At 41.3% G+C, this 234,983-nt stretch overlaps 1 protein-coding gene, 3 long non-coding RNA genes, 1 other non-coding gene and 1 pseudogene across 10 annotated transcripts; 3 read left to right on the top strand and 3 right to left on the bottom strand.

The window, feature by feature from the left end:
* Window positions 1–39,086: 39,086 nt before the first annotated feature.
* NCEH1 (neutral cholesterol ester hydrolase 1) lies at window positions 39,087–132,354 on the top strand. Of its 4 annotated transcripts, none has more exons than XR_013413654.1 (7): window positions 39,087–39,307; window positions 110,867–111,095; window positions 113,579–113,648; window positions 123,360–123,531; window positions 125,348–126,419; window positions 129,311–129,395; window positions 131,570–132,354. XR_013413654.1 is itself a non-coding variant. In XM_001084048.5 (5 exons), the coding sequence occupies exons 1-5, from the start codon at window positions 39,170–39,172 to the stop codon at window positions 125,963–125,965; spliced, it is 1,227 nt and encodes a 408-aa protein (XP_001084048.3). In that variant the 5' UTR covers window positions 39,087–39,169; the 3' UTR covers window positions 125,966–128,767. The 4 variants fall into 4 exon arrangements, 2 of the variants coding, with proteins under 2 accessions (XP_001084048.3, XP_077847814.1); XR_013413653.1 differs by having other exon boundaries at window positions 129,289–129,395; XM_001084048.5 differs by lacking the exons at window positions 129,311–129,395; window positions 131,570–132,354 and having other exon boundaries at window positions 125,348–128,767.
* Window positions 47,925–48,027, bottom strand: LOC114676525 (U6 spliceosomal RNA). Its single transcript, XR_003727593.1, has one exon. It is a non-coding gene; the product is annotated as a U6 spliceosomal RNA (small nuclear RNA).
* LOC144339049 (uncharacterized) lies at window positions 128,821–130,519 on the bottom strand. Its single transcript, XR_013413658.1, has 2 exons — window positions 129,990–130,519; window positions 128,821–129,674 (listed from the first exon to the last, which is right to left on the bottom strand). It is a non-coding gene; the product is annotated as an uncharacterized LOC144339049 (long non-coding RNA).
* A 20,452-nt stretch (window positions 132,355–152,806) lies between the features above and the next one.
* On the bottom strand, window positions 152,807–187,030 carry LOC144339048 (uncharacterized). Of its 2 annotated transcripts, XR_013413656.1 has the most exons (4): window positions 186,936–187,030; window positions 168,022–168,149; window positions 165,812–165,957; window positions 152,807–155,426 (listed from the first exon to the last, which is right to left on the bottom strand). It is a non-coding gene; the product is annotated as an uncharacterized LOC144339048 (long non-coding RNA). The 2 variants fall into 2 exon arrangements; XR_013413657.1 differs by lacking the exon at window positions 168,022–168,149 and having other exon boundaries at window positions 186,936–187,029.
* LOC694329 (high affinity copper uptake protein 1 pseudogene) lies at window positions 155,424–156,016 on the top strand (annotated as a pseudogene). The gene has a single exon (XR_013413655.1). The product of XR_013413655.1 is annotated as a high affinity copper uptake protein 1 pseudogene (transcript).
* LOC144339050 (uncharacterized) lies at window positions 169,331–183,362 on the top strand. The gene is made up of 2 exons (XR_013413659.1): window positions 169,331–169,456; window positions 183,127–183,362. It is a non-coding gene; the product is annotated as an uncharacterized LOC144339050 (long non-coding RNA).
* Window positions 187,031–234,983: the final 47,953 nt, after the last annotated feature.

The following is a 234,983-nucleotide window of genomic DNA, read 5'->3' as shown; positions in this document are numbered from 1 at the left end:
TCCTATCGGGATGCTTTCTGCTTTACGAATGTATTTAAATTTGAGTTAAGGGATTTTGACTTTGATAGTTGTATTGGCGTGTGGCAGGGCCAAGGACCGGTCCTAGAACTCGGGCTCCCCAGGTGGACTTCGAATCAGCAGCCTCTTATTTAAATCCTATTATTTAAACCACTGCGCTCCCATCTAGGGAATATCGCGGGTTAGAATCAATTCTTAGAAATTTGAAAAATTCTCGGATTTTTAAAAAGATAAGCTTGCATTTGATAAAAATATGCCACTAGATTCAAGAATTTTTGGAGCCAAATTGCCTCCTCGTTGCCCCCCTCCGCCCACTAAGAACTTGTACTTTCCCCTAAAGTCTAGTCAAGAATTTATCAAGTTTTTCCTGTGATTAGAGTTGCTATTATGAAAATAATTTCTTTATTCTCTAAATATGATACCATATAACACAATCTCTTAAGAAAAATACACCCCCACCAGGTGGGTTTATGCATAGTTCCCACCTGAAGGCTAATATAAATAAGAAAGGGGAATCAGATGCCAGAACCTAAATACCAATAAGAAGAGGGAAACGTGTACTTTGGGATGGAACACTTGTGAGCATCTCAAGCAGGTCGTGGGGACTTAATAATTTTTTCTAATTTTGTCAGGCAATCTTAGAATGCCGGAAAAGTTTATAATGCTGTCCACAAAATGAATGAAGCAATCTGGTAATTATTGGTTTCCCTGCTTATCAGTATTTAAGTCTGACCTTCATTAAAATGCTGTGATAACTGTTAGGGCAGAAGAAAAGAAAAACAAGAATTGAAATTTCCATTTGGAATGTGCTTGCATATTTGGAAGTTGGGTGTGCCCAGCATTCCAAAAATGTTCATCACTGAAAACATATTAAGCTACTGTGAGAAGCAGCCCTACTTCCTTTGTGCACCGCTTTCTGCTCAACAGACTTTCCAAGGCTAATGATTAACTGTGTATGGTATCATTGCCATGAATTTTCAACTTCCCTAACAAAAGCTATACTTGATTTCTTTTAAGGGATGTGTGGCAGTTAGATTAACAAATAAAATCTTTTTCACTCTCTTAGGTCTTCATTTACTCAGCAAATATTTACTAACTTTAAGACAGCCATTGTGCTTTTTGGGGTTTTAAAAATGAATACGGCATAGAAAACTGCCTCTCTGGACCACACAATCTGGTGAGGGAAATTAGCAGATAAACAGATAATTAGAGTATAAGGGAGAGAAGAAAGAGAATCAACATACTGATAGTTTACTATGCACTTTATACCTTATTTAATCCTTAAAACAACGCACAAGTAGGTATCATAGTCTCATGATACCATGAAACTGTAGGAAAGGTTTAAGTAACTTACCCAGTCTCCTAATAAATATTTTAGCCTGCATTAGAACCCAGAAATAATAGATGAGTGTAAATAAAGTCTAGTATAGATCTGTCTGCAGGCTCAAAGAAAGCAATGTGGAGAGGAGTATTTCAGAAAATTGTGTGCATAGGTGATCATATGCCACTTAATTGCACCTAGCAGAAGGCAGGTGTCTGGTAAAGTAAAACATGATCCCTAATCTTCAGGTCTTTTCAAAAAGCTAGTACTGCAAAGGCAAATGTTACACATTGCTCTCTAATAAACACAGGAATCTCACATGTAGGTAACAAATATTTCTAGAGTGAATGAGCTAGGTCCAAGTTCATTCATGATATTTGAGAGACTGGATGTCCTGATTAACCTATTCATAGGTTATCCATTTAATAACTATTAAGCACCCATTAGGCACTATGCTAGCACTGAGAATATAGCTGTGACAAGACAAACATGGACCTTGTTCTCATGATAATTCTAGCAGATAGCTGTATTTGTGGTGAAAATTTATTGTATGCATAGGTTTCACAGAATTCAAATACCTACAAAACAATGATGCAAGTAACTTAGTCTTACTGAGTCAGAAACTGTTTCAAGTGCTAGAGTGTTTCAAGATCAGCATTATGAAAAATGTTTAAATACTATATAGGGCATAGGCAATTGAACTGAATGGCATATTAACCTTGAAATTTTTTAAAAAATTAAATGCTTAATATTAGCTTGTTTACTTGCACTTTAGGCTCTCATAAAAGCTCAGTATATATAGGAGATAGTGAACAGTTTGGTGTGCCTGGATCATTATACACATGAAGAGGAGAGTGGAAGACAACTGGCATATGCTAGTTTAGGCTGGGTGTGGGGCTCATGCCTATAATTCCAGCACTTTGGGAGACTAAGGCAGGAGGATGCCTTGAAGCTGGGAGTTCAAGAACAGCCTAGGCAACAAAGTGAGGACCCCGCCCCCGCCCCACCCCCAGTCTCTACAATAAAAGTAAAAATTAAAATATTACCCGACTTTGGTAGCCTGTGCCAGTGGTCCCAGTCCCCAGGAGGCTGAGGCGGGAGGATTATCTGAGCCCAGAAGTTCAAGGCTGTAGCGAGTTATGAGCTCCTCACTGCACTCCAGCCTGGGCGATAGAGCAAGACCCACCGGCCCCGCCCCCATCTCTTAAAAAAAAATAAATAAATGGTGGCCAGGTGCGGTGGCTCATGCCTGTAATCCTAGCACTTTGGGAGGCCGAGGCAGGCAGATCACGCGGTCAGGAGATCGAGACCATCCTGGCTAACACGGTGAAATCCCGTCTCTACTCAAAATACAAAAAAATTTAGCCAGGCTTGGTGGCGGGCGCCTGTAGTCCCAGCTACTCGGGAGGCTGAGGCAGGAGAATGGCATGAACCTGGGAGGCGGAACTTGCAGTGAGCCGAGATCGCGCCACTGCACTCCAGCCTGGGCGACAGAGCGAGACTCCATCTCAAAAAATAAAAATAAAAAATAAAAAGTAAAATAAATGCCATGTTAAAAGGAGCTTGGGAAGGGCTCCACTGCCATGACAGAATTTAAACTTTATGCTGAAAGCACTGAAGATCAATTAAAAACCTTGAAGCAAGAAAATTATATGGTCTGGCTTTTTTTGTCTTTTGTTTTTTGTTTTTTGAGACGGAGTCTTGCTCTGTCTCCCAAGCTGGAGTGCAGTGGCCGGATCTCAGCTCACTGCAAGCTCTGCCTCCCAGGTTTACGCCATTCTCCTGCCTCAGCCTCCTGAGTACCTGGGACTACAGGCGCCCGCCACCTCGCCCGGCTAGTTTTTTTATTTATTTTTATTTTTTTAGTAGAGAGGGTTTCACCGTGTTAGCCAGGATGGTCTCGATCTCCTGACCTTGTGATCCGCCCGTCTCGGCCTCCCAAAGTGCTGGAATTACAGGCTTGAGCCACCACGCCCTGCCAGTCTGTGCTATTTTTTTAAAGGTAGCAATCCGGACGGGACGCAGTGGCTCACGCCTGTAATCCCAGCACTTTGGGAGCCCAAGACGGGCGGATCACCTGAGGTCAGGAGTTTGAGACCACCCTGGCCAATATGGTGAAACCTTGTCTCTAAGAAAACTACAAAAATTAGCTGGGCGTGGTGATGCGCACCTGTAGTCCCAGCTACTCCAGAGACTGAGGCAGGAGAATCGCTTGAACCCAGGAGGTGGGGGTTGCAGTGAGCCGAGATCAAGCCACTGCACTCCAGCCTGGGCAACAGAGCGAGACTCTGTCTCGAAAAAAAAGAAAAAAAAGTAGCAATCCGGGAACACAACACAACCTCACTTGAAATAGAAGAATGAAAGAGAAGAAAGACCAGTGAGAATACGGTTGAATTCAAACTCATAGGAAATGATAGTCTGAACTAAGATAGAAAAGATGAATTGGAGAGATAAAGAAGGAAAAATTACTTGGACTTTGATTAAATATAGAGGATGAGAGTGGAATCAAAATATGTAAAAATTACTACATCCATATAAATTTCTGAAAAATAGCAGTATCATTAAATAAATAGAACAGTTTCCAAATTCAGAAAACTAGTTCTCTGACTTTCTTCTTTTGATGAACCAGCCAATTAGATTCACAGTTCCTTGAATTTTTGAATCCCAAAACCTCAATTCAACACTTATTTTGAAGGACAATATCCTAAATGTTTTACACTCAGAATTGCTTTAGCTCTGAAATGTTAACTTCAAACATTCCATTCTGATTACAACATTTTCTTCCCATCTCCTAATCCCTTTCACACATGAATCAAGGATGTTTAGCCTTCAGTTTGCCCTAATGATAGCAGCCCTTTCTAAGCGATGGTCATTAAGTCAACTGCTGAAAGACCACCACTTTCACTGTCTTACTTCTCTTCCTGCCTCTCTGATCTTTCCTTCTCAGTTTTCTTTGCTTAGGTATTATTTTTCCCCAAACCATTATTCTCAGGCAACCCCCTTTTCCTAGGTGAACTCATTCATTCCCAGGGATTTAAGTTATATGCATATGGTTCCGAGTCTCTCTTTCTTGCCAGACCTTGTTGAAACCTACTCTATAAAGCCAGTTGTTTACCAATTTTTTCTGCTCCTGTGACCCACAATCCTATCAAACTCTATATGTGCTAAAGTGAATTCTTCACTTTCCCCAGCTCTCCCTCTTTTCTCTCTTCTGCTTCTTGTATTTCTCTCTTGTTTAGTAGAATTCCCATTCACTCTGATTCCCAAGTTGGATCTCTCAAAGTCATCTTCCTGTTCCCTTCCTCCTCTGGGTCTCCCTGCACGACCACCCCCAACATCATTCTCCCAATTTGACCTGAAAAACATTTTTAGAATCTGAATCTTCCCCTTTCAGTCCACTGCCCGAGTTTAGGCCTTCATTATCTCTCATCCAAACTATGGCAAGGACAGCCTTCTAGTTGGTCTTTTGGGAACTAATCACTCTCTCTACTTCCAGTCATCATTCACAGAATTATCTTCTTTTAGAAAACTAAATATGACGATGTATCCCCCTGCTTAAAAACAAAACTAAACCAAAAGACATGGTTTCTTCACTGCTCACAGGATAAAGTCCAATATAGGATGGACTTCCCAAGAGGACTGTAACCTAATTTTCTATCACCCTCACCCCTACCACATACGCACCCTGTGTTCAGCCATACTGAACTTTTCATGAGTCCACAAACATTCCCGGTGATTTCATAAATCCCCACCTTTGAATATTCTTTTCCACCTGCCCTGCCTCCCTTTGTCTGCATGAAAATTCCTATTCATTCAGGACCCCACTCAAGTATCACCTCAATGAAGCCTTCTTTGACTATCCCATGGAGAGTAAACTGCTTCTTCTGTTTTGTAAGAGCTTAATACTGTTTATACCTCAGTATGGCTCCTGTCACCTTGTATTGTAAATATTGGTTAACATGGCTGTCTCCTCTGTTAAAATATGAGCTACTCAAGAATAGGGAAAATAACCATATCCTTTTCATCTTTGTACCCTGGCACTTGTGCTCTCAAAAAATATTTATTGAGGCTGGGCACAGTGGCTCACCCCTGTAATCCCAGTACTTTGGGGGCTGAAGTGGGCGGATCACTTAACCTCAGGAGTTTGAGACCAGCCTGCAGCAACATGGAGAAACCCCATCACTACCAAAACTGCAAAAAATTAGCTGGGCATAGGGGTGCACTCCTGTGGTCCCAGCTGCTCAGAGTGGGGGACTGGGGTGGGAAGATCTCTTGACCCCAGGAGGCGGAGGTTGCAGTCAGCTGAGATCATGCCACTACAGTCTAGCCTGGGCAGCAGAGCAAGACCCCATCTCAAAAAAAAATTTGCAAAAAATAAAAATTATGGAAAAAAGGGAAAGCGGAAAGATAACCAGATTTTTTAGTACTTTGATTTCTGTCTATATCTTATTTCATGTCAGAGGCTGGCTGGGGTTTCTGCATCTTTTTTTTTTTTTTCCCATCAGTAAATTAGCAGCCATGAATACTCCTTCTCTACTTGTTACTGTTGCTTTATCAATTGTTCATGATGTCAAAATAGGTCAGTAAGTTCATGTTGACTTATTACTGCCTATTTCTACTTATTAACTTGGTTATAGTTTTGTGTATAAATTGGAATAAATTATCTGCATACTAAATATTAGAATGTGCTTTCTAACCCTATGTGTTTCTCTCTCTCTCTTTTTTTTTTTTTTTTTTTTGAGGTGAGTTGGAGTTGGCTTTGTCACTCAAGCGTGAGGGTAGGCACCATTATAGCTCACTGCAGTCTCAAACTCTTGGGAGTTCCTGGACTTCAGCAATCCTCCCACCTCAGCCTCCTGAGTAGCTGGGACTATAGGTGTGTGCCACCACACCCATCTAATTTTTTTTTTTTTTAAATTTCAAGAGATGTTGTCTCACTGGCCCACACTGGTCTCGAACTTCTGGGCTCAAGCAATTCTCCCACCTCAGCCTCCTGAGTCACTGGAATTACAAGGCATGAGTCATCATACCTGGCTAACCCTATGTTTCCTAAAAATATGTGGTAACTGGGCCGGGCGGGGTGGCTTACGCCTGTAATCGCAGCACTTTGGGAGGCCAAGGCGGGTGGATCACGTGGTCAGGAGATCGAGACCATCCTGGCTAACAATGTGAAACCCCGTCTCTACTAAAAATACAAAAAATTAGCCAGGCATGGTGGCGGGCACCTGTAGTCCCAGCTACTTGGGAGGCTGAGGCATGAGAATGGCGTGAGCCTAGGAGGTGGAGCTTGCAGTGAGCCGAGATCGCGCCACTGTACTCTAGCCTGGGTGACAGAGCGAGACTCCATCTCACAAAAAAAAAAAAAGAAAATGTGGTAACTGTTTCCCCATGATTACAGGGTATCTTAGCCCATTTCATTTCTATAAAGGGATAACTAGCTGGCCACAGTGGCATGTGCCTGTAATCTCAGCTACTCAGGAGGCTGAAGTGGGAGGATCACTTGGGCCCAGGAGTTCAAGTCTGCTGTGAGCCATGATTGCACCACTGCTCTCCAGCCTAGGTGACACAGTGAGACCCCACTCTAAAACAATTTTTTTGTTGTTGTTTTTAAGATGGAGTCTGGCTCTGTCATCCAGGCTGGAGTGCAATGGTGTGATCTTGACTCATTGCAACCTCCATTTCCTGGGTTTAAGGAATTCTCCTGTCTCAGCCTCCCGAGTAGCTAAGATTACAGGCACATGCCACCACACCTGGCTAATGTTTGTATTTTTAGTAGAGATGGGGTTTCACCATGTTGCCCAAGCTGGTCTCAAACTCCTGACCTCAAGTGATCTGCCCGCCTCAGCCTCCCAAGGTGCTGGGATTATAGGCCTGAGCCACCGCTGCCGGCCTCACAGCTTATGGTTCTGCAGGCTGTATAAGAAGCACAGTGCCAGCATCTGCTTCTGGTGAGGCCTCTGGAAGCCTCCATGCATGGTAGAAATGGAAGGGGAGCTGGTTTGTGCAGAGGCATCACATGGTGAGAGAGGAGGCAAGAGTGAAAGCAGGGAGGTGCCAGAGGACAGATTCTTATTTTCAGAAACAAGGTCTCATTCTGTTGCTCAGACTGGAGTGCTAATCATAGCTCACTGTAACCTCAAACTCCAGGCTCACCTGCCTCAGAGTTCTGAGTAGCTGGGACTACAGGCATGAGCCACCACACCTGGCTCAGACTGTTCTAAACAACCAATTCTTACAGGAACTAATAGAGCTAGAACTCATTCATTACTCCAAGGACATCACCAAGCCATTCATGTGAGATCTCCCCCATAACTCAAACACCTCCCATTAGTGCCACCTCTAACACTGGAGATCAATTCAACATGAGGTTTGGTGGGTCAAATATCCAGAGTATAACTGGGGGTAATATTCAAGGAATGTGGCTTAAAATAATGCAAGCCAGTGTTTCTCTCTTAAATCCCCATAGCTTAATTGCTGAAACCTGATTTCTTCCAAGTCAATTTTCCAAGATTGCTTATGCAAATTGCCTGGAAGTAGCTACCAACACTGTTTACTTCTCTCTGTGCAGACGAAGAGCTTCTTGTCTCTTAGCGTGAACAGTTCCCCACTACTTCTTTGTTTCCCTGGTTTTTTGTCTTAGCCATCCTCTTCTGCAGTGCAACTACCAGATAGAGACACTTTGACTCGCATGCTGTCATTCTCAAGTGGGACTCTTCTCCTTGGGCCACCATCACTTTGCAGAGATTTCACACCTTGGGGTCCCCGAACACTTCTCTACAATAGGCTTCCCCCGTCTGCTTGAGAGGCTCTATAGCTTTAGAATAGGGAGCCTGATTCCCTGGGTTTCAGACCTGGCTTTTTCATTTCCTAGCCATGTGACCTTAAGCAAGTTGTTTTACATCCCTATGCCTCAGTTTGTTCTTCTGTAAAGGATATGATAGTACTTATCTCAAAGTATTGTTATGAGAATTGAAGGCGTTAATATAGATAATTGAAACATCGTGGCACATAGTAAATATTCAATAGATGTTAGCTGTTAATATTCCCATTACTTCCACTGCTATTATGGTTGCTACTACTCTTACTGCTATGTTATCTCAGCTGACCTGTAATTGCCTGATGGAAATGGTGGCTCTCTACACTGCCTTCCCACCCCTGACCACAGGAGCAATGGCACCTATGCTGCTGTTTCTCTTTCCCCACCCTACCCTATCCAATACAACACCTGTCCCCGCTACACCAAGGCTGACACAGGAAAGACCACCACTGAATTATTATTATATTTTTTTGAGATGGAGTCTCACTCTGTTGCCCACGCTGGAGTGTAGTGGCAAGAACTCAGCTCACGGCAACCTCTGCCTCCCAGGTTCAAGCAATTCTCCTGCCTCAGCCTCCTGAGTAGCTGGGACTACAGGCGCCTGCCACCACGCCCGGCTAGTTTTTTGGTTTTTTGTTTGTTTGTTTGTTTTTGTTTTTGTTTTTGTTTTTTTAGTAGAGATGGAATTTCACCATGTTGGCAAGCCTGGTTTCGAACAGCTGACCTTGTGATCTGCCCACCTCGGCCTCCCAGAGTGCTGGGATTACAGGCATGAGCCACCGAGCCTGACCCATCATTGAATTATTTTCTCACCAAGAGGAATAGTTCCTTCTTCTATACCAAATCTAATCATTCTTTTTTTTTTTTTTTTTTTTTTTTTTCTTCCAATTCAGACGTTCTTACTAAACCCTCTTCTCTTTTCAGGAATCCTTGCTGCACCTAAGCTGTCTCCTCCTGTCTGGAAGATGTGTACTGCTTGCTGTGGCCCTTGGCCAGTCTTCTGCGCCCTTCCAGCACAGATCCTAGCCAAGATTCCTTATGTTAAATGTTAGCCTCTTCCTCCAGGTCCCTTCACTGGAAGTATTATAATTATTGAATTCATATGTCAAGGGGACAAAACCTGTTTAAAGCTTGTATGGGATATATATATACACACACACACATATATGTATATACACACACATTTATAATGTAATCACAATGACCAGTTCGTTGAATGCGAGAACTATAAAAAAAATGTAATCTACAATACCTAAGATGCTGAATGAACACGTTTTAGACACAAAATAACAAAGGAATTGAAGTACTTAGTATATTGAAGAATATGACATATTTTCTCCCATGCAATACAATAATTTTTGATGTGGAGGATGGAACTTCTTGTGGAGGAGCAGCTTCTCCATCTGCATCTCCAACCGGATTTGCTGACACTCTGGACCATCCTTCGGGATCCCCATCTCACCCTTGTTCCTCTTCCAGTTTACTCTTTCCTCTGTATTCATATTTCCTTTCCTCTCTCCCCTCTCTCCTCCATATCCATCTTTCTTTTTTTCATCTATACTCCCTCAGGGAAGCAGAGAATGGCGAGTTTAGGAAAGTTAGTATGTGATATGGTGTATCTACCCTCCTCCCTACCAATCTCGTTCACAAATGTGCACACTGCCAGTACAATCATTCAATAAATCGGAGTAAACAAGATTTCTCACACCCTTATAGTTTGTTCCAGTCTACTAATGAGAACTGGTACATTTGAAAAATTATTAACTTTCTTACCAAGATGATCTAAGCAACAATTATTGTGGTGGGCTTTGTTTTTATTACCTAAATTTACAATAAAATTTATAGATTTTACTTCCAAATATGAACTATTATATAATCAAGCAGTAACACCGTTTTATGGTAAATTTAAATCTTTCATCAAAGGATTAAATGTTTTACTTTACCTAAATATTAACATCGTAATGTCACCTAGATCTCATGTAATTGTTTTTCTCCTTTTATATTGCCATCCCTACCCTGCAACACATTCATTAAGTACATAGCTGTACATAATGCCACACTAGGTACAACTACAAACATTCAGTAACCCCCAAGAATTTATTATTTAAGATTATTATTTCAAAAGCTTTAGTGAATAATCATGGAGTTCTGTCCTTCTTTGGAATTATTAACATTTTCCAATTAAAATGTCATATTTCCAAGTTGGTTACATCTTCTAACCTGTCATCTGTGCCTATAAAATAAGCTTTAGAAATTATAATCACAGTGAGCCAGAAGAAGCTATTTTGCACACTTCAATAGTCAGTAAATTAGTATAGGAATTGTTACTTTATTCATTTGAACCATTAGGCTATAAATCACTTGACACAGATTTGCAAGACTCTACAAATTTAGCACTTAAAGTTTCATTTGGAAGAATAGAATTAGCTTTCTTTGAGGGAGCAAGAGGTTTCCAAATATGACAAAGCTATTATTTCAAATTATGTAATTTGATTAGTAAAATTTCAGATACGAGAGGAAAATAAAATCTCAGCTCCTTAGCCTCTTTCTCTATTTAACAGATGAATTTTACCGAGGCCCGCAATATAGAGGTTACACTCCTTTGCCAAGGTCAGATAACTAGTTACTGACAAAACCAAGATCAAAAGTTGTATTTCCATTAGTCTAGTCTTCTTATTATAGATGTTTATATTTTATATTGTACATATAAAAGTACCGATATCTTTATTCATAATACATATATGTTTTGCCTTTGAAATAATTAAGATGGTTTCAGTTATATAAGAACCTTTTTGGTCTTATTCACCAAGGTATCTCCATACCTCCAGCACTTAGCAACATGGCATATTCCTGACACATAGTAGTCTCAAAATTTGTTCCAAGAATAGCATTGTAACTGATGTCCAAGAATTCATATTGCCTTCATCTGATCCATTCTCTAGCCTGCATTCAGAGTAACATAATGCAAGTCTAAACAGATTATGTCATCATCTCCTTAAAACACTTCAATCCTACTGGGCCTGCATAGTCTGACCTCTATCTGCTTCTCCAATGTCATCTTATACTATGTTTACTTCCTTTCTCTTAGGTCTAACTATACCTGCCTTCCTTCTAAGCAGTTTTTGCACCTGCTCTTCTCTCTACCTACCTTTCTAATCCCCATTCCTTTAACCTAGAGTAGGTAACTGCTACTCATCTTTTAGTGCGGGCTCACTTCCAACTCTTTGAAAGGTCTTTTCTAACTACCCACGTTATCAGAACCCTCACTCACACCCCCCAGCACCATGAGTATCTCTTCTGTGGTACTTGATGTAATTACTAGATTAATGTTTGTCTCTTTCACTATCTAAGCCACATGAAAGTAGGGACAATGTCTTTTTGTTAACTATTTTGTCCACAGTGCCTGACAGATACAAGGCACTCAGATAGTGCTGAAATAACGAGGGAATGAATTAATACATAAATAATTTTATTCTTATTATAATATCAGTGGTGCTTTTTCCAAAGATAGTAAAGTTTCAATTATTTTTACTTTTATCTAATCCATTATTTATGACAAATTTTCCTTTTGTTTCTTACTAGGTATGATGGATGAAGTGGCGTATTTCCAAAATTAATAAATTTACATCTTTAATTGACATTTGAGTATCTTACTTAAGAATGACATGATTTTTGTACCATAGCCAGCCCAGCTATCAGTGGAAGAAGGTTAATGCTGATGCTACTAAACTAATTCAATTAAGACTTGCCATTGTTTATGAATGTAGGCAATTATCCATATCAAAAATTCCATTTTCTTACAACCTATGCTTTCATAAATTATACATAAATCTACATCTATAAATTGCCTCTTCCACACCATCAAGTAACTTTCAAACATGTGAGGTATCCCAAAGTGATAATGTTGGCCAGTTTAATTATGACAGTAACTCCATCTTTGTAGAATAGTATTTTCTATGACAATAATTTGAATACCCTGATTTACTTAGCAATAAAATTGTTACAGTTCAAATGAATTGAAAAATGGAGTTGCTAGTGCAGTTGAAATAAAAATGGAACTTAGACCATCAATTAATTGTGGATATTTGATCTGGACTGTATGCCCACTTCAAAATATATGAAAGCCAAATTGATATCACTAAATGGAGAAATAGATAATTTCACAATTATACCTGGAGATTTTAAGACCTGTTTTTCTTTTCTTTTCTTTTCTTTTTTTTTTTTTTTTGAGACAGAGTCTGGCTCTGTCGTCCAGGCTGGAGTGCAATGGTGCAATCTTGGCTCACTGCAACCTCTGCCTCCCAGGTTCAAGCAATTCTTCTCCCTCAGCCTCCCGAGTAGCTGGGATTACAGGCATGCACCACCATGCCTGGCTATTTTTTGTATTTTTAGTAGAGACGGGGTTTCTCCATGTTGGCCAGTCTGGTCTCGAACTCCTGACCTCATGATCTACCCACCTCAGCCTCCCAAAGTGCTGAGATTACAGGAGTGAGCCACCACGCCTGGCAGACCTGTTTTTCATTACTTGATAGAAAAACTAAATAAAATCAGTAATGAGAAAGATAACCTGAACAACCTATTAACCACTCACCTAGCAATTGCAGAATATGTATTTTTTTTCAGGGACATATAGTACGTGTTTTAAGGGTAAACCATACTCTGGACCATGAAACATGTCTCAGATTTTAAAAACTGAAATCATACAGAGTATGTTGTCTAACCACATTGAAACTAAATTAGAAATGAATAATAGATGCCGAAGAAATTCCCAGATATTTAGAAATTGAACAACCCATTTATAAAAGCCATGGGTAAAAGAAGAAATCACTAGAAAACATTTCTAGATGAATAGTAAAAACTAAAACATTAAAATTGTGGGGTACAGCTTAAGCAGTACTTAGAGGAACATTTTTTAGCTTTAAATGTTTATATGAAAATTTAAAAAGAAAAAAATCGAGAATCAGTAACTTCAGGTTCTACCTTAAGGAGAGAGGAAAACAATAGCAAAGAAAACCTAAAATAAAAGCAAGAAAAGGGCAGAAATCAATGAGACAGAAAAGAGATAAAAAATGAGAAAATTAAGAAAACCAAAAGTTAGTCTTTGAAAAGATCAACAAAATTTATAATCCTCAAGTTAAATTGATCAAGGACCTCGGGCACAGTGACTCACACCTGTAGTCCCAGCTCATTGGGAGGCTGAAGTGGGAGAATTGCTTGAACCCAGGAGGTCGAAGCTACAGTGAGCCATGTTCATGCCACTGCACTCCATCCATCCTGAGTGACAAAAGGGAGACCATGATTCTAAAAAAAAAAAAAAAAAAGGAACAGAAATGAATAATATTAGCAGAAAGGTTGGGTTATCACAACAGATTCTACAGAATTTTTTTTTAAGAGACTAGGTCTCCCTCTGTTGCTCAGGCTGAAGCATAATAATGGTGTACTCATAGCTCTCTGTAGCCCTGAACTCTGGGGCTCAAACCATCCTCCTGCCTCAGCCTCCTAAGAACCTGGGACTACAGGGGCAACAATCTTTAACTGTGTGTTTTGTTTGTTTGTTTGTTTGTTTTTCTCAAGAATCTTGCTCTGTTGCCCAGGCTGGAGTGCAGTGGCGTGATCTCAGCTCACTGCAACCTCCGCCTCCCAGGCTCAAGTGATTCTCCTGCCTCAGCCTCCCAAGTAGCTGGGATTACAGGTGCCTGCCACCATGCCCGGCTAATGTTTGTGTTTTTAGTAAAGACAGGGTTTCACTGTGTTGGCTAGGATGGTCTCGAACTCCTAACCTCAGGTGATACGCCCACCTAAGCCTCCCAGTGTGCTGGGATTAGAGGCGTGAGCCACTGCACCCGGCCTAATTGTTTTACTTTTGTAGAGATGGCATCTCGCTTTCTTGCCCAGGCTAGCCTCAAACTCCTGGGCCCCTCTCACTGCAGCCTCTCAAAGTGCTGGGAATACAGGTGTGAGCCACTGTGCACGGCTCAGATTCTGCAGATATTAAAAAAAATAATAACAGTGTTATGCCAACGAATTGGCAACTTAGATAAAGTGAACACTGTTTGAAAGATATACCCAAAAGTTTCACAAAAATAAATAGAAAAACTGAATAGCTCTATACCTGTTTTAAAAATGGAATTAATTAACCTCACAAAAAAAAAAAAAACAGATTTCATAGGGAACTATATGAAATAGTTAAGAAATATTTAACACTATCTTTATATAAACTAATTCAGAAAATAAAAGAGAAGTGACCATTTGTTTTATGAGCTTAGTAATATACCAATACAAAATCCTGAGAAAAGAACACTACAGAAACAAACACCACCTCAATATCCCTTCTGAAGGTAGCTGAAACATAAAAGTTAACAAGGCCGGGCGTGGTGGCTCATGCCTGTAATCCCAGCACGTTGGGAGGCTGAGGCAGGTGGATCACCTGAGGTTGGGAGTTCGAGACCAGCCTGACCAACATGGAGAAATCCCATCTCTACTAAAAATACAAAATAAGCTGGGTGTGGTGGCGCATGCCTGTAATTCCAGCTACTCGGGAGGCTGAGGCAAGAGAATTGCTTGAACCCGGGAGGCAGAGGTTGCAGTGAGGGAGATTGTGCCATTGCACTCCAGCCTGGCAACAAGAGTGAAACTCTGTCTCAAAAAAATTAATAATAAATTACTAAATAACAAAGTTAACAAAGTACTTTTGGATCAAATTCAGCAATATGTAAAAAAGATCATCCATTATGATCAAATAGGGTATATTCCATTCAAAATCTAATCAATGTAACACACTGTATTAACAGAGTAAGGAGAAAAAGACCTTGTGATCATTTCAGTAGATGTATAAAAATGATGTAATAAAAATAAACACCCTATGGAGACTAAAAAGATCAGTGGTTGCCTGGGGTTAGGGGAGAGAGAGCGAAGAATAGGTGGAACACAGAGGATTTTTAGGGCGATGAAACAACTCTGCATGATACTGTAATGGTGCATGCCCTTATAAGTTTATCCAGACCAATAGACTGTGTAATACCAACAATGAACCTTAATGTAAATTATGGATTTTAGGTAATAATCATGTGTCAGTGTTGCATTTCATTGTAACAAATGTACCACTCTTTTAGGGGATGTTGATAATGGGGAACCTATGCACCTGGGGGATAGGCAGGAGGTATATGGCACATCTCTGTACTTTCTGCCCATTATTGCTGTGAACCTGAAATTGCTCTAAAAAATCGTCTATTCAAAAACAAGTAAACATTCATGATTAAAAATTCTCAGCAAGCTAGAAGTAGAAGAGAATTTTCTCAACATGTCTTCTGTGAAAAACACTGCCAATATCCCATTTAATAGTAAAATATTTAATGAACAAGTCAAAAATGCCCATTCTCACTACCTCCATTCAACATCTTATTGAAGGTCCTATTCATTGCAATAAAGAATGAAAAACAAAGAAAAGATCTAAAGATCAGAGGGAAAGTAGGAACACTGCTTGAATTTGCAGATGATCTAACCAGTTCAGAGAAAATTCTAAGGAATCTACAAAACTACCCTTAGAAATATTTGAGTTTAGTAAGGTTGCAGAATGCAAAAATAATATACAAAAATCAATGATTTTTTAAAATATAGCAATCATCAATTGAAAAATGAAATTAGGTAACAACTTCATTTATAATTCATCAAAAAGTATAATATGACCGGGCACTGTGGCTCATGCCTGTAATCCCAGCATTTTGGGAGGGTGGGAACTGGGAGTATCACTTGAGCCCAGGAATTCAAGACCAGCCTGGGCAACATGGTGAAACCCTGTCTTAACAACAACAACAACAAAAACAAAAACAAACATTAGTGGGAGTGGTGGCTTACTCTTGTAATCCCAGCTACTAGAGAGGCTGAGGTGGGAGGATTGCTTGAACCCAGGAAGTAGAGGCTTCAGTGAGCCATGATTGCACCACCGCACTCCAGCCTGAGTGACAGAGTGAGACCCTATCACAAAAACGAAAACCAAAACCATAATATACTTGGGAATTAATTTAACAAAAGAAATGCTAACGCTCTACACTGAAAACTAAAAAACATTACTGAGAGATATTAAAGACCTGAAAAATTGGAGAGATATACCATAGTCAGGGATTGTAAAATTCAATATTGTTAAAATATCAAACACAATTTGGGGGATAGAATAAATCCCAATCAGGATCTCAATACACTTTTTGTCGAAATTGACAAGATGACTTTAAAATTTGTTGAAAAGCAGAAGACCTAGAATAGCCAAAGTAATCTTGAAACAGAATAAAGAGGACTTCCATTACCTGACTTCAAGACTTAACGTAAAGCTACACTAGTCAAGATAGTGTTGTACTAGCATAAGGATCAACAAATAGATAAAACAAATAGAATGTCTGAAGACTCCTACCCTTATACAACCTTCTGACTTCTTATAAAGGCACCAAAGCAATCCAGTGGGGAAAGGAGAGTTGTTTTGACAAATGGCATGGAAAGAAAGAAATATTCACAAAGAATGAATCTCAACTCTTATCTCACACCATACATATAGATGAATTTGAGATAGATTATAGACCTAAACGTGAAAGCCAAATTGTAAAGGCTTTGGAAGAAAAATAGGAAAATATCTCCATAACTTGAGTCTGGGCAAAGATTTCTTAGAAAAGTCACAGAAAGCAATAACCATGAAAGAAAAAACTGATAAATTAGGCCTCATCATAATTTCAAATAAAGAAACCACTAAGAAAATAAATTATGCAGTCCACAGACTGAAACAAAAATTTACAAAACATATAGGTATGCACATGTTTTACACATACACATATATATCTTCAACATATATCTAGGAGATACAAATCTAGATATATAGTTATAGATATTTATGGGATATAGATCATATAGAAAATGATATATATAGATATATATGTATATCTCTGTCTAGATTTCTTGTACCCCAATAACAAAATTATTATATACCCCAATACAAAATAACAAAAAGCTAATAAACAATGGATAAAAGTTTTGAATAGATGCTTCATGACAGAATATAAACTATGGCCAATAAGCACCTGAAAACATGTTCAAAGTCATTAATCATCAGCAAAATGCAAATGAACACAAATGAGCTAGCACTATACACACTCTAGAATGGATAAAATTAAAGAAGCTATTGTTTTTAATTTATAAAAATTGAAAAATATTTGGTAAGGATGTGGAAAAATCAGAACCTTTATACATTGTTGGCAGATAGAAAATTCTTCAACTTCTTGGGGAATAGATCTGGCATACACCTATCCTACAACCTTGATACTTACCCTAGAGAAACCATCTATGAAAAGACATATGAGAGTGTTTACAGCAGTTTTAAAACTGCAAAAAACAAGCAAACAAGCAAACAAGGTGTGATTTGCCAAGCACCAGAGGGTCACAGAAAGACATAAATTCCATATTTTGGACAATAGGAGTGAGTTAGTGGAAACCTAAAATTGTCATGATTCTAAAAGTTTTTAATCTTTACCCTAGAGAGAATGAACAAATGGGTACCTTATGAAATAATTTGTAGGGTTACGTGAGGATTGTATGAAATAGTGTTGATTAGAACAGTGCTTAGAACCGTGCCTGACGCCTAGAAAGCACTCAATAAATGCTCTTACTATGATCACTTACTTGGCAAATATTTACTAGGTACTTCTAAGCCAGGCACTATGTTAAGCACTGGGGATAAAATGACAAAACAAACTGATATAGCCTGATCTAGACAATTTAAATCCAATCATGCTGCTTTCTTTTCTGTACAACTGGAGTGCACAAGGCAATACCATAGAGCATGATACCATTCATGATAGAGAAGTAATTCTATGTTAATATATATGACAAAGAAAATGTTCTCCTACTTTGGGAGGCCGAGAAGGGCGGATCACGAGGTCAGGAGATCGAGACCATCCTGGCTAACACGGTGAAACCCCGTCTCTACTAAAAAAAAAAACACAAAAAACTAGCCGGGCGAGGTGGTGGGCGCCTGTAGTCCCAGCTACTTGGGAGGCTGAGGCGGCAGCAGAATGGTGTAAACTCGGGAGGCGGAGCTTGCAGTGAGCTGAGATCTGGCCACTGCACTCCAGCCTGGGTGACAGAGTGAGATTCCGTCTCAAAAAAAATAAAAATAAAAATAAAAAGTTCCCCTAGTGCATACTAATGTGAAGGTTGTAATGCTTGATATAGTCACAGATGTGGTCAGGAAAAAAAAAATAACTAATGCTTTATCTCTTATTATTTTTACCTTCTCTTTCACACACAGTTGAACTTATTTTGTAGGGGCTATTAAAATATTAATCTATTTTCTCCTTCATTAAGTGTAATTTCCTTTAATTTTTAACATTTTGCATGCTTCCTTTCTTTTGAAGAGCAAATGAAACTTTTACGTATAAGATGTTATCAATATTTTCAAATTCTGTTGTTTCATTTTTCCTAATTAAAATCATTTTTGTTGTTGTCTTATCTTTTTTTCATGAATGTGACTAATCAAGGAATTGGTGTATATTAAATCACTGTTCCTCACCAGGTGCAGTGGCTCACACTGATTATCCCAGAACTTCAGGAGGCCAAGGCAGGAGGATGGCTTAAAGCCAAGAGCTTGAGACCAGCTAGGCAACACAAGACCCTCTCCCTACAAAAAAGAAAAAAAAAAATCACAACACCGAGAACACCAAAGTAAAATTAAAAGCCAAGAATGTCCTACCAACTGTTAGTAGTAGATACCTCTGAACACCATTTCTATGTTGCTTCGTTTTTTAAAATTGTGAACATGGATTACTTTTATAATTTAAAACTTGGAAAAACAAAACAGCCCAAATAGTGCCATTTTCTTCATTAAGCCTTAGACTTCCTCTTGGAGGCCAGTGACATATATCCAACAACCTTCCCATGAATTTTGAAGGTCTTTTACTAACCTTTCCCCAAGCAGAATGAACAAACATATTTTAATGCTATGAAAATAAGGAACATAAGTTGAAAGAACCATTTCCTTTAAAAAGTCTTGGAATACTTTAAGGTAGAGACCACAATGCTTATCTGAAATTTCAAAATAATACTAATCATCATCTACACATAAACTTTACAAATAATTGTGAAAATCTCAAAGAAAAAGCTTTGAGTGGACAGTCTATTAGTCTATTCCATTATCTTGTTAGGGCTGTAATGAAAATACTATTTTATTAGTACTATCTTAGGTCTCTAGAGAAAAATCAAAATTTATGTGTAACAACATTATCACAGAGAAAATAATTTTAAGTAAAACAGACTTCGAACTATCCTTGAGCAAGTTCTGGCTTGATTTATTTAGTGCACTTTAAAATTCCTCAAGACAGAACAAATTACATATTATTGTGGCACAATTCCTCTTATTGAATCAGGAAAAGGTGACTTAGGCCTCAGCTTTGTTTCCTACACCATAGAAATGAAGGGCTAGGTTCTAGTTGGTTAGAAACCATAGATAGAAACCATAGATGGCTAGGTTAGAAACCATAGATGGTTTCTCTTTGACTTAAGGCACATTCCTGGACTTTGCCTCCACCTGCTTCACCTGGTGGTCCTTTTTATATTTCTCTCATATGGACAGGTACTGCCAGGTATGAGGCGTCCCAAGATGCTCTCCCTTTCTTTTTTTTTTTTTTTTTTCTTTTTGAGACTAAGTTTAACCCTTGTCGCCCAGGCTGGAGTGCAATGGCATGATCTCGGCTCACTGCAACCTCTGCCTCCCAGGTTCAAACGATTCTCCTGCCTCAGCCTCCTGAGTAGCCTGGATTACAGGCATCCACCACCACGCCCAGCTAATTATTGTATTTTTAGCAGAGACGGGGTTTCTCCATGTTGGCCAGGCTGGTCTCCTGACCTCAGGTGATCTACCTGCCTTGGCCTCCCAAAGTCTGGGATTACAGACGTGAGCCACCGTGACCAGCCTGCTCTCCCTTTCTCATAGACCCTGAATAGCTTAGACTGAGTCAAAGTGTGCAGGGCTCCACCACATTTATAAAGGGTGAAAATCTGCTCCACAATACTGGGTCCAGAAAAACCTCATTTTCTGTAGTTTTCTAATGTTTACCTATATGGGCTACTCATCAGGATCAGTGGGAAATTTAAACCACCATAGTTGATTTCTAAAGGAGTGAAGATAGTGCAGGCAGGTCCCACCTTCTTTCTAGGATCATAAAAAATCTGTGGCGTGATGTACAATCCAAAAAATTTAGGGGAAAGGACTCTGGTCTTTAGTCAATTTTGACCACCTCTGAAGTATTGTCAATGCTTCATAAATTGTTAGCAGGCAGCCACCTCTATTGCTTTCACTTGAAGCTCAAGTAAGAGTATCTTATTTCCCAAATCCAGGACGCTTGTTCAGTTCCCAAGCATCACCAAGCTACCCTCACTGAGAGTTTCTTCCTTCTCCTGGAGTGCTATGTGGGAGTGATCAGGGATTCCCATCACTCTCACATCTGCCTTCAACATGCTTCAGGAAAAATACACTGGAAGTCAGATCAGAATCTATCTTCACCTCAGAATCTGTGTTAGCCCTCTCCTTCTTCTTCCTTCCAGTGCTTCTGAAGCACAAAATGGTTTACTTCCTTGAGGGAAAACAAGGGAAATGGGGCTGTTGATAGGGTCTTCAATATCCTGGAGCTTTTCAAAGAAAGGAACTCTCGCTCCTAGATGTACTTTGGGTAATGATAATTCATTCCATTAAGTATCCAAACATGAGTTACTACGTGATACTAAAAACAAATTAAATTTAAACATTATTGATTAATGTAAACATTGAAGCACATACGTTTCATAATTATTAAAATCGCAAGTCTTACAGGTTATCTTAAATATTATATACACATCTAACCAGCTAAAAAATACAAACATATTGATTATAAAACTTATTGTTACTTTTATACCTCAAGCAGTTAAAAAGTATTAATAACACCGATTTCAATTTGTGATGTTTTTGTTTTTGCTTTTGAGGCAGAGTCTCCATCTGTCACCATGCTGGAGTGCAGTGGCACAATCTTGGCTCACTTCAACCTCTGCCTCCTAGGTTCAAGTGATTCTCCTGCCTCACCCTCCCTAGTAGGTGAAACTACAGGCAGCCACCACCACACCCAGCTAATTTTTGTGTTTTTAGTAGAGATGGGGTTTCACCATGTTGGCCAGGCTGGTCTCAAACTCCTGATCTCAAGTGATCTGCCCACCTCAGCTTCCCAAAGTGCTGGAATTACAGGTGTGAGTCACAGCACCCGGCCTAAATTTGTGATTTTTGTTATTTCTACACTATTCTCATTATTTCTCATTCTGTTTAGGATTGAGAAATATTAATCCTAATTAATATTTATGATTAATATCTTAAATATTAGGATTATAGAAATATTAATTATATTAATATTAATAGAATTGATTTAGGATTAATTACATTAATCCTAAATTATACTAATATTAATTATATTAATATGATTACAGAAATATTAGTTACCTATAGGGTTATAATTCTAAATGTAAAAAACAAAAAATGTCAATGCAGATTACTCAAGATTACAGATTCTGGATTGTCAGCATATTGGACCTGCTTGTACCTTTCAAATCTGAGCTGCTGACCTCCAGGCTGTATTGCCTTTCCTATGAATTTTTTGTGGCATAGACACTGATGTGGAACTTCGGTCCTTGGGCAGATCAAAGCAGAATCAATAAGCACAGTGGGGATAAATCATGGAATGTTAGAGCTAGAGAATGCACTGACATCAGTCTCTGCTCACTTCATCTTCTAAATGAAGAAAAGGAAGCAGGCCGGGCGCAGTGGCTCACGCTTGCAATTCCAGCATTTTGAGAGGCCCAGGTGAGTAGATCACGAGGTCAGGAGATCACGACCATCCTGGCTAACATGGTGAAACCCTGTCTCTACTAAAAATACAAAAAATTAGCCAGGCATGGTGGCACATGCCTGTAGTTCCAGCTACTCAGTAGGCTGAGGCAGGAGAATCGCTTGAACCTGGGAGGCGGAGGTTGCAATGAGCGGAGACTGCACCATTGCACTCCAGCCTGGGCAACAGAGTGAGACTCCATCTCGAAAAAAATAAAGAAAAAAAGAAAATGAAGCAAACACTCGTAACAAAGAGACTATCACGATGATCTTTGTAATAGTATAGGACTCATAAGCCTATGAACATGAACAAGGGTAATGGCAATAAAAAAGAAAGTAGCTGGGCCTGGTGGCTCATGCCTGTAATCTCAACACTTTGGGAAGCTGAGGCAGAAGGGTTGCTTGAGTTCAGGAGTTTGAAACCAGCCTGAGCAACATAGCAAGATCTTGTCTCTATTGAACATTTTTTTAAAGGCCGGGTGCGGTGGCTCACGCCTGTAATCCCAGCACTTTGGGAGGCTGAGGCGGGCAGATCATGAGGTGAAGAGATCAAGACCATCCTGGATAGTGTGGTGAAACCCTGTCTCTACAAAAAATACATAAAAAATTAGCGGGTCGTGGTGGCAGGCACCTGTAGTCCCAGCTATTCGGGAGGCTGAGGAAGGAGAATGGCGTGAACCTGGCAGATGGAGCTTGCAGTGAGCCAAGATCGTGCCACCACACTCCAGCCTGGGCAACAGAGCAAGACTCCGTCTCAAAAAAAAAAAAAATTAAAATTAAAATATGGTTATAAAAAAAGTTTTAAAAAGAAAAAGAAAAAAGAAGGTGTGTATGTGAGATACAGGGCAAACAAAAATGGAAGACTTTCTGATGATTGATTATATGCCAGAGAATAAGATAAAGTTTGGTTCTACAATTGTAACAGTTCTATAATCAGTAACATGGTATGAGGAGCTGATTTTATAACAAAGTATAGTATACTTACAGCAGAGTTTGCCTTGTTTCTCAAGGCAGTAAGATTAGTACAGCCACTGAATGGAGAGTAGACTGCCCTTGAACAGGGCTGTCTTATATCCCCAACAGAATTGTTAACAAATTAGTTTTTCTTCATACTATGCAATAACTTTAAGTATTTTAATAACAGTACCATTCAAAGTATGATCTATAGACCAGAATCAGTATGCAAATTGTTACCAGTTCACGAGTACAGAAATTGACAAGTATTTAGAAACTTTAATAGGAATTTAACATTGTTGTGGCATCCAAGTGCACAATAAGAGCATTTGAACTTAAATATCTGTCTGCAAGTATTTAAAAAATCCTAGTTGTTGTTTATTCCAATACTATGCACAATAGCAAAGATATGGAATCACTCTAAATGTTCAGGAATAAAACTTTGGTAGCAATATGTCTGGGTCCATAGCCCAGCTCTGCACTGTCTAACAGTGACTTTGGGCAAGTTACTTCACCTCTCATTCCTCCTCTTAGTTTGGGATAATAACATTACTTACCTCTCTTTTAACTTGCCTGGCAAAGCACGTGCTCAATAAATAATAGCTATTATTATTAGCACAACCCTACCATTTGCATATGAGGAAACTGAGGTCCAGGAGGCCCAAGATCACATGATTGGTCCATAACTGAACTAGGACTAGATGCTGGTGATCTTTCCTGTTCTCTTAGCTGCCTTTCACAACCCTATTTTGCAATTCTGTGAGTTCCTAGCAATGCCTCACCATTGTGTTTATTTTGTCTTCTTAGAAAATATGAACAAAAATATGCATCAGGTTCCGTATATATTTTTATTTTGTGCATATGTAATACTTTGTATTTTATGTTAGGCCTGTGCATTCATTAATTATGGAAATGCAATGATGTAGACCTGTAGATGAATAGAAAGAAGAAAGAACAAATGTATCTATGTTGTAATTCCTGTCTATTCAAAGGAATCCAAATATATTAAATGGGCTGGATTTACAAGACATTAAAAATCATCAGTGTGAATTTATACTGTGAATGGTTATCTCAGGGCTTTTGGTTATAAACAACAGAACCAAATAACTGTAGCAAGTTTTTTTTTTTTTTTTTAGACAGAGTTTGGCTCTGTTGTCCAGGCTGGAGTGTAATGGCATGATCTTGGCTCACTGCAACCTCCACCTCCTGGGTTCAAGTGATTCTCCTGCCTCAGCCTCCCAAGTAGCTAAGATTACAGGCATGTACTGCCATGCCTGGCTAATTTTTGTATTTTTAGCAGAGATGAGGTTTCGCCATGTTGGCCAGGCTGGTCTCGAACTCCTGACCTCAGGCGATCCACCCTTCTCGGCCTCCCAAAGTGCTAGGATTAAAGGCATGAGCCACCATGCCTGGCAACTTAAGCAAGTTTTAACAAAAAATCATAGGGACAATCATGCACTCCCTAAAGCCATCATGAGACTCTGGGAACAGTGAACACAGACTATTCCGCCAGGACCTTTTGCTTCTGATGCTGCTGAGAGTTTTGTACCTCTTGATCAGACTCTGCACCTTTGACAGACTCTGCGAAATCACAGTGTTTCCTTTGGAGTCAAATCTTACTTGAATTCTACTAAGTCAAGGTCCAGGGGACATGCTGGGTTCTGAGAGAGAGACTGGGAAAGTGAGATTTATAGCATCCCGCTTGCAGAGCTAGCATTTGCAGTATAGGAAGTTACCAACATTTAGAAAGAGTGTTCAAAAGATTCTGAGAGGCCACAGGTATGCCAATGCCCACTATGATGTATATGTAAAAAAATATCTCATTCAGATGTCCCAAACATTTTCACTACAAGGCATACGCAGAGTCAGATGGCTCACCTATTAAACAATAATCAATAAAATCAATATTTCTGGGGGAGTTAATAGGAGTTTAAAATTTTTCCTTTTTATTCTCTTTTCCTGCTTATCCATTGCTTTCCTTCTTATTCTTTTTCTTCACTTGTCTTTTTCTGTAAAGTTATTTCTCTAAATATATTGTTCAGAAATCTGAATAAAGACAATTATCATTAAATTTGAAGATATTTAATTCATTCATTAAAATTGAGTGAATTTACCAATGCTTCATAGTATTAATTTATTCAAAATATTATTTAAGCACCTACCATGTGCAGGCAATATTCTAGACATCCATGATATAGCAATGAATAAAAGGGACAAGAGTCCCTGTCTCTCTGATGGAGAGAGGTGGAATTTTAAATTACCTCAAAACCTTACAAAAAATAACAGAGTAGGATTATTTTTCAATAAGAGAAAAGCAAAAGTACACTATATAATTCAATTTTCAACAACAAAGCTCTGAGTGTCAGAGGCATTCGAACCACAGCAACTCCATCTTGAATAAGGACTGAGAAAAATAAGGCTGAGACCTACTGGGCTGCCTTCCCAGGAGGTTAGGCATTCTTTGTCACAGGATGAGATAAGAGGGTAGCACAAAATATGGGTTGTTGGGGTGATCAGACCTAACACCAGGTCGTGGGGGTGATGAAATCGGGCAGAGTCAAAGGACTGAGAAAAAGACAGTTTGAGAAGTAAAGTGGGACTGGGGGCCATCGGGACTGTGGAGGCTGCAAAGGCCCCAAGCTCTGGGAGTCCACACTGTTGGTAATCCAACAAAGAAACAGGTGGTGAGAATGTGTAGGTCAAAAAGGCAGGTGCATGATCTACAGCTGTGACGGTTTAGCATTTATAAGGAACATATTCTGGTACTTGAGATCATGGGAATACAATCGATCTAGGAGCCTAGGAGGGCTAGAAGCAAGGAGCCAGCAAGTCTAGACCCATTCCAGGGGACATTATGTCAGACATGCAAGCCCTGCCTCAGCTTTCTTCCCAACACTCAGCTTTTTCCCAACATGTCCCCCTTCTCTTTTTTGTAAAAGAGAAGGTATCATTGTTACTATCATTATTACTAGCATAAAAGGTGGCCTCTTTTAATTAAGCAAGGCAATTGTAGGCTGTGCAGCCCTTAATTGCCGGTTGGTGATCCAGCTTCATTTTTCTTAGCACTTTTTCAAACTGGAATCACTCTGGTTTGAATGCTTCCCATATACCCCCCCTTTCCCTTTTACAAGAGGACCTTTAATCCTAGGGGTTGCAGAAGGATGCAGGTCCATCTTCTGTAACTTCGTCATGCTGAATAGGAGTGATGACATTCCTTCCTAACTATTAGGGTCTCTTTATTCAGGGTAGAGAAGAGCTGAGTCAGAAGGCATCGGTCCGTTAAGCATTGTGACTCCAGTCGGTCCTTGTTCCATCATCACATTCAGATTCAACTGGCTCATGGCTCATACTGGGGGAACCCGGTCCATGGTTGCGATCCATGGGTCACTCCTATCTCCTGTTCTATGGTCATAGACATCTTGAGGGCATCCACACGGTTTGTTAATCTCCTCCAAAAACACAAGCATACCCCCACCCCCACGTTAGTAAATCTACTGAAACAGAAGCAAAAACTTTTGTGGCTGTAGCCAGGAGGCCACAGATAATGAGAAACAGGCCCCTTCTAACAGAAGGCACAGGGAAAGCAAATGGAGGCTTTTCAAACCTTCAATTTGTGCTGTTCAGGTGGGTCCACTAGATGCTGTGGCTCATGATAGATCTTCAGATGTTTGGTGGGCACCCACACAGGCACCTGATTGTCACCTGGAGAGACACAAGCAAATCCTCTTCCCCATAAAATTATCTTTAGGCAGGGATTGGAGGAAGTAGATTCAGAGGCAAGGAGAATTTTGGGGCCTAATGGCTTCCTGATGCTTGATAGGTGTTCCCTCAGAAATTAGGAATTCCCTTTCGCTCCATATTGCTGTGTGGGCATGGAGGACTAGGTAAGCATATTTAGAGTCTGTATAAATATTTACCCTTTTTCCTTCTCCTAATTCTAGTGTATAACGGCCCCTGCTTTTGCTAGGATGTCTCTCCCTAACAAAGGAGTAGGGCTTTCAGGCATAATTAGAAAGGCATGTGAAAAGAGTAAAGTTCCCCAGTCACAACTTAGTGGTTGGGAGAGGTATCTAGTGACTGCCTGTCCTAGGACCCCTCGGATAGTGACAGATCTGGAGGACAGTTGTCCGGGACAGGACAGTGAGACTGAGAAGGCTGTGCCAGTGTCCAGGAGACAGTTAACCTCTTGGTCCTCAATGGTCAAGCACACCCAGGGCTCTGTGAGGGTGATGGCATGGGCTGGTGCTTGCTCCAGGCACTCTCAGTCCTGCTGTTGGATCGTCTGGTTAGTGGCTTCTGACTCAGAGGACGTTTGTCTCCTGGGGCAGTGGGCCTTCCAGTGATTCCCTTGACATAAGGGGCATGGATGAGGGGGGCCTATTTCTATTCAGACACCTTTTTTAAAGTGTCCTTGTAGACTGCACTGGAAGTAAGCCCTATTAGGCATTCGATTTGCCCAGCCTTTCCCTTTCCCAGAGCCTCCAAAGTCCGCTTGTCTGAGGGCCAAGATTAAAGTGGTGGCCTTTTTTAAAAATCCCGTTTGTCCCGTTCCACCTGCTCCTCCTGATCTCTATTATAAAAAACCGAGGTTGCCAAGTTCTATAGGGTTTCTAAGTTTTGCTCCAGGCCTGAGGTGGACTTTTGAAGTGTTTTCTAACGTCTGCAGCTGACTGAGTGATAAACTTACCCTTTAAGATTAGTTGGCCTCCAATAGAGTCAGGTGACAGAGAGGTATGCTTCCTCAATGCCTCCCTTAGTCTCTCCAGAAAGACAGTAGGATTTTCTTCCTTTCCTTGTGTTATAGTGGACATCACTGAATAATTTATAGGCCTCTGCCTAGTTTTCCTTAGTCCTTCGAGCACGCATGTTAGCAAATGTCTGCAGCACCAATCTCCGTGTTCTGATTCTGTGTCCCAGTGAGGGTCTACACTGGGAGCTGCCTGCTAGCCTGTGGGGAATTGTTCTCTTTCCTCTGTTGTCATCCTATTATTGACCTGACTGAGATACCAGAGATCACCAAACTCTTGGACTGCAGTTATGGCAGCACTTCTCTCATTTGGAGTTAGTGTCTGATCTAGCAGTAACATTATATCTCTCCATGTCAGATTAAAGGGTTGTCCCAACCCTTGTAAAACATCAATAGAGCCATGAGGGTTAGCTGAGAATTTACCTAGGTCTATTTTAATTTGTTTCTAATCTGAGAGGGAAAAAGGTGCATACACTCTGACTGGGCCGAATTCTCCAGAATATATCTTAGGGGCGTTTTTGCCTTGTGGGGAACGTTTCCCATCTGAAAAAAAGAACATAGGGATGCCAGCACCCTAGTCATTTTCTGATGAGCATTAGTCCTAGAGTGTCCTCTATGGACCTAATCCTTATTCCCTTCCAGGGTGTGTAACCACCCATGGACCTCTGCTTATCGGATTCATTATGCTTACTGATGTAGCAGTCCTGCAGCTGTGTTCCCACCTTTCTTGACCACAAAGAAAGGGGTTTGGGCTGCTGAATTCTAGTGGTCCTTTACCAGCATGCCCAACAGTGCCTTTGGGGTCAGAGGCAAGTTCTAGAGCTGGGCTGGGTTCCTGAGTATTTCATAACAACGCAGCTGCCCCATCAAGATGCACTCCCGTAAACAACAATTCTTAGGCAAATTTATCTCAGAGAGGGTGTAGGTAACCTTTTGTGTCAGGATTAAGATAGAGTTTTTTATTCTGTAAGTACTTTAAGGCTTGGCTGAGTGCAAACAGCTCGCACATTTGAGCAGACCAATTATTAGGCAATTTTTCTAACTCTGTCTCTATAAGACTCTCCCTATCAATTACTGAATACCCGTTGTGGTTTTTTCCTGTCAATCACCTGGGAGAAGACATCTATCCTCCTCTCCTGAAGGGAGTTCCTCCTAGGTCTGGTCGGACCTTTGTATGGTAAGTAAGATTTAAATCCCTTGTTAGGAAACCTGCTGGGTTAAGGGAATTTTCAGTGGCTAATATTAAATCACCTTTTTCTAACAGAATTGCCCCATACTTTAAGATTTTTGAGTTAGTAAGCTACCTTTTTGCTTTCTTTTCTTAGGATAGCTCTGAACTGGTGAGGTGTGCTCACAATAAGGTTTCCTCTAAAGGTTATTTTTCTACTTTCTTCTGTTAGCAAAGCAGTTGCCACTACCAATGGCATGCATTTGGGCCATCCACGGGTTACTGGGTTAAGGATTTTTGATAGGAAGGCTACTGGTTTTCAGTGGTCTCAGTGCTTTTGGGCTACACCCTTGTTTACACTGACAACAAGGTAGTATTGGAGTATTATAGGGTCAGGGAGAAGACCCTCAATTATCAATTATAGGTTTTAAATTTAACCTGGCTTTTAAAGGAATAGGGTATACTGTTTTTTCTTTAATACTTGTATATCTCTTTTTCTTTCTCCTTTGTAGATGGATTTTGGAAACACAGTGGAAGGATGTTTGCTCATTGCCCCCATTTGCCACTATAGGAATATGCGCCTCCCTTTAATTTACTAAATTCATTTTCATCCTGATCTATTATGTTGTTGTAGACCCAGTTGCAGTTGTTAAAGTACTGAGTTATCAGTTCTAAGGCCCTGGCCAAGGAGCCAAGGCTTGGAGATTGTATTGCATGGGGGTAAGCTGGGTAGGAGAGCATCTCAAAAGGAAAGGTGGTCCAATTAGCTATATTCTGTTCTCCCTGCTGGATTATAGTTACCGGAAATTCCCATGCTTCAAGTTCTCCCTTGGCTCTAGCCTTTTGAATAGAATTTTGTATAGCACCACCAATTGCTCCAGGTTTTAATGTTGCAACTATGGGAGCAGTAAGTTTTGTAGCTAATTCATCTTCTCAGCCATTAAGGGGAGAGACAGGAGGTGGCCTTTCACTTAATTCAGCAGGTAGAGGCAACAGGCTGGTAAAACATACTTTTTTCAGTTTCCCTTTCTTTTATTTTCCTCCATTTCCTGTTCCTCACATTCAGAATCTGAAGTTAGTTTTTCACACTTGTCCTCTTCTGCATCTGAATCTGCCTCGTCGTCTGCTTTGAAATGGCTCAAGAGCTACTTTTATTAGTGCCCACATTGATCAAACCAAGACTGGAAATTTTGCTCCATCTTTATATGCTTTTTTAAAATCTCTGCCAATTCTCTCCCATTCATCCAACTCCATAGTCCCTTGTTCTGGGAACCATGGGCAAAACTGCTTTACTGCACTAAAGAGTGATAACAAATTACTAAATATCACTCCCCCTCTTCGTAATAAATGCCTTAAGAAATTTAAATAAGCAGAATGTCTGCTTTCACTTTGTCCCATTGTTACCCTGATTCTTCCGAGTGCTCAGCTTTCCCACTGAGCTTCTTTTAGACGTCCTCGGGTGTCCTTTGATGATGCATCCTCCGCTTTCACACACTTTAGCATTCCTTCACCAGGGACTTTGTCACCCCACATTGGGTGCCAGGAATGTTGGGGTGATCAGACCCAACACCAGGTCGTGGGGGTGACAAAGTCTGGTGGAGTCAAAGGACTGAGAAAAAGTTTGAGAAGTAAAGTGGGACCAGGGGACCATTGCGACTGTGGAGGCTACGAAGGCCCTGAGGGCTGGGAGCCCACGCTATTTATTGGTAATCCAATAAAGAAACAGGTGGTGAGAATGTGGAGGTCAAAAGGGCAGGCACATGATCTACAGTGGTGACGGTTTAGCATTTATATGGAACATGTTCTGCTACTTGAGATAATGGGAATACAATGGATCTAGGAGCCTAGGAGGGCTAGAAGCAAGGAGCCAGCAAGTCTAGACCCATTCCAGGGGACATTATGTCAGACATGCAAGCCCTGCCTCAGCTTTCTTCCCAATACTCAGCTTTTTTCCCAACAATAGGTCACAAAGACCCTGCTGATAAAACACGATGCAGTAAAGAAGCTGGCCAAAACCCACCAAAACCAAGGTGGCAAGGAAAGTGACCTCTGGTCATCCTCGCTGCTCATTATATGCTAATTATAAGACATTAGAATGCTAAAAGACACTCCCACCAGCGCCATGACAGTTTACAGATGCCATGGCAATGTCAGGAAGTTACCCTCTTTGGTCTAAAATGGGGAGGAATCCTCAGTTCTAGGAATTGCCCACCCCTTTCCCAGAAAACTCATGAATAATCCACCCCTTGTTTAGCATATAATCAAGAAATAACTCTAAGTGTACTTGGTCAAGCAGCCCATTGCTCTGCCTATGGAGTAGCCATTCTTTCATTTCTTTGCTCTTTTTTTTTTTTTTTTGAGACAAAGTCTCACTCTTGTCACCCGAGCTAGAGTGCAATGGCACAATCTCAGCTCACTGCAACCTCTGCCTCCCAGGTTCAAGTGATTCTCCTGCCTCTGCCTCCCGAGTAGCTGGGATTTCAGGTGCCTGCCACCACATCCAGCTAATTTTTTGTATTTTTAGTGGAGATAGGGTTTCACCACATTGGGTAGGCTGGTCATGAACTCCTGACCTCAAGAGATCTGCCTATATGAGTGATGTCTTTCTAAGAGGAGAACAGATAGAAAGACCAACACACAGAGAAGACAGCCATGGGACGACAGAGGCAGAGACTGGGGGCATTTACAAGCCCAGGAACACCAAGGATTTCCAGCAACCTCCAAAGCTAGGATGAGGCAAGGAAGAATCCTCCCTTAGTCCCTGTCAACACATTGGCCATACCAACACCTAAAATCAACACCTTGATTTTAGCCTCCAGAACTTTAAGATAACTATATGTCTGTTGTTTTAAGCTACCAAGTCTGTGGTACTTTGTTACAGCAGTCAAATGAAACTAAACTAATCACTGAGGGCAAGATGCAGGAAACTGGGAGGTGAGGTACCAGGAGTGGTCCCTGCAATGTGTGTTTATGGTGGGAGGAGGAAGCAATATGATACTCCAGTTCAGGAAGCAACACTGTGGTTTTCCTGGAGTTGCCATGAGCCGACTCCAGGAAAAATTCAGCCTGGTCCGGGCTGGTCCAGGATGAATTTTTTTATAAACTCATAAATCTCTGGGGTGATGATATAACAGGTTGGTTTCAAAAAAGAGAGAAAATATTCATTTTATTCTTTGAACACAACCCTAGATTTTCTCTGTTAAGTGAGTATAATACCGTTTTGGTTGGCAAGATCAAGTATGAGCTTCAAACCATAACCAGTAGAGGGCGTTATGCAAAATGGGCAGACACATAAAGGTAGTCATCGACAAGCCATTTTTTGAAACATATCATGTAGTGATTTAGACCTTAATTAAATGTCAACATTGCATTTAGACCAGAGAATGTTGCTGAATACAATGCAGAGTAGACCAAAAAGAGTTTAAAGACTTTTATTACTTTGTATCAGTCTTTGTATTTTATACTTACATAGTTTATATTAATGGCTTGATGCTTTGTTTCAGGGTTTGATACATCATGTGTCCCTGGTAATATACTTGTATCATACACTTTGCATTATATAGTTTGTATAAGTAGTTTAATATGTTATGATACTTGGGTTACCCATCTTGGCTGTTTCCAAGTATAGCCCTGACACCTCCTGTAAGGGTCCAACCTCTAAATTCAATGGTCTGCTGGACATCTCCATCAGGGTACTTTACCTGGAGCACATCACATGACTCAACGACTCAACTCATATTTTTTTTTAAATTTTTTGAGATGGAGTCTTGCTGGAGTGCAGTGGCGCGATCTTGACTCACTGCAACCTCCGCCTCCTGGGTTCAAGTGATTCTCCTGCCTCAGCCTCCTGAGCAGCTGGGATTACAGGGATGCATCACCACACCCAGCTAATTTTTGTATTTTTTAGTAGAGATGGGGTTTCACCATGTTGGCCAGGCTGGTCTTGATCTCCTGACCTTGTGATCCACCTGCCTCAGCGTCCCAAAGTGCTGGAATTACAGGTGTGAGCCACCATGCCCGGCCTAAACCCATTCTTTTATCCCCTCACCTGCTTTGTCTCTGATATTTCTTATGCCAGTTAATGACACTGCCCAAACCAGAAACTTTGAAGACATTACTGGCTCCATTCTCTCCCTCTCCCTTTCAAGAATCCAATTAGGAAATTCCGTCAATTTAACTTCTCAATGATTTCCTTGCCTCTCTGTATTCACCACTGCTCCATGCCTCTAGTTCAGACAGACCCCTCTCTGACCACTTCCTCTTGGCCTCTTGTCAACTTTTCCTTCTCCTTCTCCTAACCAGTATATGCCAACGCCCTCTGGCCTGCTTTTCTTCTGACCAACCCTAGATCCTTCCGCGCACGCATGCGCGCGTGCGCGTGCACACCCACACACACACAGACACGCAGAGCTTCTGTCTCATTCATTGTCATGGCTTCAGTTACAGGCTGAAGATTAACATTTACACCTCCAGCTTGTGTCTGGGAGCCTATGCACTGTCTCCACTTAAATCTTTTATAGATACCTCAAACCTAACTCTTCCAAGCTGAATTTATCATTTCCCCTTAAATCTTTCACCCTTTACCATTCTTTATCTCTGAAAAGACAACACCATTCTCCCATCTGCTTCAGCAAGTGACCTGGAAATTCATCTTGACTCCTTTACTCTCCCTTTACAAGTCCTCTCGATTCTACCTCTCAGGTATCTTTTGACTCTTTGTTCTCATTTTCATCACCTGATACAAGTTTATGCTAATACCATCTCTATCTTGGACACCTTGAAAGCAACATCCTTGACCGGGTGCAGTGGCTCATGCCTGTAATCCTAGCACTTTGGGAAGCTGATGTGGATGGATTGCCTGAGCTCAGGAGTTCGAGACCAGCCTGGGCAACACAGTGAAACCCCATCTCTACTAAAATACAACAACAACAACAACAAAAATTAGCCAGGCATGGCAGCGTGCACCTGTAGTCATAGCTACTCAGGAGGCCGAGGCAGGAGAATTGCTTGAACCTGGGAAGTGGACGTTGCAGTGAGCCGAGATCGCGCCACTGCACTCCAATGTGGGCAACAGAGCGAGACTCCATCTCCAAAAAAACAAACCAAAAAGCAAAACAAAAACAAACAAAAAAGCAACATCCTCCCAACTGCTTCATTCTCTCCCCACAAACATACCCTCTACCAGAGTGATCTAATGCACACCCTTCAACGCCTCCCCACTGCCTAAACGATAATGTTCAAACTCCTCAATGATGTAACATATGTAGGAGGCCCTCCATTATGTGATCACTAACTCTCAGGTTATACTCTCATTACGCTCCACCTCCCTGCATCTGATGCTCCAGAAATATTGAACTACGTGTAGTTCTCTGCTCCCATCACACTTCAGAATTCCCATATAATCTCTTCTTTCTGCTTGGGATGGTCTCACTTATTGTCTGCCTGTACACACACTCCTTTTCAGCCTGCAAAACTTGTTCAGTCATCGCCATTTTTGAGTATTTTTTGAGTATTTCTTATTCTTCATTTTTCTGGAACAGAATTAATTTTGACTTCTTCTGTGTTACATCTCTGAACTTTGTACATATTTGAAACTATCTACTTACCTGACTTTCTCTCTAACTAGAGCACTTTTTCAGAGGGAAAAGAACTATATTTTCATCATGACAACATCTACCACAATGCCTTACAGATAGCAAAACTCAATAAATGTTGAACTAAAGTTCTGCTTGTCTTGGATGAAGAAAACCATTTTACATGGTGTAATATATGGCACTTTGGGAAAATTATTTCAAGTGATAAAAGTAAAGATTTTGTTAAGCAATGATATTGCTGTGTCGTATATTTAGATGCTAATAAAAATTAATCTAAGACAATTCCATAAAAACGGAAAAGTCAATTGCTGCACTCAAACTATACCTTATTGCCATAGAAGCACAGTATTTTGACTCTTTTTGTCATCGTTCATAATTTATGAGTATGTCTTATCTCCCCTATCTCTAAAATATACCCCAAATCTGTCCCCTTGAATCCATTGTTAAACTAACTGTGGCTCCAGGCCACCATCGTATCTCATCTGGATTACTGCAAAAGCCACCTGACAGGTCTTCTCCACATGGCAGCTGTTGTGCTCCTTTTTAAATATATGAATAGATAAGATCATGTCACTTCCCTGTTACAAAACCTCCAATTGCTTCCCATTGCACCAGAATATTCAAACTCCTTAACACGGCCTATGTGGTCCTAAATGATCTGCTTTTCTGCATCTATACTACCTCTGTGACTGAGCCTGTCCTGCCACCTCTTCCACACTACTCCTGCCTCACTAGCTGTTAGCATTCCTTGATGGGGTTAGCACCTTAGAGCCTCTGCACCTGTTCCCTGCACCGCCACAACCCAGCATGGCAGTCTTCTCCTGTTATGCAGATCTCAGCTCAAATGGCATCTCCTTAAAGAGGCCCCTTTCTCACCCAATTTAAAGCAGCTCCCAGACACCCTGTTCTGTTTTCTCTTCTTCTTCTTCTTTTTTTTTTTTTCTGAGATATAGTTTCACTCTTGTTGCCCAGGCTAGAGTGCAATGCTGCAATCTCGGCTCACTGCAACCTACGCCTCTCAGGTTCAAGCAATTCTCCTGCCTCAGCCCCCCAAGTAGCTGGGATTACAGGCGCCCACCACCACGCTCAGCTAATTTTTGTAGTTTTAGTAGAGGCAGGGTTTCCCCATGTTGGCCAGGTGGGTCTCAAACTCCCAACCTCAGGTGATCTGCCCATCTTGGCGTCCCAAAGTGCTGGGATTACAGGCATGAGCCACCATGCCCAGCCGTTTTCTCTTCATTTTTAACCACTTAGCAGTAGAGCTGAGTGGTAAAGCACATGAGCGCTAGGCTCAGACTCTGGGCTCACATACCAGCTGGATGGCTTGGGCAAAGCACTTCATCTTTCAGTGTCTGCTTTTAGAGTAACAATGGTACCTACTTCGTAGAATCGTTATGAAGCTAAATTAGTGAATATATTCAAAGTGCTTACCATAGAATTACTTCATAGCAAGGCAAATTAATGCATGTTGCTTATTAATTTTTGTTTGTTTCTTTATTGTTTGGCTCTTCCTTTTGTATCTTGCTTATATCCTCCCCTGAGCCCTCCCACCCTCCAAGCATATAAAAACAAAGAGTAGAGAGACCTAAGGTAAGTAGAGACCTTACACAACTTCTTTATTTTCCAATGCGGGCCAGGTATGTTTGTTGAATGAATGAAGTATTAAAAACAAGTGATGAAGGTGTTTATGTTTATCTCAAATTAGTCTCATTAAAAAAAACTCTCAGATCTACAGAGGCTCTCAGATTTCTGATCTGAGAATTACTGCAGTTTCTTTATTCTTTCTTAGTTTCTATCTCTTAGTGTACTGCTTAAGCGAAGTCACACTTCACTGAGAGGCAGAAATAAATATTGCTACTGTCACTTACAAACTAGAGGAATATGAACAAGCTGCTTGGCTGTGCTAATCCTCAAGAGGCTCATCTATAACACTGAGAGTGTTACTGCCAGTGGAAGAGGGAAAGCTGAGTTAGGTGTGGGGATTTTTGGATTTGTTTGCTTGTTTGTTTTTGGTTCGGTTCGGTTTTTTCATTAGCTCTAAGATCTATGTTTTCATGAACATATAGTCAAAATCTAGGAGAAAAATATTGTCGACTAAATAAAACTTGAATTTATTTTGCAGATTTCCTGAAAGCAAGTAATGTAACCAAATCCAGTAGTCAGCTTGGTTTATATCTCCAGGATTATTTCTGATCACCCATAAAGATTAGCTTCTGGCTGGGCATGGTAGTTCACAGCTGTAATCCCAGCACTTTGGGAGGCTGAGGTGGGCAGATCACCTGAAGTCAGGAGTTCAAGACCAGCCTGGCCAACATGGTGAAACCCTGTATCTACTAAAAATACAAAATTAGCCGGGCGTGGTGGAGGACACCCGTAATCCTGGCTACTTGGGAGGCTGAGGCAGGAGAATGGCTTGAACCCTGGAGGCAGAGGTTGCAGTGAGCCAAGACTGCGCCATTGCACTCCAGCCTGGGCAACAAGAGAGAGACTCCATTTCAAAAAAAAAAAAAAAAAAAAGGATTAGCTTCTAATTTTCTGCATATATACTCACACACAAACCTAAACATAAACATTCCTATCTGTCTAGAATTATGAGCTTAACCAGTAACTTAAAAGCAGTGGCTCATGCCTGTAATCCCAGCACTTTGGGGAGCCAGGGCGGGCAGATCACGAGGTCAGGAATTCAAGACCAGCCTGGCCAACATGGTGAAACCCCATCTCTACTAAAAATACAAAAATTAGTTGGATGTGGTGGTGGGCACCTGTAATCCCAGCTACTCGGGAGGCTGAGGCAGGAGAATTGCTTGAACCTGGGAGGCGGAGGTTGCAGTGAGCTAATGCCATTGCGCTCCAGCCTGGGCGACAAGAGCAAGACTCCATCTCAAAAACAAAACAAAACAAACAAACAAAAAACAACAACAAAAACAACCCCCCCCAAAAAAACAGAGAGAGAACTTGTTTGAAATACCATGAAAGTGTGCCCTTCTTTTTTTTTTTTTTTTTTTTTTGAGATGGAGTCTCGCTCTGTCGCCCAGGCTGGAGTGCAGTGGCGCTATCTCGGCTCACTGCAAGCTCCGCCTCCCGGGTTTACGCCATTCTCCTGCCTCAGCCTCCCGAGTAGCTGGGACTACAGGCGCCCGCCACCTCGCCCGGCTAATTTTTTTGTATTTTTAGTAGAGACGGGGGTTTCATTGTGTTAGCCAGGATGGTCTCGATCTCCTGACCTCGTGATCCGCCCGTCTCGGCCTCCCAAAGTGCTGGGATTACAGGCTTGAGCCACCGCGCCCGGCCAAAAGTGTGCCCTTCTTACCAGTTTTCCTTCAACTTTGAAGAGGAAGCCAACTGTTTCCTAAAAATATCATTATCAGAACCAAATTTATGGTTATTTCACTTCTATTGATTAGATTAAATTAAAATTACTATCTTAAGATGCATAATTATATATATGAGGTGTTTTAAGAGCTTCATCAATAAGTTTGGAGTTGTCATCCTACCACTTTCTTGAAACAGGTCTTTAAATGTTTTCCTTCTGGATTTCTGGTTGAAATTTTGCTAGTGAAGTTTTCTCTCTCCCATTCAGTACTCACCCACCCCTCTTCACCCCCAATCATTAACAAGAAATCTGGGTTTAAATGTATTTCTGCTACCATTGACCCACTGAAAGATTTTTTTAGGTGATATCCACAATTTTCTCCAATAAAAAGTTTTATTTTTTCCCTTTGTAGTAATTTGTGGAGAGATCTTCCGATGAAGAACCAAAATTCTGTGTCAAATTTTTACCCTCTAGTTTTAGCATTCATTTATAATTTTCCGTGGTTACTAGTTGGCATTCTATTTTAAGAAAAGCCTTTCTTCTTTCCTCATTTATTTATATTAATATAGATTGCTGAGTTTTATTTTAATTAATGGGTTATAATCCATTATGATGATTCATATTGATGGTAAAATTATCCCAGGTTTAGCCACTAGAAGACTCTTCAAGTTGGCAGCTGTGGACCTTTGACCAGTTCCTATCATTTTTTGAGCGCTTCTGCATCTCTAGCACAATAGGTTCATCTTGTACTTTACAGCACCAGCCCTGGTATCAGCCTTTTCTCCAGAGGTGGTGTCAAAAAGCCGCGGTTCCTTTTATTGGAGCATGGGATTTAGAAACAAGACGTGGGTGCTAGATGTCTTTCATTGCTTGAGCCAGAAGAATTTAATATCTTCTTTTGCCATATATCAGCTAGAATTTACAAACCACTCCAAGTCTGGCTCCAGAAAACAGAATTTTTATTTCCTTTCTCAGTACTCTGAGTCAGAATGACCCACTTGCTTTGTCCAGAGACTCGTCACACTGAAACTATTTTCCATTTGAGACCCTCCAGGAGCAAAGCCATCCTCACACGCATGCAGTACAAACCAGTGTCCTCCAGGGTCCGCTGTGCTACCGCCACCGCAGCGACAGCGCCTTCCTCAAACCTGGAGTGACTGCCACACTTTGCAAGGACACCGTAGAGAGGGCACGTCCGCGCTCCAACTTCCTCCCGACGCAGCCTCTGATTGGCTCCTGGGCTTATAAGAAACGCGTGAATGAGCAGCTGCCGCGGGCAGAAACTTGCCGGAGGTCTCCGGGTGGCATCGTCCTTTCCTCTTTGCCAACCCGCTGGCGAGCCGAGCCGGGGGAAGATGAGGTCGTCCTGTGTCCTGCTCACCGCCCTGGTGGCGCTGGCCGCCTATTACGTGTACATCCCGCTGCCCGGCTCTGTGTCCGACCCCTGGAAGCTGATGCTGCTGGACGCCACTTTCCGGGGTGCACAGCAAGTGGTGAGGTGCAGCCCAGCGCTGCTTCTCTCTTCCTCCTCTTACGCAATATTTGAAGGGGATACAAAATTCCTCTGCCGGGTTCCACGAAAACGCAGGTTTTTCCTAATGCATTGAGGCTATCGCTTTTTAAGGTGGTCCAATCGGGAATTTTCAGGGTATCGCATTCGCCTCCTTGCCAGCAGCGGGCTAGGTCTGCATTTCCCCGTCTGCGTTTGTGACAGGGAAGAAGTGCTTGAATGGAATATGACAACTGTTTAAACCTTCGTCTGTCCTAAATATCTTCCTCTTCCTTGGTTTGCAACGTCAAAAGGCAAATCCTTCAGCATTTTATAAAACACTCTTCTCCACACTGTCTTTCTCCCATAGGGGCCGGCAGAGAGTGAGTTAAATGTTTTTAGGAGAGCTCGGGAAAAGCAGGCTCTGGTTCCTGGGAATGCAGCCACCTTAGAAGCAGAAGCAGGCAAGGGCAGTCTCCCAGTATCCCCAGTCTGTGGAGCGCTCCGTTCCGGGACACAGCAGGCAGGGCTCTCCATCCAAGCACTTGAGGGATTTCTCGTTTCACCCGAGGCAGATCTCAGTTCAGCCCAAGAAAGGGGACTGGGAGGCTGGGCTGGCCGAAAGGAGGTGAGGAGGCGTTTCACCTGAGGCAGATCTCAGCTCAGCCCAGGAACGGGGACTGGGAGACTGGGCTGGCTGAAAGGAGGTGAGGAGGCGGCAGCCCTGGTTTGCATGATGCATGTTTTCTGCTTGCCCTACAGCATTTATTTTATGTCCTTGGCTGTTAGATAACCTTTTCCTGAGTGAGGTTACCTGCCTTAACCCGAGAGGGTAGCATTTCTCTCCACTGTATCATGGGTGTGTGTTCATTCCTCCCATGGACAGGAAAATGTAACTGTCTCTGGTTTATTCCATGGTAAGAGGCATTATTTTTAGTGTCAGAGAATCTAAAATCTAAACTACAGTCTGCAGCCAAGGCTGAGCCCTCTGATTGGACAGTATTTCTGAGCAGCCTGCTCTATCTAAACTCTAACCTTCTCCAAAACTAAGCCTCCTCCCTCCTCACAACCTTGGGCTTTAATCTTAGAATATTTTTATAAACTCCTTCTTTCAGAAATGACAACTAGAGAAAGAGGAAAAAAAATCATTTCAACCTAAGAAAGCTGATTTTTAAAAAATCATGATTTTCCCAGAGGGTTTATATTCCTGTTCCCTGTCCATTCACTATGTGTAGGATTACATAATCTGTGGGGCTTTATCCTGTGAAAAGTCCCCTTACTAGGGTATTGTAGCTATTGTAGCACATTCCTAACATGGATTTGCTTTTCCTGAATTCAGCCACATTCTCACCTCCAAAGCTCTTTTTCTCTCTTATGAAAGGTCTATGAAACTATAGACCTCTGCCCCCCTTCCTTTCCTCCTGCTTCCTATAACGTTGACATGGTGAAAATGATCATCCCCTTCTTTAGCACTGGTGTCAATAAAGTCAGTCTTGGTGTAGGAAGCCTTGCAATCCCTCTCCTCCCCCATGAAATTATGTAATTTGAAAGTAATACCCTTCAAGGATTGAGGAACAGTGATGTTTACTTGGTGTTTACCTGGGTGGGCTAATGGTCTTCTACAATAGCTTAAACATAGGAAAACAGGAAAAAGATCAAACTCCTGTGTTGGCTGCAGAGATTATTCTTAGTTTTCAGGTCACCAAAGAAGTCTTTTCCATCATAAGTAATCTCGGACAAGCTAGGTTTGGAGAAAAGCTTTTCTTTCCCAGCTAGGCTTGCCAACCTATCAAGGACAAGGCTGTGTAAGGTCCGCCACAGAGTATACCCTCAGGTGGCGCTTGAGAATGATAGTGGGTGTAACCTGAAGTCAGTAATAGATGAGGTAACCAGTGTTCTCACCTGACACTGTGGCTCAGGAGTGGATTTGCAGAGAAATGGCTCTTACCACTTCTCTTCTAAATTGTGAAATATCAGAAAGATCATTATTCAGATGGAAACATATTCTACCCAATAAAGCAATTTACCAGTGTCACCTCAAATCTTCCTGAGCTTGCCCTGTAAAACAGGGCAATATCTGCCTTGTAGGTTTGCTGTAAGGTCTAGTAATGTATTTAAGTGCCTGGTACTTGTAGTGAGTCTTCTAGTTGTCCCAAAGGGTTCATTGTGGATTGTGGGAACATCTATAAGAATGCTCACCTTTTTTGAAGCAATAAAATAAATATAAACTGGAAATAATTTATATAGTTGAAACCTGGAGCGCTACTACTAAATTGCATGGTGTCATGGCCTGGCGCGGTGGCTCGCACCTGTAATCCCAGCACTTTGGGAGACCAAGGCAGGGAGATCACGAGGTCAGGAGTTCGAGACCAGCAGCCTCACCAACAAAGTGAAACCTCGTCTCTACTAAAAATACAAAAAATTAGCCAGGCCTGGTGGCAGGTGCCTGTAGTCCCAGCTACTTGGGAGACTGAGGCAGAAGAATCGCTTGAATCCGGGAAGCGGAGGTTGCGGTGAGTCGAGATCGTGCCACTGCACTCCAGCCTGGGCAACAAGAGTGAAACTCTGTCTCAAATCAATAAATAAGTAAATAAATAGCATGATGTCAACCTCGTTACTCAAATAATTTTAGTTCGAATTGATTGGCTCAATTACAAAATCTATTGAAGCTGTTTGAGAGATTAAGCTCAGCCTATTTCCTAACACAGCGTCAGCCGCCTACCATCAAGAAATGTGAATGTTATTCTGTTGTCATTGGCAAATACTTCACCCTTTACTACTCTTTATCTCCTTTATCTTGTACAGTGAGTCAGATGATTGAGATTATGTTCATTGCGCTTTTCTTCGTTGGGGTTCCCCATAGTCCCTAAGGAGAAACTACTTAGGCTCTCTCTGACTCATCTCAAACACAAATGCTGTTAGAATCACCTAAGAACTGTTTAAAACAAAACAAACAAACAAACAAAAAAACACTTGATGCTCAGGTTACACCACATACCAAACTTAGAATCTCTGGGAGATGAATGTTCTTAGCAGTGTTTAAGAAAAGTTCCGGCCGGGCGCAGTGGCCACGCCTGTAATCCCAGCACTTTGGGAGGCCAAGGCAGGTGGATCACGAGACCATCCTGGCTAATACGATGAAACCCCGTCTCTACTGAAAATACAAAAAAATTAGCCTGGCGTGGTGGCGGGCGCCTGTAGTCCCAGCTACTCCGGAGGCTGAGGCAGGAGAACGGTGTGAACCCGGGAGGCGGAGCTTGCAGTGAGCCGAGATCGCCACTGCACTCCAGCCTGGGCAACAGTGCGAGACTCCGTCTCAATAATAATAATACTAATAATAATAAAAGAAAAGTTCCCCAGATGATCTTAATTGCAGCAAAACTTGAGAACCAATGCTCTATAAGATAAAAGGCATTGCTGTTGTAGACAATATATTTTCCTGAAACTGCATGTTATATTGCATACGTGTTGCTGAAAATGAGCCCCTTTGCATTAGCATGGATTAGTTCATCAGATTAGTTGATACTTTGGCCCTAAGGGGATAAAATACTAGCTAGGCAAATTTCAGTGTTATAGCAAAGCCACCAGAAGACGTGAGCAGTGGAAAAGCACGAACAAAAGGAGCTCTGGGAAGGGCAGAGGTGTAATTTAGATGACCAGGCAGCAGGAGACTAGAGGAACAAAAGAAGAGAGTCTGGGGAAGTCCTGAAGGCTGATTTCTAAATGCTATGCAGACAGATTTTTTTTTTTTTAAATGGTAATCTCAGTGCAGGTTAAAATACTGAGAAGTGTACACTGCTGGAGAAAATATATGTTAGAACCACGTTTTTGTAGAACGGTTTGACAATATCCATCAGAAGCCTTAGCAGTGTGTTTATTTTTTGACCCCATAATCCCTCTAAGATGGAATTTATGGTAAGTAATGATGGATATAGGCAAACCTCTAGCTATAAAGATGGAAACATTTTACAGGATTAAAAAATTTGTGGCCGGGCGCGGTGGCTCAAGCCTGTAATCCCAGCACTTTGGGAGGCCGAGACGGGCGGATCACGAGGTCAGGAGATCGAGACCATCCTGGCTAACACGGTGAAACCCCGTCTCTACTAAAAAAATACAAAAAACTAGCCGGGCGAGGTGTCGGGCGCCTGTAGTCCCAGCTACTCGGGAGGCTGAGGCAGGAGAATGGCGTGAACCCGGGAGGCGGACCTTGCAGTGAGCTGAGATCCGGCCACTGCACTCCAGCCTGGGCGGCAGAGCGAGACTCCATCTCAAAAAAAAAAAAAAAAAAAAAAAAAAAAAATTTGTTCATCAGCACCATAAGACAAAGATAAAAAAACCAAAAACTTGTTGAACTAGTCTAAAAGCACTGCCACTTATAATAAATGTGAAGGAACATTCAGCAATCTTTTTTTCTTTTATTTGCAGCACCATTTCAACGAATGAAGGCCGGGCATGGTGGCTCATGCCTGGAATCCTAGCACTTTGGGAGGCCAAGGCGGGCAGATTACCTGAGGTCAGGAGTTCAGTTACAGGCGCGCGCCTGTAATTCCAGCTACTTGGGAGGCTGAGGTGCCACTGCATTCTAGCCTGGGCTGCAGAGTGAGACTTTATCTCAAAAAAAAAAAAAAAAAAAAGAAAAGAAAAAAGAAAAAATTTAAGAGTAGTAAAAGACTAAATAATGGTAAATTCATATTTGGGAATACTAGGCAGTTAAAAAAATTTAGGTTGTAAAATGTTTAATGACTTGCAAAAGATGTATACTATGTGTTAAGCAGGAAAAGGCTACAAAATAGCGTATACACTATTTATATATCAAAACATGTATCTATGTTTGTATAGAAAAAGCAGAAAGATATAATTTAAAACATGATTTTTTCTTCTGGGCCATAAGGTTGTATCTTCAGTTTTTATATTGGTATATTCTAGATTTTTTAAAATGAACATGTAGTAATAAATTATTTTAAAACTTCTTTAATCCAGGCATGGTAGCTCATGCCTGTAACCCCAGCACTTTGGGACACTGTTGCGCCAAACCCCCATTAACCTCAGTAGTGAAGGCACCAGGTTGAAGAGGCTGAAGAAGATTCCCAGAGCCTGCAGACAAGACATGTTTTTTGTTGTTGTTGTTGAGATGGAGTCTCACTCTGTCACCCAGGCTGGAGTGCGGTGGCGTGATCTCAGCTCACTGCAACCTCCACCTCTGGGTTCAAGTGATTCTCGTGCCTCAGCCTCCGGAGTAGCTGGGATTACAGGTGTATACCACCATGCCTGGCTAATTGTTGTACTTCTTAGTAAGGATGGGGTTTCGCCATGTTGGCCAGGCTAGTTTTGAACTCCTGACCTCAGGTGATCCACCAGCCTTGGCCTCCTAAAATGCTGGGATTCCAGGCATGAGCCACCGTGCCCAGCCAAAACATAGGGTTTTATTAGGGGCTTACAAACAAGGGAAAGAGTTCAGTGGTGGTGGGCTGGACAAAAGAACTACTTTATATATAGAAATGGACCATTGGCAGCAGGCTGGACAACATATCTGTCTTTCTGCAGTACAGTGGTGGCAGGCAGGGCAGGAGAACCACAACTGCCTGCAAACATGCAGTTTACATAGCATTGTCACTTGATGTCCTCCCCCGAATGACTTCCACCTGGCAACCTTCATTTAACCCAAAACTCAGGGCCCCGATCCCCTGTACATCCCTGAAGGGGTGGCCTGCCCCTCCACACCTGTGGGTGTTTCTCGTTAGGTGGAACGAGAGACTTGAGAGAAGAAATGAGACACAGAGACAAAGTATAGAGAAAGAAAAAGTGGGCCCAGGGAACCGGCGCTCAGCTTACAGAGGACCCACGCCGGCACTGGTCTCTGAGTTCCCTTAGTACTTATTGATAATTATCTTTATCATCTTAAAGATAAGGGAGTGGCAGGACAATAGGATCATCGAAGGGAGAAAATTAGCAGTAAGACATATGGACAAAGATCTCTGTGACATGAATAAGTTCAAAAGAAAATGCTATGTCTTGATATGCATATGTAAATATCTCCATAAACCTTTTAGCAGCATTGTTTCAGCCTATCACATGGGGAGAAACCTTGGACAATACCTAGCTTTCCTAGGCAGAGGTCCCTGCGACCTTTGGCCGTGTATGTCGTGTACGTGTCCCTGGGTAGTTGAAATTAAGAGAATGGTGATGACTTTTAACGAGCAAGCTGCCTTCAGGCACTTGTTTAACAAAGACACATCCTGCACAGCCCAAAATCCATTAAACCTTGAGTCACCACAGCACATGTCTCTTACAAGGACGAGGTTGGGGGTAGGGTCACAGATTAACAGCATCTCAAATACAGAACAAAATGGAGTCTCTTATGTCTACTTCTTTCTATATAGACACAGTAACAGGCTGATCTCTCTTTCTTTTCCCCACACATCCCATGTTCCATGGTGGGGATTGCTCACATGTTTATCATATATAAGGAAAAAATCACTGGGTTGGGCACTTGGGGACTCCCTAGCTCAGAACACACATTTAGGTGTGTCAGCCCTACAGGGTCATTATCAGAATGTGCTTAGGTTATTGCTATCAGCTGAGTTTACAGAGGCTGAGGTGCAAGAATAACTTGAGGTCAGGAGTTCAAGAGCAGCCTGGGCAACATAGTGAGACGGTGCCAGCCTCCCCATCTCTACAAAAAATGTATTAAAAAAAAACTTTTTCCCCCAGGGATAATTTTTCTATTTCTAAAGTGGAATTGATGTGCGTATGCATATCAATGTATATTTTAGTATTTGCTTTATGAGGAAAACCGAATTTCTTTTAAAAAGACTTTACCGGATCCCCTGATATAGCTATCATAGTGCCATGCTTTGTGCTCAGTTACCTAGACTTAACATGAATTGAAATCCTGTATGAAGCTTTGGGGAGACACTAAAGTGACCTAGAAGAAACCACAGTCTAGTAGGATGGAGAAGTCATGTTAATATATAGCTATTAAAAAGCTAGGAGCTGAGAGGTGTAGAACAGGTGTAGTTACAAAATCTCATAGGAGGGAGTTTAGAATGTATAGTTTAGAAGAGTGATAAACTCTTCTGAAGAGTGATCCTCCTGCTTTGGCTTCCCAAAGTGCTGGGATCACAGGCATGAGCCACCGTGCCTACCTGTAATTGAATTTTCAAGTGAAAAACCGGACTATATTGCCTGCCTAATCTAAGGTGTGTCATATTATGAAATTTTAACAAGCTCTTTTTCAGTGTTTAATAAAATTAAAACCCTGCAAGTCGTCACTTATTAAATGAACACCAAGGTGAGGAGCTGGTCTGGCAAAACAGAAATGTGTAGGGCAGATACCTAAACTTGAGAAGCTTACAGTCAAGTGGGGGATGATAAACCAACTGCCAGTGTTAAGGTGGGCATTTGAATGATGGAAGGAAAATGTGACTAAAGGTAATAATGGTGTCCCAAGGGAGCTCGGAGCATGAGCCTGGCTTGTCTTGATTATTCTCTAACTTACTACTGCTTATACTATGAATCTTTTCAGTGACATAATGTAAAAGAAGTGCTGAAATAGGTATTTGTGCTGCGTGTTCCCCTGTTTCTTAAGGGTGACAGTGCTTTTGGACTAGTTGATCAAGGATTTTTATCATGCCAAATGTCCCCAAAGTTGTTGAGACTTAATGTCACCTCACCTGAATTCTCTGTGCATGATGTGCTTTTGGGCTGTGTGGGTGTGGTTTAAATGACAGCTCAGCTGGAAACTGCAGAATTCCAACGTGCTAACCTCTTTCATAACAGTTTTGAACTGGAATATTTACTGTTGTCAGGTAAATTTAACTTTAAAACATCAGTAAATAATGATTGTCCAGAAATTGTGATGATGCCTATTTCTTCATGCACATTGTAACTTCACTAACCACAATTTTTAGCTGATTTGCTAGGATTTTTCTTTAAACATATGGCAGCAAAAGGTTTTAAGAATAGTGTCGGGGGCATTATTTAATCAGTATTAGTTCTGACAGGTGAACAACCTGAGTTGGTCTCTGCAGATAGTACCTATGAAAAATTAAGGTCAGATTGATTCAGCTACCAGGTGTGTAAGATAATGCCCAATTTATAGTTTCCTTTTTATTTTTTCTGGCACTTCTACAAACATAGCCCTAAGCATAGAAATACCTTCATTATTTTAATGGGACATCCTATCTCTACCATGCAATTTGAGCTTGATCTGAGACATTTCTATGATGTGAAAGTACAGTTAATCATTCTTAAATGTTCATTTTATGCACAATTGCTTCTTTTAAAATAACATATATTTACTTTTTTTTTTTTGAGATGGAGTCTCGCTCTGTCACCCAGGCGGGAGTGCAATGGTGCCATCTGGGCTCACTGCAACCTCCACCTCCCAGGTTCAAGCAATTCTCCCGCCTGAGCCTCCTGAGTAGCTGGGATTACAGGCACCTGCCATCATGCCTGGCTAATTTTTTTTTTTTTTTGTATTTTTGTAGGGACAGGGTTTCACCATGTTGGCCAGGCTGGTCTCGAACTGCTGGCCTTAGGTGATCCAACCACCTCGGCCTTCTAAAGTGCTGGGATTACAGGTGTAAGCCACCACGCCCAGCCATATTTACTTTTTAAAAGAAAATATGTAACACCACAAATATGTGTCATCCTTCTGCAGGAGGCATGCTGGTCCTCTCTGAATTGTTCTGATTTTAGTATATATGCTGCTGAAGTGAGCACCATGTATTTATTTTTGCTGCCAAATGAAATTATGTGGGAACTGTCTACCACTTCTCCTTCATTTTATGTTTGTATAGAATGAAGAAATGTAATTGACTTTATTATTATTTTTTTTACCTTTTATTTTTTTCTTAGAGACAAGGTCTCGCTCTGTCAGCCAGGTGGGGATGCAGTGGTGTGATCACAGCTCACTGCAGCCTTGAACTTCTGGGCTCAAGGGATACTCCTGCCTCAGCCTCTTGAGTAGCTGGAACTACAGGTGCGTGCCACCATGCCTGGCTTTTTTTTTCTTTTTTAGGAAAGACAAAGTCTTGCTATGTTGCCCAGGCTGTTCTCAAACTCCTGGGCTCAAGTGATCCTCCCACTTTGGCTTCCCAAAGTGCTGGGATCACAGGCATGAGTCACCGTGCTTACCTGTAATTGAATTGTCAAGTGAAAAACTGGACTATATTGCCTGCCTAATCAAAGGTGTGTCATATTATGAAATTTTAACAAGCTGTCTTTCAGTGTTTAATAAATTAAAACCCTGGAAGTCATCACGTATTAAATAAACATTAACTGAACACAAAGGCAAGGGGCTGGTCTGGTAAAACAGAAATGTGTAAGGCAGATACCTAATCTTGAGAAGCTTACAGTCAAGTGAGGGGTGATAAACCAACTGCCAGTGATAAGGTGGGTGCTTGAATTATGATAGAGGCATCTGTGGGTTGCTGCAAGAGTCTTGGAAGAAACATCTAAAGTGGACCTGGGCACTGGGGAAACGTGTCTAATCTGAGATGTCAAGGTTGAGTGCTTACAGTAAAAATAACATCTATTGAGCATACAGTGAGCATTTACTCTGTGGCAGACACTGTGCTATGTGCTTTGTGTGCAGTTAGTTTAGCCCATGGTATAGGTGTTCTTAATGTGACAAAGGAGGAGACTGAAATGCAAAGAAAAATGACTTGCTTAAAGTGACACAGTTTATATGAGGTAGAGCCTGAATTCAGTTCCAGCCTGTGTTACTCCTGAACTCAGGAGTTTAGATCTGTGCTAGATTTCCTTATAATAGAAACCAGAGAAGAGAAGGGTGAAAGGGGCATTCCAGCCAGAAGCAGCAGTATGTGAAGGTTCTAGTGGGAGGGAATGGTATAGCTGAGGAACTACAAGTAGTTTAGACTGACTGAAGCTTAAAGTTCAAAGGTCAGAGAGGGAGGCAGAAGGGAAGCACCAGTCAGGTGAGGAAGAGCTCTGTGGACAAGAAAGGAGCAACTGAAAGTCTTCTAGCAGAGAAGTCACATGCTCAAAACTGTGTTTTAGAATAGTCCTTCACAGTGGCAGTGTAGACAGTGGAATGTAAGAAAGCAAAAGTGGGCTAGGCGCGGTGGCTCACACCTGTAATCCCAGCACTTTTGGAGGCTTAGGCAGGCGGATCACAAGGTCACAAGTTTGAGACCAGCCATGGCCCGTATGGTGAAACCCCGTCTCTACTAAATATATATATATATATATATATATATATGTGTGTGTGTGTGTGTGTGTGTGTATATATATATATATATATATAAACTAGCCAGGCGTGGTGGTGTGCGCCTGTAGTGCCAGCTACTCAGGAGGCTGAGGCAGGAGAATCGCTTGAACCCAGGAGGTGGAAGTTGCAGTGAACCAAGATTGTGCCACTGCACTCCAGCCTGGGCAATAGAGGGAGACTCCATCTTAAAAAAAAAAAAAAAAAAAACGCAAAAGACTATTTAGGAAATGCTAATTCAGGTGAGAGCGTGAACTAATGAAGTGGGACTGATTTGGAAGACAGCTGATCAGAGCTGCTGTTGGAGGGGAGAGTATGGAGCAGTGGAAAGGAAGGAGTCAAAGATGACTCCTGGGACAGATTCTGGAATAGTTGGGTGAATGGGGACCATGACCCTGATTTGGGAGCAAGAGCAGACCTAGGGGTGAAAGTATAAAGTTTGGGACCCTGTTTTGAAATGTCAGCTGACTAGTCAAGGATAGCTGTTCATAAACAGCTGCATATACAGATCCAGAGCTCAGGAGACAGAGCTGGGCTGGTGATATGGATTTGGGAGTGGTCAGCAAATGGGATAGTGGCAGAAGTAGTTGAAACAAAGGTGTTTGGAGTGAGAGAAAGATCTGGGGGATTCTACCAAGGGTGCCCCTGAGGGACACCAGTGGCGAGTGGAAAAAGAGGCTATCCCTGAGAGAAATGAGACCTTAAAGAACATAACTTTTTAGCATACCTCATGTTTATAAAGTACTCTAGATTTTATGAAGGTTTTTACTAATATCACCTCTTTTCTTTTTTTCAATAAATGACTGGTTGCCATTGTTATTTCCATTTGTCAGCTAAGGGAACTTGAGGTTCGGAAAGAGTCAAGGACATCATCAAGATCTTATGATCAGGGCCAGGCACAGTGGCTCACACCTGTAGTCCCAAGGCAGGAGGCCCCTTGAGGCCAGGAGTTCAAGACCAGCCTTGGCAACAAAGTAAGACTGTCTCTGCAAAAAAATAATTAGCTGGATGTGGTGGCACGTAATCTCAGCTGCTGGGGAGAATGAGGACCTCTTCAGTGTAGGAGGTAAAGGCTGTGGTGTATGATCACACCACTACACTCTAGCCTGGGTGACAGAGCAAGACCCTGTCTCTTAAAAAAATTTTTTTTTTAAACCTGTGATCAGTTATACTGGCGAAATGGAAACTGCAATAGAAATTCATGGTCTCTTAGTTTCATGCCCTCCCTGCTGGGCTATGCTGTGAGGACACTCATGATAACTTAGTCACTAGTGAATTTTTTGTCCTGATTTCTTTTTTTTTTTTTTTTTGAGCTTCCACAATTAATCTACGTCAGTGCTTCTTACTATTTTTCGTGTCAGAAACAGTTACATTTGTGTTGTATACTGGGGATTCTGGAAGCAATTTTGGGGGAATCTGTATGAGCTTGAATAACAGAATTCACAAGATTTATAAAGAGTTACACAAATGGTTCTCAAATAGAATGCCAACTCTGATGCCAACTATTCAACTCTGTATAGTTAGACAAAATGGCTTTAAGTTTTTACCTCTATAAAATATTTAAACATTGATAGCTAGTGCCCCACCTGTAATCCATTTGTAGAATACCTGTTGGGAAGCTTACCTTTTCCTGGTTTGTAACTTTTAAAATGTATGTCTGTTATCGTTGATATTAAACACAGATAGATAGTCCCCAAGTTACATGTATTTAGGTAGCCATATAATTTATTGTCCAAACCAGGACATCTTTGAGAGTAGCAGGGACTGCTATTAATAATCATGCTAGGTCAACAGTGTTTTTTTCTTTGTTTTGAGACAGGGTCTCTGTGGCGCAGGCTGGGGTGCAGTGGCATGATCTTGGCTCATTGCAACCTCTGCCTCCCCAGGTTCAAGCAATCTTCCCACCTCAGCCTCCCAAGTAGCTGGGACCACAGGCACGCACCACCATGCCCAGCTGATTTTTGTATTTTTTGTAGAGACAAGGTCTCCCTATATTGCCAGGGTGGGTCTTAAACTCCTGGGTTCAAGAGATTCTCCTGCCTCAGCCTCCCAAAGTGCTGGGATTATGGGTATGAGGCACCATGCTTGGCTCAGGACAATGGTTTTAAACCTGAATGATTCTCAGTCAAACCAGGACGATGCTCAGGCTGCATTTATTTGACTTGCACACATTAGACCTAATCACGTCAAGGTTGTGAAATGATTGTTACCAGCCCTGAGTGCTCCAGTCTGACTGTTAATCCTCCAGTTGCCACTCCTCCACCCCACCCACACTTCCTATCCCCTGTAGAATAAAAGTGCTAAGTTCTTTGGCTGGCACTTGGTGCTTGCTACAACCTGGCACCATTTTGCTGACTGCAGCCTCACTGTGTCATAGATGACAGTTTAGCTCGTGAATCTGCTTACGCTTCTCCTGTTGTCCCCTCTGTCCCAGATGCCCTCCCACCCTTTTACTTTGGCCAATATCCCACACATCTTTCAATACCAACTCAGAAATCATCTCTTTTGAGAACTTCCCCATCTCCTTCCCTCTCACTGCCCTGCCTCAGCCTTAATTTCTTTCTCAACACTCTGCTAGCGTTTAGTTTTTCTTTTATGGCCCTTAGATGTTGCTTATGTTGCTACTTATGTACAGGCTCCCCCACCAAATCATAAATTTTCTCACCTATCATAGACATAATTTTCCTCTTACTGCTTTAGGACTTTTGTTTTTGTTTGAAAACCATTAGTGATAGAGAAACTAAAGAGAAATTAGGAATTCATGGTTCTGCTTGCATTATCACTGTGTTACTGCGTCTGTCACATGGGGCAGGCCCTGTGCTTCCACGCGCTTCTGACTCTGAATGTAGACAAAAATGGTTTTGTGTTGTCCTTCACAACTGTGTTTTGCAAGCCTCACTGTTTTCTGGGTTTCTAACTTCCTCATGTTTTAATAGATTTTTGCTTGTTTTCAAATTTGTCGTGAATTATGTGTCTGTTTCTAACTAAATGTTAGTTATAGGCCATCTCCTTAAAAGAACACTGGTGATTTTCCGTATTTGATAGTCATCTGCCTTTTCTTTTTCCCCTTGAATAGGGTAGTTGATGAATACCCCATGAGAGACTGAGACCCTTTTCTGAGCTGCCTGTCCCATAATGTTGTCCTTGCCCTGAGACTCAAACTATCTTTCTTTGAACTCTTTGAAATCTACTTTTTAAAAAGTGGAAGATGTTTATCTCACTGTTTCTGGTATATGCATCATTTCCAAGGTAAAGTCACTTTGTCCCAAGGTTTCAGGCACTTCCATTTCACTGCACACAGTTCTTCCTTGTTTGTGAGAGGCAAGGCCAGACAGCAATTATCCAGGCTTCCTTAACTTTCTTTGCAAAGCAAGTCAATTCTGCTTTTAGAGGCCGGGTGCAGTGGCTCACGCTTGTAATCCCAGCACTTTGGGAGGCTGAGGCAGGGGTATCACCTGAGATCAGGAGTTCGAGACCAGCCTGGCCAACATGGTGAAACCCCGTCTCTACTAAAAATACAAAAATTAGCCGGGCGTGGTGGCGGGTGCCTGTAATCCCAGCTACTTGGAAGGCTGAGGTAGGAGAATCGCTTGAACCCGGGAGGCGGAGCTTGCAGTGAGCCGAGATCACGCCACTGTACTCCAACCTGGGTGACAGAGTGAGACTCCATCTCAAAAAAAAAAAAAAAAATTCTGCTTTTAGAAAAAGATCAGCTTTTAACAATAAGATTGCTGGCAGATATCTACATAGTAATAGATGCATTTGCAGAATTATAAACACAACCACTTTATAAAATAGTAGTTAATGTTCTCATTTTATAGGAAAGGAAATAGAGGCTCAACAAAGTTCAGTAACTTGTTCAGAGACATGGGCCTGCTTAGTGAAGTTGGCTGTGAACAAGGTCTGCTGGACCCCATAGCTCTTTCAGCTGTATTCAGCAGTCTCCTGTTATGGTCGTTCAATCTTCTGTCTTCCCCTTCTCCCTCTTCTCCCTCCACTCTCAGCTCTTTTGTGGCTAGTTGTATGATCCACATTAAGAATGCATCACGTAGGGAAAAAGTGTATTATGTGTTTACAAATTTTAGTCCTGGAGGATGCTAATACTGTTTTTAAAAAAAGAAACTTGAGACAAAAAAAGTATAACAGTTTATTTGAGCCAAGAGAGCTGCACTCTGCAGGGTGAACAGCAAGATTCTATAGACCAAACACCCAAGAGAGGTAGAGAAATTACTTGATTGGCTACAGCTAGGCATTTTGCCTTATTTGGATATGATCCAGTGGCTAGAGGTCAGTTAGTGGTTTCTGATAGGTTAAGCTTAAGTTTTATTTTACTGTTTATGTTGAATTGGGTTTTGGCCTGCTTACCTAGGGGCTCTAGTTAAAGTGACAACCTCAAGCCAATGGCCTCAGTATTTGCTTTAAAGATGTATATAGGCTGGGTGCTGTGGCTCACACCTGTAACCCTAGCACTTTTGGAGGCCAAGGTGGGTGGATTGCCTGAGCTTAAGAGTTCGAGACCAGCCTGGGCAACATGGCAACACATTGAGGCAAGATCACCCGCCATTAGGACTAGAATTCAAGTAAAGCACTTTAATTTTTATAACAAAATGTCATGTTAACACTTACAGATGTTAAATAACCTGCCCAACTAGTCGCCCTGAACAGAGAACATAACCTAAGGGTTTGTTTACTGATCTAGCAAGTGATTAAAATGCTCAGTCTGAAAAGTTATGAAGATTGCATAAGATGTGAATAAAGTTTTATTGTTTGTTGTCATCATCATCAAACATTAGTTAATATGTAAAGCACTTGGACCAGTACTTGGCACACGAGAAATATATTTAGTCCAAATCTTATTTTTGTCAGTTGTCTACACTAAACTACAATGGTAATTTTTTTTTTCTCTCTCTTATTGTCACCATTGTTCTTGCCAATCTGCTATTGCTTTCAGGTTTTGGGATTTCTATACAGGTATAGATTTATTATTATTATTATTATTATTATTATGTTTTGAGACAGAGTCTCGCTCTGTCACCCAGGCTGAAGTGCAGTGGCGTGATCTCAGCTCAATGCAAGCTCCACCTCCTGAGTTCACACCATTCTCCTGCCTCAGCCTTCTGAGTAGCTGGGACTACAGCGCCAGCCACCACGCCCGGCTAACTTTTTGTATTTTTAGTAGAGACGGGGTTTCGCCTTGTTAGCCAGGATAGTCTCGATCTCCTGACCTCGTGATTGCCCGTTTCGGCCTCCCAAAGTACTGGGATTACAGGCATGAGCCACCGCACCTGGCGTAGGTGTAGAGCTTCTTAACATGGACTGCTGTTGGTTATGGCTATTAGGTTTAAATCCTGGCTTTAGCACTTGTGACTAGTTGGGCAGGTTATTTAACATCTGTAAGTGTTAGTATCTTATCTGTGAACATGAAGATAATGACAGTACCTCCTTCAAGGCTTATAAGGATCAAATGTAATTGTGTATATGAGTTTCTTAACCCAGTGCTTGGCATATAACAAGCACTCAAAACCTCTTCCTAAAGTTAAAGTTTTAGAGTCCATGGATTTAGTGTGCTGATGTTCTAATTGGATATATGAATCATCATCATCATCATCATAGCCAGTTCATTTTTCTTTTTCTTTTTTTTTTTCTTTTTTTTTTTTGACACAGAGGCTCACTCTGTCACCCAGGCTGGAGTGCAGTGGCACTATCTCAGCTTATTGCAACCTTGGCCTACTAGGTTCAAGCGATTCTCCTGCCTCAGCCTCCCAAGTAGCTGAGATTACAGGTGTGCACCACCACGCCCAGCTAATTTTTGCATTTTTAGTAGAGACAGCATTTCACCATGTTGGCCAGGCTGGTCTCAAACTCCTGACCTCAAGTGATCCACCCACCTTGGCCTCCCAGAGTGCTGGGACTACAGATGTGAATCATCACGCCCAGCTGCTAGCTCGTTTTTCTAATTATGATTTAAATATATTAACCCAATCTTTATACCAGCCTTGTTACATAAGTACTATTGTTGTTAAATTATAAATGAGGAAATTGAGGCACAGAGAGGTTAATTAAATATCTGCCCAAGTCACATACCCCGTAAGTGGCAGAGCCAAAATTCCACTCCAGGTAATCTGTCTGGAGGTAGTGCTCCAAAAGCTGCAGAAATCTCCTCTTAGTCACTGTCTTATATCAAGGAGCTCCACTGGGCTTTGCCAAGGTATCAGTTCATTTTAGAATTTTATGTCAACTGTGAAGAATTCCTTAGACTGTAGGTACCTTAGGCAAAGTTGTTGACATGACATTTTGTTATAAAAATTAAAGTGCTTTACTTGAATTCTAGTCCTAATGGCGGGTGATCTTGCCTCAATGTGAAGAAGTACTTACAAGCAGGGTTGATATTTTCCTCAACAAAGGGCTTTAGATTTGCTCAAATGATTGACAACTCTGGGGCTTCGAGATCTGGCCTATGAGTATGGAAAAGATGACTTTGACTTCTGACGTTATGAAAGACAGGTGTCTTCAGTTAACCGCCATATTTGAGGAAATATACCATGGCCTCTCTATCTTTTGTTAGTTGAGCAATTATTATGTGGTAGTACTAGGATATTGCAATTCACAAGACAAGCAGCACTTGGTCCTCCTGGAGCTACAATCCAGTGCTAAAAACATGAGATGAATAAGTAAAGGAAATATAGGAAATAGGGAGAAATTTGTTGGCAGGTCAGTGATAAGGGAAACCCTGGAAATCCATGAAATCCCCTGAGGAGCCAGTGTTGAATGAAGAGTAGTGTTAGAGCTGCCGAGAAGAGGTGGAGCCTTGGAGAAAGCAGAAGTTGGGAAAACAAGAAAAAACTGGGAAGAGAACATCAGAGAAGCCCAGACAGAGCACTGCCAGCAGGGCGGGGCCGGCTGTAATGAACTCTCCTGAGAAGCTGAGGAACCTGAGGACTGCAATGGACCTGTCAGGACTCCACAAGTGCACTCCAGGCATCTGTGCCTTTCCATTCAGTGTCTCGACCTGTAACCTGTCTGTTGGAGTGGTGTTAACGATGTCTTCCAAACCGATGTTTTGACTTTGGCAATGTTGATCTTGAGCTATCATTTCTGACAAGAAATAGTCAAAATATGCTTTATAGGTTGTGATTAAAATTCAAGGTGGAAGTTACCGATGGAAATTACTGATGAACTAAATAGTAAAATACACACACACACACACGCACACACACACACATATATATACACACACACATATATATATATACACACACATATATATCTTTCCCCAGCTAACTAAATTAATGTCGGTTGGTTCATCAACGCGGAAACATATTTTACAATCTGGACTCTTTGCAGGCTAAGTAGCCTTTTCTGTCTGTCTCAAAAAAATGTTTCTCATCAGATTAATAATAAACTTAGTCCATTTTAGATTAAATCCTATTAGTTCTAAAGTTGTATAACATTTAAATACAGGTTGGGCACTGTGGCTTACGCTTGGGCAGGATGAGGCAGGAAGTTTGCTTGAGCCCAGGAGTTTGAGACCATCCTGGCCAAGGTGGTGAGACCCGTCTCTACAAAAAATTTCAAAAGTTGGCCGGGTGTGGTGGCAGGTGCTTGTAGTCCTAGCTACTCAGGAGACTGGGCGGGGGGGAGGATCGATTGAATCCAGGAGTTGAGGCTGGGGTGTGCTATGATTGTGCCACTGCCCCAGCCTGGGTGACAGAGTGAGACTCTGTCTCAAAAAAATAAATAAATAAAAACATTTAAGAATTAAATACACATACTATACTTTTGTTAAGGACAGTGGGTCAGTATTTTACAGGATACTCCATGTGCCAAATTTGGTTCTTGGCAGCCAGAGGTTTCTACTGACCAAAACCAGTAATGTGTCAGTCTTATTTCCTCACATAGCTAATTAAAATTGCCCAATTCTGAATTGTTCAATTAAATGAAGCTTAATACATGGATGAAAAGAAAGATAGTATTATTGATCATGTCTACAGAAGGAACCTCGCTGGTAGTGATGTTCAATTATTCTAAAATCATTAACATGGTTTCTGTCTCTCTCAAAGCATGTTTTGAGAGCAAATAATAGAATTTAACTGCTTCAAAGAGTTGGATTTCCATTTCGGTATTGTGAGTGGTTAAATGTCTTTGTCTCATCCCCAACTCTAACCATCCCCTCCCTTTTTTTTTTTTTTTTGTTTTGTTTTGTTTTTTCATATTCAGGCTTTAGAAGATTGGGAAGCAATCATGGGTAGCATGTTAAAATTTGACACACCTGTAATCATTAAAGTTGCTGAAATACAGATTGGTCCTTGTGGCTTTATGTGCACATGGTTTACTTTCAGGGTCTTTTTATAGATATTGAAGCTATACTTAAACATATAGTCTTATATTTTGTTATAGCTCTTCCTCTTTCTGTTTATGGAGGAAAAAGATGCATTATTCATTTTTTAAAGTGCCAGCATATTTTCAGCAGACATTTTTTTGGTTACCCAGAATGTGTCAGACACTGCAGAGTCCTGGAGCTTCTCATACTCTGAAAAACCAAGACGTAGACAATCTCAAACAAATATGCTGAGGGCTTCAGTTTGTGGTGCAAAGTGGGTGCTATGGGAGCCAGGTCGGAGAAAGCCCCTGTAAGTCTGAGGAACTCAGAGGAACCCAGAGGAAGTGCTGGCTGAGCTGGGTCTGAATGGATGAGAAGCAGCACTCTTTCAATAGGAAGAGCATTCCAGGAAGTGAAAACAGCAGGTGCAAGAGTCTGAGGTGGAAGAGCATGGCACACACAGGAAGCTACCGCTGTGGAGTTTCCAAAAGTATCAAAGTTTGAAGGAGATCTTTACATGACTGAACCATGGGTGGGACTAGCCTGCCTTGTGTTGTTAGATCTATTTCACTGCTTTAATTGGAGTCACTTTTAATAAGCCAATAATAGGATAATGAAAGCACACAACCAATATCAAGAGTAAGTACTACTTGGTGAAATAAACTTGAAACTATTTACTGAAAATATTCTAGACCAGGCACGGTGACTCATACCTGTAATCCTAGCACTCTGGGGGGCCGAGGCAGGGGGGTCACTTGAGCCCGGGAGTTTGAAACCAGCCTGGGCAACACAGTGGGGACCCCTATCTCTACAAAAAATTAAAAAAAAAAAAATTAGCCTGGCGTAGTGACATGCACCTGTGGTCCCAGCTACTTGGGAGGCTGAAGGAGAATGGCGTGAACCTGGGAGTTGGAGCTTGCAGTGAGCCATGATCCTGCCACAGCACTCCAGCCTAAGTGACAGAGCAAGACTTTGACTCAAAAAAAAAAAAACAAAAAAAAAAAAAAAAGAAGAAGGAAAAGAAATAAAAATATTCTGTTACAAACCTTAGAGTAGAGTAGCATTTAACTCCTGGTGGCCAAATATATAATTTGATTGAAAACAACGAGGTTTTTCTTCTGTTTGGTTTTAGTAGCTTTTTGTCTTTAACAAAAACTTCTTAAAGTCTGTCTTTCTTGCTGTGTTCCTAATGTATTATTTCAGAAGGTCGTTCTTTGTTTAAAGTTTGAAACAAACACTGCAGTTGTTGGCAGCTATGGTGCCTTATTGGAAACAAACGCTTCTTGCATGTTTGTCAAAAGGGGCGGGTCTATGGTTAGAGAATGTGACCTCTTGTTTTAACTACCCAGTCTAGTTTCCCTCTCATCTCCTCTCACTACCCGCTGTTCTTTCTTTTCTTTCTTTTTTTTTTTTGAAACGGAGTCTTGCTCTGTCACTCAAGCTGGAGTGCAGTGGCATGATCTTGGCTCACTGCAAGCTCTACCTCCCGGGTTCACGCCATTCTCCTCCCTCAGCCTCCCAAGCAGCTAGGACCACAGGCGTCCGCCAACACACCAGACTACTTTTTTTGTATTTTTAGTAGAGATGGAATTTCACTGTGCTAGCCAGGATGGTCTCAATCTCCTGACTTCATGATCCACCCGCCTCAGCCTCCCAAAGTGCTGGGATTACAGGCATGAGCCACCTCGCCCAGCCAACACCCTGTTCTTTCTTTAACCTTGTTTGCCAGTTCTTTCTGTCATGGGATTTGTTTACTCCTAAGTAATTCCATCTCCACTGCCTGGCTGAAAGCTCTGGAGGTGAGGGGCTTGTCTGTGGACTTCCCCACTGTATGCCCAACTCCTAAAAGTACCTGGCACAAAGTAAACACATATTTGCTGAGTGAGTGAATAGATTGATGAGTGACCAAAAGTCCCTGGACAGCTTTTACAGTAGAGAGGGTATTGGTGATAACACCTTGACAGGAAGTAGTCTCTGCATCCCATTTCTCAAATAAGGCAGCATCAGTGAAATTGACCAACAAAATGTGCTTGCAGCTGGGCGCCGTGGCCCATGCCTCTAATCCCAGCACTTTGGGAGGCTGATGTGGGTTGATCGCTTGAGGCCAGGAGTTCAAGACCAGCCCTGGCAATATGGTGAAACCCCCGTCTCTACTAAAAACACAAAAATTAACTGGGCACTGTGGCACACACCTGTAATCCCAGCTACTCAGGAGGCTGAGGCAGGAGAATTGCTTGAACCTGGGAGGCGGATGTTGCAGTAAGCCAAGATTGCACCATTGCACTCCAGCCTGGGCGACAAAGCAAGACCCTGTCTCCAGATAAATAAATAAATAAATAAATAAGTGCTTGCGTTTGCCCTGGAAGAGTCTAAGCAGGAAAGTGGAAAGTGGTAAGGGATAAGCTGCCTGCTTCTTCAGAAGGCATGAACTTAGCAGCAATGGTGAAAGGAAACAAACAGCAATACATTCATTCATTTCACAATTCTATTGAACACAAAGTATGTAAGAGGTGTGTGCTAAACCTAGGGGAACAAAAATGAAGGAGATATCTAGAAGCTCATAATGATAATGCAACAAGTTTTAAAAGTAGAAGCTTAAACTAGAAAGCACGAAGGCAGGAGTGATGGTCTGAAGGATGAGTTGGATAGGGCACCATAGAGGAAGGGATGTCTGACATGGATACTGAAGGATGGACTGGGGTTTGATCATGAGGGAAAGCAGAAGAAATTCCAGTAACAGATGGAATCCTACTGTCCAGCCCTCTCTATGTTTGAAGAAAGTATCTACTGCCCAGGCAAGACAGACAAGTTGTGTAAGCAAAGTGTGTACAAAGAAGCAAAATATAGGAATATGAGTAGGTAAAGGTGTTTGGGCAGTGTGTGGATGTCAGGGAGCAGAGAATGTTTAAGTTCCATGATCCCTGGATGTCATAGCTGCTTTAAAAATTTCCCCACAGAAGCATAATTTCTTTGGCAAATTAGAACTGAATTATTTTATTATGAAAGGTAGATAATCATGCTATAGAAATTTTGGAAAATACAAAATAAATCACTTATAATCTCAGCTTAATACACTGTTTCTTTTTGTGTATATGTTTTGTTTTTGTTAGGATGAATATGCACTACTAATATTAGAATTCTAACAGAAGGATTTGTCAAATTACTGCATATTATTTCCATCTTCTGTAATGGATGCATTAGAGCTTGTGTCATTTTTAAACCTATTCTCCTATTGCCAAAAATTTAGACTGTTTAGTTACTTGCTACCATAAATAATGTTACAGTGAACATATTGTGTAATCTGTTTCTTAGGATTTTTTTCCTCAAAAAATTCCTAAAAAGTAGAATTACTAGATCAAAGGCTGTAAATATTTTTGCAGGTCCTATTACATATTTCCAAGTTATTTTCCAATTTATATGGCTAATAGCAATGTGCAAGAATGTTGGTTGTGCTACACGCTTTTCCAGAACAATTGTAATTGATTTTTCTAACTTGTTACTTCAGTAGCTTAAATGGTTACCTTGTTTAATTGGAATCTCTTTGAAAAGAGTTGACATTAAAATTCTTGTTCATTCCTTCAATGAATATTTATTGCATATCGCTTTGCACCAGCACTATTCTGGGGAAAGAGCAGTAAGCAAGCATAATTCCTGCATTCATACTCTACATTCTTAAAGAAATGTTCATTTAAAAAAATGCTTGAGAGGTTTTAAATATTTTCCCCAACCTCATACAGCTGGCAAGTGGCTACAAAGAGATTATAAAATGGTCTATTTTACTCTCACAGTCTTTCCAATTTTACTATACTACCCTGAAAAAGGAAATACAGGGGCTTTTTTTGGGGGGGTGGGGGGAGGGGGAGGTGGAGTTTGGCTCTGTCACCCAGGCTGTCATTCCAGGCTGAAGTGCAGTGGTGCGATCTCAGCTCATTGCGATCTCAGCTCATTGCAATCTCCGCCTCCTGAGCTCAAGCAGTTCTCCTGCCTCAGCCTCCCAAGTAAATGGGATTACAGGCTGGTGCCATCACGCCCGGCTAATTTTGAAATACAAGGGCCAGGCGTGGTGGCTCACGCCTGTAATCCCAGCACTTTGGGAGGCTGAGTCGGGCGGATCACCTGAGGTCAGGAGTCTGAGACCACCCTGGCCAATATGGTGAAACCCTGTCTCTACTAAAACTACAAAAATTAGGCGGGCGCCTGTAGTCCCACCTACTTGGGAGGCTGAGGCAGGAGAACCGCTTGAACCCGGGAGGCGGAGGTTGCGGTGAGCCGAGATGGCGCCACTGCACTCCAGCCTGGGCAACAAGAGCGAAGCTCTGTTCCTCCCACCCCCCACCCCCCAAAAAAGTTACTCCAAGTCATTTTATGAGGTACATGTGAATATCAGTCTCATTGCTTTATAGTCTTGCTTGCTATGAACAAAGTGAAATCCTCAGCTTTACCACAACTTATTATCCAGAAGAACTTTGACTTTTCCAGAAATCAAATTCAGCTTCAGGCAAGGAGCATTTGTCCCCACTAAGGGTAGTCAGGGAGTGAACCAAAGTCTCTGAAAACAGTTCTGCTGTTTAAAACAAAACTTTAGTCAGTAGTAGCCACATGAGATCACATATGTGAATTCCCAGCTCGTTTGCAAAGGTGAAGACGTTTACGTGCTCTGAAAGTTGCTTTGGTTTTTCAGTGTGCGTGAGGATTGTCTGCTTCCAGCCCTGTTTGGGTTGTAGAATCCTGCATGTCCAGAGCGTCTGTAAGTTACCACCAACAGTTTAACCTGTCAGCTCCAAGGACAAGGGCCAACACCTTGTGCATTGCCTGTGACCCTTAGCACAGTACTGGACACCTATCATAACACCGAGTTATAAATAGCCTCCTTCCTGGTATTTGAGTGTAGATAGTGCTATCCTGGTGAAGGGTGAGGAGGACAGCATTTAGGCAGCTTAGACTTTCCTTCATATAGATATAAAGATATTAAAAATACATATATTTATATATAAATATGATATAATCTCATTAATCTATTTTCCTTTAATCTTCTAACTCCAACCCAGTAATGATCTCAGAAAAATTAATCCTTCCATTTCTTTTGTTATTTCCCTCAAGAGTGACCATAATTACCTCTGACAAGACTATACTCAAATCAAGGAAAATAAAATCTGTTTTGAAGGGAAAAGAAATCTTTAAAAGAAACAAGTGCATCAGCTCTGCAGTCCTTGAGAAGATCCAATAAATTTCTTTAGAGTCTCCGTAATCTCCATGTCCATTTTCTTTTTTCTTTCTTTCTTTCTTTCTTTTTTTTTTTTTTAGACGGAGTTTCGCTCTTGTTGCTCAGGCTGGAATGCACTGATGCGATCTCGGCTCACTGCAACCTCTGCCTCCCAGATTCAAGCGATTCTTGTGCCTCAGCCTCCTGACTAGCTAGGATTACTGGCACCCACCCCCATGCTAATTTTTATGTTTTTAGTAGAGACGGGGTTTCACCATGTTGGTCAGGTAGGTCACGAACTTCTGACCCCAGGTGATCCACCCGCCTCAGCCTCCCAAAGTGCTGGGATTACAGGCGTGAGCCACTGTTCCCGGCCTCCATGTCCATTTTCATTGTTCTCTAATTAAACTGTTTCTATGCATTAACATAATTTAAAATTTAAAACTGAACAATCAAACTTCTAATTTTATGCCTTGGTTCTGTTTGTTGTCCAGGTTAGGGGCTAGGACACTGTCAATTATGCATATTATTGTTTGTATGAAAAGATGTGATCGAACTTTCAAACAGCCAGAGACTGACCTGCACATGTTATTTTTGGCCGACATTGCATATTAAACATTTTTTAACTCATTGCTAACACTGAAAGTTACAGGTATTTCACAAAATCTGGGCTTTCTACTTCTCTTGAAAAATTGCCGTCTGGCAACACTAGGCCAGCATCTCCATGTCCCATAATTGCCTGTGGCTGAGCAGCAGCTGCTTTCTGAGGGTATTGTTTCTCTAGTTTACCACAAGACACCCTATTCCCTGATATTACACCTGTTTTACTCATTTCCATTAGTTGCCCTGGCCCTTGAAGACATGAGTTTATGACCTATATTCTACAGGAAGCTCATTTAATCTTTCATGTAATGAACAAATATTTATTGAATTCTTTTCATTTTCACAAGTGTTCCATGTGGTTCCTGTGCTTGAGAGATTCAGAATCTATTTGAGAAGATGAAAGATACTGTACAGCAAGCAAAAATAATACAGGAACATGAGCCTAGAGATGCTAGGAGGCCATCAGTATTTGAGTAATTTTCAAATGGGCAGTACAGTTATCAAGGCTGTGAACTCTGAGGGGTGAAAACTGAGCCAGGGTGGTGTTGTGAAGGTTCAGATTGAAGCTGTACCTTGAAGAATGGGTCAGAATAGTATCGCCCGGGGGCTAAGGGAAGGGGGTGGCATGGGTAGGAGGTGAGAATAAAATAACCATCCACAAAACCAAGTTGCATGTTTGGCAAGTAGGCCTATTTGGTTGGATTAAAGGAGTACAGGCTATGTCTCATCAGTGAAAGCTTCTGACATCCACCCTTTAATTCTCACCGTTATTTTCCGTTAAGTATACAGTTGTTCAGGAGATGCCCAAACAGAAAAGCAGCAAGCAGTTTGTGTAAATACCAGCCCACTTCTTTTTAGGCAAAGCATGTTTTCCACTTGCTTAAAACCCTTTCATGTTACTTCTTCCTAGCTCTCCCTCCCCCTAGAAAAAAATGGGGAAGAGACCTTGATTCCTGGCATATTAAGGCCTCTAGAATCAACTAGGAAAACTTGGTATGAGAAATACAATAGGAAAAGCGAGAAAAAGGGAAGTAGGTTATGAAGTTAGGAGAAAATGCAAAGGAAGTGTGGAAAGTTTAGCATGTACTACCAAATTTCTAGAAGGGTCCAGGATCACACACCACTTTTCGCATAAAACCTAGGACGCCCATCTGAAGAGCCTTTAACCTCAAATCTCCTTCAGGATACTCTGGGCTTATTCCTTTAGTCCCTTGGAACCCCTCAGATCATTGGGATGGCTTTGCATGTCCACATCCCAGTATCGAGTATCACATAGAACTTATGTAAGCAAAATCAGTACAGCCCTATGTCTTACATAATTGGATGTCAGATCAAGCTGAAATAAGAGCAAGCATCCACCATTCTGTCCCCCACACGAATAGACACCTTGTGAACCTAGTTCACACTATTTGAACACTAGTCACTAAGTGAATACACTATGTGTAGTACCAGATGAAGTCTTGGGTATTTGGTGTGTGGAAGACCAGAAAGAACTGGATCCAGCAGAGGAGAAATACTTCAAGAGGATGCTCTGGGCTGGGACTCAGCTGGGTTGGAGCCCTGGTCCCAACATATAGAGCAGGACATTGGTTACTCATGTTAAGGATGGACTCAGTCTTCATCTGTAAAACAAGGGAGCTAGGCAAGGCCTTCCCAAAGCAGTCTCAAGGGATGTGAAGAGTTGTGAAAAGACTAAAGTTTAAGCAGAGTGAAGTAAATTTCTCTGCTCCTGCTAGGACTTGTCAGTGTGTTTCAAAAGCTGACATGCATTGTGAATCTCTGAGAGGAGAATTGCCGTGCAGCATTTCCCAAGCTGAGTGAATCATAGATCTCAGAACTCTTCAGCCTGCTCTCGTTGCAAAGTTGTCTCCTCCATCTGCTGTTCTATAGAATGTTTGGGAGAGGCTGCTCTGTAGTTTTCCTTCCAGCTCTGACATTCTAAAATTCTAAGTTTGTAAAAAGGCAACAAAAGCCTGGAAAGCCAGAGATGTCAAAGAGAGGTTAGAGATCTGGTCGTCATACTTGTCTAACAAGGTTGCAGGTGGTGAGGATTTAGAATGATGCTCTACTTCTAGGTCTGGGGGGACAGATGGAACAGAAAAGTTGGAGAAAAAAATCAAAACAAAATAAGTATAAAGTTAAGTTGATGAAGGGGAAGAGAAAAAAAAAATTAAGGTTGCAGAAGCATTGAGATAAACTGGAACTATTTTCAATCAAGATGTAATGAAAGAATCTTGAAGTAGGAACCTGCTGCTCTGATTCTTGTCTGACCGTGTCTGTAACTGGGTGACTCAGAGCTTGTCACCCATCTCTCTGGGCATCAGTTTCCAAGAAGACAGTCTATATTTGTGGGCCCTTTGGGTTTTAAAATTACATGACTTCATTTGCATCCAGTTTAAGATTGAAGCCTTAGGGAAAGGATTTATTGAAGAAAGATATATGAGGAAATGAAGGCTGAGACCTAGACTAGAGAGAATTATTAGGTCAAGAGAAGCCCATTATGAGCCCAGTGAAGATGGGTCTCTTTTTTTTTTTTTTTTTTTTTGAGATGGGGTCTCACTCTGTTGTCCCAGGCTGAAGTACAGTGGTGTGATCTTGGTTCACTGCAACCTCTGCCTTCCAGGCTCAGGCCATCCTCCCATCTCAGCCTTCCAAGTAGCTGGGACCACAGGCATATACCCACCACAACTGGCTAACTTTTTGTATTTTTAGTAGAGATGGGGTTTGATCGTGTTGCCCAGGCTGGTCTCAAACTTCTCAGCTCTGGCAGTCCATCTGCCTTGGCCTCCCAAAGGGCTGGGATTAAGGTGTGAGCCACCATGCCCGGCCCAAAGATGGGTCTTTTTTTTTTTGGTGGGGGACAGGTACAGAGTCTTGCTTAGTCATCCAGGCTGGAGTACAGTGGTACAATCTCGGCTCACTGCAACCTTGCCTCCCAGGCTCAAGCAGTTCTCCTGCCTCAGCCTCTCGAGTAGCTGGGGTTACAGGCACACAGCACCATGCCCGGCGAGTTTTTGCTTTTTTAGTAGAGATGAGGTTTCACCATGTTGGCCAGGCTGGTCTGGAACTCCTGACCTCAAGTGATCTGCCTGCCTCAGCCTCCAAAAGTGCTGGGATTACAAGCGTGAGCCATCGTGCCTGGCCCAAAAGATGGGTCTTTAATGATACTCTGCTAAACTGTGAATTCCAACTACTAGGATTTCTCTACAGAATTGCACAAAGACTAGATGGTGTCCTTTCGATTGGCTCCTTACGTCAGTGTGGCTTAATTTCACAACTAAACTCATCAGATATAGATAGAGTTATTAACTCTCCTGAGGAATTGATTTACTTGATTGTTTCATCCAGGTTTATGTTGTTTTAGTTTGTGTAGTGCCTGTATAGTTGCACTTTAGTAAGCCATTTCCAATTTTTGTTTGCAGTCTTGTGCCATTTGCTAGGTTAGATTTTCTTCTTGGGTATTTGGTAAAATAAAATTAGTCTTAGTAATCTCTTAACTATAAGACATACCAATACATGTCTTAGTAAATAGTTTCAGATATTTGGGAAGCACCACTGTATTTCTTTCTCAAGTACTATATATATATATATATATTTTTTTTTTTTAAGTGATTATGGACATTCCTTTATTCCATATTCATTGTTCCACAAGCGTGTGTTGAATACACTGTATGCAAGGGGTTGTAGTGTTAGGGTGAAGCAGTGAACAAATACATAGTTTTCCTCATGACCTATGTGGATGGGCACCTAGCTTCAAAGACAGAACAGTTGCCCATGTAAACATTCACTCCGTCATTAATTTTTATTTAATAATCTTATTCATTAGAAATTATAAAGAATGATTAAATGGTAACTTTCAGCAAGGCTTTGCCAGAAAGAAAATATGTTTAGTCACTTTGTTAACTGAATTCATGGTATGAGAAGAGGAAAATGTTTGATAATATTAAGTAAAACTATTGTGGTAAATAACCGTATGCTTATATTTCTTTACCAGATCACTGGGTCACACACAGTTCAAACCCTACAAAGAAGCTAAGAGTCTTTACATTAGATATATTCTTCTTGAAAATTCTTAACTGCTATATGCCAGTCTATCAAGCAGTTCAATTTGATTATGCACACCTTTGTTTATATTTTCCCAAGTCTGATTGATCCTTAACTACTTTATTTTGTTTTTTGAGACAGGGTCTCGCTCTATCACTCAGCCTGGAGGGCAGTGGCGTAATCACGACTCACTATAACTTCAACTTCCAGACTCAAGCAATTCTCCTGTCTCAGCCTCCTGAGTAGCTGGGACTATGGGTGTGAGCCACCATGCCTGGATGATTTATTTTATTCTTTTTTTTTTTGTAGAGACAGAGGACTTAATATATTGCCCAGGTTTGTCTTGAACTCCTGGGCTCAAATGATTCTCCTGCCTCCCCTTCTTAAAGCACTGGGTTTACAGGCATGATCCTGTAACTATCTGGCAAACTATCTTATATTGAATATGTCTCACATAGCAAAATAATGAAAGCATAGCTAATGCAAGCAAGCTTAAATCCTTTCTACTTTTTAGCTGGTGACAGGGGCACACACTTGTTCTTCAAGTACATATTTATCCCAAACATTCATTTCAGTGAAGAGTACTGATAATTTTCACAGTAATATTCTAAAAGCTACATGACAAAGCATTCACAAGGATCAAACGACGTAACAACATGGGATGCACCTGCTTTAGAGAATTTGCTGCATTCTGTGTCTCCTCCAGAGAATTAATACTTCTAAAATGCTACGTACAATGATTTCATACTTACGCATTTTGTTCGTTTTTCCTAAATAGACACTACTATGAAAACACCTAAACATGAGATTATAAATAATAAATAGGAGTGTTGAAGATAACATACAGGTTATACATCACTGAAGCATTGTTCTGCAGTGGGGAGGCCTGTGCAAACCTACCCCCAAAGTCTGTGGAAGCTGAGGGACCAAAGAAAGAGGCTGACATATCCAGTTTCTCAGAAAGAACCATTTAATCATTTAATAGACACTTATGAATGGAAGCCATGTCTCTGTCTCAGGTGGTGGCAAGATGAGATGGTGGATCCCTGTACCATTACCCCCCAGACCCAGGACTTATACATAATAGGGAAAGAGTATTTGTGATTCAGAAGAGACGATGTGTAGGACAATTGAAGTACAGTCACTTTAAGGTTGTTCTGACCTAAGGGCTGGATTTACGGTAAACAGTAGATAAACTGGAAGTCTTACAGGCCTTCCCAGGACTAGGGTTAATCATAAGTCAACATGACAGATTAGCATCCAAGATGGAGTTGCTTTGGCCTCGACAACATGTTGTTTCCCTAAACTCGGAACCTTCTTCAGAACTTGAAATGGCAGTTTTCCTGGGGTCATTAACAGTAGTGCCATGGTCTCCACCACAGGCTCTGTCTATTCCAGCATTCCCTGAAATGTAAAGCTGATGTCTGGATTAGGAAAGATAGTGTTTACCTTGGGTTCTGCTTTTTCTGCCCTAGGAAAATTCAGGGCTAAAGGAATTTGAGAGTTAAGCAGTGGGAATGTGTTTATCTGCTCAGTTATGGGGCATAATTTTTCTTTGAAAAAGGTGTGGTGTTCAGTCTTTTTTTTTTTTTTTTTTTTGAGACAGTCTCATTCTGTTGCCCAGGCTGGAGTGTAGTGGTGTAATCTCCCCTGACTATAACCTCTGCCTCCTGGGTGGGTTCAAGCGATTCTCCTGCTTCAGCCTCCCCAGTAGCAGGGATTAAAGGCATCTGCCATTACGCCTGGCTAATTTTTTTTTTTTTTTTTTTTTGGTATTTTTAGTAGAGACAGGGTTTTACCATGTTGTCCAGGCTGGTCTCAAACTCCTGACCTCAGGTGATCCACCTGCCTCGGCCTCCCAAAGTGTTGGGATTACAGGTGTGAGCCACTGCTCACAGCTGAATGTGTTCAGTCTTGGTTTGGGTGTTCCATGTGTAGTGTAATGGTGTGATGTATGGGTTTCGAAGTGGCATTCCTCATATCTACTTGGCATCCTTTAAAGGCCTCAATTTGCAAATCCTCACAGAAGAGATCATGAAACAATAGTTTCAAGTTAAACTCGTTATTTTCACCTTTGGATATGTTTATTGTGTTCAAAATGAAAATTTGAAAATTTGGGGCAAGACAGGATCTGATTGCCTTACTTAAAGAACATCCGAATAGGCTTATATTGTATTTTAATTAAAAACTGAGTCTTTTTAAAGCTTGCCAATATTTTTTAAAAACACTTTAGTTCTTTGTTTTCTTCATCATCAGTTTCTCTCTCCTCTTATTTGTTGGTGTCATCAGACATCTCAGAGTGGGAAATTCTCACTGTGTCTCTCCACCTTCACTTTTTCCTCCTCCCCTTCTTCCTCCCCGTTCTTCTCCCCCAGTACCTCTTGGTCCTCCTCAGGGCCACAAGCCTCTAGGGTCCATGCATATCCCCTCTATTTCACCAGTGAGTTCATGTATCTTGGTAAGTAAAGGCTTATAAGTGTCATACTTTTTTTTTTTTTTTCCAGAGGCTGAAATGTCTCATCACATTTGGCTTCAATCTCATGGAATTCTTCTACAGCTTTTTGAGGGCAAGGACTTGACATTTCACCAAGCTAGGCAGGCTGTCAATAAAGTCATTAGTCATTTTTAAGTGTCAGTCATTCTTTATTGGGGGAACCCGCCCCCAATATTTCAACATAGGTTCTATTTTCCCTAAGTGTCGGCTGGCTGGGAAATAAAGAGAAAGAGTACAAAGAGAGGAATTTTACAGCTGGGCCACCGGGGGTGACATCACATATCCGTAGGACCATGATACCCACCTGAGCCTCAAACCAGCAAGTTTTTTATTAAGAGTTTCAAAAGAAGAGGGGGTGTAAGAACAGGAAGTAGATCACATAGCCAGTTTCCAAAGTTCTGGGTGTTCTGGGCTCAGAATGGGAAATATCATATGAGGCCTCAGGGGAGTAATGCCCCTATCTTCCCATTTTAAGGAAAAGAATGAGCTGAACCTCCTATGCAAAGTAGGATGATGATCCTCGTCCTTCCTATAAAAAATAAAATAAGTAGCCTCCAGGCATTCCCATCTGCCAGAGGAGCAATTGTTTTTCAAATAGCCCTTTGGTGCCCAGTCTATTACTAAACCATATGAGTCATTTTTTTTTTTTTTTTTTTTTTTTTTTTTTTTTGAGACGGAGTCTCGCTCTGTCACCCAGGCTGGAGTGCAGTGGCCGGATCTCAGCTCACTGCAAGCTCCGCCTCCCAGGTTCATGCCATTCTCCTGCCTCAGCCTCCCGAGTAGCTGGGAATACAGGTGCCCGCCACCTCGCCCGGCTAGTTTTTTGTATTTTTTAGTAGAGACGGGGTTTCACCGTGTTAACCAGGATGGTCTCGATCTCCCGACCTCGTGATCCGCCCGTCTCGGCCTCCCAAAGTGCTGGGATTACAGGCTTGAGCCACCGCGCCCAGCCATGAGTCATTTTTTAATACTACTGCATGTGAGTTAACACAGTCTTCCCAAATTAAAGTTTTAGATGGGCCCTCAAAATTTTTAGGACATGGTTTTCCTACAGATTCATATTTGAAAGTATGGGGTATCTCCTATTATTCCCCTTTTCATTTGTCTTAAAGGAGAAAGGGAGAGGCTGGAGACCAAATGTCCCCGTTCCCCATCTCTCTGGAAGTTAAGCAGCCCAGACTTGGGTTTCTAGATGGATACAACCAGGTGCATGTCCGAGGCACAGAGGAGGGTATTTATAACCCATAGTAACATTAAATGCAGTGCCTTCTTCTCCTGGTTGAGCAGGGCAACGGTCATCTGTAGCTCCAGGCATCCACACACTATCATTAGTATAGATTTTCACAGGAGCATCCATCCAGGTGAGAGGTCGAATAAGTGGAGGAAAAGCACATAAGCCCAATAAGAATAATTTTGTGTAGCAGGTAAATCAGTTTGAGGGGAAAATAGTGAGACAGAAAGTACAAGGAGGAGAATTATTAAATAAAACCTATTGTAAGCAAGATCCAGTGCTGAAGGAGAAAGAGAAGAAGAGGGGAATGTTATTTTCAGGCTAATAGAAATGGTGAGAGTTTTAGGTTCATAAGGAGAAAAAGAAGGGGAATTAAGAGAAGTGGGATTAGTTAGAGGGGTCTCCGTTGCCATTAGGGAGTATCGAACCAGACCCATTTTGATTTGGCATGCCAGTTTTTGAGGAGTTGGCACAAATCTCACCAGGTATGAGGGCGGTCTCTGATGTGAGTGTCTCTTCCCTGTGGTTTTCGTTGTCAGTATTCACACGAAGTTTAAGTCTCCTAGTGGGCACCCAGACAGGGGACTGATGATCTCCTAGTGAAACACAAGCATACCCTCTTCCCCACGTTATAATTGTTCCAGGTTCTCAGGTATTGGTCTGGGCGTTTTTCCATAACCCTGGCTTGCCTTCATTTAGGGAAAATTTTGGAAATTATATTAATCCAATAAGCGACTTTTTTTTACTGCCGGAGCCCATCCCAGGGACCTGTGTCTTATCTCCTTTGTTTAAAACAATATTAGGTAGTAAAAGTAATTGAGCAATTGACTCATGAGCTGGAATGGAAACAGGAACCTTGGCAGACACCATAAGTTTAATCTCATCGAAGGAATCAGAATTAATGAGACCAGTATGAACTGTGATAACTTTAGTTTTATATCAGACTTAGAGCAGCAGGTGTTTACCCAATGTTTACCTTTAGGACAACGAGGGCAAACAGTAGCAGGAGCATTTGGCCATGTTTGTTGAGCCGGCTTGCCCGCCTTTAAGTTTTTAACACTGCAATTTTTTCGAGCATGACCAAGTTGACCACAATTATAGCAGGCTCCAAGAAAAGAATCAGTTGAGCCAGTTTGGTTGCTGTCCTTGGTGGCCCATGCCCACAGAATAGCTTTGTGGGTCTCCGATCCAGTGCCTTCACAAGCTTTAATATATGCAGGCAACACCTCATGATCAGGTAAATTTTGTCGTTGGATGGAGCGCATGACCATTTTACACTCATGGTTCACATTCTCAAAAGCTAACATATGAAGGAGACTACCTTGAGCACGCTCATCAGAGACAGATTTTTCAACAGCATCTTGTAATTTAGCCAAAAAGTCGGGATACAGTTCATTGTGACCCTGTTTAACAGTAGTAAAGGAAACAGGAGCTTGGTCTGTAATTTATCCCAAGCTCGCCTACACGCCTTTGTTACTTGTTCTGTGGTGAAAGCATCAAAGCCTAATTGGGCGGTAGTGTCAAAGTAATTATTGGAGCCTGTGAGCTGAGCCTGAGTAATTGGAATGCCATCAGCCCGATTTAGCTGAGCCTGCAAACACGCCTCCTCTGACCATCAGGTACAAAATTGTAAATGCTGAGATGGAGTTAGAACAGCTTTTGCCGAAAGATCCCAGTCTAAAGGAAGCAAAACAACCTCAGTGCAGAGTCTGTAATACCATTTTAACATATGGAGAAGTAGGAACATACTGAGTACAAGCATCCTTGAATTATTTTATAAAGGTAAGATTGAACGGCGCATATCGACGCACTTGTATCCCGTGAGCATTGGGAGGTTCTAGTGCAACTGGATAAACCCACACCTCTGATCCACTTCTTTCTTTGTTCTGGCGTAATAAGCATTGCATGGAAATTTCAAGAACAGGCACATGAGACGGAGTTGGCATAGAAGTGACAGGAAAAGTATGTGTGGATAAGGGAAACTGAGGTTGAGGCGGTCAGACCAGTATGAGAGCGTGAGAAAGGGGCATTGGGGGAGCAGAAGAGGCAGAGGCAGAAGCATACTGGTAATTATTGTCCCAATCCTGTGCAACCAGAGTGGCAGGGGTGTCCATGCGTGAAGAAGGGTACAGAGAAGAAGGTAGAGTGGATGGCAAAGTGACCGGTGGAGGGACTGAAATGACAGGAGGGTGAGGGGCTGTGGTGGACTGGGGAGGGCCTGCAGAATTACAGGTAAATTGTAGTTTGGTCCCAGAGCCATTAGATGGCTCCGGAGGCAAAGGCTGCAAAGGTTTGAAGAGTGAAGAGTTAGCATAGATATGGTCCCTGGCTGTCCGAGTCAGGGCCATGGGAGCTACAAGTACCAGTTCTTTGTGAAAATAAATAAGGTCATCCAGGGGTGACGTTAAGCCAAAGTCACCGGAGTTAGATATTGAATCCTCAGTATCGTCAGGTGAGGGAGGAGCAGGCGAAGGGAAAGGCTGAGCAGATAACAGGCTGAGTGGGAGAGGAAAGCTGAGGAAGAGGTAGAGGGTCACCAGATTCAAAAAACTGTGGTAACTGCAGGGGTCACAAGATTGGTATGGCATTAGGATGGCATGTACCAAGACCCAATCACCCTAAACAGTGACGGGAACATAATTTCCTGTCGGGACCAGTTCCTGGAGTTTTGCACCAACACGATCCCATAGTTCCACATCTAACATTCCCCTCTCAGGAAGCCAAGGACAGTGTTCCTCCACTGTCCTGAATAGGGTGACCATATTTTCCATGGGCACTTGAACTCCCCCCTGTTTTAACAGGAGTTTAATATAGCAGAGATAAGCATAACGTTTAGACTCTGTGTGACCCATAGTTACCCCGGACAATACACAGACAACTCACCAATCGTCAGGGAGCCAAACAAGCGTTTCTGTGGACCGGACCAATGAATGTTTCTCCACACCTACCAAAGGGAATCAGGTTCCCACATGCACCTAGGAAAAAGAAAACCATGTTGGCGTGCCAGATATCGAGGGAACCCACCCCCAATATTTCAGTGTAGGTTCTTTCTATTTTCCATAAGTGTTGGCTGGCTGAGAAATAAAGACAAAGAGTACAAAGAGAGGAATTTTACAGCTGGGCCACCGGGGGTGACATCACATATTGGTAGGACCATGATGCCCACCTGAGCCTCAAACCAGCAAGTTTTTATTAAGGGTTTCAAAAGGGGAGGGGGTGTAAGAACAGGGAATAGGTCACATGCTGCAAAGGGCAAAAAGCAGAACTACTAATAATGGTCTAACAAAGATCACATGCTTCTGAGGGAACAGGACAAATGGCAAAGGCAGAACTACTGATAAGGGTCCAACAAAGATCACAAGGCAAAGAACAAAAGCAGAACTGCTGATAAGGGTCTATGTTCAGTGGTGCACATATTGTCTTGATAAACATCTTAACAGAAAACAAAGTTCAAGAGCAGAGAACTGGTCTGACTACAAATTTACCAGGGTGGAGTTTTTCTCCACCCTAATAAGCCTCAGGGTACTGCAGGAAACCAGAGCATATCTCGGTACTTATCTCAACTGCATAAGACAGACATTCCCAGAGTGGCCATTTATAGACCTCCCCCCAGGAATGCATTCCTTTCCCAGAGTATTAATATTAATATTCCTAGCTAGGAAAAGAATTTAGCGATATCTTCCCTACTTGCATGTCCATTTATAGGCTCTCTGCAAGAAGAAAAATATGGCTCTTTTTGCCCGACCCCACAGGCAGTCAGACCTTATGGTTGTCTTCACTTGTTCCCTAAAACTCAGTTATTCTCTTCTTTTTCAAGGTTCACTGATTTCATATTGTTCAAACACACATGTTTTACAATCAATTTGTACAGTTAACACAATTATCACAGTGGTCCTGAGGTGACGTACATCCTCAGCTTATGAAGATAACAGGATTAAGAGATTAACGTAAGACAGGAATAAGAAATTATAAAAGTATTATTTGGGGACTGATAAATGTCCATATTAAAATGAAATCTTCACAATTTATGTTCCTCTGCCACGGCTCCAGCTGGTCCCTCCGTTTGGGGTCCCTGACTTCCTGCAACAATTCTTTACACAGCCTAGGGCACTCTGCTGTCTGACCACTCTGATGTGCTGTCAGTCTTCACTCAGTGCACCACTTATTCTATGATTCCCTCTACAGCTTTCTGGCTTGAATCTGTGGGTCCCTTGTTTCCTGAGTCTGCCAGGTTAGAGAAATGCAAGGGTGTAAAGTGGCTGATGGGGAGGGGTGGGCCTGTGATGCCAGTGTCGTCCCCAGAGGAGGCTGTCATGTGGCACCAAAGTAGATGCCTCGTGGGTCCCCTGAGATTTGGGGCAGGGCTCATGCTCCTCCCCATCAATTTATGGCCGTCCACCATCCTGGGTGCCTGGATACTGAGATGACTCCAACCTGGTGTCTGTCCTCAGTGAGTTTACAGGGAAGGTGCACACAAACCAAACCTTCCACTTGACATGGAGAGCATGAAGAGGTCAATTGTCTATTGAGAATTGAGTAGTAGCGGGAGGGGAGCTTCACAGAGGTGGTGTCTTGAAGGGTGAGGAGTTCAGGGGAGGGACCATTCAAGCCTGAGAGAGGCCACCAGCTGTGATTCATACATTCTACCCGAGTTTCGTCACTACAAGTCATCCTCTTAGCAGTGTTACCCCAAGATGCCTTACCCATTACCTTGGCAAAGAAAATTGGTAAGATCAAACACTGCCTAACAAGAGTCTCTTTCACACCTTTAATTGACTAGGCTGATGTTTCTCAACTCTAATGTGCCAAAGAATCCCCTGGAGAAACTCCTGGGTCTGCCCCAGAGGTTCTAACTCAGTATGCAAAGTTAGGGCACAATAATTTGCATTCAGATGCTGCCGGTCTTTGGACCATCCTTTGAGTAGCCCTGGACTGGAAACTTGATTGAGTAGTGATAATAATAGAGATAAGAAAAGAATTAGTTCTTAAAACCCAGGAGATTGGTTTGACCAGGTGTGTCATTGATGTAGCCTACAAAAAACCTGGCCCTCCCACCTTAGCCCAGTAATATGCAAAGGTGAGTCTATGATGTTTGAACACATGGTGTTATCTGGAGGTGGCCATCACACTTGGCACAACTGGTGACAAGGAGAAGGTGGCTGGAATCACTATATTGAGTGAAGCCAGTTTCTAATGGCTGGCATTTGCATATCAAAGCTTGCTGGCCTGGCCCTTCAAGTCACCTTTTCTGTTATAAAAGAGATGGTTCAGGGGTTGTTTCTTGTTACAGGAAAATTTCCACCAAGAACCTTTACCCTTAGTATCTAGCTAAAATAATGTCTTAATAACCCCTGTATTATCTGTACCTGTTTAGGTGTCTGGTGGGCAACACTCAAATGTTTGCTGAATGAATTTGTGGGAGCTAAATGATGGGTGTATGGGACATACAGAATGGAATATTATAGACATTGGAGACTATAAAAGGTGGGGGATGGGGGTGTAAAAAGTAAAGTAGAGGTTCGTCTTCAAAGGCTTTCGTCCCCATCTAATTAGGTATAAGTAGTAACTTCTCTTAAAAGCAAAATTTATTCAAAGATCTGTGCTAACATTCTTAAGTATCTGCTAACCATAATAAAGAAATCAATATATTTCATGTTCTTAGCTCCCACAATTTAGCCTGAATATTTTCCCTGGCATGTTTATAGTGGTCCAAGCAAGCATTAGGTCATAGCTGTCCCTCTTCCTTATTTAAAGGTGTTTTTACCTTTCTCAGCATTCCACAAGTTACTTCCTCTTCCTTTGTTCTCCTCTGCCTTTGCCTCTTTTAAAAATTTCTAAGTTGCTAGCCAATTGGGACAAATACCGAATGTGAGGTCCCGTTCCAGCCAATGGAAACCAGACACAGCAGTAGGGTGAACGCGTCAGGATACAAATGACCCTGTCTCCTTTGTTTGGTGTACTCTTGTGACAAAACTGCTGGCAAGCGTACCCTTTCTGCAGGAAGTGAAAATGGCCTTGCTGAGTAAATTAAATGTATGTTCAAGTGCTATTTCTTTTTGGCACCAGGGAACAAGCATTTCAAGCAGGGGTGAGGCTTGAAAAATGACCTATTTGGTACAGTGTTCACTATGCGGATGATGGGTGCACAGACTTCACCACCACACAATACACACAGGTAGGAAGCCTGCAGTTGTACCCCTTTAAGGTGTATTTAATATATAAATTTTTTTTTAAATTTATAATGTTTGAATGAGTAGGTAAAAAATAAATATGGACCCTTTTCCTTGTGGTGGAGTATTTTATCTGTATATTCTCCTCAGGAAGACCATATAATGATCTCAATTGTTGTATAGATATTTGATTTAGACTTAGTTTGGTAGACATTAAACAAGTTTATTGTAATTGTGGATCTATTAATAGACTAAACGTTTAGAAGGAGTGACTTGTTCCAATGTCCTGAATCTGTGAAAACAAGAAGCTGCTCCTGGTGTAGATTTAAACGCCCCATTGTTTGTGATTCCAGATTCTGTCCCAACACACAGTGACTTCCTTCTTGCCTCTGGAACTGGCAGGCCATCCTGTCTTGTAATGCCTCAGGCCAAGGAGGGACTGAGCTGCATTAACTTGAAACTGCTGGCTGTAGAGTCTTTGGTACTGATGCTAATTTTCTCAGACACTGTTTATGTAGGCAAACCGATCCTGCTAACCAGCCCAGCAGATCAGCTGGCAGAGAGAATGTGCTGCCAGTGGGGTAGAATTTGGGATACATTTCATGACCTACTTCCCCTCCCTACCCTGATTTTAAATCTTTTTATCTTAAATGCAGCAAAACATGTGTAATAGGAGAGGTTTCTGTTTAATCAGAGCTCTGATTGATAATATTCAGAGCAGTGGGTCAGGATCAGTCGAACTTCTGAGAGTTCTGGTGCTTGCTTTTATTTTTATTTTTTGAGACAGAGTCTTGCTCTGTTGTCCAGGCTGGAGTGCAGCAATGCCATCTCAGCTCACTACAAGCTCCTCCTCCCGGGTTCATGCCATTCTGCTGCCTCAGTCTCCCCAGTAGCTGGGACTACAGGCATCCACCACCACGCCCAGCTAATTTTTTGTATTTTTAGTAGAGACGGGGTTTCACTGTGTTAGTCAGGATGGTCTCGATCTCCTGACCTGGTGATCTGCCTGCTTCGGCCTCCCAAAGTGCTAGGATTACAGTCGTGAACCTCCCCCCACCGCCGCCCCCCCAACCGCTTGTTTTGTCACTTAGGGCTTTATGATCCTGATCAAAATATTTACTTCTCTTAGACCCAAATGAGCATACAATGAGTGTAACATCTGCTGTTCCTATGACAAGTCCTTGTGACATTCACACAAGTGAAAGTTCAAAAGGTCAACTGTAAAGGGCCATTCAAAAGAGTACATGGTTTATTATTATGTATTTTAAATAGTAGGCAATAACTTGTCATGATCACCATGTGAATGTGTACAAAAGGGTACTTAATTTACTATCATCTGAATCTGGCTCTTCAGATATCTGTAGATATCTATAAAAATCATTCACCTTGTATCTTTTGTGTTTATGTGCCATTTAAGAAACCATTTTTTCAAAGGTGGTGTCTAATTTGCCACTTCCTGCACTTCGTAAAAAGCAGATTAACCCAACTTCTGGAGTGTCCTGTGTAACACACTTCTGAAGTCACAGGGCGTGAGTGGACAAGCTCTGAATTGTCATATCAAAGAAGGGAGTATGGGAGGTTTTGTTTAGAAGTTTAATTCTTTTTTGATGCTTTTAGTCAGCGGCTACTTAGAACACTCAAATGAAAACAAATGCTGCTGTCCTGACAATCAAGGGAGGCTTTTAGCAGCTTGGGTAGTCTCAGGAAGGGTATTTGTTTATGACCTTGTGTACATAAGGCACTGGCAAAAAATTTGGCCTCCAAGACCCAGTTTTCCGAAGGAGCTCAGAATCTAGTTGTTGTGGTAGGTAACAAAGATGTGAGCACAAACTTGATTTTTTAAAAGTCTCATATTTATGTGCCTGCATATGGAAGGCAATGGAGAGTGAGACAGGAATAGGACCAAGAGAGGTGTAAATGATATGGCTCCGATGACTGGAGGAACACTAGGATCCTTGGTCTTGTGCCAGTTTAGATAAAACGACACAGACACATGTGGAGTGGTTTTAAGGAGTGGAGAGTTTATTAGGCAAGAAAGAAAGAAGAAGAAGACAGCTCCCTGGTACAGAGACGGGGGGCGCGGGGAGGTGGGGGGGGATTCGAACAAAGAGAAACCCCGTGAGAGGCGGGAAAGTGGCTGCTTACATTGCGATGCTGGAGGAGGTGGTGTCTGGTTTGCGTAGGGCCCAGGGGATTGGTTTGACCAGGTTGTTATTTACGTTGCCTGTGAAAAACCTGGCTCTCCCACCTTAGCTTTTTAATATGCAAATACGGGTTGCCGTGATGTTCTGAAAACATGGTATTATCTGGAGGTGGCCATGACACTTGGCACACGTGATGACAAGAAGAAGGCAGGAGTCGCCATATTGGGTGGACCATTCCTAACGGGCTGCATTTGCATATCAAAGCTTGCCAGCCTGGCCCTTCAAGCTGTTTTTCTGTTAGAAAAGAAATGGTTAGGGGTTTGCTTTTATTAAAAGAAAGAGCCTTACCAAGAACTCCTTTTACCTTCTCTATCTGCCTAAAAATTATTTTTAAGTAACACCTGTCTTATTTCCCCCCTCAAGAGAAGCAAAGCTAGCTGCTGTTAGGGGGTGCTGGCTGATGATTCGTTGTGGCTACTTCCTGCTAAAAAGGGGCATGCTGATGAGCAGCAATTGGGTCTTCTCCTGAGGTTGATCTAAGGATTCTTGGAAGAATGGCGTGTCCGTGTGTGGTTCTGCTCGCAGTACTATTTGGAGTTTGATTGCTTCTAGGCGAAAAGAGAAGTTTTACAAGAAGGTTTATAATATAGGGTGAGAATAAAAGCATTAAGATTACCACCGTTAGTGGGGGTCTTATAGACCATAACTGACAGTTAAGAGTTTGGTACGTATTAGTATACACCAATAGAGTGCAATACTGGATTGACTCCACTAGATGTCGCTGTACATTACCAGAAACGTTAACATAAAAGTAACATTTTCCTTGAGAAAAGCATACATTTCTCCCTTGACTTGCCATTAGAGAATAACTTTAGGCTTAGGCAATTTTTATAACTTGCAATATGATTGGGAGAAATACGTTACTGGATGTCTAAAATAACTTTAGCGTTAATTTTGACAATCCTTTCCTTTAATGATTAAATTTTTTCATGATTTTCACAGACCCTCTTACAACATACTTAAACTTTTCTGACTCATTCTAAACATCCTTTCTTTAAAAAATCAGTCATTTCCTTTTAGGACAAGTATTTACCATACAAAATCCTTTCCTTTTTTTGTTTTTGAAAAAAATTTTTTTAAATTATACTTTAAGTTCTAGGGTACATGTACACAATATGCAGGTTTGTTACATAGGTATACATGTGCCATGTTGGTTTGCTGCACCCATCAACTCACAAAATCCTTTCTTTCTTTTTCTCTTTTTTTTTCTTTTCTTTTCTTTTTTTTTTTTTTGAGACAAGATCTTGCTCTGTCACCCAGGCTGGAGTGCAGTGGTGTGATCTCAGCTCACTGCAACCTCCACCTTCCAGGTTCAAGCAATTCTTCTGCCTCAGCCTCCCCTGAGTACATGGGATTACAGGCACCACACAGCTAATTTTTATATTTTTGGTAGAGCTGGGATTTCACCATGTTGGCCAGGCTGGTCTCAAACTCCTGATCTCAAGTGATCCACCCTCCTTGGCCTCCCAAAGTGCTGGGATTGTAGGCGTGAGCCATCGCACCTGGACACAAAAATCCTTTCTTTTTTTTTTTTTTTTTTTTTTGAGACGGAGTCTCGCTCTGTCGCCCAGGCTGGAGCGCAGTGGCCAGATCTCAGCTCACTGCAAGCTCCGCCTCCCGGGTTCACGCCATTCTCCTGCCTCAGCCTCCCTAGTAGCTGGGACTACAGGCGCCGCCACCTCGCCCGGCTAGTTTTTTGTATTTTTAAAGTAGAGACGGGGTTTCACCGTGTTAGCCAGGCTGGTCTCGATCTCCTGACCTCGTGATCCGCCCGCCTCGGCCTCCCAAAGTGCTGGGATTACAGGCGTGAGCCACCGCGCCCGGCCCAAAAATCCTTTCTTATATAAAATTTATTTCTTTATAACCTTTTTTTCATAGCTTAGAGTGCATTATATTACCAACCTTTAGTAAAAAGTCCTATTAAACTTAATGATAGTAAAACTTTTATGTTTGCTTTTTATCCGTAACTATTACTCCTGCTATAGGCAAAATAACCTTGACTAAATTTCTCCTGCAATTATTAATCCTGTTATAAGGATGATAATCAGGCAAAATATTACAGCAATTAGAATTTTACAACCAGAATTCCACATTGTGGGTGCCACAGTGTATATAGTTCTATTGCAAATAGTAGCGTGACTGTAACAATTTCCACAAGAGTGGCATAGTAAATAATTTTCATTTAAAACTACTTGCCAAGATATAACATTTCCCTTTGGGGATTTACAAAGTTACAAATGCAATCCCATGTATAATTAAAATTTCCCTGCGAATATGCCTTAAAAAGAAGTTCAACTGTTTGGTAGCAAATTTTGACAGGAAAGGGTAGAAATGAAAAAAAAGTATCTGTTGGGGGAAAGGTGGGACTGAGTAAGATGAGTAGCCCTCACTTTTGTTTTTTTTGAGACAGTCTCGCGCAGTTGCCTAGGCTGGAGTGCAATGGTGCGATCTCGGCTCACTGCAACCTCCGCCTCCTGGGTTCAAGTGATTCTTCTGCCTCAGCCTCCTGAGTAGCTGGGATTACAGCACGTGCCACCATACCCATCTAATTTTCTTTTGTATCTTGAGTAGAGACAGGGTTTCACCATGTTGGCCAGGCTGATCTTGAACTCCTGACCTCATGATCTGCCTGCCTGGGCCTCCCAAAGTGCTGGGATTACAGGCGTGAGCCAAAGTGCCCAGCCCACTCACTTATCTTTTATAATTTTTAGCTTAAGATGTTCTATTAATACCAACTTTCTTGGGTTAAATAAAGGTTTTATTTCCTGGGGTTGGGCTTCTGCTGGTTGTGTTAATTCTTGTTGGAAGGGAGCGAGAGAGGTTACATGCTTAGCCAGTTTAGAGGTTTTCTGCCTGAAAACAATCTCTGAACACACTGATAAGTTTTATCCTTTCCCAAGTGAAAAGCTCGGTGAAGGATTTTAAGGACTTTCATTGGCTGCAGGCTGGCAAAGAGAGTTTGCCATCCTGACTGTAGGCATCCTGAGGGCTGAAAACTATGGGGCTGAGAAGTGGCCTGTTCTGTTTCTGCAAAGGAATACTGAGGTTTAATTTCTTTTAAAATGGTGCCCTCCTAGATTAGAAGGGCTCAAATGTGTTAGTGCCTTGAGGCTTCCTTGCCTTTGCATGGCTGCCTGATCAGCTAATCTATTTCCTTTGACCACCTTATCTGTTCCCTTTCAACGTTCTCTACAATACATCCCTGCTGTCTCTCATGGAAGAGAAACAAGATAACCTGCTAATTTCCTGGTGATATTTTATAGGAGATACATTAGTGTTAAGAAAATGCCTTTCCTTTCAAATGGCAGCACGAGCATGGAACGTTAGGAAAGCATACTTGGAGTCAGTATAAATGTTAGCCACCTTTCCCTTGCTTAATTTAGGTGCTCTTGTAAGAGCTATTAGCTCAGCCAGTTGGGCGCTTGTGTTCCGGGAGAGTACATACCGCTCCTGCTTTAGGTACTTCTTGCTTCACCGGCTATTTGATGGCTAAGAGCTACCCCTAGAGGACAGTGATCCTGCCACATTATGTGGGGTGTAAACAGTTAAATTATTTCCTTGGGTTAACTTGGAGGCTTTTCTGACTAGTAGAGCTATTATGACAGTGGCTTGGAAGCATGTGTAAATAGGTTCTCCTAACCACAACTAAGGTTGAGAAAAATATTGGATTAGAGTTTTTCCTGAAATGCCCCTTACAGTTGTGCTACAGGAAGAGAGGAGGCCTGGATTAGAGAGGAGAAAAGAGAGAGAGTGGGCCTGGTGTTTAGAAGGAGGTCTGCTTCCTTTCCTTCAATTTCCAGTATCACCCGGAGCTCCTGTGCTATGACGGCAGTTTGAGCCGCCGGAGCTGAGGTTTGGGCCCCGGGTCCTGTGGGACCATCTGCGAGACTGGCCCTGAACCCAGTGACCTCCGTATCTGGGGAGAGTTCTGTCTCCATTGGCTTTTGCCACAGGCTGGACAGGGTTGAGGTGGCTTCGTCTTGCTGCCTGGGCATTCCTCTTTAAAATACCCTGGCCTGCCACATTGATAGCAACTAATGGATGCATCTTGGGGCTCCTGGACTTTGCAAGCCTGCAAAGCTGCTGCTGGAACCTTTGTCCTTCTCCTGAGCTTTCTCTTTCTTTTGGGCCTCCTCCTAGTTCCTATTATAAAAGACCAAGTGGCCCCCTGCATGAGGTTCTCTAAGGTGCTATTTGGTCCTATAGTTTGCTTCTGTAGTTTTCTTCTAATATTGGGAGCTGCCTATGTGATAAACCTATCCTTCTGGATGAGCTGTCCCTCCACTGACTCAGGGGATGAAAAAGGAGGAGTGTTCTGTTAGTGCCTCTCTCAGCCTTTCTATAAAGGCCACAGGATTCTTATCTGGTTTTTGGTCTATTATAGACAGTTTAGAGTAATTGAGAGGTTTGGCCCTGGTTTTTTTGTAGGCTTTCTAAAACGCATATTTAAAAAAGCTTCCTGGCCGGGCACGGTGGCTCTCTCCTGTAATCCCAGCACTTTGGGAGGCTGAGGCAGGCAGATCACCTGAGGTCGGGCGTTTGAAACCAGCCTGTCCAACTTGGTGAAACGGTACTCAACATGTAGGCAATTACAATGCAGTGGTAAGTATTTGCATATCTAATACTTGGTGAAACTTGGTACTCAACACTGTAGGCAATTACAATGCAATGGTAAGTATTTGTGTATCTAAAGATAGAAAAGGTACAGCGAAATATGATATAAAAGATTAAAAAATGCTACCCCTGTATAGGGCACTTACCATGGAGCTTGCAGGAGTAGAATTTGCTCTGGGTGAATCAGTGAATGAGTAGTGAGCAAATGTGAAGGCCTAGGACATTACAATGCATTACTGTAGGCTTTATAAACACTGTACACTTAGGTTACACTAAATTTGTTTTAAAAATTAAGTAATTGCACTACAATGTCACAATGACAACAATGCCACTAGGTTATAAGAGTTTTTAGCTCCATCAGAATCTGTGGAACCACGCTCATATATGCGATCTGTTCTTGAGCAAAATGCCATCATGCAGCACTTGACTGTGTATATATATGTAAAAAGTATGTGTGTGCCTCTGTGCATGTGTAAATATATATGTAATAAGCATGTGTGTGCCTGTGTGTGCGTGTGTGTGTATATATATATGCTACGTATATACACCTGATATGTGCATGTGTAAATATATATGTAAGAAGTATGTGTGTGCCTGTGCACGTGTGTGTATATATATGCTACGTATATACACCTGATATGCGCATGTGTAAATATATATGTAATAAGTATGTGTGTGCCTGTGCGTGTGTGTATATATATGCTACGTATATACACCTGATATGTGCATGTGTAAATATATATGTAATAAGTATGTGTGTGCCTGTGTGCGTGTGTATATATGCTATGTATATACACCTGATATGTGCATGTGTAAATATATATGTAACAAGTATGTGTGTACCTGTGTATGTGTATATGCTACGTATATATACCTGATATGTTCATCTGTAAATATATCTGTAATAAGTATGTGCCTGTGTGCATGTGTGTATATATATGCTATGTATATACACCTGATATGTGCATGTGTAAATATATATGTAACAAGTATGTGTCTGCGTGTGTGTATGTGTATCTATACATGCTACCTTTATATACATCTGATATGTGCATGTGTAAATATATATACACCTATATATACACCTGCTACGTGTATATATAGGTGTATTACGTAGTGTATATATACTATATATGCTATATATATACACTATATATGCTATATATAGTATATATAGTAATGCTATGTATATACACTGTATATGCTATATATACTATATATAGCATATACAGTGTATATACGTATATAGGTGTGTATATATAGGTGTATACACATGTAGCAGGTGTATATACAGGTAGCATATATATGTGTGTGTGTGTATATGTGTGTGTAGCAGGGGTTTTGTGTTAGAACCAAGAGCCTGGAACTGGCACAATGAAAATATTTTACCCAAAAGGTATGCTAAGTAAAAGTCCCAAGTTTCACACATTTTTGAGGATCAAAGTGAAAAACTCAAAGTGAATTATTAGGGAATCATATCTACTTCTTCCTAAACCCTCCATCTGATTGTGTTCTAAAATTTAATAAATACTAACTGATCTTTCCATCTCCATAAAATTCTGTGAGATAACAAAATCCTACGTTCTGGTTTCTGAAGGATGGTGTTCTGCAAATGTAAAAGTTTCCCTTAACCTCCAAAAAATAGTTGGCTCAATCCAGCTACCACAAGTGTGAAATTGAGAAGCTGCTTGCTAAGATTGAATTTAATATTGTCACATCTGAGAGCTGCTTGTCTGATCATGTTGCCACTGGATAAAGTAAGCCTTACTACAAAGGATAAAAGAATGATTATTTCAATATCCAGTCATAGTTCATCATCGAACTCTGAGTAAAATGGAGAAAAGAGACGTTTTATCTTATATGACTCTATGCATTTCTCTGGGAAGTCATTTATCTGGTTACTATCTAGGAGAGCAAAGATAAGGGGAAAAATCTTCCATTATTCTCGACTATAATTTTACATATGAAATTTTAATAACATAGGTTTTTGGTTATTTCTTTTAAGAGCCTTCAATATGAGAAAATGAAATATTACAAACTTGTTTTATAAAATATATTTGTGAACCATAAAACCCCATATAAAACGGAAATTATTATCACCATTAACTACTGAGGCTTCTAATCTTATTCTCTAATGGTTAAAAAATGACTAGAATTTAGAATTACTGCCAATATATGGGGGGGATTTAATAAAAATAGCTGTATTCATTTGCATATTAAGCAAGAGTGTGATTTCTGATGTCCATGAGAGTCACTTGCTGCTTTAAGATCTGCTCTGCTGCTGACTCTACATGTGTAGCTTTGAGAGGTCCTTTAGCCCCTCCAGCTTTCCTCATAGGCAGGATGTGGCTATTGCACTTGGTGATATCCCAACCATGCTTCCGATCCCAACATTCCACGGTTCTGTGATATTTCTACCTTATTACAAAAGACATTCACTTTAAAAGTATAAACACTGTAGTAACTTTTCTCTTTCATCGTTTTCAATAAAAGTGTAATGGAAGTAAACTGACAAGTTTAGGAGGCTTTCAGAGCATAAAGGAGAAAGGCTGACAGCTCTTGAGAACCTCTTTGCTTTCAGCTGAGAGCAAGTAGAGAATGCTTGGTCTCTGGCCCTGAATGTCATGATATTACGTTCAGAATCATTGAAATGTCTGACAACACTGTTGATTAAAAATGAGAATCATTAGGCCATGTCTGCCATTATAGGATGAAGGGTAGTTTGAATAGTATGGAGAAAAAATATCCCAAAAGGATGATTTGTCTTAGACAATATTAACAAAATTTCAAATTATAATATGTATAGTAATTTGCAGTAATTCACTTTTCTTTTTTATATATATATTTAGCTTCATCTTAAAAGTTCCCCTTCATTGGTAATGCTTTGAAAAATGCTGGATTTAGAATTATGAAGGGACTATCAACTAATATTATGGATGATATTATTTAGAAACCATTCTGTGCGCTATACAAGTCCTTCGAAAATGATACGAGCTGGGCACGGTGGCTCACACCTGTAATCCCAGCCCTCTAGGAGGCCAAGGCAGGTGGATCACCCAAGGTCAGGAGTTTGAGACGAGCCTGACCAAGATGGTGAAACCCCGTGTGTACTAAAAATACAAAAATTAGCTGGGTGTGGTGGTAAGTGCCTGTAATCCCAGCTACTCAGGAGACTGAAACAGGAGAATCACTTGAACCCAGGAGGTGGAGGTTGCAGTGAGCTGAGATCGTGCCACTGTACTCCAGGCTGGGCAACTCCATCTCAAAAAATAATAATAATTAAAAAATTAAAATAAAACAATAACCACTGAAATGGCTATTATTCATCTTTCCAAATCTGTAATACCTGGAAGTTCTGCATGACCTTTAGGAAAGCTACATCCACAAAACGTTCCTTCTAGTTTCCTGATAAGTTTTAGAAGAAATATTACCATTCTGAGCTAAAATAGTTCTACTTCCTTAGGGAAAATTCCTACTATAACATGAAATAGGCAAATACAATTATTCTTTAAAAAACTCAGCCATAGCATCTTAGAGATTAAATGAATAACCCTTAGAAGTTCACATAATATTTTTTTCCACTGCTTCCTAGGCAGACCTCATTTAATGTAGCTGGCATGTTGCCCTGCAGACTTTACTGAACTGCTAGTACAGAAGTCGCTATGTTTTTAGCAAGCCCATTCATTTTTGTAAAGCTCCATCATTGCATTTTTCATTATACTGACCTAATACCTAGCTATCTTTAGCTTCCTCACACTCTGCTTTCTGGAGTGAAAATATATATGTCTGTGCGTTCTCTATATCTACCTAGTATCAATTAGTTTCATGTTTTCCTGCATGTAACAGAAAACTCATTAACAGTGGACTTCTCCAAATACTTCTCTAAATATTTTTCTTACAAAACGAGAAGTCAAATGAAGCATTGGTGTCAATTCAGTGTCTCAAAGATATTAGACCCAAGGCCTCTGTCTTTTCCTCGTGGTTGCTGATGAAGGCTGAAGCTATAGCCATCATTGTAATATTCCACTTGGAGAGAGAAGAAAGTACTTTTTGTATACTAAAAATAACAAAAATTAGCTGGGTGTGGTGGCACGCACCTGTAGTCCTGACTACTTAGGAGGCTGAGGCAGGAGAATCGCTTGAACCTGGGAGGCGGAGATTGCGGTGAGCCGAGATCACGCCAGTGCACTCCAGCCTGGGCAACAGAGCTAGACTGTGTCTTAAAAAAAAAAAAAAAAAAAAAAAAAAAAAAAGGCTTCCTTTTACATTCGTTTCCTGAGCTATTGGGGTTCCAGTTAAGGTTATTTACTGAAACTGCTTCCCTCCCTATTGGGAATGGTGTTTCTGCTATTTTTTTGCTTTCCTTACCTGCTTTCTTCCCTTTTGGTATATTATAGGAGATATATTGCTCGTCTCTGAAATTATGTGCTGCTTGCAGAGCTACCTGCTTTTCAGCTGCAGTGAGGGTCTGGTTTAGGAGCAGAATAACATCCCTGCATGTGAGGTGAAATACCTGAGTTAAATTTTGGAAAGCTTCTATTTACCTATCAGGGTCATCAGAACATTGGCCTACATCATCTTTTATTTGCCTAAGGTTTTGTCATGAGCAGGGAACTTGAAGGGACCCCAAATAAGGGGGATCCTCAGATGGTTCCCCTGGAAGTTGCTTCTTTAACTTTTGGGGAACTATTTTCCCTGGGACTGCCCAATATGATTGCTAAAAGAGCTGAGTTGATCTTACAACATTTGGCAAAGGTTTAGTAAAAATGCCATGCCCTTGTATAAAAGAAAATGAATTGCTTTTCCCTTTAAAGTCCTTAGGTTAAGGAAATGTTCCAGTGCTGTCGAGTGCACTCCAGAGGGATGCAGGCTGAAGAAAATCTGATACCCATCTAGAAAAAGAAGTGAGAATAAAAGCATCCTCTTAGTCTTCCTTTCTGTGTGACCTAGGGTGGAGGAGAAGACAGGGAGTGTTCAACTGTTTTCCCTCCCTGGCTCCTGGGTTCTGGCACCAAGTTAAATATGCCACCCATGGTTGAAGACATGGTCCTCCAAGCCATAGAACCAGATGAACTAAGTGATGGGACTAACCATGTTTTACCTGCACAACCTTAGGTCATCCACCTTCTGTGATTTCCCTTTGACTTCCTAAACCTGTGTGATCTGCCTGGCTCCCCAAAAAGTCTCTCTGGAGACTCCCACAGTCTCCAGAGAGACTGTGTTATCTTTGAGCCCCCGTCTTTAATGGAGCAATGTGCTAGATTGCCTGCTATTTTGCCCCATGCTAAAACATTTACCCCTAGAAAACTGGTTCTGGTTAACTTCCGTACTTAAAATCCCCTTACTGATTAAGTACTGTCTTAATTGGAGACAGAGTAGGTACCTTAAAAAAACATAGGAACCGAATGGCCATTTTCCTTGCTGATGGGACAGTATTGAGACAAAAATTTGGCTACAGAAGACATCTTACTCCTAACTGTTGAAAAGAGAGCTCTCCTGTTTGCAGAAGTAGCCTAAAGCCTGATTTTTAGTGGTGTGAAAGGAGACTGCAGTGTACAACAAAGGACCAGCAATGTGTCTTATGAAGAGGATTTCTATTTCCACTAGGTGGCGATGTTGGCTTAGAAATATCATGGGCTACCTAGAGACTTACTAGAGAGTAATCTCACTGTTGGAGATGGAAAAGGGGAACTCTGTTCCTAGAAGGTTGAAATGGCATTTTTCTGAGCTATATCCCGGGTCTACAGCATTTCCTGATCTTACCTAACAGGATTACTTCCCTAGGCTGTAAAAATTCTCACACATTCAACACACAGAGAGTAAGAGACTGCAGACAGAGAAAGCAGGAAAGAAGGAAGGTTTTGCAACAGGATACCTTGAGATTAAAGGACAGATTTGAGGTTGAGATTCGCTCCATAATCACCGCTCCAATGAATGAATTCCTGGCCAATGCACCAAAATGATACGGCTCTGATGACTGGAGGAAAACCAGGGTCCTTGGTCTCGCGCCAGTTTAGATAAAATGACACAGACACACATGGAGTGGTTTTAAGGAGTGGAGAGTTTATTAGGCAAGAAGAAAGGAAGGGAAAAACAGCTCCCCCATACAGAGACAAAGGGAGGGGAGATTAGAAAAAAGAGAAACTCAGCATGTGGCGGAAAGGTGGTTACTTATATTGGGATGCTGGAGGAGGCAGTGTCTGCTTTGCATTGGGCCCAGGGGATTGGTTTGACCAGGTGTGTCATTTATGTAGCCTGCAAAACACCTGGTCCTCCTACCTTAGCCCTTTAATATGCAAATGTAGGTTGCCATGATGTTCTGAACACATGGTGTTATCAGGAGGTGGCCATGACACTTGGCACACCCCGTGACAAGAAGAAGGCAGGAGTCACCATATTGGGTGGACAATTTCTGATAGCCAGTATTTGTGTATCAAAACTTGCCAGACTGGCTCTTCAAGTTGTTTTTCTGTTAGAAAAGAAATGGTTCAGGTTCCAAGTTGGCCGAATAGGAACAGCTCCAGTCTATGGCTCCCAGCATGAATGACGCCGAAAACGGATGATTTCTGCATTTCCAACTAAAGTACCAGGTTCATCTCACTGGGACTTGTTGGACAGTGGGTACAGGACAGTGGGTGCAGCCCACGGAGTGTGAGCTGAAGCAGGGCGAGGCATCATGTCACCTGGGAAGCACAAGGGGTCAGGGAATTCTGTTTCCTAGACAAGGGAAGCCATGACAGATGGTACCTGGAAAACTGGGACACTCTTGCCCTAATACTGCACTTTTCCAATGGTCTTAGCAAACAGCACACCAGGAGATTATATCCTGCACCTGGCTCAGATGGTCCCACGCCCACGGAGCCTTGCTCACTGTTAGCACAGCAGTCCCAGTTCGAACTGCGAGGCAGCAGCGAGGCTGGGGGAGGGGCCTCCGCCGTTGCTGAGGCTTGACTAAGTAAACAAAGCATCTGGGAAGTTCGAACTGGGTGGAGCCCACTGCAGCTCAACAAGGTCTGCCTGCCCCTGTAGATTACACCTCTGGGGGCAGGGCATAGCTTAACAAAAGGCAGCAGAAACTTCTGCAGACTTAAACGTCCCTTTCTGACAGCTTTGAAGAGAGTAGTGGTTCTCCCAGCACAGAGTTTGAGATCTGAGAATGGACAGACTGCCTCCTCAAGTGGGTCCCTGACCCCTGAGTAGCATAACTGGGAGACACCTCCCAGTAGGGGCCGACTGACACCTCATCCAGTCGGTGCCCCTCTGAGATGAAGCTTCCAGAGGAAGGATCAGGCAGCAACATTTGCTGTTCTGCAATCTTTGCTGTTCTGCAATCTTTGTTGTTCTGCAGCCTCCACTGGTGATACCCAGGCGAACAGGGTCTGGAGTGGACCTCCAGCAAACTCCAACAGACCTGCAGCTGAGGGTCCTGACTGTTAGGAGGAAAACTAACACACAGAAAGGAATAGCATCAACAACAACAAAAAGGACATCCACACAAAAACCCCATCTGTAGGTCACCATCATTAAAGACCAAAGGTAGATAAAACCACAAAGATAGGGAGAAACCAGAGCAGAAAAGCTGAAAATTCTAAAAATCAGAGTGCTTCATCTCCTCCAAAGGATTGCAGCTCCTCGCCAGCAACAGAACAAAGTTGGATGGAGAATGACTTTGATGAGTTGAGAGAAGAAGGCTTTAGAAAATGGGTAATAACAAACTTCTCCAAGCGAAAGGAGGAGTTTGAACCCATCACAAAGAAGCTAAAAACCTTGAAAAAAGATTAGATGAATGGCTAACTAGAATAAACAGTGTAGAGAAGACCTTAAATGACCCGATGGAGCTGAAAACCGTGGCACGAGAACTACGTGATGCATGCACAAGCTTCAGTAGCGGATTCAACCAAGTGGAAGAAATTGTATCAGTGATTGAAGATCAAATGAATGAAATGAAGTGAGAAGAGAAGTTTAGAGAAAAGAGAGTAAAAAGAAATAAACAAAGCCTCCAAGAAATATGGTACTATGTGAAAAGACTAAATCTACATTTGATTGGTGTACCTGAAAGTGATGTGGAGAATGGAACCAAGTTGGAAAACACTCTTCAGGATATTTTCCAGCAGAACTCCGTTAACCTAGCAAGGCAGGCCAACATTCAAATTCAGGAAATACAGAGAATGCCACAAAGATACTCCTCGCGAAGAGCAACCCCAAGACACATAATTGTCAGATTCACCAAGGTTGAAATGAAAGAAAACATGTTAAGGGCAGCCAGAGAAAAATGTCGGGTTACCCACAAAGGGAAACCAGTCAGACTAACAGCGGATCTCTCAGCAGAAACTCCACAAGCCAGAAGAGAGTGGGGGCCAATATTCAACATTCTTAAAGAAAAGAATTTTCAACCCAGAATTTCATATCCAGCCAAACTAAGCTTCATAAGTAAAGGAGAAATAAAATGCTTTACAGACAAGCAAATGCTGAGAGATTTTGTCACCACCAGGCCTGCCTTACATCTCCTGAAGGAAGCACTAAACATGGAAAGGAATAAGCGGTATCAGCCACTGCGAAAACATGCCAAATTGTAAAGACCATCAATGCTAGGAAGAAACTGCATCAACTAACGAGCAAAATAACCAGCTAACATCATAATGACAGGATCAAATTCACACATAACAATATTAATCTTAAATGTAAATGGGCTAAATGCCCCAATTAAAAGACACAGACCAGCAAATTGGATAAAGAGTCAAGACCCATCAGTGTACTGTATTCAGGAGACCCATCTCACGCGGAGAGACACACATAGGCTTAAAATAAAGGGATGGAGGAAGATCTACCAAGCAAATGGAAAACAAAACAAAGCAAAAAAAGCAGGAGTTGCAATCCTAGTTTCTGATAAAACAGACTTTAAACTAACAAAGATCAAAAGAGACAAAGAAGGTCATTACATAATGGTAAAGGGATCAACTCAACAAGAAGAGCTAACTATCCTAAATAGATATGCACCCAATACAGGAGCACCCAGATTCATAAAGCAAGTCCTTAGAGACCTACAAAGAGACTGAAACTCCCACACAATAATAATGGGAGACTTTAACACCCCACTGTCAACATTAGACAGATCAACGAGATAGAAAGTTAACAAGGATATCCAGGAATTGAACTCAACTCTGCACCAAGTGGACCTAATAGACATCTACAGAACTCTCCACCCCAAATCAACAGAATATACATTCTTCTCAGCACCATTTCACACTTATTCCAAATTTGACCACATGGTTGGAAGTAAAGCACTCCTCAGCAAATGTACAAGAACAGAAATTATAACAAACTGTCTCTCAGACCACAGTGCAATCAAATTAGAACTCAGTATTAAGAAACTCACTCAAAACCACACAACAACATGGAAACTGAACAACCTGCTCCTGAATGACTACTGGGTACATAACGAAATGAAGGCAGAAATAAAGATGTTCTTTGAAACTAATGAGAACAAAGATACAACATACCAGAATCTCTGGGACACATTTAAAGCAGTGTGTAGAGGGAAATTTATAGCACTAAATGCCCACAAGAAAAAGCAGGAAAGATCTAAAATTGACACCCTAATATCACAATTAAGAGAACTAGAGAAGCAAGAGCAAACACATTAAAAAGCTAGCAGAAGGCAAGAAATAACTAAGATCAGAGCAAAACTGAAGGAGATAGAGACACAAAAAACCCTCCAAAAAATCAATGAATCCAGGAGCTGCTTTTTTGAAAAGATCAACAAGATTGATAGACCGCTAGCAAGACTAATAAAGAAGAAAAGAGAGAATAATCAAATAGATGCAATAAAAAATGATAAAGGGGATATCACCACCAATCCCGCAGAAATACAAACTACCATCAGAGAATACTATAAATACCTCTACGCAAATAAACTAGAAAATATAGAAGAAATGTATAAATTCCCAGACAGATACACCCTCCCAAGTCTAAACCAGGAAGAAGTTGAATCACTGAATAGACCAATAACAGGCTCTGAAATTGAGGCAATAATTAAGAACCTACCAACCAAGAAAAGTCCAGAACCAGACGGATCCACAGCCAAATTCTATGAGAGGTGCAAAGAGGAGCTGGTGCCATTCCTTCTGAAACTATTCCAATCAATAGAAAAAGAGGGAATCCTCCCTAACTCATTTTATGAGGTCAGCATCATCCTGATACCAAAGCCTGGTGGAGACACAACAACAAAAAAAGAGAATTTTAGACCAATATCCCTGATAAACATCGATGGAAAAATCCTCAGTGAAATACTGGCAAACTGAATCTAGCAGCACATCAAAAAGCTTAATCACCACAATCAGGTGGGCTTCATCCCTGGGATGCAAGGCTGGTTCAACATATGCGAATCAGTAAACATAATCCATCATATAAACAGAACTAAAGACAAAAACCACATGATTATCTCAATAGATGCAGGAAAGGCCTTTGACAAAATTCAACAGCCCTTCATGCTAAAAACTCTCAAACTAGTTATTGATGTGACGTATCTCAAAATAATAAGAGCTTTTTATGACAAACCTACAGCCAATATCATACTAAATGGGCAAAAACTGGAAACATTCCCTTTGAAAACTGGACAAGACAGGGATGCCCTCTCTCATCACTCCTATTCAACATAGTTTTGGAAGTTCTGGCCAGGGCAATCAGGCAGGAGAAAGAAATACAGGGTATTCAATTAGGAAAAGAGGAAGTCAAAGTGTCCCTGTTCGCAGATGACATGATTGTATATTTAGAAAACCCCATCATCTCAGCCCAAAATCTCCTTAAGCTGATAAGCAACTTTAGCAAAGTCTCAGGATACAAAATCGATGTGCAAAAATCACAAGCATTCCTATACACCAAAAACAGACAGCCAAATCATGAGTGAAATCCCATTCACAATTGCTTCAAAGAGAATAAAATACCTAGGAATCCAACTTACCTAGGAATCCAAGGGATGTGAAGGACCTCTTCAAGGAGAACTACAAACTACTGCTCAACGAAATAAAAGAGGACACAAATGGAAGAACATTCCATGCTCATGGATAGGAAGAATCAATGTTGTGAAAGTGGCCATACTGCTCAAGGTAATTTATAGATTCAATGCCATCCCCATCAAGCTACCAATGACTTTCTACACAGAATTGGAAAAAACTACTTTAAAGTTCATATAGAACCATAAAAGAACCCACATAGCCAAGACAATCCTAAACCAAAAGAACAAAACTGGAGTCATCACACTGTCTGACTTCAAACTATACTACAAGGCTACAGTAACCAAAACAGCATGATACTCGTACCAAAACAGAGATATAGACCAATGGAACAGAACAGAGCCCTCAGAAATAATACTACATATCTACAACCATCTGATCTTTGACAAACCTGACAAAAACAAGAAATGAGGAAAGGATTCCCTATTTAATAAATTGTGCTGGGAAAACTGGCTAGCCATATGTAGAAAGCTAAAACTGGATCCCTTCCTTACACCTTATACAAAAATTAATTCTAGATGGATTAAAGACTTAAATGTTAGACCTAAAACCATAAAAACCCTAGAAGAAAACCTAGGCAATACCGTTCAGGACATAGGCATGAGCAAGGGCTTCATGACTAAAACACCCAAAGCAATAACAACAAAAGACAACGTAGACAAATGGGATCTAATTAAGATAAAGAGCTTCTGCACAGCAAAAGAAACTACCATCAGAGTGAACAGGCAACCTACAGAATTGGAGAAAATTTTTGCAATCTTCCCATCTGACAAAGGGCTAATATCTAGAATATATAAAGATCTTAAACAAATTTACAAGAAAAAAACAACCCCATCAAAAAGTGGGCAAAGGATATGAACAAACAATTCTCAAAAGGAGACATTTATGCAGCCAACAGACACGTGAAAAAATGCTCATCATCACTGGCCATCAGAGAAATGCAAATCAAAACAACAATGAGATACCATCTCATACCAGTTAGAATGGCGATCATTAAAAAGTCAGGGAACAACAGGTGCTGGAGAGGATGTGGAGAAATAGGAAAGCTTTTACACTGTTGGTGGGAGTGTAAACTAGTTTAACCAATGTGGAAGACAGTGTGGCGATTCCTCAAGGATCTAGAAATTGAAATACCATTTGACCCAGCCATCCCATTACTGGGTATATACCCAAAGGATTATAAATCATGCTGCTATAAAGACATATGCACACATATGTTTATTGCATCACTATTCACAATAGCAAAGACTTGGAACCAACCCAAATGTCCATCAATGATAGACTGGATTAAGAAAATATGGCACATATACACCATGGAATACTATGCAGCCACAAAAAAGGATGAGTTCATGTCCTTTGTAGGGACATGGATGAAGCTGGAAACCATCATTCTGAGCAAACTATCGCAAGGACAGAAAAGCAAACACTGCGTGTTCTCACTCATAGGTGGGAATTGAACAATGAGAACACTTGGACACAGGGTGGGGAACATTACCCACAGGGGCCTGTCATGGGGTGGGGGGAGGAAGGAGGGATAGCATTAGGAGATATACCTAATGTTAATGACGAGTTAATGGGTGCAGCACACCAACATCGCACATGTATACATATGTAACAAACCTGCATGTTGTACACATGTACCCTAGGACTTAAAGTCTAAAAAAAAAAAGAAAGAAATGGTTCAGGGGTTGCTTTTATTAAAGGAAAAAGCCTTACCAAGAACTCCTTTTACCCTCTCTATCTGCCTAAAAATTATTTTTTAATAACTCTTGTATTATTACCAGGGAAGGCTCAAGAGAGTGATGTGCTGTTGAGGAAGAGCTGAAGGAAAGGGGAATGAGGGAGGTGGCTGCTTGATCCAGAGTGGTCAAGCATAGAGCTATGCTGCCATAGTCACTGAGCCCAGGAAAGTTGCAAATCCTTTCTGGGCCTTAGTTTCCCTTTGGGTAAATATGGGAAGCTAAACGTTAATTTCAGATGTAAAATCTTCTAGTTTTATGATGTAGGTTTGAGAATAAATGTGCTCATGTGCTAGGTCTGACCCACAGACCGTGGCTGAGTGACAGATGAAAAAATGTATGCAGACACAGGTTTTTTGCCTGGCTAGGGGACCGGGCTGCTCACAGACACCAAGGAGGGTTCTGTAAAGAGTCAGCAGCCACAGCCCTGACAAGCTGGTGCTACAGGCATTTATTTAGTACAGATTTAATGACAAAGGCATTGAGTCAACACATCTTGTGGGTAATTAACATGGTTGCCCCTGGAGAGAGCAGTCCTGTGTGCAGATGATTAAAAGCCAGGTTCCGAGGCCTAAGTAAATTAACTTACCTAGATCAATTCCTTTACACGTTTATCTGCCTTTTGTTCTACTATTGCATACTTATTTTGTGCTTTACAGGTTGGCTTAATAATTCCATCCAGGCCGGGCGCGGTGGCTCAAGCCTGTAATCCCAGCACTTTGGGAGGCTGAGACGGGTGGATCACGAGGTCAGGAGATCGAGACCATCCTGGCTAACACGGTGAAACCCCGTCTCTACTAAAAAATACAAAAAAAACTAGCCGGGCGAGGTGGCGGGCACCTGTAGTCCCAGCTACTTGGGAGGCTGAGGCAGGAGAATGGCATAAACCCGGGAGGCGGAGCTTGCAGTGAGCTGAGATCCGGCCACTGCACTCCAGCCTGGGTGACAGAGCGAGACTCTGTCTCAAAAAATAATAATAATAATAATAATAATAATAATAATAATTCCATCCAGTGCTTTGCTGTGTGTAGAGAGTGCCACTGTGCTCCCATAGAACCCTTTAGGTCCATGCATGCCCTCATGTGGGACAAAAGGTTTCCTCTACAAAAATAATGCTAAGTAAAATAAATAAGGGAAGAAGGACTGGTGTAGGAAAAATCCCTAGCCAGATGGGGATCCACCAAAGGCCTGGAACCTGAGCAGGTCTACACCCTGATTTGTAGCACTTGCTGATTCCATGATGTAAATACTCCCACCCTGGCCAATTTCAAGCCACTGATGTAATGTCAACTTGTTACCAGAAAGGTGTCCCAACCTAGACTCCAAGAGAGGGTTCTTGCATCTCACTCTAGAAAGAATCCAGGGCAAGTCTGTAAAGTGAAAGCAAGTTTATTAGGAAAGTAAAGAAATAAAGAATGGCTACTCAGGGGCAGAGCAGCCCCAAGGGCTGCTGGTTGCCCATTTTTATGGTTATTATGTGCTAAACAAGGGTAGATTATTCATGCCTCCCCTTTTACAGGGTAACTTCCTGATATTGCCATGGCATATGTAAACTGTCATGGTGATGGTGGGAGTGTACCAGTGGGGACCACCAGAGGTCACTCTCATTGCCATCTTGGTTTTAGTGGGTTTTGGCTGGCTTCTTTACTGCAACCTGTTTTATCAGCAAGGTCTCTATGACCTGTATTTTGTGCTGACCTCCTATCTCATCCTGTGATTTAGAATGCCTTAACCATCTGGGAATGCAGCCCAGTGAGAGGTGACAATGTGCTAGCAGCCCTCGCTTGCTCTCGGCACCTCCTTGGCCTCAGTGTCTGCTCTGGCCATGCTTGAGGAGCCCTTCAGTCCGCCACTGCACTGTGGGAGCCCCTCTCTGGGCTGGCCAAGGCCGGAGCCAGCTTCCTCTGCTTGTTGGGTGGCATGGAGGGAGAGGTGCCGGTGGAACCGGGGCTGTGCATAGCACTCGCGGGCCAGTGCAAGTTCCGGGTGGGTGCGGGCTTGGCGGGCCCTGCACTCGGAGCAGCCAGCCAGTGCCACTGGCCCTGGGCAGTGAGGGGCTTAGCACCCAGGCCAGCAGCTGGTTGTGGATGCACCAATCAGCACTCTGTATCTAGCTAATCTGATGAGGACTTGGAGAATTTTTATGTCTAGCTGGAGGATTGTAAATGCACCAATCAGCACTCTGTATCTAGCTAATCTGATGAGGACTTGGAGAATTTTTATGTCTAGTTGGAGGATTGTAAATGCACCAATCAGCACTTTGTGTCTAGCTCAAGAATTGTAAACACATCAATCAGCACCCTGTGTCTAACTCAAGGTTTGTAAACACACCAATCAGCACCCTGTGTCTAGCTCAGGGATTGTAAATGCACCAATCAGCTCTCTGTAAAATGGACCAATCAGCTCTCTGTAAAATGGACCAATCAGCAGGATATGGGTGGAGCCAGATAAGGAAACAAAAGCAGGCTGCCTGATCTAGCAGTGACAACCCGCTCCTGTACCTTTCTGTGCTTTGGAAACTTTGTTCTTTCGCTCTTCATGATAAATCTTGGTGCCGCTCACTCTTTGGCTCTGTGCCACCTTTATGAGCTGTAACACTCACTGTGAAGGTCTGCAGCTTCACTCCTGAAGTCAGCGAGACCACAAACCCACCAGAAGGATTGAACAACTCCAGATGCGCCACCTTTAAGAACTGTAACACTCACCACGAAGGTCCATGGCTTCATTCTTGAAGTCAGTGAGACCAAGAACCCAAAAATTCCAGACCCACCAGTAGGTCTCAGACTCATTTTACCCATCCTCTATTCAAGACAGAGATGCTCTGGTTCACATACCTCTGACAAACTGACTTGCAAAATTCCTGTGAATTTATCAGTTGGTTTGTGAAACCCAGCAAAAGCTGATTTCAGCATACCAGTGAAGGGCATCGCCAAAGAGAATAGCAAGTTAAAAAAAATGAAAAATGGCCGGGCGCGGTGGCTCAAGCCTGTAATCCCAGCACTTTGGGAGGCCGAGGCGGGCGGATCACAAGGTCAGGAGATCGAGACCAGAGTGAAACCCCGTCTCTACTAAAAATACAAAAAATTAGCCAGGCGCGGTGGGGGCGCCTGTAGTCCCAGCTACTCAGGAGGCTGAGGCAGGGGAATGGCGGGAACCCGGGAGGCGGAGCTTGCAGTGAGCCGAGATCGCGCCACTGCACTCCAGCCTGGGCAACAGCGTGAGACTCCGTCTCAAAAAAAAAAAAAAAAAAAAAAAGAAAAATGTTAGGCAAGTTATGCTTGACTGCAAGGGGTAGGGTGGTGAGAAATGAGGTTGGAATGTAGAGTGGGACCAGACTGGAATGCCAACTTTAGATTTTTCTTTTTTTCCTGTAAGAAACAGGAAGTCAGCAGAAGTTTTTAAGCAGGCAGGTAATGTGATCAGCCTTTCAGGGTAGAAACTCTGACAGCAGTATGCAGCAAGTTATAGAGAAAGAGGGTTATCTAGAATTCAAGTTATCAGGCAAGTGCAGAAAATAATGAGCATCTTAGCCAAGGCAGCAACGAGAGCGGGGGTGGAGCTAGGGGTAGAACTAGATCAGAAAACATTGGCAGGTGGAGTTAATAGGGTTTGATGAGGTGATTGGAAATCATGTGAGATAAGCTGAGGACGGTATTAAGGTTTCTAGCTTAGAAGTTAGACTTATGGTCAGATAATTGAGAATTTACGTTGTTAATTGCTCTGGGAGTGGAGAAGGGAGAGTAGGCCATATTAATTTTGAGGAGCTTATAGATTAGATCCTGGAGATGGTTGGAAATATGGGTGGAAGCTTGAGAAAGATAGATCAGGGACTAGAAATTAGTATAGAATACAGGTCATAGTCTTTGAATTTAGTAGTCTGCTGGTAAATACTTCCTATTTGCCATGATAGTACATTGGCTTGCTCAAGGAAAGAAGGAATTGTGAAGTTGAATGAAGTAATAAATGGAAGTTTTGAGAACATCATCATTTAAAGGGCCAGTGGTCAGGAGAGGAAGAACCAATCAATAAAAGACCAAAAAAAAGAAAAAAAATAGGAGGAGTGGGGGATTAATTGTTAATGTGGCAAGAAAACAAGAAACTGGAGAAGTTAAGAGGGAAGAAAGTTTCAAGAAAGCACAAGTTATCAAATATCTGCAGTGAGGCCAAGTAGGTCATTGGCATCGGCTTTGACATTGTGGTCAGGGGTCATTGGTGAGTCTAATAAGGATAGTTTCATCAGAGAGATGGGGCTGGAAGCCAGATTGCAATGGGTTCCCTTCAAAGAGGGCAGTCTTTGAAAAGTCACTTTTTTTTTTTCTTTTTTTTTTTTTTTTTGGCTGGAGTCTCACTTTGTTGCCAGGCTGGAGTGCAGTGGTGCAATCTCGGCTCACTGCAATCTCTGCCTCCTGGGTTCAAACGATTCTCCTGCCTCAGCCTCCCGAGTAGCTGGGATTACAGGTGCATATCACCACGCCAGGCTAATTTTTGTATTTTTTAGTAGAGACAGGGTTTCACCATGTTGGCCAGGATGATCTCGATCTCCTGACCTCATGATCCACCCCCTCGGCCTACCAAAGTGCTGGGATTACAGGCCTGAGCCACCGTGCCTGGCCAAAATGTCACTATCTTCTTTGGGACAAAGATAGAACTGACATCCACAGAAATCAAGTTCTGTTTAGAGATATATCTTCTCACTTTGCCTCCTTGCCCCCTATAAATTACCTGTTATGAATTCTCCCTTCCATCTACTTTCCAGAGCCTATGTCCTCCTTCCTCTAGGATCTCAATTCACTCAATTCTTTTTACCTCTGTAAGTTTGTCTTTCTCTCTTGACAAGCTGTTTCCCAAGAAGCACACTCAAGTCTCTCCCAACTATTCTAGTGCCTTCCTTATCTCTACAAACAGTGGACATAATCTGTCTGCATTTACTCTCTCTGTTTCTTCAACTCCTGCTCACTTTGCAAGCCATTACAATATGATTTTCAGCCCCATATCTTGGATGAGACTGTCTTTCATAGGTTCACCAGTGAACCCATAGCCAACACCAATGACCTACTTGGCCTCTCTGCAGACATTTGACAACCTGCTTTCTTGAAATCTCTTCCCCCTTAATATCTCTGGTTTCTTGTTTCTGTTGCCACACTAACAATTTGTCCCTTTTCTCTGTTTTTCTCACTCCCCCTCTTGTCCTTTTTTGTTTTTTATTGATTGGTTCTTCCTGTCCTGCTCACCAGCTCTTTAAGTGATGGTGTTTCCGAAGCTTCCATTTTTTTTATTTTATTCAACTTTACCTGAGCAAATTAACTTTCCCTCTCTGGTGGAATTTACTGTGTGGCCTAAATCCTCCCAGAAATGGTGCTCAAACATCCCTGTCCTTTGATCAGAGTTGGGTTGGAATAGAGATCTAGCCCTTAGCAAGTGAAGGTATGTTTTCGACCTTGTATTCTAGTTGAGAATGGGAAAGGGGACTTTGATGCCTTGCAGGTTCTCTTTCTGTCCTTACTAGGTCAGCATGGTGGGCAAAGGGCTATAGCGTGAACACTGCCCCATGACCAGAAACATCTGTTTGCCTTTCCCCAACCTTCTTTCCTTCTCCAGCCTTCTGATCATGTATCAAAGGGGAGGCAGGAGGCTGGGGAAGAACCAGTAGCACACTGATACTCCGTACACATAAATAAGTTAGCATCTGGTCAAGTTTCAACGTGAACCAACTACCTGGGTAGGGAGCCAGTGTGCCACCAGATTTTACTGTCTCGTTCCACTGAGGCATAATGAGTATCCTTATTCCCCTTCCATCTCCTTAGGCAGAATTCTTCCCCTAGATCCTGGAATGGTTATGGAGGCAAGTTTTAAGACCTCTAGAACTGTTCTAGATTATTTCAGCTAACCAAGACAGGGTAATTTGCAGCCCATAAGGCCCTTAACACAATTCTGTGTGTTTCTGGATTTCCCAGCTACTTCTAAAGAGGTTTCAGGAAACTGTTACTTTCAGGTGACTTGAGGGAATTGGAATCTTTACTTCATTAACACTCAATTCACCTCTGTTGGTACTGTGTCCAGGCAGTCTCTTTGGACAGCCTCTGTCTTTTCTCTCCGAGGCTGGGTTCCATACCTCTACTTTAAGGTCCATCTCTTAATTGAACATTAAACATTAATATTTTAATTAAATTCTCATATTTTCATGCAGCTAAATAAATGTTCCGTGAGATTATAGATTTTTTTTTTCTTATAATAGGCACAATTAGAGCAAAATATAAAGAGAATTAAAAAGCTGATGGACTGAATGAAATGACCATAGTGGAAAAATTGGAGAGTCACTGACATAGAATACAAACCTTCAAATGTGAAGAACGAATTGGGTAGCGAGTTAGAATTGATGCTTAAGTATTGATGTTGCTGGCTCATGTTGAAACTTGACCAGATGCAAAGTCATTAATGTGTATGGGGTATCAGTGTGCTGCTGGTTCTTCCCTAGCTGCCTCCTTCCCCTTAAATATGACCATATAAATAAGCTTTTTAAAGATCACTTTTTTAACCTGCAACAATTTCAGTACTTGATAATCCATGTAGTACTAATAACAAATGTGCATAATAGGAAAAATGATAGTCTCAGCTTCCCTAGAAACACTGGAATATCTGTCGCTGGGCTCACTTTTTTACGCAATGATTTTCTGGAGCAGAGGTGTAGTATCGGTGATAACTGACTCAAAAGGGCTTCTTGGCCGGGCGCGGTGGCTCACGCCTGTAATCCCAGCACTTTGGGAGGCCGAGGCGGGCGGATCACGAGGTCAGGAGATCGAGACCATCCTGGCTAACACGGTGAAACCCCGTCTCTACTAAAAATACAAAAAATTAGCCGGGCGTGGTGGCGGGCGCCTGTAGTCCCAGCTACTGGGAGGCTGAGGCAGGAGAATGGCGTGAACCCGGGAGGCGGAGCTTGCGGTGAGCCGAGATCACGCCACCGCACTCCAGCCTGGGAGACAAAGTGAGACTCGTTCTCAAAAAAAAAAAAGGGCTTCTTATGTGACAGGCACTGTTCTAGGTGCCTTAGTTTCCAGTCTTCACAACAACCTTTTGAGGTCATGTGTATAATTGCTTCCATTTTTGGATGGGAGATTGAGGTACAGAGAGGTTTGATCATTTGCCCGGGGGCCCAGTGCTGGTAAGTGAGGGAGCTTGGATTTTAGCCCAGGTGCTCTGGCTCTGGAGTCTATGCTGCTGACTTCTGTGCTACACATGCCTCCTTTAGATTGAGTCTGTTATTGCCATGCTCCTTTTGCCTCCATTTTGCTTGTATACCTTACCTACCCATAGGCATTTGAGTTAAAACACTTTCCAGGCCACGTGCGGTGGCTCATGCCTGTAATCCCAGCACTTTGGGAGGCCGAGGCAGGAGGATCATAAGGTCAGGAGATTGAGACCATCCTAGCCAGCATAGTGAAACCTCGTCTCTACTAAAAATATAAAAATTAGCTGGGCATGGTGGCGTGGGCCTGTAATCCCACCTACTCGGGAGGCTGAGGCAGGAGAATCGCTTGAAACAGGGAGTCAGAGGTTGCAGTGAGCCAAGATCGCACCATCGCAGTCCAGCCTGGTGACAGAGGGAGACTCCGTCTCAAAAAAAAAAAAAAAAAAAAAAAGAAACAAACAAAAAAAGCCAAATAAACAAAAACAGAACAACAACAAAAACAAACCACTTTCTAATACTTGCACCTTAGTTCCAGCCCTTTTCCTTGTTAGCCATACCTATGATGGGGCATCCTCTAAGACCTAATTCAGGGCTAGACACCTTACTGGATTTCATCCCCAGACAGAGGTGATTCCTTTCTTCTCTGAGCTTGTGCAACCCTTTATCTAGGCCTTTCTTACCACTTACTGCTTAGCTAACTAGCATCAGCTATTCATTTGCAAGCCTTGGTTCTCCTCTATTACTGTAAGTTTCCGATGATTCTCTTTCTCCCCTACAAAGTTATCTGCCCATAGGATATACTTCACAATTTATATGTTGACTTAATCAAGACAGAACAACTCCATATATAAACATAACTAATTTATTTATTTATTTATTTATTTATTTATTTATTTATTTATTTTTGAGACGGAGTCTCGCTCTGTCACCCAGGCTGGAGTGCAGTGGCCGGATCTCAGCTCACTGCAAGCTCCGCCTCCCGGGTTCACGCCATTCTCCTGCCTCAGCCTCCCGAGTAGCTGGGACTACAGGCGCCCGCCACCTCGCCCGGCTAGTTTTTTGTATTTTTTAGTAGAGACGGCGTTTCACCGTGTTAACCAGGATGGTCTCGATCTCCCGACCTCGTGATCCGCCCGTCTCGGCCTCCCAAAGTGCTGGGATTACAGGCTTGAGCCACCGCGCCTGGCCTAAACATAACTAATTTATATATTCATAAGCAGAGCACAGTTTTGCTTGGTTTCCTTTGATTCTTGTTTGTCCTTTGATCTTCAGCCATCAGACCTGGGTAGGGAGCCAGTGCCCCACTGTATTTCTTTGTCTGGTTCCACTGAGGCGTAACGAGTAACCTTTATCCCCTTCCATCTCATTAGGCAGAATTCTTCCCCTAGACCCTGGAATGGTTATGGAGACAAGTTTTAAGACCGCTAGCATTGCCCTAGCTTACTTTAGCCAAGATGGAATAATTTACAGCCCATTGCACTTAAAACTTGGCTTGCTTCTGTGTTCTCCTGGAGTTTCTCTGCTACTTCTAAAGAGGTTTCAGGAGACTGGGTGCAGTAGCTAACACCTGTAATCCCAACACTTTGGGAGGCCAAGATGGGTGGATCACTTCAGGTCAGGAGTTCAAGACCAGCCTGGGCAACATAGTGAAACCCTGTATCTACTAAAAAAAAAAAAAAATACAAAAATTAGCCAGGTGTGGTGGTGGGCACCTATAATCTCAGCTATCTGTGAGGCTAAGGCAGGAGAATCGCTTCAACCAGGGAGGCAAAGGTTGTATGAGCCAAGATCATGCCACTGCTTTCCAGCATGGGCAACAGAGTGAGACTCTGTCTCAGAATATATATATATACACACATACACACACACACATATATATATGTATATATATGCACACACACACACACACATATATATATATAAAAGAAATAGAGGTTTCAGGAAACTTTGTTACTTCCAGAGTGTTACTTGTGTGAATCTGAATCTGATTTCATAAGCTCAAGGAAATATAACTTGATATATATTTTAAGGCTACATCCTTTAGGTAGAAACTTATTCCCAGTGAGTTTAGGAATTCCCACTCATCACTATTTTCTTTTAGGTTTTGCAGGATCTTATACAGTGTTGAGGCATTGTGGTTTGGGGAAGCCATCTGGATATCTCTCATCCTCACCCCACATCACTGTTCTACCTGATCCTTGGTGTTTGATCCTTACAGTTTGTCCTGAGATATCCTTTGTTCTTATCTGTAAGATAGTCGATCTTTCAGATCCATTAGATCTTTCAGATCATTTATATTCTTATTGAACTCTTGAGTACATACAATGGGCTGTGGAGAAAAGATAGATTGTCTTAGGTCCATCTGCAAGACATTCATGCAGAGCCTGCTACATTTATGCTTTCATTGGGCATGCAGAATCATTCTGTTTTTCCTTCACCAGCTGGAGCCTGGGGCTCTAAGGCCATTTGAGGCACTATCTTTCTAGACATACCTTGCATCTACTCTTCCCTAAGGTCTTGCCGCTTTCCAGGGTTCTGTCTGGGCATGAGGCACAGTCAGCTGCTTCAGATTCCACAGACCTATCTGGGAGTTGTTGCACCCCAGGGTTCTTTTTTCACTGGCTCCCAGATATTTATCCATACAGCCCTCACTTCATATCTGCAACATTTTCTCTTCCTCTCTTCTACCATCTAGCCTGGGAAATCACTTTCTATTCTAGGAGACTTATTCATCATGTAATCCTCTAAATCAATGCCTATTTTTAAAAAGATTCTCAGCCAGTCGCAGTGGCTCGTGCCTGTAATCCCAGCATTTTGGGAGGCTGAGGCAGGTGGATCACTTGAGGCCAGGAGTTTGAAAGCAGCCTGGCCAACGTGGCAAAACCCTGTATCTACTAAAAATACAAAATGTAACCAGAGGCGGTGGTGCATGCCTGTAATCCCAGCTACTTGGGAGGCTAAGACACAAGAATAGCTTGAACCTGGGAGGCAGAGGTTGCAGTGAGCCGACATCACGCCACTGCATTCCAGCCTGGGTAACAGAGTAAGACTCTATCTCAAAAACAAAAACAAAAAACAAACAAAAAAAGAAGATACAGGTTTTTAAAAATCCAAAGGAAGAAACTCACTCCTGTTTCTTTGCTTTTTTCTCATATCCCTTCAAAGAAGTAACAACTATAGAAAGGTGTGGCTACTGAATTTATTTTCTGGGCAGTATGGTAGGAGGGGAGTAATGTGAAGAGTTAAGGGAACGGTATTTGAGGGAAAAAAAAAAAGTTAGATAATATTCACAAGTTTATCATTGATATCACATAGACATGCAAATGTTATCCCATACTGGATAGGGCTCAGAGCAGCTTCCATGGCCCACATTTATCTACACCAGCATTTCTAGGGCAATTCTGTAAGTCCTGCAGCCCCCTCAAGGTTTTAGAAATCCAGCTTCTATACTGGCTCCTTAATGTCTAGGCTTCTCTTCTCTTCTCTCTGTAAGCAAGATAGTAGTATTTACCTCACAGAATAGTAGCCAGAATTCAGCAACCTACCCTCGCACTCACTGTAGGCACTCAGGCAGTGATAGCTATTATTTATAATAGTAACAAGAAAAGTAATTAACAACAGGTTACTGTTCATATCCATTTTCAAGTTTTCAGACAGTCTCAATATTGGCTGTAGTATAATTCTAATTTATCAATACAATTGTAAATATTAGCACAGTCTTTCTTATAGCAGTTTTCTAAATTCTTTTTCTACTCATCCACCTACCCTTTCATATTCCTGTCTTTTACACTGCATAAACAAATTGTCCCCCCCCCCCTTTTTTTTTTTTTCGAGGCAGAGTCTCGCTCTGTCATCCAGGCTCTAGTGCAGTGGTACAATCTCGGCTCACTGCAACATCTGCCTTCTGGGTTCGAGTGATTCTCCTACTTCAGCCTCCCAAGTAGCTGGGATTACAGGCATGTGCCACCATGCCCAGCTAATTTTATTTTATTTTATTTTTTTGAGATGGAGTCGCACTCTGTCGCCCAGGCTGGAGTGCAGTGGTGCAATCTCGGCTCACTACAAGCTCTGCCTCCCTCCCGGGTTCAAGCCGTTCTCCTGCCTCAGCCTCCCGAGTAGCTGGGACTACAGGCACCCGCCACCACGCCCAGATAATTTTTTTGTGTGTATTTTTAGTAGAGTCAGGATTTCACCGTGTTAGCCAGGATGGTCTCTGTCTCCTGACCTCGTGATCCGCCCATCTCGGCCTCCCAAAGTGCTGGGATTACAGGCGTGAGCCACCGCGCCTGGCCCCAGCTAATTTTTATATTTTTAGTAGAGATGGGGTCTCACCATGTTGGCCAGGCTGGTCGCAAGCTCCCGACCTCAGATGATCTGCCTGCCTTGGCCTCCCATAGTGCTGAGATTATAGGCATGAGTCACTGCACCCAGCCAAATTGTCCCTTTTCTAATCAGCACTTCTACCCCCACACCACTGTGTTGCTATTGTAAACAATGCAGATGGTTTTTTAGGTATTCTGTGAATGCAAGCGAAACATAAGCTAATGTGGAGAGATGTTTCTGAAAAGGTATGAACACATTGAGTCAAAACTGCATGTACTCAAGCAGGCATTACATAAAGGAAACTCGAGGCGGGTTCTCTTGTAAAATGTACAGTCTTCTCATATCTGTCATATAAAGACAATTCACTTGTTTTACAGCTTCATATAGTTAAAGAAGCTCATATAATTTGTCTCAGATGTTTAAGAAAGTCTTCATTTAATTAAAAAGAAAAGTACAGTTGATAATATAACAGAGCCAGGTCTGCCATTTCTTTGTTCATATTTCATCGTTTTGTGCCGGTCAAACTACTTGTCCTGTGACAAGTGGAATGGAGCTTGCCTATTAATTGATAATGGTGTTAACAAGGGTTTATTATATCTACTCTAGAAACTTTGGAAATACAGTGATTCTTAGCTATTCCCTGGCAGATCTCAATATTCTCTAAATTAGACTAACATTTTATCACAAAACTCGAATGGTGATTGTCTTCTTCCAGTTTACCAAAGAACTTAAGTTGATGGTTAGAATCCTCTGTGCAGGTACATGTGTGCACACATACGTGCATGTACACGTGCATAAATTACTATCAAAACATGGACAGTTTTAACTTGTTAGTAAACTGGGCAGTTGATGTCAGGGCACATGTAGAAGTTGAATTTTCTTAATATTCATTTGCTCTGCTGCTGCTTATACTTGCCAGCAAATGATATTAAAAGAATTCCTGAAATAGCTGTTCATTGTTTGATTAATTGCCTCTTGTTCTTGTTTTTCATTAACACTTGCTAATGCTTTCTTAATATAGTGCTTTCTAACTCTTTTCATGACAGGAGATATATATATGTGTGTGTATATATATATACACACACAGTTATAATGTCTATATGGTACACTGGGGTAAAGGGCTCAGGAATTTGCCCAAAGGCTGAGGCAGTGAACACACAGGGACCCTCTTCAGGGTGTACTGTCGTGCCCTGTGCACAGCCAGAGAAGCTGTAAGGTGCCATATTGCAGACATCGTATAGTCCTGATTTCTGCTAGCAACATTGTTTCTTTGATCTTATGATCATTAATCACCAGTGTTCTGTTTCATAGTCTACAAAAGAGCACCGTTAACTCTCCAGCTGTTCCCCTTCCTGATGAACTTGGGAAAGTGGAGAGAAGGGAATAAACTCAGAAGTGTCTTTGCTTGGTGGGTAAATCAGGTCTCCTTGCTATGTCCCTTCTGCAACCAAATAACTTTCTGTGAACGCTTAATGCAGAGCTTGATACCCTGAGGGTTCAGAAGGGAAGAGACCATCAGGCAGTAGAGTCTTTGCTGCACATTTCTAAAAAGCTTCTGGTTATATCTGAGCTGATCTGCTTCTAAATGCCAGGGCCTCAGTTGACCATGTTTCTTCTTTCTCACACACTCCTTTCAAAAGGACAAGACACACTTAAAGATACAATTAAATATATTGAAGTTACAAAGCAATTTAAAGAAATTAAATAATGAGACACACTCAAATATGTAAGTTACAAAGGAATTTAAAGAAATTAAAGTAAATAGAAAATTTTCCTCTTATTTGCATTGAAATAAAATATATTATTTCTTCACTCCTAGTATGTTATTGGAACTGTGATATACTTACTTAGGAAAAAAAGGTACTGAATCCGGGGATTCAAACCTAATCTTAGGTTTGAGTCCCAGAACTACCACTTAAATGAAATGAGCAAGCATAGTTGTTTTCTAAGCCTTCTAAATAAAATGGGACTGATAATACCTGAGGAGATCTCGTGTATGAAAATATTTTGTCAACTCCAAAAGCAAAAGGTAAATACAATTGGTTTTTGTATTAAAAGGGCTCAATGAGCCCTCCAGTCCAGTGGAAGTTGCTTGTAGGAAATCAGACACTCGGTTGGTGAGGGCAGCTCTGGTGATGCCAAGTTGACATGCGCTTTCCCTCTTTATTTCCTCCCTCGCCCTGCAGAGTAACCTGATCCACTACCTGGGACTGAGCCATCACCTGCTGGCACTGAATTTTATCATTGTTTCTTTTGGCAAAAAAAGTGCATGGTCTTCTGCCCAAGTGAAGGTGACCGACACGGACTTTGATGGTGTAGAAGTCAGAGTGTTTGAAGGCCCTCCGAAGCCTGAAGAACCGCTGAAACGCAGTGTTGTTTATATCCATGGAGGAGGCTGGGCCTTGGCAAGTGCAAGTACGTCCTGGTCACCTTCAGATGGTTTGTTGTTCTGGTTGGCCTTGCGGGAGATGTGTAATTGAGTTTGGTTTTCTTAGTGGGAAAGAAGGGGACCATTTATCTTGGTTCCCCTGGATGGTCCCTGTTACTCCCTGTTACTCCTAATTTCAGCAAAATTATTACTAGTGCCCCCTTTTCACTCTCAAAAGGGTCCTGGTTTGGGTGATAAATTATATGGTTATCCTATGTAAAAGTTCTTTGCTTGTTGGTTTGTTTGTTAATTCAGGTAGACTGTTTTAAAATATTTCCTATGATCTAAATCACAGACTTACTGTGCAGTACTGTTACAGCTTTCTGCACCAAAACAAGGTGAAGTTTCACCAGGCATGCATATGGGGAATTATCTGTGCCTCTTTTGCCAACTTGTGTTTTGAAGATATATTTCTATGAAATAGACCAGGTATTCCTTAATACACATGTTAATGTTTTATCTGCTTATGAAAGCAAAGGTTAAAATATAAAATGTATGCAACCATTCAAAGGAAACAATCTTGCAAAGTTCAAGAATATTTTCTTTAGATTTGGATGATTTTCATGACTAGAACACATTCAAAATGGCAGGCAGCCAAACAGAGCTGCCCAGAAGAGAGCCTCCCAAGGCGGAAGTTGGGGCCTTGTCTTTGCTAATAATGGTCATAGAGCTACTTCCTCATCTTCAGTCCAGAGCTTTTGGCATCCCCTTAGTTTAAAAGCAATGACAACTTGTTTTGTTGATTTTATCATTATGTCATTTTTTTTTAAAGCAACAAAGGTCAAAAGGTATAACTTTTTCTAGTAATCTTATTTAATTCCATATCCATTGTTTTTTCTTTTATTCAGTGATTTTTTTTTTCACATTTTCAATAATTGTTCATGAGTATATAGGTTTGCCTGAGACCAAGGGGTTTGCTGGGCTGCAGATCTTTCAGTGCAAAAGCTCAAACAGTTGTGGGCAAGTCTGGACCACTGGTCCGTCTAAGGTATGCTCGGGTGTAGGGATACAAAAATGAATAAGAAGGAGTTTCTGCCTTCAAAGAGATTGAGTCTGTAGCATTGGACGCTTGCGAGGAGAAACACTGTACTGGAGGACAGGTAGTATGGGTGCCAGGAATGGGATGGGTTACAAGAGTCAACCTGGCCTTTTCTGCATAATTTTGACTGATCACTTCTGCCCGAGGAAGAACTTGAGCAGGTGGAGGTCACAGGTGTCTATGTAATTCTTAAACTTCTGATTCTAAGACTGCCTTGGTAACCCTGTAAATAAGGAAATATTTGTCTCTCAGTTGGCACAATATAGATCTCAATTTACTGAGAGCAACTAAGGATTTGAGACAGAGTGTTGCTCTGTCGCTCAGGCTGGAGTGCAGTGGCGCGATCTCGGCTCACTGCAAGCTCTGCCTCCTGGGTTCACACCATTCTCCTGCCTCAGCATCCCAAGTAGCTGGGACTACAGGCGCCTGTCACCACTCCCGGCTAATTTTTTGCATTTTTAGTAGAGACGAGGTTTCACTGTGTTAGCCAGGATGGTCTCAGTCTCCTGACCTTGTGATCTGCCAGCCTCAGCCTCCCGAAGTGCTGGGATTACAGGCGTGAGCCACCGCGCCCAGCAGGATTAAATTCTTACATATTAAATTGGTTCTGTTACTGCAGACCTTTGGATCCTCTAAGAAATGCTAAGACTTCTCTAAAATTCTGGTTTTTAATGTGTTCATTTAAAGAGAATACCATATTCTTCAAACCGATCACTTTACTAAACTGCAGCAAATGAAGTGTTAAAAGAGCAAAACATTTTTTAATTGGTTTATTATTTTTAGTCATAAGATCTCACTCTGTCACCCAGGCCAGAGTACAGTGGCACTATCACAGCTCATTGTAACGTCAAACCCTTGGGCTCAAGTTCCTCAGCCTCCCAAGCAGCTGGGACTGCAGGCGTGCACCACTATGCCTGGCTAATTTAAAAACATTTTTTAATAGAGGCAGCATCTGGCTATGTTGCTCAGACTGGTCTCAAACTTCTGACCTCAAGTGATCTCCTTCCTTAGCCTCCTGAAGTGCTATTACAGGCATGAGCCACCACTCCCAGCCTAAAATTGCATGATTCTAAGGAAGAGACTGCTTATTTGCTGTGATTTTTTAGAAAGGTATATACATTTGAAGAGCTATAAAATCAGGATCAATTTGGTGCATTTCATATAGTCCATTATGAAATAAATATTTAGATGGTAATATATTCAAAACTAAACTATGCATTTCCTGTTATTTATAGTAGTTGCATGTTATTAGAAATCAGATTTAATTTTTCACGTGTACATGTAACTCTTATCACTTGTTCACATTTAGTTTTTATTATTTGTTTTCAGTATTAGCTCCAAGCCTAAAAACAATTAACACTTAGCAGAATTTAAGAGTGAACAGTATTAAATGAACTGTTTTGTAATAATTGTTCCCTTTGTGTCTTTTAGAAATCAGGTATTATGATGAGCTGTGTACAGCAATGGCTGAGGAATTGAATGCTGTCATTGTCTCCATTGAGTAAGTAATTAATGCTAGTCATAGAAAACTTTTCTTATGAAGGAATTCTAGATAACTTTGTTTAGTTATCTAGAATTACTTTGTTACTTTGTTTTACAAGTGATAAAGTATAAAATAAAGGTCTCGAGTTGGCAAAGTGATTTGCCCAAAATCACACTCAGCATAATCAGAAAAATGATTTCTGATATAACAGAATTTATTGAACTAGCTTTATAACACTTCAAATTACCTTTTCACATTTAGTTCTGAAAACTTCTGAAAAAAGGATTAACTAAAAACCTAGAGAAGTATGCAATCAGTTACCTGCAACATATAAGTTTAATACTAACTTTTTAAATCTAAAAAGTAGTAAGGATTTTAAGAGAATCTCTTTTACAGCCAAGAGTTGAAAAAATTACTCTCTTAGAGTCAGGTTCTGTGACTTGGACTTTGGGAATAGAAATATGTGTTCAACAAATTTTTTTGGTGTAGTTAGTAGTAATAGTAGTAATATTAATGTTTTGAATTGTCTCTATCAGTCCTGTATAAGCCACTTTTCTGGGCAACTAAGAAGAAAGTGAATAATAATTATAACAATTATGATGATAATAATACAACACAAAAATCACGCTGTCTTTTTTGTGCCAGGCACTGTGCGAATGCCTTTGCACATGTGTCTCTTCTACTTTAGGTCTTTGTTTAGATACCATCCTCTCAGCCAAGCCTTTTTTATGACAAGCCTTTGTAAGATTGCAACCCACATTTCTCTGTTTCATTTCTCTCCGAAGCTATCATCAATATCCAACAAATCACATATTTGACTTATTACATGTTTATTGTAATAAGTGGAAATAGACAATATGAATTTTATAAAGGCAAACATTTCAGGATTGTTGTTTGTTTTGTTTATTGCTGAATCTTTAGTGCCTGGAAATATTCCTGGCCTATGGTGAGCATTCAGTAAATATGGAATGAACGAATGAAGCATCTTTATTCTCATATAAAACATCCAAGATATTTTGATATCTTTTTCATAAGTGAGGAAATTGAGACCCAAGAAGCTAAGTAATATGCATAAGGCCAGATAGCTAGCTCGTCACATAGATGGGGTAGGGGAGTAAGTGAGATAGTTCCCGAGGTCTCTGGACCTTTCTGATCCAGTTTCAAGCCACTGTTGAAGGAAGCTTATAACGCTGAGTGGCAGGGCCATGACATCAACCACTTTTCCTTGCCCCAGGCTCATTCAGTTCTCCTCTTCCCTCTGCCTCTCTGTCAGCTGCTCTCCTGTTCATGGTGCATCACCTCCTTGCTCCTACTCCAGATTTAAGCAGATCTGTTCTGCAGTCTCTTGGAAGGGACTGCTCAGAGTCACTGAGACAGTTCTGACCATGTGGACAAAAGCCCTAGAGCCACCTAAAAGCTCTAGAGTCACCCAAAAGCCCTAGAGTCACCCAAAAGCCCTAGAGTCCAGATAGCTGGAGCCAAATCTGCTGAGGAAGCAGCCACCGCAACTGGGCCTTTCCGGACTCTCCTTGAGGCCTCCCAGATTACTCAAGTATTGTCAGTGCAGTTTGGTAATACAGGAACCTTCAAGGAAGTGATTTGGGCAGCTGGCCTGGGCAGCTGGCCAGAGGAAAGCACAGGGGATGTTTAAGCAGACAAGGCCGTACAGCTTGATGTTGAGGAACAAGCTTCAGGGGCCGTTCAGTTGGTTTCTTGTGTAGCCCCAGCTCCTTGCAGGGCTGAGAAAAGGAGAGAAGCTGGGCCTGTTTCAGTTGGCATCATGCGGATTTTCCATTCACCACAGGGCTTACCCTCTGGGCTTCAATATCACTATTTGGCCACATGCCCTAAACCGTTCCTCCATTCCCTTCTCCCCTTATCAGCATCTGTCTCAAGTAAAATGGGTATTGTCAGGCTTATCATAAGACACAGAAGAATAAGACATGTTTAAGAAGATTTTTTTTGAAAAGGGCTAAAATTTAGAAGGAATTGCTTTGATTTTAACTTTGCAGTGTTCTTAATCTTTACAACGTGGTATCCAGATGGGAGACATCAGCGTACGGCAGTCAAGTTCCATCATTCATGACTGTGACCTCAAGCAGGTCACTTAAACTCATGTGCAAAATGGGGTTGAGAACCCTTCCTGTATGTTTAGAATGTGAGCTACTGGGAAAAGAGCGAGGTATGGTGGTGCACCTTACTTGGGAGGCTGAGGTACAAGGATTACTTGAGCCCAGGAGTTTGAGTCCAGCATAGGCAACATAGACCCTATTTTTCAAAAAACAAAGCAAAGCCTGGGCATGGTGCTCATGCCTGTAATCCCAGCACTTTGGGAGGCCACCTGAGGTTGGGAGTTTGAGACCAGCCTGATCAACATGGTGAAACCCCATCTCTACTAAAAATACAAAATTAGCTGGGCATGGTGGTGCATGCCTGTAATCCCAGCTACTCGGGAGGCTGAGGTAGGAGAATCGCTTGAACCCAGGAGGTGGAGGTTGCGGTGAGCCGAGATCGCGCCATTGCACTCCAGCCTGGGCAACAAGAGCGAAACTTGGTCTCAAAAACAAAACAAAACAAAACAAACAAACAAAAAAAGCAAAAACAAAAGAATGTGAACTCCTGGAAACAGAAATCACGTCTTCCTTCCTTTGCATCTCCAGAACCCAGTGCAAGGCTTGGAGTGTGCATGCTAGGTAAATGCATGCTGAGTTGGGATAATGACTGCAGAGAGTTGTCACGAGAATCATTTTAGACAATTGATATAAAAGGGGTTCAGATATTCAAAAGCACTAGATGAGTCTGGAGGATTATTGCTCTATCTAGCCTATAGAATGAAAGGGTCAACTTACACATTTATTTATCAGCATGTTTGGAACTCACAGTACTTTTTTTTTTTTTTTCTGGAGAAATAGTGAGATAGTAATCCTTGTTAGGATTCAGGCTTACCCAAGGGCACTTTATAACCTATGCTGTAGTTGAGGTACAGCCGACATTATATGATCATGATGTTTCTCTTGGAAACGATGTTCAGGCCAGATGTAGTGGCTCACACCTGTAATCCCAACACATTGGGAGGCTGAGGCAGGTGGATCACTTGAGTCCGGGAGTTCAATACCAGCCTGGGCAATATAGCAAAACCCCATCTCTACAAAAAAGTTAAAAAACAATTAGCCAGGCATGGTGGTACATGCCTGTAGTCCCAGCTACTCGGGAGGCTGAGTTGGAAAGATTGCTTGAGCATGGGAGGTCAAGGCTGCAGTGAGCTGAGATTGCACCACTGCACTCTAGCCTAGGTGACAGAGCAAGACCCTGTCTCAAAAAAAAAGCAAAGTATGTTCAGAGCTGGATCTCAGTGGCTCACTTCTTTCTTCTTTCTTTTATTCCATAAATATTTATTGGATTCCTGTTTTGTGTCAGTTACTGTGTTAAATTCTGGTGACATAACAATGTAAGAATGACTTAATTCCTGCCTTCATAGAGTTTATGATCTAGAAGAAAAAGACCTTGAATAAGTAATGTTAAAAGTGTGATAAGTGATGGGAAGTAGAAGGGCAAGTAGTAATAGAGGCATCTAACAGGCAAGATCTTACCTCATTTAAAGGGTCAGAAATGGTGTCTTAAAGAAAGTGATGCTTGGATCAAACCCCTAAGGATGAGCAGAACCTCATTAGAGAAGTGGATTGGTCATGGAAGACCAAAGTGGTGTAATAAGAGGGCTTGAGAGGTGAGGGAGGAGGCAGAGAGCAGTGAGGGAATGAAATGTGAGAGAAGACAGATGGAGGGACAACTGAGGAAAACAGAAGTAAGGGTGGATGTTTCTGAGAGTCTTTAGGAGGACGGTGGACCCTTGGTTCTCCTGGACCTCCACCTTCTAGAAGAGAGGCTGTCTAGAGCCAGCAGCTCCTTGCCTTGAGGCCCTCTAGAGTGGGTAGTGGTGTCATGGCTTTGCTATTCTTTCATGTGGATTGTGGCATTGGGGAAGGTTCTTATCTGAGGAAGCTGGTGGGCAGGAGTTCCAGCAGCCTTGGTAATGTAATCACCTCATATGAGCACCAGGAGTTGGGACTCCATGATTCATGTCACTCATGCTGGCACAAGGGTCTGGAGACAGACCAAATAACCAGTAGGTAAAGTCCTTGAGTTACAAAAACTAGGTAAAAGCCATGCCTACTACTCAGCAGCTTCTACAACGCTATGCTATTTTTACATATTAATTGCACGATAAGTATTTGTTAAATACATTACAATGTTTATCTTATATCTAAGGTACGCAGGTGTATCCTCATTTATATAATCTAGAAAGGCCTTATTTTATATTCACAAACTTTGGTGCAGTTTAACTATAATTGAGTACCTTTTTACCTCTATTTATTTTTTATTTATTTATTTTTGAGACAGAGTCTCACTGTGTTGCCCAGGGTGGAGTGCAGTGGTGCAGTTTTGGAGAAACAATCATTCATCCACATTCCTTCCCCTCGAGCACAATTTTATTATATGTTTCTTCAATGGAAAGGAAGCTTCTGGGTGGGATGCAGTGGCTCATACCCGTAATTCCAGCACTTAGGGAGGCAGAGGTGGGAGGATCGCTTATGGTCCAGAGCTTGAGGCTGCAGTGAGCTATGATGATGTCACTGCACTCAAGCCTGGGTGACAGAGCAAGACTGTCCCTTAAAGGGGGCAGGGTGCTGGGCGCAGTGGCTCACACCTGCAATTCCAGCACTTTGGGAGGCTGAGGTGGGCGATCACGAGGTCAGGAGAGTGAGACCATCCTGGCTAACATGGTGAAACCCCATCTCTACTAAAAATACAAAAAATTAGCTGGGTGTGGTGGTGGGCACCTATAGTCCCAGCTACTTGGGAGGCTGAGGCAGGAGAATGGTGTGAACCCAGGAGGCGGAACTTGCAGTGAGCCGAGATTGCGCCACTGCTCTCCAGCCTGGGCAACAGAGTGAGACTCCATCTCAAAAAAATAAAAAATAAAAATAAAAATAAAGGGGGCAGGGAAGAAAGGAAGCTTTTTTTTTTTTTTTTTTTTTTTTTTTTTTTTTTTTAAACCTCTTGATGCAACAGTAGAAAGGAAGCTTCTGTTAGCGGAGTAAATAGATTTTCCCTCTGGAGTTGTCTCACTCAGAGAGCACAATCTGGTTTTAATTATTGATTTGCTTTGGATATCCCCTACTAAAAATATCCCCAAGACAGTGGGGAATATTAACTTTTTTATGTTCCCAAAATGAATCTGTTGAGATTTTCTTGGGTGATGGTGAAAAGTAAAAAAGCTGGAAAAGGAGTGAGGCTTATCCTCTCTGCTGCTGAATCTGATAGGAGTATAATTTTATTCCAGAATGCCGCACGTATCTTTCACCTAACTGGCACTATATGAAGAAAACTTGGTGTCCTTTCCATAGCAGGTTTTACACGTGGCTTCCAGGTTAGGTTATTTTGAGGAAGAATGCGCATTTCAACCCTCTTAACACATTGGTGTCATTCAGGGCTTTAAAGGAAGAGAGGCATAGGTTTGAAGTCAGTTGTGAGTTCAGATCCCAGTTCTGCCACTTCTAGCTGTTATAGACAAGTTACACATTTTCCTTGAGCCTCACATTCTCATCCTTAAACCCAGAAGTTTGCTTGAGATTTGAGCGACATACATCTGTAGAACATTTGGCAACGTACGTCACCCAGCAGGAATATGGTCATTTTTATAGACTCTACACATTAATTTGATTAAACCTCATGCCTGAATTTACACCAAAGCTTATTCTTCTAGTGGGAGGTACATGCAGTGATAAAAATAGATAATCCACTTGGCATTGCAGAGTCATCCTCTCCCTGATGTGAGTTGGGCAAATTGAGGAATATATATGCATCCATAGTATTAATATGATATGACATCTTTGGTATTTATGTATCAGGTGCTTTAAGATCTGCAGTTTTAAATATTGAATATCAGAACCCTCTTTCACTACTTTGCAGGGACGTAACTTTGAGCACCAGCAGCAGACAGCAGATACATTTATGTATGCGTTATTTGGCTGTACCACCCATGAATATCCTCCTGATCCTTGGCTTTCTGTGTCTAGATATTACAACGTTTTGATATACTTATTAGGTGAATTTCAAGCTACTTTGAAAGTTCCTTTTTTTTTTTTGAGACGGAGTCTCGCTCTGTCGCCCAGGCAGGAGTGCAGTGGCACGATCTCGGCTCACTGCAAGCTCCGCCTCCCAGGTTTCGCCATTCTCCTGCCTCAGCCTCCCGAGTAGCTGGGACTACAGGCGCCCGCCACCACGCCTGGCTAATTTTTTTTTTTTTGTATTTTTAGTAGAGACGGGGTTTCACTCTGTTAGCCAGGATGATCTCAATCTCCTGACCTCGTGATCCGCCCGTCTCGGCCTCCCATAGTGCTGGGATTACAGGCGTGAGCCAACGCGGCCGACCGAAAGTTCATCTTATACCAGGTAACCTAATAAATATCTACTTTCAGGGTATTCTCCAGTCTACAAAATTTCTCCTTTTTTTTTTTTTTTTTTTTTTTGAGACAGAGTCTCACTCTGTCACCAGGCTGGAGTGCAGTGATGCGATCTTGGCTCACTGCAACCTCTGACTCCCTGGTTCAAGCAATTCTCCTGCCTCAGCCTCCCGGGTAGCTACAGGCACCCGCCACCACGCCCAGCTAATTTTTGTATTTTTAGGAGAGATGGAGTTTCACCATGTTGGCCAGGATGGTCTCGATCTCCTGACTTCGTGATCCGCCCACCTTGGCCTCCCAAAGTGCTGGGATTACACTGCTCCCAGTGCTGGTGAGCCACAGCGCCTGGCCAAAAGTGTCCATTTTTACTGAGTAAAACTGAAGAATGTTTCCAGCATGAAATCAGATAAGGGGAGGGGTTAGGCCATGGATCTTTATGGTACCAGGAACCCTCTTGCATCATAACCTATTTGTTTTTAAGTGTGTTTATCCTATTATATAAGCCAATTATTAATTGAGAAGATTGAGCAGTAGCATTTTTTTTTAGATTACCAGTTTCCTTTGATCAAAGTCTCTCAGACCTTTTCTGAAATAACATCTAAAAACTCAACTTATTTGATGTATGGATACTAGTGGATATGTTCTGACCACCTGGGCAACCAGTTTATCATGATATGTGGGATATTGCTGAAATGAAATAACTTTTGTTTTTACAACTTGAGTCATGAAGTACATCTGTTTTTATTAAAAATTCAGCTTGGTAATACTGAAGATTAAAAATTGAGATCCTACCCCCCCACCCCAAGAACTAGAGGTAAATAGAATCATATGAAATTATGTCATGTAGTGGACAAAATTGTGTAATTCTACTTTTTTGCTCTAATGGAATTATATAGCAGCAGCTTTCATATATAGTGAAAAATCAACTGGAAAAAAAAACATTTTGCATGATTAATTGACCACCCCAGATGGAAAAATAAGAAATCTGAAAGCTTATTTTATCTGCTATATGGCAAACACTAAGGGATTTTTTTTTTTTTTTTTTTTGAGGCAGAGTCTCGCTCTATCGCCCAGGCTGGAGTGCAGTGGTGCAGTCTCAGCTCACTGCAAGCTCCCCCTCCACTAAGGGAATTTTTTTATTGCATTTAGTTTCAAAATGTGGTAATTCCAGAGTGACCAGATCCACATTCACTACTTACCAATGTATTTCTCAAACATTTGTCCATTTATGAATGTCAAGATGTTTAATTACCTAGCAGGATTTTATTTTATTTTGAGACATGGTCTCACTCTTTCACCCATGCTGGAGTGCAGTGGCATGATCTCAGCTCACTGCAACCTCTACCTCCTGGGTTCAAGCGATTCTCATGCCTCAGCCTCCCAAGTAGCTGGGATTACAGGTGCACACCACCATGCCCGGCTAATTTTTTTTTTTTTTGAGATGGAGTCTTGTTCTATCACCCAGGCTGGAGTGCAGTGGTGCCATCTTGGCTCACTGCAACCTCCGCCTCCTGGGTTCAAGCAATTCTCCTGTCTCAGCCTCCCAAGTAGTTGGGATTACAGGCACCCACCACCATGCCTGGCTAATTTTTATATTGTTAGTAGAGATGAGTTTTCGCCATGTTGGTCAGGCTGATCTCGAACTCCTGACCCCAGGTGATCTGCCCGCTTCTGCCTCCCAAAGTGCTGGGATTACAGGCATGAACCACCACATCTGGCCCTTTTTTTGTATTTTTATTAGAAACGGGGTTTTACTACGTTGGCCAGGCTGGTCTTGAATTCCTGATCTCAAGTGATCCACCCACCTCAGCCTCCCAAAGTGCTGGGATTACAGATGTGAGCCACCACTCCCAGTCCAGTTGGCTGGATTTTAGATGGTAGAAAATAAATGTCCTTATTTAGAGTAGCTTAGAAAAAATTAGTTTGTGAAAATAAGTATGCTAATTATAAGATGGAAATCAAAAGTTTGAGTCTTCACTGACTGTTATTAGGTTTTAATTAGGTAATTAGCTTTTATCCTACCTAATTTTGGTCTGTTTTTGAGTTTTTACAAATCAAGTAACTTTTGTATGCCTTAGTTTCTTCGTTTGCAAAACGAAGGTATGTTAATACTCAAAAGAGATTTATTGGATGGATGATTATGTGCCCCTCACATTGGCAGATACTGGAAACACAGTAATGAATAAAACATAGTTCCTGATATCAGAGAACACAGTCTTTAGGAAAAACACAAATACTTTTCAAATAAACCAGTAAGAACAGTGAGTGACATACCCTGGCACATAGAAATATCAAGGAATATTAGCCAGTTCAAGCCCAGAAGCAAGTGGAGATATGACCAAGGAAGGTGACCTAGAGGAGGCCAAACCCTCCAGTTAAGGCTTAAAAGATGAGTGAGAATTAATAAGCAAAAGGGGAGAATAGGGAGTGGAAGGGAACTCTAAACCAAGATTGCCAATGTGGATGTGTAAGATAATATTATGGGTGAGGCATTTGACAAAACCAGAGCTTTTTGGGAGTCTTAAAGGGATATGAATTCTGCTAGGTATACAGATAGGATTCCAAAGGATTCTGATCTTGCAAAGTGGAGCCAGTTGGAGGAGCCCCAGAAGTATCCCTGAGGGCCTGCTCTAGGCTGTCTGGAAAACTTAGCTTCCCTTTTGCAGGTTAACAACTGGCCTTTTAGTTACAGTCTTCCAGGTAGTGAATGCATTGCTTGGTTTTAATGTCAGGCTAGTATGGACCTCTCCAGTGAAGTACAATTTTATTACATGAAGTAAATGATGGACCATTAAATGAGAGACCAATGAAGTGGTTAATGCTGCCAAGTCACCTTTTAACCCAGAGACATTATGAATGGAACACTGACTTCCAGAAATAAAATTCTAAAATCTATTATGGTGCTATCCATGTCTTTGCAATGAACCTCCGTCCACCTTTTACCTTTTACTTTGAAATTTTATTTTGGTTGTTCTTGGTGGTAAGTAGGTTTGGTTTGGTGGCTGATAGTTTAAAGAAAAATAGTACTATTACTAATACAAAATCATCACATTTTAAACTAAGTATTTGATTTGCAAGAAAATGGTTTATATTTATATTGTATTATTTTTTTCTTTTTCATACAGTAATATGAATACAGTAATTCCATTGAATCAATTTCTTATCTATTTATTTCCAGATTTAAAAGAATCAGTTTGTCTCTAAACTTTAAATGTCCCCAAAACTTGGCAAAGGCCTTAAATGAATACAACTTTTGTTTTTACAGATACAGGCTAGTTCCAAAGGTTTATTTTCCTGAGCAAATTCATGATGTTGTACGGGCCACAAAGTATTTCCTGAAGCCAGAAGTCTTACAGAAGTATATGGTTGATCCAGGCAGAATTTGCATTTCTGGTGACAGTGCTGGTGGAAATCTGGCTGCTGCCCTTGGACAACAGGTAACACCACTGTCCTAAGGTGCTGGTGGATTGAGTGGTGCATGATAAGGTCCAGCAGACCAACACACCCTCCATTATGTGTGGCAAAGGCATAGCTGGGTGGGCTGGTCACTAGATGGCCAAATTGTTCATGCGATTACACTTGTAGAGCTCTCAGAGATCTTGCTGAAGTAGAAAGATGGGTCATTGGAGGAAGTGTCACCTATGAGACTTTGTAAAGTCCCTGATTACAGTCAGTGTTAGAGAAGGGCTGACATCCCTTGCTTCTCAGGGCTATGTATGGAACTCAAGTGTCCCCTGCTCCTTTTTCATGTTTGACTTGCAAAGCAGAGTATTTTTGCTTAAATTCCAGTTCCTAAGATTATTCCTTACAACTTTGAGCCACATTAAAACCTTAAAATTTGTTTCCCCAACTTTTTCTTAATGCAAAAGAAAAAAAATTAAACAATTCAGCCATTTAACTATTATCTTACAAGTTACTAGGAGTTTCACCTGATTGAATTCTTTGAAAACTATGTCTAGCTCTAATAGCACCTCAATTTTTTTGGCAGCTGGGAAAAAGCACGTTTTCTTCCTGTTATGGATGAAATAACTTAAGATATCTTTGTCGTCTCACCTCCAAATTTCATTTGGTGTCCTCAAATACCATCTGTCATTCTAATTATGAGGTACCTTGGTTTCTAACTCTTTTGTTGTAATTCAAGAACTTGATTTTCCATTTGGCATTGGCAAGGTTTTCATCCACATGTGGTCACAAGAGAGTCTTGGCTCAGTGGAGAGAACATACTTGGCTTTCAAGCCAGACAGCACTGGAATCTAACCCAGGACTCACCCTTGAGTGTTGTGGGGCCCTGGATAAGTCCCTTAACTTCTCTGAGCCTCAGAAAAATGAGGACGATGTCATCTGATTGCAGGGCTGTTGCAAGGACTTGGCGAGGTGATGTGTATACAATTTTTGGCACATATTCAAAGTACTATTTACTGACCATTCATGTTTTGGAAAGCAGTCACATCTCACCTGGGTTTCTAAAGTCCAGGTATGAAGCAGAAGTGTATGGCTAAAGTTACCTTGAAGATCATTTAGTTTTCTATGAAGCTTCATGACTCGTTAGCTTTCTTTTAGATGTTACAGGACAAATACATAATTTTGCACACTAGAATTACAAAATGGAGCAATATTAACACGATGGGGAGGCGTGGGGGGACTGAAATCTGTTGAGGTAGGGGACTCATTCACATTCCCATGACAACTTCACTCTATGGCATATGCTCATTATGTAGAATGGAGGGTACATTGCCAGAACTGTTTAAATTCTCTCACCAAGCATGAAGATGCTTACCAGAAGACATACCCTGAGGTCCTACTAAAACACTCAGGAGTCTCATAATCTGTTTAACTTTTTTCTGCCCCTCTCTTCTGGAAGAGTAGGACTAATTTTTTTCTCCCTAGGAAGTCATGACCTTTTTTGGGAGTTTTGTAGGGAATAAAAAATTAAAGAAGGTTCATACATTATCCATTCATAATACCCAGGTGTCTTAACTGCCTAAAGATAGATACAAGTACAGGGTTCACTCAAAACTATGAGTTGTAAGCATCATACCTTTCTTAGTTAAGTATCTAGCAGCTTGATAGGGTGGTGATGGTAACGATGGAGAATCATTTTTAAAACTATATTATTTATACAGTGCCTGGTAGAAATGTAACACTTATACCATTGACAGATTCAGAGCAACACATTAAGCTACTCTATAGGGTATGGTTCCTATAAAAGAAGGCATGCAGAATGAAATAATGCATTTGCTTCCTCTTCTCTAGTTTACTCAAGATGCCAGCCTAAAAAATAAGCTCAAACTGCAAGCTTTAATTTATCCGGTTCTTCAAGCTTTAGATTTTAACACACCATCTTATCAGCAAAATGTGAATACGCCAATCCTGCCCCGCTATGTCATGGTGAAGTATTGGGTGGACTACTTCAAAGGCAACTATGACTTTGTGCAGGCAATGATCATTAACAATCACACTTCACTTGATGTGGAAGAGGCTGCTACCCTCAGGGCCCGTCTAAACTGGACATCCCTCCTGCCTGCATCCTTCACAAAGAACTACAAGCCTGTTGTACAGACCACAGGCAATGCCAGGATTGTCCAGGAGCTTCCTCAGTTGCTGGATGCCCGCTCTGCCCCACTCATTGCAGACCAGGCAGTGCTGCAGCTCCTCCCAAAGACCTACATTCTGACGTGTGAGCATGATGTCCTCAGAGACGATGGGATCATGTATGCCAAGCGTTTGGAGAGTGCCGGTGTGGAAGTGACCCTGGATCACTTTGAGGATGGCTTTCACGGATGTATGATTTTCACTAGCTGGCCCACCAATTTCTCAGTGGGAATCCGGACTAGGAATAGTTACATCAAGTGGCTGGATCAAAACCTGTAAAGGAGCAAAACTTCCAGAAGCCTCGAGACCCTCTTGACCTCCTACACCTGCTTTGGAAAGACGTGCACTTTTTAGCCGACTAATTCTTCCTCTCATCCCCCTCTACATGTGAGTTGTGGAGTCTCTATTCCATAACTGAAGTCTTTATGATAACCTAATTTTTAAAAATGAATTTGACTAACTTAAGTGCAAAACATCTGAATTTGGTTCCCAGAGTGGGCCAATCTCTGTTCTTGTTATTTTAGCCAACTATACTCATACCTACAGCTACAGAAAGCAGGACTAGGAGCTGGAAATAACTTTGGGTCCTGCCTTCATCAAGACGTTCTTTTTAGAAGCAGTTCTTCCAGCTCTGGATGACAGACTGACCTTTAATAAGAAGAAAACAAGGACTCCTCAATTCTGCTAGAGTCAACTTTGAGTTCAGAGCAGTGTTAAATGTGCGCGCTTTCAGGTCAGTGCAGGGGACCAAGTACCCTCTGTTTTTTCGTGAATGGATGGTTTTGTTTCCTATGGGAATTTTGGCAAAGGTTTTCTAGGAAGAACAAGTTTCTTAAAGGACTTCCTTCCTCTAGAATACTATTCATTTTATGAGATCACTATCTGTAAGTCCAGTTGGATTACAGGGATACTTGAAAGTTACTTTCTACTACTATTATTAGAAAATATGAAGTCGCATGCACTGGATATCTGTATATCATTAGGTTTTTGTTGTTTTTTGGTTATGCTGTCCCCCTTCTCCGTGGGGAGATCTTTGGGAGCAAATTTATTTAGATTTAGAGTAAACTTTTCATTATAGAGCAAGTAAAAACAGACAAATGAAACAACCTAGTGTTTCACATAAAAATACTTCTGACATAAAGTACCAAGAGCAGCGTGAATATATTTGGCATAGTCGAAAAAGAAAATATATTTAATATTAGTTCAAAATTGTGAAAAATACCTTTAGAGGTCTAGTCTATTCTTGAAAACTCAATTTTTTTCACTTATATGGCGTTAAAATGGAGCTATTTTGCTACAATATGATGTATTGTTTATTTTTTTAAGTTATTTAATGTTAATATACATAGCTAGACTTAAGGTTTTTCAGAAAGATGTCTGTAATAAATATCGAAAACAATGGTATTTTTTAAAAAATTGCCTTAGGGTTTTAAAATCTTCCCTACAGTTATAACCACATGTAATTTTGTGGAAATGATATAATAGCTATTAATACTACTATAACATAGGCATAAATATTTTCATGTTTATATGCATATACAAGTTAAGATAATTAAAAACTATGACTGCACCTAGTAAAGTCATCTAAGTTTATAGTTCAGTAGCTTAGGCAGGACACACACTGCTCATCTCTGCTTTTTAGGGTCAGAGGAACACAACTCATGTTCTGAGTGAAGGGCATACACTGGTACCTGGTGGTGCCTCGATCCCCCATTTCCTCCTTCCAGCCAGGTCTGGAAGTTTCAACAGCTCAAGCTTAACTTCATGTAAAGTCTTCACTGCCAGTGGGAACATCTTTGACACAAGACACTCCAATTCTGATTTGAGTTGAGGATCTCTGCCTGCCTTCCTGCCATCCTTCCTTCTTCCCCAATCCATGCTACTGTTAGGGGCTGTAGAGAGCAGCAGTAGAGCTGAGTAATGATACAGTATACCACGGAGAGAAAGTAGAACCATTTCACTCCTGGGAAGAATGAGTATTTCCCACTTCCAGCAATCAAATAACAAATGAAAATTTGCATACTTATTGATGTATTGTATGAGCCAGTAGCATTTTATGTACAAAACAGAAGTCAGTGCAACAGTATGTATGTGTGCCTGTGTGTGTATAAAAATAACCATTGAAGCTAACTTGCTAATGTACTTAGGCAAGCCACTTATCATCTCTGGGCCTCGTCTTTCCTCCCTCTAAAATCAAAGAGCTGAATTATGTGATCCTTGAGGTCTCTTCCACCTGTAATACCAACTGTCTTGTCAGACTGGCAAATTATATTGGCCTCTTCTTATGTGGTGGTTTTTTGGTAGGTCGTAGTTCCTTATACACAGACACCTACATCATCGAAGGTCTTTTTTTTTCCCTAAAAAAAATGGGATTTTAGTTCTTATTCTATGGTAACTACCCTCCTCATATATTGGAAGGAACCAATATTTGGACCTTATTTTGAGGTTGTCTGTCTCAAAGAAAAAGAAAATAAAATATATACACAGGGTTCCTTAAATTGACATTTTTCCCGAGAATTGTGAGCCAAAGCCTATAGTAATTACAGGCAACAAATGATTCCCGATCTCTAAAAGGCTCTCTCAGATGAAAAGGGAGTAAAGGAAAAAAGAGGTCAACCACTGTTTCTGATAAAGCACTTGAGTTTCATTGTTCTTTTAGTGTTTATTCTTATAAAAAATGTTTACAGTCTGCAGATTGATTTTTTTTTAGTACTGTGGCTTTGTTTTCCTATTTTATGAAAAAAATGATAATCTTTTTGTAAAATTGTCTGTGAAATATGAACATTAATATATAAAGAAAAACCTTGAAGTGCTGTATAGTGAAGTATAAATTAATGTTTTCTTGATTTGTGAAGAACTTAAGACTATTATATAATTATCTTGCTGTATCTATTTTATGCATGACCTTTTAACCTTTGACTTTGCTTATTTCCCACTATGAAGGGGAAGGTAGATTTTATGAATGATTTTAATAGCAAATATATTTTATAAAATGAAAATCCAGTGTGGAGGTAGCAAAGCATATATCTGTTCTGAATCATGTTTGGAAATAAAATCGCTCCATCTGGGAATGTGCTTTCATTTCCCCGTCTCATTTTCTGTTTCCCATTTGAAAACAGTGTTCTCTTCTCTTCTTTCTGCATGCCAAATTGCTAGCCACAATTATCTCCAAATCTTCTACCCACTGGAGTACTCCAGCTGTCTTTCCTTTAAAGGTGGTTCAGTGGCCTCCTTGATGACATTCGTTTCATGTCTGGATACAGTATGTGTTGCCCTACTTTGGACTGGCTAGAGTATTCATAAAAGCCAGGCAGGCCCTGGGACTATTTGGGGACCTTCGAGACACATATTAGGAAAGGATGATCATAATGCCAAGAGTTTGAGCTGAATTGTTTCATCCAAAGCATCACTATCACTGAACACAGGTTCTCAAACTGACCCTGTCATTACAAATAAATCTAATGATTTCACATTTGAGTTTATTATGCCTAGTTTATGTCAGTACCATAGGGATTTATAAAACTTTTTTTCAGAGTAAATTGTTTATATTCTAAATGATCCACATACAAGTGTGTAAATTTGGTTTTCCTATTCTGTTATAGTTACTTTCATCTTCCCTAACAGAACCTCTTGGTGTGTGGTTTTATTTGGCTGGATGGATCCACAAACAGCTCCAACATATCTCCTTTGGGACATTTAAATGTAAACTGTATGTATGTTTTAATATTGCTTTTCTTGTTATTTTCATTTTCTCTTTATCCCCTATGTTTTTAATTTTTTTATAACCCAGATTTTCTAATGGACCCCCTATTGAAACATCTAGAAGATACGGATATCAGTACCAGATGCCTCAAATCCCAAAGACTGAAAATGTAAATATGATTTCTAATAGGGACACATGGTAGCTCAGTGCTGTCCGTACATTTTGTGTCATCAGAGTGAGAGAGGCTGGCGACATCATTTGCACGTGTCTTCGTTTGAAAGGCTACTCTCCCAGATTTTTTTTTTTTTTTTTTTTTTTTGAGACGGAGTTTCGCTCTGTCGCCCAGGCTGGAGTGCAGTGGCCGGATCTCAGCTCGCTGCAAGCTCCGCCTCCTGGGTTCACGCCATTCTCCTGCCTCAGCCTCCCGAGTAGCTGGGACTACAGGCGCCCGCCACCTCGCCCAGCTAATTTTTTGTATTTTTTAGTAGAGATGGGGTTTCACCGTGTTAGCCAGCATGGTCTCGATCTCCTGACCTCGTGATCCGCCCGTCTCGGCCTCCCAAAGTGCTGGGATTACAGGCTTGAGCCACCGCGCCCGGCCTCTCCCAGATTTTCTCATGGCTGGCTCATTGGCATTTTCGATTAAATGCCCCTGCCTCAGAGAAGTCCACCTCAGCCAGCCAATCTGCCCAACCCTCCCAGTCACCACCGCCCTCCCCATCCCCCAGCCCTCTCATCTGATTGTGACACTGATTGTTGCTGTTTTCCGTCTCACTTCTGATGATCATGTCTGTCTGTATGTGCTTGTTTTCTTTTCTCCCCGTGCTTATTTGTAAGCTCCACAAGGGCAGGAACTTTGTCTTTCTTGGCCATTCCTGTTTTCTCAGCACTTAGAACAGGGCACACAGTAGACTTTGAAAAAATGATTTTGAAGCCTCCTTCCTGAGTGTGTTGCTTCGCTGTAACTGCCATTTGCCATGTTCTTCTCTTTTTTGGGAGAGTAAGAGGGAGAGGACATGGTCTGAGTCTCGCTCTGTCACCCAGGCTGGAGTGCAGTGGCACGATCTTGGCTGACTGCAACCTCCGCCTCCCAGGTTCAAGCGATTCTCCTGCCTCAGGATCCCAAGTAGCTGGGATTACAGGCACGTGCCACTGTGCCCGGCTTATTTTTGTATTTTTAGTACAGATGGGTTTTCACCAGGTTGGTCAGGCTAGTCTCAAACTCCTGACCTCAAGTGATCCACCTGCCTCAGCCTCCCAAAGTGCTGGGATTACAGGCGTGAGCCACCACAGCTGGCCTGAGTGGTTTTTTAAAAGTTGATTTTGAATAGGCCGGGCACAGTGGCTCACGCCTGTAATTCCAGCACTTTGGGAGGCTGAGGCGGGCAAATCACGAGGTCAGGAGATTGAGACCATCCTGGCTAACGTGGTGAAACCCTGTCTCTACTAAAAATACAAAAAATTAGCCGGGCGTGGGGGCGGGTGCCTCTAGAACCAGCTACTCCGGAGGCTGAGGCAGGAGAATGGCGTGAACCCGGGAGGCGGAGCTTGCAGTGAGCCGAGATCGTGCCACTGCACTCCAGTCTGGGTGACAGAGCGAGACTCCATCTCAAAAAAAAAAAAAAAGAAAGTTGATTTTGAATAAATCCTCACCAAGAAAAATTAAACTTATAAGAATTAGGGTATTATTGCCCTTCTTTTAATTAGAAGTAAGTTATGTTAAATATAATTAAGACTAAAAAGTAAATATTTCCAAACAAAAACAACTGAAAGGAAGCCCTGTTTTTAACTACCAAATTTTAAAGCAAAAAGTGCTTTTGAATGAAGTTCTTTTGGCTTTTTCCACAACTGTAGTCTGTTCTAAATTTTTCTCAGCAGATAGTTTTTGCTATGTTGAATAAACCATTGTAAGCTGCACTAAAAGAATGACCTATCTAACATTCTATAAGTGTTCCACCGCATTTTTTTTTTTTTTTTAAGATATGGGGTCTCACCATGTAGCCCAGGCTGGTCTCAAACTCCTAGGCTCAAGTAATACTCCCACCTTAGCCTCTCAAAGTGCTGAGATTATAGTGTTACAGTGTTAGCCACTGTGTCTAGCCTGAAGTCAATTTTAGAGTTTGAGAAATTGTAACCAGACAAAGCAATCTACCACCTTTTTTTTTTTTTTTTTTTTTTAGATGGAGTCTCGCTCTGTTGCCCAGGCTGGAGTGAAGTGGCACCATCTCGGCTCACTGCAAGCTTTGCCTCCCAGGTTCACACCATTCTGTTGCCTCAGCCTCCTAAGTAGCTGGGACTACAGGCGCCCGCCACCACGCCTGGCTAATTTTTTGTATTTTTAGTAGACATGGGGTTTCACCATGTTAGCCAGGATGGTGTTGATCTCCTGACCTCATGATCCTCCCACCTCAGTCTCCCAAAGTGCTGAGATTACAGGCGTGAGCCACCATGCCTGACCAACAGCAATCTACCACTTTTATTTTTATTTATTTATTTATTTTTTTGAGAAGGAGTCTCGCTCTGTCGCCCAGGCTGGAGTGCAGTGGCCGGATCTCAGCTCACTGCAAGCTCCGCCTCCCGGGTTCACGCCATTCTCCTGCCTCAGCCTCCCGAGTAGCTGGGACTACAGGCGCCCGCCACCGCGCCTGGCTAGTTTTTTGTATTTTTTAGTAGAGACGGGGTTTCACCGTGTTAGCCAGGATGGTCTCGATCTCCTGACCTCGTGATCCGCCCGTCTCGGCCTCCCAAAGTGCTGGGATTACAGGCGTGAGCCACCGCGCCCGGCCGCAATCTACCACTTTTAAGATGTGGTTTTTCTCTTTCTTTTTTCATTGTTTTTAATAGAGAAAATGTTTTATGTTCCAGTTAAATTCATGAAATCAAGAAATAATACTTATTTTGCTTAGCTGCAGGTTAATGTTATTTTAAGTATTGTACTTTAAGATAAATGGTTTACTAAGCTGGGTAACATCTCTCCTGCTTACGTCATTTCCACCACTCTCACAGAATGAAGTTAACTTCCTTCTGGACAAAGTCAGTATTTCAATTTGTGTCCTTAATCCAATTCATTATTGTCCCACTCAAGGACTTGCTAAAGTACCTCCCTTCTCTCCTGTACCTTTAACTCTCTGTTTCTACTTACTCCCTCCTCTTAGCTCTATAAATATAGTCAAATTTGTCCTCTCAACAAAAAACTCCCCTTTGACTTTTATTTTCCTTCTGGCCCAAACACTGAATTGTCTATTGTTTTAAAAGTTGACAAATATCAACATCACAAAATTCTACTTCATGCGATTTCCATTAAAGAAAAATTTTTGTGTGTGTACACACATACCACATACACCAAAGAAGTTGTTAAAATTACACATGATGCAATAGGGGTTTTGTTATCTATTGCCAAGCAACAAATTATTATGCAACTTGCAATTTAAAACAGTCATTTGTTGTCTCAGAATTCTGGGTGGACTAAGCTTAGCTTGGCAGACTATCTGCTAAACTTGGTGTTGCCTGGGACTGCAAACTTCGGAGTCCCACTGAGCTAGAACCTCCATGATGGCTCACTACAAGGCTGGCAGTGGTGCTCACTGTTGGTTGACTGCCTTGGATCTCCTTTACATGGCTTTCCCTTCTGAATTGTAATTCTAAAAGTATGGCATCTGGATTCCAAGACAGAACATTCTCAATGTGCAAAAGCGAAAAGCTTTTTGTCTTCTAAGGTCCAGATATGGAAGTTATTCAGCATCACTTCCACCATATTCAGTTGATCAAAGCAAATTACAGGTCCAGCCCAGATTTAAGGAGAGGGGAAACAGACACTACCACACAATGGAGGGAGTGATTAAGACTTTATAGCCGGTTTTTTTTTTTTTTTTTTTTTTTGAGACAGAGTCTCACTCTGTCACCCAGGCTGGAGTGCAGTGGCACAATCTCAGCTCACTGCAACCTCTGCCTCCCGGATTCAAGCAATTCTCCTGCCTCAGCCTCCCGAGTAGCTGGGACTACAGGCATGTGCCACCATGCCCAGCTAATTTTTGTATTTTTAGTAGAGACGAGGTTTCATCATGTTGGCCAGGCTGATTTGAACTCCTGACCTTGTGATCCACCCACCTTAACCTCCCAAAGTGCTGGGATTACAGGCGTGAGCCACCGCACCCGGCCTATAGCCATCTTTAATGCACTACAATTCTTTCCAGAAGAGAATTCCACTTTGATTAGTCATTGATAAGAACAAAATTCTCTTTGTACATTTTTTATGTCTAATGATTGAGAGAATTTTTCAGATTCACTCTGACCCCAAACATTTCTAACATTGTTTTTGTTACACTCTGCTGAAATGTCTTTTGCTGGGTGCCATTGAATAAGTTCCTATTGCAATACATACACCCTCTACTTCAGCAGAGTATAGGATGGGAGCTTCCTGGAAGCTGTTCCTCTACTGGATAAGTCAGCAATAACTTAACCGAAGCAGCTGCAAGTAACAAATACATCCTAAACTCAAGCTAAATGTATCCCTAGCTCAGTTTTTCCTTAGGGGATCCCCAAAATGCCTGTAGCCACTCCAAGCCATCTAACGTGGGGAATCACAATGGAGGAGAAGTTGTGGTGGGAAGAGTCAGTGATACTAACTGGAGTTAAAAAGTATTTTTACCTATGTGTGTTTTTAAAAAGCAGTATCCTGTGTCCCTATAAAAGGGGCCTATTCAGATAAAGGGCCCTAAACTCAAGTTTGATGGTAAATATGTGCATGCACAAGATTCAGATTCACACATTCACCCTCCTTCCAGATGCCTCTCCTGAACCATACTTAGGCCCACCAGGGCAGCAAGCCTCAATCTAAATGCATTCATTACCTTCTTCCCTGCAGTACCATGGCATTATACGGTCCCTATGTCATTTAATTGTATCACCTTCTCTTCAGTTACCCAAGCTAGAATTATAAGTTTTATTTATTTCCTCCAGTCCTTCAACTTTCAATCACCAAGCCCAATCAGTTTTACTTCCTAAATATTTCCCAACACCATTCCCTATTTTTTTCCATCCCTGGACACACTGTTTTACTTGAGTCATCACTTCTTGCCCAATCAATTGCAATAACTCTCTAACTACTTTTCTTGTCTCCCTCAATTTCATGTTCCTCAAATGTATCCCCTCCACAGCAGCAAAAACGATGAATTAAAATTCACACCTGAAAACATATTTCTCAGCTTCAAGTCCTTTTGCCTGCTGGCAGGTTTCAAGCCACTTAATGTTATATGCCCAGCTCTCCCTCGTGACCTAGCCCCTGCCCACCTCTGCAGCAGTAGTTCCTTACATATGGTCTGGGGACCCCTTGGGAGCCGACAAAATCTAAACTATTTTCATAATACTATGTTATTTGCCTTTGTCACTTTTTCTTTCATGAGTGCACAGTGGAGTCCTCCAGCAGCTACAGACACATGATGTTGCAACAGATCCAAGGCAGAAGCAGGTGTGAGAATCCAGCTGTCTCTAGTTAAGCTGGACATTAAAGAGATTTGTAGGCCCAGACGTGGTGGCTCACGCCTGTAATCCCAGCACTTTGGGAGGCCGAGGTGGGTGGATGATCTGAAGTCAGGAGTACGAGACCAATCTGGCCAACATGGATAAACCTCGTCTCTACTAAAAATACAAAAATTAGCTGGGCGTAGTGATGCACACCTGTAGTCCCAGCTACTCGGGAGACTGAGGCAGGAGAATCACTTGAACTCAGGAGGCGGAGGTTGCAGTGAGCCGAGATCACACCACTGCACTCCAGCCTAGCAACAGAGCAAGACTCCATCTCAAAAAAAAAAAAAAAAAAAAAAAAACTTGTAAAAATGTAATACAATGCCACATTTTTCACTAATTTGTATTTGAGAAATTCAGGATATCTTTCATAAAATAGAGCTTAAGATAACATGTAATTAAATACATTGATAACTACAATTCAAACTTACCAGTTTTAATCCCTTTCCCTCCCTCCCTCCCTCCCTTCCTTCCCCTCCCCGGCCCCCAGGGTCTTCTTCCCTTACCCAGGCTGGAGCGTGCAGGGCCACAATCTTGGCAAACAGCCTCCACCTCCCGGGCTCCAGTTATCCCTCCACCGCAGCCTCCTAAGTAGCTGGGACTACAGGCGCATGCCACCATGCCCATCCAACAGTTTCTTAAAAGTAAACATCGGCTGGGTGCGGTGGCTCATGCCTGTAATCCCAGCACTTTGGGAGGCTGAGGCGAGCAGATCACGAGGTCAGGAGATGGAGACCATCCTGACTAACACGGTGAAACCTCTCCTCTTCCAAAAATACAAAAAATTAGCCGGGCCTGGTGGCGGGCGCCTGTAGTCCCAGCTACTCGGGAGTCTGAGGCAGGAGAAGGGCGTGAACCCGGGACCCGGAACTTGCAGTGAGCCGAGATCGCGCCACTGCCCTCCAGTCTGGGCAACAGAGCCAGAGTCCATCTCAAAATAAATAAATAAATAAATAAAAATAAACAGCAATAAATGAAGCCCACATAAACAAAAGCACTTCGTGGGGGAGGGGAAGGGTCCTCAACAATGTTTAAAATTGTAAAGTCTTGAGATTGAAATGTTTGAGAGCTGCTGCTCTATAGCATCCTCTCCTGGCCGTCCCTACACATCGTGCTGTGTACAGCCAGCCAACCCGGAACTTATCACCGTGGTTCTGCTTGTGTTCCGCACACACATCATGTTCTCTTACCTAACACCCTTCCCTGTCCTTAGAGTGCCTTTCTATGTTCTTGTATTTCTTTGCCAGCCTCCTCCAGGAGCCTTTCCTAACTCCTTTCTCAGGAGGATTTAGAGGTCTCACATTGCACTCCACACATGACATGCTAATTGTCTGCAGGTAGGTCTGACTCCCTCACAAGAGTAAGACCCTTGATGTGGGGGTCACGTCAGCCTCACCTCTGTGACCCCAATGCCTGACATGGTGCCCCTTGTAAGAACTCAATAAATCTTTGATGAACAACTGACTGTATTAGTCTTCTTCCTGTTAACAATTAACGCATAGTTTTCAGGCTATGTAAAATAATGCCTGATACTTTTGTATATATTTGCTTATTTATATTCTTGAGAGAAAATATCTGGGGCTTTTTTTCCTGCATATGTTTTCTTTCTACTAATGTACTGAAAATCTCATTTGGTTAAAGAATGAAATTCCAAAGCCCACAATACAATAGATGTTTAAAAACTTAAAGCCATTGCCAGTAGAGGGCGCCTTGAAAGTCAATGGCATTCGCCATCCCACATACGCTGCAGTTTGTGTTTTGTCTGGATTCTTTTTCTTTTCTTTTCTTTCTCTCTCTCTCTTTTTTTTTTTTTTTACAAAAAAGAAAAGATTTATCAATAGCTTTCTTGTACTTTTTGTAAAAGCTCAATAAAAGTCATAGTTCATCACAGGATTAAGTTGGGTTGTTTTTTATAAAATAGAATTTAAAATTCTCATAACTACCTGATTAAAAAAATAACTGAGTTCTCAAAACTAACAAAACAGGACTTGCATTAATCCTTTGTTGAAATATGACTCACCTCTCTGCTTCCCAAAGTGTTTTTTTTTTTTAAACATGCTTTTATTCAAGGTAGATATTTGCCATCCCTTTGCAGAAAGGCTAACAGAACAATGGTGTTCTGCATTTTTGAAGGACCATTTAGTATAGCAGGAAATGTATGACCTTTATCTTTTCGTTCTGTTTGCCGGCAAACCCCAGGCACCCAGCACTGCATTATAGAAAAACTGCCTTTGAAAACAACAAATAAGGCAGGGAGGGGTGGCCTTCAAAAGCTGGGGCACAGGTTCCAGCAAACAACATCCAGCCGTGATGTTTGTGGAACTGCCATATTTTTAAAAACACACATAAAATGATTAAGAAGGAAAACGTCACCATTTCATGTAGAAGAGAGGAAATGTCATGAACTAAAATTTGGGAAACTATAATTCCAGTTCCAGCTCTGCCAGTAAATATCTCGGTACATTTAAGTTTTTGTTGGTGCTTTGTGTTCCCCATTTTAAAAGTCATTTTATCTAAACCTCTTTCTTACTCCCCCTAAATACTTGAAACAGCTTATAATTAAACAAAAAATATAATGAAATTGTGACACAGAAATAGTAGCTCTGTATTAGTGCGCTTTCACACTGCGATAAAGAATACCTGAGACTGGGTAATTTATGAACAAAAGAGGATTAATTGACTCACAGTTCTGCGTGACTGGGGAGGACTCAGGAAACTTACAATCATGGCAGAAAGTGAAGGGGAAACAAGGCACATCCTACATGGTGTCAGGAGGGAGAGAAGAGCACGAAAGGGGAAGAGTCTCACACTTATCAAACAACCAGATCTTGTGGGAGAAATCCCTTACGATCATGAGAACAGCATAGGGGAACCACCCCCATGATCCAATCACCTCCCACCGGGTCCCTCCCTCGACACCTGGGGATTACAATTTGGATTACAATTAAAAATGAGATTTGGGTGGGGACACAGAGCCAAACCATATCAGGCTCATAGCCAAAGACAAGAACAAAAATATGCTAACTAGAAAAATCAGTTTCTGTGGTTGAACTTCCAGTTTGACCCTGAGGACCCTGGCAGTCAAGGCAGAAAGTATAAAATATAGTCAGTGACTCAGTCTTTATTTTAGACAGGAAGAACTCTTCCAATTTCTCAGAGTTAATCATCTTCTTCTTTTTTTTTTTTTTTTGAGACAGAGCCTCACTCTGTCGTGCAGGCTGGAGTGCAGTGACGTGATCTAGGCTCACTGCAACCTCTGCCTCACAGGTTCAAGCGATTCTCCTGCCTCAGCCTCCTGAGTAGCTGGAATTATAGGCATGCGACACCATGTCTGGCTAATTTTTATATTTTAAGTAGAGACGAGGTTTCACCACATGTTGGTCAGACTGGTCTCGAACTCCTGACCTCAGGTGATCCACCCGCCTTGGCCTCCCAAAGTGGTGGAGATTACAGGCATAAGCCACCGTGCCTGGCCGTTGATCATCTTTCCTTAGCACTAAATTCTAAAAGAAAATCCTGACATGTGACCTACTGAATAATGTCCTCTATTATTTTAAAGCAATACAGCAGGAACTTTCATGTAACTACTTATTTAATGAACTTCAATGAGAACTGTGGATGTGACTTTAAACATCAGTGTAACCATATATCGAATCAATGAAAGTAATAGTGTTTGTCCTACTACTTGTCTCTAAGGACTATTAAAAATAAAGCCATAGAAAGGCAATTTAAAAAGGTTTGAGTTAAGGCAAACTCAAATGTTAGATATTATCATATATATCCCTAGATGTGTATTGATGATAAGATAATCTGCTTTCTGATTTTCTTTTATTGGGGCTAAGGGAAAAAAAGAAAATGTTAGAGGTGCGTATGAAAATTATTAAAGATTGACTGGGCGTGCTGGCTCATGCCTGTAATCCCAGCACTTTGGGAGGTCGAGGCAGGTGGATCACCTGACTTTGGGAGTTCAAGACCAGCCTGACCAACATGAAGAAACCCTGTTTCTACTAAAAATACAAAATTAGCCAGGCGTGGTGGCACATGCCTGTAGTCCCAGCTACTCAGGAGGCTGAGGCAGGAGAATCGCTTGAGCCTGGGAGGCAGAGGTTGTGGTGAGCCTAGATCACGTCATTGCACTCCACCCTGGGCAACAAGAGCAAAACTCCATGTCAAAAAAAAAAAAAAAATCAAGAAAATTATTAAAAGTTATACAGAAAGTTGTTAATTTGTTACCTCTGAGGACTGGGAACAGAGATCCTAAGGGAAGACAAACTTTTTCCCCCAGTTTGCTACCCTCTGAAACATTTGAATTTTTTATTAAAAAATTTTTTAGAGACAGTGTCTGGCTATGTTCCCCAGGCTGGAGCACAGTCATGATTCATCGGCATGATCATTGTGCACTACAGCTTCAAACCTGTGGCCTTGAGTGAACCTCCCACCTCAGCCTCCCCAGTAGCTGGCCAAGTGTGCACGCCTGTTACCTGGCTTTGAATTTTTCATGACGATTCATTATTTCTTATTTTGAAAAGGGAAAGAAAAGTTGGTTTACCCATAACTAATACTCTGTACAAAATCTACAAAAGGACTCAAAATATCCATTTTAGTTTTCTTTTAGTCATGATTTAGTTCATCACTTGGCAAGCTATCTCTTGCAAAAAACACTTACTCAAGATAGCTTAAGTAGAGAGAGGTTTATCTTAGGGATACAACCAAAAATCTCCTGGACATCCAAGATCACAAAATAGAGGAAAGCTTTCCCCTCAGAGGGCTTGATACAGAAAATTCAAGAACCCAGGCTATTTCCTCTTTCTCTCCATGTATCGAAAATGTATAAAAACAAACCAATCATGGATGGGGTATGCAACCTACTACTGACTTATCATGTCTGTTTCTTAAGCCAGTGTTTGTTGTTGTTGTTTGTTTGTTTTGTTTGTTTGTTTTGAAACAGGGTATGGTTCTGTCATCAAAACTGGAGTGCAGTGGTGCAATCATGGCTCTACTGCAGCCTCAACCTCCTGGACCCAAGCAATTTTCCCACCTCAGCCTCCCAAGTAACTAGGACTACAGCCTTCCCCCCCAGTCCAGCTAATATTTTTATTTTGTAGAGACAACGTCTCACCATGCTGCCCAGACTTAGTGTTTCTCAAAGGTTAACTGGCATACGAATTACTTGGGGACCTTGTTAGATTGCAGATTCTAATTCAGTAGGTCTAGATGGCCAGAGAGTCTAATTTTCTAATAAACTCCCAGGGATTCCCCTAATGCTGCTGGTCAGCTGACCATACTTTGAATAGCAAGGCCTTACTGCATTTTTTTTTTTTTTTTTTGAGAGGGAATCTGATTGGTTGCTAGCCAGCCAATAAATTGGTTGGGTGCAATCATCTGGGGCTTGGGGTACTGCTCATATGCCCAATTAGTGGGAGATATGGTTGGTAGTAGTCTCAGAATGAGAGACATGAGTGGGCAGGCAGCTCAAAATAGATCAAACATTATACCCTTATCTGCATCCAAAGTTGCCACAAACATGATCCAGCTATGAAGAACAGAAAACCCTCTTTCCCTGTTCCAAACCTGCAACAACTCTGAGGAAAGTGGGGCGCTGCCTTCAGACCGATTACAGGTTGTTGCAGGTTTGGAACGGGAAGAGAGGGTTTTCTGTTGTAAGCAACTGGATCTTCCCCTAGGACCTCTGTTCCCAATCCTCAGTGGTAACCAGTTAACCCTTTAGATGATGTGCATTCTTCCTTCTGGCTTGTTGTAATCTATTTCAGGTGTCTCGAGCTGATGGAGTAAGCAGAGTGTATTAGTTTGTTTTCACACAGCTGATAAAGACATAGAGGAAACTGGGTAATTTATACAGAAAAAAGAAGTTTAAAGGACTCACAGTTCCACGTGACTGGAGAGGCCTCGCAATCATGGCAGAAGGTGAAAGGCACAGCTTATATGGTGGCAGACATGAGAAAATGGTGAGAGCCAAGTGAAAGGGGAAACCCCTTATAAAAATATCAGATCTCGTGAAATTTATTCACTACCACTAGAACGTTTTGGGGGAAACAACCCCCATAATTCAATTATCTCCCACAAGATCCCTCCCAAAACATGTGAGAATTATGGGAACTAGAATTCAAGATGAGATTTGGGTGGGGACACAGCCAAACCATATCACAGAGGTTCTCACAGGTAAGATGCTGCCCCAGAGATTCTGACTCAGTGAGTCCAGTTTAGGGCCTGAGCACTGGGATTCTGAACAAGTTCCAACGGTCATTCTGATGTATTGATATACCCCAGTTTGAGACTCACTGGACTGAATTTTTAAAAAATATTGCTTTGCATTGGGGTGGAGTTTTAGGGGGTAGTGGATGGGGTTCCTCACATAGAAATGCATATGTAATCATGTTACATCAGTGGTTTTTCATATCCTCTGGAGGGCTTCTTAAAACACAGATTGTTAGCCCTACCCCAAAAGTTTCTGATTCAGTAGGTCTGGGGTGGGACTCAATGATTTACATTTTAACAAGGACCCAAGTGATATTGCTGACCCATGCTGCTGTATTCTGAGAGCCCCTGTGTTATGTGAAGCTGCTACTGATGATCACCTGCTTCATAAACAGGATTGGTGGAAATAATGTATGTAAACATTTATAAAATGGTTTAGAGCTATAAAAAATGTCACACAGTACTTGGTGAATTACTCAGAAAAAATGAGTAGAAAATGATTTCTATTATGGCTTTTTGATATTTTTCTTTCTTTTTTTCTTTTTTTGAGTCAGGTTCTCACTCTGTCGCACAGGCTGGAGTACAGTGGTGCCATCTCAGCTTACTGCAACCTCCACCTCCTGAGTTCAAGTGATTCTCCCACCTCAGCTTCCTGGGTAGCTGGGACTACAGGTGCATGTCACCCCGCCTGGCTAGTTTTTGTATTTTTTGGTAGAGAGGAGTTTCACCATGTTGGCCAGGTTTCTCTCAAACTGCTGACCTCAAGTGATCCACCTGCCTTGGCCTCCCAAAGTGCTGGGATTACAGGTATGACCCACCACGCCTGGCCTAATTTTTTAAGGATCTAAGATAGAAAGGCCCACCTGAGGTGCATTGTATTCTCCCTGCACACGAGGTGCATAAGTCAAGTCCAGACGGGAAAGTGATGGCAAACTCAAAGAGGAGCATTTAATAAAGGGACTCTGTGCAGAGATGTGGGCACAATTAAGGAAACCAACAAGAGGCAGTACGATGCTCTGTGACTAGTAGTAACAGGCAGCTGTTACCTCATCGAGGCCTGGTAAGACAAAGAAGGGAATTATTCACCACTCTAAGAGAGGAGGGTAGCTATGTGAGGAAAGCCTGGAGGCAGCTGTATGAACCAACAGAGAAAGAGGCATGAAAACAGATTCTCCAAACTTCATTCTCCGATATGGTTTTGTTATGTTTCCCTACCACATCTCAGGTTGAATTATAATCCCCAGTGTTGGAGGTAGGGCCTGGTAGAAGATGACTGGATCATGGGTTTGGATTTCTCATGAATGATTTAGCACCATCCCCTTGATTTTATTCTCGTGATAATGGGTGAGTTCTTGTGAGATCTGGTTGTTTAAAAATGGGTAGCACCAGCTGGGCATGGTGGCTCATGCCTGTAATTCCAGCACTTTGGGAGGCTGAGGCAGCCGGATCATCTGAGGTCGGAAGTTCGAGACTCACCTGACCAACATGCTGAAACCTCATCTCTACCCGAAATGCAAAAATTAGCCAGGCATGCTGGTGGGTGCTTGTAATCCCAGCTACTCAGGAGGCTGAGGCAGGAGAATTGCTTGAACCCAGGAGGCAGAGGTTGCAATGAGCCGAGATCACACCACTGCACTCCAGCCCGGGGAACAGAGCGAGACTGTGTCAAAAAAAAAAAAAAAAAAAAATGTGTGTAGCACCTCCCCGAACATGCTCCTACTCCTGCCATGTGGCATGCTCTCTGCCTCTTGGCCTTCTGCTGAGATTGTAAGTTTCCAGAGACCTCCCCAGACACAAATGCCACTATGCTTTCTATACAGCCTGCAGAACCTTGAGCCAGTAAAACTCCTTTTCTTATAAATTACTCTGTCTCAGGTATTTCTTTATAGCAATGCAAGAATGGTGTAATACATTCTCTTTCTGACTTCATTCTTTTGCCATTGCCTCCATGTTCTAAACAGAAACTAGGGTAACTTGTTCATGCAGGTCATATCGGTCAGATTCTGGGCCCACAGCAGGGCAGAGTACTGCGGGGTGCATCTGGAAGGGCAAATAGAAGATAGCCAGCCTGCAGGGCCTGTCGGCTGAACCCCACATCTCATGCTCTGTCCCCTATGGTTCACCAGCACAGATAATGAGATGGTGCCAATTGTAATGCCAAAAAACACAATCCCAGATGCCACCATCCCAAATGTCAAAATCCCCAAATCCCCAATTTCTAACTGAATCCCCAAACCATAGTGACAGATTTGAAATTAGGTGCAATCAAGGCCTCTAAAAGTGAATTTCAGAGTGTCACCAATGAAGTATGCTTTTACCATTCAGCCCAATGCGTTTGGCAGAAAATTCAGATGAGTGGATTGACCACATGATACGGCAATGACAAAAACATCGATTTAAAAACACATTATTTATCTGCATCAGCATTCCTTCCAGCTGATGAAACTCCAGTAGCTCTTAATGAATTAATGCCACATTTGCTCGAAGAAGTCAGCAAAGTTACGGACTGGTTCACAAATAATTCTGTGCACTGTAGGCTAAGAAAACACTTATGTAATAGTGCTGCTGTTCATTCTCCAGTACTGTTTACAGCAAATTTGTGGTCTGTGTATGAGTGCATGTGGAATGAATTGCTGTGCCTCTAAAACAACATAGAAGCATGGCACAGAAGATGGAAAATTTAATAGGGAATGCCCATATCAGTGCATATGAAATCATAAAATAATTTTAAAAAGAGCAACACCAGGTGGAAAATGAATGTGAATGTATTCTCCAGGAAGAGTCATGCCCTAAAAAAGAAAGCAGCTGTTCATCACAATGCAAGACTTCAAAATAAATGAAGGGACTGTACAAATATTATGGGAAATGCATCTTATGAAAAAAACTACACATGGATTTCAATTTTTTTGCACCAAAATTAACTCATACTAACTTGTTATAACATGTCTAAACAGGATCTAGTTTGAGGCACTAAGAAGGAATAAGATATCAGTTGGAAAAGAGGCCCTGTCAGAGCAACATGAATTCTGCTAAAATTGAAGCAAGAACAAATATCAAATTTCTGTTAATGTTTGGGTGGAAGAATTGTGAGATCACTGATATTTCATGGAAATTTTATGGGGACAATGCCCCCAAAGAAATTAGTAGTTTACAGTGTTGAATATGAAGCCCACAGTTGCAGACCATCCACATCAGTTTGTAAAGAAAAAATCTTGTGTGTGCCCCAGTGGAAGAGGACTGACTATTTTAACAGCAGGAACAATAGCTGACCCCAAAGACATCTTGATTAGTTTAGTTTACACAACAATGACTGAAAAATTAAAGTTGAGCAAACTTTCCATTCAATGGGTACCAAAACCATTGTGATGGCAGCAGCGGGCCGTCCCGCAGCAGCTGCCATCAGTTGACTGCAGTGAGGAGGCTTGGGCAGTGGCCGCAGGAGCAGCAGTGGTGGTGGTGGGATGCCTGGCCCTGCATTGCCACTCTTGCCTGTCACCACTGTGGGGAGGGTGCAGGGAGGAGGCAGACAATCCCTGGAGTCTGCCCCTGGGAGTCCCCCAGGAGCCCGCCGCCCTAGGGGCCACCATGATGGGGCTGGCTGAGCCACCTGCCAGTGGGAGAACAGCATGATTGGGCATGGCAGTGGCTCCCAGGAAGTCCCCAAGGAGTTGTGCCCCACCACTGCCCCTCTTGCCCATGCTGCTCACATTGAGGCCTGCTGCTGCTGCCAGGGCCGGGGATGCCATGGTCCTCCTGTGAGCTATGTAGTCCTTCCTGGAGCCAGGGCACAGCCACAGCAGTTCGGCCACACCCCTACCCCACCTCAAGCTGGTGTCAGCGCCTGCATCACAACCTGCCCCTCAGGCAGGACCACCGGGAACCACGGTGCCCTGCAGCTGCTAAGTATAGGTGCAGAGCAGGAGGTCAGAACAAGTGGCCAGAGAGGGACCCAGTGAGGATCTGGACCCCTTGCCCCAGGCTGTGAGAGCTGGCACCCATGCTGGTACCTGGAGCTGCCTGCTCTGTGGCAGCAACAGCATGTCTGACTGTGCAGTGGCCAGACCCCACGCCCACTCACACACCCCTCACCATTCCACACCAGACTTGCAGTCTCCTTGGAGGGGTGAGGTCCAGGCTGGTAGCGTGAGCTGAATGCAACTTGCCAGGCCGAGTGGGTGGAACGAGCCCAGCAGGCCCGAACAAAACTTGGGCAAAGGTGCCATCAGCCACAGATGTTTCTGGCCAGAAAAGCAACATCTGCATCAGCTGCAAACCAGAGCAGAGCTTTCCATGGAAATTTTTTAAAAGTGAGATCGAGATTCTGAAGTATTTCTTCAAAGCATTGTAATAGGAGACGAACTGTGGCTTTACCAGTGTGATCCTGAGGACAAAGCACAATCATGGTAATGGCCACCAAGAGGTGAAAGTGCTGCAGTCAAAGCACTAGCAGACTGATCAAGGGCCAAGGTCATGGCAAGAGTCTTTGGGATGTGCTGGGCATTCTGCTTGTTGACTTTCTGGAGGGCCAAAAAATGGTAACATCTGCTTATTATGAAAATGTTTTGAGAAAGTTAGCTAAAGCTTTAGTAGAAAAATATCCAGAAGAGTTTCAACAGAAAGTCCTTCTCCACCACAACAATACCCCTGCTTATTCAGAGGAATAACTATCATTAAATAAGGGCAATTTTGTGAGAGTTTAAATGGGAAATCATTAGGCATCCACCTTAGAGTTCTGACTTGGTTCCTTCTGACTTCTTTTATTTCCTAACTTTAAAAAATCTGTAAAGGGCAGTCATTTTTCTTCAATTAATAATGTAAAAATGGTGACGGTGACATGGTTAAATTATCAGTACCCTCAGTTCTTTAGGGATGAGCTAAATGGTGGGTATTATTGGTTACACAAATGCCTTGACCTTGATGTAGCTTATGTTGAGAAATAAAGTTTAGCTTTTGTTTTTATCTTTAAATTCCATTTTTCTATGAACTTTTTGAAGTCTCTTCATAGTAAATGATTTTAAACCCTCCTGGGTTTAAGCAATTCTCCTGCTTCTGCCTCTGTAGTAGCTGGGATTATAGGTGTGCACCACCACACCCAGCTAATGTGTGTGTGTGTGTGTGTGTGCGCGCGCGCACGCGTATTTTTTTAGAGACAGGGTTTCATCATGTTTGCCTGACTGGTCTCAAACTCCTGACCTCGTGATCCACCTGCCTCACCTCCCAAAGTGCTGTGATTACAGGCATGAGCCATCGCGCCTGGCCCCATTAATTGATTTTTAAATGTGGAACCAATATTTCACACCTGGGATAAATCTCACTTGGTTGTAATATATAATTCTTTTTTTTTTTTTTTTTTTTTTGAGACAGAGTCTTGCTCTGTTGCCCAGGCTGGAGCGCAGTGGCACGATCTCAGCTCACTGCAAGCTCTGCCTCCTGGGTTCATGCCATTCTCCTGCCTCAGCCTTCTGAGTAGCTGGGACTACAGGTGCCCGCCACCATGCCCAGCTATTTTTTTTGTATTTTTAGTAGAGAGAGGGTTTCACCATGTTAGCCAGGATCGTCTTGATCTCCTGACTTCATGATCTGCCTGCCTCGGCCTCCCAAAGTGCTGGGATTAGAGGTGTGAGCCACTGTGCCCAGCCTATAATTCTTTTTATACAATGTTGAATTCAATCTGCTAATATTTGTTTATATATTTTTTTAGACTGAGGTTCCCTCTTTTTGCCGAGGCTGGAGTGCAGTGGCATGATCTTGGCTCACTGCAACCTCCAGCTTTCCATTTCATTCTATGAGGCCAGCATTACCATAATACCAAAACTAGACAAAGGCATTAAAGGAAACTATAGAGCAATATCTCTCATGAACACACATGCAAAACTCCTTAGCAATCTGCTAATATTTTGCTATCAGTTATTGCTGATAACTTTCCTTGCTCTAAAGTCTGCTCTGTTTAAAATTAATATAGTGCTCCTACTTTCCTTTGATTATTATTAGCATGGTATATCTTTCTGCATCCACTTACTTGTAATCTATATTACCTTTATATTTAAAGTGAGTTTCTTATAGACAAGTGTTGCAGGAAGTCAGGGACCCCAAACCAAGGGAGTGGTTGAAGCCGTGGCAGAAGAACATAAATAGTGAAAATTTCATGGACATTAATTAGTACCCCAAATTAATACTTTTATAATTTCTTACGCCTGTCTTTACTGCAATCTCTGAACATAAATTGTGAAGATTTCATGGACATTTTTCACTTCCCCAATCAATACTCTTATAATTTCCTGTGCCTGTCTTTACTTTAATCTCTTAATCCCATCATCTTTATAAGCTGAGGCTGTATGTCACCTCAGAACCCTGTGAGGATTGTGTTATCTGCACAAATTGTTTATAAAGCATGTGTGTTTGAACAATATGAAAATCTGGGCACCTTGAAAAGAAGAGGATAACAGCGATTTTCAGGGAACAAGGGAGATAACCATAAAGTCTGACTGCCTGCAGGGTCTGGCAGAACAGAGTCATATTTCTCTTCTTGCAAAAGCAAATAGGAGACATATCACTGAATTCTTTTTCTCAGCAAGAAACAGCCCTGGGAAAAGAATACATTCCCGGAGGAGGCCTCGAAAATGGCCACTCTGGGAGTGTCTGTCTTATGCAGTTGAAGATAAGGGATAAAATATGCCCTGGTCTCCTGCAGTGCCCTCAGGCTTGCTAGGATTAGGAAATTCCAGCCTGGTGAATTTTAGTCAGATTGGTTCTCTGCTCTTGAACCCTGTTTCCTGTTAAGATGTTTATCAATGGCAATGCATGCACAGCAGGACATGGAACCTCATTAGTAATTCTAATTTCACCCTGGTCTTGTGATCTTGCTCTGCCCCCATTTGCCTTGTGATATTTTATTGCCTTTGAAGCATGTGATCTCTGTGACCCACACCTTATTCGTATACTTCCTCTCCTTTGAAAATCGCTAATAAAAACTTACTGGTTTTGCAGCTCAGGGGCATCACAGAACCTGTCGACATGTGATGTCTCCCCCGGACACCCAGCTTTAAAATTTCTGTCTTTTGTACTCTTTCCCTTTATTTCTCAGACCAGCCAATGCTTAGGGAAAATAGAAAAGAACGTACATTGAAATACTGGGGGCTGGTTCCTCCAATAGACAAGATATAACTGGGTCCTGTAGTTTGATCTTTCTTCTCCTTCTGAGACTCTTATTAATCATATGTGACACCTTTTATAGTTGTCCCACAGTTCTTGGATATTCTATTCTCTTTTTTTCAGTCTTTGTTCTCTCTGCTTTTCAGGTTTGGAGGTTTGTATTGAGATATCCTCAAACTCAGAGATTCTTCTCTCTGCTTTGTCCAGTCTACTAATAAGCCCACCAAAAGCATTTTTAAAATTTCTGTTACAGTGTTTTGATATCTTGTATTTCTTTTTGGTTCTTTCTTAGAATATCCATCTCTCTGCTTGCATTGCCCATCTATTCTTGCATGCTTTGTACTTTATCCATTAGAGCTCTTGGCATAGTAATCATAGTTGTTTTAAATTAACTATCTGATAATTCCAACATTCCTGCTATATCTGATTCTGGTTTTGATGCTTGCTCTGCCTGTTTAAACTCTTTATTTGCTTTTTAGTATGTTGTGTAATTTTTTCTTGATAGCTAGAAACTAAGTACTGGGTGAAAGAAACTGCTATAAACAAGACCTTAGTAGTGTAGTGGTAAAGTGTAAGCGGGGTAGGAAGCATTCTGTAGTCCTGTGATTGGGCTCTTTTAGTGAGTCTATGCCTCTAGATTGTGAACTTCATGCATGCTTCTCAGTCCTCCCCACCTCTCCGTTGGTGGAACAGGGTGGCCAGAGCAGTCTGGAGTTGGGCATTTTCTTTCTTCCAGGTCAGTTAGGCTCTGATAAAAATCCCGCAGATTTGGCTCTCGTTAAATTATTTATCCTGAGGAAAGACCTTGTTAAGAAGAACAAAATGCTCTAGTGTATTTCAAAATGGTTCCTTTACCTCCCCTGTTCCTGCCAGAATCACAAGGGGATTTTTCTCTAATATTAACTCTCCTGACCTGATAGATCTCTTGCAGGTGAGACAAACAAAAGTGTAGGCCCCCTCCTGCCAGCTGGGTCCCTCTGGAGTTTTTAATTCTCAAAGTTGTTGTATTAGTGAGTTCTCATGCTGCTAATAAACACATACCCAAGACTGGGTAATTTATAAAGAAAAATAAGTTTAACTGACACAGTTTCACATGGCTGGGGAGGCCTCAGAATCACAGCAGACGGTGAAGGAGGTAAAAAGGCATGTCTTACATGGTGGCAGGCAAGAGAGCATGTGCAGGGGAACTACCATTTATAAAACCGTCAGATCTTGTGAGACTTATTCACTATCAGGAAAACAGCACAGAAACCTCCCCACCGCCTGCCAATGATTCAGTTATCTCCCACTGGGTCCCTCCCGTGATATGTGGGGCTTATGGGAGCTACAATTCAAGATGAGACTGGGTGGGGACACAGCTGAACCGTATCAGTTCTCTACACTGAACTTTCAGCAATTCGTCAGTTACAGTTCAGATTTTTCCTACTCTGGCTTTGGTTCCAGCAGGGTGGCTACTTGCAAGCTTCTGTTTGCCGTGTTGTGATTCTCTGTACACCTCTTGGTCACTCCAGTTTTGGGGGAAGTGATTTTCCCTATGACATCACTTATCTGGTGGATGTAGGAGGAGCTGTTGATTTTTAAGTTTAGCTTTTTACTTGTTGTTAGGATAGAGTGGTGTCTTCCAACCTCCTTACATGCTGCGTCAGAAACTAGAAATCCTACCAAACATTTTTTACTGTTGTTATTATTTAATTTTCACCATAACTTGGGAGGTAATTTTTATTGACCTGATTTTTACAGAGAAGTAACTGAGACCCAGAAAGGCTATGTACTGACTAATTGGCAGAGATAGAACTAAAAGTCTCCAAATTGGCATCTTTATGCTAGGCATTGCTCTATAGCTGCCAATTTGTTTAAAAGACAAATACAACTGAAAGGATAAAATATTAAGCCACTGATTCCAAAATATAAATCAGCTTTAACTGCAACAGGAATAAAGCGTTTTGAGAGATCACAAAAAAGAAACCAGGTACATAATAAAAGTTGGCCTGGAAAGGAGGAAAATAGGATACAAATAGGAGATGAAGGTCACCAACAGGCAACATTCACGGCTTCACAACTTCACTTGGGTCTGGCCCTGTTGCCTCCATGGGCTCAGTGACTGCTACCCTCAAGATTCATTTCTAGGGTTGAGTCCGTAGCCAGGTCAATTATAATCAAGCTTGGATTATTTGTTCCAGCTTTGCTGCTGAGTGAGAGTTGGATACCAGTGTAATGTGATAAATGATGTTCTATTTGTCCTCGTGGTCAGTATTTGTTCTATTCACTGGGGCCATAATAAATGTGTGCCCCGAATAGCACATGAAGTTCTATGTAGCCAAATTAAAATGCCCTCTAAGTAGTCTCAATACCATGTTTTTTTCAGTCTCCAAATAGGCATGACCTAATAGGGAAAGAGTACTGTAAACAAGAGGGAACACTTTATTGTCCATCAATAGAGAGACATGTCCTTTTCCTCCTTGACTTAGCTTGCCAAGTTTGGTAAAACAGAAACCCAGTGAAGATTCAGGATGTCTCAAAATCAAAGCACACAATGAAGCAACATGGAGCATATAAAGTACTAATGTCAAAGTTTGGTTTAATTTTCAAGACTTTATTATTTAAAGTTATAGATACACTTCAGGGCTTTTGAAAGAACACTGTACATATTTAAAAATATTTCATTGAAGCTACTTTGACTCATCTTCCATTTACAAACTATTTTCTATGTTACCTAAAATACAAACAGCAAAATAATTATTTTTTGGAACAATTGCTTTCTAAATCCTGAGGGAAACAATAACAATAACAGATTTAAAATATTGGATGCCTATATATACATATAAAGTACATCACAAATATTTTCTCTAATGATTGGCAATATTTTGTGCTTTTTGAATCCAGAAATTGAAAGATTAATCAGCTTATCCAAGATCACATATGTTTTAGTCTCAGTTCTTCAGAGAAAACAGGTCCAATAGGGGTGTGTGTGTGTGTGTGTGTGTGTGTGAGAGAGAGAGATATTTATCTTAGTATAATAAAAAGATTTATTTTGAGGAATTGGCTCATATAATTATGGAGACTGAGAAGTCCCAAGATCTGCATTTGGCAAGCTGGAGGCCCAGGAGAGCCAATGGTAACAGTTCTAATCTGAGTCTGAAGGCCTGAGAGTCAGAAGAGTTGATGGTGTAAGGTTTACTCTGAGTCTGAAGGCAGGAGAATACTGATGTCCCAGCAGTCAAGCAGGGAATGTGAATTCTCTCTTACTCAGTCTTTTGTTCTCTCCAGGACTTCAACAGATTGGATGGGGCCCACTTACACTGGGAGGGCAATCTGCCTTACTTAGTCTACAGATTCAAATGTTAATCTCATCTAAAAACATCCTCACAGACATACCCAGAATACTGTTTAAACAAATGTCTGGGCACCCCATGGCTCCATGAGGTTGACACATAAAACTAACCATCACAACATAGCTGGAAAGCAGCTGAGATGGGGGATTTAAATACAGATCAATTTAACTCTAAGGTCCATAGTTTTTCATCACATCACTCTACCCCAAGGAGGTGCGTTTTCTGATCCCAAGCTCCAACTTTAAGAGCTACATTGATTGTTTTGGGATGTGTGGGAGATCCTGTTAAAAACTCTTTTCATCAAATATTCTGAGATCACCCAGCTGTTAATTTAGTTTCATCTGGCTCATCTCCAAACCTCTGACACATTCATTGCTGGTAATGTTCTGGAAATTCCCACTGCACTTCCTTTTTGGCAAAGTTAACTTTCATTTACATTGGGGTTACTAAGAATTTCAGATAATAGAAAGTAGCTTATATCATCCAAAAAAGCTAAGGCCTTCTACTTTTTTTTTTTTTTTTTTTTCTGAGACAGAGTTTCACTCTTGTTGCCCAGGCTGAAGTGCAGTAGAGTGATCTTGGCTCACTGCAACCTCTGCCTGCTGGATTCAAACAATTTTCTGCCTCAGCCTTCCAAGTTTCTGGGATTACGGGCATGCGCCACCACACTCAGCTAATTTTGTATTTTTAGTAGAGATAGGGTTTCACCACGTTGGCCAGGCTGGTCCCGAACTCCTGACTTCAGGTGATCCACCCACCTCAGCCTCCCACAGTGCTGGGATTACAGATGTGAGCCACCATGCCCAGCCAAGCCTTCTAATTTTTTAAATTAAAATATTGTAAACATAAAATTTATTTTTCAAATTATTTATTTATTTGTATTGTATATATTCAGTATATACAACATAATGCTTTGTTACACATGTGCATAGTGAAATAATTGCTGTAAGTAAGAAAATTAACATATCCTTCACTTTTCATAGTTACTTTTTTGTCATAGGAGTATCTGATATCAACTCTCTCAGCAAATTTTCAATATACAATATGGTTAATAATATGATACTATTAACTATAATCCTTCTACTATATACTAGATCTTTAGACTTATTAATACTACATAAGTTTGTATCGTTTGACCTACCTCTCACCATTTTCTCCCCTTCCCAAATTATTTTTCAAAGGCACAGGTTCTTTGGTTCGAAAATCCGAATTTATTTTTACACCTTTAGTTTACAGATTCAAGAAGCTCAAGACTTCTTAACGATAAGATATACTGCACAAACCACTTAGATTTATCTAAAACCACATAAAACCCATGTCTTAAGAAATGATGAAGAGCATTAAAACTTGAAATGCATATTTCTCCCAATTTCTAGAATCACATTTTGCATTACATAATATTACATCATCCACTATGCCATATGTAAGACAGCATTGTCAACCAGTCTGTCTAACCATACTGAGCGGTCTGTGAAACAAATCAGCTGAATATGATGTTGCCCTGGGTAGGAACACCCTGACTCACCAGGAAAAGATTGGCTGCGTATCTGTCAACAATGGGCTCCAGCCCTCACTCTCTGATCTGTTTGGTATTCAGAAAATTCTCTCTGAGTGCCTCATCTCTGTGGTCTGTAGGAGTTAATGTGCCAGAAAAGGAGAGCAAATTCATTTTCAGTATATTAATGAGATCAGACTCAAGGACAATTGAACAAGACTTCCCCCCGCCTTTTTTTGTTTGTTTGTTTTTTTGAGACGGAGTCTTGCTTTGTCACCCAGGCTGGAGTGCAGTGGTGTGATCTCGGCTTACTGCAACCTCTGCCTTCCAGGTTCAGGCGATTCTCCTGCCTCAGTCTCCCGAGCAGCTGGGACTACAGGCCCGCATGCCACCATGCCCAGTTAATTTTTGTATTTTTAGTAGAGACAGGGTTTTACCATATTGGCCAGGCTGGTCTCAAACTCCTGACCTCGTGATTCACATACCTTGGCCTCCCAAAGTGCTGGAATTACGGGCATGAGCCATCGCGCCCAGCCCAAGACTCCTATTTTTAAAACCTGAAAAAATTGTCATGAATGAAATGCAGAGAGAATCTGTAAGTCACTTGCTACATTAAGATACTCAGGCAAAGGGAGTTATTCCTATACATTATGATGTGTGCCTCCAAGCTTGTTTCATAAATAAATATCTTAAAAATGTACTTATTTACCTGCTGCATCATTAACTCATTCATTCATTCAATACATGTCCATTAGGCACCTCCCATTTTAAGTCATTTTTATGCTGGGTAGTTTAAGGGGTTTTAAGATAAATAGCAGAAGTGTTGAGAGAAGACAAATACCCAAATAACTGAAATGCAAAACGGAGCAGTATAAGTGCTGAGTAAGGGGAAAAACAAAGAATTATCAGGATTTAAAACAGGGTAAAATTAAACAGAGCACCAAATGAAGTAAATTAGGAAATATTTTATGAAAGATGAAGAAGGTGATTTTAGCCTTGAAGGATGGTAGTCATTTCTGGCAAAGCACCAATATAAGCATAAGTCTGTTGGTGGGAAAGTTCACGGTACAGCACAGCTTTGTTGATGGGAAGAGTGTGGGAGATTGGGATAGAATAATGGACGTAGCACAGATCAGAGGAGAAACCAGAGAGGCCATATTGAAATTAAACGTTAAACTCAACTGGAAAGCAATTGCCTGTGCACACTGCGGCCAGTGTGGTCTGCAAGTCAGAAGCTCTCTGCTCTATTCTGGCATCCTCTGTGTTTTCTGAGGCTTCTTTCACCTCTCTGGGCCTCAGTGTCCATACATGTACAATGAAAATACTACTCTGCCGACTTCATGAAGTTATTATAGTGATTAGATAATGTAGATTATTACTGATTTTCAATGTTGGGTGGCAGAGGAGTTGGTTAGAGCTATGCTATTTAACTTTTCAGAGCTCAGAACATAAATAATTTTTAATGTAAAACAGCCTTCAAAATTCTCTTTAAATAATATTGCTAGACCCACAGAGACATAAATCAAAAACAAGTTAATCATATATAATGGCAATGATGATAAAATTGCTTTTTTATGAGCTTTTTAATATAGATGCTATTAAGATTCCAATTCAAAGGAAACTAAAAATTAGAGAGGGGAAGTCGTTTTCTACAGTTACGGGCTGGGAAGTAGCAGAGCTAAGTCTATAAACTCAAGCAGCCAGACTTAAGCTGAAATGCTTAACACAGGCTAAACTGCTCTAAAATAAAGCAAGAATGCTATGATCTTGCATATGGTTTTAATAAAAGAAAAAATACATACTTTTGTGAATATTATCCAAGTATTATTAATCCAAAAAGATAATTTTTAATTCTCTTTTATTTAAAAAGGTACACAAAAGAAAAAATATTTAATATTAACATTATGAATCAGTGAATTGAATTTAAAATGGGATACTATTTTTAGTTAATATTTTAGCAGATGCCTTAAAACATTGTTCATGTATTTTTTTTTCAGTTTATAAATTAAGACATGTTCATCATAGAAAACTGAAAAAATATTGAACAGCATAAAGGCAATAAAACAACCCACAATGTCATCATTAACATTTTATTAAATGTCTTTCCAATCTTTATAAATAAGCTACACTATTAAGAATTACGAATGTTGGGGGTGGGAAATCCTCAGCCTCAGTGGTGGTCATGGACACGTTGAGCTGGGTAGAAGTGGAGGGGCCATTTGAGGAGTCGGGAGGGGGTGACAGGCTAAGATTTCGAGAGAGAGGCGCTAGTGGCTGGACTCAACCTGGGAAGAATCTTCTGCTGCCTCTCAACTTTTCCTGGAAAAAATGAATCATTCCCATCATATGAGGATGAGCTATATGGGCTCCAATAGTACCATGCAGCCTTCTTACCATCACCCAACCACTTCAGCCTCACACTCCGATGATGGAGGAGACAGCAACATGAAGATGATGATGCCTATTACCTTCTACTTTGGCTTTAAGAATGTAGAATTACTGTTTTCTGGTTTGGTGATCAATACAGCTGGAGAAATGGCTGGAGTTTTTGTGGCAGTGTTTTTACTAGCAATGTTCTATGAAGGACTCAAGATAGCCCGAGACAGCCTGGCCTGCTGTGTAAGTCACAAGTCAGCATTCGCTACAATTCCATGCCTGTCCCAGTACCAAATGGAACCATCCTTATGGAGACACACAAAACTGTTAGGCAGCAGATGCTGAGCTTTCCTCACCTCCTACAAACAGTGCTGCACATCATCCAGGTGGTCATAAGCTACTTCCTCATGCTCATCTTCATGACCTACAACGGGTACCTCTGCCTTGCAGTAACAGTAGGGGCTGGTACAGGATACTTCCTCTTCAGCTGGAAGAAGGCAGTGGTAGTAGACATCACAGAGCATTGCCATTGATGTCAGACTCTATGGTGTGGCCTTATTGATTGCATTGGGAAGCTGTTCAACACTTGAAGACATGATTCCTGCTCCAATCATCCCTTCTTCCTCCTCTTTGTGCACATACACACAAACACCACACACCTGCTCAATAGAGATTTAGTTTATAGTCTCTGAGCTAAAGTAGTAAGCTCCCAAATTGTTTTTGCTAGTAAGCTGAGATTCCCATTTCTCTGAAGGAGAAGCCCGCATGAGATGTCTTTTCCTTCTCCATCATCTTACAGCCAAGTTGTATGTTCTTGTCTAATCCATGCAGCTTTTTGTTCATTGACTTGATCATCTGCTTCCTTTTTGAATGTTTAACAGATAGTAAGTAAATTTGGTATTTTTTCCCCCCTGGGTCAGTGATTGAAAGGGGTTAACTTCAGCCAGGATTGATGGCAGCTGAAGGAAATTCTTGCCCAACTAAACCCAGAACTCAAACTTAACATTAGAAAATAAGGTCCAGGGCCGGGTGCAGTGGCCCACGCCTGTAATCTCAGCACTCTGGGGGCCCAAGGCAGGCTCGATCACCTGAGGACAAGAGTTCGAGACTAGCCTGGCCAACATGGTGAAACCCCGTCTCTACTAAAAATACAAAAATTAGCTGGGCGTGGTGGTGGGCACCTGTAATCCCAGCTATTCAGAAGACTGAGGCAGGAGGATCACTTGAACCTAGGAGGCGGATGTTGCAGTGAGCCAAGATGGTGCCACTGCACTCCAGCCTGGGCGACAAGAGTGAAACTCCGTCTCAAAAAAAAAGAAAAAAAAATTAGAAGGTACAGCTTTTGGATTCAATGAGTGGGAAATACATTGTGCCTTTCTCTTGATGTGATGCATTATACCAAAATCTTCGTAGCGTGCAGAGGGGTGGTTTGAAACTAAACACAGGCTTAGAGCTTGCAGTGTATTCTTGGATGGCTGACTCATCGACTTGCATTCCCACTTAACACTTTGATTAGCATGAACTTGCCAATCAAAAAATGACAATCAATTTGAGAAAATAGAAATAGATATTATTAGGCCTAGCGCGGCGGCTCAGCCTGTAATCCCAGCACTTCGGGAGGCCGAGGTAGGCGGATCACGAGGTCACGAGACTGAGACCAGTCTGACTAACATGATGAAACCCTGCCTCTACTAAAAACACAAAAATTAGCCGGGCATGGTGGCGCATGCCTGTAATCCCAGCTACTCTCTTGAGGCAGGAGAATTGCTTGAACCCGGGAAGCGGAGATTGCAGTGAGCCGAGATCGCACCACTGCACTCCAGCCTGGTGACAGAGCGAGACTTCATCTCAAAAAAAAAAAGGAAAAAGAAATAGATATTTTTAAATAATACCATTCGCAGTTTACTTTGACTTGATACCTTGGTTTGTCCCAGCTGAAGTGAAGCAAAAGAATTTGAATTATTTTTCTCACTATTGTTTTCGCATGTCTGCCTCTGAAACAGTGATTTTCAAGCTTTAGCGTGCATCAACATCACCTGTAGGGCTTGTTAAAATACTAATTGCTGGGCCTCAATGCAAAAGCCCCCAAAGTGGCACTTCTGAGTTCCTGCTGATGCTACAAGGGACCACACTTTGAGAATCTCTGCTTTAAACTAAGAAAATATGAGCTGGTGGATTGGCTGCCTGGTATTGGGCATGGAAATTTGAATTGCTGATTGGTAGATGGTGTGTCTGGACTTAACTCATATAGTAAATACTGTTGATCAATACCTAATCATTCCACATTTATTGAGCTCCACCTGTGTGTATGTGTACCCAAGCACACATGCGTGAAGGGCTATAGCCAAAGTATTTTTACTAGCCTGTATGAAGTCACTAGTCCTTATTTTTAAAGGTCTATGACTTCTTGGAAGTAGTTTGATTGTTGAGAGAGACCTTTGATCTGCAGTGTAAATCTACCAGTCACGGGCCAGAAGGGCAAAAGCCCAGTTCTCTCTTTGGAAAGACTCAGGGTGTGGTTTGCTGATGGCCAGATTTTCCTCAGGCTCCAACAACTGTGTTCATACCAAGCAGATCCTCATCCTCCATATAAGCATCTTTGTTATTAGTGAGGGTTTAATTACTTTACAAGTGGCCAAAACCCCTATTCTCAATGAAGAACCACATTGGATTTTTATTCTGTTCAGTTGTAGTCTACACTGAAGTCTTATTCCCAGTTCAAACTACTTCTTTAAATTGATTCGTCTTGTGCTGGTCTGTTAAATCCTGCCCTCCTTGGTGCTAGATCCAGTTGTGCCTCAGGGCAGAGGAAATAAAACACAGCTATCCTGTTGGACTTTGTACTTTCTCCATGGGTGCCAGTTAAATATTGGAGAGCAAGGAATGTGTACTTGTATGGCTTTGAACCAAGAGAGGGTTATGAGCCTACTGGATTGAGGTTAAAATCCAAGAACCAACATTTAGAGCTTTGTGCTTTTCTCTCATTCCATCACCTTGCAATGATGATACTTAACATGAGCAGAGTGAATGACAGGTACTGACAAAGTCCAACACAAAGATATAATACAGCCTGTTGTCTCAAGCCAAGGAATCATAAAACCATAAGAAATAAATAGAAATCAATAGTTAGTAGTGACACTGGTGCTCTCTAGAAATCTCAGCATGAACTGCTACAGAATACCCTCCCAGCAACAGAACCTTATCAGTAAGGCCAGCTAGACACAATGGCTCACGCCTGTAATCCCAACACTTTGGGAGGCCAAGGTGGGAGGATGGCTTGTGTCCAAAAGGGACCAGCCTGGGCAACATAGTGAGATCCCATCTCTATAAAAAATCAAAAATTAGCTGGGTGTGGTGCTGCACACCTGTAGTCCTGGCTACTTGGGAGGCTGAGGCAGGAGGATTGCTTTAGTCCAGGAGGTCGAGGCTGCAGTGAGCCATGATTGCGCCATTGCACTCAGCTCAGGTGATAGAGCAAGACCCTGTCTCAGAAAAAAAAAAAAAAAAAGAAAAGAAAATTCAAGGCCAGTTAAGACTAAATGCTATGACTTTGAAATTCGCAGAAATAAATAAATAGCAGTTTAGGTTAGGTCTGCAGGTATTCAGGATAGAGATACAGGTATTCAGGATAGAGATACAGGTATTCAGGATAGAGATAATCCCCTGAAAAATGTGAATTTCAGAGATTCTTAGACTGGCTGCCAAAAGATGAAGCCAGTGAAGGAGAAAAAGCTTAAATTCCATCTTGAGCCCTTGGACTGTGATAATACAATGATTTCATTAACTTTTCATTTCTGTATACCTGTTCACTTGGAATTTAATGCTTGACTTCTTTGTTCGTTTTGGATCTAAACTTCTCTTTTCCTCCTTCCCCATTCACATCTTTTTAGAAGACTGCATCACCATTTCTTTAGCCTCCTTACTCTGCTGTCCTTTCCCTTTTCTTTCAGTGTTTTTGATCTTACGTCTACTGTTTTAAATCTCCGTAGGCCTCCTGATGCACTGGACAGTGGTATGCTGTGGATATAAATACCAACCAGAAATTGGCATTTATAAATCTGTTAGAGACTTTAAGCATGCTTCAAGAGGCAGTTGCGCCACTGGAATTTCTATAAGGCTGGTACCCTTCCCAAAGTTACAGAATCTTAGGTGCTGTCTCTAGTCTGTGATGGAGGAACTCCCAGCATCCCCATTGCCCATAAATGGAATCCTCACTGTATCCACTAGGAGATTAGAAATCAAAGTTTCTTCACTACTTCTATGGTAGGGTTGTCTGAAATTCCCTTTTAGGCTGTGGGTACTGGTCTTGGGTGCTAGTCATAAGGGGTTCTTTATAAGGAGCAGGTGGAGGGGAGTACACTTTCATGTCATTCAATTTTGATCCTGCCCTCTCCAGCTACTCCTTCAAAAGATACAAAGTCTGGGCCTGGCCCAGTGGCTCACACACTTTGGGATGCTGAGTGGGGGTGGATCACCTGAGGTCGGGAGTTTGAGACCAGCCTGGTAAAACCCCGCCTCTACTAAAAACACAATAATTAGCCGGGTGTGGTGGCGCATGCCTGTAATCCCAGTTACTCTGGAGGCTGAGGCAGGAGAACCGCTTGAACCTGGCAGGTGGAGGTTGCAGGGAGCCAAGATGGCACCACTGTACTCCATCCTGGGCGACAAGAGCAAAACTCCATCTCAAAAAAAAAAAAACCCCAAAAAAGTGCATTTGATATAATGCCTTAGTTACTGGGGTCTACAATTAATGTTGACTGTTTTAGATTGTAAGCTTCTGGAGAGCACTATTGCTGTAGCAGGAATGTTTTAACAGTGTCATATGAAAAAGAACAAAATAAATATTTTGATTTTGTGATTAAAAAAGAATTTAAAATGTTTACATTTGAAGTTATTTTTCTCAGCAACAGAATATTCACTCACTGCTAATTTTTCCCACTTTACTATATTTAAGAAGATATGATTTGTATTATATATTTCTATATTACACAAATTTACATAGTCAGATACCATCTAACACTAGTCAGAATGGCTGTTACTAAAATGTCAAAAGATAGCAGATGCTGGCCAGGCGCGGTGGCTCACGCCTGTAATCCCAGCACCTGGGGAGGCTGAGGTGGGCAGATCACAAGGTCAGGAGATCGAGACCATCCTGGCTAACACGGTGAAACCCTGTCTCCACTAAAAAATACAAAAAATACAAAAAATTAGCCAGGCATGGTGGCGGGCGCCTGTAGTCCCAGCTACTCGGGAGGCTGAGGCAGGAGAATGGTGTGAACTTGGAAGGAGGAGCTTGCAGTGAGCCTAGATTGCACCACTGCGCTCCAGCCTGGGCAACGGAGTGAGGTTCTGTTTCAAAAAAAAAAAAAAAAAAAAGATAGCAGATGCTGGCAAGGTTGTGGAGAAAAAGAAATGCTTGTACACTGTTGGTAGGAGTGTGAATTAGTTCAGCCATTATGGAAGACAGTGTGGCAATTCTTCAAAGACCTAAAAACAGAAATACCATTCAACTCAGCAACCCCATTACTGGGTATATACCCAAAGAAATAGAAATAATTCTATTAGAAAAACACATGCACATATATGTTCACTGAAGCACTATTCACAATACCAAAGAGATAGAATCAACCCAAATGCCCATCAGTGATAGAACGGATAAAGAAAAAGTGGTACATATACACCATGGAATACTATGCACCCATAAAAAAGAACAAGATCAGTCGGGTGTGGTGGCTTATGCCTGGGGACATGGATGGAGCTGGAGGTCATTATCTTAAACTAACACAGGAACAGAAAACCAAATATTACATGTTCTCACTCATAAGTGGGCATTGAACAATGAGAACACATGGACACAGGGAGGGGAATATCACAAACGGGGCTTGCTGGGGAGTGGGGGCAAGGGGAGGGATAGCATTAGGACAAACACCTAATGCATGTGGGGCTTAATACCTAATGCATGCAGGGCCCATAATCCTTAGCAAACTAATGCAGGAACAGAAAACCAAATACCATATGTTCTCACTTATAAGTGGGAGCTAAATGATGAGAATACATGGACACATAGAGGGGAACAATACACACTGTCACCTTTCGGAGGGTGGAGGATGGGAGGAGGGAGAGGATCAGGAAAAATAACTAACGCATACTAGGCTTAAAATCTGGGTGATGAATACTCTATACAACAGAGTTTACCTATGTAACAAACCTGCACTTGTACCCTTGAACTTGAAAGTTAAAAAATTATACAATCATATTTACATATGATTATATATAAAATAATGATATAGCAATTATATATATTTTACATTAAAAATGTACAAATCTTCAGAGTACAGCTCAATGAATGTTTATATACACCCATGGAACCACCATGCAGATCAAGAAATAAAATATTTCTAGCACCCCAGAAGGCTCACTTGTGTCCCTTTCCAGCCAATGCCATCCCCATCTAGGATGATTGTTGATTTTGTCTCTATCACCACTGACTAATTTTGTCTGCTTTGAACTTCTTATAAGGCATACATTATATATTTCTGGGTCTGTTTTTTTTTTAAAGCCACATTGGTACATATCTCAGTAGTTTGTTCATTTTCACTTCTATGTAGTTTTCCACTGTATGAAAATAATACAATGTATTCATCCATTCTAGGGTATTGAGTTGTTTCTAGTTTGGCTTTTGTTTAAAAGAAAGAAGCTATGAACATTCTTGTACCTGCCTTTTGGGTGTACATAAGCACTTATTTCTCTTGGGTATATACTGAAAAGTAGAATTGTTGGATGATAACGTATACATACATTTAGCTTTAGTATTAGGTTGGTGCAAAAGTAATTACAGGTTGTGCCGTTGAAAGTAATGGTGGCCGGGTGCGGTGGTTCATGTGGGTAATCTCAACAGTTTGGGAGGCTGAGGTGGGTGGATCACAAGGTCAGGAGATCAAGACCATCCTGGCTAACATGGTGAAACCCCGTCTCCCCTAAAAATACAAAAAATTAGCCGGTCGTGGTGTTGGGCACCTGTAGTCCCAGCTACTCGGGAGGCTGAGGCAGGAGAATGGCGTGAACCTGGGAGGCGGATCTTTCTGTGAGCTGAGGTCACACCACTGCACTCCAGCCTGGGCGACAGAGCGAGACTCCATCTCAAAAAATAAAAATAAAAAAGTAATGGCAATTACTTTTGCACCAACGTAATAGTTATTGTCAAGCAGTATTCCAAAGTGGGTTTACAATTTATAGTCTCACCAGCAATTTGTGAGAATTCCAGTTATTCGACATATTTACCAGCATGTGCATTGTCAGTCCTTTTAATTTTAGTTGTCTGCCACAGGTATAGCAGTATCTCACTGAGGTTGTAATTTGATTTCCTTTATGACTAATAATGATGGTAATATGTCTATTGGTCATTTGGATACCCTTTTTGGATACAGTAAAGTGCCTGTTAAAGTGTAGTTTGTTTGTTTGTTTCAGAGTCTCATTCTGTTGCCCAGGATGGAGTGCAGTGAGCTGAGATCAGGTGACCTCCTGAGTTCAGTGATGTGCACTTACCTCCTGGGCTCAAGTGATCCTCCCACCCCGGACTCCCAAGTGGCTGGGATTACAAGTGCACACCACCATGCAAGGCTAATTTTTGTATTTTTGTAAAGACAGGGTTTCACTATTTTATGCAGGTAGGTCTCAAACTCCTGGGCTCAAGTGATCTTCCCACCTCAGCCTCCCAAAGTGCTGAGATTACAGTTGTGGGCCACCATGCCCAGCCTTTCTTATCAAAAATTAGGCAGAAATCTGGATACAAGCCTTTTATTGGATATATCTATTGTAAATATCTCTTCCCAGTCTTTCACTCTTTTTTTTTTTTTTTTTTTTGAGAAGCAGTCTCACTCTGTCACCCAGGCTGGAGTGCAGTGGCACAATCTCGGCTCACTGCAAGCTCCACCTCCCGGGTTCACGTTATTCCCCTGCCTCAGCCTCCTGAGTAGCTGGGACTACAGGCGCCTGCCACCACACCCAGCTAATTTTTTGTATTTTTTGGTAGAGACGGGGTTTCACCATATTAGCCAGGATGGTCTTAATCTCCTGACCTCGTGATCCGCCCGCCTCGGCCCCCAGAGTGCTGGGATTACAGGCGTAAGCCACCGAGCCCGGCCCCCAGTCTTTCACTCTTAGTGATGTCTTTTAATTAAACTACTAGCTTTTTACATAACAAAAAATTAACTGTTCTCTTTACTGGTAGAAATAATGAGTTCAATGAATCATCACTTTTAATTTTGTTTGACATCAAACTACTAAAATATAGCTTTATTTTACATATGTTTGCAGAATATTAATAAAGAGAATAGCACAGACTGGAGTTTAAGAGACATTGATTTAGAACACCATGCTAATGAAATTGATCTTATTGGGCAAAGTTAGCACCCCTTCACCCAGGTTGGGAACTGACAAGTAAATGCAGGTCCTTTATGAGAGTGAATGTGGTTCAGCCTAAATCCACTACAACTTAACCGAAAATGCAAAAAGGAATTCTTGGATAAAAAAAAGTCATTATCAGAGACTCCTTTTTTATTTTTATTTTTATTTTATTTTATTTATTTATTTTTTGAGATGGAGTCTCGCTCTGTCACCCAGGCTGGAGTGCAATGGCGTGATCTCCGCTCACTGCAAGCTCTGCCTCCCAGGTTCACACCATTCTTCTGCCTCAGCCTCCCGAGTAGCTGGGACTACAGGTGCCCACCACCACGACCGGCTAATTTTTTGTATTTTTAGTAGAGACAGGGTTTCACCACGTTAGCCAGGATGGTCTCCATCTCCTGACCTTGTGATTCGCCCGCCTCGGCCTCCCAAAGTGCTGGGATTACAGTCTCTGTGCCCGGCCCAGAGACTCCTTATCTGAGTTTTCATTACTCAAATTCCTCTAGAATATGATTATACAGGAATATTTGCCATTAAATGAAAGTATTCACTGATGAACTGAATACCCATAAAATTTTTCCCCTTTCAAACAACCTTCTCTGCTTAGCTTGAATGACTATCCCTGATCATAAGTCAAAACTTTTTCAGCCTAACTGTTACTACTTATAGAATATTGTAAACATCTGACAACACAAGTCAGATAGATGGTAAAGTGGAGTTGTAATTCTTGCAAAAGATGCAGAATTTCATGAAATTGATGAAAATAATGTTGGAGAACTGCTCCAATGTCAAGTATAGTCACGTGTCAATGACTAGGTGAAAACTGAAGAAGAAAAAATAGACAAGGAATCATATAAATTAATACTAAAGAAGAGTAATGGGTAAAGATGATGATACCAGAGATACTTCCAAAATGTACCAGCTTAAATGTCAAAGAATTGTTTAAATCCCTTTGGAAAACTGATAAAAACCGTTGACTAAAAAAAAGTTTTTGGTATAATGATCCCCTTCGATGGTTTTACACAAAGGTTGTATGAGCTGAACAAAGTCGCACTGTGCCATCCTATAATTTTGTCCAAGAAAATGTGTCCTCTTCATGCCAAATCAACTCCTCAACATTCTTCAGACTAAGAATTAATGCATAGTTGCAAATAACCGTATACATTTTGTTAACTTTAAGATAATTATTTTTATTATTTACCTTGAAATGTGCTCTTTATCGTAAGAGGATTAATTAACTTTTGCCCTTTCCTGGTATCGTTTATTCTTGGATAGTGAGTGCATCTTATAATTCTGTTTTCTATGAAGAACTTTAGAGATGGAAATTATTTGTTGTATTCACACTTGTATGAGGCATTTTGTAAAGAAGTTCTTTACTTTGCAGACAGATAGCATAGTAGAAGCACAGGGCAGACAAATGATCTGCAAAGGTCACACTAACGGTGTTTACATTTATGTTTGACCCCAGAGCCTACTCTCTTTAGGTCAGAATGCCTCCTAGGTCCTCAAAAGCAGAGGCAGCCAGAAACTCAGCATTATTCTTTCTAATCCTCAGTCCTGTGAATGAGAAAATGACGTCTTACTTTTATAAAGTACTACCAATATTGCTTCATGTCTGCATAGGGTACACACCAGTGGCAAAGCACCTTCACAAACATATCATTTGGTCTTCTCTTATCCCCCCAGGAAGTGGTGAAGAAGCAGGCAAGTGGGAATCTGAGGCTCGGAAAGCTAAAATAGCTTGTCTGAGGACCCACAGCTCAAAAACAGCAGTGTTGTGCCTGAAACTAACACTTTTAGACTGTGGTGCAGAGTTCTGTTCTCTGCACCTCTCTGTTTTTTGGCATGAAAATAAAGCAGGGGAAGTTAGCAAAGAAATTCATTAACAGAGTTAACATTTAAATAAAGTCTCGATCAAATACCTGGTCTTCATACTGCAACATTTCCAGGTGAGTAGCTTTGGTGTTTCTCTTCTGACAGTGGCGTTCACAATACATACAAGAGGGAGCTTGGAGATCACAAATTTCTTTACCTTGGAGGCTGAAGAAGGTCCTGGCTTATGAACTCTCTGTTCGTAAGAAAACCAGCAAAAAGGCCTTTCAGATTCTCCGTCCTATATAGTGTGCTATTCAGGGAGCCGATAGAGGGCAGTTACTGAACACAGATCCCGTGAAAATTAACAGCTTCCAAACTGATTTCTTTCCATTGGCTTTGTCAGTTTTACTTTCTATTTCTTGGGAAATAGTTCTATTTCTATTAGATTTCTATTTCTATTTGTTTCTATTTCTTGGGATTATGTCAGGGGAAGATTATAGCAGCAACATAGCCAGGATTTATAAAGTCTGTTTACCATTTCTCAGAGAACTCTAGATTCTCCAAGCTTACAAGATTCTTCAAGCCTACAAGATTCTTCAAGCCTACAAGATTCTCTAGATTCTCCAAGCCTACAAGATTCTTCAAGCCTACAAGATTCTCTAGATTCTTCAAGCCTACAAGATTTATTCTAATAAGCCCTGAAGTTAATCAGATTCATCTCATCCCTGCCCTCTCACCCCTCTTCTGTCACCAATACACATGTCCTCTTGCTCCTGATAATAACACAAAAATAACATGGCTAAATTTTGGACTGAACAATTGCCAGGCAAGAGAAAGCACAAAATCCTTCGGTCTTGCAAAGCTAATGAGGGTAAGCAGCAACTGGAAATAAAACAAATACACATTATGAGTTCAGCCAGATCTCAAGTTAGTTTTTTCACTTTTGCTTTTGTTTTCTTTTCCCTGCTCTATTAATGAGTTAATCAATTAAGATTTTCTTTCCTTGCATGGAAAGATTTTTGGCTTTGTTTTTAGATTAAGAAAGCTTTTCCCAGTTTCTTAGTTAATTATGAACATGCACTATCACATCATCTTGGACTCAATTCAAAAACTTATCTAAAACATGTAGTTACTGGGAAATTCCAGATTAATTTCCTGCTAGTTTTGTTTTGTTAACTATTGTGTTAAACACTTAACGGAGCAGCTCCTAGATGACTAAATCTGCTCAGCTGAATTCAAATGCCCTCATGCTTCCCTGAATGGACACACACACACACAGTCTCTTCACCTGAGGAATAAAGTGTAGGGTGAGGACCGGATTCTCACCTAAGAGAACAAAATAGTAAAGACACTTCCACAGCCTTAAGAATACAGACATGTTGGGCGGGGTGCGGTGGCTCACGCCTGTAATCCCAGCTCTTTGGGAGGCCGAGGCAGGTGGATCACCTGAGGTCAGAAGTTCAAGACCAGCCTGGTCAACATGGTGAAACCCCATCTCTACTAAATACACAAAAATTAGCCAGACATGGTGGCAGGTGCCTGTAATCCCAGCTACTCAGGAGGCTGAGGCAGCAGAATTGCTTGAACTCGGGAGGTGGAGGTTGCAGTGAGCCAAGATCATGCCATTGAGCTCCAGCCTGGGCAACAAGAGTGAAACTTTGTCTCAAAAAAAAAAAAGGGATACAGACATGTCTTCTTGAGTTCTGGATGAGAAAGAAAAAAGAGAATACAGATATGAAAGCTAGTATATATTGATGTATAGATGAATATATATGCATTATATATTGGCATTTATCTTGATAGCTTATTGTTTTAATAATAATAATTCTTTTCCTATGGAGAACTCAAAATGTATTGAGTTCCTGTCTGCATTGCCTCGGGAGGGAGGGAAGGTCGGAAAGAGAGAGAATAGGAGAAACGAAAGTTCACTTCAGGTCCTAGGTCACATGGTGAATTTGGCAGAGCTTGACCGGGAACGCCTGCCTTTGTTAGACATTGAGACTTGTAGGAAAACACTCCAAACAAAGGCCTTAAGACAAATCTGCCAGTTGAGGCTCTAGTGTTTAAGGAAATCCACTGAGATATTTAGTAGACAGAACTTGATAATTTCTTTCCTTTCATATTTTCATTTTAGATCTTCAGAACTTTTATTCAGGGGAGAAAGGCCCAGGTAGCTGCTGCTGTTCAGCATAAGGCTAATCTGACCTTCTATAATAAGAGTTCAAGTCCCAGAAATCCCTGGTCCTCCATCAGAGGTAACAGTAGCAGCTGAACCCAAGAAAAGGAGTATGAATGATTAACTCTTCCTTTATCTCACCTCAGAAAGTGGGGGCTGGGCGCAGTGGCTCACACCTGTAATCCCATCACTTTGGGAGGCTGAGGCAGATGGACCACCTGATGTCAGGAGTTCGAGACCGGCTTGGCCAATGTAGTGAAATTCCATCTCTGCTAAAAATAAAAAAATTAGCCAGGCATAGTGGCATGTGCCTGTAATCCCAGCTACTCTGGAGGCTGAGGCAGGAGAATCACTTGAACCCGGGAGGTGGAGGTTGCAGTGAGCTGAGATCATGCCATTGCACTCTGGGCAACAAGAGTGAAACTCCATCTCAAAATAAAAAAGAAAGAAAAACAAAAAGAAAATGAGGGAAAAAATATTTCACTTTAATGCTTTGCCTGCCCTGTCAAGATGTAGTTCATTCAGCTTTGTGGGGAAAAATTCACAATTAAAAGGATTTAGCTCTGTGTGACAGCTGATATTCTTAACCCCAAAGGTATTTCTGAGGAATCATAATTTCAAAGGAAAAAGTGCATTGAGGACAATAAATATGCTTATTTTCATTTGTAAAGAAGGAAAGTAGAATAAGTTTTCATATTTGTTTTTAAGAATATGAATTCTACTCTGTTCTTTGCAGTGTTTTCTATCTTCTAGCAAACACATTAAAGGGGTATTTATTTTTCTTACGCTCAACTAGAAGCAGCAGTGTGTACTACTCTCACAGAGAGAATAGATGGGGCAAGTACATACTGCACTTTCAACCGAAACATTCAGATACACGCATTGGAATTCATCAAGAAAACAACTTGACCCATGGAGAAGGGAGAAAAGCAAGGCAGGACAGCCGCCCACCCAGGAGCAACATGGAGCCAGGGGAGCCTCCCCATCCAGGGAAGCAGTGAGTGAATGAGCAACTGCGGACCAATGCTTCTCCCAGGGATCGTTGCTACTCTTGGGGCAGGAGATCCCCTCATGAACCCCCTCCACTAGGGCCTTCAGTCTCACACACAGAGCTATGGGGAGTCTTAGCTCAGGTGCACATGGAGCCCCGGGAGCCTTAGATATCCTGGCATCCTGGCTTCCTGGCACAAGTAACTGCTACTCCAGAAAAGTGGGAGGTTAGACCCCCATACATACTCCTATGAAAAGGGCTGAATACAAGGAGCTGAGCAGCGAAGATCTGCAGGCCACACCTCCATAGCACTTCAGAAGCCACAGACTAAGACCCATTGGCTTAGAACTCCAGCCAGCTACTGGTAGCAGTGTTACACATCCCTGAGAGGGAGCTTTCAGAGGAAGGGGTAGGCGGCCATCTTCACTGTTTCACAGCTTCAGCCCTTGTTGCTTTCAGGCTTTAGAGAGTGCAAGGTGACCAGTCAGTGACTGGAGTGGACCCCCAGCACAACACAGCTGCCCTATGGAAAAGTGGCCAGACTGCTTTTTTACACAAGTCTCCAAACCTGCTTCTCCTCACTGGGTGAGTCCTCCTGGCCTGGGTCTCCACCCACCCCCTGCCAGGGATATTGAGCCAGTAGCAGCTCAACAACTCTCTGGGACAGCACTCCCAGTGTGTGTGGGGGTGGGAGGATGAGAGGGTGGGTGCTCTGATCTTTGCTGTCTTGCAGCCCTCGCCCTTACTATCTCCAGGTTCTGAAAAGTCCTCCCTGAGTACCAGGGGCTGGTCTGGACAGCCGGCACAGAGCACCCACCTTAGAAAAGTGGCCAGACTGTTCCCCACACAAGTCCCAGTCCTCACTTCTCCTCACTGGGTAGGGTTGCCCAACCGGGCACTCCAGCACAACCACCCTGTTTCCGCCTGACCACTTCAATCAGAGGCACTCCCGCATTTCTTCGAAGAGGAAATCCCAGAGTGAACCCACAAACCCTCCCACTGCAGTTGCAGTGCTGCTGCCCTACCAGCCCTCAGGCTGGGGCAGGAACAAAGGTCCTACTCACTACACTGGCACCTTTAGCACACCACAGCCACCATACGGAAAGGAGTTCAGTTTCTCTTTCCTGGGAACCCCCACCCCCTACTCCTTACCAGGCAGGGCCTCTGGTTCGTGACCACGGAACAGTCACCCCACCCACAGCTGAGCATACCCACAGGTAGTGTCCTGAGGGGAAAAGCTCTCAGAGGCATATGATGGTCCCTCTGCCACTGCCACAGCAGCAGTTCTAACCCTGCTCCCCTCAGTCTGGGGAAGAAACAAAGGGCCCGAGGGTTATACCTAAGCTTATAGCACACCACAGTGACCACATGGAGAGGAGACCAGTGTCTCCTCTCAGTGAGCCCTTGAACCCCTGCTCCCCAACAAGTGGAGGCTCCAACTCACACCAGCAATGCAGCCACCCACCTCACTGGTTGAACATTCCCAAAGCAGTGACTCTGCATTTCTTGGGGTTGGAGCCCCCAGAGGCAACCAAAAGCCTCTCTGCCACTGCCTCTGTAGTGGTACTACCCCTACTACCTTTAGACTAATTAAACAGCAAAGACCCTAAGTGCATCATCCACACCCCCAATGCACTGCAGTTAACCCAAGGAGAAGAGACCAGTCCATCTCCCACGGGTCCCGCCCACCCCTGCTGCTTGTCACCAGGCAGGGAACCCCCAGTTTGGACCCACAGCACAGTTCCCCCATCTTGGGTCGATCACACTCAGCAATTGCTGACCTGCATCTCTGTGGGGTGGAGTCCCCAGGAGACAAGTAAAAGACCCTCAGTCACAACCACTGCTAAGGTCCTTCCCTTTGCTGCCTGCAAGCTGGGGAGGAAACATAAACCCTGAGATCTCCCCAGAGCTGTGGTGGGCAGCCTAGGAGTGCCAAGCTGCAATCTATAGCCAGCACTCAAGTGGGAGAGGAGTCCACACTTTCAGAGCATTGAGAGAGAGCCAAGCTGCAACCATGAGGAAATACAGGGGAGTCACATGACTGGAAAAGAGCCTACCTACTGACCACTACACAAAACCCCTCATCTCCTTCTCTCCTCCTTAAAGCCTCTCAGTTTTGAATCTTATGTCATCAAATTGTATCACCCACTGACCTTCATGAAGCACCTAAGCACCACCTACTGGGTCACACCCCACAGCTTCAATACCAAAAATATCTCACTAACATACCTACCCTGTAAAACCAAACATAAGAAGTCAGCCACAAATAAAGACCCTGCACAAAGCCTCAGCCCTATGAAAATATTCAGGAAAAAAGTCTTCTGACTGTAGTCAATCTACACTGCAGTTAAAGGAACACCCATACACAAAGATGAGAAATAACCAATGTAAGAACTCTGGCAACTCAAATGGCCAGTGTCTTATGTCCTCCAAACAACAGCACCAGTTCTCCAATGAGGGTTCTTAAACAGGCTGAGTTGGCTGAAATGACAAATAGAATTCAGAGTATAGATAGGAATGAAGATCATTGAGATTTAGGACAACAGCAAAACACAATCCAAGGAAACTAAGAATCATGATAAAATGATAAAGGAGCTGACAGGCAAAATTGCCAGTATTAAAAAGAAACCTAACAGATTGTATAGAGCTGAAAAGCACACTGCAAGAATTTCACAATGCAATTGCAAGTATTAACAGTGGAATAGACCAAACTGGGGAAAGAATCTCAGAACTTGAAGACTGGCTCTCTGAAACAAGACAGCCATACAAAAATTTTTAAAAAAGAATGAAAATGAATGAACAGAACCTCCAGGAAATATGGGATTATGTAAGGAGGCCAAATCTATAAATCACTGGCATCACTGAAAGAGATGGGGAGAAAGAAAACCACTTGGAAAACACATTTTAGCATATCACTCCTGAAAACTCCCCTCACCTTGCCAGAGAGGCCAACAGTCAAATTCAGGAAATACAGAGAACCTGTACAATATCCTACTCAAGAAGATCATCCTCAGGTCATATAATTGTTAGATTTTCCAAATTTGAAATGAAAGAATGTTAAAGGCAGCTAGAGAGAAAGGGCAGGTCATCTAAAAGGGAACCCCATCAGGCTAACAGTAGACTTCTCAGCAGAAACTCTACAAGCCAGAAGAGATTGGGGGCTGATATTCAACATTCTTAAAGAAAAACATATTTAACCAAGGATTTCATATCCAGCCAAACTAAGCTTCTTAAGTGTATTAGTTCATTCTCATACTGCTAGGATACTACCTGAGACTGGGTAATTTATAAAGAAAGCAGTTTAATTGGCTCATACTTATGCATGGCTAAGAGGCCTCAAGAAACTTAAAATCACGGCGGAGGGTGAAGGGGAAGCAAGGCACATCTTACATGGCAGCAGGAGAGAGAGAGAGTGTGTGCAGGGGAAACTGCCACTTTTAAAACATCAGATCTCATGAGAACTCCCTCACTATTATGAGAACAGCATTGGTGGGAGGGTAACTGCCCCCATGATCCAATCACCTCCCACCAGGTCCCTCCCTTGATATGTGGAGATTACAATTCGAGATAAGATTTGGGTAGGGACACAGAATCAAACTATATTAATAAGCAAAGGAGAAATAGCCAAATAAGCAAATGCCTAGGGAGTTCAGACCCGCCTTACAACAGATCCTGAAAGGAACATTAAGTATGGAAAGGAAAGACTATTACCAGTCAATACAAAAACACGTTTAGGTACACAGACCAGTGACACTATAAATCAACCACACAAGCAAGTCAGCATAATAACCAGCTAACAACACAATGATAGGATTAAATCCAATGTATCAATACTAACCTTGAATATTAATGGGATAAATACCCCACTTAAAAGGCACAAAGGATGGGCATGGTGGCTTATGCCTGTAATCTCAGCACTTTGGAAGGCCAAGGCAGGTGGATCACCTGAGGTCAGGAGTTTGAGACCAGCCTGGCCAACATGAGGAAACCCTGCCTCTACTAAAAATACAAAAAATTAGCCAGGCATGGTGGCAGGTGCCTGTAATCCCAGCTACTTGGGAGGCTGAGGCAGGAGAATTGCTTGAACCTGGGAGGCAGAGGTTGCAGTGTGCTGAGATCGCACTATTGCACTCCAGCCTGGGCAACAAGAATGAAACGCTGTCTCAAAAATAAATAAATAAGTAAAAATAAAAAATGAAAGGCACAGAGTGGCAAACTGGATAAAAAAGCAATACTCAGTGGTATGTTGTCTTCAAGAGACTCATCTCACATGTAGTGACACAAATAGGCTCGAAACAAAGCGATGGAGGAAAATCTACCAAGCAAATGGAAATCAGGAAAAAGCAGTGGTTGCAATCATAGTTCCAGATAAAACAGACTTTAAACCAACAAAGATTAAAAAAAAAAAAAAGGCAAAGAATGATGTTACACAGTGATTAAGGTTTTATTTCAACAGGAAGACCTAACTTTCCTAAATATACACACACCCAATGCAGGAGCACCCAAATTTATAAAGCAAGTTCTTAGAGACCTTCAAAGAAACTTAGACTCCCAGACAAGAATAGTGGGAGAGTTTAGCACTCTACTGACAGTATGAGACAGACACTGAGGCAGAAAATTAACAAAGATATTCAGGACCCGAACTCAACATTGGGCCAAATGAATTTTGTAGATCTCTACAGAACTTTCCACCCCAAAACAACAGAATATCCATCTTCTCATCACCACAGGGCACATACTCTAAAATCAACCACATATAGTATTGGAAGGCCTGGCCAGAGAAGTCAGACAAGGGAAAGCAATAAAGGGCATCCAAATAGGAAGAGAGGAAGTCAAACTATTCTTGTTTGCAGATGACATGATTCTATATAGAAAACCCCAACATCTCAACCCAAAAGCTCCGTGAGCTGACAAACAACTTTAGCAAAATCTCAGGATATAAAATCAACATACAAAAATCACTAGAATCACTAGCATTCCTATACACCAACAACAGGCAACTGGAGAGTCAAATCAGGAATGCAATCCCGTTCACAACTGACACAAAAATAATAAAATACCTAGGAATACAGCTAAGCAGGAAGGTGAGAGATCTCTATGATTATAATTACAAAACACTGCTCAAGGATATCAGAGATGACACTGACAAATGGAAAAACATTCCATGCTCATGGACAGGAAGAATCAGTATCATTAAAATGGTCATACTGCCCAAAGCAATTTATAGATTCAATACTATTCCTATCAATCTACCAATGATATTCTTCACAAAACTAAAAAAAAAAAAACAACAAAAAAAACAAAACTATTTTTAAATTTATATGGAACCGAAAATGAGCCTGAATAGCCAAGGCAATCCTAAGCAAAAAGAACAAAGCTGGTGACATCACATTACCTGATTTCAAACTACACACTACAGGGCTACAGCAACCAAAACAGCATGGTACTGGTGCAAACAGAGACTCATAGACTATTGGAAAAGAATAGAGCCCAGAAATGAGGCTAATATCTACAACCATCTTCGATAAAGCTGACAAAACAAGCAATGGGGATAAACTATTCAATAAATGGTTCTGGGATAACTGGCTAGCCATATGCAGAGGATTAAAACGGGACCCCTTCCTTAAACTATATACAAAATCAACTCAAGATGGATTAAAGGTTTAAATGTAAAACTCAAAACTATAAAAATCCTGGAAGACAACCTAGGAAATGCCATCCTGGATGCAGGAATGGGCAAAAATTTCATGACAAAGACAGCAAAAGCAATTGCAACAAAAGCAAAAATGGACAAATATGTTCTAATTAAACTTAAGGACTTCTGCACAGCAAAATAAACTATCAACAGAGTAAACAGACAACATACAGAACGGGAGAAAATTTTTGCCAACTATGCATCTATCAAAGGTCTAATATCCAGCATTTATAAGGAACTTAACCAATTTATAAGAAAAAACTACCTCATTAAAAAGTGGGCAAAACATGAACAGACATGTCTCAAAGAATATATACGTGCAACCAACAGGCATATGAAAAAAAAGCTCAATATCACTGATCATTAAAGAAATGCAAATCAGAACCACAATGAGACACCATCTCACACCAGTCAGAATGGCTATTACTAAAATGTGAAAAAATAACAGATGCTGGCAAGGTTGTGAGAAAAGGGAATGCCAATACACTGTTGGTGGGAGTGTAAATTAGAGCAACCATTGTGGAAAGCAGTGTGGTGATTCCTCGAAGAGCTAAAAACAGAACTGCCGTTTGACCCAGCAATTCCATTATTGGATATATACCCAAAGGAATGTAAATTGTTCTATCACAAAGACACATGCATGCACATGTTAATTGTAGCATTATTCACAGTAGCAAAGACATGGAATCAACCTAAATGCCTATCAATGGTAGATTGAATAAAGAAAAGGTGGTACATATACACTTGGAACACTATGCAGCCATAAAAAAGAATGAGATCATGTCCTTTGCAGGAACATGGATGATGCTAGAGCCCATATCCTTAGCAAACTAATGCAGGAACAGAAAACCAAGTACCACATGTTCTCACTTATAAGTGGGAGCTAAATAATGAGAACACATGGACACAAAGAAGGGAACAACAGACACTGGAGACTACTTGAGGGTGGAGGGTGAGAGGAGGAAGAGGATCCAAAAAAATAACTATTGGGTACTATGCTTAGTACCTAGATGATGAAGCAATCCATCCAACAGTACCCCATGACAAGAGTTTACTTATATACCAAACCTGCACACATACCCATCAACCTAAGGTTATTATAAAAAAAGAGAGGCTGGGTGCCATGGCTCACACCTGTAATCCCAGCACTTTGAGAGGCCAAGGCAGGTGGATCACAAGGTCAAGAGTTCGAGACCAACCTGGCCAAGATGGTGAAACCCCGTCTCTACTAAAAATACAAAAATTAGACGGGTGTGGTGGCTGGCGCCTGTAATCCCAGCTACTCAGGAGACTCAGGAGGCTGAGGCAGAAGAATCGCTTGAACCCAGGAGGGGAGGTTGCAGTGAGCCGAGATCGGGCCACTGCACTTTAGCTCAGGTGACAGAGCAAGACTCCTTCTAAAACAACAACAACAACAACAACAAAAAAAAAAAAAAAAAAAAAAAAGAAAAGAAAAGAAAAGAAAAAACAAAAAAGAAAAGAAAGAAAAAATAAGAGGCAAGAAATAACTACTGGCCTATGTGAAGGGGTTCTAGAAGAAATGAAATAAATCTAAGCAGGCAATAGCATTAGAAATAGAATATTATTTTCCATTATTTCTCTGCTCTGTGTTATACAGAGAATTGTGAGCAAATACCCTTAAAGATGAAGAAATGACATGAATAGATGGCAGTGGTAGGTTTAGGTTTATGGGCAAAGTGGCTACATAATCTTGGAACCAAAGAGAAATCTCGTGAGTGGAGCCAATGACTTTTAAAAATTATCTCCAGGCCAGGAACGGTGGCTCACACCTGTAATCCCAGGACTTTGGGAGGCCGAGGCAGGCAGATCACCTGAGGTCAGAAGTTCAAGACCAGCCTGGTCAAAATGGCGAAACCCCATCTCTACTAAAAATACAAAAAATTAACTGGGCATGGTGTCTCGTGCCTGTAGTCCCAGCTACCCGGGAGGCTGAGACATGAGAATCACTTGAACCCAGGAGGCAGAGGTTGCAGTGAGCCAAGATATTGCCACTACAGCCTGGGCAACAGAGCGAGACTCCATCTCAAAAAAACCAGAAGAAAACAAAAAAAATTTTTTTAAATTACCTTCAGGTTTTATAAGGAATCAGAATATAAAAGGACGTGAAGGGAAGTCCTTCAATAACCCCAAGTGATGACAATGGATGAAACACAGAGAAGGCAGAGCTAGAAAAGTTCCCACCCAATCTCCAAGTGCATCTGTTAACATCAATAAACACAAATTCATATGAGAATTTTCCTTATTGTTTTAAATCTATATTACTGAAAAGTTAAAGGACACCACTGCATAGTGGCTGATCTCTGATTTTTAGAATGATGGGGAATAAGTCAAGAGGGGTGTAATATGTACTCTGAGTTTTAAATTTTGATTAAATTGATATCACCAGATTCCTATGTTCATGAAAAACTCCACAGTAAAGGTGAATACTCAAAAATTTCCTCAAGTTACTAAAAGTTATCATCAATAAAATTCTTAACAGAGAAAAACAAGCAAACTAGCAAAAAAGAACAACAAAAAATAACTTCTAGAATGTATTTATACTGGAGTAAGCAAATAGAGAGAGACTTAAACCTGGGTGTGCCTAGATTAACTGGTAAAATCTGCTTTAAATATTCCTGGCATAGTCTGAAAAGGAGTGATGTACTTAAGGTCCAAATCTCAGAAAGAAAAAAAAAAAAATGCCAGTAACACTGTTTAATGCTGGGTTCCATCATACCTTCCTCATGTTTAAATAAAACAAGTTCAGGAGTTAGAGAACAGCCTGCAATGCTGCAATGCTTTTTTTCCATTGTATGTGTATTTATTTATGTGTTCCTATGAGTGTTTGCATGCTTATGTGCTTGACTTTCTTATCAAATTTGAGATGTGCCTGATTTCCCAGAAGTAGCTATGTTCTAAAGTGACCTTAAGTTTTTTTTTTTAAACGTAGTGCTTTCACTTTTGTTTCTCCTTATTCCAAATGGAATCATAAAAATTTAGTTTGAAGGATAGTAACTTCTTATTTTACAGATCCAGAAAATTAGGACTAGTGGCTTGCTCGAGCCCTCCTGAGTTCCACACAGAGCTCTTTTTGCAAAACTTTATTCTGGATTTAAATGTTAGGTAAAATTCCATACTCTTCTATTATTTGATTAAAGTTATAACTACACTTGAAGCCATCTGGGAGTCAGTTATATTAAGATTATTGTCCACAAACAAAAAATATATTCAAAGAACAACTTAGACCAGTGTCCCCCTACCAATTAGATATGATATTCAAAATATTTCGTAACTGGCAGGGCATAGTCACAGACGCATTGACTCAGACAGCAGCTGTCAACACCTGGTCTATTGAAGCATGCAAACTGGGGAAATAACAACCCTTTTTCCAGCCCCTCCCAGAAGATTCAGAGTTCGGTGAAATGAATCAGAATGAATACTTAAAGGATTTGACAAAATTACAAAGGAAAAAGGATATATACTTGAAAGTAAGTTATCTAATAGTCTATTAACTAGGAAATAACTACCAGCACTTAAATACAGAGTCAGTCTAACATAACTATATCAGCCAGAGCAGATACCCAGCACAAAATTACTCAGGCGAAAGAAAAAATTTATTGATTTGTGCAATCCAAAAGTCCCAGGAGTGCCTTCTGGTAGAGTGTAATCCAGATGATCAAGAGATAAAATCAGGACTGGGTGCGGTGGCTCATGCCTGTAATCCTAGTAATTTGAGAGGCCAAGACAGGCAGGTCACTCGAGGCCAGGAGTGTCAGACCAGCCTGGCCATCATGGCAGAACTCCGTCTCTAGTGAAAATACAAAAATTAGCTGGGTGTGGTGTTGTGCGCCTGCTCAGGAGGCTGAGGCAGGAGAATCGCTTGAACCCCCAGAAGGGGGAGGTTGCAGTGAGCCAAGATTGCACCACTGCATTCCTTCCAGCCTGTGCAATAGAGCAACATTCTGTCTCAAAAAAAAAAAAAAAAAAAAAAAAAGATAAAATCAGGAATATCTCGGTGTTGGCTTCATTCTCAGCAGATTTTTCCTAAATAGGAGTAAGATTGCCATTATAGTCCAGGATTATAGTCTACCATGTTAGCAGAGAAGGAGAAAGGAAGTGATCTTTTCTGACTCTAACAAATCTTCCAGAGCTGACTCTTTCTCACTGGATTAATTTGGGTTACCTGCCATTCCTAAGCCAATAATGCTTCTGCCTGGACCTGGGGATAGAATCAGTTTCACTGAAATTTCATGAATGAAATAGGGGAAAGGTGGTTCCCTCAAAGATAAATCTAAGTGTGAATACCAAAAAGGAGAATGGATACTGGATAGACCTAAACTATAGATATCTACTAAGTGCGTCTCTCAGCAGCCCAACTTTCACATTCTTCTTTTTCCTCATATAAACAATCATCAGAATTCTCCCCACTAACACAATTCACGCATCAGCATACAACCAAAAATACACAGAGTTTCTCTTCTAGGAAGGGAGATAGCCTCAAGTTGCACCAGTTCTTGCATACAAGTTCCAGGATCTCTGGGAGATGCACATTTCTCTCTAAACTTTATGTTAATGGCATCTGGACTAAATGACATATTTATTCATCCTCTGTACTCCCAGTCTAAAATAATGGAGGGGAAACGTCATAACTACAATAAAAATTCCTTTTGCAAATAGGAAAATGGGGAAACAAAATACAAAGGACACTGCTTTGCTGCATCGATAATGGCTGCTAAGCGAGGATAGCAATTATATCCTGCCAAGACAGTAGAGCAAGTTTCTAAATCAACCAACTTGGCTTTCCCCAGTCCTGCAAGCTAACTATTGATCTTAGCTAATATGGGCACCAGTGAGAACTCATTTTCTGAGGGATGCATATATTAGTCTGTTTCCTGTTGGTGTAAACTCTAAGGGTTGGGATTTGCAACAGGGGCTGTGTTTTTGCAGATTTTTTTTTTCTGTTTTTCTTTTCTTTTCTTTCTTTCTTTTTTTTTTGAGACAGAGTCTTGCTCTGTCGCCCAGGCTGGAGTGCAGAGGCGAGATCTTGGCTCACTGCAAGCTCCGCCTCTCAGGTTCACATCATTCTGGTTTTTGCTTTCTTAAGTAATAGGCTTGGAATTTATCCAGGAATACATCTCTTTTAAAGTTTATTAGCCTCTGTTGATTTATGTTTGTTCAGTTCCACAGGTCTGATTAGTTATGACTCTTGCATTAAGAGCTTAATCTGAGGGATTGTCATGTGCCAACAAGTTTCAGTGCTTTGTCTATTCTGTAAGTTTTCAGCATTCAACCTGGAGAGGGCATCTTGGCAGTGCAAACCTGTAGCCTGGATTGGAGAACAGTTCTCCTTTCCCCTACCCCACATTATACTTCATGGAATGATTTTAACAATGGTGGTAGTTGTCAACTTTGTCAATAAATAGAGTCCCAAAGGATATGTTGGAGACCGAGAGACTGAAGAATCAAACATCCCCAGATCTCAATCTTGTATCTAACCACGTTTTTACCGATTTGATTCCTCTTACTTTAGCTTGGTGCGAAGAATACAGGTTTCAACCACATTGGATTTCTGGACACAGGCAAGATGTATCTTTCTTACAAAAGCTTTAATTTTTTTCCCTTACCACTAGCCTTTCAGGTAGGCCACACTGGAGAGATGTTTGTCATTGATAAGACTTTACCAATGTTTGCAGAAAGTGGTCAACACATAATATCCTGATATTTCCCCACTAAATACCCCCAAATCAGGCCTTGGCATAAGGATATGGTCTGATTTTATTTAAAAACAAGCTGGGAAAAATACCTGCAAAAGATATATTTGATAAAGAGCTGTTATCTAAAATTTACAAAGAACTCTTAAAACTCAAAAATAAGGAAACAAATAACTAAATAAAATAGGCAAAAGACCTCAACAGATACCTCATCAAATAAGATATGCACATATCAAATACACATATGAAAAGATATTAAACACTGTATGTCATTAAGGAATTGCAACCTAAAACAGCAATGAGATGCTACTGCATGCCTATTAGAATGGCCCAAATCCAAAACACTAATGACACGAAATGCTGGCAAGATTGTGGAGCAATGTTGGTGGGAAGTCAAAATCATACAGACATTTTGAAAGACAGTACAATAGAGTGAATACTCACGTCTCCCTAAAATTCATATGTTGAAATCCTAACCCCCATGATGATGGTAAGGAGTGGGATCTTTGGGAGTGAATAGATCATGAAAGCAGGGCCCTCATGAATGAAATTAGCAGCCTTGTTAAAAAAAAAAAAAAAAAAAAAAAAAAAAAAAGGACCCAAGAGCTGGCAAGTTCTTTCTGCCATATTAGGACACAGCTAGAAGACACCATCTATGAACCAGAAAGCAGGTTCTCACCCAATACCAAATCTGCCACTGCTTTGATCTTAGACTTCTCAGCCTCCAGAACTGTGAGAAATAAATTTCTGTTACTTGTTAGCTACCCAGTTTATAGTATTTTGTTATAGCAGCTCAAACAGACTAAGAGAGACAATTTGGCAGTTTCTTATAAGTCTAAACATGCTCTTACTATGTGAGTCAGCAATCATATCCTTGGAATTTGCCCAAAGGACTTGAAAACTCACGTCCACACAAAAAGCTGCATATGGATGTTTACAGCAGCCTTATTCGTAACTGTGAAAACTTGGAAGCAACCAAGATTTTCTTCAGTAGACAAGAGGATAAGAAAAGTGTGGTACATCCAGACAATTGAATATTATCCATCACTAAACTCAAATGAGTTATCAAGCCATGTAAAGATATGGAGGAAATTTAAATGCATATTACCAAGTGAAAGAAGCCAATCTGAAAATGCTACATACTGCATGATTCCAACTATAGGCCATTCTGGAAAAGGCAAAACTAGGGAAACAGTAAAAAGATGAGTAGTTTCCAGGAGTTAGTGGGGAGACAGAGATAAACAGGCAAAGCACAGGGGGTATTTAGTGCATTGAAACTATTTTGTACGATACTGCAATGGTGGATACATGTCATTAGGCATTTATCAAAATCCATACTATGAACAACACCAAAAGTGAAGCCTAACGTAAACTATGGACTTTGGGTGATAATGATTCATTATAACCCAGAATGTGCCACTCTGGTGTGGCATGTTGATAGTGGGAGAGGCTAAGCAGTTGTAGGGGCAGGGAATATATGGGCACTCTATTTCCTGCTCAATTTTTCTGTGACCCCAAAACTGAACCTAAAAAATAAGGTCTACTAAACAACAACAACAAGAGGTGACAGTTTAGTTGACTGTTTTGCTATCACCTATCAAGGATCTTCCCTTCTCAGCCAGGATAGGAAAGTTTCCACCCTACTGTGATACATCTTGTCTTGTACAAATCCAATTTAGGGTTTGTTCCATGTAAAACTTCATTTCCATAGACTAATTTCTACAGTAGACTTCTTGAGTCATTCAGAAACCTAACTCAAACTGGCTCAACTGAATGTGAGAATGTATCAGTTTATGTAACTAAAAAGTCTAGGGACTAAGAATAAGGCTGCATTCAGGCATAATTAAATCCAGATACTTAAAAGATGCAGTCATAAATCAATCTCCTTTCTCTCTCGGTCTCTCAGTCTTCCACTCCATCTCCCACCCCCATGTTGACTTCATTCTCATGAGACCTCTCTCCATGTAGTGACATATGGGTATCAGAATCTCTAGACTCACATTCTGCCACTTAAGTCATACTTAGAAACAATAATCCTCTTTCTCAGAAAAATTCAAGCTGCTACCTCGATTGATAAACTACAGCTGCTTGTTCATGGCTAACACAACTTTAGTCCATTGTTTCCAAAGGTATATTCACATGTCACTAGTGCTGCCTTAGATGATCTGGTAGTAAGCACACATTTATTATAATACATGCCAGGGGCTAGAGGGGAGGGAGGGATAAATAGGCAGAACATGGAGGATATTTAGGAAAGTGAAATTATTCTGAATGATATTACATTGGTGAATGCATGTCATTTTACATTTGTCACATGTATAATTCTGCGTAAATTTTTGTGTATAATAAAAAATAAGTAGTGCCTCAAAAATTTTTTTCTTTTGCTTGGGATGAGGCTGAAATAGGAAGGAAAGTAGTATTCATTTTATAGGATTAGGGTGAGTTTCAGGTATGGTGATCAGGCATGTTCATGATCATTTTGTACCTTTACTAATCTGAATTATCCAACAAGACTTAACCTGTTCCACATAGTTGAAGTGTTGTACAGGCAGAAAAAATCTAGTCACTGTTGTATACTGAGGGGAAAATCTTAGGTTAAGGCCCTCAAAGACTCTGGAAAAATTCATTTCATATGGAAATTCATAAGGTAATTTTTGAAAGGAAGTCAATATATCACAAATGGTATAAGCCCTTGAATGTAACTTTGAAAATCTTTACCCTACTTAGGAAAAAAAAAGTCTCATTTTAGTATAAAGTAAAATGAACTGCATAACTGTCCTCTCTATGGTTAAATTCCTTGTCCACCAACATTATATAACTGACTTTTGTTTCTTCTGATTTGTTTTCAGGCAGTTAATTTTCAAGAGGAAGAGCTTCCTTCCTAGATTTGATTCAAATTCTATTCCAGGAACAAACAGAAGCTTTAAGTTTCTTTTCATAGTTTCTTTTAAGGCGCCACTTTTGTTTTTCTGTGGTTTCATCATGAGAAATACCTCAAAGAGGAAGAAGATTGTTATAAGGTATTGCATTTCTATACTTGAGAGAGTTTTTAAGTTCTTCAGATAAATATGGTATGTGGTTGTAAGGTAATTGTCACTTACTTGCAATAATACAAATTTCTGAATTTCTGTTATTTGTTTGCTACACAGTTTATAGTATTTTGTTATAGCAGGCCAAACAGACTAAGAGAGACAATAAGGAGATTCTGGGAACATGATAGAGTAGGAAGAATCAGGAATCTCTGTCCTGACCTACCCAACTAATGCATTGGCAGACTATGACTTAACTGTCTTGGAAGTCTGGAGTAATCCAAGGCTTGCAATTTCTAGAGGAAGGTTTAGGTTGTGTATTAGTTTGTTCTTATGCTGCTATGAAGAAATATCTGAGACTGGATGATTTATGAAGGAAAGAGGTTTAATTGACACACAATTCCACATGAGTGGGGAGGCCTCAGGAAACTTACAATCATGGTAGAGGACGAAGGGGAAGCAAGGACCTTCTTCACATGGAAGCAAGAGAGAGAAGAGTGAAGGAAGAACTTCCAAACACTTATAAAACCATCAGATCTTGCGAGAACTCACTATCGTGAGAACAGCATGGGAGAAACTGCCCCCATGATCCAATCACTTCCCTCCCTTGACATGTGATGATTACAGGTGCTTCCCTCAAGGTGTGGGGATTACAGTTTGAGATGAGATTTGGTGGGGACACACAGTCAAACTGTATCATTCCACCTCTGGCCCCTCCCAAATCTCATGTTTTTTCACATTTCAAAACCAATCATGCCTTCCCAACAGTCCCTCAAAGTCTTAATTCATTTCAGCATTAACTCAAAAGTCCACAGTCCAAAGTCTCATCTGAGACAAGGCAAGTTCCTTCCACCTATGAGGCTGTAAAATTGAAAGCAAGTTAGTTACTTCCTAAATACAATGGGAGGACAGGCCTTGGGTAAATGCTTCCATTCCAAATGGGAGAAATGGACTAAAACGAAGGAGTGACAGGCCCCATGCAAGTCTGAAATCCAGCAGGGCAGTCCTTAAATCTTGAAGCTCCAAAATGATCTTTTTTGACTCCATATCTCATACCCAGGGCACACTGATGCAAAGGGTGGGCTCCCATGGCCTTGAGTGGCTCCTTCATGGGTTGGCATTGAGTGCCTATGGCTTTTCTTGTTGCATGATGCAAGATGTAGGTGAATCTACCATTTTTGGGTCTGGAGGATAGTGGCCCTCTTCTCAAAGTTCCCCTAGGCAGTGCCCTAGTGGAGATTCTGTGTGGGGGCTCCTACTCCACATTTCCCTTCCACACTGCCCTAGCAGAGGTTTTCTATGAGGGCTCTGCCCCTGTAGCAGACCTCTGCCTGACCACCCAGGCATTTCTATACTTCCTTTGAAATCTAGGCAGAGGTTCCCAAACCCCAATTCTTGACTTCTGTGCACCCACAGGCCTAACACTACAGGGAGGTCACCAAGGTTTGGGGCTTGTACCCTCTGAAGCCACAGCCTGAGCTGTACATTGGTTTCTTTTAGCTATGGCTGGAGCTAAAGTGACTGGGATGCATGGTACCAAGTCCCAAAGCAGCACACAGCAGTGGGGGCCTGGGTCTGGCCCAATAAATCATTTTTAATCTCCTAGGCCACTAGGCCTGTGATTGGAGGAGCTGCTGCCAAGGTCTCTGACATGCTCTGGAGATATTTTCCCCATTGTCTTCATGATTAACATTAGGCTCCTCATTACTTATGCTAATTTTTGCAGCCAGTTTGAATTTCTCCCCCAGAAAATGGGGTTTTCTTTTCTACTGCATGCTCAGGCTGTAATTTTTCTAAACTTTTATGCTCTGCTTCCCTTTTAAACAATAGTACCAATTTCAGGTCATCTCTCTCAAGTTCAAAGTTCCACAGAACTCTAGGGCAGGAGCAAAATGCCACCAGTCTCTTTGCTAAAGCATAGCAAGAGTGACTTTTCTCCATTTCTCAGTAAGTTATTAATCTCCATCTGAGACCACCTCTGCCTGGACTTCATTGTCCCCAGTATTTCAACATAGGTTCTTTCTGTTTTCCCTAAGTGTTGGCTGACTGAGAAATAAAGACAGACAGTACAAAGAGAGGAATTTTACAGCTGGGCCACCAGGGGTGACATCACATATTGGTAGGACTGTGATGCCCACCTGAGCCTCAAAAGCAGCAAGTTTTTATTAAGGATTTCAAAAGGGGAGGGGGTGTACGAACAGGGATTAGGTACAAAGATCACATGCTTCAAAGGGCAAAAAGCAGAACTACTAATAAGGGTCTAACAAAGATCACAAGGCAAAGGGCAAAAACAGAACTACTAACAAGAGTCTATGTTCAGCAGTGCACATATTGTCTTGATAAACATTTTTTTTTTTTTTGAGACAGAGTGTCACTCTGTCACCCAGGCTGGAATGCAGTGGCGCGATCTCAGCTCACTGCAAGTTCCGCCTTCCAGGTTCATGCCATTCTCCTGCCTCAGCCTCCCAAGTAGCTGGGACTACAGGCGCCCGCCACCACAACCGGCTATTTTTTTGTATTTTTAGTAGAGATGGGGTTTCACCACATTGACTAGGATGGTCTCGATCTCTTGACCTCATGATCCACCCGCCTCAGCCTCCCAAAGTACTTGGATTACAGATGTGAGTCACCATGCCCAGCAGATAAACATCTTAAACAACAGAAAACAGGGTTCAAGAGCAGAGAACTGGTCTGACCACAAATTTACCAGGGTGGAGTTTTTTCCCACCCTAGTAAGCCTGAGGGTACTGCAGGAGACCAAGGTGTATCTCAATGCTTATCTCAACCACATAAGACAGACATTCCCAGAGCAACCATTTATAGACCTCCCCCCAGGAATGCATTCCTTTCCCCGGGTATTAATATTAATATTCCTTGCTAGGAGAAGAATTTAGTGATATCTTCCCTACTTGCATGTCCATTTATAGGCTCTCTGCAAGAATTAAAATATGGCTCTTTTGGCCTGACCCTGCAGGCCGTCAGATCTTATGGTTGTCTTCCCTTGTTCCCTAAAATCGCTGTTATTCTGTTCTTTTTCAAGGTGCACTGATTTCATATTGTTCAAATGCACATGTTTTACAATCAATTTGTACAGTTAACACAATTATCACAGTGGTCCTGAGGTGACATACATCCTCAGCTTATGAAGATAACAGGATTAAGAGATTACAGTAAGACAGGCATAAAAATTATAAAAGTATCATTTGGGAACTGATAAATGTCCATATTGAAATGAAATCTTCACAATTTATGTTCCTGTGCCACAGCTCCAGCCAGTCCCTCTGTTTGGGGTCTCTGACTTTCCGCAACAATTGTCCATCCATATCATTATCAGCATTTTGGTCAAAACCATTCAACAAGTCTCTAGGAAGTTCCAAACTTTCCCATATCTTCCTGTCTTCTTCTGAGCCCTCCAAAATGTTCCAACCTCTGTCCATTACCCAGTTCCAAAGTTACCTCCACATTTTTCATATTTTTGTAGCAGTACCCCACTACCTTGGTACCAATTAACTGTATTAGTCTGTTTTCACATTGCTATGAAGAAATATCCGAGACTAGGTAATGTATAAAGGGAAGGGGTTTAATTGAATCACTGTTCCACATGGCTGGGGAGGCCTCAGGAAACTTACAATTATGGCGGGCGAGGAAACAGCGACTTTCTTCACAAGGCAGCAGGAGAGAGAGCACACAGGAAAAACTGCCACAGATGTTATGAGAACTCACTTACTATCATGAGAACAGCATGGGGAAAACCACTCCCATGATCCAATCACCTCCCTCCCTTGACACATGGGAATTACAGCTTCCTCCCTCGACACAAATAGGGATTATAATTCAGGATGCAGTTTGGCTGGGGACACAGAGCCAAACAATATCACATTGTAAATTGCAGTTACTTTCAGTCATTGTCAGCTCTAGCCATCCCTTATCCCTCAGCTGCTTGGCAGGCAGCTGTGCAGATGATCCTGGAGTAGCTTACACAGAGCTTTGCTCAGTGTGGACAAAGGAATGCTGTATTCTAATTATTGGAGATCTGTGCTCAAAATTGCTGCTTCTAAACATAGAAGTGCAGAAAAATGAAACCACTGTTGCATGTTCTCCTATTGTTGCCCCCTGCAACCTAACCCTACTTCCCCCACCATCTAGTGACTTCTGGGAAATTTAAAAGGCAAGTGCTTTTTCTTTCCTTTTTTTTTTTTTTTTTTTTCATTTTTCTCTTTCCTTTTTTGGAGGGGCCAAACATTAAAGACTAGGACATATGGAACAAGCTCATACACAATGGAAATTAAGTCACTACATAAACCCAGGGAAAGGGGTACAGACTCAGAAAACACTTAAGAAGACCTTATGTTTGCACCTCAGGCTACTCTTCAGCATACAGATAGCCTACAACCACCCCCCAAAAACCAACCCCAAAATAAGACTCAGGAAGCCCTGGGAAGGGAGAGAATCTGATTTTTAAAGTTACCACATTACTAGACCCAAATGTTCAGTTTTGAACAAAAAAAAATCACGAGGTATATGTATTCGTCCATTTTCATGCTGTTGAAAAAGACATACCCAAGATTGAGCAATTTACAAAAGAAAGAGGTTTCTTGGACTTACAGTTCCAAATGACTGGGGAGGCCTCACAATCATGGCAGAAGGCAACGTGGAGCAAGTCACATCTTACGTGGATGGCAGCAGGCAAAAAAATAACTTGTGCAGGGAAACTCCTATTTTTAAAACCAACAGATCTTGTGAGACCCATTCACTAGCACAAGAACAGCACAGGAAAGACCCACCCCCATGATTCAGTCATCTCCCACCGCGTCCCTCTCACAACATGTGGGAGTTATGGGAGCTACAAGAAGAACTTTGGGTGCAGACACAGAGCCAAACCATATCAGTATACAAAGAAACAGTAAAGCATGGACCATTCAAAGGAAAAAAAGAAATCAACAGAAACTTCCTTGAAAAGACCTGATGGCTGGGGAATCTACCAGATATAAAAACAACTGTCTTAAAGATGCTCAGAGAACTAGAGGAAGACGTAGAAAAGGTCAGGAAAACAAAATATAAACAGGATGCATCCCATGACGCTCATCCAAATGAAACCATTTGGTAGGGCACACCCTCAGAATCACGATGGGTGCCTTGTGTACAGGAGGCCAAACTTTATATAAGTATTGTACATTTAGCAGTGGGAACTACAATCTCTGGCCATAGTAAAGGTGCTAGAGGAATCAACAATTAAGTGCATGGCGACTCCCTGTGACAGTGTTATTTCTGAATCTCCCAGGGTCACCTGTCATTCTCGCCCACAACTGGGAATGACAGTGACCTAAGCCCCAGTGTCCAAGAGACTCATAAAAGTTTGTGTAGTACCCTTTTCCCCTACCTCTGAAACTAGGAGTTCAGTTCCCATTGGTGGCCCCAAATCTTGGTCCCATCTTTAGTCTGTCTTCTCCAAAGATGTTAGCTCAAGATATAATGGTGGAAGTGGTTCCTTTTCAAGTAGTTTCTCTCTGGCACCCACCAATGTCTCTGCTGTTTTGTACCCTTCAAGTGTTGGTGGGAACATGCAGGGCAGAGAACCAGTCAGCAAAATCAACCCAGTCAAACAAGCGTTCCTCTTGCTGTTCAATTGCTTGAACCAAGCATTTAACATTAAGATCTCAGGATTCAGGAGGGGCTCAGTGGCTCACGCCTGTAATCCCAGCACTTTGGATCTGCTGCACAGATCAACCCCGTCACTAGTATTAAGCCCAGCATCCATTAGCTATTCTCCCTGATGCTCTCCCTTCCCCACTCCCTGAGAGGCCCCAGTGTGTGTTGTTCCCTGCCATGTGTCCATGTGTTCACATTGTTCAGCTCCCACTTCAGACCGAGGTGGGCGAATCACAAGGTCAGGAGATCGAGACCATCCTGGCTAACATGGTGAAACCCCGTCTCTACTAAAAATACAAAAAATTAGCCAGGCGTGGTGGTGGGTGCCTGTAGTCCCAGCTACTCAGGAGGCTGAGGCAGGAGAATGGCGTGAACCCAGGAGGCGGAACTTGCAGTGAGCCAAGATCGCGCCACTGCACTCCAGCCTGGGCGGCAGAGCGAGACTCCGTGTCAAAAAAAAAAAAAAAAAAAATCTCAGGATTCATTAGAGAAATGCAAAGCAAAACCACAATGAAATACCATCTCATGCCAGTCAGAATGGCGATTATTAAAAAGTCAAGAAACAACAGATTTGGCAAGGTTGCAGAGAAAAAGGAATGCTTTTACACTGTTGACGGGAGTGTAAATTCGTTCAACAATTTTGAAATTGTGGTGAGTTAGAGGCAAAAATACCATTTGACCCATTATACCAATCCCATTATTGGGTATATACCCAAAGGAATATAAATAATTCTATTAATAGTATAAAGATATATGCACATGTATGTTTATTGCAGCACTATTCACAACAGCAAAGACATAGAATCAACCCAAATGCCCATCAGTGATAAACTGGATAAAGAAAATATGGTGCATATACATCATGGAATACTATGCAGCCATAAAAAGGAATGAGATCATGTCCTTTGCAGGGACATGAATGGAGCTGGAAACCATTGTTCTCAGCAAACTAATGCAGGAACAGAAAACCAAATACCACCTGTTCTCACTTATAAGTGGGTGCTGAACAATGTGAACACATGGACACATGGCAGGGAACAACACACACTGGCACCTGTCAGGGGGTGGGGAAGGGAGGGCATCAGGGAGAATAGCTAATAGATGCTGGCCTTAATAACTAGGTGATGGGTTGATCTGTGCAGCAAACCACCATGACGCATGTTTACCTGTGTAACAAACCTGCACATCCTGCACATGTACTCCTGAACTTAAAATAAAAGTTGAAGAAGAAAAAAAGAGTATCATGATAACCTTACAAAAAAATTTCAAGATCCATAAATGCTTGAGGGGATGGGTACCGCATCTTACATGATGAGATTATTATGCATTGCATGCCTATATGAAAACATCCCACATACCCCATAAATATGTACACCTACTATGTGTCCACAACAATTAAAATAAAAAATATAAAAAAACAAAGAAAAAGAGAAAAAAATAAAATAAAAATTTAAAATAAAAACAAAAGATTTCAGGTTCCTCCCTCAGCTCATACTGATCCCTCAGGTGTTCAGTAGGGATCCCATCGGTCTCTTCCTTAGCCACTATGCTTAAGCAGGCACCATGCTTAAGCAGCCATAGCCACATGACTCTTCCCTTGGGTCCAGGGCAGCCTGGGGCCTTCCTTTTCTGTGGCTCCTTTTATCTTTTGGTGGGCTCCTGATGGTGGTTTGGAGCCCCATTTGCTGTGTGATGAGGGAGTGGCCACCACTCACCACTGTGGCTGTGTTTTTGGCAGGGCCCCACATGGGCACATTATGGTGCAGTTTTTCAACGATGTCGCCCATAGTCATTCATAGAGAGACTAAGAGGGTTAATGGAGCCCACCTGTTGGACACCCTCATTTTATTAAGTTGTGTATTTGCTGTCAAGTAGTGGTATATCGTCTAAATCCCCCTCTGGATTGATAGAGCCATAGGGAGGCTCCCGGGGCTCTCACCAAGTCAGTGGCTGCTTGAAAGTCTTTCTAGAATTGTTTCAATTTAGGAAGATCACCAGGTTTCAAGCAGATTGGTTTGTCACCCGTTTTGTCATCTGTGCAATCCTGAGGAGTTGGTCTGTTCAATGTGGGCAAAGATCCATTGTAACAATGAATCCCATCCTCCCCCATCTGGTCCAGGCTTCTCCACTCATTACAGGAGAAGAAAGTCTGGGTTGCTCCCTAATCAAGCAAGTGGAGAGTCCAGGAAGGTATGAATTTGCTGGGCTGTTGGTCATATTGCTGTTTCTTTTTATCCAGTTCAATCTCAGAGAAACTTCTTATTTTAACTAGGGCAGCATTGGAAATGCTGTCATTAATGCACTGCTAGGTAAAGACTGGGGGTAACTGGTCGGGGCGTGTTTTAGGCCAAGGTGGCCCCAGGCTGGCAGCACAAAGGCAGAGAATCAGTAACCAGGAGATTGTCTGGTTTTGGGCTTTCCCACCTCCTTAATTTTTGCTCACATCTATCTAGTTAATTCATCAAGGTTCTCAGGACTATTCTCACTATCCCATTTACCTCTGTTAGCAGATCAAAGTGTATCTAGGCCTTATTGAGAGCTTCATCATCTCCAATATCTCCGGGAGCCAGCACCACCCTGGAAGGGGTCTCACTTCCACTATGCCATGACAAGGTGTCTTCTCAGAGACCCTGCTTACTGTACCAAATCTGTTTCACCCTCCACTGGATGGTCAGGCTGTGTGCAGGGTAAACAATAACATGAATGTGGCCAAGGTTAAAAGTCAGATAAATGCTATCCAGGGAAGAACCAGTGCATGACTAGAGGTCTCTAAGAACAGACAACATGCACATCAGCTCAACTGGTACATTGTTTACTTACAGCAAGAGGAGAAGAGGGAGTGCATGAATCCAGCCCCTTGCGGTGTGTCAGTCTCCATGGCTAATGGATTCACCCTGCAGCCAGTGCAGGCACTGTGGCTAACAATTTGTGAACTATTTTAGAGTTGGAATACCAAAGCCACAGATGACCTCAAACTGTAGTTTTCTTTGGACTGACCTTGAAATATCTAAGGAAAATAATGGAAAATGCTCTTCTTGCCTAGATGAATTTATTGTGTGTGTGTGTATGTGTGTGTGTTACCTGTGTGTGTAGTTGAGTGAGATAGAGATGAAGCTTACTACCAAATACTCAAGACCTCATTAAGAACTTTAAGAAAAAAATTGTAAGAAGCCTCCTCAATTACCTGTAAAACCTCTCTGGAAAATGACCTCAAGATTTTACCCTTTGGTGTCTCTCCCTACCTTACCCCTTTGACAGGAGTGTAAATTCCCTAGTCAATTAGGCTTCCCTCCTCTTCTGCCCATGAAATCCCCTAGAAGCTCCTTATTCTGAATCCTCATGTGCCTCCCCATTCACTAGGCCAGCAGAGGCCAGGATCCCATCAATCAGGTTGCCTCATAATAAGATTGAGTCCTCGAGGCACTATCTCTAACACCCCAAAAACCTTAGGGGGGGCCCACTCAATATCAACATCTGGGGTTCAGTATCCAAGATATTTGATCTCCATAGCTGGAAATTGGAAATAGGTCAACATGAAGTAGCTCTGTCCTCAGAGTAAGGATAGATTGCAAAAGGCAGAAGATAAAGCAATTGCTTGTATTTATTTATGTATTTATTTTATTATTGTTTTTAAGAGACAGAGTCTTGCTGTATCACCAAAGCTGAAGTGCAGTGTCCTGATCATAGCTCACTGCAGCCTGAAATTCATGGGCTCAAGAGATCCTCTTTCCTAACTTAGCCTCCTAAAGTGTTAGGATTATAGGCATGAGCCACCATACTGGCCAACTGCTTATATTTGAATGAAAGCATCTGAATCTAGCGGGAAACACTGACACTGAAATTTAAATAAGTATAACTGGTAACAGGCTTTGTCTTTATATGTGAGGTAATCTTTGTTTTATAGATTTAAAAATATTTTCCACAGGAGCTTAAATATAATATTAATATATTTTAAGATTATTGAATAGAAGGCATAATTATTTTGCTAGCTCATGCCTATAAATCTTACCTATGCCATTCATTTAGTTACTGATGAGGGATCAACTGGTGCTTACATGAAACACAAAGAATTGTGGAGATTCAGTAGCTGACTTTTTTCCCCCTCCTATCTCCCATGGGACTTTAGCCCTCCTCTGAAGAAAAACTAGAAGTTTCTAAAACCTGAGAACAGTCATTTGTAAGAATATTACCAACCTCAAATTAAAAAGAAAGAGAGGGCTGGGCACAGTGGGTCACGCCTGTAATCTCAGCACTTTGGGAGGCCGAAGCAGTGGATCACAAGGTCAGGAGATCGAGACCATCCTGGCTGACACAGTGAAACTCCATCTCTACTAAAAATATAAAAAATTAGCTGGGTGGGGCGGCGTGCGCCTGTAGTCCCAGTTACTCAGGAGGCTGAGGCAGAAGAATTGTGTGAACCCAGGAGGCAGAGCTTGCAGTGAGCAGAGATTGCGCCACTGCACTCCAGCCTGGGCGACAGAGTGAGACTCCGTCTCAAAAAAAAAAAAAAAAGAAAAAAGAAATAGAAACAATCATATATTAGATACTCATTTCTATAGAACACGGAAATGAAGACTTGTAAGTGACTTTAGACCAAAATAAGTTGACTATATATCTATAGTAGAATGCATTCTAAGAACAAAAAGGAAAAAAGAAAAAAAAAGAAAACTTTGAACTTCATCCTATCATCTCATTGTTTGTACTAATGGTTTTATTTTTTCAGAACTATTTTATTTTTATTGTTATGTAAAACAAATAAGCAATAATGTTTCTTTTGTTAAAAATCAAGATTTTTCAGTATAAGAGAAATGGAAGTACAATTATAGAAAATAAGTAAAAACACAATCATATAACTGAATTAGAAATATTCATATAAACTCATGACACTAAGAGAAAAAATATATATTCTAGAACTATCTACTAAATAGTTTACTAATGATAGAATTGCAGATGGGACACACTGTGTAGGCTTTTTACTCATAATGAGGTTTATAATGCTATCATTCCACAAAAACAAACCAGGGCTTCTTAGAAAAATAGCCAATTCCATGTCTGGGTCTAGGACAGTTCAAGACACATAAGGCAGGTAAGCTTTCAAAGATAACTTTGCAGAAGCCATAATAAAATGTCTCCCAGGAAAGAAAAGCCCAGGACCTGATGGTTTCACTGCTGAATTCTACCAAACATTTTAAGAAGACCTAATACCAATCCTACTCAAACTATTCTGAAAAATAGAGGAGGAAGGAACACTTCTAAACCCATTCTATGAGACCAGTATTACCTTCATTCCAAAACCAGAAAAAAAAACATCAAGAAAAGGAAATTACAAGCCAATATCTCTGATGAACATTGATGCAAAAATCCTCAACAAAATAATAGCAAATTGAATTCAACAATACATTAGAAAGATTATTCATCATCACCAAGTGCAGTTCATCCCAGGGATGCAAGGATGGTTCAATATACACAAATCAATCAATGTAATACATCATATCAACAGAATGAAGGATGAAAACCATATGATCATTTCAATTGATGCTGAAAAAACATTTGATGAAATTCAACATCCCTTCATTATAAAAACCCTCAAAAAATTGTGTATAGAAGGAACATACCTCAACATAATAAAAGCCATATATGATAGACCCTCAGCTAGTATCATTCTGAATAGGGAAAAGGCTTTCGCCTTTCCTCTAAGGTCTGGAACACAACAAGGTTGCCTGCTTTCACCACTGTTATTCAACACAGTACTGGAAGTCCTAGTTAGAGCAATCAGACAGGAGAAAGAAATAAAGGGCATCCAAATTGGAAAGGAAGAACTCAAATTATTCTGTTTGCAGATGATATGATCTTATATTTTCAAAAGCCTAAAGATAACACACACACACAAAAAAACTATTAGAACTGATAAATTCAGTAAATTTGCAGGATACAAAAGCAACATATGAAAATCAGTAGCATTTATATATGCCAACAGTGAACAATTTGGAAAAGAAATTTAAAAGGTAATCTCATTGACAATACTCACAAATAAAATTAAATATCTAGAAATTAACTTAACCAAAGAAGTGAAAGATCTCTATAATAAAAACTATAAAATACTAATGAAGAAATAGAAGAAGATACCAAAAAATGAAAAAATGTTCCATGTTCATGGATTGGAAGAATCAACATTGTTAAAATGTCCATACTACCCAGAGCAATGTGCAGATTTAATGCAATCCCTATCAAAATACCAATGACATTCTTCACATAAATAGAAAAAAAACTATTCTAAAATTTGTACTAAACCATAAGAGACCCAGAATAACCAAAGCTATCTGTATTAGTTCATTCTTGCACTGCTATAAAGAAAGACCCAATACTGGGTAATTTATAAAGTAAAGAAGTTAAATTGGTTCATGGTTCTGCAGGCTATACAGGAAACATAGAGGCTTCTTGGGAGAGCTCAGGAAACTTTCAGTCATGGTGGAAGGTGAAGAGGAGTCAAACATGTCTTATATGGCTAAAGCAGGAAAAAGTGGGGGAACTGCTACACACTTTTAAACAACCATATTTTGTGAGAACTCATTCACTATCATGTGAACAGCAAGTGGGAAATCTGCCCCCATGATCCACTCACCTCTTGCCATACTTCACCTCCAACAATGGAGATCACAATTCAACCTGAGACTTGGGTGCGGATACAGATTCAAACCATGTCACTCTCCCAAGCAAAAATAACAAAACTGGCGGAATCACAATACCTTACTTGAAATTATACTACAGAGCTACAGTAACCAAAACAGCATGGTATTGGCATAAAAACAGACACATAGATCAATGAAACAGAATCAATAACTCAGAAGCAAATCCACACAGCTACTGTGAACTCATTTTTAACAAAGGTGCCAAGAACATGCACTGGGGAAAAGACAGTTTCTTCAATGAATGGTGCTGGGAAAACTGGATAACCATATGCAGAAGAATGAAACTAGACCCCTATCTCTCACCACATACAAAAATCAATCCAAAATGGATTAAAGACTTAAATCTAAGACCTCAACTATGAAGCTACTACAAGAAAACACTGGGGAAAATCTCCATGACATTGGTCTGGGCAAAGATTTCTTGAGCAATACTCCACAAGCATATGCAACCAAAGCAAAAATGAGCAAGTGGTATCACATCAAGTTAAAAAGCTTCTGCACAGTGGCCAGGCACGGTGGCTCACACCTGTAATCCCAGCACTTTTGGAGGCTGAGGCAGGTGGATCACGAGGTCAGGAGATCGAGACAATCCTGGCTAATATGGTGTAACTCCGTTTCTACTAAAAAAAAAAAAAAAACAAAACACACACACACACACAAAATTAGCTGGGCATGGTGGTGGGCACCTGTAGTCCCAACTATTCTGGAGGCTGAGGCAGGAGAATGGTGTGAAACTGGGAGGCGGAGCTTGCAGTGAGCTGAGATCATGCCATTGCACTCCAGCCTGGGTGACACAGTGAGACTTCGTCTCAAAAAAAAAAAAAAAAAAAAAAAAAAAAAAAAAAGAAAGAAAGAAAAGAAAAAAAGGCTTCTGCATGGCAAAGGAAACAATGAACAAAGTAAAGAGATAACCTACAGAATGGGAGAGAATATTTGCAAACTACCACTCTGACAAAGGATTAATAACCAGAATACATAAGGAACTCAAACAACTCTATAGGAAAAAACTCCAATAATCCAATCAAAAAATGGCCAAAAGATTTGAATAGGCATTACTTAGAAGATACATGAATAGCAAACAGGAATATGAAAAGGTGCTCAGCATTATTGATCACTAGAGAAATGCAAATCAAAACTACAATGAGATATTATCTCACCCCAGTTAAAATGTCTTGTAGCCAAAAGACAGGCAGTAACAAATGCTCGTGAGGATGTGGAGAAAAGGGAAACCTCATACAATGTTGGTGAGAATGTAAATGAATACAACCACTATGGAGAACACTTTGGAGGTTCCTCAAAAAACTAAATAGAGCTATCATAACATACCGTAACAAAAATAGAACAATCCCACTGCTAGGTATATACTCAAAAGAAAGGAAATCAGTATATTGAAGAGATTTCTGCACTCTCATGTTTGTTGCAGCACAGTTCACAATAGTTAAGATTTAGAAGCAGCCTAAGTGTCTATCAACAGATGAATGGGTAAAGAAAATGTAAAGGGAAGTGAAAGATCTATACAGGGATAACTACAAACCACTGCTCAAAGAAATTAGAGATGGAACTGACAGATGGAAAAGGAAGGATAGGAAGAAGCAATATTGTTAAAATGGCCATACTTCCCAAAGCAATTTATAGATTCAATGCTATTCCCATTAAACTACCACTGACATTCTTCACAGAACTAGAAATAACTATTTTAAAATTCATATAAAACCAAAAATGAGGCTGAATAGCCAAGGCAATCCTAAGCAAAAAGAATAAAGCTGGACACATCATGCTACCTGACTTAAAACTATACTACAGGGCTACAGTAACCAAAACAGTATGATGCTAGTACAAGAACAGACACATAGACCAAGGGAACAGAGTAGAGAACAAAGAAATAAGGCTGCACACCTACAACCATCAGATCTTTGACAAAACTGACAAAACAAGCAATGAGGAAAGGACTCCCTATTCAATAAATGGTGCTGGGGTAACTGGATAGTCATATGCAGAAAATTGAAACTGGGCCCCTTCCTTATACTATATACAAAAATCAACTCAAGATAGATTAAAGATTTAAATGTAAAACCCAAAATTATAAAAACTCTCGAAGACAACCTAGGCAATACCATCCAGGACGTAGGCATGGGAAAAGATTTCATGATGAGGACACCAAAAACAATTGCAACAACAAAAGCAAAAATGGGCAAATGGGATCTAATTAAACTTAAGAGCTCTGCATAGCAAAAGAAACTGTCAACAGAGTAAACAGTCAACCTACAGAATGAGAGAAAATTTTTGCAAACTATGCATCTGACAAAGGTCTAATATCCAGCATCTATTAGGAACTTAAATTTACAAGGAAAAAAACCCTCATTAACAAGTGGGCAAAGGACATAAACAGACACTTCTCAAAAGAAGACATACATGTGGCCAAAAAGCTATGAAGAAAAACTCAACATCAATGAACATTAGAAAAATGCAATTCAAAACTATAATGAGATACTATCACACACCAGTCAGAATGGCTATTATTAAAAAGTCAAAAAAAATGGATGCTGGCAAGGTTGTGGAAAAAAAGGAATGCTTATACACTGTTAGTGGGAGTATAAATTAGTTCAATCATTGTGGAAGATAGTTTGGTGATTCCTCAAAAACATAAAGTTAGAAATACCACTTGACCCAGCAATTCTATTACTGGGTACATACCCAAAGAAATATAAATTGTTGACTGGGAGTGGTGGCTCACTCCTGTAATTCCAGCAGTTTTGGAGACCGAGGTGGGAGTATCAAATGAGGTTGGGAGTTCAAGACCAGCCTGACCAACATGGAGAAATCCCATCTCTACTAAAAGTACAAAATTAGCCGGGCATGGTGGCACATGCCTGTAATCTCAGATATTGGGAGGCTGAGGCAGGAGAATCACTTGAACCTGGGAGGCAGAGGTTGCTGTGAGCCGAGATCACACCATTGCACTCCAACCTGGGCAACAGAATGAGACTCTGTCTCAAAAAAAAATTATAAATTGTTCTATTATAAAGATACATGAATGAGTATATGATCATCGCAGCACCATCCACAATAGCAAAGACATGGAATCAACCCAAATGCCCTTCAATGATAGACTGAATAAAGAAAATGTGGTACATGTATACAATGGAATACTATGCAGCCATAAAAAGGGATGAACTCATGTCCTTTGCAGGAACATGGATGGAGCTGGAGACCATTATCTTTAGCAAACTAACACAGGAACAGACAACCAAATACTGCATATTCTCACTTATAAATGGAAGCTAAATAAAGACAACACATGGACCCAATAGAGGGGAACGATACACACTGGGGCCTATCAGAAGGTGGAGGGTGGGGGAAGGGAAAGGATCAGGAAAAATAACTAATGGATACTAGACTTAATTCCTGAGTGATGAAATAATCTGTACAACAAATCCTTATGACACACATTTACCTATATAACAAACCTGCACATGCTGCACATGTACCCCTGAACTTAAAATAAAAGTTAAAAAGAAAATGTAGTACATATTCATAATAGAGTACTATTCCACCATAAAAAAAGAATGAGATCTTGTCATTTGCAACAGCATGAATGGACTGGAGATTATTATGTTAAGTGAAATAAGCCAGGCACAAAAAGAGAAACATTTCATGTTCTTGCTTACTTGTGGGATCTAAAAATGAAAACAGTTGAACTCACAGACATACAGAGAAGAAGGTTGCTTACCAGAGGCTCCGAAGGTAGTTGGGACTTGGGGGTGGGTGGAGGAGATGAGTATGGTTAATGGGTCCAAAGAAATAGTTAGATTCAATGAATAAGATCTACTCTTTGATAGCACAACAGGACAACTATAGTTAATAGTAACTGTACATTTAAAAATAATGAAAAGAGTGTAATTGGATTGATTATAATACAAAGGATAAATGCTTGAGGGGATGGATACCCCATTCTCCCTGATATGCTTATTACACATTGCATACCAGTATCAAAACATCTCATGTACCCTATAAATATATACACCTAGTGTGTACCCACAAAAATTTAAAAATTAAGAATTTAAAAATATTAAAAATAAAAAGATAAATTTGCATATACGCACCTTAAGAAGGTTTTTAAAAAATTTTTTACACTGACTGGGCTCAGTGGCTCATGCCTGTAATCCCAGCACTTTGGAAGGCCGAGGTGGGCAGATCATGAGGTCAGGCATTCAGACCAGCCTGACCAACATGGTGAAACCCCGTCTCTACTAGAAATATAAAAATTAGCTGGGCGTTGTGGCACACGCCTGTAATCCCAGCTACTCAGGAGGCTGAGGCAGGAGAATCGCTTGAACACAGGAGGCGGAGCTTGCAGTGAGCCGAGATTGTGCACTTGCACTCCAGTCTGGGCAACAAGAGCAAAACTCCATCTCAAAAAGAAAAAAGAAAAAAAACTTTACACAATTTCCATCTTACAGAGAAGTTGCAAGATTATTACTAAGAATCCCTGAGTGCTCTCCATCTGGAATTACCCAAACATTAACATTTTACTGCATTGTTTGCTTTTTTTCTTTTCTTTCTCAACACATTTTCTGAGTTCTTTGAGAATAAGTTGCAGGCATGATACCCTTTAGTACTTAAATATTTTAGTATATTCTTTTATATAACCATGCAACAATAATCAAATTAAAACATTAACATTGATCTAATTCTACTATCTGATGTACAGACCTTATTCAGATCTAGCCAATTATTCCAATAATGTCCTTTATAACAAATGAAAGTCTTGGATCAGGTGCTGCATTCAGCCGTCACGGCCTTTTAGTCTCCATTATTCTCAAAGAGTTCCTCAGTCTTACCGTGTTTCATGATATGGACATTTTTGAAGAGTACAGATGAGTCATTTACTAGAATGTCCCTCAATCTGGGGTTGTCAGATCATTATAGATTGAGGTTATACAACCTTTGTCAGGAATATCATTCAAGTATTGTTGTGTTCTGCTCAGTGCAGCATGCTAGGAGGCACATGATGTTGATTCGTCCCTTTGCTGGTGATGCTGACTTCAGCCAATTGTCTAAGGTGGTGTGGTAGAGGTTCACTTCTGTATATTTCTTCTTAACATTTTAATTTGCTTTGTTGGGTCTTACAATGACAACAAAAAACAAATTCATATTTGCTAGGAGCTAAAGGTAAAAAATTAAAAAGCATTCCAGCAGAGATTACGTTTGAGAAGTATTGTACGAACTAGAAAAGCATTTAAATGAAAGCAAAAAAATGTTATTTTTAGCAATGATTTTTCTTTTAACATTTCCTAGGAAAAAATGATTTAAGGTGAAAAAGTAAGTCTCTGCTTTTTCATCTGAATTTTGTCAGATAAAATAACCAAGTGAAAAGAGTATCAATCCAAAGCTACATGACCTATATTTCCTCATAAAGAATAGTCTATTTTTCTCAGTCTTGTGATCTCAAATCATTCATTTACACCTTGAAAAAATTACTTATAGTCTCTGAGTTTTAATTTCTCCTTCTATGAGAGAGACAGAGAGAAAGAGAGGGAAAAAAGAGAAAGAGAGAGAGAGGAGAGAGAGGACACTCAGCTTGCAGAATAGTTAAGAAGAATAGATATAAAATACAATGCACTTAGCATAATGCTTAGCGAGGTGAAAAGAAGGCAAATTATTGTGAAAGTGCACCCATCAGTACTTCGTGTGAGTCTCCATGAGGCAGATAGGATAAATATTTATTATTATCTGCATTTTAGGTGTGGCAATCGTCTCCAAGATCACATAAATCAAACCAGGTATGAGGGTGGTACCTGCTTTGGGGTTACCTTTTTATTGTTTTTTCTTCTACATTATGGCTATAACCTTGTGCTTTCTGCCTGAAGAATTCACTTCATATTTAAATGTATACACAGTTTTGTTTACATTTCTCATAGGTTCAACTGAGGTCAAAAAGTGACCATACAAAAGGTAATAACAGCCTCTATTTAATATCAGTTAAATCATCTGTTCTTCCATCTTGTGGGCTGAAAAATAAGTTCCCAATAGCATGAAAAGTGATCTGAGTTTAACTGCAAAACAAAGTCATATATCAGTGCTGTAGGCACCAGCAATAAACATTTCTTTAATTTGAATTCAAGGGCATTCTCACCATCAGACTAGTAGAATCAAAACAACACTGCTTTTCTACCGAGTAACCTTCACTCTGACCAGTGACCATAAAAGCATGTATGATTCATTTCACTGAAAATATATCACCTTGAAAACCTCCCTGGAGAGGCCAGCCAGTTCATTTCTGTGATATTTAGTTTTCTAATTGCACCTTCACTTTTACCAAACTGTTTCTCAGATCTAGATCTTTGCCTTTTGAATACACTTGCCAAAGTATGAAGAAAAACTTATTTTCCTTGGTTGTTTATTCTTTGATTAGGTATTACATAATCCAGAAACCACAGAAAAACAGAACACTGTTAAAGTTAAACAACTTAAGTTGCCTAATAACTTGCAAAAAGCCAAATTAATGGGAAAGAATGCCAATAGGAAGCTCTCAAGGCAGCTTCTATTCCTGGAACTTTCCCAGTCTCAGGAAACCCAGGTGTAGGATAGTAAAACCACTCAGACATAATCACCCTGCCTCTATTCCTCAGATGAGTTCTCTCTCTCTCTCTCTTTCTCTTTCTCTCTCTCCCCAACCCTCCCACTCCACCCTTTTACTCTGTCCTGACTCATTTCCTCACACTTTTTGTGGAAACAAGCTAACATTAATTTCAAAAGTGAAAGCTGGATGACTATGAATCTTAAAACAACTTTTGAGAAAAAAAAAACCTCTTTGTCCTTCTTCTTACATATAAATGCAGGTAATGTTACGGGGTCTTTGTTTGCTTTACTTCTTTAGCAAGACAGGACCATTGTTATTAGGATTCTGCATTAAGCCGTACTGACTTGATGTTCATCATCAAGGCCAGCTGTGGCTCAATTTATTTTATTTTACTTTTTATTATTTTTTGAGACAGAGTTTTGCTCTTGTCACCCGGGCTGTAGTGCAGTAGTGCGATCTCGGCTCATTGCAACCTCCGCCTTCCGGGTTCAAGAGATTCAGCCTCCCAAGTAGCTGGGATTACAGATGCTCACCACCACGCCCGGCTGATTTTTGTATTTTAATAGACATGAGGTTTCACCGTGTTGGCCAGACTGGTCTGGAACTGCTGACCTCAGGTGATCCACCGGCTTTGGCCTTACAAAGTGCTGAGATTACAGGCGTGAGCCACTGCGCCCAGCCTCAGTTTTACAATGGGTAAAGTTTAGCTTCATTTCCTCCTTCTCAAAAATGTTTTCCATTTGCCCCGATGACTCTGAGTTTCAGGTTATGCAGATCTTTTCAGTCAATGGTAAAAACACTTTGACAAACTCACTCATTCATACCAGGTATTGGAGACTTTATACATAAGTGTTCCCAGAGCACTGCCACTTTCAGAGACTATACTGAAATACAATCATGTGCCGCTTAACAATGATGGGGATGTGTTCTGAGAAATGTGTCGTCAGGTGATGCTGTCATTGTACAAATATTGGATTGTGCTTTCACAAACCTAGATGTTATAGCCTTCCACATCCAGGCTAGGTGGTATAGCTTATTGCTGCTAGGTTACAAACCTGTACAGCACGTTACTGTACTAAATACTGTAGGCAATTGTAACACAATGGTATGTATACAGTAAAAATACGATATAAAAGATAAAAATGGTATGCTTGTATAGGGCACCGGCCATTAATAGAGCCTGCAGAACTAGAAGTGGCTGTGGGAGAGTGAATGATTGATTGAGTGAATGTGAAGGCCTTAGGACATTGCTCTACACTACTGTAGACATTATAAACACTGTACACTTAGGCTACACTAAATCTACTAAACTTTTTTTTTTCTTTTTTTTTTTTTTTGAGACAAAGTCTTGCTCTGTTGCCCAGGCTGGAGTGCAGTGGCATGATCTCGGCTCACTGCAACCTCCACCTCCTGGGCTCAAGCAATTCTCCTGCCTCAGCCTCCTGAGTAACTGGGATTACAGGTGCATGCTACCACGCCTGGCTAATTTTTTATGTTTTTGGTAGGGACGGGGTTTCATCATGTTGGCCAGGCTGGTCTCAATCTCCTGACCTTGTGATCTGCCTGCCTCAGCCTCGCACAGTGCTGGGATTACAGGCCTGAGCCACTGTACCCGGCCACATTTTTTCTTTCTTCAATAATAAATTAACCTTAGTGTACTGTAACATTTTTACTTGAAAAACATTTTAATTTTTTTTAACTTTGTGATTCCTTTGTAATAACACTTAGTCTGAAACACATTGTCTAACTGTACAAACATATTTTCTTTCTTTATATTCTTAGTCTATAAGTTTTTCTCTATTTTTAACAATTTTTAGTTTTAGTTTTTAAACTTTTTGTTAAAAACGAAGACACAAACACAATTAGCCCAGGTCTACACAGGGTCAGAATCAGCAATAACACTGTCTTCCATCTCTACATCTTACCTCGCGGGGAGATGGGGGCAGTAAGGTGCATGGAGCTGTCATCTCCTATGATAACAACACCTGGAATACCTCCTGACGGACATGCCAGAGGGTGTTTTACAGTTATCTTTTTAAAAAATACATAAGTAGAAAGAGTACATTCTAAAATAAAAATAAAAGGTATAATATAATAAATACAGTAACAAAGTGACTTATTACTATCAAGCATTGTATGCTGTACATAATTGTATGTGCTATACTTTTATATGACTAACAGTGCAATAGATTTGTTTACACCACCATCACTAAGGGCATGCAAGTAATGTGTTGTGCTACAACATACGACGGCTATGATGCCACTAGGCAATAGAAAAATTTTCAGTTCCATTATAATCTTATGGGACCACCTTCCTAGATGCAGTCTGTCATTGATGGAAACATTGTTACACAGCACATGACTATAGGCAAGTAGTCATAGATTTATAATGTGGGAGGATGTACTAGACATATATTGAAAAAAGCTCTGGAAGGATACCAATACATTAGCAGAGGTTGCTTCTGGGCTTTAGGGTATGCATGGTTTTATATTTTCTCTTTTGCACTCTTCTGTGTCGTATCTAAAATTTCAACAACATAATACATTTACTGTTAGGAAAAATAACTTATTAATTAAAAACAGGATATAGGAAAGAGGGAAATGTTGCCGCTAGCCACGAGGTTAATAACTTATTTTAAAACATGTTAGGAACTATTTATTCATTTGTTTGATTATTCATTCAAGAAATATTTTTGGTTGCCTAATATGTGCTAGGAATTTGGCCATGCTCTGAGGCTAACAGATGAACAAAGCAGTGATTTGTTTGCTCTTCTTTGCATTGGTCGCTATAGGAGGAGGCCAGTAGATGCTATGGCATGAAAATGATTATTGCTGGGCATGGTGGCTCACGCCTGTAATGCCAGCACTTTGGGAGGCCGAGGCGGGTGGAACACCTGTGGTCAGGAGTTCAAGAGCAGCCTGGCCAACATGGTGAAACCCCCATCTCTATTAAAAATACAAAAATCAGTTAGGCGTGATGGGGCACCGCTATAATCCCAGCTACTCGGGAGGCCGAAGGAAGAGTATCACTGCAACCTAGGAGGCAGAAGTTGCAGTGAGACAAGATCACACCACTGCACTCCAGCCTGGGTGACAGAATGAGACTCCATCTCAAAAACAAACAAACAAACAAACAAAAACAAAAAGAAAATAATATCTTTTTATTTTTTGAGACCTAGTTTTGCTCTTGTTGCCCAGGCTGGAATATAGTGGCACGATCTCCACTTACTGCAACCTCTGCCTCCTGGGTTCAAGCAATTCTCCTGCCTCAGCCTTCCGGAGTAGCTGGGATTACAGGCATGCACCACCAGGCCCGGCTAATTTTGTATTTTTAGTAGAGACGGGTGTTTCTCCATGTTGGTCAGGCTGGTCTTGAACTCCTGACTTCAGATCATCCGCTCACCTCGGCCTCCCAAAGTGCTGGGATTACAGGTGTGAGCCACGATGCCCTGCCAGAAAAAAATAATTGTTTATGCTTACTATATAGCAGGCACTTGTATTATTGCTTTCTATCCTCCAACAACCATATGAGATCTGCTTTCTGGTTATTCCCATTAAACAGATGAAGGACGTGAGGATTTCCACTCACATAGCAGGAAATTAGTGAGACTAGACTTCAGAGCATGTGCTCAGAACATTCCATTTGCCCTTAGAGTTAGCATGAGGCAAGCAGAAATCCTAAAGACTAGGCAAACTTATTTCTGAGATAAATAGCATTGCAACAAATCAATACTGCCCCACCAGGCAGCATATAATGGTATATGCTTGTGTATATTAAAGGACAGGGAATGAGAGTAATTTATAAGATTAAAAAACTTGAGACTTCACAGGCATTCCTTGGGTGGTATCCAGACAGTGGATTGGACCTGGCCACTTTACTTGAGCAGTTTTACCCTTGGTAGTTTATTTTCATGCAATTCAACTGACAACCCAAGGCACTGACATTTACAGTTATGCATTGTAGACACTGGTAACTGTCATTACTTCAGGACAAAATGTGGCAAGGTCTGGCCGGGTATGGTGGCGCACGCCTATAATCCCAGCACTTTGGGAGGCCGAGGTGGGCAGATCACGAGGCCAGGAGATTGAGACCATTCTGGTTAACACGGTGAAACCCCGTCTCCACTAAAAATACAAAAAAGTAGCCGGGTGTGGTGGCAGGCGCCTATAGTCCCAACTACTCGAGAGACTGAGGCAGGAGAATGGCGTGAATCTGGGAGGTGGAGGCTGCAGTGAGCCAAGATTGGGCCACTGCACTCCGCCTGGGTGACAGAACGAGACTCGGTCTCAAAAAAAAAAAAAAAAAAATGTGAAAAATGTGGCAAGATCTGCTAACAAGACACTCATATACACAGTTCTCTACTTGTTGAGCTGGTCCTTCTAGATTTTGCCTTGAAGTTAATGTGACCACTTGTAGGGAGCTAGAAAAAAAATGACAAGACTCTTCTGTTATGGCCCCTAGGCAACCACTGTGGCAAGGGACAACTTGTCCATTAGGCACAGTACCTATGGTGCAGAGTATTTTTAGGGACCCATCAAAAGGTTTTAATTAATTAATTAATTAATTAATTTTATTTATTTTTTTTTTTTGAGACGGAGTCTCACTCTGTTGCTAGGCCGGAGTGCAGTGGCACAATCTCGGCTCACTGCAACTTCTGCCTCCCGAATTCAAGCCATTCTCCTGCCTCAGCCTCCCAAGTAGCTGGGATTACAGGTGCGTGCCACCACACCCAGCTAAGTTTTGTATTTTTAGTAGAGACAGGGTTTCACCACTGTTAGCCAGGATGGTCTCGATCTCTTGACCTTGTGATCCACCCGCCTCAGCCTTCCAAAATGCTGGGGGGTTTAATTTATTTTAAAATAAAAACTCCTAACCTTTTAAGTTAAATAAAATGTTTTAATATATAAACATTCATTTTTATGCCAACATAGTCATAAAATATTACCTTTTTTTCTTTTTTTTTTAATAGAGGAAGGGGCCTACAAAGCAAAGGTGTCCAGGCCCATCAGAGTCAGAGCAGAGCCCTGGCTGTGGCCCCAGGGAAAGGCAGTTTTTAGTTTGTTTGCGTTCCACCTGCTGGCAGTTTTTAAAGTCTGACTACAATATTTAGAAGACAGAATTCTGCAGAGAGATGGCCTCTTTGGGTTTCCCCACAGCAAAACTAAAACACTTCATGAAAAACACCCTCATAAATTGATCCTCACTTCAAATCACAGGATAGTTGCATAACTTGTGTCCCCAGTGTAGACAGCTGCTTCCGGCTTAGGGAAGCAGCATGACTGTCCGAGAACTCGGAGTAGTTTGGGTGATGCGTGGGATGCACATATTCTCTTACTGTAAAAAGAGAAGCAAACCTATAATGCTCATAATTTGACAGAGTGGGTAGAAAGGGGCAGGCAGGATCTGAGAATCGTTCTGTCAGGGACCAGCAGGTCATCAAAGAAATTGTATGTTAGCATCGATTAGAATAATTGATGCTAACAGTATCTCTGGATGGACTATTCTACTTCATGACTGTCACGAAAATGGGGTTGATGGTGGGGTGTGGTGACTCACGCCTGTAATCCCAGCATTTTGGGAGGCTGAGGCAGATGGATCACCCAAGGTCAGGAGTTCGAGACTAGACTGGCGAAAATAGTGAAACCCAGTCTCTACTAAAAATACAAAAAATTAGCTGGGTGTGGTGGCGTGTGCCTGTAGTCCCAGCTACTTGGGAGGCTGAGGCAGGAGAATTGCTTGAACCCAGGAGACAGAGGTTACAGTGAGCCGAGATCATGCCACTGCACTTCAACCTAGGTGACAGAGAGAGATTCCGTCTCAAAAAAAAAAAAAAATGAAGTGGATGTCAAAGTCATCTGGGGAGCATTTACAAGGTGAAGGCATCCACAAGAGTCTAATTCTCCACTCTCCAACCCTCGCCCCATCCAGGGAAGTTTCCATACCTTCCTCTTAAAAATCACTGCCATAGTAAGCTCCCATTACTGATGAAAACATACATTTCTCAACGTGATGAATTGGGGGAAAGATTGATAACTGCTGATGTGGAAGACAAAGGAATATTGAGAGATGGGGAGCCAACACCTCCCTTTTATTTGCCATGTCCAGGTGCTGTAGTGCTTTACATATTTTAACTCATTTAGTCTTCACAGTAATCCTGCAAAGGGGTTATTGTTACTAACTCCATTTTCTAGATAGAGAAACTGAGGCATAGAGAGGTTAGGTAACTTGATTGAGGCCATATAGACAATAAGTGGCAGTGCTGGGAGTCAAGCCCAGAGCCTGGCTCTGGAGTTCATGCTATGACTAGTTACTGAGTGGAGGACTCAATCATCAAAACGACACCCACATATTTCACAATGCCTGTGCACATGAACTAGTCAGTAAATCTGTATATTTTACCAATAACGTCATTTATGTTTTTCCCAATGCTTTGTTTTATAAAACCCTAGGGAAGCATCCTTTCATTATCATTGAATAAGAATTCTGGAATCCTGGGTACACCAAGCCATTTATCTGGAGGTATCTGGCGAAGGACTATTTTGTTTAAAAAAAAAAAAAAAACAAAACAAACAAACAAAAAAACTCACTAGCCAAAATATGAAGTAACAAAATTTGTACTTTGAGATGCCACATGTATTAAAACAAGTCTGGATTTATTTATATCTTTAATCATTTTCTCTTGTGTTTCAACATGTTTTTAGTCTCTCTAGTAGGTTGTGAAATTGAGTTCAAATAGATTTCTCAACAGTTGGTTCTGAACATAGGTACTCAGGGGAATATCACGAACTTTCTCTAATTCACCACTCACGTCCAGCATGAAGAGGTATTAGAAAGCTATTGCTTTCTTCTGGTTATTTTCTGGTTTCCTATTTCTCAACTATGAACTTGAGTAGGTCTGTATTGAGACCAATTTCTTCCTTGCTCAGCCATCACTGCCTGCCCTAGGTGCTGCTCCCAAGTTGGCCTTAACAGCTCAACCTTTGTGTACTTTCTCCTTGCCCTTCCCCTAACCCTAATGATGATTTTCCCTCTCAGGGAAGATGCCTGTCCTTTTTGAATGTTTTCTCTGTGAAAGGCATTTCAGCCTTCTGGGAAGCACAAGGAATGCTCTTTGCTAAAGGCATACCTCCCAGTCAACTGTTTAAACTTTATTTAAGGGTGGACAATAAATTGCTTTACGTCCATGATTATCTGCCCAATTGCAAATGAAAATGGACCCATGACAAGAGTTGTAGAAGGTCGTGAGAGGAAGCAAAGTCTTTTCTTCTCCAGAGCTATAGTGGTGCAGGAATACTCTGCCAATTCTCCAATTCTCTCTCTTTTTAAACTTTTTTTTTGAGAAGAAGTTTCACTTTTGTTGCCCAGGCTGGAGTGCAATGATGCAATCTCAGCTTATTGCAACCTTTGCCACCTGGGTTCAAGAGATTCTCCTGTCTCAACCTCCCGAGTAGCTGGGATTACAGGCGCATGCCACCATACCCAGCTAATTTCTGTATGTTTAGTAGAGACAGAGCTTAATCATATTGGTCAGGCTGCTCTCAAACTCCTGACCTTAGGTGATCTGCCCACCTCGGACTTCCAAAGTGCTGGGATTACAGACATGAGCCACCACGCCTGGCCCAATTCTCCTTACTGAGGTTTGTGTATGTAGTATTTGGTCTATTTTTATGATTGCAAAAATAATACAAAATTGCCATAGCTGTTCGGAAAACAAAGAAAGTCACAAAGATGAATATAAAGTAATCTACAGTACCACAGCCAGAGATAATGCATGTTAATCATGTCAATATGTAGATATTAACTGGTATCCACCAAGTCACTAAAAGGACATGTTCTATTCACTGTTTTGTTATATGATTTTTTAAAAAATCTAATTACTGCATATTTTGATTTTTTCATATCATTAAGTATTCTATCAATACCACATACCAAACATCATGTCACTTTATTGATGTATCTGGCCCTTAAACTAAATTTAACATATTTAGTGTATATATTTAGGTTGAACTACTTTTAATAGCTATTTTTCTTTTTCTTTTTTTTTTTTTATTATACTTTAGGTTCTAGGGTACATGTGCACAACGTACAGGTTTGTTACATATGTATACATGTGCCATGTTGGTGTGCTGCACCCATTAACTCGTCATTTACATTAGGTATATCTCCTAATACTATCTCTCCTCCCTACACCCTCCCCACAATAGGACCCAGTGTGTGATGTTCCCCTTCCTGTGTCCAAGTGATCTCATTGTTCAATTCCCACTTATGAGTGAGAACATGAGGTATTTGGTTTTCTGTTCTTGTGATAGTTTGCTGAGAATGATGGTTTCCAGCTGCATCCATGTCCCTACAAAGGACACAAACTCATCCTTTTTTATGGCTGCATAGTATTCCATGGTGTGTATGTGCCACATTTTCTTAATCCAGTCTGTCACTGATGGACATTTGAGTTGATTCCAAGTCTTTGCTATTGTGAATAGTGCCATAATAAACATACGTGTGCATGTGTCTTTATAGCAGTATGACTTATAATCCTTTGGGTATATCCCCAGTAATGGGATGGCTGTGTCAAATGGTATTTCTAGTTCTAGATCCTTGAGGAATCGCCACACTGTTTTCCACAATGGTTGAACTAGTTTACAGTGCCACCAACAGTGTAAAAGTGTTCCTATTTCTCCACATCCTCTCCAGCACCTGTTGTTTCCTGATTTTTTAATGATTGCCATTCTAACTGGTGTGAGATGATATCTCATTGTGGTTTTGATTTGCATTTCTCTGATGGCGAGTGATGATGAGCATTTTTTCATGTGTCTGTTGGCTGTTTGAATGTCTTCTTTTGAGAAGTGTCTGTTCATATCCTTTGCCCACTTTTTGATGGGGTTGTTTGTTTTCTCTTGTAAATTTGATTGAGTTCTTTATAGGTTCTGGATATTAGCCCTTTGTCAGATGAGTAGATTGCAAAAATTTTCTCCCATTCTGTAGGTTGCCTGTTCACTTTGATGGTAGTTTCTTTTGCTGTGCAGAAGCTCTTTAGTTTAATTAGATCCCATTTGTCAATTTTGGCTTTTGTTGCCGTTGCTTTTGGTGTTTTAGACATGAAGTCCTTGCCCATGCCTATGCCCTGAATGGTATTCCATAGGTTTTCTTCTAGGGTTTTTATGGTTTTAGGTCTAACATTTAAGTTTCTAATCCATCTTGAATTAATTTTAGTAATTTCCTTAATCATAATCTTGAATTTCCTTTTGTAAGGAAAGGATCCAGTTTCAGCTTTCTACTTATGGCTAGGCAATTTTCCCAGCACCATTTATTAAATAGGGAATCCTTTCCCCATTTCTTGTTTTTCTCAGGTTTGTCAAAGATCAGATGGCTGTAGATGTGTGGTATTATTTCTGAGGGCTCTGTTCTGTTCCATTGGTCTACATCTCTGTTTTAGTACCAGTACCATGCTGTTTTGGTTATTATAGCCTTGTAGTATAGTTTGAAGTCAGGTAGCATGATGCCTCCAGCTTTGTTCTTTTGGCTTAGGATTGTCTTGGCAATGCAGGCTCATTTTTGGTTCCATAGGAACTTTCAAGCAGTTTTTTCCAATTCTGTGAAGAAAGTCATCAGTAGCTTAATGGGGATGCTATTGAATCTATAAATTATCTTGGGCAGTACGGCCATTTTCACAATATTGATTCTTCCTATCCATGAACATGATATGTTCTTCCATTTGTTTGGGTCCTCTTTTATTTCACTGAGCAGTGGTTTGTAGTTCTCCTTGAACAGATCCTTTACATCCCTTGTAAGCTGGATTCCTAGGTATTTTATTCTCTTTGAAGCTATTGTGAATGGGAATTCATTCATGATTTGGCTCTCTGTCTGTTACTGGTATATAAGAATGCTTGTGATTTTTGCACATTGATTTTGTATCCTGAGACTTTGCTGAAGTTGCTTATCAGCTTAAGGAGATTTTGGGCTGAGACAATAGGGTTTTCTAAATATACAATCATGTCATCTGCAAACAGGGACAATTTGACTTCTTCTTTTCCTAACTGAATACTTTATTTCTTTCTCTTGCCTGATTGCCCTAGCCAGAACTTCCAACACTATGTTGAATAGGAGTGGTGAGAGAGGGCATCCCTGTCTTGTGCCAGTTTTCAAAGGGAATGCTTCCAGTTTTTGCCCGTTCAGTATGATATTTGCTGTGGGTTTGTCATAAATAGCTCTTATTATTTTGAGATGCCGTTCCATCAATACCGAATTTATTGAGAGTTTTTAGCATAAAGTGCTGTTGAATTTTGTCAAAGGCCTTTTCTGCATCTATTGAGATAATCACCTGGTTTTTGTCTTTGGTTCTGTTTATATGCTGGATTACGTTTAGTGATTTGCATATGTTGAACCAGCCTTGCATTCCAGGGATGAAGTCCACTTGATCATGGTGGATAAGCTTTTTGATGTGCTGCTGGATTCAGTTTGTCAGTATTTTATTGAGGATTTTTGCATCGATGTTCATCAGGGATATTGGTCTAAAATTCTCTCTTTTTGTTGTTGTATCTCTGTCAGGCTTTGGTATCAGGATGATGTTGGCCTCATAAAATGAGTTAGGGAGGATTCTCTCTTTTTCTATTGATTGGAATAGTTTCAGAAAGAACGGTACCAACTCCTCCTTGTACCTCTGGTAGAATTTGGCTGTGAATCCGTCTGGTCCTGGACTTTTTTTGGTTGGTAGGCTATTAATTATTGCCTCAATTTCAGAGCCTGCTATTGGTCTATTCAGGGATTCAACTTCTTCCTGGTTTAGTCTTGGAAGAGTGTAAGTGTCCAGGAAATTATCCATTTCTTCTAGGTTTTCTAGTTTACTTGCGTAGAGGTGTTTATATTATTCTCTGATGGTAGTTTGTATTTCTGTGGGGTTGGTGGTGATATCCCCTTTATCATTTGTTATTGCATCTATTTGATTCTTCTCTCTTTTCTTCTTTATTAGTCTTGTTAGTGGTCTATCAATTTTGTTGATCTTTTCAAAAAACCAACTCCTGGATTCATTGATTTTTTTGGAGGATTTTTTGTGTCTCTATCTCCTTCAGTTCTGCTCTCATCTTAGTTATTTCTTGCCTTCTGCTAGCTTTTGAATGTGTTTGCTCTTGCTTCTCTAGTTCTTTTCATTGTGATGTTAAGGTGTCAATTTAGATCTTTCCTGCCTTCTCTTGTGGGCATTTAGTGCTATAAATTTCCCTCTACACACTGCTTTAAATGTGTCCCAGAGATTCTGGTATGTTGTATCTTTGTTCTCATTGGTTTCAAAGAACATCTTTATTTCTGCCTTCATTTCGTTATGTATCCAGTAGTCATTCAGGAGCAGGTTGTTCAGTTTCCATGTAGTTGAGTGGTTTTTATTGAGTTTCTTCATCCTGAGTTCTAGTTTAATTGCACTGTGGTCTGAGAGACAGTTTGTTATAATTTCTGTTCTTTTACACTTGCTGAGGAATGCTTTACTTTCAACTATGTGATCAATTTTGGAATAAGTGCGATGTGGTGCTGAGAAGAATGTATATTCTGTTGATTTGGGGTGGAGAGTTCTGTAGATGTCTATTAGGTCCACTTGGTGCAGAGTTGAGTTCAATTCCTGGATATCCTTGTTAACTTTCTCTCTCGTTGATCTGTCTAATGTAGACAGTGGGGTGCTAAAAGTCTCCCATTATTATTGTATGGGAGTCTAAGTCTCTTTGTAAGTCTCTAAGGACTTGCTTTATGAATCTGGGTGCTCTTGTATTGGGTGCATATATATTTAGGATAGTTAGCTCTTCCTGATGAATTGATCCCTTTACCATTATGTAATGGCCTTCTTTGTCTCTTTTGATCTTTGATGGTTTAAAGTCTGTTTTATCAGAGACTAGGATTGCAACCCCTGCTTTTTTAAATTTTCCATTTGCTTGGTAGATCTTTCTGAATCCCTTTATTTTGAGCCTATGTGTGTCTCTGCATGTGAGATGGGTCTCCTGAATACAGCAAATGGATGGGTCTTGACTCTTTATCCAATTTGCCAGTCTGTGTCTTTTAATTGGACCATTTTGTCCATTTACATTTAAGGTTAATATTGTTATGTGTAAACTTGATCCTGTCATTATGGTATTAGCCGGTTATTTTGCTTGCTAGTTCATGCAGTTTCTTCCTAGCATCAATGGACTTTACATTTTGACATGTTTTTGCAATGGCTGGGACCTGTTGTTCCTTTGCATGTTTAGTGCTTCCTTCAGGATCTCTTGTAGAGCAGGCCTGGTGGTGACAAAATCTCTAAGCATTTGCTTATCTGTAAAGGATTTTATTTCTCCTTCACTTATGAAACTTAGTTTGACTGGATTTGAAATTCTGGGATGAAAATTCTTTTCTTTAAGGATGTTGAATATTGGCCCCCACTCTCTTCTAGCTTGGAGAGTTTCTGCCAAGAGATCTGCTGTTAGTCTGATGGGCTTCCCTTCATGTGTAACCTGACCTTTCTCTCTGGCTGCCCTTAACATTTTTTCCTTCATTTCAACTTTGGTGAATCTGAAAATTATGTGTCTTGGAGTTGCTCTTCTCGAGGAGTATCGTTGTCGCGTTCTCTGTATTTCCTGAATTTGAATGTTGGCCTGCCCTACTAGGTTGGGGAAGTTCTCCTGGATGATTTCCTGCAGAGTGTTTTCCAACTTGGTTCCATTTTCCCCTCACTTTCAGGCACACCAATCAGACGTAGATTTAGTCTTTTCACATAATCCCATACCTCTTGGAGGCTTTGTTCATTTCTTTTTACTCTTTTTTCTCCACGCTTCTCTTCTCGCTTCATTTCATTCATTTGAACTTCAATTGCTGATACTCTTTTTTCCAGTTGATCGAGTCAGTTACTGAAGCTTGTGCATTTGTCACGTGGTTCTCGTGTTGTGGTTTTCATCTCTATCAGTTCTTTTAAGGTCTTCTCTGCATTGATTATTCTAGTTATCCATTCATCCATTCCTTTTTCAAGGTTTTTAGTTCCTTTGCGCTGGTTATGTAGTTCCTCCTTTAGCTCTAAGAAGTTTGATCGACTGAAGCCTTCTTCTCTCAACTCGTCAAAGTCATTCTCCGTCCAGCTTTGTTCCGTTGCTGGTGATGAGCTGCTTTCCTTTGGAGGGGGAGATGCGCTCTGATTTTTTGAATTTCCAGCTTTTCTGCACTGCTTTTTCCCCATCTTTGTGGTTTTATCTGCCTTTGGTCTTTGATGATGGTGATGTACTGATGGGGTTTTGGTGTGGGTGTCCTTTCTGTTTGTTAGTTTTCCTTCTAACAGTCAGGACCCTCAGCTGTAGGTCTGTTGGAATTTGCTTGAGGTCCACTCCAGACACTGTTTGCCTGGGTATCAGCAGCAGAGGCTGCAGAAGATAGAATATTGCTGAGCAACGAGTGCTGCTGTCTGAGTCTTGCTCTGGAAGCTTTGTCTCAGGGGTGTACCCTGCTGTGTGAGGTGTGAGGTGTAGGTCTGCACCTCAGTTGAAAATGCAGAAATCGCCAGTCTTCTGTGTCACTCATGCTGGGAGCTGGAGGCTGGAGCTGTTCCTATTTGGCCATCTTGGGCACGCCCCTAATAGCTATTTTTCTAGGTAAAAGTAGTTGAATATGACTAATTTCAGTGTTTCAACTTGGTGTTTTTCTATTACTAGGTTCTTAGGTTATTTCCAAATTTTATTTTATAAACATTGATGCACTGAACATTTTCCCCATAAATCTCTTTGCAAAACTGTGATTATTTTCTTAGAATACTTTCCTAGCAGTGGAATTGCTGGGCCAAGGTGGATGAATATTTTTATGGCTTTTGATACAAAATGCCAACTTTCCTTCTAGATAATGTTGATTTATAATCTCTTTGGTATCTTCTCTGTTGTTTTTTTTTAAAGACTCAATTGTTCTGTTTAGTTAAACTTTGTATTAAATACCATGAAATCATGTGACTATTGGTTATCTTTCAGCACAGTCTTCCATTTTATACTTTATCAAACAATATTTTTATGTGCCCAGAGCCCTCATAAATCCTTATTTAATGTAGATTTGACAATAAATCTTGCTTAAATCCAATCACCATGTAGAGTGGTGATGCAGTAAAGGAGAGGGAGACATGGTGTGGGTACATGTGTGCACGTAGATGAGTGTGTGTATAAGTATATGTTAGGGAACTCTGATAGTCACTCTTCTACAGGTAACAATTGATTGGGTGAAAAGGAAAAATGTTATCTATCTGTTTATCTATTTTTTGAGATGGAGTCTCACTCTGTCACCCATGCTGCAGTGCAGTGGGGCGATCTTGGCTCATTGCAACCTCTGCCTCCGAGGTTCATGCCATTCTCTTGCCTCAGCCTCCCAAGTAGCTGGGATTACAGGTGCCCGCCACCATGCCCGGCTAATTTTTGTATTTTTAGTAGAGACGGGGTTTCACCGTGTTGGTCAGGTCAGCCTCAAACTCCTGACCTCAAGTGATCAGCCTCCCTCGGCCTCCCAAAGTGCTGGAATTATAGACGTGAGCCACCGAGGCTGGACTGTTACCTTTAGTCTCAGATTAAACTACCAAACTTTGAAAGAAAAGCTTGAAATAGGAGATTTACAACCTGATAGAAAACATATGCTGACAATTTGCATGTACCTTAAATGGACAACATGCACATTATTGAGCTATTATACATTATTGAGGTTATTAAGTCTTATTAAGAAATTACAGCCAACATAATCCTTCTCTTTTCCTAGAATAAGTAATATAATGGATTTTTTTAAAAATAAAAATACATTTAAAAGATCTCTGTACCTCTTCCCTACCAAGTTGTGCATTTGGAAATATGAAGTTACATACAAGTGACAGCTCTGATGATCAAAGCAGGAGCAGAATTTACAACTTAAAGTTTCATAAAACAACACTGAAATAATAGTTTTCAAATCAGCGAACATTTTTAAAAACTACACTTGTAAGATTGGTTCTCTTATGCAAGTGCTAGTGAGAGCGTGAATTAGTAAAACCTTTCTGAAAACAACTTGACAATATGCTTTAATAAACTTAAAATTTTTTTATCTTTTAACTTAGTAGTTCCACTAAAGTAAAAGGGCAATTAGTTATGGAGGAAAAGATTTGTGAACAAGTAAAACATTCACAATCATTGTAGTATCATTTGGAAGCAATCCAGATGTTGTTACAGGAATGGATTAAAAAGTCATATTGTATGATAGAATATGATGTGGTCATAAAAATGCTATCTCTAATGAGTTTTCTTTCATAAAATGGAAAATGAAATTGTTAGGTAGGTAAAGCAACATATATAATACATATATATAATGCATATATTGTATATACATAAATATTTTCTCACATTATCAATTCCTAATCATAAGTTTGTTAATATAGACTTGAATGAATAGAAAAAATCTTAAAGGAAATATACCAAAAATTTCAAACACAAAAAAATCTGTGGGGAGTGTGATTGTTGATAATTATTGCTTTTGGTTTTACATTTTTCTGCCTGTTCTGATTCCCCTAAATTGAAGACATATTAACTTTTATAAAATGCAAGTTGTTGTGAAAGGAAAAAAAGAAGAATGAAAGGAGGGAGGAAAGAAGGAAGGAAGAATGAGAGAGACAGAGCAAAAGAATGAGGAGAAAGAAAGAAGGAAAAATGGATTTCATAATGTTTTGGAAGTAAATTCTCCTGTCTGATAAAGAAAATACTATTCTGGAAAAGAAGAAAACAAGAACATTTTGACTGGACTGCTGAATGTCTGTACAGATATGATTATTTCCATTTTTCAAACTGTTTCATAGCAGGAGAAAGAGAGGCAGGAGACTGACAGAATGAGACCTAGTAGGTCACCCTAGGTGGACTTGGCCCATGGAGCTCACAAACAAAAGATAATGGAGGTAAATAAGGTGCCAGGGTTGTTTAGTAACCTCAATAACTGTGGAAATCAGCTACCTGGGACATAGGTCAAGTCCCTGTGTCTCTCTCAGTGAGGCCCTTACCTAACCGTTCAGGTTATGTGAATGCTTGTCACATGGATTCGTTTGACGCTTGGCTTACTCTCTGTTAGCCTGGTATTGGTCTTTCTAGGGGCCATGGTTTATATCTTTCTGTGTCTGTTACCTCGTGCTATGCACCATGCCACATGTTTGATTAATGCTAACAAAAGGGTATATATAAGCTTGAGTTCTGGGTTGCAAAAGTAGAAACTGACTTGAGATAACTTAATAAGAGAAGGAATTATTGGAAGAGCCTTGGGCTGCTGACAGAATTGGAAGGAAAACCAGAGATCCAGACTCAGCAGTATACAATGGAAGCTTAGGAGGGCTGATATGGTTTGGATGTTTGTCTCCTTCAAATCTCAGGCTGAAACATAACCCCAGTGCTGGAGGTGGGGCCTGGTGGGAGGTATGGAATCATGGGGGTGGATCCCTCATGAATGGTTTAGCACCTTCCCCTTAGCGATGAGTGAGTTCTTGCTCTGAGTTCAGGTGAGATCTGGTTGTTTAAAAGAATGTGGCACCTCCCCCTTCTCTCTCTTGCTCCTGCTCCCGCCCTGTGATTTGCTGGTTCCCTCTTCACCTTCCGTCATGATTGTAAGCTTCCTGAGGCCCTCACGAGAGGCAGATTCTGGCACTCTGCCTCATTAGCAGAGTGCAGAACCATGAGCCAATTAAACCTCTTTTCTTTGTAAATTACCCAGCGTCAGGTATTTCTTTGTAGCAATGCAAGAACTGACTAACAGATACAAGAACTGAGCCCTTGTCACAGGAATGGCCTAGCAGAACATCATCACGACTGCTGTCACCATGCTCACCTCCTGCCAGCCAACTCTGTTCTCACTGTTGCTGCGCTGAAGAACTCTTCCAGCCCTGGACGCTGAGATCTTGCTTCTGTGGCTGCAGCTACAGTGACTGATAGCTGACTGATTCTATCTTAAGAGTCCAGAACTGGTAGGGGCATCTGCTCAGCCACTCTAGCTGTTACGGGCAGAGGGAATGTAATGTCCATCTTTCTTGGCTTCTGTAGCAGGAGTTGAAAACTGACCTCTCACTAATGTTGGAAATCTCCTCAATTAAGAAGGGCGTTTGGATGGTGGGCAACCAAAATGTCAAATATTCATTATGAACAGTGTTGATGATGAAACACAGACCACAACTTTTACTTTTGGGAATAGTATTGTCTGATTTAACATGGTTTTAAAAACACAGGCCAAGGTTTGGTGTCTGGATCATCAGAGTGTTAGGAAGATACTGGAGAGAGAACATCTTCCTGATGGGCAGAGCTCCAGTACTGCACATGATCATGAACTTTGTGTGAAAACAAAGGTGGTGTGAATTAAGGATATACTCTGACTGCCTGAGAATATGAAGTGGCTTAGCTGGTTACAGGGAACCTGGAAGAAGCAAGATTGTAAAGTCAAGATTAAAGAGGTCCAGGAAAGGGGCATGTGGATGGACCTGAGGGAGGATGAGGATTTTTCTGTCATGTGTTAATGCCCCCAAGAGAGCACCCGTCACAGAAGGGGCACTAAATAAGCATGTGGGTAGGAGGGCTCAGCCTGCAAATGTCCACCAGCAGTGGCCTCAGCCACCCCAGTGCTTGCTCACTGGGCTCAGAATGGAGTAGCCATGGTGATAGAGAGGGAGGTTATGCATGTGCTCAGCTGCACAGGCTCTCTTTTGACAAGGCTGACTGCTGCTGAATGTCCATCCTGTCAGCACACAGATGAATGCTGAGCCCTTGGCATGTCACCATTCCTCAAACAGGCCCACCAGCCACTTGGTCACAAGTTGATTAGATCAGATCCCTTCCACTCTAGAAAGGGCGATGTTTCTTCCTGACTGGGTAATGATTTGCCTTTCTTGCCTATAGTATCTCTGTGAGAACCACCACCCAAAGGCTCATCTATCAACCTGGGATCACATATAATATTGCCTCAGACCAAGGGACCCTTTCTATAGCCCAGGAGATGAGTTGGTGGAAACACCACAGTGAGATCCACTAACCCTATCACATACTGCACCATCCATGAGATGCTGACCACTACCAGAGTAATAGAATAATTTCTCGAAATTGCGGCTGTGGCACCAGCTTGGAGGTAACACCACATGGTGATGGGCATTAGACTTCAAGATGCAGTACTGCCTTAAACCAATGGCCAGTGTATGATGCTGAACTCAATAGGCAGAGTACAGAGTCTGGGAAACAACAGGCAGAGGTAGGAGAAGCCCCACTTAACATCACTTTCAATGATCCTTTGGGGAATTTATACTTCCTATCCCTGCAACTTTACTCTCTGTGGAGCTGAATATTCTGGTTCCCAAAAGGGTGTCAATTATACTATGCACACAGTAAGATATCATTAAATTTAAGGCTAGAGCTGTCCCCTGGTAATTTTAGGTTGCTTGTGTCGATAGACCAACAGGCACAAAAGGAGTCAGCATACTATTAGGACTAACTGTGTCTGATGATCACAAGAAGGTAGATCTGAGATCTTGCTTCTGTGGCTGCAGCTACAGTGACTGATAGCTGACTGATTCTATCTTAAGAGTCCAGAAATGGTAGGGGCATCTGCTCAGCCACTCTAGCTATTACGGGCAGAGGCAATGTAATATCCCGTAATGGGATAGAGAGGAACATGTTAGGCTCTCAGGTGATCCACTGGGGCATATATTAGCACTCCCATACTCAGTTTTAGCTGTAGATGGGCAAATACAGCAACCACAGCCTGTTTAGGTCATGGTAACCAGTGGCTCAGACCACTCCATGGATGAAGGCCAGGGTGACTGAACTAGGCAAGTTAAGTAGACCAGCATAAATACACATAGTAACCTAAAACAAGTGGAGGAAGAGGAGGAAAATGAAGAGGAGGAGGAGGAAGAAGGGGAAGAGGAGGATTGAGCATCAGTTCCCACCCCAGGACCAACTTCAGCAGCAGGGACTATAATTCATCCTACCAAATCTTTTCTTGTAAATGTCCCCAGAAACTGGGTCTAACAGGAACCCTGAAGAATATATGCCTAGATAGAGTGAACTTAGTCTAAGAAGCAAGTGGATCTGACCAGTACATGAGGAGGATACAGTGGGTGCTATTGATGCCTCACACAGATACCCTCTACTGAGAGGGTCTAAGTCATGACCCAGTCGTTGTGTTGGCTGCTCCTTCTCCAGAGAACTGCCTTTGATCAGCAAGAACTACCTCAAGAATTTATGCCCTCCCTCCACCCCCGACCTTGCCACACACAGGATCAGGAATGACTGACTAACCTAGTAGTGCAAAAGCCAGCCCCAGTGTGCGATAACAATAAGGTACAATTCATGCTCCAGAGCTGCCCAGGGGATGGGGCTGAAGCTAGGCTCCAACTGAGGCATAATCCTTGCTTAGCTTTCTCCCTGCTCCTTAGAGCACACTTTCAATAAATCACTTGCCCAAGAATCCCCATCTCACAGTCTGCTTCTAGGGGATCCCAAACAGTCACAATTAAATATTTTATATACAAATATTTTCTTCTTAATTTCAAGGAGTTGGATGTCTCTGGTGACATTTTAATTGTACTCCTGTAAAAAGATTCTTTTCACCAATTAAAACTGATATATTTGGGCCATTTTTCTCTAGTTTCTAAGGATTCCCAGGGTGCGATTTGTGAAAAGCAAGTGTCTCAAAATAATCTAGGACTCAGAAGGGAAAAAAAAAGGTAAAATTGTGTTAAATGATTTGAGAAGTACTGAATTAAACATCTTACTCTTGAAAATTCACCATGCATATTAGCCATTAAAGACTGTGAGGCAGTGCTGCCAGTGGTTAAATGCCTCTGGGAGAGCTGTGTTCAAATCCTAGCTCAACCATAAGCCATTAATTAGGACCATCATTTAACTTTGTTTCTAAGTTTCCGATACACAAAATAGATTAGCACATGCCTCACCATCATAATACAAGAATTAAATGATAGAATGCATAAAAAGCATTTAGCACAGTGCCAAGCACATAGTATATGCCATAAAACATAACAAGAAGGCTGGGCGCAGTGGCTCACAGCTGTAATCCCAGCACGTTGGGAGGCTGAGGCGAGCGGATCACCTAAGGTCAGGAATTCGAGACCAGCCTGACCAACATAAAGAAACCCCATCTCTACTAAAAATACAAAATTAGCCAGGCAAGGTGGCACATGCCTGTAATCTCAGCTACTTGGGAGGCTGAGGCAGGACAATAGTTTGAACCCAGAGGCAGGGGTTGCAGTGAGCTGAGATCACGCCATTGCACACCAGCCTGGGCAACAAGAACAAAATTCCGTCTCAAAAAAAAAAAGAAAATAAATAAAAATAAGTGCCTTGGGTTGAGTGAAGAGGCAAAGAACTGCTTAATTTTCTTCACCACAGAATCCTTTTTCTTTTTTTTCTTTTGAAATGGAGTCTGGCTCTGTTGCCCAGGCTGGAGTGCAGTGACATGATCTCAGCTCACTGCAACCTCTGCCTCCTGGAGAACCCTTTTTCTTACACACACACACACACACACACACACAAATACACACAGAAAAACCCTGAGATGCATTTTATAAACTGCTGATTTAATGAAATTGGACCATCCTTACTCATCACAAATATTATCTGAAGCAGTTGAGCTGTGTAAACATTTAAACAAGATAAGTTCAGGCAAATGCCCCTAATGACAATCCAGAGCTCTCTGCATTAAAAAAGAAAAAAAGGAAGAAAAAAAGAAGAAGAATCATTAATTTAATTCTAAGAAAATAAGTATGTGCCTTGAGCATATTTTCCAAATCAACATTTACTTTTTACCTTGACTGCATGATGTTCTAGCCAAAATACTCTCGACATTTGTTTAGTTAATAACAGGTTATGTGTCAAAACTTGAAAATAATTATCCTCCTGTGTCTCAGGGAGGATACGGTCTGGGTTACCCCACTTTTCCTGCATTCACTGCACTCCTGAGAGGAATCCTAAGGGGGCACAGAGGGGCAAAGGGTAAGAGGCTCTGCTCTCAAAGGAAGAGTTTGGCTGAGGGGTCAATCTCAGGAAAGCCAGAAGCTGGAGCCAAAAGTGCTCAGGTTAAGGAAATCATGCTTTGCTCAGTATGCACAAGAGGCTTCCGACAGAATATTTTTATTGAGTGCAGACAATAAAACATCCAGAAAAATAATGAGACATTTTCAGAAAAAGAGATTCAAGAGGTATTGTATTAGTTTGCTAGGGCTGCCCTAACAGACTGCCGTAACAGTCTTCAATAATAAAAATGTATTTTCTCACAGTTCTGAAGGCTAGAAGCCCAAGATCAAGGTGCTGGCGGGGTTGGTTTCTGGTGAGGCCTCTCTTCCTAGCTTGCAGACAGTTGGCTTCTTGCTCTGTCCTCACATGGCCTATTCTCTGTACATGCCCTTGGTGTCTCTTCCTCTTTTATAAGAATGCTAGTCATATTGGATTAGGGCCCATCCTTATGACTTTATCTGACCTTCATTACCTCTTTAAAGACCCTATCTCCAAATACAGTCACATTCTGAGATACTGGGGGTTAGGGCTTCAACATATGAATTGAGGAGAAACACAATTTAGTCTATAACAGGTATTAATATACATCAAACATGTTTTTTGACAAACGGGCATAAGATCTATCTCCTGAAAATATTTATTAGCCTTGGAGTCAAGACAGTCTTAAGACAATGCTTTCACATCTTGTACCTTTGCATACTTACTTCTATGGCATCCGGCAAGGCAAATTCTTCCTCTTCCCAATCCTAGGACAATGCTATCTGCATTGGGAATCATCACTTTAAAATCATTTAATCAGCCGGGCATGGTGGCTCACGCCTGTAATCCCAGCACTTTGGAAGGCCGAGGTGGGTGGATCACGAGGTCAGGAGATGGAGACCATCCTGGCTAAAATGGTGAAACCCCATCCCTACTAAAAATACAAAAAATTAGCTGGGCATGGTGGCACATGCCTGTAATCCCAGCTACTCAGGAGGCTGAGGCAGGAGAATTGCTTGAACCCAGGAGGCAGAGGTTGCAGTGAGCCGAGATTGTGCTGCTGCACTCCAGCCTGGTGACAGAGACTCCGTCTCAAAATAAATAAATGAATAAATAAAATCATTTCATCATTTAGGAGACAGTACATCTCCTCTCCCACAGAGTCTTCCCTCAGATGCTACATGGGCCACATCTATACACTTCTGTATGGGAGAATAGCCAACTCGGAGTCTGGAAACCAAAATTCTAGTCATAGTTTTATCTCTAACTAGTCAGGTGATCCTAGGAAAGTTATATCACCTCTTTAGGGCAAGGCAACATTTGGCCTGTAGCCTTCACCTCTGGAAACAAGTTCCATTTCATTATTATTTTTCACTGACAGTCAAAACGTGCCCAAAGGGCAGGGAGCAGTGGCTCACGCCTGTAATCCCAGCACTTTGGGAGGCTGAGGCAGGAGAATCACTTGAACCCAGGAAGTGGAGGTTGCAGTGAGCCAAGATCAGGCCACTACACTCTAGCCTGGGCAAGAGAGAGAGACTCCGTCTTTAAAAAAAAAAAAAAGTTCCCAAAGATAACGTGCTTCATTATTTTCACACAGTTATTTTGTAACGAAATCTAACATTCAGAGGTCATACAAAATAGAAAACAGATTACTATGGCAAAAGTCCAGGTTCTACTACCTAAACAGGAAATAGAAAAATAGAACTTCACAATAGAAACTGATTTCAGCAGAAGAAAAATGAAACACAAACTTATATTTCACCTTTGCAAATATATTGTGGGACTTCCTCTTTCGCCCATCAAAATATTTCTTGAAAAAAAAAATCTTTCCTTCCCAGTGTTTTCTTCCTTTGTTATTGTGACATGAATAAATCATCTTGTAGATTCTCTGTGTTTTGACTGCATTCTCGTTGTCAGGGACTAGAAAGACCTGCTGTGTGGTCATTTGCTATGGTCTGCCCCACCCTGACCCCTCAATTCCTACACTGAAGTCCCAATCTTCCAGCTGATGGTAATAAGAGGTGGGGTCTTTGGGAGGGTGACTGGATCATAATGGCCAAGCCCCTGTGAATGGGATTAGTGCCCTTATAAAATAGGCCTAAGGGACCTCATTCACCTCTTGTCACCTCTTCCACCATGCAAAGACACAGCAAGAAGGTGCCATTTTTGAACCGGGAAAGCTAGCCCTCACAGGCACCAAGTCTGCCTTGATCTTAAACTTTCCAGACCCTGGAACTGTTAGAAGTAAATTTCTGTGGTTTATAAACCACCCAGTTTAAGATGTTTTGTTGTAGAAACCCCAACAGACTGAGCCAGCAATGCATAAAATATTAGAGCTAAAAGGGACCTTGCACTAATCTCATATAAGCCCTTCATTTCTAAATATGAAAACAAAACAAAACCGAAGTCCTGGCAATTAGCCTACTAAATCCACAGGTAGCCAGAGGTAGAACTGACTCATTGTTATGTCTCCCCAGCTCAAACATGTTCTTCCAGATCATAAACATTGGCTTATGCTTCTTTCCACCTCCTTTAAACCCCAGACAACTGCTGGGCACATGTAATACTTTAAAAATACTTGTATATCAGTCAGGCATGATGGCTCATGCCTGTAATCCCAGCACTTTGGGAGGCCGAGGTGGGTGTATTACCTGAGGTCAGGAGTTTGAGATCACCTGAGTAACATGGTGAAACCCCGTCTCCACTAAAAAATATAAAATTAACCAGGCTTGGTGGCACGTGCCTCAAGTCCCAATTACTTGGGAGGCTGAGGCAGGAGAATTGCCCAGGAGGTGGAGGTTGCAGTGAGTTGATATCACGCCATTGCACTCCAGCCTGGGCAAAAAAAGTGAAACTCTGTTTCAAAAATACATACATACATACAAAACAACAACAGCAAAATACTCATATAGCAACAATATCATTACCCTAAAATGGTGGTAAAGGCTAAAAACAAAAAAAGCCTTAAAAAAGAGAAAAGTATTAATGTAATACCCCTAGAACCATGAAGAATTATTTCCAAGTATTAATACAATTTGGTAAAATAATGTTTAGACCCAATGGAATCATCAAGAAAAGCAACCACGTGATTATACATCATGCTCTGCTATAGAATAGAATAAACCTTTTAGAGCTGGAGAGAACCACAGACTTAGTAACAACTCTTAATTTTGAAGGTAAAAAAGCAAAAGGAGAAGAATATCCAAGATTTTCTTGAAGAAGGTGGCAAGAAGGCTTTTTATTGTTATTTATTTATTTATTTATTTATTTATTTATTTATTTATTTATTTTTGAGATGGAGTCTCACTCTGTCGCCCAGGCTGGAGTGCAGTGGCACGATCTCAGCTCACTATAAACTCCACCTCCCTGGTTCACACCATTCTCCTGCCTCAGCCTCCCACGTAGCTGCGACTGCACTTGCCCACCACCATGCCTGGCTAATTTTTTGTATTTTTAGTAGTATTTTTAGTTTCACTGTGTTAGCCAGGATGGTCTCGATCTCCTGACCTCATGATCCACCTGTCTCGACCTCCCAAAGTGCTGGGATTACAGGCATGAGCCACCACGCCCGGCTAATACATTTTATTATATTAAAATAAACAATTGTGGCTGGGCGCGGTGGCTCACGCCTGTAATCCCAGCACTTTGGGAGGCCGAGGCGGGTGGATCACGAGGTCAGGAGATCAAGACCATCCTGGCTAACATGGTGAAACCCTGTCTCTACTGAAAATGCAAAAAGTTAGCCGGGCGTGGCGGTGGGCGCCTGTAGTCCCAGCTACTTGGGAGGCTGAGGCAGGAGAATGGTGTGAACCCGGGAGGCGGAGCTTGCAGTGAGCCATGATCGCGCCACTGCACTCCAGCCTGGGCGACTGAGCGAGACTCCATCTCAAAAAAAAAACAAAAACAAACAAACAAACAAAAAATTGCTGCTTATTAAAACAAACCACTAAGTGAGTGCAAAGAAAATCCACAAAACACTAGATTATTTGCAAAGTATATAAGCAGCAAAGGACAAGTATCTAGACTACATGAAGAATTTCCACAAATCGGCCAGGCGTGGTGGCATGTGCATATAATCCCAGCTACTGGAGAGGCTGAGGCAGGAGAATTGCTTGAACCTGGGAGGCAGAGGTTCCAGTGAGCTGAGATCATGCCACTGCACTCCAGCCTGGGCAACAGAGCAAGACCTTGTCTCAAGAAAACAAACAACAACAACAAAAAAAGAATTTCCACATTTGGTAACAGCAATACAATCCAATAGAAAAAAGCATTTAAAAAAATTTTTGAACAGTTACTGCCAGGAAGATGGAACCCTAATTAAATAATTACATATCAAAAAACAATTACATATTTAAAATATAATGAGGTTGAATATTATAACGAAATGCAAATTAAAGCCTCATTATAAGAAAATGCAAATTAAAGCCACAATTACATCCTCTTATACACTAACCAGCTGGCAAAACACTCCTACAATACCAAGGGAGTATGCAGTGCCACAGGAACTCTCTCACTGCTGGAAAGATGACAAATTGGTGCTAACTTGTGGAAACTTTTCCCAGTAAAATGACATGAACAAAATCTACAACGCAGGTAAATGTTTATGTGCATCAGGAGACATATATAAGAATGTTCACAACACCGACTATTCAAAAATCGAGCAACCTCCTAAAAGCCCATTAACAGTTGAGTGGATGAATAGTGGAATACTTATACAATGGAGTACAGAAGAGCAGTGAAAATTATAACAAACTACAGCGTTATACGTCAACATGAATGAATTTTACAAATAATAAAGCTGAGTGAAAGAAGCAAGTCATAAAAGAATATTTATCATGTGATTCTATTTACACAGAATTCAGTTGGTAAAATTATTTTTTAAAAAGCAAGAAATTAAGTATCACAATAAAAGTCAAGATAGCAATTCACTCTGGGGGCAATGAGCACACAGGGGGTGTGCAAGTGACTGGACAAAGGTAATAGACCTTGGACTGGACCAAGGTCTTGTAATAGACCAAGGTTCTAATTATAACCTAGGTGTTAATTTCATGGCTTTATAATTATCACTTAATTATACATATAAATGTTTTATATTATCTTCTATAGGCATGATGTATTTTATAAGTACAAAAACAATTTTGCATTACAAACATTGGAAACGATGGGATTTTCTGTAGATTTACTGAAAGAAAGTGAGTATAAAGTGCTTTGCAGTCGTTATTATAAGGACAAAAACACTGCTTAACTGTGAATCCAAAACAGTACAGTTTTCAAATTTTAAAGCTGAGTTTTTATGCTGCCAATAGCAAAATGCTTTTCCATTAATGGAGAATTCATGCCTTTCAAGCATTTGAAATATGGTAATACTCATAAATGTGTGGTTTGGAAGAATGTTTAAATTATTTTTCCTAATTTTCTTTTTCCTTGGGATAGATTCAACCAGTAATTTGTAGTAATAACTTTTGGAGTGTAGTAGGAATGTTAAAGGCTAACTATCTGGACTTATTGAAGCCACACTGAACTTCCTGCTGATTTTTTTTCCTTCAGTAATAAACAAAATACTAGGGGGAAAAAACAATTTTAAAAGGAACAAAATAAGAAACTCAATATAGTAGAAAGGTATTAAACTTGGAGCCAGAAGTTGCTACTGAATATTCAAATGTTAAAAAAGAAAGTCTCTGCAAACATTAAGTCTCTTAACTGTTCAGCAGTGGAACGTGTCTTTGGGGTAGGAATGTTTTCAAGTTCTCTGGATACTATCATTGAATATTTTTGAAGTCTGGGTGATGTGTAAGCACCATTACACTGGGCAACCATCAAATACTCTCTAAGCACCACATTCTTCACAGCGTAGTTTCATGTTATCATCACAACAAATCTCTAAGTCTGCATTATTATCCCTGTTTTACAGAGACAAGAAACCTGAGGTTTAAAGAAGTTAAATGCCTTGCCCAGGTTCATGCAATCAGAAAGGGAGAGAGTGCACCAGAGTTTCTCAGCCTTTACTGTGCAAGTGAATTCCCTGAAATCTTATTAAAATGCAAACGTTGACCAGGTGCTGTGGCTCATGCCTGTAATCCCAGCATTTTGGGAAGCTGAGGGAGGCAGATCACCTGAGGTTAGGAATTCGAGACCAGCCTGGCCAACATGGTGAAACCCTGTCTCTACTAAAAAAATGCAAAAATTAGCCGGGCGTGGTGGCATGCAAGTGCAGTCCCAGCTACTTGGGAGGTTGAGACAGGAGAATCACTTGAACCCGGGAGGCGGAGGTTGCAATGAGCTGAGATTGCACCACTGCACTTCAGCCTGGGTGACAGAGCGAGACTCAGTCTCAAAATAATAATAGTAATAATAAATAAATAAACACATAAATACATAAAATAAAATGCAGATGCTGACCCAGGAGATCTGGGGGCCCTGAGAACCTGCATTTATAACAGGCTCCCAGGTGCAGCGGAGACTGCTGGACCATGGACCCGCCTCGAGTATTACGGGTTCTGGGGTCGCACTGCTTGAAACTCTCAGGCCACCAATTTGTAGTTTAATGTCATAGGACAATTACATTACTTTTCTTCACTGATAAAAATGAGGGTAATATGACCTCATAGGGTTGCTGTGACATACGAAGTTATAATACTCATGCAAAGCTTAGAAGAGTGCCTGGCACTTAGTGAGCATTCAAATGTATTAGTTATTTATAACATGTAGCACACAGCTATGCTTCCAGTGATAATTTGTTTGTTACTAAAAGGAGCTAATAAATTATACCAAAGAGCTGTCAGCACAGTTCTAGCCCAGCAAGGAACTCTGCCTTCTTATATTCTGTAACTCTCACTCCTTATATTCTACCCAGATGTCTTACCTAGTTATTTTGCATAATATTATGGAAAAACACTTGAGTCCCAGAAGACTTTCTTATCTGGAGAAATAATCTCCCATATCTTTTTTTCAAAATCAGGTTCACTATGTGGAAGGAAACATTTTTCTAGGAAAAGATCCAAGGTTGAGAATCCAGCCAATTATTTAAAACTGTTGATTAAATCTAGACTGACAAATACTGTTGATGCCAACTATTTTGAAGTCAAAATGTTACCTTAAATGAAATAATCAACCAAAGATATTTTGGGGGAAAATTGCAAATTACAAATATTATTAATGCCAAGTTCCTCCCCTCTCCAACACCCTGCCACAACACTGCTGTCTGATCACGGAGGTTAAAGCTATGGCCTGGTCTTTGATTGTCCCTTTCCTTTATCCTCTTCCTTTGTCATTCTGCCAAGCTCTAAGATTAAACTCAGTAAGTTTATTTATTTTTATTTTTATATTTTTTGAGACAGAGTCTTGCTCTGTCGCCCAGGCTGAAGTGTAGTGGTGTGATCTTAGCTCACTGCAACCCCTGCCTCCCCGGTTCAAGTGATTCTCCTGCTTCAGCCTCCCAAGTAGCTGGGATTACATGTGTGCACCACCACATCCAGCTAATTTTTGTATTTTTAGTAGAGACAGGATTTCGCCATGTTGGCCAGGCTGGTCTGGAATTCCTGGCCTCAGGTGATCTGCCCGCCTCTGTCTCCCAAAGTGCTAGAATTAAAGGAGTGAGTCATCATACCTGGCCAAAATTCAACAAGTTTAGAAAGGATCCCGGCCAGACATGGTGGCTCACACCTGTAATCCCAGTGCTTTGGAAGGCTAAGGTGGGCAGATCACTTGAGGTCAGAAGCTCGAGACCAGCCTGGCCAACACGGTGAAACCTTGTCTCTACTAAAAATACAAAAATAAGCTGAGTATGGTGGCATATGCCTGTAATCCCAGCTACTCGGGGGCTGAGGCAGGAAAATCGCTTGAACCTGGGAGGCAGAGGTTGCAGTGAGCCAAGATCATGCCTTTGCACTCCAACCTGGCGGACAAGAGCAAAACTCCATCTCAAAAAAAAAAAAAAAAAAGAAAGGATCTTAACAACACCTATAACCCTGTCTTTGGTCAATGGAGAGACAAGTTAATTCGTTCAGTTGAACATATACTTTCTAAACAAAAATGTTTCTTCATTGCTGGTTTAGCAAGAATTATTTTTGTTTTATAAAATGTGTAGTTTTATGAAATCCAACTTTTATTAAAATAGAAATTTGTTAAGGCAGACATGATCAATTCTAAGAATAATGTGGATAAAATATAGACATTTTGTGTCTTTTAAAAATAAATTAAGATTTACATATATATTAGTGAAAACAAAATATGGTAAAAACTTGGCATGTTTAACTTCTCAATATACAGTTCATATTGAGTATGATTTTCTCCCATTGAACCTGGGAGAAAATTGATTATCCCTGTCTTTCCAGAAAATGCATTCTTCGGTATCAACACAATGTTGATACTGCCAAAAGAAAAAAAAAATCAACCACACCTAGAGCTATTTCACGCTAAACCTAAAACTTTTTGATTTTACAATTACCGTATTTGCTACATTGATGATATGTTTGTTATGGTCTAGTAGTATTGAAAAACAACACAGTTCTTTTTAAAGGTGCTCATTCATCTATTATTAAAGGGATGGCTGAAAAGTAATAAACATCATACTCAACTATTAGATAAACCTACTCCAACTTCTTTTATCAAGAGATTAACTACAACTAGATCAGTAAAGGACTCAGTCTTGACATTTCATTTTTTCACTCTACTATTATTGCTGAGGATTCTGCAATGAATACTACCACAGTCATGACTGCTAGCAGTGAGATCCACGATTACGAGTTTCATGGGCCCCAGGCCCTTTTGTCAGAGTCCCTTCTTCCATAAAATATGTTAACAATTATATTTTATGACTGCATTGGTTAAAAAACAAATATAACCCCAGTTGGATTACTTATTATATACTCATTATTATTATGTTCATTTTTAGCTGATTTTAAAAAAATTAAAATTTAAACATTTTTTATCAAGTCATAAAGTTTCGTGGTCCTCAGCCACTTTGCCTACTGTGCCTAATAGGTAAGTTAGCGCTGCTAAAAGCAGTTAACTAGTGCTGAGCCCTCGTTAGTGTCAGGTATTGCGTTAACCCAGTTTCTTGCATTGTCTTACTGAACCTCCATACAACCCTATTTTTTTTTTTTTTTTTTTGAGATGGAGTTTGTCTCTGTCACCCAGGCTGGAGTATAGTGACGTGATCTTGGCTCACTGCAACCTCTGCCTCCTGGGTTCAAGCAATTCTTCTGCCTCAGCCTCCCAAGTCAGCTGGGGCTACAGGTGTGAGCCACCATGCCCAGCGAATTTTTGTATTTTTTGTAGAAACAGGGTTTCACCATATTAGCCAGGCTGGTCTCAAACTCCTGACCTCGTGATTCACCTGCCTCGGCTTCCCAAAGTGCTGGGATTACAGGCAGGAGCCACCGTGCCCAGCCCATACAACTCTATGACATAAATGTTAGTATTATTCCCACTTCACACATAAGAAAACGGTAGCAGAAAGAAGTCACAGAGAAAGTAACCACAGAGCCCAGAATCAAATCCAGTCCCTCTTGATCCAAAGCCCATGAATTTTATCACTACCCCATATGCCTTCCAAGAATTGATGGTTCAATAGGTCACTAACCCAGGGAGGAACCTGGTTACCAGCCTACACTAATAGTTAAGGCATCAAACAGGCCATTTTCTTCTAAGCTGTAATACAGTGTTAACTTCTTCACCAGCTATAAGACCCTACTAGAAAAAACACAGATTGACTGCCAGTCATGCAGATACTGGACATGATTTAAGTGCTGTCAACCTGACTTCATGCATCATAAGTATTTGAGAAACAAAAGCTAGAGTTGTTGAATTTCTTCTAAGTAGAGAATTGTTAGGATCTGTTAGTTAAACTCACTTTTGAAAATAAAGAATTTTCAATGCATAGTCATTAGTTTTTGGTCATTTCCCCTCCCATCCTTCCATGTAAGTTATTTGTGTCATCTCTTGCTAAGTGATTCTAGTAGGCAAGTAGAAGAGACTGACCTGATGACAGAGAAACTGATTCCTGTGCAGAACAGTAGAGCTACTTTGCAAGAAATATCGAGATAATGTGCAGAAAAAGGGGCGGGCGGGGAGAAGAGGAAGAAACCTCTGGGAAACAATAAAATGCCTACCATACCTAAAGGAGAAAAACCAGCAACCCAAATAAGTCAAGGGACAAACAAAAAAATGTAGCCTGAATTTCCCCAAGTATAACTGTCAGAACGATTTGCTTTAGTTCCCATCAGACATAGTGACCTTCGTTAGTTAGACAATAGAGGTGAAAACAGATCATGTCTTCTTATTTCCTGGCTTAGTAAGCAGTAGGTGTTTGGCAAGGAAGGGATGCCCTATTTTCCTCTGTATTCAACAGGAGTGACTAAAGCGTTTGAGGCACCAACCAACAAAGTGTCTAGATACAACAACCATTCTAAATTATTTTTTCTCATATTTCTTCATAGGGAAAATATCCTGCAGCCCGAGGGTGTAACCACCTAGAGGGTTCACTTTGCCCGCTGCCTAGACAGAACCAATTCATGAAGACAGGGGAATTGCAGTAGAGAAAGAGTAATTCATGCAGAACTGGCTGTGTGGGAGACCAGAGTTTTATTATTTCTCAAATCAGTCTCCCTGAGCATTCAGGGAGCAGAGCTTTTAAGGATAACTTGGTGGGTGGGGGAAGCCAGTGAGCCAGGAGTGCTGATTGGTCAGAGATGAAATCATAGGGAGTTGGAGCTGTCTTCTTGTGCTCAGTCAGTTCCTAAGTGGGGGCCACATGATCAGATGAGCCAGTTTATTGATCTGGGTGAGGCCAGCTGGTCCATCAAGTTCAGGGTCTGCAAAGTATCTCAAGTACTGATCTCAGGAGAAATTTAGGGAAGGTCAGAATCTTGTAGCCTCCTAAACTATAATTTCTAATCTTGTGGCTAATGTTAGTCCTATAAAGGCAATCTAGAGCTGTCCCCTGGCTCTGGAAGGAGGTCTTTTGGGAAAGTGCTTTGGGGAAGGGCTGTGACTGTTTTTGTTTAAACTATAAACTAAGTTTCTCCCAAAGTTAGTTCAGCCTATGCCCAGGAATGAACAAGGACAGCTTGGAGGTTAGAAGCAAGATGGAGTCAGTTAAGTTCGATCTCTTTCACTGTCTCAGTCATAATTTCACAAAGGCAGTTTCAAGGGTGCTGCTCTGTACTACAGGAAGAGATGTTTACTTTAGTAGGGAAGAAGGAAAATTAATCTGCTTGCTTGTAGATTAATTAAGTTAGATTTCTTCTTTCAAACAATTGAGTTTCAAACAATAACTGTCTGGAAATGAGCTTAAACTCACTGTGTGTAGGACTCCTCCCACAACGGATTCTACCTTTTAACCTCTGTATCTTTGTTGAAAGTCGAACAGAACTTGTCATTTTGGTTGCCTTTTTAGTTAAAATTCTACCTGTGAATGTCCTGTGAAGACAAGAGGGAACGGGGACAGGAGGCCCCCACAGGAGACCCAGAATTGAGTCTTCTTTCCCAAGGAAGGAAGAAAGGTTGCAAAACTTACAGAAACTTGGAAGAGGCATTTGTGAATTTACAAATTTTACAAATATTTGCTAAGCACCCTCTTAATACTGAGATACTGAATTACTGAAATAAATGCAAAAGCAAAAGTTCTCTCTCTGCCTACCAGTGCTTCTCCCTGTCTGACAGGCTCTAAGACTATGTTCTGCCCTTCTTGTGACAGCATAAGAAAGACACAAAACAATTCAGGGAAGCGATTTCCTTATCGAGAAGCCAGGCTAGCCCCAGACTTCCTTCCTTATACTGATATG

The sequence above is a fragment of the Macaca mulatta genome, chromosome 2, assembly GCF_049350105.2.
Source record: "Macaca mulatta isolate MMU2019108-1 chromosome 2, T2T-MMU8v2.0, whole genome shotgun sequence".
Taxonomy (NCBI): Eukaryota; Metazoa; Chordata; class Mammalia; order Primates; family Cercopithecidae; genus Macaca; species Macaca mulatta.
Note: the sequence above shows the minus strand (reverse complement) of the source record. Positions and strands in the feature narration are given on the sequence as shown.

What these genes read in the sequence shown, in the direction of transcription:
- NCEH1 (XM_001084048.5), top strand. Translation starts at nt 39,170, where the DNA reads ATGAGGTCGTCCTGTGTCCTGCTCACCGCCCTGGTGGCGCTGGCCGCC. An exon ending in GCTGTCATTGTCTCCATTGA is followed by an intron (nt 113,649 to 123,359) that starts GTAAGTAATTAA and finishes TTGTTTTTACAG; the next exon opens with ATACAGGCTAGTTCCAAAGG. An exon ending in CTGCTGCCCTTGGACAACAG is followed by an intron (nt 123,532 to 125,347) that starts GTAACACCACTG and finishes CCTCTTCTCTAG; the next exon opens with TTTACTCAAGATGCCAGCCT.